Source organism: Bos indicus x Bos taurus, chromosome 3 (genome assembly GCF_003369695.1).
Source record: "Bos indicus x Bos taurus breed Angus x Brahman F1 hybrid chromosome 3, Bos_hybrid_MaternalHap_v2.0, whole genome shotgun sequence".
NCBI lineage: Eukaryota > Metazoa > Chordata > Mammalia > Artiodactyla > Bovidae > Bos > Bos indicus x Bos taurus.
The window spans coordinates 50,279,516-50,567,873 of record NC_040078.1 but is presented as its reverse complement, the minus strand read 5'-3'; the positions used below and the strand labels follow the sequence as shown (position 1 = coordinate 50,567,873).

At 37.0% G+C, this 288,358-nt stretch overlaps 3 protein-coding genes and 1 pseudogene across 12 annotated transcripts; 3 read left to right on the top strand and 1 right to left on the bottom strand.

Annotated features, from left to right (window-relative positions):
- Positions 1 to 5,948: 5,948 nt before the first annotated feature.
- MTF2 (metal response element binding transcription factor 2) lies at positions 5,949 to 78,568 on the top strand. 3 transcript variants are annotated; one of them, XM_027536484.1, is made up of 16 exons: positions 5,949 to 6,219; positions 52,053 to 52,069; positions 52,150 to 52,251; positions 52,371 to 52,452; positions 56,253 to 56,348; positions 56,585 to 56,685; positions 57,074 to 57,222; positions 59,594 to 59,689; positions 60,634 to 60,702; positions 61,503 to 61,626; positions 68,554 to 68,621; positions 70,100 to 70,270; positions 74,292 to 74,397; positions 74,517 to 74,569; positions 74,684 to 74,788; positions 76,162 to 78,568. In XM_027536484.1, the coding sequence occupies exons 5-16, from the start codon at positions 56,273 to 56,275 to the stop codon at positions 76,517 to 76,519; spliced, it is 1,476 nt and encodes a 491-aa protein (XP_027392285.1). In that variant the 5' UTR covers positions 5,949 to 6,219; positions 52,053 to 52,069; positions 52,150 to 52,251; positions 52,371 to 52,452; positions 56,253 to 56,272; the 3' UTR covers positions 76,520 to 78,568. The 3 variants fall into 3 exon arrangements, with proteins under 3 accessions (XP_027392285.1, XP_027392283.1, XP_027392286.1); XM_027536482.1 differs by having other exon boundaries at positions 52,053 to 52,251; XM_027536485.1 differs by lacking the exons at positions 5,949 to 6,219; positions 52,053 to 52,069; positions 52,150 to 52,251 and having other exon boundaries at positions 52,376 to 52,456.
- Positions 78,569 to 97,995: 19,427 nt separating this feature from the next.
- Positions 97,996 to 118,265, bottom strand: TMED5 (transmembrane p24 trafficking protein 5). 2 transcript variants are annotated; one of them, XM_027536487.1, is made up of 5 exons: positions 117,796 to 118,265; positions 109,417 to 109,514; positions 103,157 to 103,351; positions 101,184 to 101,233; positions 100,746 to 100,807 (listed from the first exon to the last, which is right to left on the bottom strand). In XM_027536487.1, the coding sequence occupies exons 1-5, from the start codon at positions 117,973 to 117,975 to the stop codon at positions 100,746 to 100,748; spliced, it is 585 nt and encodes a 194-aa protein (XP_027392288.1). In that variant the 5' UTR covers positions 117,976 to 118,265. The 2 variants fall into 2 exon arrangements, with proteins under 2 accessions (XP_027392287.1, XP_027392288.1); XM_027536486.1 differs by lacking the exon at positions 101,184 to 101,233 and having other exon boundaries at positions 97,996 to 100,807; positions 103,168 to 103,351.
- Positions 118,266 to 118,408: 143 nt separating this feature from the next.
- Positions 118,409 to 287,860, top strand: CCDC18 (coiled-coil domain containing 18). Of its 7 annotated transcripts, none has more exons than XM_027536477.1 (29): positions 118,409 to 118,570; positions 120,757 to 120,892; positions 121,399 to 121,573; positions 130,528 to 130,689; positions 134,682 to 134,788; positions 136,673 to 136,801; positions 149,983 to 150,079; positions 151,568 to 151,689; positions 153,126 to 153,417; positions 156,458 to 156,582; positions 160,291 to 160,448; positions 170,833 to 171,053; positions 172,150 to 172,260; positions 175,717 to 175,848; positions 179,592 to 179,726; positions 179,897 to 179,974; positions 182,890 to 183,006; positions 190,320 to 190,487; positions 192,662 to 192,804; positions 195,548 to 195,711; positions 195,927 to 196,140; positions 199,836 to 199,935; positions 203,410 to 203,526; positions 204,206 to 204,349; positions 206,194 to 206,397; positions 208,143 to 208,280; positions 214,971 to 215,171; positions 225,555 to 226,022; positions 287,302 to 287,860. In XM_027536477.1, exons 2-29 carry the CDS (start codon positions 120,759 to 120,761, stop codon positions 287,374 to 287,376), a joined length of 4,431 nt encoding a protein of 1,476 aa, XP_027392278.1. In that variant the 5' UTR covers positions 118,409 to 118,570; positions 120,757 to 120,758; the 3' UTR covers positions 287,377 to 287,860. The 7 variants fall into 7 exon arrangements, with proteins under 7 accessions (XP_027392278.1, XP_027392276.1, XP_027392277.1 ...); XM_027536475.1 differs by having other exon boundaries at positions 118,409 to 118,599; XM_027536476.1 differs by having other exon boundaries at positions 118,409 to 118,644.
- Positions 248,265 to 249,172, top strand: LOC113889606 (annotated as a pseudogene).
- Positions 287,861 to 288,358: the final 498 nt, after the last annotated feature.

The following is a 288,358-nucleotide window of genomic DNA, read 5'->3' as shown; positions in this document are numbered from 1 at the left end:
ACCTTAGTTCCCCTAGGAATCCAGTCCATGCCCGCAGCAACAGAAGTGTGGAGTCTGAACCACTGGTCTATCTGTGGTTCCCTTATGACTCTGAATTGAGTGATTTGTTTTGACTGCACACACAGTTTTCACTTACCTTAAATTTTGATTGCCAGGACAGCACAAGTATCACTTTAAAGAAGCACAATAAATTCTTCTGGGATTAGGGTAGGGGAATGAGTGAGTGAAGGTTGGTCAGTTGTGTTCGACTCTTTGTGACCCTATGGACTATACAGTACATGGAATCCTCTAGGCCAGAATACTGGAGTGGGTAGCCTTTCTCTTCTCCAGGGGATCTTCCCAACCCAGGGATGGAACCAAGGTCTCCCGCATTGCAGGTGGATTCTTTACCAGTTGAGCCACAAAGAAAGCCCAAGAATACTGGAGTGGGTAGCCTATCCCTTCTCCAGTGGATTGTCCCAACCCAGGAATCCAACCGGGGTCTCCTGTATTGCAGGTGGATTCTTTACCAATTGAGCTATAAGGGTAGGGGAAAGGTAATTTGAAAAGCTTGAGGAAGGTGCATGTGCTGCTGGTGAGGGAAAAATATTTAAAGGATCCACACCCATTTTCACAAAGCATGTAATAAAGGGTGAATTTTGAAATGGTAGGCAATAAACTGATAAGGGGCACACTATATTTTAAGATGTATTATATGAAGGATCTAAATTTTCTATATATACTGTTACAACAGATAAATGAGTTTAAAAGTAATGTTTATATTATATTCATCATCGTTTAAGTGTTAGTTGCTCAGTCGTATCTGACTCTTTGTGATCCCATGGACTATAGCCCATCAGGCTCCTCCTTGGAGTGAGTTGCCATGTTTAAGCTTTGGATAAGAAGGAAGGGAATTTTAACACATCTTTTTTTATATGATTATTATGAAAACATTCTTTTTTTATGTATTCAGTATATATAAAGACTTCTTATAACTTAATAAAAGAAGACTAATAGTACAGTTTCAGATCCATTTTGCTTTTCAGATCAGTGAAAGCAAACTCTATAAAGGTACGTTTCTTTGTCTTCTCTGGTTATTTGCATTTCTATCTCTGCACAATGAACAATGCAAAAGGTCTTCTAGCTTTTCCCCACAAAGAGTAATAGCTAATAATTGACAGCTCTTAAGTTTATACATTCCTTGTGATTTTTCAATTATAAATTTTTACAAAATTTGAGAATTACCTCATATTTTAATTTTTGCATTTTTCATTTTTGGCTTTGAATACAGTAGAGAGCTAAATGCTATTATTGAGTTGTGTTACATATTAAGATATCTGGACTGTTTCAGTCAGAGTAAACTAAAATATTCTGGGTGGCAAACAATTCCAAATTACAGTGGCTTAATATAACAATAGTTTATATCTCTAAATATCTACGTGCAAAAAGATGAATACAGGCCTATATCTCACAGTGTACACAAAAATTAACTCAGATGGGTCACAGATTTAAACATAAGAACTAAACCTATACAATTTTCAGAAGAAAACATAATAGAAGATCTTTGTGATCTTGGGTCAGGCAAAGAGTTCTTATAAATAACATCAAAAGCATACGGCATGGAATATTACTCATCCATAAAAAGGAATGCATTTGAGTCAGTTTTAATGAGGTGAACGAATCCAGAGCCTATTATACAGAGTGAAGTAAGTCAGAAAGGGAAAGATAAATATCATATACTATGCATATATATGGAATCCAGAAAGATGGTACTAATGAAATTTTCTTCAGGGCAACAATAGAGACACAAACACATAAAACGGACTTATGGACATGGAGGCGGGAAGGAAGAAGTAGAGGTGAGATGTATGGAGAGAATAACATGGAAACTTATATTACCCTATGTAAAACAGATAGCCAATGGGAATTTGCTGTATGATTCAGAGAATTCAAACAGAGGCTCTGTAACAACCTAGATGGGTGGGATGGAGAGGAAGATGGGAGGGAGGTTCAAGATGGGGGGGGCATATTTATACCTATGGCTGATTTATGTTGATGTTTGGCAGAAACCAACAAAATTCTGTAAAGCAATTATCCTTCAACTGAAGAAATAAATAAAAATTTTAAAGAAAGCATATGGCACCGAAAAAAGGTACACTGGACTTCATCAAAATTAAGAAACTTTAGTGTTTCAAAAGATACCACTAAGAAAATGAAAAGACAAACCATAGACTGGGAAAAAATTTGCTAATCATGTATCTGATAAAGGATTTGTATTCAGGATACATAGAGACTTTTTATAACTTGAAAAAAGACAAACAATACAGTTAAAAAGTGGGTAAAGGATTTGAATACATGCTTCACCAAAAAAGATGTAAGAAGGGCTAATAAGCACATGAAAAGATGCTCAACATCATTAGCCATTAGGGAAAATCAGATTGAAATCATGAGAAACTACTTCATTCCCACTGGAAGAGTAAAATAAAAAAGATAAACAATAACAAATACTGGTGAGGATGTGAAGAAATCAGAACCCTTCCACATACTTCTCCTGCTCACATTTTGGAAAACAGTTTGGCAGCATCTTAAAAGGTTTAATATAAACTGACTATACAATGCAGCAATTCCACTTGTAGGAATCTATCAAAGAAAAACAAAAACAAGTATCTACACAAGAGTTGTACACAAATATTCATAGCAGATTATTCATAGTAGCCACAAACTGGTGAATGGATAACAAAATAGAATACATTGATACAGTGGAGTACTATTCAACAATAGAAAGGAAAGAACTAGGGACGCATGGTACAATGTGAATGAACCTCAAAAACATTGTGCTGAGTGAAAGAGGTCAGACCAAAAGACTACACATTGTATGAGTCCATTCATATGAAATGGCCAGAAAAGGCAAATCTACAGCAACAGATAACAGATTGCCTGGGGTTAGGAGTCGGAGAAGGCAATGGCACCCCACTCCAGTACTCTTGCTTGGAAAATCCCATGGATGGAGGAGCCTGGTGGGCTGCAGTCCATGGGGTCGCTAAGAGTCGGACACGACTGGGCGACTTCACTTTCACTTTTCACTTTTATGCATTGGAGAAGGAAATGCCAACCCACTCCAGTGTTCTTGCCTGGAGAATCCCAGGGGTGGCAGACCCTGGTGGGCTGCCGTCTCTGGGGTTGCACAGAGTCGGACACGACTCAAGTGACTTAGCAGCAGCAGCAGTAGCAGCAGGAGTTGGAACAAGGATCGATTATAAATGTGCATAATGACTTTTTTTAAGGTGGTGAAAATCTTCTAAAACTGGATTGTGGTGATGGTTGCACAATGTTAGTCTCTGCTGTTTTCATTTAGGGACCCAAAATGAAAGATATTCCATCATAACACATGCTTCCAGGATCAACACAGCAAGCAGAAGAGGGGCTGTGCAATTGCCTCTTAAAGATTTTCCTAGAAACTGATTGATTTTCTCTTCCATTTTATTGGCAAAAATGAGTTACACAGCCATACCTAACTCTAGGTGCAATAAAATGCAATTTTACTGTGTGTGTGGAAGAAAGGAGAACCAGAATTTTTGTGAGCAACCCGTATGACCATCAGAGAAATACATAACAATAAAGAGTACAGTTTACTTGGATTGGAGTTGTGTTTTGCTTTGTACATCTGAGAGGTTCCACATTTGTTTCTTCAAAATCACTGCAGATGGTGACTGCAGCCATGAAATTAAAAGACGCTTACTCCTTGGAAGGAAAGTTATGACCAACCTAGATAGCATATTCAAAAGCAGAGACATTACTTTGCCAACAAAGGTCCATCTGATCAAGGCTATGGTTTTTCCAGTGGTCATGTATGGATGTGAGAGTTGGACTGTGAAGAAGGCTGAGCACCGAAGAATTGATGCTTTTGAACTGTGGTGTTAAGAGAAGACTCTTGAGAGTCCCTTGGACTGCAAGGAGATCCAACCAGTCCATTCTGAAGGAGATCAGCCCTGGGATTTCTTTGGAAGGAATGATGCTGAAGCTGAAACTCCAGTAGTTTGGCCACCTCATGCGAAGAGTTGACTCATTGGAAAAGACTCTGATGCTGGGAGGGATTGGGGGCAGGAGGAGAAGGGGACGACAGAGGATGAGATGGCTGGATGGCATTACTGACTAGATGGACTTGAGTCTGGGTGAACTCCCGGAGTCGGTGATGGACAGGGAGGCCTGGCGTGCTGCGTGCGATTCATGAGGTCGCAAAGAGTCGGACCAGAGAAGGCAATGGCACCCCACTCCAGTACTCTTGCCTGGAAAATCCATGGACGGAGGAGCCTGGTAGGCTGCAGTCCATGGGGTCGCTAGGAGTCAGACACGACTGAGCAAGTTCACTTTCACTTTTCACTTTAATGCATTGGAGAAGGAAATGGCAACCCACTCCAGTGTTCTTGCCTGGAGAATCTCAGGGACCGGGGGAGCCTGGTGGGCTGCCGTCGATGGGGTCGCACAGAGTCGGACACGATTGAAGCGACTAAGCAGCAGCAAAGAGTCGGACGCGACTGAGCGGCTGAACTAAGGTTCTAATCCATGGCACATTGCTTACTTAGCAGTAATTTCTGAGACCACAGTTACAGAAATTCTTTGCATTTTACTGTGCCTCCCTCACTGCCCTCGATTCCCTGAGCACCTGGCTTCCTAAAATGAAATGATTGCACTTCTGTACTCATATGTTTACATAGGGAAAAAGTAAACTTTTTTTTCCCCCAAAGACAGGCATCATTGACTTCTCTAATGTATAAAAGATCAGAACACTTTTGTGTGGCTAAAGAAGCTAAAAGTTAGACCAGTAAGTGGAAATTACAGGAAGGCAGATTGTACATTTATAAAAGGTCGGACTTTCTAATTAATAGCGTTTGTGAAATCGGCAAGACTGCCTCCAAGGTACCGAACCACTAAAGATGTTGAAGCTGAGGCTTGATGACCACTTGAGAGAATTGTTGAGGGGAATTTAGACCAAATGTTCTCTAAAACTGATGTTCTGTGATTAGGTTTAGCTGCACAGCAAGTATACCTTTTTAAAAATAAGTTAAACTCTATTCAACCAAAAGTGTGAAGGGGATTGAAGACAAATTTATGAGAAAATAGGTTATTATAAAAGTGAAACTTGAAAGGTAGCAGATTGAGGCTGTCTTCTTAGACGGGAAAACATAGTACTAATTATACCTGTGAAGTAATGAGACAAAAATTAAAAATTATTTTTAGAGTATTTTGACAGGTATAAACAAAGGTACCATATGTGGCTATTAAGAGGAGTTGGGTTTTATCTAAGTAGAAGTCACAGAGACAAGCATTCACTCTCTGTCACTTAGGCCATCTGCAGCAGAATATTCGTAGGTTAAGGGTCTGCTCTAGTACAAAAAAGTTTTATATTCCCAAAATAAACCACTTAGGACGAAATTATTCTCAGATTTCATCACAATTAGTAAGGATCTGCAAAGCAGATAAGCACAGAAATCTTTCATCGTCAGGGAAAAAAGTGAGAAAATCTCCTGATAGGAAGGAATTTGGAGCTGGACAATAATCGCCGAACAAAATGTGATTCTGACGTCCCGGGCCTCTTCCCCGCTGAATGAAATTCGAACAGGCCTCAGGATGAAGGTAAGAGATTTTCTCCATAGAAAGAAAATTGGCAGGGCAAGACGTAAGGGTTACCTTCCCATTTGTCAGGAAAAGAACATGCAACAGGAAAGTTAAACACAAGCCTTCCTCTGTAACAGAAACAGCCGCAGGACAGCGGATAGACCAGAGAACACGATTCACTATTGTGTTAGCGCCGGCGGCGGAAGGACTTAGTCCACCACAAAGTCAAAGAGTCCTTCTTTGTTCAGCTCTAGCCGCGGACGCAGAGCGCGGTGTTCTTCCGCGCTAGCTCCGCAGTCCCCGCCCCCTCGCGGCTCTGGAGAGCTGCCATTCGGCACCGGAGGCGCTCCGCTTTCCCAGAATGCACCGGCAGTCCGCGGGAAACCAAAATGGCGAAGGGTTGTAGCGAAGTGGGCTGTGTTTGAGGCCGGTGTAAGAACGCTCACTCTACCCCTCCCCAACCCTCGTCCCCACGACCTCGGTTTGTGCGTGTGTCTGTGCGGGGTGCCCGGTGGGGCGGGTGCCTAGTAAGTGCTCGGACTCGCAAGGGAAGCGCCCACGGGGTCGTGATTGGTTGTTTTTTCCTGTATGAAGCGGTTGGCACCACTGAAGTGACCGAATGAGGTGAGAGACCTTGGCCTGGGAACCAGGCTCTTCCGGAGGAGGTGGAGGGGGTGGGGAGAAGGAAGAAAGGAAGCAAAAGGGAAAGATGGAGGCTCAAGGTGGGGGTGGGGGCTCCAGTATGTGTATGGGGGTGCCTTGAAAAGAATGGATGGAAAGGAGTAGTCAGTTGGGTACTGCAGAAAATAGGGACTAAAGGAGCGAGCAGGGCATTGGGGGATGTCGGTTGCAGGAACAAGATGAAACGTTGAGACGGGGAAGCTGTGTTTGGAGGGGCAGGAAGGAACCTGGGGGCGGGAGACGGTTGGAGGGGCAGGATGAACCTGGTGATGAGGGGGTGGGGAACCGAGGGGAGGAGCCGTTAGGAAATGGGGACTGAGGGAGATGTGGGGACCTGAGTGAAGGGGTTGTCTGGGACCTTAGAGGGCGCAAAGGGAAGTAGCCGCTTGAAACGGGAGGGTGGTGAAATTGCATGGAATTGGAGTATGGGGATAGGGTAGAAGGGCAGGATGTGTGAGGTCAAGGGGAACACTAAGTAGAGCCTGAGAGCAAACCCTGCAAACTTAAAGGGAAGAAGTGGAAGGAAAAGTGTGAGATGGGCGAGAGGTACCTTATATTCGGAGCCCACCAAAAATCTGAGGCAATTCTTCTGTTTAATTAAGTCTAACTGTTAATGCCTGCTCGGATGTAGATTTGTATTATTGTATTCACTTTACAACTGAGGTAATTACGGCTTAAGAGATTTTAACTAATTTGCCAAGATTTCTTAACATGTTTTAGTAGTGCCAGAACTCTTAACTGTGTGTTTTACAATCTGGCGTCCTTGGTTGTTAGAAATTTTCTTGGGAAGCAACTAGAGGGAACAGATGAGATGGATTTATCGGGGTGATTTGACGAACTGTAAGGGTTCGAGAACAATGGGAAAAGGGGTATGAAATGCTATTCTATTCTTTAAAACATTTAACTTTGGTTGAAGATAGAGTCCATTTACTAATTCAAATATATAAACCTAGGTAGGCCTGTGTATAATGTAGGAAAGCACCATGTGAGGTCAGTATAGAACTAGAAGTATGTATATAGGGCTGATTTGACTCCAGATGCTCCGGTAGTAGTAACTTTCTCCTTCGGATTGATTCCAGGTGACCCTTCTGTACACCCTGGCTGTAGGTTGGTTTCAGTTTCATGTTTTCATTCTCGAGAATTTCTTTGGCAGTGGATTGCAAAGACAGTGCATTTAAAAGTATTTAGTGTGGATAAAATACAGTGTGCGTCAATTAATGAGTGACCTTTTCGGACGTTTGAAATGCTTTAAATGGAACTGATTTGACTAAGCTTTAAGTGCCCAGTAGTTTTAGCAAGGAAAGAGCTGATTTTAAATTTCTGTTATATTCTTGGGGCTTCCCTGGGAGCTCAGCTGGTAAAGAATCCGCCTGCAATGCGGGAGCCCCAGGTTCGATCCCTTGATATTTGGAATGTTGTTCACCCTCCAAGCAAACGTTTGAAGTGATAACTTGGGATGGGAATATGAGGTGAAGCTTTTTGTTTCTGTTTTTTTAGGTTTCCAAATATAAAAATCTATTTGAATTCACATTTTAAATTTGTTCACCTCCATTTTTTTTTAAGTGCTAAAAATATTTTAAAATATTTGAATTAAGAGTGCACCTGTTTCCTGATACTGCACATTCATGTCAGAGGGCATTAACGAAATCTATACCTACCGGGAAGAAGCGCACTCACAGTTTTAGAAGTAGAAGTATAGAAATCATCTGGCTAAACATTATATCTAGGCAAAACAATGTATTTAATTATGCTTTTAATTATGCCTGTTACCTCAGAACTCAATTAGGAAATTAATTTTATTCTGTGTATTTTGCTATGGGTCATAAACTCTTTGATGTCATGGATTATAAATAGACCTTTTCATTACATCTTTGACTGAAAGGATACTTTGCTTTATATTTCAGCATAATCTTTACATCTGACTTTAGGAAACTGGCAGTATAGTGAAATCTAGTTTAACAGATGGGGAAATTTGCCTCTGAGCATTTGCCAAGGCCAACATCTGTAGCTTAGTCGTTCTGAAAGTAAAATTTAACTCTAGCTTTAGTCAGTCTAAACTTCCATGAATGATATTTCTTTGTTGATATATTATGCTTTGTTTTCCCTGTTCTTCAAGATTTGTTTCTTGTAGCAAAATACAGTATATGTGTGTGTGTGTTAAGTTGTTTCAGTCCTGTCCTAATCTTTGCAACCATATGGACTGGAGCCTGCCAGGCTCCTCTGTCCATGGGATTCTCCAGGCAAGAGTACTGGAGTGAATTGCCACGTTCTTCCTGACCCAGGAATCTGACCCAGGGATCTAACCCCCGTGTTTTACATCTTCTGCATTGGCAGGCGGGTTCTTTACCACTAGTGCCACCTGGGAAGCCCAAAATACAGTATAACAACCCTGAATTGGACTATGATGGTTTCTCTGTGGATGTTTTTTAATGTGTTCGAGTAGTGTTCTCCAATGGAACTTTCTGCAGTGATGGCAGCTGTCTATATCTGCTGTACCCAGTATGGTAGCCATAGGCCCATGTGGTGTTAAACACTAGAAATGTAACTAGTGAGGCTGATAATTGAATTTATAATTTAATATACTTCATTTAAACTAAAATTAAAATGGCCATATGTGACTGCTGTATGGGACAGCACAGTATTGCATCCATTTATTAGGAATTGTCAAACCCATTAACCATGGAAACCACACGAACCCGAGGGTAAGGAACTATCTTTGAACTGAAGGGATTCACATTCTCTTTGTACCTTTTTAAGGTGAAGTAATCTTCATTTTTGCACACACCATGTCTTCTGTCATGTATCTGTTTTCACATAACATTGCAAAAGAATAATGAAGGTAGCAATGTCTCTTGTTTTTTTTTAAGATACAAGATTCTTTTTCTTTCGTCAAAAACAACAGAAATGGATTTTAAGAAAATTAGTTTACTTTGCTATTTAAAATAATTTGTTATTTTTACACATAAAATTTCAACACATACAAAATGAACAGAAAGAAGTATAAAGAGCTTTTTGATGGAAAATTTATACATATTGAAATGCAGATATTAACTCTACACTTTAATAGCTTGAGATATTATGCATGTTTTATATTTATATATACATATACTTGGAAGCTTCCCCGGTGGGGTAGCGGTAGAGAACCCGCTTACTCATGTAGGAGACATAAGAGACATGGGTTCATCCCTGGGTTGGGAAGATTACCTGGAGGAGGGCACGGCAACAAGAATCCATGGGATTCTGCCTGGAGAATCCCATGGACAGAGAGACCTGCCGGGCTACAGTCTATAGAGTTGCAAAGAATCTGATATGACTGAAGCGTCTTAGCGGGCAGGCACACAGTCATAAGGGAGAGGCAGCATTTTGGGCTTCTCTGGTGGCTCGGTGGTAAAAAGTCCACCTGCAGTGCAGGAACCTCAGGAGATGCAGGTTCGATACTTGGGTTGGAAAGATCCCCTGGAGGAAGAAAAGGCAACCCACTTCAGTATTCTTGCCTGGGAAATCCCATGGACAGAGGAGCTTGGGGGGGACTACGTCCATGGGGTTGCAAAGAGTTGGACACGACTGAAGTGACTTAGCATGCATACATACATAATTCACATGTATGTACCCTTTTAATTTACAATTCAGTGATTTTTAGTATATTCAGAGTTGTGCAGCCATCATCATTATCTAATTTCAGAACATTTTCTTTACCCCAAAACGAAAGTCTGTATTCATTAGTCAGATCAGATCAGATCAGTCGCTCAGTCGTGTCCAACTCTTTGCGACCCCATGAATCACAGCACGCCAGGCCTCCCTGTCCATCACCAACTCCCGGAGTTCACTCAGACTCACGTCCATCGAGTCAGTAATGTCATACAGCCGTCTCATCCTCTGTCGTCCCCTTCTCCTCCTGCCCCCAATCCCTCCCAGCATCAGAGTCTTTTCCAGTGAGTCAACTCTTCACATGAGGTGGCCAAAGTACTGGAGTTTCAGCTTTAGCATCATTCCTTCCAAAGAAATCCCAGGGCTGATCTCCTTCAGAATGGACTGGTTGGATCTCCTTGCAGTCCAAGGGACTCTCAAGAGTCTTCTCTTAACACCACAGTTCAAAAGCATCAATTCTTCGGTGCTCAGCCTTCTTCACAGTCCAACTCTCACATCCATACATGACCACAGGAAAAACCATAGCCTTGACTAGACGAACCTTTGTTGGCAAAGTAATGTCTCTGCTTTTGAATATGCTATCTAGGTTGGTCATAACTTTCCTTCCAAGGAGTAAGCGTCTTTTAATTTCATGGCTGCACTCTTTATTCTTCCCTACCCCTACCCTGGACAACCACTAATCTACTTTCTATGTTTGTATTTTGCCTATCTTGAATATTTCATACGAGTGGAATCATACATTTTTGAGGCCTTTTGTGTTTGGCTACTTTAACCTGTTGTAATGTTTTCAAGGTACATCCATGTTGTAGCACTTGTAGTAAGTACTTCCTTTTTATGGTTAAAATATATTTCATTGTATGGACATACTACAGTTTGTTTATTCATTCATCAGTTCATTGACGTTTTATCTCCACTTTTTGGCTATTAATGAATAATGCTACTGTACACATACATATGCAGGGTTTGTATGGACATGTACTGCCATTTCTTTTAGTTACATAGCTATGAGTGGAATTACTGGGTCAGATGATACCTCTGTATTTAAAGTTTTGAGGAGCTGCCAAACCATTTTCCAAAGGCCCTGGACCCTTTTATAGCCTCACCAGCAACTACAGGGGTTCCATTTTCTCCATATTCTTGCTTATGCTGCTGCTAAGTCGCTTCAGTCTTGTCTGACTCTGTGCGACCCCCATAGATGGCAGCCACCAGGCTCCCCCGTGCCTGGGATTCTCCAGGCAAGAACACTGGAGCGGGTTGCCATTTCCTTCTTCAGTGCATGAAAGTGAAAAGTGAAAGTGAAGTCGCTCAGTCGTGTCCGACTCTTAGCGACCCCATGGACTGCAGCCTTCCAGGCTCCTGCGTCCACGGGATTTTCCAGGCAAGAGTACTGGAGTGGGTTGCCATTGCCTTCTCCAAATCCTTGCTTATACTTGTCTTTTTGATTATAACCATCCTACTGGATGTGCAGTGGTATCTCATTGTGGTTTTGATTTGCATTACCCTGATGGCTAATGCTGTTACATGTTTTAAACCCTGTGGTTATTTGGGTTGTGGTATGTCTTGTTTGAATAACTGCCTATTCAGGTCCTTTGCCTCTTTAAAAAAATTGGATTCTCTTTTTAGTGAGAGTTGTAAGCATTTTTGTGTATTTTGAATCCAAGTCCCTTATCAAATGTATGATGTACAGTTATCACCTGTGGGTTGTCTTTTCACTTAATGATGTCCATTGAAACACAGAAGTTTTCAATTTTGAAGATGTTTGATTTATCCCCTTTTTCTTTTTTGCTTGTGGTTTTTTTTGTTATTACTATCATTTTTCAGCTGTGCCGAGTCTTCATTGTTGCTGAGGCTTTTCTCTAGATAGGTGTATCAGTTTCTCATTGCGGTGGCCTCTCTTGTGGAGCATAGGCTCTAGGGTGCCTGGGCTTCAGTAGTTGCAGCATGTGGGCTAGGTTTGTAAGGTACTTGGCCTCTGGAGTGCTGGCTCAGTAGCTGTGGAGCTTGGGCTTAGTTGCTCCGCAGCATGTGGAATCTTCCGGGATGGGGGATCGAACGCATGCCTCCTGCATTGTATTCTTGACCACTGAGCTATCAGGGAAATCCCTTGCTTGTGCGTTTGATGTCATACCTAAGAAACCATTCCCTAATTCCAGTACAGTTTTGACAAATGGATATAATTATATATATTCTATCATGGTATCATAGAATATTTTTTTCTTCCTAGGAAGCTCACATGTAGCTTTTCTCAGGCTCCTCCGTCTCCCTAATTACAATTCACTTTAATTTATATAATTCACCTAATATAAATACTGGAATCTTGGCAGTATGCATATCTGTTAAAATTTTTGTTTCATAAAATTGTAACTGCAGTCTTAGCTTGAAAAATTCTATTCTACAAGGGATATTATAGTAGTGGCTTAAGAATCTTAACATTATGTGGTGACAGTCCTAACCAACACTTTAAGGGTGTAACATAAAGGTTTTTTTAATGGCTTGTGAAGTCAGTTCTGTTACTTTGAATGGATAAAACTGAGTAGGGACTTAATGAGTTGTTGTTCAGTCACTCAGTCTTTGTGGCCCTGTGAACTCTAGCATGTTTACTTCCAAATGTTCCCTAAGATGAGGATACAAAAATTAGGGGAACAAGGTAATGTGAGGGATTCTTGTGATGATGGAAATATTAGTATCTTGACTGTATTGATGTTAATATTTTTGCTTGTGATATTATTATGCAGTTTTCAAAGATGCTACCATTGGATAAGAGTTACACAGAATCTATTATTTCTTACAGCTGCTTATAAAATACAATTATCTCAAACTAAAATGTTTGATTAAAAAATAAAAATTAGGGGGACAAAAATGGACCAAAGCAGGCATAGCAAGACGAGGGCAAATTTGGTTTGGTTTCAGTTGGTCAGGTTCTAAAAATAGTCAACTTTTGTTTTTCTCTACTCTTACTAATGAAGTTTATATTGCAGATAAAGCTCCCACAATTTTTTTAGGTTGTAGTGGGGGGTTGAAGTGGAAAGACACAGTTATCTACTGGAAAGTACTGAATGTTCACTCAGAAGATTTGGGTTTTTGTTTAATCTACTAACTCTGCAGCAGTTTTAGTTTCTTTACTTACGAAACAGGGATGTTACCCACATATGTTATTCACAGGATTGCTGGGAGGGTCAAGAAGGAAAATAAAGGAGAAAGCGCTTTAAAAACTCTAGGTCCAATGTAATTGTTTAGTATTATTTTCCAAAATCTTTTTCCTGAAGAGTTGTATAGAACAAGAGAAGTACCTATGATGAAACCTATACATTAAAAACACCCTCTGCAACTTCCCTCTCCAGATGACGAGTATGTCAAATAATGAATAATTTATTTTTCCCTATTCATAAGTATGACTTCAAACATGTTAGCTAAATTGCCATGTATCCTGTTGAGTATACTATTTTTAGAAGTGTTACTGAACTGCATGTTGAATTTTTAAAAACCATATTAAAATTTGAAAAATACCAGCTCTTGGTATTTTGGGTTGACCAGTGCTGCTAACTCACCTTAGATAAGCACCCATAGAACTGAAAAACCAAACCAAAACAAAGACCAGTTTCCTAGAACTCACACCCTAGAGATTCTGATTTGAGAAATTTGGTGCAAGCTTTTGTATATTTTTGTGTTTAAAAATTCTTCCCAGTTGATTTTGTTTTGCAGCCAGGGTTAAGAAGTACTGAATTTTGTTCTGGGATCAAGTTTAGGAACTTAGCAGTTCTTACTAAAACATTACTAAGAGCTTACAAAAGGAAGACTAATAATAGACATGTTTTTCATACTTGAAAATTATTTTAGTACTGTTTCCATCATACTCATTTAAAATACTTTAAATAAGAGGTTAATAAAGTAGTTAATGGAACTTTGTAGACTGGGGACTTTGCGAACTGTTAAAGGTTTTGTAAAATTGAATTTGCTGCTGCTGAGCTGCTGCTGAGTCACTTCAGTCATGTCCGACTCTGTGTGACCCCATAGACGGCAGCCCACCAGGCTCCCCCGTCCCTGGGATTCTCCAGGCAAGAACACTGGAGCGGGTTGCCATTTCCTTCTCCAATGCATGGAAGTGAAAAGTGAAAGTGAAGTCGTTCAGTCATGTCCGACCCTCAGCGACCCCACGGACTGCAGCCTTCCAGGTTCCTCCATCCATGGGATTTTCCAGGCAAGAGTACTGGAGTGGGCTGCCATTGCATTTAGGAGCTATGAATTAGAGAATTCTCTTTTCAGGGAAACATTTAAACAGAGGCTAGATCATCGACTTATTTAGGGATATTATAAGGAGTGTTTTTTTTTTTTTTGTCTTTCATTAGCTAGGAAGTTCTTAATTAAGGTTCTAGATTATAATGAAAACAGTGGGCACTGGCTTTCCTTTAGGTTGATGGGAATTGTCAAGGGGAATTGAATTATTCCCCAAATCAAGTTTTTCCTGAGTGTCCTCTTTTATGTTTTTTCTAGGTCTCACAGTATTTTCCACTTCATGTCTAAATCTGTCTCTTAGATTTTTCTTTTTCAAAAACAGGCTTCAGAATATAATCTTTTTCCTTTTTTTTTATTTCAAGAGTTTTTGCTATTCATTTAGAGAGGAACAAACAAAAGTGGTCATTTGCAAAGATTAAAAATTTAGAATATTCTTGTAGTATTCACTGGTGCAGTGATTCTCAAATTTTTTGGTCTCAGGAACCCTTTACAATACCCCCCCCCTTTAAAAAATATTTGTTTGTTTTTGGCAGCATGGGATCTAAGTTGAGGCATGGCTCAGGGGCTCTCTAGTTGCAGTGCGTGGGCTTAGTTGCCCTCAGTCATGTGGAATCCTAGCTCCCCAACCGGGGATGGAACCCGAGTTCCTGCATTGGAAGGTGGATTCTTGACCACGGAACCACCAGGGAAATGTCCCTGTTTTACACTCTTAATTATTGAGAATCACAAAAAATTTTTCAAGAGTCATCTCTTAATATTTACTGATTATAAATTAAAACTAAGAAAATTAAAAAATGAGGATACTTATGTATATACCCCATTAATCTTAAGAGTGAAATCATCACATAGCATTTGGCCTCTGGAAAATTCCACCCTACAGTTGTGAGAGAATGAATGAAAAAGGCAGATATGTCTTAATATTTAGAAACTAGCTATGACTTTGTAGACCTTGTAGATCCCTAGGGACCATACCTTGAGACTTTCTGCTCCAGTCTCCTGTTTCTTTAGGGAGTTAGGGTGGTTTTATGCATTGCATGGTGATTAACATTCCTAACCACCTCTCCTTAGGCAGATTTTTGTCAATTCCTGGAAAAAACTTGAGGCTCTCAAACATGACCTCCTTCAACTTCTGCCTTTCATATCTACCAGCTTAACTGTAGGTGTACCCACCCTCACATCAGAAGAAATGTATCTTTTTTGATTCAAGGCTATTCTTTCCCTTAAAGATTCAATTTCTCTGACTTGTGTTTTCAGTTATCTTCTAGTATCTTCCTTTCATATTAGAAAAATGGTCAAGACTCTTCATACTTAAATACAGAAAAAGGCATTCAGCTTAACCTTGTATCCTCATGCAGATGTTTGTAGGCTTCTCTTTTCTATGTAGTCAAGCTCTTTGAAAACATAGTTTCAACTTCAGCTCTCATTTAGTTTTATTATTAGATATTTTATATATATATATCCTTGTAGAAAATTTAAATATGAAAAAACTTTAAAAATTAATCTGTCACCCTGACAGCTACCAAAAATGCTTTTTTAAGTCTCATTGCCTTATTTCTAAGTTTATTTTTCATTTATGCTAAACACTTTAAAATTTCCTTTAGTTGGGTAATGCATGTAGTTGACTAAAAGTTTCAGAGTACAGAAACAGAAGGATTTAAAATCAAAAGCTACAGTCTTCAGGCCTTCTGAGTCCTGTTTTGTGAGGGAATTGCTTTCTTTTTAAGTGTTACATTTCTTTGTTCTGCTCATTATTTCCATAATGCTAAATGATACTTTTTATACTATTTGATTTATTCACTTTAGACATTTTGCTGGATAAAGACATTCCTGTTGCGGTAAAGATTCAGTTCACTTAGGCCCTACATCTCTTTTCTCCTTTCCAGTTTTGGGTTTTCTGTTGGTTAGTTCTTTAAACTTAAACCTTCTTTCATATTCTGTCAGCTTTAGACTTTATTCCTCTACTGTAAGGCAAGTTAAAAAGTCCCTTCCTTTGCTTTGATTTCTCTTCCTCCTTCCACTGCTTAATTTTTATCTTTACATTCCTTTTCAGTCTTAATTTTTTTTTTCCTTTTTGTAATCCAGACTGGTTGCTCTCTAGATTTTTTTCATGGCTGCCATTATGGGAATTCTCTATGTTGCTCTCTTGGGTTGGGTGTTGTATTTCTTGCATCCCATGATTTTTCTTTCTTGGAGGATATTTCCTCACTTTACTAGAGCCAAATCCTCAAATCTTGGTTTAAGATCTTAACATTTATTTTATATACCTTCAGTTTTTCAAATTTAGTTTGGTTGATTGGGATTCTAGTTTGAACATTATTTTTCTGCACAATTTTGAGGCAATCCATTGTCTTAGAGAATCTAGTGTTTCTCTTAAGTCTAATTCTGATTCTCATTCTTTTGTAAGTAACTTGATTTTTCTCTTCGGAAGTTTATTGAGTCTCCTGTTTTCATTGTTATGCAGTTTCATGTGAATTTAGGGTTTTTGAAAATCAGTACCTTGAAGTCTTATCATTTTGAAGATTTCTGTCGTCTTTCCACCTTGGGAAATTTCCTTTTGGTTCAATTCAGTCTCAGTCGTGTTCGACTCTTTGCGACCCCATGGACTGCAGCGTGCCAGGCCTTCCTGTCCCTCACCAACTCCCGGAGTTTACCCAAACTCGTGTCCATTGAGTCGGTGATGCGATCCATCCTCTGTCATCCCCTTCTCCTGCCTTCAATCTTTCCCAGCATCAGGGTCTTTTCAGATTTCCTTTTATTATTATTTAAAAAATAATCCCTCACATCTGTTAGATTGACTGTTACCAAAAAGTTGAATAACAAGTATTGGTGAGGGTGTAGAGAAAGGGAATCCTTGTGCACTGTTGGTGGGAATGTAAATTGGTGAAGCCACTACGAAAAACAGTATGAAAGTTCCTCAAAAAATTAAAAACAGAACTACCATATGATCTAGCAATCCCATTTCTGGGTATTTATTTCAAGAAAATGGGAGCAGGAACTCGAAATGGTACACAGTTGACCTAAAAGGACACAGGTTTGAAGTGTGTGGATTCCACCTAATGTGGATTTTTTTCAATAAATAAGAGTACCTGTATTTTCACTTCATAGATCTTTAAATTAACTAAGCGTTGGGGGAAAGTTTGTTTGATTAGAGATCACAAAATGTGGAACCAAATGAACTAGAATTTGATTATAATTCTATCCAAGACTATTTCAGCTTATTGACTTTGAGTTATCAGTTCCTTTGTTTTTGAGTCAGAAATAGGAGCACTCAGCTTTTTGACTGTGCATTGGTGTGGGGGTTGATTGGTGGCTCTAACCTCCAGCTTGTTCAGGGGTCAACTGTATATACTTCCTATGTTCATTGCAGCATTGTGTTTATAATAGCAAAGACTTGGAAACAACCTGAGTGCCTATCAATGGATGAATGGATAAAGAAAATGAGGTAGGGTTTTGTAGGTGTGTGTATAATGAAATATTCAGCCATTAAAAAGAATGAGATCTTGCAATTTGTGGCAACATAATGTTTGGATCTTGAGGGCATTATGCTTAGTGAAATGAGTCAGAGAAAGATATTGTATGATCTAAAACAACAATAGCAATCAAAAAACCTAAGCTCATAGATACAGAGAACAGATTGGTGATTGCCAGAGTTGTGGGCTATGGGTGTGGGTTGGACAAAATGGGTGAAGGAGGTCAAAAGGTACAAACTTCCAGTTTGTAAATAAAATAACAAAATTATATCCCCAAAATAAGGTTTGGGGATATAATGTACAGCATGCTGCTGCTGCTGCTAAGTCGCTTCAGTCTTGTCTGACTCTGTGCAACCCCCATAGATGGCAGCCACCAGGCTCCCCCGTGCCTGGGATTCTCCAGGCAAGAACACTGGATCGGGTTGCCATTGCCTTCTTCAGTGCATGAAAGTGAAAAGTGAAAGTGAAGTCGCTCAGTCGTGTCCGACTCTTAGCGACCCCATAGACTTCAGCCTACCAGGCTCCTCCGTCCATGGGATTTTCCAGGCAACAGTACTGGAGTGGGGTGCCATTGCCTTCTCCAATGTACAGCATAGTGACCTATAATTAATATGCTGTATTGCATATTTGAAAGTTGCTAAGAGAGTAGAACTTAAAAGTTCTCATACAAGAAAAAAGATTGTGACTGATGTTAACTAGATTATTGCTAACTGATGTTAAACTAAACTTTTATTGTCATTTCAAAATATATACAAATATCAAATCATATTGTATACCTGAAACTAGTATAGCATATGTCAGTTGTATCTCAATGAAAGAAATGTTAACTAACAAAAATAAATTAAGTGCTGTGGAAATGTATTTCTAGATAGGAAAAGGTGTTTCAAACTACTGTTAAATGTCTTTTTTTAAAGGCTTATTACAGAGCAGTATATAGAGGAGACCTGATTTTTGGGGTGGAGGGCTATGTAATTCTTAAAATTTATTGACTTTAATTGGAGGATAATTACTTTATAATATTGTGATGGTTTTTGCTCTACATCGACATGAAAGTAGAACATATTTTTAGAGATGATAATATATATCCACACGGGTCAAAAAAATTTTTTTTTGTCCTGTGCTATCTCTTGGTTGATGGCCTCTTTTCTTTTATATTGTCCATTTTCTTGATGATTTACTCTGTTCCCCACCCTCACTCCCCAATATTCCGGGATATTGACTTATTTTTCCTGTTCAATTAAACTTTTTCTTAAATCTTATTTTTAATTTCTAGGGGCTTGTTTGTGGATTCTGATTGTTCCTTTTTTACATCGTCATGTTTTCAGTTTTTGGATGCAACATATTTTTTATTTTTTTCTATGTGTATTTTTAGACTCTATTTATTTGCTAGCTAGCTGCACTGAGTCTTAGTTGCCACACATGGAATCTTTGATCTTTGTTGCAGCTTGTGGGATCTTTAGTTGTGGCATGCAAACACTTAGTTGTGGCTAGTTTCCTGACCAGGAATCAGTCCGGGGTCCCCTGCATCAGAAGTGCAGAGTCTTAGGTAGTGGACCACCAGGGAAGTCCCTGGACATTGTCCCCCCCCCCACCCCACTTTTTGGCAATTACGAATAATGCTACTATAAACATACATATGCAGGGTTTGTATGGACACGTGCTTCGATTTCTCTTTTAGGTATGTAGCTATGAGTGGAATTATTGGGTCAGATGATACCTCTGTTTAAAGTTTTGAGGAACTGCCAAACCATTTTCCAAAGGCCCTGCACCTTTATAGCCTCAGCAGCAACAATGAGGGTTCAGTTTCTCCACATCCTTGCTTGTACTTGTCTGTCTTCTTGACTATAACCATCCTTGTGGGGAACTTACCTGTTGGTCCGGTGGTTAAGAATCCTCCCTCCATTGCAGGGGACATGGGTTCAATCCTTGGTCTAGGAATTAAGATCCCACATGCTGTGGAGCAACTAAAGCTGCACACCACAACTATAGTCCCCATGTGCTGTAAATACTGAGCCTGTGCTCTGCAACTGGCCAGTCCCATGCACTGCAACAAGAGAAGCCTGAGCACCACGACTAGAGAGCCCAAGTGCTGCAGCTGCTGAGCCTGCGAGCTCTAGAGCCCTTGCTCAGCAGCTAGAGAAAGTGTGCGTGCTGCAACAGACCCAGCACAGCCAAAAAATACAAAAAACCAAACCATGCTAGTGGATGTGCAGTGGTATCTCTTTGTGGTTTTGATTTGCATTACCCTGATGGTTGATGTTGTTGAGCATGTTTTAAACCTTATAGTTATTGGCCTGTTGTATACCTTCTTTGAAGAACTGTCTATTTAGGGCCTTTGCCTATTTGAAAAATTGGATTCTTTCTTTTTTTTTTTCCACTGAGAGTTGCAAACATTCTTTGTGCATTTGGGGTACAAGTCCCCTATCAAATGTATGATGGGTAATTATTTTCTTCTGTGGGTTGTCTTTTCACTTGATGGTGTCCTTTGAAGCACAAAAGTTTTTGATTTTTGATGAAGTTTAATTTATCCCTTTTTCCTTTTTCACTTGTGCTTTTGATGTTATCTGAGAAACTTCTAACACAGAGTCACAAAAGATTTACATTCTTTTTTTCTAAGAATAGTTTTAGGTCTTATATTTGATCTGTGATCCATTTTGTGTCAATTTTTGTGTACCGTGTGAAGTAAGTATCCAGCTTTATTCTTTTTTTTTTTTTTTTTAATTTTATTATTTGTCAGCTCTGCTGGGTCTTTGTAGCTGTGTGGGCTTTTCTTTAGTTGTGGGAAGCAGAGGCTATCTACTTGCCATCCACAGGCTTCTTATCGCAGTGGCTTCTCTTGCTGCTGAGCTTAGGCTCTAGGGATTTGGGCTTCAGTAGTTATGGTGCACAAGCTCAATAGTTGTGGTGCACGGGCTTAGTTGCTCCGTGGCATATGGGATCTTCCTGAATCAGGGATCAAACTCCTGTTCCCCCCATTGGCAGACGTTTCTTTGTCACTGAGCCACAAGGGAAGCCCCGGCTTTATTCTTTTTACATTTACCTATTCCCTAGAACCGTTTGTTAAAAAAAATTCTTCTTTCTCCATGAAATTGTTTTGGCAGTCTTTTCAAAGATCAATTGATCATAAATGTAATAGTTTGTTTCTGGATGCTTAATTTCATCCCACTCATTTACTTTTGTGTGCTTATGCCTGTATCATAATGTCTTCATTACCATTGTTTTTAAGTTCTGAAATTGGGAAGTACTCACGGTAGTTTTGTCATTCTTTTTCAAGGTTATTTGGGTATTCTTTGTTCCTCGCTTCATGTGAATTTTAGGATCTGTCAGTTTCTGCAAAAAAAAAGGCAGCTGGGATATTCATTAGGTACTGCTTCAGATCAGTTTGGGAAATATTGCCATCTTAACAGTGTTAACATCTGTGAACTTAAATGAGTTGACTTTCCATTCATGTAGGTCTTATTTAATTCCTGTCTCTGTTGTTGTGTAGTTGCCATTGTACAAGCTTTCCACTTTTTGGTTAGATTTATTCCATAAATATTTTGTCCTTTATGGTGCTATTGCAAATTAAATTTTTTCTTAATTTCATTTTCTGATTGTTCATTGCTAGTTTATAGAAACAGTTGATTTTTGTATGTTAATCTTGTATTCTGCAACCTTGCTGAACTGATTTATTAGTTTTAGTAGTTTGTGTATGTGTATATGTGTGTGTATTCTGAATCACTACTTGAGTTTTATAGCATACTTTTCTCTCATAGAATCAGTTTTGGTGACATCATGAATATTGATGACATTATTTCTTAGAGCTAATCTATGAAATAATTAAAATAATTATATAAAGGTTATACACACACACACACACACACCCCTGAATGGCCTAGTGGTTTCCCTACTTTTTTCAGTTTAAGTCTGAATTTGGCAATAAGTGGTTCATGATCTGAGCCACAGTCAGCTCCCGGTCTTGTTTTTGCTGACTGTATAGAGCTTTTCCCATCTTTGGCTGCAAAGAAAATAATCAGTCTGATTTTGGCATTGACCATCTGGTGATGTCCGTGTGTAGAGTCATCGCACGTGTTCTTGGAAGAAGGTATTTGTTATGACCAGTGCGTTCTTTTGGCAAAACTCTGTTAGCCTTTGCCCTTCTTCATTTTGTACTCGAAAGCCAGGCTTGCCTGTTACTCTAGGTATCTCTTGACTTCTGCCTTTTGCATTCCAATCCCCTCTGATGAAAAGGACATCTGTTTTTGGTGTTAGTTCTAGAAGGTCTTGTAGGTCTTAATAGAACCATTCTACTTCAGCTTCTTTGGCATTTGTGGTTGGGCATAGACTTGGATTACTGTGATATTGACTGGTTTGCCTTGGAAACAAACAGAGATCATTCTGTCATTTTTGAATTTGCACCCAAGTACTGCATTTAGGACTCTTCTGTTGACTGTGAGGGCTACTTTGTTTCTTCTAAGGGATTCTTGCTGACAGTAGTAGATATAATGGTCATTGGAATTAAATTCGCCCATTCTAGTCCATTTTAGTTCACTGATTCCAAAACATTGATGTTCAGTTTTGCCATCTCCTGTTTGACCACTCCCAATTCCCGTTTGACCTAACATTCTAGGTTCCTATACAATATTGTTCTTTACAGCTTTGGACTTTACTTCCATCACCGGTCACATCCACAGCTGGGTGTTATTTTTGCTTTGGCTCCATCTCGTCATTCTTTCTGGAGTTATTTCTCCACTCTTCTTCAGTAGCATATTGGGCACCTCCCGACCTGGGGAGTTCATCTTTCAGTGTCGTATCTTTTTGCCTTTTCGTACTGTTCATGGGGTTCTCAAGGCAAGAATACTGAAGTGGTTTGCTATTCTCTTCTCCAGTGGACCACATTTTGTCAGAACTCCCCTCCATGACCTGAAAGTTCTAGGATCCACAACAGATTTCCCAACCTGGGGATCTGGCAAAGGGACTGAAAATCCCCAGGGAATTTGCCTTTGAAGTTATTAATAGACATCAAAAAAAAGAATTTTCAGCTTTTTGAGGAGTGTCTGGCACAAATACCACTTTACTATTGCTAGGTGAGGTTTTTTTTTCTTTTTTAGAATTATAGTTTTATACTAGTAAGATGTTTTAAACATATAGAAACAAAATAAACCAATTTTCAACAAGAGAGATGATAATTTCCTTCTCACAGTTTAAGGTTTCCTTACGGATACTTGAACCTCTCTACTGACAGTCTAAGGACTTTTCTATAGCAGTTCATGAATTCTATTAGAAGAATGGTTTATGCAGCTCTGGTTAAGTGTACTTATCTATTACTAAAAATGTATTTATACTGAATTTCAGAGCATTCTCATGTAGTTTTGGGTTCTAATGACATTACCTTTTTTTTCCCTGTTTTTTTAAATTTGTGAATTTCTTTTATTGAAGTGTAGTTGATTTACAGTGTTGTATTTGTTTCAAGTGTACAGCAAAGTGATTGTTACATATTTTTTTTGCAGATTCTTTTGCCTTGTAGTTACTATAAAATATTGAGTATAGTTCCCTGTGCTGTACAGTAGGTCCTTGCTGGTTATCTGTTTTTATACATAGTGTGTTTATGTTAGTTCCAAACTCCTCTAATTTCTCCCTCTCCCCTCTTTTCCCCCTTGATAACCCACAAGTTTGTTTTCTTGTTCATTTTTATTTTTCAAGATTACACGTAAAGCGATATCTAATATTTGTTTTTCTCTATCTGGCTTACTTCACTTAGCAGGATAATCTCTTGGTCCATCCATATTGCTGCAGATGGCATTGTTTCTTTTTTTATGGCTGAGTTATTTTGCATTTTGGGCTCCTCAGGTGGCTCAGTGGTAAAGAATCTGCCTGTCAGTGCGGGAAACGGGGTTCAATCCCCAGGTCAAGAGAAGGAAATGGAAACCCACTCCAGTATGCTTCCCTGGGAAATCCCATGGACAGAGGACCTGGCATGCTATTCAGTCCTTGGTTTCACAAAAGAGTTGGACACGCCTTAGCAGTTAAACAACATTAGCGTTGTCAGTTTTGTTGTTTTAAATCTGTGGTTACCTGCTATCTACTGAATGCAGTATAGCTAATTATTGCATGTAAGATAACTGTTCATCTCATAACTAATATATCATCAGGGATATGCAAACTGATATTACTAGCTAAATAATAAAATGTCACTGTGGAGACATTCTGTTTTCTATTTGCACAGTTTAGATGACTGGATATTATGATGAAAAGGCACCAACTATCCTTTTAAAAAATCCAATATAGTCTTGAAATGTTATACTGTCTCCAGTTTGGTATTTCTTTGCCATTCAAAAAACACTTATGTTATATTTAAGTGTCATTTACAAATTTTAAAAAGGTAGTGATCTTTTATTAATAGTTGATAAAAATCTTTTTGTGATCACAAAATATTATACTTGTTGCAAAAGCCTGAACATATGAAAGTGTTCTATAGAACTGATATTTTTTTCCTAAATATGAAGGTTTTAAAGTATAATTTCACGAAGAGAGCCAAAGCCACACTCAACTGAATTGTAAACACCTCTGTCATTGCCTGACCTGTTAGGTGGCTAAGCTATTTTTAATTCTAGAGGATATAGGCTGAAACTGAGATTGGGGTGGAGAATTGCCTTTCTGCTTTTGGTTTCAGTCTTCAAGTGAGGTGAAATTAAGGCAATTTAAAAGTTTTTGGCTTTTTCTATAGTAAAATATGTGCATTCATAGGATAGTGATATTTGCTTGATAGGTGAATTTTTTTTTTTTACTTATATATGTGTATTGGTGAATATAAGCTTTGATTAATTTTTTAGGAGATTATTATTAAGTACCTGTTGTTTTCTGCCAGACACTATGTGAAGTTTTAGAGAACAATATATTTCCTTTCACTTGTAATTTGAAATGCAAATTCCATTTGTTAGAAGTTAGGTGATACATTCCTAGAAAATTCTTTGATTATGTTTTTAATATATGTTTTACACAGAAGATTTAGACTTAATCATCAGTTTATGAAAGAGTAGGTTTGTTAGACTATTAATATTTATGGTTAGTAAGTAACCTAGTTTCAACAATCTCTTCATTCTTTAACCAGTAACTTGTATTAATGGTTAGGTTTGCCCATCCCAAAACATCTTTTGATCTCTGAGGAGCTTAGAAAGTGTAAGCTAAACTCAGCCTGTTTGTCTTTACTTTTAAGCCCCATGTAGTCTGGCATTGGCACCCCACTCAATACTCTTGCCTGGAAAATCCCAAGGACGGAGGAGCCTGGTAGGCTGCAGTCCATGGGGTTGCTAAGAGTTGGGCACGACTGAGCGACTTCACTTTGACTTTTCACTTTCATGCATTGGAGAAGGAAATGGCAACCCACTCCAGTGTTCTTGCCTGGAGAATCCCAGGGATGGGGGAGCCTAGTGGGCTGCCGTCTATGGGGTCACACAGAGTCCGACATGACTAAAGTGACTTAGCAGCAGTAGCAGCAGTCTGGCATTTAATTAAGCCCAGTGATCATAGGTGACTTTGGAATGGTTAACTTCAATAAACAGTTTTTATTGCTTATTTTCCCTAACCTACTTTATTAGGTACATCTGATACGTTACTATCTCCTTTTTCTCAGTTGTCTTTTTTTTTTTAATGCTATTTCTCTCTCTGGGTTATCTTTCCATTTCTGTGGTGACTCTTTTCCTTAGAGGATTGTTTTGATCATCTTTTAAAAGAGTTTTCATGAGATTCCCAGATTTGACTTCATAAACTTTTCGCTTTTCTTAGTAGGCTGGAGGTAGGTGCTGACATAAGGTTGTCAGCTTTTTATTTTGGAAAGTAAAAATGTTTAAAAAAACTGCCACTTATCACCATTATTTTGTAAAAGAAGATATATTTCAGCTCCAAGAACGTGAAAAGGATATGCCCTCAAAATACAGAATGGTCTATAAGGTGATTAACTTAAAGCTCAGTATAATTTTAACTTGATTAAAGCTCAGTATATCCTTGCTTTTCTTACTTTGTTATATATAGATTGACCCTGGTCTGTGGACTTAATTACATTTGATAACTGCTGACTTAAAACAGTAAGATTTTTGAGCTGAAATCAAGGGGAAGGGAGTGTGGGTAGTTCTGTGAAAAAACTGTGAAGTGTATCTTAACATATGAAGGGCTTCAGAATAAACCTTCATGAAAAAGCCCCCTACTTTTACTTCATATGACTTTTCATATAGCGGCTCTTAATGTTCTGTAGAACTGTTATTCCAGAACTGTTACTTCCTTTGGGAAACACTGCTGTGGATGTTGATGTTACCAAGAGTATTTCTTAACTTTAATAATTTTCTAATATTCATAAAATATTACTTGCTGAGAGTATAAAACATCAAATAGTTGTAAAATTAAAAAATTTTTAACGAAAATACGCAGTTTGTCTGTTCCCACTACCCTTCTTAGAGGCAACTGTTTTTAACTTTTAGCTATTTCTTCTTTTTATTCTTTTCCCTAAAGGTATAGTTTCAACAGGAGAACAAAAATAAAGTCACAGAGCAAACCGGACAGACAGGGTGAGGTAGGTTTTTAATGTGGATTAGATGGCAGGTTCCTTGCTCTCATCAGGGCACAGGTGTTACAGGTCTCCATTTTTGATGGAAGGTTTGAAACAGGATAGACAAATGGTCACATCTGCCTTTGCACAGACAAGTTTAGGAAAACTAGTAAGAGCAGCTAGTTTTAAAGTTTAATAATTATCTGCCAAGGTGGAAGTGTCTAGTTTAACTCAAATTCTTTTCGCACTATATAGTAGACTTTTCGGCAATGTGGGCTTTCCAGGTGATGCTGGTAGTAAAGAACCTGTCTGCCAGTGCAGGAGACATGGTTTCATCCCTGGGTAGCAAAGATCCCCTGGAATAGGAAATGGCAGGCTGCCCCAGGAGCGACTGAGCACAAACACATCTGCAGTAAAGAGATACGTTTTTAAATTTTCATCCTAAATTTAACAATCAACCTCCATGCATTCAAAACTGATAAACAGAGTTTTTTGATGTGAGAATTGTTCAGAAGCGTCATTATCTGAACCTCTCGATGTATTTTCTCCAGATGGCTTGAATCTAATCATGTTTTGTCAATTATTTTTATTGCAACCTGTGTTTTGGTGACTCGATGCCCAACTAGCTTCACCACCAAGAAATTGCCCTTGCCTAGGGTCCGCTGATGTTGTAGAAACCCACCTGGAAGGGCTTCTGCTGGCCTTGGCCCCAAGCCCGTGGGGTCTGTGCCTCACCTCCATTACGGCTCTGGGCCATACTAACGGTGGTGGCTGGGATACCTCTCGCCCCATGACCCGCCTCTGCTGCCCGCATGCTGCTTGTTAGCTCTCCTGTTTCTTCTTTATATTGCTAAAGAAAACATATCATCAGTTTGAAGTATTTTCTTCCTGTGATGTTAAATGAGAAATTTTCCTCATTTAGTCTCTTCCAACATTCTTTCAATATGGTTATACAAAAAATTTCAAACTCCATTTTCCTTTGTAGGATTTTATAAAAATAGTTTACATATGACCCACATAGAGTATGATGTTGGAAAGTAATCATGAGGCTTCAGTCAGTTAATACATGCATAGATCTTAGAACAATGTCAGAAATTTGTTAGATATTTTTAGCTTTTATCTCTAGAATTCTTTTCTTATACAACTGTATTTCAAAGTTGTCTCACTAAAAATTAAAATTTGCTTAGTTTTCTTTGAACATTGAAATATTCACTCATCTTTCCACAGTTTGTAAAAGGTCTTGGAGTATACTTTTTGACATCTGTTTTATAACTTAATCAGTCAGTTTATTTTTCTTGAAATACTCTTCTGGAGCTCTTCTGGAGTTCTTCTCTAATCTGTACTCGTAGCTCTCTAAAAGATGTCTTGGGGCTTGCCTGCACCATCATTCCTTTGCCTGTCTGATGTGTTGACTCCCTTGTCTCCTAGGTCTGCCTTTTATTTGGTTTACTCCCACTCTTTGGGATCTTCTGTAAGGGTCAGAGAAAGTGTGTTTGGAGATAAGTCTTTACAGATTTCATAGGCCTGAAAATACTCTTGCACTACCTTCATTCTTTTTTTGGTTGAAGACAAGAGGCAACCAGGGATTCAGCCCACAGGCCCTGCAGTGGAAGGGCAGAGTCCTAATCACTACACCACCAGGGAAGTCTGACCTTCACTCTTGATCCATAATTTGGCTCGTTATAAAGTTGATTTTCACCCTATTTATTTTTCACTTAGAATTTTAAATGAGTACTTTCACTGTCTTTTAGTGTTTCATGTTGCTCTAATGATACCCAGGTGGCTCAGTGGTTAAGAATCCAACTGCCAGTGATAGTTTTATTTTTTGTTTTTTTTTAAGAAACCTACATTCTGTTTTCCATAGTAGTAGTTATCAATTTACATTCCCACCAGTAGTGCAAAAGGGTTCCCTTTTCTCCATACCCTCTCCAGCATTTATTGTTCGTAGAGTTTTTGATGATGGCCATTCTGACAAGTGTGAGGTAATGTCTCATTGTAGTTTTTATTTGCATTTCTGTAATAATGATTGATGTTGAGTATCTTCTCACATGTTTGTTGGTAATCTGTATGTCATCTTTGGAAGAACGTTAGGTCTTTCACCTGTTTTTTGCGTGTATTGTTTGTTTTTTGATACTGAGCCTGCTTGAGCTGCTTGTGTATTTTGAAAATTGACCCTTTATTAGTTGCTTCATTTGCATGTATATTCTCCCATTCTGAGTGTTGTCTTTTCATCTTATTTATGATTTCCTTTGCTGTGTAAAAGCTTTTAAGTTTAATTAGGTCCCATTTGTTTATTTTTGTTTTATTTTCATTACTCTGAGAAGTGGGTCAAAGAGGTTAGCGTTTGTCAGATGCTTTTTCTGCATCTGTTGAAGTGATCATGTGGTTTTTATTCTTCATTTTGTTAATGTTGTATATCAGATTGACTGACTTATGAATGTTACACCATCCTTGCATCTCTGGATGATCCCACTTGATTATGGTGTGTGATTTTTTAATATTTTGTTGAATTCAGTTTGCTACTATTTTGTTGAGTATTTTTTGCATCTGTGTTTATCAGGGATATTGATTTGTGGTTTTCTTTTCTTGTGAATCTTTGGTTTTGGTTTCAGGCTAATGCTGGTTTCATAAAATGAATTTGGAATTGTTCTCTTGCCTTCTGTTTTTTTGAAGGAGTTGGAGATGGATTGGTATTAATTCTTCATCGAATGTTCTGTAGAATTTAGCAATGAAGCCATTTGATTCTGGATTTTTGTTTGTTAGGAGTTTGTTTAAAAATTAATGGTTCCATCTCCTTACTTCAGTCTGTTCAGATTTTCTCTTTCTTCATCATTCATTCTTGGGAGGTTGTATGTTTCTAGGAATTTATTTGTTTTCTTCTGTGTTGTCCTTGTTGGTGTATAATTGTTCATTGTAGTCTCATGATTCTTTGTGTTTCTGTTTTATCAGTTGTTAACATCTCCACTTTCATTTCTGATCTTATTGATTTCTCTTTTTCTTGGTAACTAGCTAAAGATTTGTCTATTTTGTTTATCTTTTCAAAGAACCATGTCTTAGGTTTCATAGACCATATCTATTGTCTTTTAGTCTCTATTTTATTTATTTCTGCTCTGATGTTTGTTATTTCCTTCTTTCCGCTAACTCTGGCCCTTGTTCTTCTTTTTCTGGTTCCTTGGGGTGTAAAGTTAGGTTGTTTACTATAGATTTTTCTTGTTTCCTGACATAGAGCTGTATTACTATGGAATTCCTTCTTAGAATTGCTTTTGCTCCATCCTGTATGTTTTGGTATGTTCTTTTTCCATCTTTGTCTTAAGATATTTTTTAATATCTCTTTTGATTTTTCTTTGAATTGTTGGTTGTTCAGTAGTATGTTGTTTAATTACGTATTTGTGAATTTTTCAGTTTTTTTCCTTAGAATCTGTTTCTATTTTCATACCATTGTAGTGGGGAAAGACTGTAATAAAAGACACAGAAGGGCATTACATAATGGTAAAGGGGTCAATACAACAAGAGGATTTAATATTTGTAAATACTTATGCACCCAAATAGGATCACTTAAATGTTTAAAAAATACTAACAGACCCAAAGGGAGAAATACACAGCAGTACAATAATAATAGGGGACTTTAATACTCCCTTTTTATCAGTGGGTAGATCATGCTACAGAACCTCAAAAAGGAAACATTGACCTTAAATGATCCAAGTGGATTTTCACAGATATATACAGAACATTCCATTCAAAAGGAACAGAATTATACTTTCTTCTGTTCCATCATGTGTTTCATGTGTACATGGAATATTCTCCAAGATACATTATATGTTAGGCTACAAAATAAGTCTTAACGTTTTTCTTTTCTATTATAGATATTTTAAAAAATGACTTATCTAAGTACTGCATTAGCCAAATCTGAAAAGTTTTAATATATGATATTTTTATAATTGTTCAACTCAAAATACTTGATGATTTCCATTATGGTTGCTTCTTTGGCCCGTGGGTTATTTTAGAAGTATATGACTAAGTTTTTAAAATTTTAATTTACATTCTTACTGCCTTTTAGTTTTATACCATTGCAGTCAGAGAACATAAGCCATATGATTTTTATGGCTTGACATTTGTTGAGGCTTGTTTTATGTCTTAGTATGTGGTCAGTGTTTATAAATATTTTGTCTAATAGACAGCTGTTCTTTGATGAAACAGATAGTTTAACATTGCTGCTGTTTTCCTCCTAATTTCCCTTGCTTCCCTCGTATTATCCTCCCATTCTCTCAAGTTGAAAACCTGGGAATTATTCTGAATTTCTTGTTTGCTTTTAATACCACATGGAGTTAATTCTTGATATCTGTCCAGTATACTTTTAAAATTATTTAATATCATTACTAAAATAAAAACCTTGGAAAGCCTAAAGTATATAAACTAAGTTACTCAAAGCCCTGCTATACATGACTCTAATTCATGTTGTTATTTTCTTGTTCATAGATTATTGTGGATTTATTACAGTTCCCATCTTTTCTCTCCTTTGATAGCATATATTTATTTGTATGTTTATTCATTCAGCCAGTATTGAGAACCTATTTTGTGCTAGATACCGGGTATATGTAGGCTTCCCAAGTGGCTCAGTGGTAAAGAATCCACCTACCAATACAGGAGACATAGGTTCAATTCCTGCATCAGGAAGATTCCCTGGAGAAGGAAATGGCAACCCATTCCAGTATTCTTGCCTGAAAAATCCCATTGACAGAGGAGCCTGGCAGGTTACTGTCCATGGGGTTGCAAAGAGTCCAACATGACTGAGCACACACACATGGCTTATATGTATTTTTCATTTGGCCAATGTTATTTTTTGCGACTTTTTCTCTGAAGTTTTGTACCTAAAAAAGTGTGTATTGTTGTGGAACTTTATGCCTTTGCATATGTTCTCTAGGCTTACAAAGCCCTTTCTAAAGTTCATCTGGGAAACTACTGCTCATGTTTCAGGTTAATTAGCTGAGTGTTGATGAAGTCTTGACTGACCTTGTCTTGCTCCTTGATAGATTAGAAATTCTTTTTGAGTGTGTTCATTATAGGAAATGTTTTTTCATGCCCTTTTGTTTCCCCATTTAGTCTGTGGTTCCTTGGTATTATGTTATATATTTGTTTCTCTTACCACCTAGCATAGTACCTGGGATGTAGCAGATATTTAACAGGTAGAATCATCATATTTGCCTTAACTTCCATTTGGCCTCTTCTTCATAATGGTTTGGGGAATGGTTTGTTGCTTAAATTGTCTGGTTAATTAAAAAGTATATTTGTTCTGAGATACCAGTTTTCAGCTATTAATAGCTTAAGAGACAAAAGTGTATGAGTTAGTTGTTTATAGTAAAGGTGTATTTTGGGACTACACTGGCATTCAAATGGTTAAGACTCTATGCTTCCAATGTAGGAAGTGCAGGTTTGATCCTTGGTCGGGGAACTAAGATCTCATATGCCGTGCAGTGTGCCTCCTCCCCACTAAAGAAAGCCATATACATATTTAATATGTAAAATATGTATTATTTTATACATAATCCACTGTGAATGGGAATTAGGATTCCAAGTTGCCTAGTCTATAATTTGTCATTTAACTTATTTGCAGTGTTCCTAATACTTACTATCCACTGTAATGGTTTCAAAATTTAAACCTGTGCTCTAATTGAGTGTGTTTCTTCTCAGCATTACCCAGCTGTAGGACTGAGGTATCTGCTGATTCTGAGCCTCTAGTAGTAACCCTGACCAGGTGTCCCAGCAAAGGGAGGGTTGAGAGGATACCATCTACAGTTATTAGAAGTAAGAGGTTCGTATCTTAAACAGGTGGACACTGCCCCCCCCACCCACACCCAGTTGTCTGGCTCTTCAGGTAAATAATGTGGAGAGGGGTTCTGAAGAAAGACCTTCATTCATACTTTGGCTTTTCAACCTAAGTTTTGCCTTCCCAGCTAATAACTCTTTAAGTTCTGTATCAGAAGGAAAAATTCACATGCAAATTCTTATAACCTCAGTCTTAAATATCAGTGAACAAGGAAAAGTTCACTGAAAGCCTGTTGCATGAAAGGAGAGCCGAAGATAAACAGAAGAAATGACTCCTGAATAAGTAGATAATAGAAAGGGTTTACTGAGAAGTGAGCAAGTATGATGAAAAGAAGAGCCTCCATCTAGACACATCCTTATGAATTTTGAAGACATCAATGATAAAGGAAGATCCTAAAAACTTCCTGAGGGGAAAAAAGCACTAGCCTACCAGGGAGGAAAAACCAGAGTGGCATCACTCTGATTTTCATTGTCAGTGCTGAGTGCTGAATGTAGTTTAGGAGTTCTATCAGACTTCTGAGAGAATTATTTTCAACATAAAATTCTGTATCTAGGACTGAATAGTTTTAGATATACAAAGATTCAGAAAATGTACATGCACACATCCTTTTATTGCAAGCCACTGGTTCAACAAAAGAATATGTGATCCAGAAAATAGTGATAAGGGAAACTTCAAAGATGATGGGGCCTAGAAGATTATTAATGCAGATTGGTTCAGGAATGAGGAGAATTCTAGTAGTAAGAGGTGGTATGTGCTCCAGTGGGAGGTCGCACACTCAATTAGAGCACAGGTTTAAATTTTTTCTTCCCTGCTTTCTTTGCTGTCAAATGATACTTCACAGGTTGAAGGTTAGTGGCAGGGGTACTTGAGACATGGTTGTAATGAATTTGTCTTGGCTTATTGGGTTTATTACAGAAGAGTAGGGAAACCTTAAGCAGCACGGTAGAGGGACAGAAGTTCCTACTAGGGAGGTGAGTCTTTTGTTTGGCTCTTAGACTGTTTTTAATTAAATTAACAGTTCCTGCTGATAATTAATTGATTACTGTGTTTTTACTGCATTCTGAGCACTGTGCTGTGTACCTGGGAAGTAATAGTAAACAAAACTGGGACAGTCTTTTGCCCTCTCAGAGAAGGGTTGAGAAGTAAAGGCAAATTAAGTGCTCTCCTGTGCAAATGGAGCACAGTGTGGAAAGTACAGTGATTGGAGAGCTATATATAGTATACTAAGAAAGGATGTAACCTGAACCTCTTCCAACAACACAAGAGAAGAATCTACATGTGGACATCACCAGATGGTCAACACTGAAATGAGATTGATTATATTCTTTGCAGCCAAAGATGGAGAATCTCTATACAGTCAGCACAAACAAGACCGGGAGCTGACTGTGGCTCAGATCATGAGCTCCTTATGCCAAATTCAGACTTAAATTGAAGAAAGTAGGGAAAACCACTAGACCATTCAGGTATGACCTAAATCAAATCCCTTATGCTTATACAGTGGAAGTGTGACCTAAATCAAATCCCTTATGCTTATACAGTGGAAGTATGACCTAAATCAAATCCCTTATGCTTATACAGTGGAAGTGAGAAATAGATTTAAGGGACCAGATCTGATAGATAGAGTGCCTGATGAACTATGGACAGAGGTTCATGACATTGTACAGGAGACAGGGATCAAGACCATCCCCATGGAAAAGAAATGCGAAAAAGCAAAATGGCTGTCTGGGGAGGCCTTACAAATAGCTGTGAAAAGAAGAGAAGCGAAAAGCAAAGGAGAAAAGGAAAGATATAAACATCTGAATGCAGAGTTCCAAAGAATAGCAAGGAGAGATAAAAAAGCCTTCCTCAGCGATCAGTGCAAAGAAATAGAGGAAAACAACAGACTGGGAAAGACTAGAGATCTCTTCAAGAAAATTAGAGATACCAAGGGAACATTTCCTGCAAAGATGGGCTCGATAAAGGACAGAAATGGTATGGACCTAACAGAAGCAAAAGATATTAAGAAGAGGTAGCAAGAATACACAGAAGAACTGTACAAAAAAGATCTTCATGACCAAGATAATCATGATGCTATGATCACTCACCTAGAGCCAGACATCCTGGAATGTGAAGTCAAGTGGGCTTTAGAAAGCGTCACTATGAACAAAGCTGGTGGAGGTGATGGAATTCCAGTTGAGCTCTTTCAAATCTTGAAAGATGATGCTGTGAAAGTGCTGCACTCAATATGCCAGCAAATTTGGAAAACTCAGCAGTGGCCACAGGACTGGAAAAGGTCAGTTTTCGTTCCAGTCCCAAAGAAAGGCAGTGCCAAAGAATGCTCAAACTACTGCATCCAGGCTTCAGCAATACATGAACCATGAACTTCCAGATGTTCAAGCTGGTTTTAGAAAAGGCAGAGGCACCAGAGATCAAATTGCCAACATCCGCTGGATCATCGAAAAAGCAAGAGAGTTCCAGAAAAACATCTATTTCTGCTTTATTGACTATGCCAAAGCCTTTGACTATGTGGATCTCAATAAACTGGAAAATTCTGAAAGAGATGGGAATACCAGACCACCTGACCTGCCTCTTGAGAAACCTGTATGCAGGTCAGGAAGCAACAGTTAGAACTGGACATGGAACAACAGACTGGTTCCAAATAGGAAAAGGAGTACGTCAAGGCTGTATATTGTCACCCTGCTTATTTAACTTATATGCAGAGAACATCATGAGAAACGCTGGGCTGGAAGAAGCACAAGCTGGAATCAAGATTGCCGGGAGAAATATCAATAACCTCAGATATGCAGGTGACACCACCCTTATGGCAGAAAGTGAAGAGGAACTCAAAAGCCTCTTGATGACAGTGAAAGAGGAGAGTGAAAAAGTTGGCTTAAAGCCCAACATTCAGAAAATGAAGATCATGGCATCTGGTTCCATCCCTTCATGGGAAATAGATGGGGAAACAGTGGAAACAGTGCCAGACTTTAATTTTTTGGGGCTCCAAAATCACTGCAGATGGTCATTGCAGACATGAAATTAAAAGACGCTTACTCCTTGGAAGAAAAGTTATGACCAACCTAGATAGCATATTCAAAAGCAGAGACATTACTTTGCCAACAAAGGTCTGTCTAGTCAAAGCTATGGTTATTCCAGTGGTCATGTATGGATGTGAGAGTTGGACTGTGAAGAAAGCTGAGCACAGAAGAATTGATGCCTTTGAACTGTGGTGTTGGAGAAGACTCTTGAGAGTCCCTTGGACTGCAAGGAGATCCAACTAGTCCATTCTAAAGGAGATCAGCCCTGGGATTTCTCTGGAAGGAATGATGCTAAAGCTGAAACTCCAGTACTTTGGCCACCTCATGTGAAGAGTTGACTCATTGGAAAAGACTCTGATGCTGGGAGGGATTGGGCGCAGGAGGAAGAGGGGACGACAGGATGAGATGGCTGGATGGCATCACAGATTCGATGAACGTGAGTTTGAGTGACCTCCGGGAGTTGGTGATGGACAGGGAGGCCAGGTGTGCTGCGATTCATGGGGTTGCAAAGAGTCGGACACAACTGAGTGACTGAACTGAACTGAACTGAACCTGAACTTGGTGGCTGGGCTTGAATCAGCACTAAGAACTTAAGTTTTCATTCCAATCCCAAGGAAGGGCAATGCCAAAGAATGTTCAGACTGCTGCACAATTGGACTCATCTCACATGCTAGCCAAGTAGTGCTGAAAATTCTTCAAGCCAGTCTTCAACAGTCCATGAACCGTGAACTTCCAGATGTCAAGCTGGATTTAGAAAAGGCAGAGGAACCAGAGATCAAGTTGATGACATCTGTTTGATCATAGAAAAATAAGGAGAATTCCAGAAAAACATCTGCTTTATTATTGATTACGTCAAAGCCTTTGACTGTGTAGATCACAACAAACTGTGGAAAATTCTTCAAGAGATCGGAATACCAGACCTGCTTCCTGAGAAATCTGTATGCAGGTCAGGAAGCAACAGTTAGAACTGGACATGGAACAACAGACTGGTTCCAAATTGCAAAAGGAGTACATCAAGGCTGTGTACTGTCACCTTGCTTATTTAACTTATATGCAGAGTACATCATGTGAAATGCCTGGCTGGATGAAGCACAAGCTGAAATCAAGATTGCTGGGAGAAACATCAATAACTTCAGATAGGCAGATGAGACCACCCTTATGGCAGAAAGTGAAGAGGAACTGATGAGCCTCTTGATGAAAATGAAAGAGAAGAGTGAAAAAACTGGCTTAAATCTCAACATTGAAAAAAACTAAGATCATGGCATCTGGTCCCATCACTTCATGGCACATAGATGGGGAAACAATGGAAACAGTGACCGACTTTCTTTTCTTGGGCTGGAACATCACTGCAGATGGTGACTGTAGCCATGAAATTAAAAGACGCTTGGTCCTTGAAAGAAATGGTATGACCAACCTAGACAGCATATTAAAAAGCAGAGACATTACTTTGCCAGCAAAGGTCTGTTTAGTCAAAGCTATGGTTTTTCCAGTAGTCATGTATGGATGTGAGAGTTGGACTATAAAGAAAGCTGAGTGCTGAAGAATTGATGCTTCTGAGCTGTGGTGTTGGAGAAGACTCTTGAGAGTCCCTTGGACTGCAAGGAGATCCAACCAGTCCATCCTAAAGGAAATCAGTCCTGAATATTCATTGGAAGGACTGATGCTGAAGCTGAAACTCCAAAATTTTGGCTACTTGATGTGAAGAACTGACTCATTTGAAAAACCTTAATGCTGGGAAAGATTGAAGGCAGGAGGAGAAGGAGACCACAGAGGATGAGATGCTTGAATGGCATCACCGACTGAATGGGCATGAGTTTAAGTAAGATCTGGTAGTTGCTGATGGACAGGGAAGCCTGGCATGCTGCAGTCCATGGGGTTGCAGAGTCAGACATGACTGAGTGATTGAACTGAACTGAAGAATTAAGAAGGAAGGTCTCTTTGAGTCTTTCGTACCAAGATCTTGAGCTTCAAAGATAGGAACCTTGACTGTCTTGTTCACCAGGCCTAGAATAGGTACTTATTCAATATTTATTGAAGGAAAAATAATTAACCTGAAAAGACATTGAGTTTCTAATATTTCTTCTACCATTTTTGAGAAATTATACTGTCAAGTGCATAACTCATGTATTTTGTTTTTTTTTAACTTCATTTTGTTATGGAGCATAGTTGATTGAGGGTTTCCCTAGTGGCTCAGACAGTTAAGAATCTGCCTGTAATGCGGGAGACCTAGGTTGGTTAATAATGTGTTAATTTCATGTGTACAGCAAAGTGATTCAGTTATATATATACAATAATTTTTCTTTCTTTCTTTCTTTTTATTTGGACAGCGCTGTGCATCATGTGGGATACTAGTTCCTTGACAAGGGCTTGAACTGTGCCCTCTGCTCTAGGAGTGTCTTAACCACTGGTCTCCCAGGGAAATCCCTCATGTATTTTAATATTAGCCTTGTAGTAGTCCTCAGAGATTATATCAGATGTGAAATACACTGTCTGCGATGTCGCAAGTAATATTCAGATAATTTCCTAGTTAGCTGGGGGGATAAATTGGGAAATGGGTTGGAGGGGGGCGGAGAAGACACACTATTTGAATTATGCATCTAGTTCTCAAGTTCTTGAGTCAAGGGTCTTATTATTGTATGAGTAGTAGTAAACCAAGAACAAAGGAGTGGGTAGAATCCTTGGCCTCCACTTGATTTCTTTTTTTTCCTGCTTGATTTCAAGGAAGAAACTTTTTGTCAAGGCAGTTTCTTTCAAGATGGATATTAATAGTAGTGATGAAATGCTTCTCTAATAATAGTAACATTACAGGTACAGATATAGATACAGTCTTTATGTATGCATTGTCAAATAGTAAAATGTGTGTTCGTGCTCAGTCATGTCTGACTTTTTTGACACTGTGGAATGAGCCCAGTGGGATCCTCTGTCCATAGAATTTTCCATGCAAGAGTACTGGAGCAGATTGCCATTTCCTACTCCAGGGGATCTTCCTGACCCAGGGATTGAACCCATGTCTTTTGCATGTCTTGCCTTGGCAGGTGGATTCTTTACCACTGCGCCAAAAGCAAATAGTAAATAGTGATAGTCATAATGAATATTTTTGAGATATGATTTGAGTCCTGCTACTCAGTTACCTATAATGTATGTCACCAGAATACAATGTCATCCCAAGTCTATGGCCAGTATATGTCTAGTTTCCCCAATCCTCAGTCAAATCCCTGCTCTCATTTACCAATTGTCTTAACATACTCACTTGAATATAATTAATATGTTATTAAATATATTCTTATGTATGTATGTGTTCTTATGTATGGTGTTACATGTGCATTTTTAAGTTTGTATAAATGATAATTGTGCTATAAATTTTGTTCTGTTTTCATCTGTGCTTTGGCAGAATCTTTCCATGTTTTTGAATCTATGCTTCACTTCCAAGATCAAAACAGTATTCTACGTTTTCTAATTAGATTTCATGTTTTGTATTTTACCTTTTATGTCTGTGCTCCATCTGGAGTTCACCTTTTTGTGTATTGTGAACTAGGGATACAACTTTTTTTCCTTTTAAGTGAGCCAGTTTCTGTAACACATGTTTAATGAATAATATATCCTGTCTGTATGGATTTGTAGTATCATTTTTATCATTAACAGTTTCCTGTAAATAGATCTGTTTTGGAAATACCTGTTCTGTTGCATTGCTGTTATAGATTCTTACCAGTACAGAACAGTTTTCTCTGGAATATGTCACAGTGTCTGGTAGGACAAGTCTTCCCCTCTTTGTTCTTCCTGTTGAAGGTTGATCTAGCAATTCTATTGGTTTTTCCATTAATTTTCTGAAGTATTTTACCTTTAAAAATCCTGCTGGGATTTTAACTGGAATTGCATTGAACTTAATATGCTAAAGATTAGCTGCCTAATATTGTGAAGTTTAGCCTGCATCAACTCCATTTGGGAGAAGCTGTATTCTCTACACCTTTAACATCCTGTAAAAAGGAAGGTATGGACTGAACGTTTAATGAGTGTTGAGCATTCATTACCCAGGAGCAAAGGTAGGGACTACAGAGCTTAAAGAAAGGGTAGATGGACCAGCCTCTTCTATTTGTTTTGGTTTTCTGTGTAAATTTAACTTAAATATGAGAGGCAGCCTAGCATTGATGCAAGATGAGCGATACAGCTTTGTAGTTATTGACCAGGGTCAACTGAGCATCCAGAAGTAATACTTCCTGATCAAAAAGTATTTATCAAGGCACTTTTACATGATATGAACTTGGGAAAATATTTCCAACTGTATAATAGCAAAGTATTTGAAATGTATAAGGTGCTCTTGAAAATCATTATGGGAGGGATTAACATTTCAGCTTTAAAAACAGGCTGAGAACATCAGCTGGAGTTTCAAGAAACACAAATTGTTAACAAATTTATGGGGGGAAAAAAAAGCTTCTCAGTAGTAGAAATGTAAATAGAAACTTACGCTTGTATGTGTGTGTGTGTTGTCAAATAGCAAAAGGATGATACTCCTTTTTGGAGAAGGTGTGGGCCATCAAGTAACTTCTCTGATCTGGTCAGAGTGTTGATTGGTACCATTTTGGAGATTCATTTGACAAAATAAGTATTACATTAAAATATATACATAATGCGGTTTTGGGCAAAATGGGGTGTTTAAATGAAACACCCATCACAAGATGATAATTGAAACTGGATGGTGAATATCTGATGGTTCATTGTGCTTGTTTTGTTTATTGTTGTTCAAAGAGTTATGTCCAACTCTTTGTGACTCCATGACTGCAGCATGCCAGGCTCCCCTTTCCTCCATTATCTCCCGGAGTTTGCTCAAATTCATGTCCATTGAGCCAATATTATTATCTAACCATCTCAACATCTGTTACCCCCTTCTCTTTTCTAATGAGTTGGCTCTTTGCTTAGGGGCCAAAGTATTGGAGCTTCAGCATCAGTCCTTCCAGTGAATATTCAGGGTTGATATTCTTTAGGATTGACTGGTTTGCTCTTCTTGCAGTCCAAGGGACTCTCCAGGAGTCTTTTCCAGCACCACAGTTCAAAAGCATCAATTCTTTGGCACTCAGCCTTCTTTATGGTCCAACTCTTATATCCGTACATGACTACTGGAAAAGCCATAGCTTTGACTAGATGGACCTTTGTCAGCAAAATGATGTCTCTGCTTTTTAATGTGCTTTCTAGGTTTGTTATAGCTTTCCTTCCAAGGAGCAAGCGTCATTTGATTTCATGGCTACAGTCATCGTCCGCAATGATTTTGGAGCCCAAGATAATAGAATCTGCCACTGTTTCACTTTTTCTGTTTCTGTTTGCCATGAAGTGATGGGACTGGATGCCATGATCTTAGTTTTTAGAATGTTGTATTTCAAGCCAGCTTTTTCAGTCTCCTCTTTCACCCTCATCAAGAGGTTCTTTAGTCTCTCTTCACTTTATGCCATTAGAGTGGTATCATCTGCATATCTGAGGTTGTTATTTCTCCTGGCAGTCTTTTTTCCAGCTTGTAATTCATCCAGCCTGGCATTTTGTATGAGGTACACTGCATATAAGCTAAATAAGCAGAGTGACAAAATAGAGCCTTGTTGTACTCCTTCCCCAATTTTGAACCAGTCTGTTGTTCCATGTGCTTTTTTTATTTTTATTTATTTATTTTTAATGGAAGGATTATTGCTTTATAGAATTTTGTTGTTTTCTGTCAAACCTCAACATGAAACAGCCATAGGTATACGTATATCCCCACTCTTTTGGACCTCCCTCCCCATCCCATCCTTCTAGGTTGATACAGAGCACCTGTTTGAGTTTCTTGAGTCATACAGCAAATTCCCATTGGCTATCTATTTTACATATGGTAATGTAAGTTTCCATGTTACTCTTTCCATACATCTCACCCTCTTGTCCCCTCTCCACGTGTCCATCAGTCTGTTCTCTATGTCTGTTTCTCCATTGCTGCCCTGTAAATAAATTCCTCAGTACCATTTTTCTAGATTCTGTATACATGCGTTAGAATATGATATTTATCTTTCTCTTTCTGACTCACTTCACTCTGTATAATAGATTCTAGGTTCATCCACCTCATTAGAACTGACTCAAAAGTGTTCCTTTTTATGGCTGAGTAATATTCCATTGTGTATATGTACCACAACTTCTTCCATTCATCTGTCGATGGACATCTAGGTTGCTTCCATGTTCTAGCTATTGTAAATAGTGCTGCAGTGAACAATGGGATACATGTGTCTTTTTCAATTTTGGTTTCCTCAGGGTATATGCCTAGGAGTGGGATTGCTGGGTCATATGGTAGTTTTATTCCTAGTTTTTTAAGGACTCTCCATACCATCTTCCATAATGGCTGTATCAGTTTGTATTCCCCCCAGCCGTGCAAGAGCGTTCCCTTTTCTCCACACCCTCTCCAGCATTTATTGTTTGTAGACTTTTGATGATGGCCATTCTGACCTATGTGAGGTGATATCTCATTGTGGTTTTGATTTGCATTTCCCTAATAATGAGTGATGTTGAGCATCTTTCATGTGTTTGTTAGCTATCTGTATTTCTTCTTTGGTGAAATGTCTGTTTAGGTCTTTTTCCCACTTTTTGATTGGGTTATTTGTTTTTCTGTTATTGAGTTGTATGAGCTGCTTGTATATTTTGGAAATTAAACCTTTGTAAGTTGTTTCATTTGCTATTATTTTCTCCCATTATGAAGGTTGTCTTTTCAGCTTGCTTATAGTTTTCTTTGCTATGCAAAAGCTTTTTAAGTTTAATCAGGTCCCACTTGTTTACTTTTGTTTTTATTTCCATTACTCTAGGATGTAGGTCATAGAGATCTTGCTTTGATTTATGTCACCCAGTGTTCTGCCTATGTTTTCCTCTAAGAGTTTTATAGTTTCTGGTCTTACCTAGTAGGTCTTTAATCCATTTTGAGTTTATCTTTGTGTATGGTGTTAAGAAGTGTTCTAATTTCATTCTTTTACATGTAGCTGTCCAGTTTTCCCAGCACCATTCATTGAGAGGCTGTCTTTGCCCCATTGTATATTCTTACCTCCTTTGTCAAAAATAAGACACCTGTAGGTGTATGGGTTTATTTCTGGGCTTTCTATCTTGTTTCATTGGTCTATGTTTCTGTTTTTGTGTCAGTACCATACTGTCTTGATGACTGTAGCTTTGTAATATAACCTGAAGTCAGGAAGCTTGATTCCTCCAGTTCCATTCTTCTTTCTCAAGACTGCTTTGGCTATTCGGGGTCTTTTGTGTTTCCATATGAATTGTGAAATTTTTTGTTCTAGTTCTGTGAAAAATGCCATTGGTAATTTGATAGGGATCACATTGAATCTGTAGATTGCATTTGGTAGTATAGTCATTTTCATAATATCGATTCTTCCTACCCAGGAACATGGAATATCTGTCCATCTGTTCATGTCATTCTTTGATTTCTTTCATCAGTCTTATAATTTTCTATGTACAGTTCTTTTGTCTCCTTAGGTAAGTTTATTCCTAAATATTTTATTCTTTCTGTTGCAATGGTGAATGGGATTGATTCCTTAATTTCTTCTTCTGATTTTTCATTGGTAGTATATAGAAATGCAAATGATTTCTGTGTATTGATTTTGTATCCGGCTACTTTGCTAAATTCACTGATTAGCCCTAGTAATTTTCTGATACTATGTTTAGGGTTTTCTATGTACAGTATCATGTCATCTGCAAACAGTGAGAGCTTTACTTCTTTTCTGATCTGGATTCCTTTTATTTCTTTTTCCTCTCTGATTGCTGTAGCTAGGACTTTCCAGAACTATGCTGAATAATACTGGTGAAAGTGGACACCCTTGTCTTGTTCCTGATCTTAGGGGGAATGCTTTCAGTTTTTCATCATTGAGAATAATGTTTGCTGTAGGCTCATCATATACGGCCTTTACTATGTTGAGGTTGGTTACTTCTGTGCCCATTTTTTTGAAGAGTTTTAATCATAAATGGGTGCTGGATTTTGTCAGAGGCTTTTTCTGCATCTGTTGAGATGATCATTTTTATCTTTCAGTTTGTTAATATGGTTTATCACATTGATTGATTTGTGTGTATTGAAGAATCCTTGCATTCCTACAATAAACTCAACAGTCATGGTGTATGAGCTTTCTGATGTGTTGCTGAATTCTGTTTGCTAAAATTTTGTTGAGGATTTTTGCATCTATGTTCATCAGTGATATTGGCCTGTAATTTTCTTTTTTTTTGCATTGTCTTGGTATCAGGGTGATGGTGGCCTTGTAGAATGAGTTTGGAAGTGTTCTTCCTCTGCAATATTTTGAAAGAGTTTTAGAAGGATAGGCATTAGCTCTTTTCTAACCGTCTGATAGAATTCTCCTGTGAAGCCATCTGGTCCTGGGCTTTTGTTTTTGGGGAGATTTTTGATCACAGCTTCAATATCAGTGCTTGTAATTGGGTTGTTCATAATTTCTGTTTCTTCCTGGTTCAGTCTTGGAAGATTGAACTTTTCTAAGAATCTGTCCATTTCTTCCAAGTTATCCATTTTATTGCCATATAGTTGTTCATAATAGTCTCTTATAATCCTTTGTATTTCTGCATTGTCTGTTGTAACCTCTCCTTTTTCATTTCTAGTTTTGTTGGTTTGATTCTTCTCTTTTTTTTTTCCTAGATGAGTCTTGCTAAGGGTTTGTCAATTTTGTTTATCTTTTCAAAGTACCAGTTTTTAGTTTTATTAATCTTTACTAGTGTTTCTTTCATTTCTTTTTCATTTATTTCTGCTTGGATCTTTATGATTCTTTCCTTCTGTTAATTTTGGTTTGGTGTTTTTTTGTTGTTGTTCTTCTTTTCCCAGTTTTAGGTGTAAAGTTATTCGATTGTCTCTGCGATGTTTTTCTTGTTTCTCGAGGTAGGATTGAATTGCTATAAACTTCCCTCTTAGGACTGCTTTTGCTGCATCCCATAGGTTTTGAATTGTCCTGTTTTCATTGTCATTTGTTTCTAGAAATTTTTTTATTTCTTCAGTAATCTGTTGGTTATTTAGAAACATGTTGTTTAATCTCCATGAGTTTGTGTTTCTTAGTTTTCTTCTTGTAACTGATATATAGTCTCATACCTTTGTGGTCAGAGAAGATGCTTCATGCGATTTCAGTTTTCTTAAATTTACTGAGATTTGAGTTGTGACCCAAGATGTAGTGTATCCTGGAGAATGTTCCATGTGCACTTGAGAAGAAGGTGTATTCTTCTGCATTTGGATGGAATGTCCTGAAGATAATGAGATCCATGTCATCTAATGTATCATTTAAGACTTGTGTTTCCTTACTAATTTTCTGTTTTGATGATCTGTCCATTGGTGTGAATGGGGTGTTAAAGTCTCCTACTATTATTGTATTACTGTCAGTTTCTCCTTTTATGTCTGTTAGTGTTTGTCTTATGTATTGAGGTGCTCCTATGTTGGGTGCATAGATATTTACAATTGTTCTGTCTTCCTCTTGGATTGATCCTTTGATCATTATGTAGTGTCCTTTCTTATCTCTTGTAATATTCTTTATTTTAAGGTCTGTTTTGGCTGATATGAGGATTGCTACTCCAGCGTTCTTTTGCTTCTCATTTGCATGGAATATATTTTTCCATCCTCTCACTTTCAGTCTATATGTGTCTTTAGGTCTGAAGTGGGTTTCTTGTAGACAGTGTATATATATGGGTCTTGTTTTTGTATCCATTCAGCCCATCTGTATCTTTTGGTTGGAGCATTTTATCCATTTACATTTAAACTAATTATTGATATATATGTTCCTGTTGCCCCATGTCCATTTGTTAACTGTTGCCTCTTGACTTGCATACAGGTTTCTCAGGAGACAGGTAAGGTGGTCTGATACTCCTGTCTCTTAAGAATTTTCCACAGTTATGATCCACATAGTCAAAGGCTTTAGCATAGTCAATGGAACAGAAGTAGATGTTTTTCTGGAACTCCCTTGCTTTTTCATGATCCAGCGGATGTTGGCAATTTGATCTCTGGCTCCTCTGCAGCTTTGAAACACAGCTTTTACATCTGGAAGTTCTCAGTTTCACATACTGCTGAAGCCTATCTTGAAGGATTTTCGAGCATTAACTTTGTAGAATGTGATATGAGCACAATTGTATAGTAGTTTGAAAACTCTTTGGCATTGCCCTTTTTTGGGATTGGAATGAAAACTGACCTTCTCCAGCCCTGTGGCCACTGCTATTTTGCATATTTGCTGACATAGTGAGTACAACACTTTAACAGCATTGTCTTTAGGATTTTAAATAGCTCAGCTGGAATTTTATCACCTCCTCTAGCTTTGTTCTAGTGATGCTTCCTAAGGCCCACTTGACTTCACACTTCAGGATGTCTGGTTGTATGTGAGTGATCACACACACAGATCATGGTTATCTGGGTCGTTGAGACTTTTTTTGTATAGTTCTTCTTTTTTTTATTTTTTTATTTTTTTTTATCTTAATCATGTTTATTCTTCCTTTTTTTTAAATTTTATTTTATTTTTAAACTTTACATAATTGTATTAGTTTTGCCAAATATCAAAATGAATCCATCACAGGTATACATGTGCTCCCCATCCTGAACCCTCCTCCCTCCTCCCTCCCCATACCATCCCTCTGGGTCGTCCCAGTGCACTAGCCCCATGCATCCAGTATCGTGTATCAAACCTGGACTGGCATCTCGTTCCATACATGATATTTTACATGTTTCAATGCCATTCTCCCAAATCTTCCCACCCTCTCCCTCTCCCACAGAGTCCATAAGACTGTTCCATACATCAGTGTCTCTTTTGCTGTCTCGTACACAGGGTTATTGTTATCATCTTTCTAAATTCCATATATATGCGTTAGTATACTGTATTGGTGTTTTTCCTTCTGGCTTACTTCACTCTGTATAATAGGCTCCAGTTTCATCCACCTCATTAGAACTGATTCAAATGAATTCTTTTTATGGCTGAGTAATACTGAGTAATACTGAGTAATACTCCATTGTGTATATGTGTATTCTTGCCACTTCTTAATCTCTTCTTTTTGCATGTATTTATAATGTTCTACAATAAAAGGGGGAAAATGCATATTTTTGATACAGCAGTTCTTTTTGAATTTATGCTATGTAGTATTTGGAATGCTTTAAAATTAAAGTGTAAAGGGATGAACTTTGTATTATTGCCTGTAATAGTAATACAAAACATTGGAAAATCCTCAATGTTCCTCAGTTGTGTGGTAGTTGGAAAGGAGCTTAGCAGCTGTTGGAAAGATTATCTTACATGCTTTTATATTTATACAGATGGACATTACATTCATTTAAGATACATTGTTATGTGAGAAAAATTATAGAGCAGTGTATGTAGTATTCTAATTTTTGTTATATGTATGTAAATTATATCTACATGTAGATTCTATACATAAGAAAAATGAGATGAATAGTTTTCTTTTGTGGGAGGAAGTAGGATGGGAAGTTTTTATTTTTATTTTTTTGATTTTATATTTATTTTTTAAAGAAAAAGCATTTTGTATTGGGGTATAGCCAGTTAGCAGTGTTGCAATAGTTTCAGGTGATCAGTGAAGGGAATTTTATTTTTGAGTGTATATTTTTATATTATTTACTTAATCAGCTCTGTGTTTACCTTTGTAATCAGAAAGGAAGTAATACATTCTAAAATTAGAAAAATGTTTAACTTCTAATAATGGATACATTCTGGACAGGAGGGAAGTAATCAGTGACAGTAACAGGGGGAAAGGGAAGATGTACATTGTTTATCCTAGTTATGTTTGAGTTGTGTTCAGTGTTATGGGTCATTTACCCTTTCTTTCTTTGTTTTCTCTAAAAGTTCTTTGGGAAGAAGAATTTTAAGGTAGGATAATACTTTTACAAAATATCTTTATTAAAGTAGTTTCAGATAATACATGATTTATGTTCTATGTGTTTGTATTGATAAAATATTGATGTGCATTTTCCTTAGAATGTAAATTAGAGTCTATTCTTATTCTTAGAGCAAAACTGAGATTATTTTGGCATAGATATATTTTTAGAAAAAATGTTACTTTATATAGCTTTTTTTTTTTTTTAATTGAATTTGAACTTTATAAAGTCCATATAACCTTTCTGAGCTTTATGTACCATACTCTATAATAGAGCAATGAGGCTACAGCTGTCAGAAGAGTAACACACATTCCCTGGTTTTGGTAGAATGTTTGGGTGGGAGAGTGGTGGTGTGTGTTGCAGTTAATTTCAGACTAAATGGGGAGATGACTGTAAGAGCAGAGACAGTTAAATGTGTATAACTTTCTCCCAAAAGTTTGGCTGTGAATGGGAGGAAAGAAATAAGAGAAAGTGGTGGGAGGGGAAGGAAGGAATCAAGGGAATTTTAGTTTTTCTGTTTTCCCACCACTATCCTTACAAGTTATTAAGAGTAGTTGAATGCTACTGGGAAAGTGCCAGTAGAAAGATTGATTGAATGCTGACTCTGGTCTATAATTCTGTAACTTTGGTCAAGTTATTTAATCTGTCTTCTTAGAGTTACAGATTTTTCATAGGTAAAAAGGGATCTGTAAAATCATTATCTGTAAAAATGTCTCCATAATATTGTTCTGAGTATTATCACTCTTCCCCTGGCACAGTAAATGGCTCATGATATGGGCTTAAAGAGTGATCTCTGAATAAATGTGCAGGTTGATGTATGGTTGAGCACACAGTAGTCACTCAAGTCACTTTTCCCCAGGAGTTTGGCTGTGAATGGAAGGGAAAAAGGTTATAGTGGAAGTGAGACATAAGGAATCAAGGGCAACTGTTACTGGATTAAGGATTGTTAATATACGATGTGCTAGAAATATTAGTAGAATTGAGGTGGAAACACTAGGAGTGGAAAAAAAATTTTAATGATTTATTTCTTATGATCTAAGGGCTTATTTTGTAGTAGGAGTAATATAGTGGAGAGTAAGATGGGGACAGACCTTGCCATCAAAGGTTAAAAAGGGAGAGAATTTGTTGAAGCAGTGGCAGAGGATATGAAACTATCTGGGAATGTTTGCAGTTGCGATTTTGTACATATTCCACTCTAGAGTTGGAAAATTCTAGGTCCTTGTAGTCACTCTGGTATTCTGATGAGGTTATTTCTCACACATAATTAATTATGTTGATCAGGCTCTAGTTTCTTTAAGGGAAGCAAAGTCTGTCTGTGACCATTGAGTTTATAGCTTTCTAGAAAGTTGCTTGCTAATAGAGTCATTTTCATACTGTGATTTGAAGATTTTGTTTCACTGTCTGGAGAGAGAAAATGCTCAGCCTGACATGGAGCTTTCCTGCTGATAAAATTTGTTATAGTGACTCATTTTCCATTTTTACTTGTATCACTCATCTTGTCAGGTTTTTAAGTCTTGTAAATCATCTAATTATAGTATTGAAGAGCTTTTTCTTCAGCTTATGCTGACCTGGCAACAGTATATGGTGATATGTATTTTTAGATCATGATTCTTAAAATGTGATCCATGGGTCTTTTCAGGTGGTCTGCAAAGTCTTAACTGTTTTCGTGATAATACTAATATGTTACTTGCTTTTCCCACTGTATTGACGTTTGTATGATAGTGTGAAACTAGTATTTGGTCAGGCTAGTGTATGCCTTAGCATGAAACAAGGCACCAGTGTATGCTAGTATTACTTACTTTTGAGCACTTACAGTTAAACAAAAACACTACACACGCACAGAAAACCCTACTGCACTTAAGAACATTCTTTTTTAAATTTTTTACTTATTTTTGAGTGTGCTAGGTCTTCGTGGCTGTATGTGGGCTTTCTTGAGTTGCTGTGAGTGGGGGCTACTATGGTTGTCATGTACAAGCTTCTCATTGTGGTGGCTTCTCTTGTTGTGAAGCATGTACTCTAGGGCTTATGGGTTCAGTAGTTGTGGCAAATGGGATTAGTTGCCCCAAGGCACGTGGAATCTTCCCGGACCAGGGATCGAACCTCTGTCCCCTGCTTTGGTGGGCCGATTCTTAACCACTGTACTACCAGGGAACATTCTTGATGAAACATTATTTTCATTTAATCTTAATCTTGAGTTTAGGTTTTTAATATTATGCGTGACAGAATAGGAAATCCATGTAAGATATTTATGCCATTGTTTGAGTTGCTGGTTGAACTAGTAGCTTTTTCATGAAACATCAGTTTTTACTTGAAACAGTGACTTGCTTGGGTTATATGGTAGATACTTTCTTGACATTCTTTTCATTTATATTTACTTACCATTTTTTGTTTTCTTGCTTTGTCCTTTTGGATTGGAGCTACTATATGGTGTCATTACTTAAATACAGTTTTGTTCCCACCATCTTTTGTGCAGTTATTGTCAAATATATTACATTCTTGTATGTCATGGCCTTAAAAATACAATTATGTACGTATTGTTCCATATGTTTGCTTTAGAATTCATATGCATTTACACTGCCTTTTATGATTACTTAATTACCTTTCTTAGTGTTCTTTGTTTTTTATTTTGTGTGTGTGTACACATATGTGCATGTTTGAATTTCTACCTTGGTTTACTTATGAACTTTTTTTATTGTAACTCTGCTAGCAACAAATTCTCTTAGTTTTTGTTTATCTAGAAGTATCTTTTTCACCTTCATTTTTGAAAGCACAGTTTTACTGTATATAAAATTCTTAATTGACAGTTTTTTCCCTCCCTTTCAGTTCTTTGAATATGCTATTTCACTGCCTTCTGGCCTTCATTGTTTCTGAAGAGAAGTTGGCTTTACTGGGGTTTCTTTGTATGTGAAGAATTATTTTTCTTCCTGCTTTCAAGATTTTCTTTGGGTTTCAACATTTTTACTGTGTTTTGTCTAGATGTAGATCTCTTTGAATTTATATTGCTTGGAGTTTGTTTAGCTTCTTGGTTATATAGATGAATGTTTTTTTAGCAAATGTGGAATATCAGTCACTATTCCTTTGGATATATTTAGAATGTAGTGTATCTTTGAAACTCTATGCCCTTTATTTAGTTTTTAAAATTTTTATTGGAGGATAATTGTTTTACAATATTGTGTTGGTTTCCGCCATACATCAACATGAATCAGCCACTGGTATACAAACACTAACTTCTCACACCTCCCTCCTCCACACCCCTGGAACTTAACCATTCTAGTCTCTGTTTCTATCAGTTTGACTCCTCTAATTACCTCATGTGAGTGTAAATATACATTATTTGTCTTTTTTATCTGCCTGATTTTACTTCATCGTAATGTTTTCAGGGTTTATTCATGTTGTGGTTTGTGACAGAATTTTCCAGAATTTGTGTATCCTTAGGTATTGAAAATAGGTATTCCCAATTGGAAACTTTTTTTTCTTCCCTACTTACTTCATTTTTACCTAACTTTTATACTGCTTTAGAATGATCACCTACCTAGTTTTACATATTATTGTACATTTAATTAGTTAAAAGTCTAAATTGGGAGGATGAAACCAAACAAATATTGCTTGGTTATCTTTATGAAGGCTGATGGTGGTGTGCTGTGCTGTTTATGCAGTAATTGATATATGTCACAATGTAATTTTGGAGTATATAATTTTGGGGTCTTATGCTTAAAAAATGTAAGTGATCTTACAATTGGCTTCTCAGTTGAATATGATTTTTAAAAATTGGTGGCTCTCAGTATTTTTTTAAACTTCTAGAAGTCAGTATACTTGAGGGACTGTGATGCATTCCCATCAGTGAACAAGGCTTCATTCAGTAGTGATACCCTGTAGGGAGGTCATGACTACCCTTCCAATGAGTTAAATATACCCAACTACCCAGAATCACTGGTTAGTGTATTTTAACTACATGCGGCATAATCTTTTTTTCAGTTGAAGTATAGTTGATTTACAGTGTTTCAGGTGTACAGCAACGTGATTCAGTTATACATGCTGCTGCTACTAAGTTGCATCAGCCATGTCCAACTCTGTGCAACCCCATAGACAGCAACCCACCAGATTTCTCTGTCCCTGGGATTCTCCAGGCAAGAATAGTGGAGTAGGTTGCCACTTCCTTCTCCAGTGCATGAAGGTGAAAAGTGAAAGTGAAGTCGCTCAGTTGTGTCCGACTCTTGGCGACCCCATGGACTGTAGCCTACCAGGCTCCTCCGTCCATGGGATTTCCCAGGCAAGAGTACTGGAGTGGGGTGCCATTGCCTTCTCCATCAGTTATACATACATATGTGTTATATATATGACATGTGTGTATATATATGTATTCTGTGTTTTTTTTTCTTTCTTTTGGCTGGGTGGCATGTGGGATCTTAGTTCCCTGACTGGGGATCAAACCTGTGCCTCCTGAATTGGGAGTGCTGAGTCTTAACCCCTGGACAGCCAGGGCAGTCCCTATATATGTATTCTTTTAAAAATTCTTGCCCATTATTGGTTCTTTCAGGATATTAAATATCATTCCCTGTGCTACATAGTGGGTCCTTGTTGTTTATCATATATGTAGTAGTGGACATAATCATTCTTATTCTTTTATTTAGTGCTTATGAAATTATGTCATGCAACTTCTTTTATTTTATCTAAAGAGAGATGAGGGACTTCCCTGGTGGTCCAGTGGCTAAGACTCTGCACTCCCAATACAGGGAACTGGGTTCCCTTCCTGTTCAAGGAGCTAGATCACATGCCTCAACTAGGAGTTTGCATTCTGCAACTACAGATCCCAGATCCTGTGTGCTGCAACTAAGACCTGGCGCAGCCAAATAAATAAATACATACGTACTTAAACCTAAATAGAGATTCAGGGCATCCTTTGCTCATAACCATGGCCTACCCACTTCAACTTATAGCTGTCATTTTGATTATAGCTTTCCTGAATGTGTTACCTTGGAGTGGTTGCTGAATCCTGGCCTCCCTTGGGTTGACACGGAATGAATATTGACAACTGCTATAATTTTGTTTTAAGCTTCTTTGTTTCTGGAGAGTTTTTATGATTTGAGGTACTTGTTAGTATTTTCCCTAATTATAAGGTTTTTAATGGATAAAACATTTTGATAAATACATGATTGGTATAAAATATAAGCTTTATAAGTAAATCAGTCTTATATGTGATTATTTATTTCCTAAACAGAGACTCTACAGGGGCAGGTAATTCACTGGTCCACAAGCGGTCTCCTTTACGTCGAAACCAAAAGACCCCAACATCCTTGACCAAGCTGTCTTTACAGGATGGACATAAAGTCAAAAAGCCAGCATGTAAATTTGAAGAGGGTCAGGATGTCCTAGCTAGATGGTCAGATGGCTTGTTTTATCTTGGAACTATCAAAAAGGCAAGTTACCTTAATACATCTTTTGCTGTTTTTGCAGTAAACTTTTAATAATCTTGGATTTAAATTTAAGATTGTTTTTGATTTTAAAAGAAATCACTGTAAGTTTTCCTCTTTTCCAGATAAACATATTGAAACAGAGCTGCTTCATCATATTTGAAGACAGTTCTAAATCCTGGGTTCTCTGGAAGGACATTCAAACAGGCAGGTGCTACTATTTCCCCTGGACATGATTTACACTAAAATTTTATTTTCTTCAGCTTGTCATTTTCTAGTGTTAGTCTCTTTAGTACAGTGTATTAAGATAACTTAAAAAAAAAAATCAGGGCGGTATTCAGTCTTCAAGGAGTTATCTGTGTTATAGATGATAAGAAGATCAAGAATTGCTCTGTTGATAAGAGTAGATTAGAGGACGGATGCACATGTATAAATTACTGGTAGGGCCCTTCTAAGAACTTTGACGAAAAATTTTAGCCATTAATATGAGTAATACTTTGGGCTTCACCTTAACTGTTACTTGCCTGTATTAGTAAGAAGTTATATAGAGAGGTAGTATTTATTGAGAGCATACTATTTGCCAGATGTTTTGGGGGATTAGGATATATTAAATAGCTTTAGAATACTAGAAATACTTATCCTTAAGAATAGTTTAAAATTACTGCTTAGCTATGAGTTTTTATATTTAGATAACAAAACTAGGTTATATTTGGATACAAGTAGAAATGAATACAGGTATGCTTTGGTTTGGTTATAAGTATGTTTCTTGTAATGCTTTTTATTGCAAACTATAATTGTTGTATGCCCTTTAAATCTGTTCAATAAAGGCATTTTCCCAGGTATCTGTTTCATGAAAGTGCTATATTTATGAAAAATTATGAATATTAAAAGTGCAAGTACTTTGCAAACTAAAGCCCCAGTTTGGGTATCCTTGTAATTTGTTAATGGGTCTGCACTTAAGATATTTTTATATCTCCTTATTAGAAAGGAGACAAATTCTTTCAAGTATTTATCAACTGGGTTTTTAATTTGAATCTGAGGTGCGACTTTATGGTAGGTTACTGCTGTGTTCATATTCTTGATTTCACTCTTAATTTTTTTTAGAGAATAAAAAGTTTTGATAATGGAATTGGAATGTTCTAGTTGCCATTTTTATACATGGTACTTAGGAATTAGATGGAGAGTTCAATAGCTGTTAACTTTAGTAAAATGTTTTTCTAGAGAAATTTTTTTCCAGTTTTAGGACTGATCAATTTAAAGGACTAAATGATGTTTTGAATCTCAACTTGAGGAGTCAGTGAGAAAAGGAATAGGAGGAGCACAGAATGTCTCCAATAGTAGTGATACTGAATACCTCTTATTAGCCTGCATACAGAATTATCCCCCTTTTCTTAGTTTGTAAATATGGATCCTTCTGGTGGAACTGAAACATGTAATACTGATTCTGTTCCCCTTCTATTAGTATGTGTCCCTTTCAACTTTTCCACCTTTTTGACGTTCCTGTGAGTTAAATATAAAGGTCTTTCTCTTTTTTCCTTCTCTCTCATCCTTCCTTCCATAAAGGAAGAAGAAAACCAGCTGTACATAGAGGTAGAAAGATGTCGTGAAAGTGAGGGGGTTGTGTTCTGCATGTGGCATACTCAGTATGTCAGTTCAGTGGCCTGTGATTGTTTTTTCCTTGCTGGCTCCTTTTACTATTCTTAGATAGCTCTTGGGCCATTTAATTCTTTCTGACACCTAGAAAGTTGCACACATATAACTTGGAATTGCTATAGAATGAGTAAGTGAACCTGGAAATTGCATTATGGCAGATGTCAGTGTGGAGTGTAGCTTTAATAGTTTTCTTCCTGTAAGAATCCTGTATATAGTAGTTATACATCAAAATGACTTAATAAATTATAGTAGTTTAACTCATCTAATAAGATTCTTTTAGAAAGTTTACATAAATAAAAGCAATGTATGGTCATATTAGTAATCAAAGAATTGTGCATTGCAACAGATACCATGTTAAAACCATTAAATAATTTTTAAAGGATTTTGATCTTAATAACTGTTATGGTTTCTGTGAATGGTACACTGCTGGTAGCAATATTACATTTCTCTCTTGGATATTTGCAATAAATGCATAAAAATGCATTAAATGCATAAAAATGTTTTCCATGCTTTCATCTATACAATAGATTCATTTGTAGCAGTTTACTCAAAAGAAATAATTCAGAAGTAAAAAATCCAGATGAAAAATGTTTCCTGTAGCTTTAACAACAACAAAAAATTGGGCACATCTAAGATGAAATGGCTTTATAGTCATTTGGGCTTAGAGTAAGGGAGACTAAGAAGGCTAATAAGCTATGCAGAAAGTTTTTGTAAACCTGATGGTAAAAGAGACATACTGGATATCACAACTAAAGGCAGTTCTCTGCTTCCTCAAGATAGTTTTCTTGAGGTGAACACGTAGGTCTTTTGGATCAGCACCCTCTTTTCTGAGGAACTGCCTTCCCCCACACCAGTCTACATGGTTATAATGAGAGAACAGGCACCTACTGCAATCTGGGCCTATTGCTCCTTTTCCAGGAAGTTGCAGATTTGGACTGAGAGGTTCTAGGTGCAGTCTGGTTGCTCTCCTGACTGGAGCTATAAACTGAGAAACTGTGGGAAGCCACATCCAGCTATGTGAACAGAGCCTGAGAGGAGAGGAGAGAGGACAAGAGCCAAAACAAAAATGGAAAAATGGAAAAAACAAGCAAAAAATTTGGTAACCTGCATATCTAAGAATAGTCATAAAAAAGTAAATTTGGTTATTTCTACTGGAAAGAATAGCGTACAACTATTAGAAGTTAGACTTTCGAGAGTCTTCCCTGGTGGTCCAATGGTTAAAAGTCCATACTTGCAACACAAGGATCCTGGGTTCAATCCACTAGAACCCACAACTAAGATCCCGTAGCCAAATTAAAACAAAAAAGTTACACTCTTTGAAACCTACAGTGTGAAAAATTCTTTTGATGGAAGAAACATTATATATAGTATTAATGAAAAGAAACAGCTCACAGTGGAGAAAATATGGTGTATCTGGGTTTAAATTCTACCCTTGATACGTGATTAAGGGTCCTTGAACTATAGTTCCTTTATCTTTCTGAGTCTTAGTTCTTCTCTATAAATAGGATATTTATCTAATAAATTGTAGAATTAAATAATATTGTCAAGAGCCTAATACAGTGCTGGCTCATAGCACAAAATTATACATTTTTATTATTGCTGGTATGTGAATAAAGTATATGTGTATTAGTATTTTATGTATATTTAAATTGAGATTATTATAATTGTGTTAAAAGTGATGAAATTCTAAATTTTGTGGAATAAAATTGTTTTCAGAATATAAATGTTTAAGGAAGAAATAACTTATTCAGGTTAAAAATTAATGGTGGAACCCCTCATTTTTGTTGCAGTGTGGTATTGTTTAGGGTACACTGACACCATGTTTCCATATTTCAGAGCTGTAGATCTGATAGTGTTCAGCCTTTCCTTTTTGTAAATTAGTGAATAAAAATAAATGTTCTGAAACTTGAGAGTAACGAGTCATTGATGGATCTTCCTTGCCCCTTTTCTTTAGTCTCATGATGTTAGGCAGTGTAGGGTGAGTGAGTACATGTACATGGGTAGGTGTGTGTTCTGGAGAGTTGTTCTAGTGTTCAAAAACATTGGCTTTTCCCGCCTCCCAGGATGGTGGAAACACTGGAAGTGAATGGTAAGGGATCCTGCCTGAAAGCATTTTAAATTATGCCCTTTGCCAAAAGGCAGATTAAATTGTGAAGGCAGACAGTAAGGTGTCTTCAGTTAAAGGTGAGAACAGAGGTAGGGATCAGAGAGAGAGTGTTTTGTGTATAGTACTTTGCCTTGAGAAAATGCCATTATGATCTAGGAAACATGTTGCCAGCATGGGCTGCTCTCTCAGTCAAAAAAGTAGTTTTGTTGTATGGTACAATTCTTTATGTATATTTTAAATATTTCAGGAGCCACTGGAAGTGGGGAAATGGTCTGTACAATATGTCAAGAAGAGTATTCAGAAGCTCCCAATGAAATGGTTATATGTGATAAGTGTGGCCAAGGTAAGCATTGATTTGTTTTAATCTTGTGGAAATGTTTGTTATATACTTAATGCCCCTGTTGATGATTAATGATTAAAAATTCTTTACATTGGTAATTTGAAGCTCTTACCATAAGTTTAGTCATCAGTTATAAATATATTAATGTAGGAAAGAGAATACTAAAATGCCTTCTTTAAATTGTGTTGCAGTATTTATTAATAAAATAGAATTTGCTTTATGCTTTTTTTGATATTAAGGGTATCATCAGTTGTGTCACACACCTCATATTGATTCCAGTGTGATTGATTCAGATGAAAAATGGCTCTGTCGACAGTGTGTTTTTGCAACAACAACAAAGGTATCTTTTAAGTGTTTTGGGCTAATGCCCTAAATGGAAATTTGTAAGGCACTATCAACGTAATGATTGTGTACGTTGAAAGTTTATCTGAATGAAATGAGCAGTCAGTGCTGGGTAGAAAGAGGTACTGCTTATTGTTTGACTAATGATGCTTAAGTGACTTGCAACTATTCTTGCACTTTATTCTGATAGTGGTCTTGGAATTGGGGCAATAATTTGAAAGAAAAGACAATAAAATAAAGATTATTATTGGTCAAACAGTTTGTGATATGGTAAGAAATTGAGAATGAAAATTTCTTTGGAAGTTTCAGAAGCATTTTAAAATTAGAGAATTATATTTAAAATTTTATCCTTCACTCTTTTAAATAACTTTTTCCCTCTAATATAGAGGGGTGGTGCGCTTAAGAAAGGACCAAATGCCAAAGCATTGCAAGTCATGAAGCAGACATTACCCTATAGTGTGGCAGACCTTGAATGGGATGCAGGTCATAAAACCAATGTCCAGCAATGTTACTGCTATTGTGGAGGCCCTGGAGAGTAAGTAAATACAGATATTTAATGCCCTTAATTTTTAATTGCTTATATTGTCTACTTTATTTTTGTTACTGATTATGGTATTGGAGTGATAGTGAATTGTAAATGCATGAAAGTATCAGTAAAGAAAATTGGGGAGGATTAGAGACCATAGTTTTATTTATCTACCATTAAATGTTTGCTGAATAAGCGAGCCAGCAAACAGTTCTAAGAATGCTTAGAAATTTACCTTTAATTTCTGATCACTAGTTCTAGTTCTGCTCTTTGAAACTAAACCCATGCCTCTTACTTTTTGTAGAGGTAGCTCTTAAAATAGTTAAGTCCAGTAATCATATTTCCCACTCTCTCAGTGACATACCAGGTGTTCTCTCATCTAGGCTAAAATCTCCATTCACATCAAACATTCTTTATGAACTCTGTTTTTGTTGCTCTTCAGTTTTTGAAAGTTTACTCTTGAAATATGGTGCCATGATTTCACAATGCAGTGTTTCCAGGAATAGTCTGACAATATAATGAAGCTGTTAAAAGTTCTAAGTATTATGCTTCTGTTATTGCAAGGAAAGATTGTGTTACCTCTCTTTGGTTGAATATGTCCCATCATATTCTTTTGGCTTATTCTGGGTTTGTTGGTGGTTGACTAAAACTTATAGTTCTTTTTTTCATATAAACTGATATTAAACCAAATTGTGTACCATGTATTTGTGCTACACATAAACAAATGTTAGTGAATAACTTTACATTTAACTCTATTTAAATTATAATTATTGGTTTTTTAAATCTTATTGGACTCCATGTTTCTTAAGACAGAGGTGCTCTCTAGAGGATGCAGGGACATATAAGTTGTTCAGTGCTGAAAACATGAATAAGTGAACATATAAATTATTTTTATTTCTTCATTCTACCTTGTCTCTGATCTTATGGAATTTTTATTTGTGGTTTAACATTTTTATAATATTTTTCAGTTTTTGGTCTTTTGCAGATTTGAAAAACATTATGTCTGGTTTCTTTAAATCATTTATAAAAGAGATACAGTGAAAAGAGATGGATCTTTTTCCTTTAATCATTTATACCTAGTGTTTTGAAAGTGAAAGTGAAGCCTCTCAGTCATGTCTGACTCTTTGCGACCCCATGAACTGTAGCCTACCAGGCTTCTCCATCCATGGGATTTTCCAGGCAAGAGTACCCGAGTGGGTTGCCATTTCCTTCTCCAGGGGATCTTCCCGACCCAGGGATCAAACCCAGATCTCCCACATTTCAGGCAGACGCTTTACCCTCTGAGCCATCAGGGAAGTTTATAGACATTATTTTATGGAGCAGATTATTCATTGTTCTTTAATCCCTTGACTACATGAACTATGTTTGATATTGCTAACACTTTAACACCTAACAGAGTACTTGGAAAATAGTATTCATTAGTTTTTTGCCTTACTAGTAGTTGTCTTGCCTTTGCATGTAAATGGCTTAAGATTAATGGTGGGGCTCACTTAGTGAGCAAAAGAATTTGAAGAAAAGGTATTAATTTGGTGGCAAATAAGGATATTTATATATTAAAACCATGTACTAACTAAAAAGAGACTTACCTTCAGCTGAAGATTCAGTTATAGTATGTTCAGCTATCTGAAAGAGGACAAAATCTGTCACAGAGCCTTTATACCGGTGGAATCTTAGATTAGGTTTGTTAATTATGTTAATCAAATTTATTAAATTGCTATACTCCTTTGCGTTATAATGAACAAGAATAATGGAAACACAGTGAGGAATAAAGTTGCCTATGGTCATTTGGTATATAGGACAAAATAGCTCTACATATTGGTGACCTCTGAGACTGTTGATGTGAAAAAAAAAAAATCACAGACTTGTCAAAGATCCTTTACTAATTTAGGACCCATGTTTCCCAACTGGTCCAGTGGCAAAGAATCCACCTGCGAATGCAGGAGACGCAGAGACATGGGTTTCATCCTGGGATTGGGAAGATCACCTGGAGTAGGAAATAGTAACCCACTCCAGTATTCTTGCCTGGAAAATTTCCATGGACAGAGGAACCTCTCAGGCTACAGTTCATGGGGTCGCAGAGATTCAGACACTACTGAGTAACTAGTTGTGTGCATGCGTGTGTGCACACACACACTCTTGTTAACCAGAAACAGTAGACATAGCTTTCAAAAGCTTATAAATTCTCAAGAATAAAAAGAGAAGGGATGATGTAGTCAATATTAATAAACTTTTTGGGAAGGAAAAAATTTAACACAATATCAGAACTATGATGCTATAATCACAACTATATTCTGCACGTCACTTTTGTCGTAGTTTTTTTTTAACCTTTACCTCATGAAAGGTAGTAATTTTAATTTTAATCTTAAATTTTTTTGTATAGCTGGTATTTAAAGATGCTACAGTGCTGCAAATGTAAACAGTGGTTTCATGAAGCTTGTGTGCAATGCCTTCAAAAGCCAATGCTATTTGGAGACAGGTGAGAGAAGGGCATTTGAGCATTACTGACTCATTTATTGTTTGTTTGTTTGTTTTTTTTTTAGCTTTTAGAAGTTGTGTGTCTGTTTGCCTTTTCACATTTCTAAAGGTTTTTTATTTTTTTTTTCAAGTTTGATTTGCAAAAGGTTCAGCTTAGAGGGAACATATTGTTTAATATACTTAAATTATACATAATTTTAAAAAATGTAATTTTTGTGCTTTTGGATATTATTACAGAAAGCTTTTAAAGTATTTGACCAGTGATTATATTGGTACCTATTGCCCCACAATACTCTGTATTATTCTCATTGATACCTTTTTAAAAGAAGATCAAATAGGTCTCATGACAAGCAATTGGAAAAGGCCACAGAACCTTGATGCACAGTTTATATCTTAGATCTAAAGAATGTCAGATCTAAAGAATGTCAAAAAATGTCCTTTTTGATTAAGAGAATGTGAAATAGGGCTCTAGGAAGAAAAGTTATATGTAATATCAAAAACCCTAGGTTTAAATCCTAGTTTATGCAGTTTATTGTTTTTCTGACCTTAGCAAAGTCAGCTTGTCTTCTGGGCTTATTTTACCAGATTGTTTTGGACACGTAAAAGTAACAGTGACTATAACATAAGAGAGCAGCCATCACAATTCTCAGTACAAACAAGTCATTAGTAAGCTATACTTATATGAATCTGTATGTGAATTCTGAAGGTCTCTAATGGTTAAAAAAAAACTGATCCTGCCCCCCCCCCCCCCATATACAAACTGTTTCATTACTTGTCATTACTAGAGAAGAAATTCTTTACAGTGTCATGATTCAGATTATATTTTGCTTTGTGTATCAGTCCTTATGTCAATTGTAGGATATGTACTTGCTGAATATTAATTTTAATTGGTAAATAATTTGTATGTACTCTTGCTTGCTCACTTACAACTTTCTTTTTCTTTAGATTTTATACATTTATTTGCTCTGTCTGCAGTTCTGGACCAGAATACCTCAAACGTCTACCATTACAATGGTAAGTATGGACCTTTCTATTAAGGAGCAAAAGAAGAATTGTGTTTTAAATCTACAGGATGAAACTTTTCTATATACATTTACTTAGCTTAAAGAAAAATTTGTTCTTTATGCCTAGTTTTCTTTCTTTTCCTTTATTTATCCTCAAGCCTGATGTTATCTTTCCCAAAGGTTATCTAGTTTTATTGCTAACATAATAAGGCCATTCAGTTTCTAATGGCATAAAAAGTAACTTTGAAATATCTTTTAGATCTTCAAAATTCTTATTCATGTTTCTAGTTCTTTTGGGCCTTCAGAATACGGTAGAAGAGAGAAAGGTCTTATAATATGCCAGTTTCTGCTTCAGTTAAGTAATCCTTGGGCATGGGAAGTATGATGAATTTTGGAGATTTACTGAAAATGCTTATAGTAAGTACTTAGATGTTTTTGTTAAATGTTTTACATATTTTAGGAAAAGATAGGATTTCATTAATGAATCAGATAAAATCTGTTAAAGTGTGATCCATTTTATAGCTTATGTAGTAGTGAAAACATGAAATTTTAGATCATAAATTACTTTTAAACATCAGATTCTCTTTTAAGAAATCAAATATCTTAAATTTTAGTTATTACTCAGGATAAATTAATGTTTTTCATTTATTTTCATATAATGATTTGTTGTGAATATGACATGATATTAACCATCTGTTCATCTAAAAACTTTGGATTTTTTTAATAGCTGGTTTTATAATAATAATGTGTGATTTAAAAATAATAACCAAAACATTATTTTCATATTATTTGATTATTTTTGGATTCCAGGGTAGATATAGCACACCTATGCCTTTACAACCTAAGTGTTATTCACAAGAAGAAATACTTTGATTCTGAACTTGAGCTTATGACATACATTAATGAAAACTGGGATAGATTGCACCCTGGAGAGGTAGGTGGTCTCAGAGCTAATATCATTAGCTACTTAATGTCTTTTTTACTTTGTTTTTGTTGAAAGCAGCTAAGGCACATGTGCAAGCCATACATCTAAAGTAGCGTTGTATTTTTAGATAGGGAGAAATAACTTTGGTGAGGCTATCAGGATCAGCCCTCATTCTCCTGTTTGTTGCCTGTTAACATGAGAAAAAATATAGGAGGAAATAAATTACTTAATTCTTCCGTTTTCTGAAGTGAGAATTGCTGTAGCTGAAGATAGAAGGGAGGGAGAAATCCTTATTACTGGGTATCCTATGGTTCCTCCTTCTTTTCTTCTAAGTTTACTATAAACTTAGAGAGGTAATCAACATTCTTCTTTTCTCTCTTTTTGGTACTGCCTTTTTTATCTTTGACTTTCAGGAATAGTGGGACCTGGTAGTAATGTTAGAAAAATAAGAGAATGAAGTTACCTGAATTGAGGATTATCCCTCTCATTCTCACATCTCATTTTTCTTTTCATTTGCAAAGTGTAACCACTCATGCTGTTTGTGAAGAGTTTTGTTTCTTTTTATAAAAAGCAATATAAAAGTTAATGCATGTTCATTGAAGATTAAGAAGAAAGTAGAGTAACTTTAATATTTACCTTTTTAAAGATTTATTTAGAATTATTAAAATATAGATATTAAATGTTAAAATACAGATAATAAATTTTTTGTTCTATAATATGTGGAATAGATGTGTGAATTTTAGTCATGTGTTACTTTTTGAGGCAAAAACTAAACTGATATGAAATTTAGGAAGAATTTCTACATCTGTAGCTTTTAGACAGGCAGTTTATAAGGTTCACATCAAATAAAGTATCAAGTTTCTGTTGTTGTTCTGGGGGTTTTATGAGGCATCAGGGAGTGCACAGTATACATTAATTAAAAGTAGTAGGTCAGTTGTATAAAATAAACACCTGTGAAATACTTAGATTTTAAAATCAATGATACTAAAATCAATTGAGCAAAGATTTTTGAGTGTTAGAAATTAGATTATAATATTCTCATTAAGTTTTCTGTTAAAAGCTTCTTTTGGATGACTGGAGAAAAAGTGAGTGAGTTGTAAATATGATAAATTTTAATAAACTGATTAGTAATGGGAGAAGAAAATATAAGGCACTGTTATGTATATTGTTCTTTATAGTCATCTGAATATTTAATGTCCTTATACATTAATTTGAAATACTTTTCTTCCTAGCAGTGATTCTTTTAGCACTTGATATGCAGATATATCTATATTTCTGTTAATACACTTATGTTTTACGTGATTAAAGTCTGCATTGCTTACTTCATGTAGATAGTGGGCATGCATATAAAAACTCAAGTTGTTTATTTCAAATGCTGTCATTTTTTATTATAATAAAAATATAACAAATTTATTGAAGAAGCTGAAAATAGAAAATAATAAAAACTACAGGCTGTTTTTAAAGAAATGAGTTCAATTTATGAATTCTAGCTGTCTCAGTTTCAGCTGAACTTCTGCTGTATATCAGAAAACATTTATTTCAGCAATAGGTACATGTTTTATTTTCTGAACCCTATGAGATAATGTCTTACATGTAAGAAATTTCAATTTCTTATTCTTTGCCCCAAATGGGAAAATATATCTTTATTTAAAAATTAAGAAAAACATGATTACAATCAAATATAACTTCATAACAAATGTTTTACTTTTCTAAGGAGTGTTCCCATTTTGAGGAGCCATCAGATTTATTATTAAAGAAGTGACTAGTCATTTCTCATTGCTCTTTTTCCACATTAAAAAAAAAGAAAACATTCAGATTTAATAGGTTAGTCATCCCATTCTGTAGTTATTTATAGGTGGAAGTTCAGCTTTTAATTTTCTGTATTAATACTTTATATCTTAATATTGTAATTAGTTTTTAGAGTGAAGTTTTAATGATAAAGAGACCATAAAATTTGTAAGTAGTATTTGTTCATTGATATTCATTTAGTTTACTTTTAAATGTTTGTGATAATAGAAGCAAAGATAATATAGACAATGTATTATTCCTAATTATTAAAGTAGTAAATCTTTGGCTAACTGAAATTGAATTGCAAATTGAGTTTTGTTACTAAAAATTAGATTAATAAAATTTTGTTTATATTTGTATTAAAAATCTTTTTATAAAGTAACATTAATTATAGTTATCTGAAATGATGTAATAGACTTGGCCCTTCGTATCTGGTTGATTCTCCATGGTTGGAACCGAGGGATACTGAGGGCAAACTGTACTTTCAAAACATGTGAATTACTGCATCTAAGTATATTACAGATACACCTCAGAGATACTGTGGTTTCAATTTCAGGCCACTGCAACAAAACCAATACGCTATAAAGCAAATCACAGATTTTTGGTTTCCTAGTGCATATAAAAGTCATGCTTGTATCACACTGTAGTCTTTGTGTGCAATAGCATTATGTCTAAGAAAAGCAGTGTACATACCTTAATTTAAAAACTGGGACTTCCCTGGTGGTCCAGTGGTTAAGACTTCACCCTCTAATACAGGGTTGTGGATTTGATCCCTGGCTGGGGAGCTGAGATCCCATATGCCTCCTGGCCAAAAACCCAAAATATAAAGCAGGAGCAGTATTGTAACAAATTCAGTAAAGATATAAAGACTTTAAAAATGTCCACATCAGAAACATTTTTTAAAAGTAATGCTGTTGCAGGATGGTGCTGACAGTCTTGCATGAGGCAGTGTTACTACAAACCTTCATTTTGTAAAAATCGTAGGATCTGTGATGTAAAGTGAGATACAATGAAAGGAGGTATGCTTATATTGGTTATTTAAGTACCTTAGAATACTGAAGTCATTTTGAACATCAGTTCTTATTATATATGCTGTAGACTATATGAAAAGATGTTTACGCTAGAATTTTAGAGAGTCCATTTTAGAGAATACAGTTGATTGTGGAAGTACACGGAGTTGGGGTACTGACCCTCTCTGCCATCAAAAATCACATACACCTTAGAGTTGGCCTGCCCTGTCTGCAGTTCTGCACCTGTAGATTCAACTGTCTGCAGTGTAGTATTGTAGTATGTATTAAGTTGGGGGAAAAATCCATACATAAGTTGACCCATGCAGTTCAAACCCAGTTGTTCAGAGGTCAACTGTATATCCTTTCATACTGAAAGGTAAGGTTTAACATATATTATATATTTTCTTTTTTCTTGATTATTTTCAGGATTGCTATGTCAAGAGAAGCTGAAACTTTTAAAACATGTTAGAATACAGTGATAATTTCCTTATGTGATCTTGGTAAACATCTTTGAGAGTTGGTACCTTCGTAATTATCATATAGACTAAATCTAGTATTTGAGATCGAAACTACTGTGTTTTGATTTTTTTTTTTTTTTGAGATAGTAAAAATATTTAGTATAATTTGACACCCCAAATAAAAGTTGCTTAAAATTTTTACATAGAATGAAGTGTTTAGAATGAGGTTATATCAGATTGCTTTTGGAAGTTATAATGATATTAATACTTTTTGAAATCTGCCTATTATCATTTGTCTTTACTTCCTAATATGATTTGAAATTTCAGTTTCATAAGGACAGCCCACTTTTCTGTTATCTGTGGTCTTAAGTTTTAAATACTTAAAAGGTTGATAGAGCAGTGGGTTGAGTGCTACTTGATAGAGGGAGAAAAGCATAGATAAAATGAAATACTATGGCAGAAACAATGTTTTGGCTAGAGAAAAATATAGTAGAGGTGGTATAATACTTTTAAGGGAAAATTATAAGAAGTCTGGTTAAAAGCAGTACTTGGGGTCTTGAGTTGTATATTAGCGTACAGAGTATATGTTGGTAAACAAATTACTTAAGCTGTTTGGCATACTGAAGCCTAGGTGGTGTGGAATTCACTGAGGTGTGTTTTATTGAAGGGAAGAGTTTTAACTATACGTAATAGCATGTATTGCTGTACAGAAATACATAACCCTGAAAGTGAAATCACAGTGTGAGATTAGTGTCAGTACAGGGAGGAACAAAAATGTTTCTTCTATTGAAGATCTATATTATAAACCTCATGGTCAGATGGAAGAACAGAATATGATGCTCTTCTAATACAGATTATTTGATTACCAGTGTAATATTTGCACACTCTGTTTTCAAAATACAGTGAGGGAACCTTTGAGTGCATTATGCAAGTTGAAATAAACAGTCCTATGCAAAATAATCCTGGAGTACTGAAAGAACTTACAGGTAAAATTTGAATTCTCTAGGCAAGAATATTGGAGTGGGTAGCCATTCCCTTTTCCAGGGGATCTTCCTGACCCACGGATTGAACCTGTGTCTCCTGCATTGCAGGTAGATTCTGACCCACCAGGGAGGCCCAGGAAATCATAGAGAACGGGTACCAAAAGAAAAAAAGACAGTTTGTTGTGATTTTCAAAAAGTTAAAAGGAGTAGACTTGAGAAATTCTAAACTTTTGTTGTTGAATGTCAGCAAAATTGTAGAGCAGATTTTTCTTGTGAAGAATTAAAAAGCAATCAGAAAAAATACCACTAGTTTAATAGAGTAAATTATGTTAAATTTACTGAACTGTAAATTTAAATTAAATTTAAATTTATGTTAAATTTAAATGAACTGAACTGAACTGAATGTGAAATAATCAAGTGATGGTGCTGCTAAAAACCTTAACATAATCTTAATACTTAGCCCTCTTCAGTTCAGTCATTCAGTCGTGTCCGACTCTTTGCGACCCCATGAATCGAAGCACGCCAGTCCTCCCTGTCCATCACCACCTCCCGGAGTTCATTCAGACTTATGTCCATCGAGTCAGTGATGCCATCCAGCCATCTCATCCTCTGTCATCCCCTTCTCCTCCTGCCCCCAATCTCTCCCAGCATCAGAGTCTTTTCCAATGAGTTAACTCTTCGCATGAAGTGGCCAAAGTACTGGACTTCCAGCTTTAGCATCATTCCTTCCAAAGAAATCCCAGGGCTGATCTTCAGAATGGACTGGTTGGATCTCCTTGCAGTCCAAGGGACTCTCAGGACTCTTCTCCAACACCACAGTTCAAATGCATCAATTCTTCTTCGCTCAGCCTTCTTCACAAGTCCAACTCTCACATCCATACGTGACCCCTGGAAAAACCATAGCCTTGACTAGACGGACCTTTGTTGGCAAAGTAATGTCTCTGCTTTTGAATATGCTATCTAGGTTGGTCATAACTTTCCTTCCAAGGAGTAAGCGTCTTTTAATTTCATGGCTGCAGTCACCATCTGCAGTGATTTTGGAGCCCAAAAAAATAAAGTCTGACACTGTTTCCCCATCTGTTTCCCATGAAGTGATGGGACCAGATGCCATGATCTTTGTTTTCTGAATGTTGAGCTTTAAGCCAGCTTTTTCACTCTCCACTTTTACTTTCATCAAGAGGCTTTTGAGTTCCTTTTCACTTTCTGCCTTAAGGGTGGTGTCATCTGCATATCTGAGGTTATTGATATTTCTTCTGGCAGTCTTGATTCCAGCTTGTGCTTCTTCCAGCCCTGTCAAATACTTGAAGAACTGCCTTGTATAAAAGAGAATCCAGGAAGGAATATTTTGTTCACCCATGGAATGGGCTCCTTCATTAGGTTTCATTTGTGGTACTAGTTAAACCAGGGTTGCATTACTCTTGAGTACTATTAAAGGGATTACAGTATTAATGAAAACTTGAATTAGGTGGATATCTCAGGTCTCTTTTGGATTATAAAGTCCGAGTCCATTATTTCTCCTTTAATAGAAAATTTCTGTCATTGGACACTTTAGAAATTACAATAGGAAGATGTGGTATGGTTAAGGAGAATGAGCACCAAACTTTGCTTTTCCTCTTAAAGTACCCAATATAGGCTCACAATGGGCTCTCAGTGAATGTTGAAGGAATATACTTAATTGTCACTTGGGTTCAAATTCTACCTCTCTAGCTAACCAGCAGTGTGAATTTGGGCAATTTAGGTTTATAGCTGTTGACTAATTGCTAAAATAAAAGTAGAAGACTGTGAAAGTCTCTTCAACCTACTGTGTTCTATTTGACAGATTTTTTTTTACTTGAAGGTCTGAACTTTGGGAGTTTCAGCTGCTAAATAAAATTACTGGCAGTCATTTTGAAAGTCAATGGTGATATTTTGGAAAATTTTTTGTTGTTCATTTGTTTGAATTTTTATAGCTTTAATTGGAGATGGTCTTTTATAATTTAATTTTTTTTCTGTTGGGCCCTAGTCTTTAAACTTTGAAGAAAAGGCATAAATAACTCTGAAAGAAACTTTTTTGAAAGAAAATAGAATATTTTTCAGAATTGAATGTTTATATTTTAAAATGGTGTAAGATGATAAAAACGTACTGAGTCACTTTGGATTTTAGGCTTAACCAAAGTCTGTAATTGGTATGAAAATAAAATCCCCAAATTTGTTATTTTTTCAAAGTTATAGAGGTTGTTGGTTTGTGTTAGAAGTATTGGGAAATAAAATGACATGTTTATCATTACTTTTTATATTCTTTCCTGTTTATATCTATTAGAAGCTTTATAGTTGATATTAAAGTAATTCTAATGTATTATTATTTTCCCAGGTTATAGAATCAAAGTAAATTCAATGATAAATAATAAAATCCCATTTTTATTGTATTTTACAGTTTATGGTTCTTTCAAGCATACCATTTTATCTATACAAGTATTGATAGTAGTAAAGAAACTAGTAAAAGATTTATACTCTCTTTTTTATATGTGAGAAAACAAGATTTGAGAGGCTAAATGGCCTTAAGTCACAAAGCTGGTCAGTGAGCACCTGAAATAAGAAGTTTGATCTTCTGACAACTAGTCAGTCAACTTTTCTTTTGTATCACATTGCCTCTCTCACCTGTATATTACTAATCAATGAAATTACAGTGCACTAAATTGTTTTTTTGATACTTCACAGCTGGCAGACACACCAAAATCTGAAAGATATGAGCATGTTCTGGAGGCATTAAATGATTACAAGACCATGTAAGTTATTTCATGTATCCCTATGAGGGAGATATTTGGTAAATATAAGGAATAATAGCATTAAGAATTGTGGGATTGATGTAGAGTTAATACATACCATTTTAATGTCCTCTCTCAGAGTAAACCAGTGATTCTCAAAGGTTGAAGAGGGGAGGAGCAGTTCCCTGGAAATGGTGGATGGAAGGCATATCAATATTTCAGGGGAATTTGGTCAGTTTAGTTGAAAAAGCATAATCAGTAATGACTTGTTCTTATAATTTAATCTGCTGAAAGTAAAACAGAATCATATTAGCTGGTAGGAATATGCAGAAGATAGGGGGATATATTAAAGAGAAGATAGGTTTTTAAATGATTGAGGTCTTCTATGATTTTAAGTTTAGTTAGTGCCGTCTTTAGGAATAGTAGTAGTATTAGTGATCTAAGTTTTTGATAATTAAGTGACATTGATATATTCTTATATAAATCTTTCCCTTTTTTTTTTTAAAGGAGCATTTCTACATCTCTTAAAAATATTTTAAAAAGGCAATAGAAATAAAATGTATATGCTGGTTTCAACCAGCTATTGAATTATAACATTATTGTTTGTAACATGTTGCTTTTTTTGAACTTAGCAACATTTCCTCATTAAAAAATGTTATAAGTGGTTAGATCTTTAGGACAACTTAAAAAAGCCATAAAGTTACCTGAGCAGTTACTGTGCTGGTAAAAATACTTTATAGGACAATGAATTCTGTAATCCCAATTTAGTGTGCTAGAAATACCTTTGTTCCTGCTATGGTAGAAATGGGAGCTCTGGTTTCTCACACTTACATAAAAGTTGAATGGCAATCCAAGCACTTGGTAGTGGTTCTTAGGCCAGGCATCCTCTAGTAGAACTAAGAGGGTATTTTAGAGTAAGGACTCTAAGGACTTTGGGAAAGGATTAGAGAACATATATTTCAGAAACCCAAGCCCACAAGAAATGTCACCTCTGCTCCAGGTTATTTCCAATTCCAGATCTGACATGCTAGACACTCCTTTTATTTACTGGGCCTCTAGGATTGATGTACTTTTTCCAAATGCTCTTACCTATTTCTGGCCAGGGTTTCTCTCCTCACCGATTCACTCTGAAATAGAATTCTTTTTTCCCTAAACCTTTTTTGAGGTGTTTGTAACAGATAAGACTAAAAATGTGGAAAAGCACATTGAGACTAAAAAAGACACCACTCTGTACTCTTCTTTCTTTAAAAAGTTAGATGCTACATTTTAAAAAGAAAAGCAGACATGTGTTCTCCCTTCTAATACTATTCCTCTCTCCTACTCCCCTGTCATATCCTACTGTGGACTGGCTCTGGGGCAGATAAGAATCCAAGAAAGCAAAGGGAAAAAACAAAAGCAAGGGGTGGTATTGGATATACTTTCATGTGTTTTACGACTGAGGGTCTTCCATGTATATGTGTTCAGTTTTAAATTTTTAGTTAATTTTTTTTAAACTTTAGGTTTATGTCTGGGAAAGAAATAAAGAAGAAGAAGCATTTGTTTGGGTTGCGAATTCGTGTTCCTCCTGTGCCACCAAATGTGGCTTTCAAAGCAGAGAAAGAACCTGAAGGAACCTCTCATGAATTTAAAATTAAAGGCAGAAAGGCATCCAAACCTATATCTGAATCAAGGTAAAAGTTGATCTGTGGGTTAGTTTTTCTCTTTAGCTCATTTGTAACTAAAAAAATTTTTTTGTGTTACTTAGCCTCATTAGTATATTTGAAAGTACAAGTGGCAGTGACCCTGATTTGTTATCCTATTTAAAATTTCTTGCTTGAACAAGGTATAAAGAGTTAATGCTAGATATTTATTTATTTACTATAGATCTAAGGCTTTCCAGGAATAGGCCCTATTGATTTTGTTCACAAACAGCATAAGTATCTATTTGTTTGTTCATTTCTCATTCGTTTGTTCATTCATTCTATTTATCAAGCACCTTACTAAGTGCTGGAGATATAATAAGTAAGACCTTCTTTCTGCCCTGGTGGGGTTTACATTATAATGGGGAAGAAAGGTGGTAAACAAAATAATTATAGATCATGTTAATACTGTTTAGGAAATAGCAAACAGATTTAGACTGTACTGGGATGGGTAGAGATATAGGGGTCTTCTTTAAGAAGGCGACTTAAGAAAGCCTGTTTATAATAATATTGAAGCTGAAACTTTAAAGAATGAGAATGACCTAACAATGTGAAGAATAAAGGGAAGAATACTTCAGGTAGCAGAAATAACAAGTGTGAAGCTATGAGGCATGTTCTAGGAACTTACAGAAGGCTACTGAGGTGTGAACAAGGGCTGGAGAGAGTAGTATTGGGTACTGGAAAGGTTGGGTGGGGCTTGGTCATGTGTTTTGTAGACCTCATAAAGAGTTGCGGTTGTTTTCTCAGAATAATGGGAAGCTATATAAAGATGTATGCACACTGAATTATCTTTTAAAATACTTCTTTGGATCTGTTTGGAAAACAAATTCTATAGAAGGAAGAGTAGAAACAAGAAAAAATGAAGACTTTGAGTTTTCTAGGTGACAGATAATGGTGGCTTGTGCAGTTGTAGGTGATAGCAGTCAAGTAGAGAGGAAATAGATTCAAGATCTCCACTGGAGGAATAATTTGTTGGCTTTGCTAATGAATTAAATTTTTAAAGGAAGGGTGAGATAAAGTTATACAATGCCCAGATATCTGGTTTGAGCAACTAGTGATTGGTCGTGTCTGTTACCAAGAACTGGAAGAATAGATTTTGATGACGTGAAGAAAGCATTCTTCTGTTTCAGACTTACTGAGTTCAAGATTCTTATGAGGAATATCTAAGTGGTAATGATGTTAGATACAGGCAATTGGGTGTGTTCAGTCAGGAGCTCAGGACCCATGGTAATAAATTTTGAAGTTGATTTATAAAACCATGAGAATGGATGATATTACCTAGAGAGAGAAAAGAAGAGAATGTGGCCCAGAATAATGTCCTGGTATTATTTAGAGATTTGGAAGAAGTGAAATAAATGAAGGAGATGACTAGAAAACAATCATTGAAATAGGAGGAAACTAGGAAAGTTTGATGTCATGAAAACCAAGTGAAGGAGAGTGTTTGAGAAAGATATGGGTCTATTAAACAGTACTGAATGTTGCTGAGAGGCAGGTTAAGATGAGAGAAAAATGTTTATTGGATTAGATAACATTTTGTTATTAGTGATTTTGACAAAAACAATTTTTCTTAAGTGTTAAAGGTAAAAGTCAGGTGGAAGTGGGACAGTATGATCGAGTCTCGCACTGCTCAACTTACTGTCAAAACTGGTCTTTTTCTACAATTAGGGACATGGGAAGATTCAAAATAATGATGATGACAATAATACAGGAAAAGGGAAAAAAAGGAAATACTTTTTAAGAATTTTGAAAGAATGAAGAAAGTGGGAAGGGTATGTGTGGTCAACTCTCAGAAGTAGTTTCAGTGTATTGTTAAGGGAGGGAAGTAGACAAATGGAATGGAAGCTGAATCAAGTGATGGTTTTTAAAAAATAGATGTAAGACAATTGTAACCTGTTTCTGTATGTCAGTGGAGGAGAATGGTACAGAAGAAAGAGGTAACTGAAGATATTATAAAGTCTTTGAGGAGACATAAGGGACAGGATGTGGGAATCTAAATGTGGGATTGGCCTTCTAAAGCAGGACTTAACATCCTTCTGTTGAAGTGGAGAGAAAAAGAATATGAGTACAAATGCTAATTCTGTGATGACTGAAGTTACTGCCTAGTAGCTTCTGTTTTCTCAATGAAATGATGAGGCAAAGATAGCTGAGAGAGAAATTTAAGGAGCCAATACATAAGGTATAAGTTAATCATGTTGGAGAATAAGAAAAAATAATTACAGAGAGTTGTCAGTGTAATAAAGTAGATAGTACTTTTTTTTTTTAATGAAGGAAAAGAATACTATTCCTATAACTTTCAGATTTTTATTATTAATCTTTTTCTAGCTTTGCTTATATTATAAATTAGAAAAAAGATTTCCACAATCTCTCTTGTCCCTATTTTGATTTCAATAGGACATTCTGTCTGTGGTAGTTATCAGATTCTCATTTGATGTGACCAGATAATGGTCCAACTTTCTCTAAAGGCATTCTCAGTTCATTCTGGGCCCTTTGTATGAATTGGACTAAAGGGTACTTGTTTTAGTCCAGGGGTCCTTTGTAAATGTTATGTTGATCATCCTGCCAAAAAAATAAATGTACACCCCACCCCATCTTACTCTTGGATAAGATTTTGGATTATAGTTCTAGTTACACTTTCTTCCTCTGCTTCTCTACTTTCTCTTTCCTCGTACTTCCACCTTTATTTCCCCAGCCAGTTTGGTGTGGAGGAATAGCCATTTCTTGTTTTCTCCATTCACCTCTTTCTAGCTTATTATATAAATCTGTTCCTTTACCTTGTTTTTTAATTCAGTTTTTCCTGGATAATGTTATTGTAGCACTTAATCCATTTTATTATTCTGCTTGTATATATGTTTATTGTCTTCTGTCTATACTGTGAACCCCTTAGTGTGTGTGAAAGTCACTTAGTCATGTCTGACTCTTTGTGACCCCGTGGACTGTAGCCCCCGTCAGGCTCCTCTGTCCATCAAATTCTCCGGGCCAGAATACTGGAGTGGTTAGCTGCTGCCTTCTGCAGGGGATCTTTCCAACTTAGGGATCAAACCCAGGTCTCCCACATTGCAGGCACATTCTTTACTATCTGAGCCACCAAGGAAGCCCAAGGATACTGGAGTGGGTAGCCTATCCCTTCTCCACAGGATCTTTCTGACCCAGGAACAGGGGTCTCCTGCATTGCAGGTGGAGTCTTTACCAGCTAACAGGGAAGATCTCAAACTCCTTAGTACAGGGAACATTTTTGTATTTGTATTGTTAGTATTCCCTTTATATGGAGATGTTTATTGATTAAATGAAATAGATGTTCTGTGTATTGGTATTTGTCATTCTTCCCTTCTGTTAATTAGATATGTTCTTGACCTATTTCTTTTTTTCCCTCCTTATGCTTGATTTTTTCCTTTATGTCTCCAAAATGGTTTTCTAAAACTTTCTAATTTTGTCCTTTGAATGATTCCCCTACATAATATGAAGGATTCCTTCTTTACATTCTCCAACCTCTTTCTGATTAGCATCATTCAGGAATCCACAGGATATTTCTATCTAGAGCTACTGTATAGGGACTGAACAGTTTTAACATAAATACTTCCTGACTCCATGAGGTTAACTACTGAATTCATACTACTGAATTTAGTACTAAATTCTTGGAACATCCTCCAAGTACCTACATAGTAACAACCTAAATGACATAATTGAACTTAAAGGAGTTTTGAAATCTTCCATCCAATACAGTAGTACTTTTTTTGTTTGTTTTGTAAAAAATTTTTAGGTGATATGTATTTTTAAAAATTGTTATTAGAGAACATTTTTCCTTTAAACCTTTCATATGTAAATATCTGTTTAAGAAATATTTATTCAAATTAGAATATATTATCTCTGAACTTGACTAAACTTGTAGATTCAGCTTAACTTTGTTTTTATAATCTAATTACTACATAAGTAGAGGTTATGACAGTTTATATTGTCCATTGTCTTTTTGTTTTCTTTCTGCAGAGATTAAATACATAATGGTTTTATGTTTCAGGGAAGTAAGCAATGGCATAGAAAAAAAAGGAAAGAAAAAATCTGTAGGTCGTCCACCTGGCCCGTATACAAGAAAAATGATTCAGAAAACTGCTGAGCCACCTTTGGTAAGAGGATATATTGGTATATGTTCTCAGAGAAGAAGTCTGCTTGAAATTACTGAGAAACTAATTTCTTTTCATTACTTGTAGAAACTATTCTTTAAATTTTTGTTTTTCTTTTCCAGGATAAGGAGTCAATTTCAGAGAATCCTAGTTTGGATTTACCTTGTTCTATAGGGTAAATAGAAAGTTACTTTTGCCTATCTTAGGAATTTTCTTCTTGGGGGGGGGAGTTAGTATTTCTATTGTTGTGTAATATAGTTGTTATACCATTTAAATTCTTTTGTCTCAGGAGAACTGAGGGAACTGCACATTCATCCAATACCTCAGATGTGGATTTCACGGGTGCTTCCAGTGCAAAAGAAACTACCTCGTCTAGTATTTCCAGGCATTATGGGTAGATATTTTATGTTCTTATTCTTAACTAATTTTCCTCTAGAGTTTTTTTCTTTGTAAAATGATGATTAAATACATTTTAAAAAATTGAAAGTGATACCAGTTTGTCTTGCAGCTTTTGAGATGTAGTCTATATCTTAGGTTGTTAATATTCATCTGAATATTTTTACTTTTCAGAGCACAGATGTTAAAATTTTCAGATTTGTCAGGAATTTTGCTATGTACACAAAGAAGAGGTATCCTGGTGTTTATAGATGTGCTCTTTTCTGTGAGACCTTTTTATACTTTTAATATACAAGTGTGAATTTTTTTTTTAATAAGTTAGAATCAAGCACACAAACCTTTTTATTAGAAAAAGGATTTTAAATTCAGGATTTTTTTTTTTATCAATAACAGACTTTCCCTCTAGTATTTTTTTTTAACCTAACTCTTTAGAAAGGCAACTTTTTCCTGAAGTCTGATGTATCAGGTAAGAAAAATTTAGTTTATTTGGGGCCAGGGCCATGAGCTTGCAGATTTTATTCTTCCCTTTGTTTAATTTTTGTTTTCACAACCAGGGATTCTGTTAAGCTTATGCACATTATCTTTTTTTTGTACATTGTCTTATTTAGTTTTTAAAACAGTCTTTTGAGTTGTTTCCATTTTATAGATAAGAAAACTGAGACTTAGAGGGTTTTTGTAACAAGCCCAAGATGGCATGTTTATTAGCAAATATACAAAACTGGGGTTTTAACTTGGGCAGTATGATTTAGACTTCTCTGGCTATGTTATATTTTGACCTTGTTTTATAATACCATAAAATCTTTGAATCTCTGAACTCAAAGCTTGTCTTGTTTAGTCCCTTCACTTAATCTCTTAAGAGAACACAGAAGATAAGAGATTTAAATTTGACCAATATCATTTGAGCTATACCAAGGGTATAGTTTAGGCTTATTTCAATTTATTATATTACTTAACAATAGGCCTACAATTGATAACCAAGAGAACCTTTATACTGGTTCTTCCATCAGTTAAAGCATATGTAAAGGTGTCTTTTATGTAATAGGTACTTATTAAATATTTCTTGCACTGAGTGAATGAATGAATGAACTTTCTTCTTTTTAATGATAAAAATGTTGACAAGATCTGACTTAAAAATCCTCTTGGTAAGTAAGAATTTGCCTTGTTGGCTTCATAAATCAAAATTTCCTCTGATTCTTTTAAGCTTAATAGTACATAGTTAAGGAAGAAAAGCTCTTCAAATGTCAGCCCCAAGAAGGTGATTGAATTTAATGAAGGCGAGTGATAATCCATTTCATATAGCATTTGTTGTTTTGATTTGGCTGATTTTTGTGTCAGCAAGGGTAGACAATTGTGGCCTTTTTTGTTCTGTAGATTATCTGACTCCAGAAAAAGAACTCGTACAGGAAGATCTTGGCCTGCTGCAATACCACATTTACGGAGGAGAAGGGGTCGTCTTCCAAGAAGAGCACTCCAGACTCAGAACTCAGAAATTGTAAAAGATGATGAAGGCAAAGAAGATTACCAATTTGATGAACTCAACACAGAGATTTTGAATAACTTAGCAGATCAGGAGTTACAACTCAATCATCTAAAAAACTCCATTACCAGTTATTTTGGTGCTGCAGGTAGAATAGCATGTGGTGAAAAATACCGAGTATTGGCTCGTCGGGTGACACTTGATGGAAAGGTGCAGTATCTTGTGGAATGGGAAGGAGCAACTGCGTCCTGACTGTAGGACTGAACATTATGTTCACTGCACTCTCATTTTCTGTAGGTACAATTCAAAACCCTAAAGGAGTCTGGCTTTTACTATCTTTAAAAAAAAAGGTTAAAAAAATCACATAAGATGATACTAGCCTTAACATGTACTTGTCAATGTTATGGATATTGTCATAAAAAGATATCTTTTAAAAATCAGAGACTTAATTTTTTAAATCTTAAGATTTGTAGAATGTTTCTAGGATAGGATATTAAAAATGATTCAAACCCATGCATGGTGTTAGATAATTTTTCTAATTATTCCATTGAGTCAGTTTTTGTGGTTAGTGGTTCTCAGAGCAAACTGATCATGTAGATAGATAGCACAAGTATTTGGAGAAACATTGTCTGTTTTGTTACCAAAATGTTGGAAAAAATTTATTTCAATACCTTTTAGAAGTGCAGTGTATATAATGCCTACTAAAAGACTGTAAAATACTGAAATTTTCTTTCAAACAAAGTGTAAAAAATATATTGAGCCTGTAAATTGCTCTGTGACTAGACTTCATTGTCGTCTTAATATATTCTTTGCATGTGCATATATATACACACATGTGTATATATATGTGTGTGATTGATTATGTGACCTATGCAATACAAATTATGGGAATGGGCAGCTTTGGAGTATATATCCCATAATTCTTTTTTCAGGAATAGTTGCAGTATTTACACAGCAGCATTTCTTCTCAGGCTTTTATTGGGTGCTGTTGCTTGCTATGTATGAAGAGAAATGTGTCAAACAAGTTTAGTGTGTTCTGAAGAAGGGTGTGAACAACAGTGTTCATGGGCTTTTTCGAATGCTTTTCATTATCAGTCCTTGTAACTCAGCTGTTCAGTACCTAAAACAAATTCAAATAGTATGAACATTATCTCCTACTAGAAGTAACGTTTTCAAATTTTCATGGCACATTATGATTGTAAATGTCTCTCAGTTTTAACAGTAAGTCTATAGGAATCCCGTGAAGATTCCTGAAATGTCTGTAGTAACTGTTAGTCATGTTGAATAAGTGTAGTATGAACAAAGTATTTTATTGCACAGGGTTAACAAACAGTGTTGCCTGCGAGGCAGCTGCTGTTTTATTACAACATTACCTCTTGTTTTTATGAAATGTACCAAGATTTAAATTGATAACTTTATTTTACATGTGTTTAAAAAAAAAAAACAAAAACAGTTTCTTTTATCACCAGTGTTAGAGTTGTCTTCTGTTTCTTTTTGTTTTGTTTATTTGTTTTCTTTTTTAGCCAAAGAGTAAACAGAAGAATATTCTTATTTTGGTGGCTATTCATTTTACTCTTAAAAGTGATTGATGGATTTTAGCCTAAAAATTGGAGAGTTTGCCACCAAAATGAAAAATATGTAAAGTGTAGTGATTACAGAGCGGTTAAAAATGTGGGTTAGTGCTTATTTATTCCATTGATTGATTATTTGACTGTTTATAAGAAAGTTGCTTTATTTCTTTAAACATCTTCAAAAGATGACCTTTTCTTGTCACATTATAGCCAAAAGAAGCAGAGAACTTCGTAGTCCTGCATTTGGTTCCTGGTTGGCCAGGTATAAATGAGCTTTACAAAAGTGCAAATTAAGAACTGTCACTTCTGTTTACCTCCACCAAAACTTGATTTTCCCCTAGCTATTAATTTAAAGTTGCCTTTCCTGCAGCTGCAATATTTTGAATACACACAAGAGTTTGTGTTGATTTTGAATGTTTGTTTATATCTAGGGGTAATGGAAAATGTAAATCCGGTGTAACCTTATTCACTCCACCTGTATCATATTATTTCATTTTCCCCAAAGTCCTTTAATTCTAACTGAACACCAGCAGTATTTTTAGTAATTCTTTCTTTAGCATACTTGGAAGATGATTTATTAAGCTGAACTGTCTTTAGACGTAATTATTGTGAATGTCTGTTTTATTTTATCATGGTGGTTCACATGGCTCTGATGTTCAGTTTGTATTTTTGGAATTGCTTTACTTAGAATTAAAACAGACGAACATTAAATGTGTGTATTTTTTAAAGAGCTAATGAGTTTTGCTTCTGTATTTTGCTGAAAATACACACTAGTGCAGTAGATGGCTGCTTTCATCTAGCCAGGGAGCTAAAGAGTTTCTAGTTCTGTTGTAAATACGTTCACTTGAGTTAATCTTTATAAAACTTTACTTTCATTTTCCTCTTGTCCTCCCAATAAATACTAATAATTATTACATGCTCATATGATCCTCTGAAGAAATAAATTATGTTTAGCCAGCTTGTACACTTTATACTTGAAAGACAAGGTATCTATCTCCCTGTCCCCAAACTTCAAAAAAATTCAGCCTTTCAGCTGTTTTCTTCTTACCTATATAGAAGGTGTTAGGGTTTACATAAAAGGATTTCTTTTTTTCTTTTTCCTGAAAAGCTTTGCCCCAGGCTACAGAAAGAAAAGATGTATAAATAGTATACCTTATTCATTTTTACTCAAATATATTTTATAAATACCCTAATAGTCATGGATAAATATGCATTCTAAGGCCTTTAGGTGATCAAACAGAATAAAAGCTATCAGAGTTATTCTGTCAGTTCTAATGTAGGAGTGATGAAGTCAGATCTTATCTTGTTGGATTTATTTTGTTACTGAATGTTTAATAGAAGTGAATGTTCACTGATATGTGAGTTTGAGGGTATTTCTTCTTGTTTTATTTGCTATTGTGTTTTTTTTAGTTTCTATTGTGTATATATTAAGATTTCTGTTAGTGTTAGGGTAGAAATAATTTTTGGGCTATTTGATTGGAAGTTTTTATTAGGTACTATTAAGTTTTGGTTGGAACCTGATCTTATTTGTATAGTTATAGCAAACTTGTACTCTGGTTCTAGGGTTGTTTGAATGAGAATATAATGGCAAAGGAAGATGTCTGTGTTACGTTGGACTACCTCTATGAATATACTTCCAGAAGTCTCTTTCAGTTTCTTCTTTGGCAGTTGACTAGTCATGTTCTTTCCTCAGGGAAATAAAAACTTGATAGTTAAATGTAAAGTGAGAATTTTATCATGGAATTTGTTTATAATTAGTAGCAGTTAAGAAACTTGATACCTGTCTGATATAGATTTGGAGATGAAAGAAACTGTGAAAGAAACTGATTGGCGCTCTAAATAACAAATAGATGGGAGCAAGTAACTTTTAAGTCATAATATCAAAATATCTTGGAGCAGTAAATAGATCAAAATGTAATACTGTATTTATATTTAAAGTTAGAAGAAGGTGGCAAATTAAGCAGTTCATTCTTTTTTTCTCCCCTTGCCTCACTTTTACTCAATAAAATCTCTTTCTGCCTTTTTTCCTTCTTTTGTCCTGTGGCATGTTGGATCTTAGTTCCGTGATTAGTGATCAAATGGGTACCCCCTACATTGGGAGAGCAGAGTATTAACCATTGGGCCACAAGCAATGTCCCACTCTGCTTTTTACCTATGTAGTTTCTCTTTGTTGGAGATGATGCTTGGATGCTTAGTAATAACTCCTCACTTTTGCAGTATCTTCAGGGAATGTGATTTCTCGTTCAAGAAAATTTTCCACTAGATTTAAGCAAGCCAACAAATGAATAAAACCTTCATAGATGATAAAATGTACTTATTGCATAAAGCAAAACTATGTCCTGTTTAAAATCATTAATTTCTATTCCTTATATTTAATGAAAGGTATTCAGTCCTTTTTTCCCTTCTACCTTACGACCTGCTTTCCCAGTTAGGGGGGAATATTTGTGCCCTAAATGGGCACAACTTGGTTTAGGGGTAGGGTTGGAGGAGCCAAAAAAATCTTAATGATTTTTAGCCCTCCAGAACTCAACTCTATCTGACAGAAATCTTTATTCCTTATTGTTTACTTTTGTTGAGTTTTCTTGAATATTACAAGAGCAGCACTGACATCGAAGTCATGGAACATATACAAGATAATTTTAAGGTCAATGCTGGCAAATGTATAGCTATATTCCAGAGAACTTTGTTTAGTCTTGAACTCACTTAGTGAGAGGTGGGTCTGCATATGCCTGTTGGCTTCCACTGACTCCCTTGTGAGTTTTATTTATGTTTGATCCTAAGTACTTGTGTGTGACTTGGGCTTGGAGAACCAAATAAAAGTAAAGCTCAAGTTTATTTAACCCATCATTAACTATGTTAGGTGCAGAAAAGAAAAAATATTGAATGTTGAATGAATGTCAAATGAATGAATGGAATATCTAGCAGCTAGTTCAAAGTAATTTGTTCATATTAAGCAAAAATTCAAAATAAGCTCACCAAAAACAGGTTTTTTTAAGAAATTAAGTTTTTCTAATGTTTTACTTTTTCTGAGAAATACCACCTTTGAATAATTTTAAAATATTTAACTATATTGCTATTGTTATGTGTTTATAAAAATGGCACATGTAAATTTAGAATCAATTTTTAGAAGTAAGTAACATTGAAAGTTACTCATAATGAAACTATAATAGGAGCATCCAGTATTAATAGTATTATTGTACATACTTGGTGAGGGGATTAGAATTTTCTATACAGAACTACTGGAATGTAAGGAAAATTTTCCTGTACAGAATTTGAGACAAAAAAGATTTTGTGAGAATTTGGACCCCCTTTGAAAACATGTGAAGCTTGCTTAGATATATCTGAAGTTAAACTTCCTTGAAGAGACCAATGAAAGTTTAAGCAGATGAAGCTTTTCAGAGAGAGTTTTGACAGGGAACGGCTATTGATTCATGAAAGATTGAGGCACACTTTTGGTTCTAGCTGTGTTTCCCTATATTGCCAAATCTCTTCTAGAACCCAAAAGCATATCTGTAAGTTCCATTGATATTTTTTTCCCCTGCCTTTGGTATTATAATTTTGTGTAACCACATACAGACTTTCTGTGTTTTTCTTACCTCTAGATATAAGTTATCCAATGAAGAATTATGTCATAATTGATACCTCTTTATAAACCATAGTTACTATTAAAGACCATAAATGTTTAAAAATGCCACTTCATTGAAGATTTTTCTAGTTATTAAGTGCTTCATGTTTCTAACAACACCATTCTTAGCATGCTAACTTTTTCCTAATTACTGAGAAATTGTGAACATTCATTTATTTTATGTTGCTGTAATATGGTGATACTTTCAGAGATCTGGATGTGGGTAGGGGACTCTAGTCCTTAATCACTTAGGCTGTGTGATGCTCTTACATTTGTCTACTTTTCACATATCTTTTGTGTTAGTCCCAAGTTAATAATACATATTTATTCACAGTGTATTGAACAGCTTTCTCCCTATTTGTTCTCTCTAGCTTCTAAACGTTACTAATTTACAGTAGACTGGGAAGAACTTTAGTGAGGTTTTCCGGAACAAATAGATAACCACTTCAGTAAAAATTTAAACCTTTTTCTACCCACAGTTCTGATTTGTTTTTAGAGATTTTTTTTGATGTAGACCATTTTTTAAAATGTCTATTCAATTTGTTACAACTGCTTCTGTTTTATGTTTTGTTTTTTGGCAGCCTGGGATCTTAGATCCCCAACCAGGGATTGAATCCACACTCTGCATTGGAAGGCAAAGCCTTAACCACTGGACCACCCAGGAGTCTCTAGATTCCTGAGTAATGAATCAAGACTGATTTCCTTTGAGAAAGAGTAAATGCTTTTTTATACTGTTCATTACTCAAAAAAGACTTTTTTTGTTTTGTTTTTTCCTATTTGACATTTTATTGATCTAAATGTTTATGATCATAAATTACATTAGATTTTCTGTTATCAAACACATAAGATAGGTTTTCAACTGTCATTGAATAATTGAATGTAGAAAATAAATATCTTTCATTTGCAGGTACTTAAGAGTTGGAAAAATTCTTCAACATTCTATATTCCATCTTGTATTATAGAAGGCTTTGTCTCTTCATCTAGGAATTTAAAGCCTTGATTGAGAAAACTAATTGGTTGGCAAAATAGTTTTACAATAAAAGCCATAGAATCCTATGTAGCTGAGGCAGTGCCAGCAATTACCATAAAGACTGAATTTCAAATTCTCTACTATTTTCTAGCTTTTCACTGCAGAAAATGCGTTTTTTGGAAGAAATTTAGACATTGGTTATACAGATTGGATCCATTTCTCTGATGCAAAAATGTAATTGCTTACTTATACATTACAGTCTTGCATTTTGCATGTGTCTCTTGAAGGTGCAAAGCAGTTTCAGAATAAAGAGGAAATGCCAAAGAAATGATGAAAATAACTTTGATCTATGATGAGAAGAGAGACATTTTATTATGTCTTTTTCTGTTTAAGATTAAGGAAGTATCATTGTTCTTGACATGAAGTCTTCCCCTGTCACCTTAGTCCTATTCCATTTCCTTGTTTTTGTTATCTGACTTCACAGCAGTCCCTTGATTTGAGAGGCTGTATCTCTTAAGTCCTCAGTAAGTCCGTCGAATAAAACAATTCTCAGCCTTTAGGTTGTGCACTCTTTTTCAGTCAGCATCCTTGAGTAATAAACAAGTTTTGTTTTTTTAATTTTTTATGCTTCCGATTTTATACATGAGTGGTTGATATTTTTTGAAATCTTGACTTCTGGATAAGTGAGATAAGACTATAATATAAGCCAAAATAGGTGATTCTTCTGTGGCTCTCTAATCAATCCTAAGATAGTAAAAACTGCATAGCAAAAAAAAAAAAAGTCAGTGGGCTTGTTAGAGATACAGTCTTGGATTCTGGAAGAGATTTGGTGATAAAGGGTGGCAGGATTCAAAACTTTTCCTCCATAAAACTAGATGAAGTCAATAGACTTTGCCTTTCCAAAAAGATGTTAAGAGTTGGCTAATGCTGTCTGTGCATTATGAAAAAGTGAAAGTGTTAGTTACTCAGTCATATCTGACTATGACTCTGCCCCATGTACTGTATGTAGCCTGCCAGCCTCCTCTGTCCCTGGAATTCTCCAGGCAAGAATACTGGAGTGAGTTGCCATTCCCTTTTCCAGGAGATCCTCCTGACCCAGGGATTGAGTCCCTGGTCTCCCATATTGCAGGCAGATTCTTTACCATATGAGTCACCAGGGAAGCCCAGTGCATTATGGGAAAGAGAAGTAAGGTTTTGTCCAGTTTGCACTTGTCATATAATAACAAAGTTATTTTAGAGAATAGCAAATTGACATGGTGTTCATGCATATATTCAATAATCATAAAAGTAGTCTAAAGGCATAGATAGGAGGTAGTATTTCAGTCAGAGCAATAATTCCATATTCTCTTGAGTTTACAGGTTATTAAATGAATATAAGAATTGAATAGTACTTTTTAGTACTTTAAGTGCTAAAATTATGTGATTGCAATTGAACTTTAAAATGCCAAGCTTCAGAAGATCATAATTTCTAATGAAATAGTTTTACCAAATTCATGTAATTGTATATCAGTTAAATTTGGTTTATTATATTGGCTAAATAAGTCAGGAAAATGTGTAAAATAAATTACCTATGCTCTTTATTGTCTTTATGTGGAAGGTATAATTTAATATGTCTTAGTAGGGTTAAACTCTTGAGTTTTTGAAAAATTTTTAAATAAGTTTTTAAAACTTGAAAATATTTTAAAAATAGGTTTTTACTTAAAAAGTAGTACTTAAAGACTGATGTATTAAAATGTAATATGCATTTATTTGGGGCTCCTTTCTAGAGAGACTATGTCTGTTGTTAAGCTTTGCTATAATAAAATTTTATCTAATTGAAAATGCCACTGCCATAGGGAAGTCAGGAGATATCTGGAGTAACAGGCAGGTTTGGCCTTGGAGTACAGAATGCATCAGGGCAGAGGCTTAACAGAGTTTTGCCAAGAGAATGTGCTGGTCATAGCAAACATCCTCTTGCAACAACACAAGAGGTGACTCTACACATTGACATCACCAGATGGTCAGTACCAAAGTCAGATTGATTATCTTCTTTGCAGCCAAAGATGGAGAAGCTCTCTACAGTCAGCAGAAACAAGACTGGGAGCTGACTGTGGCTCAGGACATGAACTCCTTATTGCAAAATTTAGACTTAAATTGAAGAACATAGGGAAAACCACTAGGCCATTCAGGTATGACCTAAATCAGATTGCTTATGATTTTACAGTGGAAGTGACAGAGAGATTCAGGGGAAATTAGATCTGATTGAGTGAAGAACTATGGAACAGAGGTTTGTAACACTGTATAGGAAGCAGTGATCAAAACCATGCCCAAGAAGAAATGCAAAAAGGCAAAATGGTTGTCGGAGGAAGCCCTACAAATAGCTGAGAGAAGAGAAGCAAAATGCAAAGGAGAAAAGGAAAGATAAACCCATCTGAATGCAGAATTCCAAAGTATAGCAAGGAGAGTTAAGAAAGCCTTCTTAAATGAACACTGCAAAGAAATAGAGGAAGACAATAGAATGGGAAAGACTAGAGAGATTTCTTTAAGAAAATTAGAGACACCAAGGGAACATTTAATGGAAAGATGAGCGCAATGAAGGACAGAAGCAGTATCGACCTAACAGAAGCAGAAGATATTAAGAGGCGGCAAGAATACCCAGAACTGTACAAAAAAGGTCTTAATGACCTGGATAACCACAATGGTGTGATCACTTACCTAGAACCAGATATCCTGGAGTGTGAAGTCAAGTGAGCTTTAGGAAGCATTACTATGAACAAAGCTAGTGGATGTGGTGGAATTCCTCCTGAGCCATTTCAAATCCTAAAAGATGATGCTGTGAAAGTGCTGCACTCAGTATGCCAGCAAATTCTGAAACTCAGCAGTGGCCACAGGACTAGAAAAGGTCAGTTTTCATTCCAGTCCCAAAGAAAGGGAATGCCAAAGAATGTTCAGACTACTGCACAATTGCACTTTTACATGCCAGCAAGGGAATGCTCGAAATCCTTCAAGCTAGGCTTCAACAGTACATGAACTGAGAACTTGCCAGATGTACAAGCTGGATTTAGAAAAGGCAGAGGAAACCGAGATAAAATTGCCAACATCAGTTGGATTATAGAAAAAGCAAGGGAATTCCTGAAAAACATCTACTTCTGTTTCATTGACTACGCTAAAGCCTTTGTGTGAATCATAACAAACTGTGGAAAATTCTTAAAGAGATGGGAGTACCAGACCACCTTACCTGTCTCCTGAGAAACCTGTATGCATGTCTAATAAGCAACAGTTAGAACAGGACATGGAACAACAGACTGGTTCACAATTGGGAAAGGAGTATGTCAAGGCTGTATGTTGTCACCCTGCTTATTTAACTTATAATGCAGAATGCCAGATTGGATGAAGTACAAGCTGGAATCAAGATTGCCAGGAGAAATACCAATAAGCTCAGATATGCAGATCACACCACCCTTACGGCCGAAAGAAAAGGAACTAAAGAGCCTCTTGATGAAAGTGAAAGAGGAGAGTGGAAAAGCTGGCTTAAAACCCAACATTCCAAAAACTAAGGTCATAGCATCCAGTCCAATCACTTCATGCCAGATAGACGGAGGAAAAATGGAAACAGTGACTGACTGTATTTTCTTGGTCTCCAAAGTCACTGTGGACAGCGATGAAATTAAGACCCTTGCTCCCGGGATGAAAAGCTATGACAGACCTAAATAGAATATTAAAAAGCAGAGACACTCAGTTTGCCTACAAAGTCCGTATAGTCAAAGCCATGGTTTTCCCAGGAGTCATGTATGTTTGTACGAGTAGGACCATGAAGAAGGCTGAGTGCCAAAGAATTGATGCTTTGGAACTGTGGTGTAGGAGAAGACTCTTGAGAGTCCTTTGGACTGCAAAGGTTGCAAATTAGTCAATAATAAAGGAAGTCAACCCTGAAATTTCATTGGGAGGACTGATGCTGAAGCTGAAAATACTTTGGCCATCTGATTCAAAGAGCTTACTCACTGGAAAAGACACTGATGCTGGAAAGGATTGAGGGCAGGAGGAGAAGTGGGTGACAGAAGATGAAATGGTTGGATGGTATCACTGACTCAATGGACATGAGTTTGAGCAAACTCCAGGAGATAGTGAAGGACAGGAAAGCCTGACATGTTGCAGACCATGGGGTCGCAAAGAGTTGGACACGACTGAGCAACTGACAACAACAACAGTAGGTAAACAGATTAACAGATTATGCAATTATTTATATTTTTAATTTGAGGAATTTGGTGATGTTTTAGGATCATTGAACTTATTTTAGTGTTACTTTAAGCACAGTGAGAAAAGCAAAAGTTGGATAACTTGAAGCATGATACAAGGGTTAAAGGGTACCGCTGGGTTAAATTTTCTAAATAGTAAACAAAATATTGACCTATTCCTAATATTAAGTTACATAGAAAATTTGCACCTTCACCATTCAGAAGATAAAGATTTATATTGTAGTGAAAATAACTTCATGAAACAAAACTTATATCAAGATCCTTAATTACATCTGCAAAGCCATGTTTCCAAATAAGTTCACATTCACTTCACACAGGTACTTGAAATTAGGACTTCTGTCTTCTGGCGGGACTCAATTCAAAGGTTTATTATAGGATTTTTATAGTATTATTACAGGATGTGTTTTGTACTCCCAGTTCTTGAAAATGGTTTTTCAAGCCATTGTATATTATTGTTTATTTAAATGCAGGAATTAGGTTTTTAAGAGAAAAATGAAATATTAGGAGTCCTGCTCTGAATTCTTAAATTATGGAGGGCACAGACATAAATAAAACTAAACTTGAGTTCAAATATGATAGGTAATATGGAATATTGGTACAGAGTTCGTAAGAACTTAGAACAAATCAAAGAAGCATTTAGGAAGGACTTACTGAATGGACTTCCATTTGATTTTGGCTTTAAGGATGATAGGACTTTTTAAAAATTTGTTTAAGTATATTTACAGTGTGTTAATTTCTTCTGTATTGTAAAGTGATTAAGTTATACATATTCTTTTTCATATTCTTCTCCATTATTGTTCATTACAGGATATAAAATATAGTATATAGTAGAATGTTATTTATCCATTATATAAATAAGATAGTTTGTATCTGCTAATTCCAGACTCCCAATCTATCCCATGGATGATAGGATTTTGATTGGCCAAAATATAGTAGGATAAGAAACAGCATAAATAAATTCAAGGAGATTTTTGGTAGGGGGTGTGGGAGTTCAGTGGGCATACTTTAGAGAATGGTACAGTATTGGACCAGGGTTCATGTCCCTGTTTGGGCGCAGCTTTGTTTGGGCTTCCCTGGTGGCTTAGAGGGTAAAGCCTCTGCCTGCAGTGTGGAAGTCCTGGGTTCAGTCCCTGGCTTGGGAATATCCCATGGCAAAAGAAATCGCAAGCCACTCAGTACTCTTGCCTAGAAAATTCCATGGATGGAGGAGCCTGATAAGATACAGTCCATGAGATTGCAAAGAGTTGTACACAATTGAGCAACTTCACAGTATTGGAGAGTTCAGGGTATAAAATGTGAGAATTAAGCAACATACGGAAACAACATATGACTACAGGTATCCGAATATGTGCTATATGGCTGGAGAAATGAGGTTAGTTTGGATGTAGTATTTGTTAGGTTGTACTTTAAAGGATGAATTAAATAGAGGCTTCAGGAGAGAAAAGCTAAGTTCAAAATGAGGGAGCAGGGTCAGAATAGGCCTGGAGTTGAGAATGAACATATCAATATTTGAGTGCCTAATATTTTCCAAGATACTTATTGTTGTTGAGTTGCCCAGTCGTGTCTGCCTCTTTGCAGCCCCATGGACTGCAGCATGCCAGGCCTCTCTGTCCTTCACCATCTTCTGAAGTTTGCCCAAGTTCATGTCCATTGCATTGGTGATGCTATCCAGCCATCTCATCCTCTGACGCCCCCTTCTCCTGCCCTCAATCTTTCCCAGCATCAGGAACTTTTCTGAATCAGCTGTTCTCATCATATGGCCAAAATACTGGAGTTTCAGCTTCAGCATCAGTCCTTCCAACAAGTATTCAGGGTTGATTTCTCTTAAGATTGACTGGTTTGATCTCCTTGCTGTTTAAAGGACTCAGGAGTCTTATGCAGCACCACAGTTCGAAAGCATCAATTCTTCGATGCTCTGCCTACTTTATGATCTGGCTCATAATCATTCTTGACCATTGTGAAGACCATAGACTTGACTATACAGACCTTGTTGGCAGAGTAATGTCTCTGCTTTTCAACACACTGTCTAGGTTTGTCATCGCTTTCCTGCCAAAAAGCAAAACGTCTTCTGGTTTCATAGCTACAGTCACCATCCTCAGTGATTTTAGAGCCCAAGAAGAGGAAATTTGTTCCAACACACTACCAGGAGAAAAATGTGAAGTAGGTACAGTTAACTCCTCCTCTTACTGGGAAGCTTAGAATGTGTATGTTCACAAGTGTCAGGAATGGCAAGAGCATTTAAGGAGAGAGAGAAAGAGTGATTACTGTTCCGGCGGCGTGGGGCGCCTGGCTTGCCTCATCCTCCCCGCGCCCCCGGCACCCTCGCGCGAGGAGGCGGCCGGGGCCCTCCCGCCGCCGCCATTCCCGTCCCGGGGCCGCGCTCAGCGCCGCCAAAAAAAAAAAAAAAAAAGAGTGATTACTTTTGCCTGGGGCTTGGCTGAGGAGTACATTTGGGAAAAGAGATTATTAGGAAAGACTTCGTAAAGGAAATTTAAACTGGAGCATGAATAATCGGGATCTGTAGAGAAGAACACACTAAGGCATTCTGCAGTGCAGGCAGAATAAGCAAAAGCTTTAAACGTACATAGAAGAGGATAGTGGAGTTTGGTCAGTGTGTGGCATAGTTTAGGCTGGAAATTATCTGGATTCTGATGGGAGTGTGGTTCTAAAGTATATTTTACAATTAATTTGGGATGTAGGATGAATTAGAGGGAATTGATAAGAGGTGCAAAGCCAGGTAGGGCTAGGTAAATCTGAGGTAGGAGCAGCAGTGGGGGTTGTTAGAGAAGTTGGATTAGCTGACAGTACTTGACTTGAGCAGATCTTGGGTCTTTAAGATTTGAGAACCTGGGAGGCTAGTGATGTCATTAAATAGGAGCAGGTGTATTTGGGGAGCAGTGGAGCAGTAAGGAAGACAGGCTTGATTTAAAGAAAAGGTTGCTACTTGGAAGTAGTAGGAGAAGTGGGATAGGATGAGGTTATGGAACAAAGCTAGTTTTTGATAGCTGCTGCTTGCACCAGGCATTGACTAGAAGCTTCTGCTCTTTATTGTTAAGCATTTACTCTTCATTCTTTGAGCAATGACCTAATGTATTTGCTTCATAGGACATTCAGATTTCTTCATAGTGGTACTGTTGGCAGGTATGTACAAAATTTTCAATAAAAATGTAAGTCTTACATGTTATCACAGAATAAAAATAATAATTAGAGCAGATTTTAGGTATTGAACAAAAGAAAGCAAGTAATACATAGTGGGAAACCATTGTGTTGTTTTCTTTAAAATCTTATTCTAAAGCAAAAGCGCTTAGAAGTATTTTCAAGAGAAGACTTTCTGGGGCTTTCCAGGTGGATACTATCTATACTGGAGATTGAAAAGTCCATGCTTTTAAATAGTGTTACACAAAAAAACAGGTGGTAATAAAATCAAACCTGAAAATATTTTTTAAAAAGAATTATTAAAAAACGGGCTTCCCTGGTGGCTCAGACGGTAATGTGAAAATGTTGATAGTTTGAGTTTTAACAAGAATGAGGTAAAGACTCTTCAGGGAAGAAACTGTCAAAAATACCTTGACTATTAATAAGTTATTCAGAGTGATGAATAAAAATGTCAGATGGTTTTGTTGGCTAACTCTGAAAAGCAGCCTTAAAATATTTCAGGTAGTTACTGAAGGCGACCTCTTTAAAGAATTGAACTTGTGTTTTGGTATTGAGAAATACAAACTTAAGTTTAAAAAATGACAAGCATTTGCTATATAGTCTAGTAGTAGTAATAATTGGAAACTAGTTAAATAGTACATTCAGCAGGCAATTCATTCCCTTCATAAGGAATCTGCAATATTCTGCAGTTACGGATTTTCTTAAGGGCTTTCCTGGTAGCTCAGATGGTAAAGAATCTGCTTGCAATTTAGGAGACCAGGGGATCGATCCCTGGGTCGGTAAGATCCCCTGCAGAAGGGAATGGCAACCCACTCCGGTATTCTTGTCTGGAGAATTCCATGGACAGAGTCTATGGGGTTGCAAAGAGTTGGACATGACTGAGTGACTGCCACACACACAACATGGATTTTATTGTAATAGAAATTGTATCTGGGGTTAAAAATGTTCCTTCATCCAAATCTGACTTGGAGGAAATAATGCTAATTTGTTTCTCATGTATTACTTTTCTCCTTACCTTCTTGTTGTTGTGTATTAGCTGGCAACAAAAGGGAGAATTAGTGAAGTGGTCTCAAGAAATTGAAGATGTGGTTTAGATGAAAGGGGCAATAACTGGGAAGAATGGTGGTAGTAGATGAGAAAAACAGAGGAGAAAATCCTTGTTATTTTTTTTCCCTAAGTGAAAACGCTTTACAGTTTTCTAGCTATGATATAAAAACACTTGAGTGAACAATTAAGGTAACATAAAACTTAACATAGTTCTGAAACTCCTCCAGGTTCTATAATCCAGAGCTAATGGTGTATAAGCCTTATCCTTCAAGACTTTGTATCCGTTTCTGTTTTTACTGAAAGAGGATTGTGTTTTACACTTAACAAACTTTTTACTTAATCATAGTGTGCCTTATCTTTCCACTAGCAAATACTGGTTCTAGATATTGTGCTGGGTGCAGTAGATAGAAGAGATGTTCTCTGCCTTTAGAGATTATAGTCTTGTAGAGGGTTCTTATAATTCTGATACGGTATGAAGAGTGATTTGAAGGGGAAGTGTAGAGGGTTATACCATAGAGGGATACCCAATAAAGGTTACACACATAAGAGGGATACACCATGAGTTTAAGGAATTTGGCAAAACTTCTTGGAGCAATGAATGACAAAGCTGACTTGGAAAAATTAGTAGCTGATATTTCCTGAATACTAACTACTCTTCCCTCCAGGTGAACCATCAGCTCTTTAAAGGTAGATTCTTTTTTGTTGTTGTTAATTATTTTTATTTTTGGTTGCACTGGGTCTTTGGTGCTATGCATGGGCTTTCTGTAGTTGCGCTGAGTGGGGGCTATTCTTCGTTGTGGTGCTCAGGCTTATCATTGCAAAGCCTTCTGTTATTGCAGAGCACGGGCTCTAAGCCTGTGGGCTTCAGTAGTTGCCATGTACAGCTTCAGGGCTTGAGGGCTCCAGTAGTTTTGGCATGTGGGCTTAGTTGCTGCGGGGCATGTGGAGTCTTCCTGGATCAAGGATCAAACCCATGTCCCCTACATCGACAGGTGGATTCTTATCCACTGCACCACCAAGGAAGTCCTAAAGACAGATTCTTTACTTTTCTATTCTCCAAAGTTCTAGTTATAGTAATGCTCAAATTTTTCTTATTCTAAGATACTAAACTGTCTTGGGTATACTGTGATGAGTGTAACTTGTATTAGAGGCTACGGGGCTACAAAAGTATTGTATTCTGTCTTCCCTTGGGTGTCTGAAAGGAAATATATTATCACAGGAGAGTATGGGCCATCTCCATAATGTTTTCTAGCCTTTACTGGTTCCTCATTCTAAACAAAGTGACCTTTTTCATTCTTTGCTCCTTTGCTGTTTGTCCAAGGGATAATGAAGGAGTAATTGCCAGCATTTTTATTTTTAAATTTATGTCCTTTTGGGATTTAAGAGTTTACAGTGGTTTGTGTTATAATTAATAAGTTGCTTCCTAGTTGCATATCCTGTATATGCCTTAATTCTAAGATCCTTTATAGCAAAAAAGGAGTTGTTACCTTTATAGAGGAAGGGATCAGTTATCCACTGTGTAATGCCATGATTGTCCACTGAAAAGTTAGCATTTGAAAAAGTCAAGGATAGCTTCTCTGTTGAAATGCACAGAATGATGGTTTTATAACATTGGGGAATTAGGTGTAATCTTTCCATGGCAGTATTCTAATAACCACTTCATCATGGTATAACTTCTGTTGGATGCACAAGCTGGAATTGAGATTGCTGGGAGAAAGATCAATAACCTCAGATACGCAGATGACACTACCCTTATGGCAGAAAGCGAAGAGGAACTAAAGAGCCTCTTGATGAACGTGAAAGAGGTGAGTGAAAAAGCTGGCTTAAAACTTAATGTTCAAAAAATGGAGAACATGGCATCCGGTCTCATCACTTTATGGCAGATAGATGGGGAAACAATGAAAATAGTGACAGACTTTATTTTCTTGGGCTCCAAAATCACTGCAGATGGTGACTGCAAGCCATGAAATTAAAAGACACTTAACTTCTTGGAAGAAAAGGTATGACCAATCTAGACAGCGTTTTAAAAAGCAGCAAATACTGCTTTACTTTGGCAACAAAGGTCCGTCTAGTCAAAGCTATGTTTTTTCAGCAGTCACGACTGAGCAACTTCACTTTCACTTTTCACTTTCATGCATGGGAGAAGGAAATGCCAACCCACTCCAGTATTCTTGCCTGGAGAATCCCAGGGATGGCAGAACCTGGTGGGCTGCCATCTGTGGGGTTGTACATACAGAGTTGGACACGACTGATGCGACTTAGCAGCAGCAGCAGCATGTCTTGATGTGAGAGTTGAACCATAAAAGAAGGCTAAGTGCTGAAGAATTGATGCTTTTGAACTGTGGTGTTGGAGAAGACTCTTGAGTCCCTTGGACAAGATCAAAACAGTCAATCCTAAAAGAAATCAGTCCTGAATATTCATTGGAAGGACTGATGCTAAAGCTGAAGCTACAGTACTTTGGCCACCTGATGTGATAGAACTGACTCCTTAGAAAAGACCCTGATGCTGGGAAAGACTGAAGGCAGGAGGAGAAGGGGATGACAGGATGAGATGGTTGGATAGCATCACCGACTTGATGGACATAAGTTTGAGCAAGCTTCGACAGTTGGTGATGAATAGGGAAGCCTGGCGTGCTGCAGTTCATGGGGTCTCAGGGAGTAGGACACAACTGAGCAAAAGATCTGAATTGAACTGAACATACTGGACAGAATTTTAGAAAATGGAATTGCTCTAAAAAGGAAAAAGGTTGACTTGACTCTTCTTTCGTATTTCATGTCAAAATGATCAGGCTCAATTCCTTAAGAGCCTTGAAGAATATAGTATTTCACCTGCTGATAACTAAATTCTTTAAGAACTGCTCAGTTCAGTCGCTCAGTTGTGTCTGACTCTTTGCGACCCCATGAATCACAGCACGCCAGGCCTCCCTGTCCATCACCAATTCCCAGAGTTCACTCAAACTCATGTCCATCGAGTCGGTGATGCCATCCAGCCATCTCATCCTCCTGTCGTCCCCTTCTCCTCCTGCCCTCAATCCCTCCCAGCATCAGAACCTTTTCCAATGAGTCAACTTTTCGCATGAGGTGGCCAAAGTATTGGAGTTTCAGCTTTAGCATCAGTCCTTCCAATGAACACCCAGGACTGATCTCCTTTAGGATGGACTGGTTGGATCTCCTTGCAGTCCAAGGGACTCTCAAGAGTCTTCTCCAACACCACAGTTCAGAAGCATCAGTTCTTCAGCACTCAGCTTTCTTCACAGTCCAACTCTCACATCCATACATGACCACTGGAAAAACCATAGCCTTAACTAGACGGACCTTTGTTGGCAAAGTAATGTCTCTGCTTTTTAATATGCTGTCTAGGTTGGTCATAACTTTGCTTCCAAGTAGTAAGTGTCTTTTAATTTCCTGGCTGCAATCACCATCTGTAGTGATTTTGGAGCCCAAAAAAATAGTCTGACAGTTTCCACTGTTTCCCCATCTATTTGCCATGAAGTGATGGGACCAGATGCCACGATCTTCGTTTTCTGAATGTTGAGCTTTAAGCCAACTTTTCCCCTCTCCTCTTTCACTTTCTGCTATAAGGGTGGTATCATCTGCATATCTGAGGTTATTGATATTTCTCCCGGCAATCTTGATTCCAGCTTGTGCTTCTTCCAGCCCAGCGTTTTCTCATGATGTACTCTGCATAGAAGTTAAATAAGCAGGGTGACAATATACAGCCTTGACGTACTCCTTTTCCTATTTGGAACCAGTCTGTTGTTTCATTCCAGTTCTAACTGTTGCTTCTTGACCGATAACTAAAATGACACTCGTGTTTTCTTTTTTATAAAATATACATATTTATTTGTCTGTGCCAGGTCTTAGTTACAGCTTGCAAACTCTTAGTTGTGTCATGTGGGATCTAGTTCCTTGACCAGGGATTGAACCTGGGCCCCCTCATTGGGAGTGTTGAAGCACTAGCTACTGGACCAGCAGGAGAGTCCTGACAATTTGATTTTTTCAGTGAGAATATTTTGGTTTTATTTAGCGTGAAGTTAAATTATTTTATTTATTCCTGGGCTCATTCAGAAATATGTATATATAGAACACAGTAATGTCTCTTGCAGTATAAAATTCACCTGCCTCATTTTTAAGTTTTTATTTTTTAATAATTATAGATTTACAAGAAATTGCAAAAAGAAAAAAAAAGGGAGTTCCTGTATACTTTTCATATATTCCAGTGGTGATATTAGCATAATAGTAGAATATTTAGTACAGAAAATTGACATTGGTACAATCCAGAGTTTATTCAGATTTCACCAGTTTTACAAACACTCATTTGTATGTGTGTATATAGCTCTGTGAATTTTATATTGTGTTAGATTTGTGTTAACTGTCACTATCAAGACTGAATTGTTTCACCACAAACCTGCCAGTTTTAACTATCTCTTTCCTCCATACCGTGTGTGACCCTTTATGATTTTTCCCCCCAACCATAATTCCTTTTAAGTCTACCCAAATTATTGCATGTATCAATAGTTTATTCTGTTTACTGCTGCTCAGTATTCCATAGTATGGATGTACCAACGTTAACTGTTCACTCTTTAAAAGAAAATTTGGGTTATTTCCAGTTTGGAACTATTACAAATGAAGTTGCTGTGTCTGTGTATACAGGTTTTTATTTGAGCATATGGTTTCATGTATCGGGGTGTGTCCAGGAGTATAAATGCTGGGTTGCATGGTAAGTGCATGTGTAGTTTTAAAAGAAATGGCCCAAATATTTTTGGAGTGACTCTACCATTTTATATCCCACTTAGCAGTTTAAGAGTGTGAGTTAATGTGTTTTGCATCCTTGCCCAGTATTTGGTGTTGTAACTATTTTTAAAATTTTAGCCTTTCTGGTATGGTGATACCTCATTATGTTTTTAACTGGAATTATCCTAATGGCTATTGATTTTAAAATTATTTTCATGTGCTTATTTGCCATCCATATATTTTCACTGAAATGTCCATTCATGTCATTTGCCCATTTTCTAATTGAACTGTTTTATTTTTTTAACTGTTGGACTTTGAGAATTCTTTAATATTCTAGTCTTTTGGATATGTGATTTGCTCATATTTTTCCCCTTAAGTAGCTTATTTTTTCATCCCCTTAGTAGGTCATGGAGCAAAAGTTTTACTTTTGATGAGGTCCAATTTTTCCTTTTACGGGTCATATATTAGGTGTCAGGTATGGAACCTCTTTGTCTAGCCCTAAGTCTTAAAGATTTTTCTCATATTTTTTTCCAAAAAAGCTTTCTAGTTTTAACATTTAAGTTCATGTTTTCACCTATGTTTGACCCAGTTGCTCCAGCACCTTTTGTTTAAAAGGCCGTCTTTCCCCTATTGAATTACTTTTGTACCTTCGTTAAAAATCAGTTTGACTTGTTTTGGTGTATTCTAGAATGTCTGTTCTGTTGATCCACGTGCCTATCCCTCCACCAGTACCACACTGTGTTGATTTAAGTATCAAAATAGGTAGACTTAATTCTTTTTCAGAACTGTCCTTTTCTTTTGCCTTTCCGTTCCGTATAAATTTAGAATATGCTTGTCCTTGTCTACAAAAAAACCTTGCTAGATTTTTATGAGAATTGTGTTAAATTTATAGATCAGTTTTGTAAGAATTGACTTTTTTATGTTGAGCCTTCTCACCTTTGAATATGGTTATGTTTCTCCATTTATTTAGGTCTTTCTTTTACCAGGCATTTGGTAACTTTTATCATACTGATCCTGTACATGTTTTGTTTCTTTAGAGTAATGATTATAAATGGTATTGTGTTTTCAATTTCTCTTCTGCTTTTTAATACCAAGCAAGAATTCAGCAAAATAGAACTCTACAATGTGTCTTTTGAAGCTCTGGCCCTTTCAGCTTTCTCCTACCACTAATATTACTTAGTGCTTTAAAAAATTGAAATAAAAACAGAATAGTTTTATTAGTCCATCTTTCCATTTTATCCCAATGTAGAAATAATCCCTTTTATGTCTAATCATTATTACCACTTGGAAACTAAGATTGGGGAGTTGTTGCTTGCTTTATTTATAAGGGAATTCATTTCACTGTTGGATAAAAGATTCTCACTGTTCACTTTGCTGTTGATTCATGGACATTGAAGACCTCTAACTTTTTCCCCTGCCCTGCATTTTCTCACCTTTTCTTCTCAATGCAGGGATCTAGCATCCATAATATAGGCTCATTCTTGGATGCCATCATCTTAGGTCTGGATTCTTTATTCTGTCATTCTCCCAGATACACATTAAGTGTATGTATACCCCGTGTCCAATGACACAAACCCAGACACCTGAAAGTGATGGTAGTGCGGAACCAGAAAGGTGCCTAAGGAATTCTACTAGTCTCCGGGGGAAAAGTGGCTTGTCTAAATGGTATGAAGGAAATCACCAATAATATATCAACCTTCACTAAGCACTAGATTCTTTTATTTGCTCTTTTAACTGAGTTTTAAGATTTAACTTAAAATACTTCTGCAAAGGAGGAAACTGGAGTTGTTTTCTTTTTTAAATATTTATTTGACTATGTTGGGTCTTAGTTGCAGCATATGAGATCTTTGATCTTGGTTATGGCATGCAAATGCTTAGTTACAGCATGTGGGATCTCAGTTCCCTGACCAAGTATTGAACCCTGGCCCCTGCACTTGGAGCAGAGTCTTAACCACTGAAGTCCTGAAACTGGAGTTTTGATTTCCCAAGTTCACCCAGTTAGCAAGTGATCCAAGGATAATATAGACACCAGAATCCCAAATTGTGTTAATTAAGATTCTGGAACTAAATTCTAATCCTAAACAATCAATTTTTGTAATAGGGTAGAAGAGTGGAACAAGCTCCCTGAGTACTTATTTAGTATTCCAGACTCTCAGAACTGAATCTTTGCCTGTTTTGAGTACCTTTGAGTACCTCTTAGTTACATGTTTGGGCAGCAGCAGAACAAGTACATATACAAACAGAACTCTACTAAAGGGTAGAATGATTCACAATAAAAAGTGCAGAGAAGTATAGGTTTTCAAATGGAAGAGAGCACACTTTTAAGATGAAATCAATGAAGGCTTTAAAGATTAGACAGTATTTATAATGACTGGTAGATAAATAAGACATTCTTTGATTGTAATTTTTATTATATATACTCAGCACAGTATTCAGTGCTCATATAATATGGCTGTGTCTGTTCATAAGTATAAAGCATTTGAGCAACACTAATTGTGCATTATTAAATTTCAACTGAAAAACCATTACATGCTGAATCAATATCTTTGAAAATTTCAGATAAAAGAATTTTCTTTGGGGAAGCATACAATTATAGGTATTCAATTTTTGTCAATTTTAGGACATAATACTTGAGAAGGATAAACATACATAAAATAAAATGACATTTCAGTTTATACTTTATTTCAATACTATTTCGACCACTTATCTTGACATTTACAGAAAACCAATCATTAAGGATCCAAATGCAAATCATAGTGAAACTCTAGGCCTTAGTTAAATATTTTAGTATTTTAGAAGTTTATATGAGTAAAAAGTAAAGATAAAATAAGCTGTCAAGTGACAGTTTACTCACTTTTAGCATAGTTTTAATGTCAAAATACTACACTAAAACCATATGATGCAGATAAACAATAAGCTTTTAGAAATATTAAAGAATTTAGTTCTTTGCATACAAATTTTACTCTATGGTTAATACAGGTAACATGCTTCTTAAATAATCTGTTTTCACTTTGTCTATAAAAATAAAATTGTCCTCAATATCCCTAAATTTTTTGTTTTCTAAATAAGGCCATTATTATATAATAGGAAGTTACTGAATCAAAGGTTTAAAAAAATCAGTGGCACAAATCAAATGTAAATGATGTAACAAATCCATTGTTAGGTAAAGAATCAGAGTACAGTAAGTACAGTGACCAGCCACACATAAGAGGTAGAGTTCTTAATCACAGTTTTATAGAAAAGATGCAGTAGTTTATATCTGTACTGTTTTATTAGCTATAGTACTTTACATTCGGTTCTCATTATTAGTTTATCAGAAGAGGAAAAAGCTCTTTATAACCAAAAATCTTACTGGCCCTTGTTTTGCATGTGTTACAGGGGCTACTCCTGTACACTTAAAAGCATTTTCTTAGCCAATTAAGGTAATCACCTAAACATGACGTTTATCTCACTTTAAAAAAGCCTCAAAGTTGGGAAATCTAAGTTTCTATTCTTCTCCTAAGAAGAATAGAGGGAAATATATATAAGATGGAGGGAAATATCTCTCATTTTGTACCACTTGATTATAAATTATAGATGAAACCATCATTGTCTCTGGATATTATTATTGCTTATTAAGAATTCAGCAGTACTAACCAACTATACTCAGGTTTATCAGTTCATTGTTTTTAACTCTTACATGACATAAACAATATTACAAGTTGGTATAACCTAAAAATTCTGTTTAATTCATTAAGTTAGTAGTACTTAAGACATGATGGTAAAGACTAGAGTTGTTCATATATTGAGTGTTGAAACTTCTGTAGGTTTTTGATTCTTATTTGAATGCCAATAAAGTGATCAGAAAGGTCATTTTATGAAAATTACAATAAAAACTAATAAATATTTATACTAGTAGGGCTTAACTGGAAATTAATCTCATGGTTTATATTAGGATTGAGTGATTATGATAAGCCAGTCAGATTCCAGATACTTATAGTTTAAGTAAATTTTATTTTGATAAGATATTCTCGTTTCCCTAAATTCTTTTATATTGACTTTATTTTTTTTTTAATGATTTTTGAGAACTCAAGATATTTACTTAACATTAGGTCCAAACTCTTTTAGCAATATTTCCATCACACTGATGGTATTAATGTATCATCCAAGTCAGTAAATACATTAAAACTAATGTAACACTATTGATAATATAAAAATAAAGTGATTTCCCCTCATTTAATTTAGAAATCCTATATCTTAGTTAACTATTAGAGAGAATGTATCCTTACAGAAATTGGGAACGATCTTTATTCACTTCAAAGAGAAAATCTGTCCTATTTTTGATAAGTATGCTTTTAGTATTTTTAAGAATTATTCAAAAAGTCAGCTTTTAGGAATGTAGGCTAGGTATATAAAACTAATACTTTTTGTTAATATTTTAATATATTTGGTTATGAAAAAATCCCACATACCTTTTTTTCACAGCTGTGTTTCTATATACATTTAGAAGATACATACGTAAAAAGAGAAAAGTTGAGTTTTTTCTAAAGATATCCATGATTAGATAATTCTCATGATTTATAACTTGATACACTGAAAAACTTCTACAATTAATTTGTAATTGCCACATTTACAAAGAAACTTCTGGGTAACAGTCTTCTAAAAACATTGTTCAGTGTTACATTTAGGCCTAAAGTTCATTTATTTAAATCACCTAATGACATTTGCAAAACTTTTGCAAACATAGGAAACTACTGTTATTAACATGGCTTCATTCATTTATACCTGCACAATATTTGCAATACACTTAAGTACAATCGGAACAATAAGATTACTTGCACAGATGAAAGTTAAGCCTTTCCTTTCATATTAAAATTATACTTATTTCACACTTAATGGTAATGCCTAAAAATGTTTTGGAAAAGACTGTTGTTAATGGTCTTGACTGTAACAGTTTATTGCATTTTTCTGCCCCTTTTTGTGAATGTTAAGTACTCTGGAATTTTAAGTTCTACTTTTCCTCTTATCTTCAAATAGACTCTTCAGCATATACACTTGAATGGCTGACACTACAACCATTACTACTAAATTAACCATAGACCAGAAATTGACTCTATCAAAGTTGCTTTCTTGTATGTTTCGGTCACGTGCTTCAAATGCTCTAAGCAGAGTTTGGATGTGACCACTTTTGCTTAGTCTGGACTTGATGCTGTTGATAGACTCCTGGAGATAAATAAAATAATTTTATTGTAAAAGAATGCTCAGTAATTTTAAGTTAATTTAAAACTGTGCTTCACTGTACTCTTACTAGTTTAATATCCAAAAACAATTTTAATTAAGGGGTAGGTACTACTTAAGATTTACCTAAAGATCTTTACTACATAAAGTTTATGTAATAGTTCTCATGATATGTTTAAGTTATTGTTTATAATTATTCTAAAAGAGAACAAAGCTACTGGGAATTGAAAATAATATGAAAATATATTTGAGTGCTACAGTGCCAGTAATTTTACATACATTATCTTGTTAGCCCTAACAACCATAAGAAATGTTTTTATTACAGAAATGTTCCAAGAGTACATTCATCAAACAAGCTTACCAAGATGCAGTCTGAGTTGCACATCTGAAAAAAATTTTTTTAGTAGGGTCCTGGTGAGAAGTGATTTAAAAACTATAAAAGGTTTACATGAATATACGGTAAAACTGAGATTAGAAATTATGTTAAAGTATTGATGGCATAAGTAAGAAAATAACAGAAACAGATTTTCCTGTATAGTCACCTTAAAATCCTCATTTAAAAGCAAAAAATATACACAAAATTTCAGAGTGCTCTGCTAAGCCTACAAAACTACAAAGTATAATATTTGTCATATATGTCTATTTGTAATGCAATGGTAATCTAGTAATGCAAATATTTTCCAGAAAAATATGAGATTGAGATCCCCAAATGAAAAGACCATGCATAGTTCTTTTCAGTATCAGATGATGACAGTCAAGTATAAAATTGTTTATTCAAGTTTGCTGCTGCCATAAAAAATTTTGATGGGGGAGTATAAGTGGAAAAACTCCTGAAAGACACTTTGTTTTTCTTTAACAAAGACTAAGTATTTTAAGCCATATTTAAATCTGAACTTTCTGTTCATTTTGTTTAATTGTGAATGAAGTCAATTTCCTGAGAATTCAGTGAAGTATTAATACTAATAAAATTTACAACTACTTGTATTTTGTACTTGTTGGCAATATAAATTTAAAATGGAAGAATATATTAATATGATTGAAATTTTAAAAATGAGTGGGAAAAAGAGACTATTTGTATCCATAGTAGTGAGACTATGGATGCATCATTTTCATTTTAAGCCAGTTCCTTATCTACAAAATGGAATAAAAGGGGAAAGGGAGTTTGGAGCTGGACTAATGATAACTAAGTCTTCTTCTGAATCTCAAGTTCAACTAAATTTAGTACACATATGAGATGATGAGATCAAAATTGTCATGGTAAATATTCATGGTAATCAAGCTTAATCATTTCAGTTTGTAGTCACAGTTAACAACAATGTTAAAGGTAAGAAAACTAACACTTACTGTTTGCTAGATGCTGTTTTAAGCATTTATAGATATGCCATATCACCTTTCATCTTCACAACTCTAGAGGTGGTATCCCCAAGGGTGATAGGACACCAAGGCTTAGAAGGCTCAGAAGGAATTACACATATGATATGATCATTTAATTTTCCGACTTAGCTAACTGATCTTACAATATGTCTCTTCTTTTATAATTTGATAGTTTTCTTAAGAAACCTCAACATGATCAAAATATCACACTATTAAAAAAAACAGTTCAGGTTATGAGTATTAGAGTTATACATTACGGTTTCAAATTTGGAATAATCACATTATTTCTCCTACAGAAAGTTCTGTAACAGGTATATATGCTGTTTATAAATATCGCTGAATAAATTCTATCATTTGATTACCTCTAGTTGTGGCTGAAGGGTAATGACCTTTCTCCCCAACACTTGCAATACAATCATTAGTAAACAGGTTCATATACATGCACATTTCTTTATGCAGGTTTATGATAAATAAAGCATAAAGCAACTCAAGCAAAGAAGCTTTTACTCCTGAGGGTAGTGGTAGTTTCTGATAACTACTAGGTTTGGCTGAGTTATGTTAACAGCATTCCCCAAATTAATCAAGTGATACCAAATTTCACGTTATAAAATCTGTGTTATGGGGGAAAATTCCTGTATATTTTAAGTATTTAAAAATTACTCAATTTTGTGTGCAAGCATTCTGCAGATCATTACAATCCTCTGTTTGAACATACTAAGTTCTGTATTTAAGAGCATGTGTTCAAATTGGAGTTTCCCTCTCTGGTTCTGTGACAGAGACAATTACCAAATATCCCTAATCCTTAATTTTCCTTATTGGAAAATGGAGTGGATAATCCTCATAGAATTAAGTAAGGACTAAGTAAGAGAATGTAAATAATACCTAACTCAGTGCCTATCACATGGTAAAGTCTCTAGATGTTAGTAACTTTTTATTATTTTATTCTAAAAAAAAAAAAACACTATACTGACCAGAATGTCCTCCAGTTTCATATCCAACATATCTGTGCCAGTAATGTATTTCTTCCAGTCCTCTTGTTCTTGCTCCTGTTCTCCCATATTATCCAGGATTAATTCAAAGAAAATCACCTTCTCAGAAATGGTGCTGAATGTATTGTCAAAGCAGAACATGTAATCACCAACTTCAGTCTCTATCCTGTATTAAAAAAAGAAACTGTCCTCAGTTATCTGTACTTCCATCTGGGATCAAAGAAAAAACTACTGTAAAAGAAATAACATGATTTATAATTAGCTTACTGACAGACCTCCATAGTACTGAAAGATAACTTATAATTTCTTTAAAGCAGTAACCTAAAAATAGATATTCAAGTACTTGCAATTTAAATGTGCTTGACACTGGAGCAGGATTAAAAACCTAGATAGGATACCTCAGAGTGAACCTTAATATTTATGTATTTAAAGTAATTTATAATGAGTTCAACTCATATGGAAACATCACTACAGACCTCCACTTTTGAGATTAATTTGTAAAGTGAGATTTTTTTTTAAATTTTCAAAACCAATGGATTTTCCTAAATGCTTCATTCTAGGCCCCTTTGGATTAAGTACATAAATTATAATACAGTTTACAAAGATTAGGAATGAGTTCAGTGGTGAAGAACAAGAGCATTACTCATAGTGGCATTACCTTTACTGAATAAATGCCACTCGTAACTTAAACGATCTTGATCTTCACATTAAAGATAATTGGCCTAGGCAGAGTTAATTTAGCAAAATAGTTTTCTAATAACTTTTTGTGGAGAGAAGTTTTAACAAACTATTTACACAGGCTAATGACATTTACTACTGCTGGCCACAAAAACAACAAAGTTCAACAAATGTTTTGTTGTGACTGTTCATGAAGGTTGGTCTAAATTCGAAGTTTCCTTATCCAATATGCTGGATCACTTAAATTTGGGGGCAGATTACATCATTTTCTATAGCCTTCTGAGCAACATGTGATTCTCATCTTTTAAGCCATCTCCATCTCTCCCCCCCACCCCTTATTTCTGACCTAGGGTTTGTTTAGGCATAACATGTAAGTCCTCAGCAATGTGATTTGATTTTAACATATATCACTATTAATAAAAATAGCCAGTTCTTATATACCTCTTCATAATTTACATACTGCTTTCACACATCGTTTTTAATCTTTATCATCCTATTTGAAAGTAAGCATAATTGACCTTTTCAAGGCAAGTAAAGTAAGGTTCACATAGATACAAGTTTCTTGCCCACGATCACATAGCCTATTCTAAGCATAGATGAAGCTTGAACTTTTGACCTTCGGTTAATTGATCTTTCTACAATACTGCTAGAAGCCTTCTGTATTCTTTGCAGTGTCCTTAATTATGACATACCTTTGTCTTTGGAGATACATTTAACCTTTGAAGGAGTCTAAAGCAAACACTGGTATGGATATAGGGGAACAATATTAAAAGGAACAAAACAAAAACATTGTGATTATTATGTAATATGACGTAGATTTGGGGCATTTTCTGAGGTAAAATTTCCACTATATTCTGATTAATGGTATCACTGATAGCATATAACCACCATATGTATTCTGAAGGGCAGCATTCTTAGTCTACATATTCTCAATGAGGAGATACTGCCCCCTAGGGGTGAAAACTCATTCAAGATGGGCCAAAAAACAAAAATTAGCTATAACAGTATTGTTTCAAAGCTCAATCCTACTGACAAAATCTTATCCCATAGTATCAGTATTTTAATTTTCTCTCATTGGGTTTTCTTGGGCATATCACAAGAAGGATGAGCTCTTGGAAGGTACACATACACAAAACGTGGAACAGTGGTACAAAATGCTAGTAAATACTTGTGATCGGAGGACTTCTGAATGATTGATTACTCGATCTAGAAGTCATTTGGCAAGAGGAGGCCTACACAGGCCAAACGATGCCATTGGCTCTTTTGTGGATGTTATACGTTTGATCTTCAATTTCTGAGGTGTCTTGCTTTATTTTCTATAGCCTTCTGTGATCTTCATCTTTTAAGCCAGTCTTGTTTCTCTTCCCCCTATTTGTGATTTACTGTGTTTAAGAATAAGAGATGACTACTCAGCAGTGTGACTGGATTTTAGTATATATACTATAAATAAAAATAGCCACTACTTGTAGACATGCGTGCTCAGTTGCTTCAGTTGTGTCCAACTCTGCGATCCCATGGACTGTAGCCCACCAGGCTCCTCTGTCCATGGGACTGTCCAGGCAAGAATACTGGAGTGGGTTGCCATTCCCTTCTCTAGTCAAAACTTGTATGTGCTCAATCAGTTGTGTCCAACTCTTTTGTGACCCCATGGACTGCAGCCCACCAGGCTCTGTCCATGGGATTTCCCAAGCAAGAATACTAGAGTGGGCTGCCATTTCCTTCTCCAATACTTATATATCCCCCTTTATAATTTACACACTTTTATACACTTTATCTCTGTTAATCTTTGAATTTTGGGGGGAGACTTAAGTTCTGGTATGAGTTAGGGTAATAACTAATTTAGCAGTCTAGAAAAATGGTACATATGACAATGCTGGACAAACAGGTATTACTTAAGCTGTTTAAGGCTCTGTCTGGAGACATTTTTTTTTTTTTTTTTACTAACCTTGACTTCTGGAAGGACAGTATTTGTTTAAAAGGTTTGATTTAAGAAAAAACTTTAAGCGGCATAACAGATTTTAATTGCCTTTAAAAAGTTAAGGGACTTCTCTGGTAGTCCAGTGGTTTAGAATCCACCTACTAATGTAGGGCACCTGGGCTCAACCCCTGGTCTGGGCAGATTTCACATGCCACGTAGCACCTAAGCTTGTGCATCCCAACTACTGAGCTTGCACGCTCTAGAGCCTGTGCTTTGCAACAAGAGAAGCTATTGCAATGAGAAAGAAGCCCGAGCACAGCAATGAAGAGTAGCCCACAATTAGCAAAAGCCGGTGCATAGCAATGATGACCCAGCACAGCCAAAAATTAAGTAATTTTTTGAAAAAATATAGCTAAAGATGAAATTTTCATTTTAGTTTTTAGATTTGTAAATTTGGTATAGTGATTAAGAGTGAGTTGCTGACTGGTTTTAAATCCTGGCTTTGCTGTTCATTAGCTGTGTAACCTGCAGTAATTTACTTAACTGCTCTATGCCTCAATTCCTTCATTGGTAAGATGATAGTAAGGACTATAGGGAAGAATAAAAAAAAATTAATACATAAAGTACTTAGAACAGTGACCTGACATATCAAAAGAACTCTTATAAACTCATTCTTTTTTCCCAATGGTTTAATAAGAGATAATTCTATGTGGTCACTCACCTACAGCCAGACATGCTGCAGTGTGAAGTCAAGTGGGCCCTAGGAATCATTATTACAAAGCTAGTGGAGGTGATGAAATTTCACCTGAGCTGTTTAAAATTCTAAATGATGCTGCTGTTAAAGTGCTGCACTCAATATGTCAGCAAATTTGGAAAACTCAGCAGGGGCCACATGACTGAAAAAGGTCAGTTTTTCATTCCAATTTAAAGGGCAATGCCAAACTACCATACAGTTGCACTCATTTTACATGCTAGTAAGTTTATGCTCAAAATCTTTAAGCTAGGTTTCAGCAGTATGTGAACAGAGAAATTGTAGATGTACAATCTGGGTTTCAAAGAGGCAGAGGAACCAGAGATCAAATTGCTAATATTGTTGGATCATAGAGATACCAAGAGAATTACAGAAGAACATCTGCTTCTGCTTCATTGACTACGCTAAAGCCTTTGACTGTGTGGATCACAACAAACTGGAAATTTCTTAAAGAGCTAGGAGTATCAGACCACCTTACCAGTCTCCTGAGAAACCTGTATGTGAGTCAAGAAACAATAGTTAGAACCGGACATGGAACAAGTGATGGGTTCAATATTGGGAAAGGAGTATGACAAGACTATATATTGTCACCCTGCTTATTTAACTTTTAAGCAGAGTACATCATGTGAAATGCCAGGCTGGGTGAATCACAAAGCTGGAATCAAGACTGCCAAGAGAAATATAAACCTCAGATATGCAGATGGTACCACTCTTCAGATGACAGAAAGTGAAGAGGAACTAAAGAGTCTCTTTATGAAGGTGAAAGAGGAGAGTGAAAAAGCTGGCTTAAAACTCTATATTCATAAAACTAAGATCATGGCATCCAGGCCACTACTTCATGGCAAAGAGATGGGGGAAAAGTTGGAAAGAAACAGTGATAGATTTTCACTACTTTGGCTCCAAAAGCACTGTGAATGGTGACTGCAGCCATGAAATTAAAAGATACTTGCTTCTTGGAAGGAAAGCTATGACAAACCTAGACAGCATATTAAAAAGCAGAGACATCACTTTGCTAACAAACTTTGTATAGTCAAAGCTATGGTTTTTCCAGTAGTCATGTACAGATGTGACAGTTGGACCATAATGAAGGCTGAGTGCCGAAGAATTGATGCTTTCAAATTGTGGTGCCGGAGAAGACTCCTGAGAGTCCCCTGGATTGCAAGGAGCTCAAACCAGTCAATCCTAAAGGAAATCAACCCTGAAAATTCATTGGAAGGACTGATGCTGAAGCTCCAATACCTTGGCCACCTGATGCGAAGAGCTGACTCACTGGAAAAGACCCTGATGCTGGGAAAGATTGAAGGCAAAAGAAGGGAGTGGCAGAGGATGAGACGGTTAGATGGCATCATTGACTCAATGGCCATGAGTCTGAGCAAACTCTGGGAGGTAGTAGAGGACAGAGGAGCCTGGCCACAAAGAGTTGGACACAACTTAGGGACTGAACAACAATTCTTTCTAAGAAAGTAGTAACATACCTTTTCCCCCCTAATCTCTAAATGAAAGCAGAAAATGGGAGAGTAATTAAAATTGACAGAAATTCTATACATTTTCTATATTCTGAAATTTAAAGATGAACTTCATTTTTGGCTCTTGTTCATATACCTATCAAAGAGAAAGCATAGTTAATTCTGGTATAGCCACCTTAACTGACTTAAAATTACCACTTCTGATTTTATTTATCAGTAGTTTATGCAGTTTTTTTTTTAGAACTCTACATAGGTAAAATGGCATTTTTGAAAGCACATTAAAATGAGTATCTTAGAAAACGATGGTTGAGACATTTTCCCACCTCGTTCACTCATACATGTATTCATATTTACTGAGTAACAGTTATATGCCAGGTACTTTGGTTAACAAAGACTATGTGCTAGAAATGTTCTAAGCACTGTATAGTAGAAGCAAGAATTTTGGTTCATTCTCCTTCCTCCTAATAAATGTATATGCCTGCAGTCTTATTTAACTTCTCTAAGCCTCCTTGTCTGTAAAATGGGAATTGGAGAATCAAAGAATATCTCTCACAGGGGGTTGGAATGATTAATTTGCTGCTGCTAAGTCGCTTCAGTCGTGTCCAACTCTGTGCGACCCCACAAACGGCAGCCCACCAGGCTCCCCGTCCCTGGGATTCTCCAGGCAAGAACACTGGAGTGGGTTGCCATTTCCTTCTCCAAAAGCATATAAAATGAAAAGTCTAGTTTATGGCAAATATTGGACACTCCGTATTTGATTTTCTTATTCCTATATACTCACAGTTTAAACTCAGTAACAATACTGAGTAAACAAAAGTGCTACAGTAAAATAATACAATGAAACAGAAACACTGGTGAGATGAAAAAAAGAGAAATGAGGTACAATATATGGCCTTTTATCAAATTTTAAACTTGGAATTATAAAAAGCATTTTCTATAGGGTTTCCTGTGGTCAGATCTTTTACTTTCAGGTCTTCTAATTATCTAAAAAGAGTGACATTTGAAGAAAATAAAAATTTACACACACACACATAAAGATGTATCACTGTACTGTTGTTTTAAGAAAACTACTGGCAAAAATGATACGGCCACCAGTTCAAGTTATATACCTGGAATAGTAACTTATAACAGAAAAAGCCTGTGGTGGCCAGAAAGGCAGGTTTTAAAATGCCTCAGAAGATTGAAAGCAGTACCTGTGGTATACTCATCTCATTAACCAAAGCAAAGCAAAAACTCAGTCAAGATCAAAAGAAAATGCCTAAACAAGATGACACTTTAGTTTAAGATAGATCACTGAAAAGAACTGTTTAAAATGTTCATATGGAATCATTTCATGCTAATATTTAGTATCAAATGTGCTAAATTTCCCTGTTCCCACTGGTATTCAGTTCATGGAACCCAACTAAGAGATAACTTACGTGTGAACTCCATCTGATTTTCTTTGTTCAAAAACTAAGGTTTTTCCTTCTGGAGAAGCAAGATGGAAATCAATATCTAATCCTGCTCCATCTAAAACCTGCAGAAAGGCAAAGAAGAGAAGAGTACATTTTACAAATGCTGAAAATAAAAAGTAGATTATATGATGAAAAGATTTCATTTCTAAACCTTAACAAGGGTAAGAAGGTCAACACACTCATGTTAGAGCTAGAAAGGAAATACCATTTTTTTCCATTCCATTCATTTTTGGAACTTGTCCCTTTCTTGCCATTTCCTGCTGCCATCACTTAAATTTAGGTCTTAGGAGTATTACTGAAATAATCTCCCTAGAACAGTACCTTCATCGAGAAGCCCTATGGATTAGAAAGAAACACAGAAAGGAGTTAAATTTGTAGACCCTTTTCCTTCAGCAATTTAGGGTTTGCTATGTAATTTTTCTGAGTTTGTTTCCTCCTCAGTATTAGCTACTTCTCAGCCTGGAACTCAAGACGTTTATAATCTGATTCCAACTGACTTTTTCAACACATCACCTATTATTTCCCAGTATGAATTGTGTATTCCAAGTAGGCTATTTACTTACTGGCCAAATAATTCAGCTTGTTCCTTTACAATTTCAAAATGTCCTGATGATGATGATGGCAGCTAACAATTATGGTTTATGCCACACATTGTTTTAAGTGCTTTATGTGGATTAATTTATTTCTCACAACAACTCTAAAACGTAGGTTCTATTATTGTTTTCATTTTAGCGAAAACAACCAAAACAAACACCCCTTTCCTCAAGAAAATTTTAAAAACCCTCAAAAAACAGGCACAGAGAAGGTTGTCTAAGGTGAGATAGTAAATAAGTGGTATGGTCACAATGTGAATTTAGCAATCTAACTTCAAAGGCTACTGTTTTTCTTAACTCCATTTTCTTTTTCTTCATGGCTTTAATGGAATAATAGATTACCTATTCTTGTGCTCTACTTACTGACCAACAGAACTGGTTTTGAGTGGCTAGCTAAATATACACAATTCTTTTTCCTCTTTAAATTTCAGTGAAATGAACAAAAGGTATCAATATAATCCATAACAATACTAGAAACCTAGGAAATCTTAAAAGAGTTTAAGAGTAAGAACTTTCTAGAGATACTCCACTGAACAATGAATACATCTAGCTACCAATATCTATTAATCTCAAAATTCTAAAAACAGAAACACCAAATATTTGCTGAAACCAATGTCTGCTTTTTCATGTTACTTGGCACCCCACTCCAGTACTCTTGCCTGGAAAATCCCATGGACGGAGGAGCCTGGTAGGCTGCAGTCCATGGGGTTGCTGGGAGTCGGACAGGACTGAGCGACTTCACTTTCACTTTTCACTTTCATGCATTGGAGAAGGAAATGGCAACCCACTCCAGTGTTCTTGCCTGGAGAATCCCAGGGACAGGGGAGCCTGGTGGGCTGCCATCTATGGGGTCGCACAGAGTCAGACACGACTGAGGTGACTTAGCAGCAGCAGCAGCAGCTTTTCTCACGGAGAAGGCGATGGCACCCCACTCCAGTACTCTTGCCTGGAAAATCCCATGGACGGAGGAGCCTGGAAGGCTGCAGTCCATGGGGTCGTGAAGAGTCGGACACGACTGAGCAACTTCACTTTCACTTTTCACTTTCATGCACTGGAGAAGGAAATGGCAACCCACTCCAGTGTTCTTGCCTGGAGAATCCCAGGGACGGGGGAGCCTGGTGGGCTGCCGTCTATGGGGTCACACAGAGTCGGACACGACTGAAGTGATTTAGCAGCAGCAGCAGCAGCTTTTCTCAGAGGATCAAATTTTGGAAAATAATGTAGACAGATTTAAAAATATGTTTCATCAGATAAATGTAATATATATCCTCAGAGAAATTTAAGAACATAAAAATCGATAAAAGATGAAGATGCTGATATGAAAAATTCTTAGAAAAACCCAAAATGTGATTGCCCAAATAAAGCCCTAATGAATAAAGCCTTAACAACAACAGAATAGACATGGATAGAGTCTAAAAATTAGAGAAAAGGAGCCAAAGAATTCTCAGAACAAAGCAAAAAAGTATAGATAAGAACAATGCAGGAAATGGTAAGACTTTATGAAGGACAGAGCTAAAGATTTCAAATAACCACCTAATAAGCCTCCTACTGACTTTTCCAAAGGATTTGAAAAGAACCACCTAGAAACTGAAGTAGTAGTAGAGAACTATAAAATAACAAGAACAGGGATGGCACCAGCATTCTTGCACATACACTAGATGTAAAAATCACAAGGGATTTTAAAACATCACATGTAGTCAATGTTCCCAAATATTATTGAAGAGAAAGCAAAAGATAAAACCATTTTCTGATATCTAAGGACTCAAAACATTCTAAAATTACTAAAGTTTCCCCTCCAAAATCCCAAAGTCATATCCATTAAATCAAAAAATAAGTGATATCACAAAATTAAGCATAGACTTCAGTAAAGCAAAAGATATTATTGGTAATGACTAGCAGGCTTAAATGTCATTTAAAAATATAGAAGCTAATTTTAAAATACACAAAATACCTATTTAAAATAAACAATACCATAAATCTAAATTAAACTTCCTAATGATTTCAATGGATCAGGATGAATGAGTCCCACTTTCCCCTGTCTGTCATAGTCTTTCAGTCCCTCAAAGGTATTCTTCAGTGTTCTGCCTCAAAGCCTTGGATTGCCACATGCTGTTCTTTTTACCTATCACCTTGTTCCACCCCCTTATCCCTAGTAAGCCTGATTCTTCACAGATCTGAACTCTACTTCTAGGATGTCTTCTTTCAATTCCCAGATAAAATCAAGTCCTTCTATTAAACATTCTTAGGCTTATGCAGTTAGCTTCATAGCAACAGAAATCAGATTCATTATATTCTTTGCAGCCAAAGATGGAGAAGCTCTAAACAGTCAGCAAAAACAAGACTGGGAGCTGACTGTGGCTCAGACTTAAATTGAAGAAAGTGGGGAAAACCACTAGACCATTCAGGTATGACCTAAATCAAATCCCTTATGATTATACAGTGGAAGTAAGACATAGATTTAAGGGAGTAGATCTGATAGACAAAGTGCCTGATGAACTATGGACAGAGGTTCCTGACATTGTACAGGAGACAGGGATCAAGACTATCCCCAAGAAAAAGAAATGCAAAAAAGCAAAATGGCTGTCTGAGGAGGCCTTACAAATAGCTGTGAAAAGACGAGAAGCGAAAAGCAAAGGAGAAAAGGAAAGATACACCTGTTTGAATGCAGAGTTCCAAAGAATAGCAAGGAGAGATAAGAAAGCCTTACTCAGCGATCAGTACAAAGAAATAGAGGAAAACAATAGAATGGGGAAGACTAGAGATCTCTTCAAGAAAATTAAGAGATACCAAGGGAACACTTCATGCAAAGATGGGCTCAATAAAGGACAGAAATGGTATGGACCTAACAGAAGCAGAAGACATTAAGAAGAGGTGGCAAGAATACACAGAAGAACTATACAAAAAAGATCTTCACAACCCAGATAATCACAATGATGTGATCGCTCACCTAGAGCCAGACATCCTGGAATGTGAAGTCAAGTGGGCCTTAGAAAACATGACTATGAACAAAGCTAGTGGAGGTGATGGAATTCCAGTTGAGCTCTTTCAAATCCTAAAAGATGATGCTGTGAAAGTGCTGCACTCAATATGTCATCAAATTTGGAAAACTCAGCAGTGGCCACAGGATCGGAAAAGGTCAGTTTTCATTCCAATCCCAAAGAAAGGCAATGCCAAAGAATGCTCAAACTACCGCACAACTGCACTCATCTCACACGCTAGTAAAGTAATGCTCAAAAGTCTCCAAGCCACACTTCAGCAATACGTGAACTGTGAACTTCCAGATGTTCAAGCTGGTTTTAGAAAAGGCAGAGGAACCAGAGATCAAATTGCCAACATTTGCTGGATCATGGAAAAAGCAAGAGAGTTCCAGAAAAACATCTATTTCTGCTTTATAGACTATGCCAAAGCCTTTGACTCTGTGGATCACAATAAACTGTGGAAAATTCTGAAGGAGATGGGAATACCAGACCACCTGACCTGCCTATTGAGAAACCTGTATGCAGGTCAGGAAGCAACAGAACTAGACATGGAACAACAAACTGGTTCCAAATAGGAAAAGGAGTACGTCAAAGCTGGATATTGTCACCCTGCTTATTTAACTTACATGCAGAGTACATCATGAGAAATGCTGGGCTGGAAGAAGCACAAGCTGGAATCAAGATTGCCAGGAGAAATATCAATAACCTCAGATATGCAGATAACACCACCCTTATGGCAGAAAGTGAAGAAGAACTAAAGAGCCTCTTGATGAAAATGAAAGAGGAGAATGAAAAAGTTGGCTTAAAGCTCAACATTCAGAAAACTAAGATCATGGCATCTGGTCCCAACTCTTCATGGCAAATAGATGGGGAAACAGTGGCTGATTTTATTTTTTTGGGCTCCAAAATCACTGCAGATTGTGATTGCAGCCATGAAATTAAAAGACACTTATTCCTTGGAAGGAAAGTTATGACCAACCTAGACAGCATATTAAAAAGCAGAGACATTACTTTGTCAATAAAGGTCCATCTAGTCAAGGCTATGGTTTTCCAGTAGTCATGTATGGATGTGAGAGTTTGACTATAAAGAAAGCTGAGTGCCGAAGAATTGATGCTTTTGAACTGTGGTGTTGGAGAAGACTCTTGAGAGTCCCTTGGACTGCAAGGAGATCCAACCAGTCCATCCTAAAGGAGATCAGTCCTGGGTGTTCACTGGAAGGACTGATGTTGAAGCTGAAACTCCAATATTTTGGCCACCTGATGGGAAGAGCCGACTCATTTGAACAGACCCTGATGTTGGGAAAGATTGAAGACAGGAGGAAAAGGGGACGACAGAGGATGAGATGGTTGGATGGCATCACCAACTCAATGGACATGAGTTTGGGTAAACCCTGGGAGTTTGTGATGGTCAGGGAAGCCTGGTGTGCTGCGGTTCATGGGGTCGCAAAGAGTTGGACACGACTGAGCAACTGAACTGAACTGAACTGAACTTGTATTAATTTGATTAACGTCTATCCCCTTACTAGACTGCAAGAATCTAGTATTACTGTACACAGAGTATAGTATTACTCACCATTGTTTCTGCAGTACTTAACATAAAGCTTACAGAAACTAAGCACTCAATAATAAAAAATTTAAATGAATTATCTATTTTACTCATAAGATATATATGTATTGACATTTAAAAATTCCAAGAACTTAATATATAATGGGACTGGTCAGTTACCCTAAAAGTGTCCTCTTACACCTGAAAAGTGTGAAATGGTTAAAATTTTTAATATGTCACAGTAAACCAAGGGCAATGTCTAGAAAAGTTTGTTACCTGACATTTTAAAAATGAAGACAAAACCCAGTAGCTTGTAGTTATTGGAAAATTAATGACAGAGTTGGAAAATGCAAGGGGTTGAAGATTTCTACCCTACGAACCTTTGCAACATTGTCTAGGACCACAAACACCAAATGATTTTAATTCTTTCCTTAATCAAAACAGTTTAGACAGAATGCTTTAAGGGAACAGTCTTTTTGAGTGATTAAAGATGCCAAGTGCTGATATAAAGCTAACCCACTATATATAAAACTCGAAAAATGTAAACATAAAAAAGCTAACATATACTGAACTTTTACTATCTGTTTGGGGTGGTACATAAACACTTATTAACTGTTTCAAATCAACTCTTACTATTATTGTCAATATTTTACAAGTGTGGGGTTAAGTAACTTGCTCAAGGTCACAGAGGTTGTAAGTGCCAGATTCAAGATTTCGACCTAGGTATTTTTTTTGTCTACAGTTGGAGCTGTTAATCCTAAGAGGTCAGTAGTTTACCTTTATTTATCTATTTTTTTAGGCCATGCTGGCATCTTAGTTCCATGACCAGGGATTGAACACAAGTCCACTGCAGTGGAAGCATGAAGTCATATCCACTGGACTGCCACAGAAGTCCCAATTTCTTTCCTAATACCTGGGTAAAGACTGATGAACAATAAAACTTGTTTCCTTATCTAGACTTTTTCTAACCCTGTAGTTGGTTTCTTTACCTCTAATTTTGCCCTCCTTAAATCCATATTCCACACTGTAAAACATTTTTGACTGTTACCACATTGCTTAACTTCAGTAGCCCTTATACAGACAAAGGTCAAAGCTACTCAGCATAGCACACAAGCTAAGATTCATGATCCAGCCTCCTGACCTCTCCAATCTCTTTTCTTCTATTCTCACCCTAGACTTTATAGTCTTAAGAGTTCCACCCCTTAAGATCAGCAGTTGTAGTGTCCAGTATATACTGCCCACTGCTAGAACAGTAACACTGCATTTTCAGAAATGCGTACTCATTTTGTTCCTTTTCCTAGAATGCCCCTCTTCCCTGCATTCCTGTTTCACCTAAGCATGTTTCTAGGTTCCTATTTATTTTCTCCAAGAATTATTTTCTGAAAACCCAGAGAAGTCCTTCTCCAACAGCATATAACCATACTTTATTTTCCAGGCAAGAACACTGGAGTGGGTTGCCATGTCCTGCTCCAGGGGATCTTCCCCACTCAGGGATCCAACTTGCTTCTTCTGAGTCTCCTGCATTGGCAGGCAGATTCTTTACCACTCTTCTACCTGCGAAGCCCCTGTTTATAAGCCAGTAACCTTTAAATATTAAGATCCCTGAAAAGGGCTCTTTCTTTTGTTTGTTCCCTCCTCTGTGTCCTCACCGCCAGGCATTACTGGCACGTGGTAAATCTTCAGTAAATTAACTTTTGAACTGAACTGGAAATCAGGAAATGCTGAGTTCCTGCCTCAGCTTGGCTCACTAACTGTAATTTTAGATACTTTATGCTTAACCTTATGCATCTATGCTGCTGCTGCTTAGTTGCTCAGTAGTGTCTGACTCTTGGCGACCCCATGGACTGCAGCCTGCCAGGCTCCTCTGTCCAAGGGGATTCTCCAGGCAAGAATACTAGCATGAGTTGTCATGCCTTCTTCCAGGGAATCTTCCCAACCGAGGGACGGAACCCAGGTCTCTCGCATTGCCCGCAGATTCTTTGTCATCTGAGCCACCAGGGAAGCCATATTCATCTATAAATAATCTAATCTCAAAGTTTCTGCAGATGAAGATTCTAAATAACTTTATTTTGCTCTAAATATGACAGTACCTGTTATTGAAAAAGATTCTCTACATCAACTATAAAAAATTAACATCTGATTAAAAATTAGGTAACATGAAAAAAGTTGAAAGATGAACCACATGAAGGCATTTCTCTTTTTTTGCAGTGCTACCTAGAAAAATCGAAATTTGCCATACTGGAGCTAACGATTTCTTCTAAGAAATTACCCTTTACCAGAGTGACTACATAAATTAAGGCAATTCCCTATAACATCATGCTGTTATTAAAAATAAAATAGTGATATGGGAGAAATGCTTAGAATGCTGAAGAAAAGATTACAGAGCTTTAATATACAATTAGATCTTATTTGGTTTTTAAATAATGGGTATATATATAACTCAGAGGGCTTCCCTGTTGGCTCAGTGGTAAAGAATTCGCCTGCCAAGGCAGGAGATGCCAGTTCGACCCCTGGGTCGGGAAGATCCCCTGGAGAAGGAAATGGCAACCGACTCCAGTACTCTTGCCTGGGAAATCTCACGGACAGAGAAGCCTGGCGGGCTACAGTCCATGGGGTCGCAGAGTCGGAGACAACTTAACGACTGAGCACACGCACACGCACAAACACAGACACACACATACAACTGGGAAGGAAATTCACCATTAAACACACCAATAGCCCCTTTCAAAATATTCCAAAATAGGATTTAGTGATCATCGCATGGTCACAATTCAAAAATCCTTAACTGAAGAAGTAACAGTATAGATTTATAATACCGAAATTGAGGGCTGGGGGCGGTGATTAAAGCAACTGTCATTTTGTCCAGTGATTAAACAGAATGTGTATTAGGCCTGAATTGTGAAATTTCCGGTACTGGCGCGCGTAGTGGCTAAAGACATGGACGAATCATTAAACAAAGAAAAAACCCACCGACATCACTAGAGCTGGCCTCTTTCCCACCGGAGAAAAGGGGAGAGGGCGGGTAGTCAATTCCAGATCCCGCCTAACTTCTAGTCCCCAGCCCCTGGACAACAGCGCCTCGCGAGCCGGCGCGCAGCTGCCCGGCTTCCGGGCGGCCCTCGCCTCTTTAGCAGCCGGGCGGTCCCCAAAAACTTTCTCAGCGGGTGAGAGGCGACGACGTGCAGTTAGGCTAAAGGAAGGAGGCTGGCTCAACATCTACACTTACTTGGTACTCGATCTCCAGCGAGGCTTTCAGGGGCATGGGCTGGTAGAAACACTCCTTCTGGCCCGCCGGAAGTGTGAACGTGAAGTCGCTGTCTAAGGAGGGAGTGAAGCCGGCCGCCCTAGGCAGCAGCAGAGCGGCCAAGAGGACCACGGGGAAGGGTAGCCAGGTCTTATCGCCCATCCCTGCCTGGGCGATCTCGGGCTGGGAAAGGCGTTGAGAGGCGTGGGTTATCGGCACTTATGCTCCGCTTTTCCTTCCAGGACTCCTCGTGGTTGGCAGGCAAACCTGGAGCCTGAAAAAGCTCCAGGTGAAGGCCTAGGCGGAGGGGTGTTTCTCCGAGAGGGAAACGCCTGTCTACAAAGCGTAGGGACTGAAGGCGGAGCCAGCAGTCCTTTTCCACACCCTCCTAGGCCTTGGTTCCCTCAGGCACCGGGCCAGCACGGACCGCCTGACACCCAGACCTCCGCAGCTTCCCATGGCGGGCGTCACACCAATGGGCGTCTTGGTGGTAATTGTGGGAAATGTAGTTCTGGGTAGGCAGGCTCGGACGCGCTCCCAGACCACAATCCCCGACAAGCCCCGCGCGTCCGGCGTAGATTCACGCTAAGGCTGCGCGGGGGGCGGGGCTGCGGTTGGGGAGGTGCTTTCCCAACGGTTCCCGCGGCGGTTCGAACTCGGCGCAACCGGGGTTCCCGTAGTGTGTTCGGCGCTTGGGGCCGGGGAGAGGGTCGGAGGTTTCCGAACGGAGAGGAGAGCTCGGCGTGCGCCGTCGTTGGTGGGTCTCTCTCACAGCTACGACTTGTGGTGAGCGACTGCCCCTGGAGGGTGGAAACTGGCCTATCTGAGGAGGTACAGGTGTTTCCCTCTCGGTTCCCTCGGACGCGTTTAATCTAGTCATCACCCTCGCTGCTCACACTGCTCTTCAGGGTCGTATTTTAGTAGAAGAAAAATCTGGAAGGAAGTTGTTCATGTTTTCTTCCACTGCTTCCAGATGAACGAAGGACCAGTTCTATCAAATTGAGCATTCTTGAAACAGAACAGTACGATATAAAGCCTTGAATGGCCTTCCAAAATGCGGAATCCTTTTCAACTACAGCCCATCTTTTTTACATACAACGAGTATAAAGTTGTTCTTTGGTGTGATGTGTGTACCTGTGTATACCTGCAAACGCATTGTAATTAAGGCCCGAAGATGTCAGGGCCTGTAAGAAGCATGACGTGCTTTTTCACGTATGTACAGGCGATGAAGCTGGACTTTTATAACTAAGTTGAAGGGAGGAGAAATACTTATTTGAGGGTATTAAATGGCCCATTAGGAAAATGAAAATATATTTGCATATCAAACGTTTTCATTGATCCTTTAGAAGGGTGATAGAATTCTTGGGTTAAAATTTACATAAACCTGATTCAGTTGAAACAAAATGGCATGTTAGAATTTGCCCAAATTTTCTTTACCCTTCTTCCTTCACCATCCTGTAGGTAACTAGAGTTGTTGGAAAAACACAGAGTGGGGACCTGAACCTTTGACTTTTGTTTGGGAGAGTCTTCTCATTTAAGCAGAAGCAAGTTTTTGGAAACAAAAGAGGAAAGAAATGTTTTCTTTACTAAGATTCCATAGTATATAATTTCGTGCCACAGTTTATTCCAGTAAGATGAAAGTTTTCTTTTTAATCTTCCTCTCTACATCTGAGAAATTTTGAGTGTGGAGTAAATTTGTTATTTTAGCTAGGTGAGGGGAAAGAAGGACAGTTTTGTAATCATCGTTTAGTCACTGAAAATATTGGGTTTCTGGAAGTGCCTTAGAGTCCTGACTATAATACACAGGACTCCTAACCTTTTGGAGCTTGAGATGTCGTCAGAATTCTAGAAGGGTGATCAAAAAGAAGCTTCAATGACAAAGGTAAATGAGATCTGAGAGAGAAATGTAATTTAAAGATTATGCAGGAAGATGGAGTAGTAGAGACTGTAAAGCTTTCATTTAAGTTGTATTATTAATATGTTTTAGTACACAATAATTATGAATATTAATTATTAGTAATAAAATGTATTTATCATGATTTTTTAATGTGCAAAGCTACTTAGTAGAGAATTTCACAACCCTTGAGATACCCATCAGTTGAAGAAACAACTTTTCTTATTTATTTTTGTGAGTTAACCTGCTAAATGTCATTTTGATTTCTGTGGTTGTTACGTGAATGTGAGTTTATGGTTTTAAATTTTATAGCCATGGTGAATAGGAGAAGGGGATAACCTTTATCTGTTAATAAATTACCTTTAGGAAAATATGAATGTTATGATACCAGTTTTGTCAGATGTTCAGAGCTTGTAACATGATCAAGTTCAAACACTTCATACTGAAATTAATTTATAATAAATAAGAAAACTACAGTGTGACATAATTAAAAGATCTTTGCGTCATGATGGCCTAGGTTCAAATCTTGGTTCCACCATTTACAGTTTGTGTGACCTTGAGTAAGTTATTTGGAGAAGGAAATGGCAGCCCACTCCAGTATTTCTTGTTTGGAAAATTACATAAACAGAGGAACCTGGCGGCCTACAGTCCATGGGGTTGGAAAGAGTCAGACGTGATTGAGCACGCGCACACACTCAAGCAAGTTATTTGGCTCATTCTTAGTTTCTTCATCTTTAACATCAAATAAAAACAGTTTACACACTTGTTAGAAAGATTGAAGATGGCTAGGAAAGGTGAATTGTAGTCCCTGGCTTAAATGAAAAATTGATTCATTGAAATTTTGTTGAACTTTCCATTTTGGGTTTACCCTGCAGAGAAATTGATTATTGCTGGCTGTTTTGCTTTGTTTAAAATTACCATGAAAGATTTCACAACATTTGAAATAGAAAAATAATAACTCGAGTTAAGTTTTATTAGTGTGAGATAATTTTGACTGACATCACAGATTATTTCAGGCAAGGTACAAGAAATTCATTTCTTTTTTTAAGAAATGGAATCTAGTTCATCAGACTTCTATAATAAAGATAATGAAGAAGAAAGTTTGCTGGCAAATGTTGCTTCCTTAAGACATGAACTGAAGATAACAGAATGGAGTTTGCAGAGTTTAGGAGAAGAGTTATCTAGGTGAGTGAGTAAACTTATGTATAGAACTCTAACTTAGGACTTTAACTGATGAATGTAAAATTTTTGAATATCATTATTGTTTGTTGTGTTTCTCGTGTGTCCAGAATTGGGAATAATGCTCCATAATTTAAAAAATAATAATTTTGAATATAGCTTTCCGTTTAGGAAGAAGAACAGAACTATTATAGAAGTATTTACAAATTAAGACCTTTAATATATTAGGACTCAGTATAAAATATATGTGTAGTCTTAACTAATCTTTTATTATCATGACTGTTTTTTGAATCTTAAGTAACTCTAGCATAGAGGCTCCAGAAACATAGATTGCTAGTTTTAAAACTAATTATGGTTTATTGAAAATTTAATTGAAATGCCTCAAGTTCTTTTCTGGAATCTGATTTTCAGCAATATTTCAGGTGCTTTTCTATTTTCTTAATATGTAGAAATTTAGAGTAAATACTTAAAAATATCTAAGAACTAAAATGTATTTTTTCTTTTTTTTCTAGTGTTAGTCCAAGTGAAAATTCTGATTATGCTCCTAATCTCTCAAGATCTGAAAGACTCATTTTGGAAAATCTTTCTCACCCTAGCCATCTTGGACTTTTGAATTACTCACCTCATAACAGAGTTTGTAAAATGCCCAATAGTGGTACTGATTTTCAAAAAAAGCCAAGAGATAAGGTTATCATTTTTAGACCTGCCTACCTAAAAGTAGTTTTAGACCTGTCTATTTAAAATACTTTTTCTCTGAGTTTTTTTTTTTTTCAAATGCCTAATTTATGTTTTCCATAGTCTTTTACTATAGTGCTCAAGACTCTTTGAATTTAAGTGGTATATAAGAGAGTAGCTATTTTGATGTATTACTCTATTTTAAAACTTCTATATTTATTACCTTTTTGCAATTAAATGTCTTGTTTTCTCTGTAACCCCCTTGATTTTAGTACCATACCATGTACGTAATAGGTAATCATGGCTTATTAAGTGATTGAAGTATATTGCTGTTTAGCCTGGGTCAGGTGCTCCATTCATTATATCTAAATTTTGTGGATGATGTTAGACATCTGTCCTGTTCTGAAACTCACTTTCTTCCTCTTTTTTATTCACTTGTATTCTCTATCTTCCTATGTGTATTCCTCTGTCTTACTCAACCCTTTATCTCTTCTTCCTCTATCTTCCTCCCATTTTTTATTACCCCACTGCCAGCATGCGTATATGTTGTAGCCATGCGTTCCGGGAAACAAACTCACTCAGAAGGACAATGCAGATAGTGGAGTGCAGTTTATTACACCTGTGGGTCCAAGGCAGAGTCTCCTCTTAGCCAAGGACCCTGACCAGCATTTGTGAAAATCTTTTATAACCCCATGTGTATGTGTCTGAACCCACCACTCCAAATTCCTTGAGACTTACATAAACCAAGGAAAATACAATCCTAATAACCCCATCATTCACGTGCTGTGTGCTCAAACAGTCAAGCAATTAGCCAATAATCAATAAACCTGAGGTTACACTCCAATAGATACAGAAAATTTTATGGCTTGTCTGGAGGAAGGGGTGATTAATGTATGTTTCTCTGAGGCGATGAGAACCTAGATATGATCTTCAAGGTTCCCTTGTCTGGAGGGGGTCTTATCCTTCTGTTGTTGTTTTCATAGGCACTAAACACAGAGTTCAGAGTCCATTGGAAAAGTGGCTGAGCATAATCAGCATGAACAGGCCTAAGATGGAGTCCAGGCCCTATGAATTCCTTCTTCATTCCCCCCTCTTGATGCTTTTAACTCATATTATGAGCATCATTCATAGGGATATATTGCACCGTGGCTCTCCGACCGCCAATTTGGGAGAATGACATCAACCTTCAGGTTACAAAGTTCATAATACATTGTAAAATTCAGGGTCCACAAAGCAGAACTATCAAGGCAACTATAACAGTGGTAAATTTAGTTTTCCACCAATCTCCCTTCACCCAAGATAGGACCAAAGTCCAGAAAGGAATGTTTTCATTTGACATTGCTTTTACCTGGTTTTTCATGTCATCTAAAGCAGTCGATACATTGCCAGATAAGTCAGGAATGTATACACAACATTCAACCTTAATTATAGCACAGGTCCCTCCTTGAACAGCTGTGTGTCCAAAGCCATTCTATTATGAATTACCGCTTTTCTCATTTGGATTTGCTCTTCATTTAAGGCTTGGATGGCTTTTGTTCTATCTAGGAGGGCCTGTTATGTGAAATTAGTCAAGGCCTCTAATCATGATATCTGTTGTCCCTATAGAGGATACGAATAAGGCAGCAATGTACTCATATCATTGAACCACGGATCTTGTCCACCTAGCATGTAAATAAGATAGATTTAACAGGGCTAGGGATAGATTTACAACAAGTAGGTTAGGCTTTTGTTACACTGGCATTTATATCAAATGTAACCCCATGACCCAAGTCTATTGACTGTAGGTCTTACAGCAAGAGAGCAAGGAGAGGTTATGATTGACAAGAGAGAGGAAAGTCTCTTTTTGTCATCCCAGAAAAGAGGAGAGTGGCTTAAAATCTCCTTGGCAGAGCAGTGACACCCACCAAGGAAGTCCATCCATCACTGACAGAGGCATAGCCCTACACACCCAGCAGTTGGAAGTTTTGTGGAAGTCTGCGTAGAAATGTGCCCATGAGATGAAAACATTGTCCTGAGTTGAAATGGAAGTTAAATTCAAAATCACATTGATGAGGCCAAGCAGCAGGAGTTGATTGTGCGGCTTCATCCTGAACGAGCTTGTCCAGGATCTTCTTTTCCTTCTTCTTAAGGATGGTCTTAGTCTCTCGAGGGTCAGTGGGGTCCCTCTGTGCAGTCCACTGTGTTTTTTGGGACTGCATGGTATGTTCTCTTCACCCTCATATGATGGATCCAAGGGACAATACCTGCAACTTTAACTGCAGTAGGGGTAGTTCGGAGAAGGCAATGGCACCCCACTCTAGTACTCTTGCCTGGAAAATCCCATGGGCGGAGGAGCCTGATAGGCTGCAGTCCATGGGGTCACACAGAGTCGGACACGACTGAGCGACTTCACTTTCACTTTTCACTTTCATGCATTGGAGAAGGAAATGGCAACCCACTCCAGTGTTCTTGCCTGGAGAATCCCAGGGACGGGGGAGCCTGGTGGGCTGCCATCTATGGGGTCACACAGAGTTGGACATGACTGAAGCGACTTAGCAGCAGCAGCAGCAGGGGTAGTTGGAATAACATAAGGGCCCTTTCACCAAGGGGCTAGCAAATCATGTTTCCAATCTTTGACCCATACTTGGTCACCAAGCGTAAACTCATGAATCTGTTCCCCAAGGGGGAACGGTACCCTTTCCTGTACAAACTTAGTTACCCGATTTATTACCTTACCCAGTTCCATCTGCTGTGAAATCCTGTTCCCCCTTACCTGAGGCAAATTTGTTGACACCTGTTTTATTATGGGGGTGGGGGGGCCTCCCATTCACAATTTCATATGGAGAATAGCCTTGGGACTGTGGGGTCATCCTGAGTCTGAGCAGAGCCGTCGGAAGCAAGTCTACCAGGAGCAGTCAGTCTCTATGATCCACTTGGAGAGTCTCTTTAATGTCCAGTTGGTTCATTCCACCATCTCAGGAACTCCAGGCCTATATGCAGTGTGCAGTTTCCATTTGATATTTAAAGTTTTGCTTACTTGTTGTACTAAATCAGCTACAAAAGCCGTGTCATTGTCTGAACCAATGCTGGTAGAAAGTCCAAGTCTGGGAACTATTTCCCTAAGCAGGCACCAGGCTACTTCTGATGCTCTTTCAGTCCAGGTAGGAAAAGCTTCTACCCATCCCGAGAACGTACATACCATGACCAGCAGGTAACGGTAGTGTTGGTGAGTTTTCATTTCAGTGAAGTCCACTCCCAGGTGTTCAAAGGGTAGCGTGCCTTTCAGCCGAATACCCGGAGGTTTTTGTCTGAATACCCAAGAGGCAGCATTAACCTGTGAGGAGGCAGCATGGCCTAGGTGGGTCGCTTGTTGTGTTTGGCTTACCAGATTGTGTGCCAGCTCCTCCGGTGACAATAATTTGCCACTTGGCAGTTCCTACCATCCCTTTTCAGTCTTGATGGCCCCTTCCGCTTTGGCTAACCTGACAGCCATTGTCCTTGTTTTATCAGGCTAGTGCTATCAGTATATAGGACCCAACTAGGGTCTGGAACCTTGTATCCTCCTTTAAAACAAACCCCAGGTACCTTATCTCCTCCTTGCAGATCTGTGCCGCCTTCTTTGACACCCGGTAACCTGCTTCCATCAGCAGCTGGAGTAGTGCTTTTGTCCCTTTCCAGCATTTTTCCCTGGTTTTGGCAGCCAGCAGCAGGTCTTCCCCATATTATAGGAGCCAACATCCATACTCTTCCGGATGGAATGAGTTCAGGTCAGAAGCCAAGGCTTCCCCAAAGATGGCTGGGGAGTTCTTAAACCCTTGTGGGGGAGTCCAGATGAGCTGTTGTTTGGTGCCCCCGACTGGATCTTCCCATTCAAAGGCAAAGATGGGCTGTGACGCTGGGGTGAGGCGTACGCAGAAGAAGGCATCCTTGAGATCTAGGCGAGTATAAACTTTAGTCCTCAGTGGGAGGAGGGCTAAGTAAGGTATAGAGGTTTGGAACAGCGGGGTGTAAAGTCACAGTAGCCTGGGTGACTAGCCTGAGATCCCGTACAGGCCTATAGTCCTGCCCTCCTTCCTTTTTAACTGACAAGATGGGTGTATTCCAAGCCGACTGGCACTCTACTAGAATAACCGCTTGTTTCAATCTATTGATGTGGGGCAGTATGCCGGCCCAGGCCTCTATCAGTAGCGGGTAGTGGAGCTTTCTAACCGGGATGGTACCTGGTTTGAGTTCTTTTATCACTGGGGCTTATGTTTAGCCAGCTGGGGCGGGGGTGGGGTGGGGGGGGTGTCTTCCGCCCAGACCTCAGGGAATAATTGAGTTAGCTCACTCTCATGCTCTCCCGGCCCACCCGGGTCTTCCTTCAAAGGCTCATGCAACCTCCAGTCATCTTGAGGTGGTATTGAGAGAGAGAGCAAATAAGTTATAGTGTCCATCCAGGAGGGGGGGCCTCTCCTCAGGGGAGAAAGTCACTTGTGCTCCTAGTTTGGAGAGCAAGTCTCTTCCGAACAGGGGTACTGGGCACTCAGGAATGTAGAGGAATTCATGAATCACTTGGTGCCCACCCCCCATCTGACATTTTCTGGGCTGGCAAAACGATTTAATCATCTCTTCTCCTGATACCCCAGTTACAGCGGTAGTCTTTTTGGACAGTGGTGCCACAGGTTTTACTACCGACAGTTCTGTTCCTGTATCCACCGTGAAGTCAATGTTTTGGTCCCCCATTTTTAAGGTTACCATGGGCTCTTGGGGACCTGATATCTCTGAGCCCTGGCAGCCTTATTTAAATTTCAAGTCAGCAAGCCCCACAACTGCAGGAGCTTCCTCTTCCTTCCTTGCCTTAGGGCATTCATTCTTCCAGTGGCCAAAATCTCGGCACTCGGTACACTGGTTTGGCTGTAACGGGGCCCAGGGCCTCCACTGGGACCGGTTGAAGGACTGTCCTGTCCCTGGGGCAGAGGAGGTTTTTCAGGAGGGCCCGAGATGAACTTTCCCAGAGCAGCAGCTAGCATTGCAAATCTCTTGTCTGTTCTCTTTCGTTCCCTCCGGTTCTCTGGCACAGTGCAGTTTCTGCTTAATTCCAATCTTGTCACTACTCACTGGGAGAGGCGGGTATAGCTTGGGCGGTTTGGCTGGAGCCTGATCCTGGATGTGTTGGCCAGAGGCTTCTGTCATCGGGATCGGAGCCTGCCAAGGTGGCGGCTCTATGACCTTGGGGAGAGCTGGCAGAGGAGCAGCAACTGCTGCAGGACTTCACCTGGCCCTGGATTGGGCATTAAGGCGGCCTCCGGTCCTGGTGGAGCACTGGGAGGCAGGCGCGTCGTTATCCGGTATGGGGGAGGGGTCAGGTCATCCCCGTCCAAATCCTATGGAATTTACTTTTTTATCATCAGTCATTTTTTTGTGCCATTAATGTTTTTCCCTTTCCCTTCTGGATACAGAACCTTGTCCAAGTAGGAGGGTCTTGAGCTAACCCTAGCCATGAGTCAATATGTGGATATTGATCCAGGTGTCCTGGCTCTCCTGTGACTACTGTATAGACTGCTTCCACTATTATTAAGTTCATGGTGTCCTCTGGTGGCCATCCTACTCCCATAGGGGTCATTTGACCTCACAGAGTATGTGGAGGCGGTTAGGCTTCATCTTCACCCCATAGTCTCCTCCTAATCCCTTCTTAGAATTTTTAATCATGCACTCCAATACAGTTGCCTTAGATTCACTTCCTCCCATCTTGCTTACCTTCTCGGACCTTCTTCTACTTTTCCTTTTCGTTCTGTCTACGAAGTTCTCAGTACTGTATGTACTTCTGATATTTCCACTCAATGACACTTAAATTGCCATTCTGCCTCCTTCCTAATTGGGGTGAGAAGAGCCTTACCTGCCAGATGCCAGAGGGAGAAGGGGGATCAGCATGCCTTCACCTGCTGGTCAGCACAACCGAACCAGAACACCACGTGGTCCAAGACTGTTTCTCCCTTAAAGTCTCTTCTGCCTTGGTGGGCTTGATCAGGTGCGGATGAAAACACAGATGGGTTAAACATCCCACGTCCCAGGCCATCTCTGGGAAGGCCAATTCATACTCACTTATGTATCCCCTTCCTTCTAGCCTAACAATTCTGAGGGGGTCAAGAATTTCACAGCAGATGGGACACCTCCTAGGGGAGCATACAAGGACCAGTTTTCTATCCTAAAAATCCCCTGGCGATCGCTGGTAAATAATTTTCCCTGAGACGGCGTGGACACACCTCCTAAATGACCTTTACAAATTTCCTTCCTAAACCGTAGCACACTTGTCGACCTGAGTACTGAGCAATTGCTGCTGCCTGCCTATTCCAGGCCCCTGTAGGTCCGTGCCCCTTCTAGTCCCTCCCAGGGGGGTGATCAGGCCCCCTCTTCCACCCTGCTGAGTGGGTTCCTCCTCATCTGAGCGCTCAGTTCCCTTGCTGCCGTTCACTACCTGCCAAAGTGAAGAAACGGGGCGTTGAAAGGCTGAATTCTTCCAGAGGGGCGAGGCGACTTCCCCCCTCTAGGAGATTCAAGCCACAAAGCCTCGGGGTGGCCTCAAATGAGACCTGTCTCCTCAAAGTGAGGAGGTTCCCGGCCCAAGCACCAAATGTTGCAGCCACGCGTTCCGGGAAACAAACTCACTCAGAAGGACAATGCAGATAGTGGAGTGCAGTTTATTACACCTGCGGGCCCAAGGCAGAGTCTCCTCTTAGCCAAGGACCCTGACCAGCATCTGAAAATCTTTTATACCCCGTGTGTATTATGTGTCTGAACCCACCACTCCAAATTCCTTGAGACTTACATAAACCAAGGAAAATACAATCCCAATAACCCCATCATTTCACATGCTATGTGCTCATGTGCTCAGGATGTGCTCAGTCAAGCAATTAGCCAGTAATCAATAAACCCGAGGTTACACTCCAATAGATACAGAAAATTTTATGGCCTGTCTGGAGGAAGGGGTGATTAGTGTATGTTTCTCTGAGGCGATGAGTAACCTAGATACGATCTTCAAGGTTCCCCTGTCTGGAGTGGGTCTTATCCTTCTGTTGTTGTTTTCATAGGTCCATTGGAAAGGTGGCTGAGCATGATCAGCATGAACAGGCCTAAGATGGAGTCCAGGCCCTTTGAATTCCTTCTTCATATATACATATGGTTACATATGTACATCATAAACTTTTTTGATAGAAATTTGCTCTTCCCACTTAAGAAAGCTAGCAATTGAGAGATTTTCTTTTAGTAAGGAAGCTGCTTGATGAAGCCATCTGAGCCTGCATTTTAGAAAATGAATTCAAATTCCTTGTCTACAAAAAGTATGTAATTTTGAGAAATTTGATGTGTATCCTAATTCAAATTGCTGACTTTTTATTGTATATATGCCTTCATTGACATCATTGTGTTTTACCCTAAGCAAAATCAAATGTTACATGACAAATTAAAAGGGGAAAACTATTGATAATGCCTAATAAAGACAAATGAAAGCTCTTTAATATATAAAGAACTAGAAATAAGGAAAAATCATCAAACCAGTGGAAATATATGCAAAAGGCATGAATGGGAAAGGAAATTAAAACAAATAAAAAGAGTTCAATCTCAGTCATAAAAAGAGAAATTCACTACCAGATTATTAAACATCCTGAGTTTGGCACTGTATTTTTGTGGGTGATATTAGGGGGAAATAGGCATTCTCATACATTGCTGGTAGAAATGCAAAGTGATATAATCTCAGTGGAGAGACATTTGGTAATATTTACTAAAACCACAAATTTGTTTAACTTGGAAATCCTATTTCTGGAAAGCTACCTGCATAAGTATAAAATGAGGCCTTGTTTGTCATAACAAAAGACTAATAATAGCTCAGTTGTCCAGTAATAGGATATTGGTTGAATAAATATGCAATGAATACTGCAGCTAAGCGGGTAAAAAGAAAAAAGGAGTTTCTCACTGAATTGATTGTGGAGAGATTGCCAGGATGTATTGTTGAAGTGAAAAACCATATTTACTATTCTGGTTTTGCATAAGAGCTGTTGTCGGGGGTGGGTAATTTGTATTGTTTGTGTATGTATATGGAAGCACTAGAAGACTAGATTTAAGATCCTAACTTAATTAATGACTCTCCTATAGAAGGAGTTTCCTGTTTTTCTGCTGTCTAATTTGTGTTATACAAAAATTTATAAGTAAGAAACTTGTAAAAATGGTTACCTATTTACTAAACATGGGAATGATACTTCTGTATGTACTCTTTTATATATAGTTCTGACTTTTGAATTATATAAATACATTACTTATTCAAAAAATAAAATTAAGTCATGTTTTGGAAACCTCAATGAATGAAAATTAAAATACTTTATTATAAAATATATATTCAAAAAAGTATAATAGAAATATATGTACAGTTAACAGTGGCTCAGTAGTAAAGAATCCACCTGTAATGCAGAAGCCGCAGGAGACATGAGTTCCATCCCTGGGTTGGGAGGATCCCTTGGAGCAGGGCATTGCAACCCACTCCAGTATTGTTGCCTGGAGAATCCCATGTACAGAAGAGCGTGGTGGGTTACAGTTCATAGGGTCGCAAAGAGTAGGACACAACTGAAGCAACTGAACACGCAAAGAATAATTTATCCATTTTATTGTTTGTGGGCATTTCAGTTCTTCCCATTCTTATATAATCTTCAGGTACAAAAGTTTCTATCAGATTTATACCCAGGAGTAATACTGTTGAGTCTTAACATGTTCAACTTTACTGGATAATACCAAGAACTTTTCCAAAGTGTACCACTGTTTTACAAGCCAAATGTATTTACTTACTTGTTCACCATCTGCTGAGGAGAGCACTGATTGTCTCACATATCTTCCCCAACACTAAGTACCTTAACCTATTTTTCTGAGCTACTTAGTCATTTTATTGATAATTGTTCATTGTATTATATATAATACTTAGTGAAGTAATTCAAAATAGGTTGTTCTTTTTCATTTTTCAGATGTCTTTTTCATCATCTACCCCTGTGGATCAGGAAATCAAAAGTCTTCGAGAGAAACTTAATAAACTTAGGCAACAGAATGCTTGTTTAGTTTCACAGAATCATTCTTTAATGACTAAAATAGAATCTGTCCACTTTGAATTGACACAGTCAAGAGCAAAAGTATGTTTCTTGAAATGGTGACTATGCCAACAGAAAAGAATCTCTTGAGATTTGTAATTGGAAAAATATTCCTTGTATTACCTTAATGTGTTATATATGATTTTTATTTTGATAATATATCAACCTATTAAAGAATCAATTTTATATGAATTTAATACTTGAAAATTATTTAGAGGAACTTGTATAATATATGCATTTAGATAAGTCAGAACTTCTTAAAATTCTTAAGATCACCAATTTGTGTGGTTTTGCTTCTTGTACAAAGAAAATATATAGCTTACTTATCTTCTTTACAATAATACACCCTCATTGTTGAAAACTTCAAAAATAGAAAAAAGGGAGAAAGATAACCCAGTTTCCGTGATCTAGAAACTACTTTATTGGTTTATCATATAATTGAATATTACACATTTGAATAGTTTTGTTTTTTCCTGTGTTTTATACTTCTTATATAGTCTAAGCATTTTTTGGTGCATTTACCTCGCTCTTCCAACAACCATTTTTTATGGTAGCATTAATGTTTTCTTATGTGAGTATACCATAACTTAATAACTCCCCTGTTTAAGTGGTTTCCTTTATTTTTCTATATGATTGATATTATGCAAAAAAATTAGAAGAAATGAAAGAGTCCAGTAATAGGGACATGGTAAATATATATATATATATATATATATGCATACATATAATTAATTGCTACCAAGCTTACTTTTGTTACTTAAGTGAAAGCATATATCAATGTATCAGTACTACAATATATTAATATATCAGAACTAAAACATATATCAATATATGAGTACTAAAATGCAAAGTTATTTGACTTTCATGGGACTTTGTAAAGTTTAGATGATATTTGTAGAGGCACTTAGAGTGGTATCTGTACAGTCAGCACTCAGAAACTTACCTGAAATATTTAGTGGCAGAAACAAACACACAGTAACTAATCTGTTTTTTTTTTTTTTTTATAAAATGAGCATATTTGTCTAAATGTTTGTGTTTTAGTACATGTATATATATACATATGATGTATATAAGGAAAGAAAGGCTATGCTATAACTCTGGTAACTATTAGAGAGTCATAGTGAGACTTTGTTTTTTAGACATAATTGTTTTAAGTAGTACAGTTATGGGAGGTATTTTATTTTTCTTTTGTTCTTTTCAAACAAAATAAAGTACACTGTTGTGCTTAAGGAGAAAAATGCTGCAGTGAACATAAAACTTTTTTGGTGTTTGGGATTTATTTCTGGGGTAGATTTCCAGAATGGTCAAATCACACAGAAAGTGTTTTTTCAGGCATTTACTGCACTCTGTCTACATTCAATGGTCTACTGATTAAACAAAACAAAACAAAACTATACTTTTAAATTTCTTTGAGGCAAAAATATCTTGTTTTTCTTGATTTCTCATGAGATTTACCTTCTCAGTGCATTTGCCATTTCTTTTGATATGTCTGTTTATTATATTTTAACTTTTTAGTCCCCTATAGATTCTTTTTAAAGTCATAGAGGCTTAATTATTTGAAGTCTTAGAGATATTAAGAGTTTTACTATTAACTACTGAACTATTAACATTTTAAGTGTTCCTTTCTTTGAGCATATAAATACACCAATGGTTATTCTAGGCAGTAAGATATTTGTATTTTATATACTTCTCTGTTTTTCTTTTTTTTAAGAACTGGGGTATTTTGGCTTATTGAGTTTTATTTTATTTCATTTTGGCTATGCTGGATCTTCACTGGGGTGTCCTTCTCTTGTTGAAGAGCATGGGCTCAGTAGTTCTGGTGCTTGGGCTCTCCAGGTGTGGCATGTGGGCTTAGTTGCCTCACAGCATGTGGAATCTTAGTTCCCCGATCAGAATTCGAACCTGTGTATCCTGCATTGGAAGGTAGATTCGTAACTACTGGACCACCAGGCAAGTCCCCTATCTTAGCATTTTCTAAATTGTTTAATAAAATATTTTTTAGGGAGGTTGCCTTTTCCAGGGCAGGTCTCAGCTTTGATGTTGTGTATGTGCCGCTTTTGGAAATCTTTTGCTCCCCTTTGTACTGGACAACATATTCATAATTGACATTTTAGCAAAGTCTGTGTAGTAGTTAACAGTTCTGGATCTTAATGTCTTGTCCTTTCTGGGCTTATTACCCTTCAGGCCTGCTGCCCAGCTGTCTTCCTGGGACTTCTCTTTGATGTTCTTCCAGGTTGTGTCTACGGTTTCCTGGGATCTCATGTTGACTTTCTTGGTTTACTCTTTCTTTAGTTGAAGCATATTTTCCAGTAGCTTCCTTGCCTGTTTGAAATGTCTTAATTTCTCCCCAACACTTGATTGAATTCTAGAATGAAAATTATTTTCCCCCAGAGTTTTTAGGACACTGCTTTTTTGTCTCATATCCTCTAGTGTGTGTCTGGAATGTTTAATTCCATTGTGAATTACATTTCCTAGCGTGTAAGATATCTTTCATTTGTTTTTCCATTTATGATAGCTTTTAGTATTTTCCTTCTTTCTATGGTGTTTTAAAATTTCATAGTGATTTATCTTTGAGTAGACCTTTGTTATTTATTGTACTGGTTACATAAAGATCTTCTGGTTGAAATCTTGGGTCCTTTGGTCCCTGAAAATTTTCTTATGTAATCTTGATTATTTTTTTCCCTTTGTTTTCTTTCTTCTGTCTTTTTTAACCTGATTGGTCCTTTAAATCTTTCAAGTTTTTGCCTGGTATTTTCTGTCTCTTTGTCTTCTTGTGATACTTTTTCAGAGATTTCCTCAACGTTGTCATCCTATTGAATCTTTTATTTTGGCTGTCATAATTTTTCATTTTCTAGAACTTTTCATGTTCTCTAATTGTTTTGTATTTGCAATATCCTCTCATTGCTCTCTCAATGATTTGTGTGTGTGTGTATGTATGTATGTATTTGCCTTGCTTCTGCCAGTTGCTTTTAACTTTTGTTTTGACCTCTCAGATGTTGGTGTTCTGGCTATTTGTATTTAAGAGAAGGCACTTAAATGCTGTTTGGAAACTCTCTGCAAAGGTGAGATTTGTTGTCCACTGAGCTTCATTTGTTGGTAATGGTTGAGGAGGTGGCTCTTTTGTAGGGAGCAATCTCCCTTCTCCCATTCAGTATCCATATGTGAGGTCTTTTACTTTGAAGTTCTTGAATTTCTGCAGCAAAGAATCCTTTGATTTCTTACCTGTGAGATAGCCCCACATGAGGTGGGATAGGAGGCTAGAAGCTGACTGTTCTGTATTAATCTCTTTGTTTTTTAACTCTACCTCATCTCTGCTCATCATTCCACAAAATGTTTCAAGAGTCCCAAATGTTTCCTGTTCAGTTTCTCCAGATTAGTAAACTGTCTCTCTCTCTTCTTAAGTGGAAGGCTGTTGGTGACTCTTGACTCCTGGTGTTCTGAGCATAGGAAAAGGAGGGACTTATCAAAGAGATCTTGAACTATGTTCCAAGTTTTCTCTTCTAGACCTCATCACTGTCCTGCACTATATACCTCATGCTTCCTTTTTCTGGGAATATTTAGTGTTCTTTTCCAGACACCATTTAGGTTGTTGATTTCCATCATCTTACACTCTTCATAGTCCAAGTTGTATTTTCTAGGTTTTCTCTAGTAATCATGTTTTCTAAATTTAGGCTTTAAAAAGAGTCAGTAGTATTTTTATGTAATTTTAAATGATTTGATCTTTGAAATTTAAATTTCTGATTTATGTGAAATTAATCTTTTTAGTTAGTATCAGTAGAGATTCTCTTTTATTTTCCCTAAATAGTTAACCAGTTATCTTGTGATACTAAGTTGAGGATAATGGGAGGAGCTTACATGAGACTGGCTTGTGATGATGACATGCCCATGTAAGTTGATAGACAAGATGAGCTTCATAATTGAAGAATGATTGGGGAGTTCTATTGAATTTCCATCAGATGGTAAGAGAAACTAAGGAGCAAATAGATGAATTTATTTTGTAAAGAAAGTACTCTGAAAGTTGTTTTTTGTTTTAGGTTTCTATGCTTGAATCTGCTCAAAAACAGGCAGCCAATGTACCAATCTTAGAAGAACAGATTATAAATTTGGAAGCAGAAGTTTCAGCCCAAGATAAAGTTTTGAGGTAAGATTTACAGCTTTTTTTTTTTTTTTAACACATTTCATTGATTAGAATGTAACATCAGGTGAGTGTGTGAATCTCATCCATATTTTCACCTGGGAAATTGCTAACAATGTCTGTTTTTATCATATGAAATCTCATGTTGTTTAGTCGCTAAGTCCTGTCTGACTATTCGTGACGCCATAAACTATAACCCACCAGGCTCCTCTGTCCATGGGATTTTCCAGGCAAGGGTGCTGGTGTGTGCTGCCATTTCCCAGGCAAGGGTACTGGAGTGTGTTGCCATTTCCTTCCCCAAGGGATCTTCCCACACAGGGATCAAACCTGTGTCACTTGCATTGTGGGTGGATTCTTGACCACTGAGCCACCTGAGAAGCCCATTTACGGCTTTAAAATACTTATTTTTGATATATCTTGTTAAATTTTGACCCCCACCCAGGCTTCCCTGGTGGCTTAGATGGTAAAGAGTCTGCCAGCAATGCAGGAGACCCAGGTTCAATCCCTGGATTGGGAAGATCCCTGGAGAAGGAAATGGCAACCCACTTCAGTATTCATGCCTGGAAAATCCCATGGACGGAGGGGCCTGGCAGGCTACACCCCATGGGTTTGCAAAGAGTCAGACATGAGTGAAGTGACTTAGCATGCACACACAGATAGACTGTCTCAGAACTTGATGAATCTGTTTTCAGTTTATCATAATTCTTGGCTGCAGGATACATGCAGTTGTATGACAGCTAAAAAAGACTAAATCTAAGCTATTTATTTATATGTTTTCATTAATATGAACTAGTTTACTTATTGTCCTACGTAGTTATGCTCGCTACTTTGATGGGAATTCAAAGAAATACAAGGAATCAGGCACTTTGTAATTTGTCTTCCTTTTCTGTTTTGAATACATGAGAAATACATGCATATTAAATAGCATATTGTTCCATTTTAGTGATTCTCAAAGATTAATTCTGGGACCAGCAGTATGAGCATCATCTAGAAACATGTAAGAAATGCAAATCTCAGTTCTGGTCTCAGACTTTCTGAATCACAGACTCTGGGAGTTGGGACCCAGCAGTCTATGTTTTAACAAGTCCTACAGATGATTCTGATTTACACTAAAATCATCTCTCATGACCATCAGAATTTTGTAATTTTTTTAGTAATACATATATTATGTTTATTCCTAGGTATTTTACATTTTTGTTTGTTGTGAATTTGTTCTTGTTCTTTTTTTTTTTTTTTTAGCCATGTGGCCTGTGAGATCTTAGTTCCCTGACCTGGAATTGAACTCAGGCCCTTGGGAATGAGAGTGCAGAGTCCTAACCACTGAACTGCCTGGCAATTCCCAATTTGTTCTTATCCTGTTCATTGATAGAATATAGGAAGGCTGCTGCTTTTTGTATAATATAATTATTTTCTAATTGGACTATTTCTCATACCTTTAATAAATTCTGATTTTTATTTTGATTCTCCAGGGATTTTCCAGGTAGCTAATGATATTATCAGCAAAAAAAGAATTTTGTCCTTCTTTTCTGAAATTTATACTTGTTACTTTTTCATTTTTGCTTTTTGCAACTGTCAGAAAAATCATTGGATATGGTGGTGATAATAGTCATCCTTATCTAGTTTCTGAAATATACCTAATGCTTCTAGGTATCATTAAATAGGGTATCAGCTTTTGTTTCAGACACATTTATCATTTGATGGCAGCATCCTTTTATTCCTTGTTAAAACTCATAGTATACCAGTGATGTATAAGCCTTTTCTCTGCCTCATGTAAAATATTTTTTTCTCTTAACTCAGTGATTTAAAATAATAGAATCCCAGACGTTGAACTGTTCTTGCATACCTGAAATAATCTCTTCAACAGCCTTTAAAAGTATCTTTATTTTATAGAGAGGCAGAAGATAAATTAGAGCAGAGTCAGAAAATGGTAATTGAAAAAGAACAGAGTTTGCAGAAGTCCCAAGAGGAATGTATAAGGCTGAAGGTGGACTTACTTGAACAAAGTAAACAAGGAAAGAGGTATGTGTTTTTAAAGGAAATAATTGTATTTCTAGGGGAAAAACAAAGAATATATAGTACCTATTTAAAATTCTGCATAGTTTTTGAAGTAGAAAAAATTTCAGAAATTTGTCAGTGAAAAATTTAATGTTTTTCATCCTTTAATTTTTAAAAATTTTTGATTAAAATTTTCACGAGTAGACTTTATATGTTATTGGCATTTTGAATTGGGATTAATTCCTTAAAGCCTGATAATGATTATCGATGAAATGACATTTACATATTTCTTAAATAAAATATATAAGATAATGTGGTTTGGTCTTCCTTTAGGAATAGATAAGTAATGCGAAAATATCTATTTTGTATAAGCCATGTCTTTTCTTTAAAGCCATATCTTAAGATAAAGTTTTCTAGATAACTGACCACGTAATTATTAACTTTGAATGTTCATTAACTTTTAAACTAATAAAGATAAAAGCTTTTTAGTTTAATGAGATTTTACCATATAATAATGTCATTGTAACAGTTTTTATACAGGGTAAAATCATAATCTGCATTTTTATCATCTTTGGCAACAAAAATATGTTTTAAAACTTCATCCTATGATATAAGTAATGTTATGAAGAAAGTGTTTTTGAAAAGTTGTCATAAATAGATAAATATTTGTTTGCATGTGCATTTAAACTTCTAAAACCTGCTCAAATCCTGTCTATGTCATTTTTTCATTAAAATGAGTTTGGAAGAATATTTTATCAGCAGTGTTTGGTTAGTATGGTTCAAGTTACAGTATATATTTGGTAAGCATTATTACTTAGTGGAAATGTTTAGTTTTGGACTCAAACCAGCTAGGTTTTAAAGTCTCAGTGAGTTTGTTACCTTGAAGAAACTATTTAACCTTCTTGAACCTCATTTTGTTCATATTAAGTCAAGATGATATTGTCTTGATGTGAGGGATAAATGAAAAAAGAAATGTAAGGTGCTTCATAAATAATAAACACTAACCATTGTAGCTGTTGTAAATATAAACTTTGTGGTCGAATAGTCTGAAAATCAGACTTTACTTACTCAGATGAACAGACGAGATACAAAAGAACATCTTTTCTTCATGTATTATCTTGTTATTTAAAATAACAAGATAATACATGAAGTTGGAGAAGGCAATGGCACCCCACTCCAGTGCTCTTGCCTGGAAAATCCCATGGATGGAGGAGCCTGGAAGGCTGCAGTCCATGGGGTCACACAGAGTCGGACACGACTGAAGCAACTTAGCAGCAGCAGCAGCCTTATAGCTAAGAAAAAGTACAGAAAGAATAACTAGTTCTCTGCAGAACTTAGAGATGATTTTTTATGGAAGGGGATTTTTTTTTTTGTTTTTGATTGTACTGGTTCTTCGTTGCTCACATGGGCTTTCTCCTTTTGGAGAGAGAGGGGCTGGCTACTCTCTAGTTGTGATGCATAAGCTTCTCATTGCGGTGCCTTCTCTTATTGTGGAGAACAGGCTCTGTGTGCATGGGCTTCAGTAATTGTGGCTCACAGGCCCAGGTACTCCCCAGCACATGAAATCTTCCCGGACCAGGGATCAATCATACCTGTGTCCCCCATTGGTCTACCAGGGAAGTCCAGGGGTAGGGTATTGACTTTGCTGTCATAAGGTGGATAAGCAGGGGTGCATGTGTTCTGGACAACATGTGCAAAGGCAGAGAAATACAAAAGAACATCTTTTCTGAAGAACGCTAGGAATTTTGTGTACTTATAAATGGACAGATATAGTACAACTTAAGGAAAAAGACAGGCTTGGTCCAGACTGTAAATGGCTTTTTGTTTTATGCCAAAGGATTTGTATTTTAACCCAGGAAGCATAAAACATCAATTCATATTTTTAGGTAGAGATGTGATATGAAGACTCTTGGAACTTTTTAAAGAACTAGAATGAATATTAATATTCTAAAATTGAAATATCAAAATCTTTACAAAGACTTTTTTGAGGGTAGAGATTAATCATAATGGATTAAAAAGCCAGTGTAAGTCAGAGATTGTTTAGCTTTATACAGTTTATAAGAGATATACTTAAAACATAAAGACACAGAATAAATAACAAGGTCCTGCTGTACAGGACAGGAAACTATATTGAATATCCTGTGATTAAACCATAATGGAAAAGAATATGAAAAAGAATATATATATATAACTGAGTCACTTTGCCATATAGCAGAAATTAAATGCAACATTTTATATTTTTTAAAAAAAACACATAAGGACACAGAAAAGATGAATGCAAAGGGATGAAAATTAATATTTTAGGCAGAAAACAAAATAGGTATAGTTATATTAGTATCACAGAGTAGATTTAAGTGCAAAAAGTATTACTAGAGTTAAAAAGAACTCTTGTATTTATATATATGTATATATCGGAGAAGGCACTGGCAACTCACTCCAGTAGTCTTGCCTGGAAAATCCCATGGACGGAGGAGCCTGGTAGGCTGCAGCCCATGGGGTCACAAAGAGTCGGACACGACTGAGCGACTTCACTTCACTCACTTCACACTTTATCACTGGAGAAGGAAATGGCAACCCACTCCAGTATTCTTGCCTGGAGAGTCCCGTGAACAGAGGAGCCTGGCTGGCCGTGGTCCATGGGGTCATAGAGAGTTGGACACAACTGAAGTGACTAAGCACGCACGCACATGTGTATATATGTATATATGTAATGTTTAGGTAACACTTCAGCAGGAAGCTATAAAGATTCTAAACTTATATCTAATAATCTAGTCCCAAAGTACATAAATAAAATAACAAAATTTCAGGTAGAAATGAACAAATCTGTAATCATACAGGGAATACTTTTACTGATTTACTAGAATTGTTAGATTAAGCAACAAAAAAGTAAGAAGCTGAAGAGTTGAGTGACTATTAATCTAATGGATGTATATATGGAATCCTGTAGCCAACCATTTGAGAATGCACATTCTTTTAGACACTCCTAGAATATTTATACTTTGTTACCTTATTCTTCCAGAAAACATGAATTTTAACAAAAATAAAAATATTTATGTCATACATAATCATCCTCTCAGACCATAGTGTAATTAAATTACATATGACAGCCCTACACCCCGCCATGGTCCTCCCTCCCTGAAAACCATGTAGTTTGAAAATGTAAAATCAGCCTTCTCGCTACTCGTGGATGATTGAAGAAATTATGATGAAAATTGGAAGACTTAGAACTGATACAAAAAATGTTTCATATTGCAGCTTGTGGGCTGTAGCCAAAGATATTCTTAGAAGAAAATTTTTAGTCTGTTCATGTATTAAAATTAGTATATGAATGAACTAAAACATTAAATTTATATAGTCAGGAAAAGGACATAAAAGAAAGAGCATCAAAAGAAAAATAGAAGTATTTAAATAATAAAGGGTGAAACGGATATATAGAAAACAATGAAACAATAGAGAATCCCCAAAACCCAGATCTGTTTTTTTTTCCCCCACAGTGGCCAAGATAATGGGCATTACATAAGATGAATCCAGGAGAAAATTAATCCACAAAAACCAATATTGGAATTGAAAAGGGTCCCCTAAATTACAGATTTAGCTATGATTTAAGAAATAAGACCAAGTACTGTGAACCATTTTACAATAATACATTTGAAAACTTAAACTAAATAAATGATTTTCCAACAAAATAAAGTTTAACAAAACTAACTTAAGAATAAATTGAAAACCCTAGTTTTTTAACCATTAAAGATATTGAATCAATTGTTAGAAATTTCCCCACAAGAAATAAAATGATCAAGATGATGATGATTCCATATATATGTGTTAGAATATGGTATTTATTTTTCCCTTCCTGACTCACTTCACTCTGTATAATAGGTTCTAGGTTCATCCACCTCATTAGAACTGACTCAAATGCATTCCTTTTTATGGCTGAGTAATATTCCATTATGCATATGTACCACAACTTCTTTATCCATTCATCTGTCAATGGACATCTAGGTTGCTTACATGTTCTAGCTATTGTAAATCGTGCTGCAATGAACAATGGGATACATGTGTCTCTTTCAATTTTGGTTTCCTCAGGGTATATGCCTAGGAGTGGAATTGCTGGGTTATATGGTAGTTTTATTCCTAGTTTTTTAAGGACTCTCCATACTGTATTCCATAGCGACTGTATCAATTTACAATCCTACCAACAGTGTAAGACCATTCCCTTTTCTCCACACCCTCTCCAGCATTTATTGTTTGTAGACTTTTTGTTGAGGGCCATTCTGACCGGTATAAGGTGACACCTCATTGTAGTTTTGATTTGCATTTCTCTAATAATGAGCATTGTTGAGCATCTTTTCATGTGTTTGTTAGCCATCTGTATGTCTTCTTTGAAGAAATGTTTGTTTAGGTCTTTTTCCCACTTTTTGATTGGGTTGTTTGTTTTTCTGGTATTGAGCTGTATGAGCTGCTTGTATATTTTGGAAATTAATCCTTTGTCAGCTGTTTCATTTGCTATTATTTTCTCCCATTCTGAGGGTTTTCTTTTCACCTTGCTTATAGTTTCCTTTGCTGTGCAGAAGCTTTTTTAAGTTTAATCAGGTCCCACTTGTTTACTTTTGTTTTTCTTTCCATTACTCTAGGAGGTGGGTCATAGAGGATCTTGCTTTGATTTATGTCATCGAGTGTTCTGCTTATGTTTTCCTCTAAGAGTTTTATAGTTTCTGGTCTTACATGTAGGTCTTTAACCCACTTTGAGTTTATCTTTGTGTGTGGTGTTAGGAAGTGTTTTAATTTCATTCTTTTACATGTAGCTGTCCAGTTTACCCAGCACCATTTGTTGAAGAGGCTGTCTTTGCCCCATTGTATATTCTTGCCTCCTTTGTCAAAAATAAGGTACCCATAGGTGCATGGGTTTATTTCTGGGCTTTCTATCTTGTTCCATTGCTCTATATTTCTGTTTTTGTGCCAGTACCATACTGTCTTGATGACTGTAGCTCTGTAGTATAACCTGAAGTCAGGAAGCTTGATTCCTCCAGCTCCATTCTTCTTTCTCAAGACTGCTTTTGCTGTTCAGGGTCTTCTGTGTTTCCATATAACTTGTGAAATTTTTTGTTCTAGTTCTGTGAAAAATGCCATTGGTATTTTGATAGGGATTGCATTGAATCTGTAGATTGTGTTTGGTAGTATAGTCATTTTCACAATATTGGTTCTTCCTACCAAGGAACATGGAATATCCCTCCATCTGCTTATGTCATCTTTGATTTCTTTCATTAGTGTCTTATAGTTTTCTGTGTACAATTCTTTCATCTAGAAAAATGGTACTGAAGAATTTATTTACAGGACAACAGTGGAAAAGCAGACAGAGAACAGACTTACTGACATGGGGAGAGGGGAGGAGAGGGTGAGATAAATGGAAAGAGTAACATGGAAACTTATATTACCATATGTAAAATAGATAGTCAATGGGAATTTGCTGTATGGCTCAGGAAACTCAAACATGACTTTGTATCAACCTAGAGGGGTGGGGTGGGAAGGGAGACAGGAGGGAGTTTCAAAAGGGAGGGGATATATGTATACCTATATCATATAGGCTGATTCATGTTGAGGTTTGACAGAAAACAGCAAAATTCTGTAAAGCAATTATCCTTCAATAAAAAATTAATTTAAAAAATGATGATGATTAGAAGAAACATTTCCATTATGGCTCACAGTAGCTAAAATGAAAAAGACTCACAGTATCAAGTTTTTAATGTTGTAGAGCAACTGAATTTTAATATATTTCTAGCAGGAGTATAAATTCATAGACCAGTTTGGAAAACTGTTTACCAATGTCTACTAAATTTAAATGTAAGTCACCCTATGATCCAGAATCCATTCTAACAGAAGTGAAGGCCTATATCTATCAAAAATATGTGCAAGGGTGCTCAAAGTAGCTGTATTCATAATTACTAAGTGTTCATTAATAGTAGAATCAATAAATATATTCACATTATGAAATATATGCATTAGTGAAAAATATCAACTATAGCTGTTTAACAACAGAGATAACACAGATATAATGTTAAGCAAAGGAAGCCAGATGCAAAAGAATACTGTGTATTTACTTAAGAAATCAAAAATGGGCAAAATGAATGTGATGTTAAAAGTCCAAATAGTGCTTACCATTTTGAATAAAAAGTATTGACTGAGAGGGTGCATATGGAAGCTTTTTGGGTGCTAGAAATGTTCTGTATTTGATCTGGATAGTAGTTATGTGGGTACATAGGTAAGAATTGATGCTTTTGAATTGTGAATCAATCCTAAAGAAAATCAACCTGAATATTCACTGAAAGGACTGTAGCTGAAGCTGCAGTACTTTGGCCACCTAATCCGAAGAGCCAACTCATTGGAGAAGATCCTGATGCTGGGAAAGATTGAAGGCAAAAGAAGAGGGTGGCAGAAGATGAGAGGGTTAGATAGCATCAGTGACTCATTGGACATGAATTTGAGCAAACTCTGGGAGATAGTGGAAGACAGAGGAGCCTGACATGCTATAGTCCATGGGTCCCAAAGAGTTGGAGATGATTTAATACTGAAAAAACAACATTTATATACAAATTCATTCACTTAAGATGAGCACTTTTATTTTAATGAAAAATTAAAATAGAAACTATATGTTAAATGTAAAAAAATCTACAGAAGAATAGGTACAGTCTTAATGGAAGTTTAAAAATGTGCTCAATATTTGTTTTAATCAGGTATGGCAAGATACACAGACATGGAAATGGCTATCCTGAAGGAAGTTTTTATACTCAAATTACTAGAAATAGGAGACATGACATGTCATGTAGAGGGGATCATACAGGGAAGTTTAAGTATGAAGGTGTTTAGAAGACAGAGGGAGTAGGGAGAAAAACATGAACAAGAGATTTTACTGTGATTTCTGTGGGAAGAAATGGTTGAGGTTGAGTATTCAACCTTCAGATTGGCTAGTATGAATAATCTCGGTAGGCTGGCATGTAAGGCTGTCTTGAGTTGTCTGATACCTGGTCCTGGGGTGATTAGGACAGGAGACTATTGGCCTGGAGCGTGACAGCCAGATAGAGGAATGGAGAGTAGGCTCTGGGTTGCTTAGTTTGTATATGAAAGGTGCACCCCCATGTGCATAGTCTACTAACCACTGAGAATTGGCTAGTGCTGGGAGGGCCAGTGTTCATAGGGTCAGTAAGACAACAGATGTCAAAACATCAGACTAAAATGATAATACAATGGAGAAAATAATAAAACTTCTTTGAAAGTCTTAAGAGAAGATCTAACTAATGAGGTATATACCATTTTTCTGTAAGGGAACCCAACATAAAGGTATCAGTTTTCTCCCAATAATTTATATGTTCAATACAATACCAACCAGTATCCTAACAAGTTTTGATAAAAGTTAATGAACCGACCCTAAAAATTGTGTGGAAGAACCAAAGTTCAAGGACAAATAAGGCACTTTCGAAGCTGTAGGCCAAGGCAGAGAACATGTCTATAGATAAGCAAGACTTCTAAAGTTATACTAATTAAGTCAATATGATATTTGTATATGTGTGCTTGCTAAGACACTTCAGTTGTGTCCGACTCTTTGTGAACCTATGGACTATAGCCCCCCAGGCTCCATGGCTACTGTCCATGGGATTCTCCAGGCAAGAATACTAGAATGGGTTGCCATACCCTCCTCCAGGGGATCTTCCCAATCCAGGAATTGAATCCCTATCTCATTATGTTTCCTGCATTGGCAGTCAAGTTCTTTACCACTAGTGCCACCTGGGAAACTCGATATTGGTATAGGTATAAACAGAAGGTTAGTCGTACAGGACAAAGACCCTTAAGCAAAAACACATATGGTGAAATCTTGTTATGTAATAAGTGGCATTACAAATCAGGACAAAGGATGGATGAATCAATAATTTAGGTACTGGACAAACTGACATCAAGTGTTTCATTTGTGATATAGTGAGAAGGGTATAGCACCAGTTATGTGGTGTGCCTCTCAAGAATGAATAGCCTGAAACTAGTTATGAGGAAACATCAGACAAGCTCAGCTTAGTCTTCTGTAAAACAACTGTTTATTCTTGAAAAATGTCAGAGTCATGAAGGACTAAGAAAAACTGAGAAGATGTTCCAGATTAAGACTAAAGAGACATGATAACTTAAAGCAATAAGTGATCCTGGATCAGAAAAAAGAAAATTCCATAAAGAAATGATTGGAATAATTAATAACATTTATATATAGTTGGACCATAAAGAAGGCTGAGCACCGAAGAATTGATACTTTCAAATTGTGGTGCTGGAGAAGACTCTTGAGAGTCTCTTGGACAGTAAGGAGATCAAATCAATCAGTTCTAAAGGAAATCAACCCTGAATATTCATTGGAAGGACTGTTGCTTAAGCTCCAATACTCTGGCTATATGATGTGAAGAGATAACTCTTTAGAAAAGACCCTGATTCTGGGAAAGCAGGAGGAGAAGTGGGCAACAGAATATGAGATGATTGGATGGCATCACTGACTCATTGCACATAAGTTTGAGCAAACTCCAGGAGATAGGGAGATAGGGAAAGATAGGGAAGCTAGGCATGCTTCATTTCCTGGGGTCGCAAAGAGTGGAACAGACTTAGTGACTGAGTAACAACATAGTATCAATTTTAGATTTCTTAAATTTGATAGTTACTTATGGTTATATGAAACAATCTTCATGTTCTTAGAAGACATGTGCTGAAGTATTTAGGACTGAAGTTTATTAATTACTCCAGAATATATAGTTCAGTGCAAAAATATCTCTCAAATGAGAGACATAAAGCAGTGGTAGCAGATTGACAAAAATCCACATTAAGGGGTTACTGATTTAAAATTTTAAAAACAAAAACTTCAGAAAATGATGCTGGATGAATTGATTATTGATTAAAAAATTAAAATAGATTGCTCATACAATACCTGCATTAAAAAAAAATTCCAGATGTATTAAAGGCCCAATTGTGAAAAGGAGAACTATTAGAAAAAATATAAGGGAATCTTTTCTATGTTGTATCACGGTAGGGAAGGATGTTTTAAAATGAAAGCCAGAAAACATAAACATTACAGGAAGAGATTGCTGTTGTTCCGACACTAAGTCATGTCTTAGTGCAGCATGCCAGGCCTCCCTCACTATCTACTGGCGTTTGCCCAAGTTCACTTTCTTTGAATCAGTGATTCTATCCAACCGTCTCATCCTCTGCCACCCTCTTCTTCTTTTGCCTTCTATCTTTCCCAGCATCAGGGTCTTTTCCAGTGAGTCGGCTCTTCGCATCAGGTGGCCAAAGTATTGGAGCTTCAGCTTCAGTCTTTCCAATGAATGTTCAGGGTTGATTTTCTTTAGGACTGACTGGTTTGATCTCCTTGCAGTCCAAGGGATTCTTCAGAGTCTTCTCCAGCACCACAGTTCAAAAGCATAAATTCTTCAGCGCTCAGCCTATTTTATTGTCCAACTGTCACATCCCTGCATGACTGTCGGAAAGATCACAGCTTTGACTATACGGACCGTTGTCGGCAAAATGATGTCTTTGCTTTTTAAATATGGTGCCTAGGTTTGTCATAGTTTTCCTTTTAAGAAGCAAGCAGCTTCTAATTTCATGGCTGCAGTCACCATCTGCAGTGATTTTGGAGCCCGAGAAGAGGAAATCTGCCACTGCTTCTACTATTTCCCCTTCTATTTTCCATGAAGTGATTGAGCCAGGTGCCATGATCTTAGTTTTTTTTAAATGTTGAGTCTTAAGCCAGCTTTTTCACTCTTCTCTTTCACCCTCATCAAGAAGCTCTTTAGTTCCTCTTTGCTTTCTGCATAAGGGTGGTGTCATCTGCATATCTAAGGTTATTGATAGTCTCAGCAGTCTTGACTCCAGCTTGTAACTCATCTAGCCCAGCATTTCGCATGATATATTCTGCATATGTTTAATAAGCAGGATGACAATATACAGCCTTTTAATACTCCTTTCCCAATTTTAAACTGGTCAATTGTTCCATGTAAGGTTCTAACTGTTGCTTCTTGACTCGCATACAGGTTTCTCAGGAGGCAAGAGGGATGGCATGGGGTAAGGGATATACAGTAATAAAAGACAAAGATTCTGAAGAGATAAAGGATAGGAAGTTCAAATGGCTAATGAAACATGAAATTTGCTTAACCTTACTGTCATCAAAAATGTTAATTAAAATTATAGTAAGTTTATAAAGCTACAGTCATTTCACACTGTTATTTAATTGATTGGCAAAAGTTTTAAATTTGATAGTAACTACAGTAACTTACTGAACATTTATTGTGTATAAATGCTTCTAAGTGCTTCTGGTGTGTAACTTACTTATTTCTCATACTGTCATATGAGATTGATAATACTCTGCATAAATAGATGAGGAAACTGAATTAGAAGTTAAAGTCACCCCATTAGAAAGTGGTAGAGGGAGAATTTGAACCCAAGTAACTGACTCTAGGCCCCAGGGAATTGAATACCATGCCAGATATAGTAGTGTAAAGTGGTTATTTAGAAAGATTATGGAAACAAGTTACGTTTCAAGTAATCTGTGAGATCTTGGGCAAGTTACTTAACCTCTCATTTTCTGATTTTGGGCACCTACTTTTTTTTCTTTTAATACTAAGAAGGTTTAAAAAATTATTTATATTTTTGGTTGTGCTGGATCTTCATTGCTGCAAGGCAACTGTCTCTAGTTTGCGGAGAACAGGGTGGGGGCTATTCTAGTCGCAGTGTGTAGGCTTCTCATTGTGGTGCCTTCTCTTGTTTCTACACACAGGCTCTAGGTGCACAGTCTGTAGGTGCACAGGCTGAGTAATTGCAGACAGAGGAGCCTGACAGGCTACAGTCCATAGGGTGCAAAGAATCGGACACAACTGAACTGACTTATCACACACGTGGGCCTCCAGTGTGCTTAGGTTTCAACAAACTCTCATACCTATTGCCAAGGAGCTACGCACCACAGATGTTCATTGCAATACTGTATTAACTGGAAACAACCTTAGTGCCTAGCAACTAAAAAAATGGATGAACAAATTATACTATTTTTATACCACACAATAGTATATAGTAGATTTATTTAAAAATGAACTATAGTCACAGGGGTGAACATACACAGATCTTAATGATAATTAATAAAAGTAGTCTATAGAAGGACGTATATATACATTGTGGTACCATTCATATGAAATATTAAAAACATGGAAAAAAGCCTAGAAGGGATGGGGTGGCAGGTGGGAGGGAGATTCTGGAGGGAAGGGACATATGTATACCTATGGCTGATTCAGGTTGGCGTATGGCAGAAACCAACACAATATTATAAAACAATTATCCTCCAGATAAAAATAAATTTAAAAGAAACATGGAAAAGAAAGTACAGTCCTTCATTGAATGTAAGATTACACAGATTTTAAGGTGTACCGTTATTTTCAGTTCAGTTCAGTCGCTCAGTTGCGTCCGACTCTTTGCGACCCCATGAATTGCAGCACGCCAGGCCTCCCTGTCCATCTCCAACTCCCGGAGTTCACCCAAACTCATGTCCATTGAGTCAGTTATTTTAGTAATCATTAAAAATAGCACCATGAAACTATGGTATGCCATCAGAATTAAAATAACCTACCAGTTTAAGAGGTGTTAAAAATGTGAAAACAGTGTGCCTCTTCAAATAGATAAGCTGTGATGTATTGTTTGTGGTTTTTTTGGTTAACCTATGAATATACAAAATGTATAATAATAAAAAGTTAGACTAGTGTTACCTCTGTGGTAGAAGTCAGGGTAATGGGATTTGGAGGGGAATACACAGGATTGTCAACTCTAATGTCTGTGATATTTTCTTTGCTTAAGATAAAGGCTACATTAAATACAGTGAAGAGTTTAAGATTCATAAAAGTTGGGTTGAGAATACATGGGTTTATTTATCCATTCTTTTCTGTGTGGCTGAAAATGTTAAACCCTTTTTAAAGAAATTGCTGGTAAGGAAGAGTAGTTAAGTATAAAGTGGATAAGTTTGGCTTGAAAGATGACAGAGGAAAGCACATATCTGTGAAGGTTTTTGTTTGAGAAATGCTGCAGGTATCCTTTGCTCTCTGAATTCTAGCTATATCAATGAAGGAATAGAATATATTCTCTTAGATTTTCAAATAAATGCCCCCTTTTTTTTAAATCTGAAACTTTGATCTAAGTAGATAGCTCAGATAATCTGCAGTTGCTCTCCAAATTTAAGAACCTCTTATATTCAGGAAGTAAGAGATACTTTATTTTTTCTATCTCTTTTAGAAAACACATTTTATCTTTTAAAATATTTTTTTGGCCATGCCATGTGGCATGTGGGATCTTAGTTCCTCCAACAAGAGATCAAACTCGTGCCCTCTGGCATTGGAAACACAGAATCTTAACCATTGGGCTATCGGGAAAGTCCTGTGAGATACTTTAACTCGAATTTGTAAGCCCATAGAGAAGACTCTGAAAATATAAAAATAAAAGTTCCTGAAAGGGAGGAACTAAGATCTAGAGTATAGACAAAGGAATTCACTTTGGATAAGAGAAGAGTTGCTAACTTTAAAATAATGGGATTAAAAATAGGTTTGAATATAGAAAAAATTTTAGATATGGGTGTGAAATTGACCAAATGCCAGCCCAGTAGTCTCAGTTCAGTGTGAGAGATATGAGGAAAGGTCAGAATCAACTGAGAGGTGAGACAACGTGGTTGTCGGTGGTTGGATTTTGTTGTTAAGATTTTGTATCTTATATCAGTAGAAGTTACTGTCATTTGAAATACATTTTTAAAAATTACTTGGCCTTTGCAAAGATTACAAGATTTACTGAGTATTTTTAATATACTAGACCATGGACTGTTTCTGTAATACCTGAATTTTGAGATCTATCATACAGCCTCAGGCTACTTCCTAATCTCTCTTTTCCAGATAGGAAAAAAAATTGCCAACACATAAAAATGTTTCAAAGTTTATAAGTATTTTATGTTCTGTTTTGTTTTTCATGTAGATATCTTATATTGATGAAATTATTGTAGTCTAATCTTCATTTTTCATTTTAAGTCTTATACTCATTTTTTTTAACAGAGAAATCTGCTTCTCTCTAATTATTCCTTATAATTAAATACAGGTTACTTTGGAACTTAAGTACACAAGTACAGAGCATTCTTTACTTTTATTAATTATCCGTTTTTTTAATTTTAGAGCTGAACGACAAAGGAATGAAGCACTATATAATGCTGAAGAGCTAAGTAAAGCTTTCCAACATTATAAAGAAAAAGTGGCTGAAAAACTGGAAAAGGTAAGAGGCAATTGTGCAAATTCAGTGTTTTGTATTGTCCGTATTCTGAAAATAAAGATAGACATAGAATATCTTTATTTATAGTTAAAGCAAGGAGTAATTTTTATGATCTCACTCATAATAATTGAAATAAAGAATGTATAATGATTAGTTAATATAATATTTACAGTCTTATAATGAGCATTAACTTTCTTATCCAAAGAAGGAAAAGAATGGAGATAAGAGAACAAACAAAATATAGAGAAAGATGAGTGAATAGTTTGGAGCTATAGAAGTAAAAGCAGGAAATTTGTTCCCATTACCTCAGTGAAAATGAAGGCAGAGTAGATTATGTAGCCTTTAATTGGTCTCTCTAGGTATAACACCCTGAGAGGGGCTCCACTTCTGTCTCAGAGGAAGGTTCCTTGAACAGGTTCTACATAGTAATATAGGGTTTAATTATGTTCATTGAATATATTCAAGTAATACCACATGACAATAAACCTGTTTGGAGGGAGCCCATGTTGGACATTCAGAAAAATTCTTTATATCCTTAACTAATATTTATAAATTCTGTTCAAAGAAAGGTAGAAAGGGAAGAAATATTAACAATTAAAAGAATTAAGATTCCATTAGATTCTGAAGTTTTAAGTGTGAATTAATAAGATCACTGTTTTGAAAGCCTTGGAAAAGGTCCCTTTGGGAAAGAAATACCGTAGAAAGGATTTTTTTTTTTTGGCCACACCACATGGCTTGTGGGATCTCAGTTCCCCGACCAGGGGTTGAACCCAGGCCTCTTGGCAGAGATATCATGGACTCCTAACCACAGAACTGCCAGGGAATTTTTAATAAGGTAATCTGGAAGGGGAGGTAGAATCCTTAGTATGAAGAATATCCTCCTCGAGAGGGAGGACCAAAGAGAGGAAAATGGAAGAGATGAGTTTTTTCACATGTCTCCTCAGGATGGTTGATTTCACAACTGCTCAGCATAGCCCTAGAATCTAACAAAGGAATTGGGGCTAATCTGTCCAGTCCTCTACTCTCACTCCTCAAATCTGGCTGCTTGACTTTTTATATCTTTTAAGTTTGGGGCTGTGATTCCATTGGGAGTATTCTGTGGCTAAAATTTCAAAAATTGCTTCTCTGGAACATTTGCCTTTTGTAACTTAATGTTACTAAAGTTAGTAACATTAGCTTTTAGTAACAATGTAGCTTGCCTTGTCAAGTTGCTTTCCTTGTCCAGGTAAGACCAGAACAATTCTGCTTATAGGTAATAGTGCTATTGTCCCTCTCTTGAAGTTGTTAACTATTTATGGATAGGTGTTAATATTCCCCCTCTCTGTTCTTTATTGCTAGAAGTTCACTTTCTTCCTTTCACTACAAGGCTGGGGACTTAAACTTGTGGAGTACTTACTCCATTCTCCTGTTTTTTTCTGAAATCACGCATTTGAAATGGCTAAAACTTATGACCACATTAGTATGTTGACTTAAAACAGATTATTGTTTTAGGTTCAAGCTGAAGAAGAAATATTAGAGAAAAATCTAATTAATTGTGAAAAAGAAAATAAAAGGCTACAGGAAAAGTGTGGTCTGTATAAAAATGAACTTGAAATTCTAAAAGAGAAATTAAGGTACAGTATCCTATTATAGAAAAAAGATTTTTTTGTGTGGAAGTAGAAGTAGCAGCAGAGTAAAACCTGAAACATTTGAAAATAGAATATTTTGTATTCTGTAATTATGGCTTTAAATTATCTAGAAAGATAGGCATTCATAACTAAGATTGTTTTCTACTTATAAGGTTCAGGTTATCAATGAATAAAACGTGTGTTGATGTTAACATACTTAAATAGAGTAGTATGATCAACATTTTGTCTTGCATACATATAGAAAAAATTAACAGAGACCTAATGTCTTTGGAAGGAAAGTTATGACCAACCTAGATAGCATATTAGAAAGCAGAGACATTACTTTGCCAACAAAGGTCTGTCTAGTCAAGGTTATGGTTTTTCCAGTGGTCATGTATGGATGTGAGAGTTGGACTGTGAAGAAAGCTGAGTGCTAAAGAATTGATACTTTTGAACTGTGGTGTTGGAGAAGACTCTTGAGAGTCCCATTGACTGCAAGGAGATCCAACCAGTCCATCCTAAAGGAGACCAGTCCTGGGTATTCATTGGAAGGACTGATGCTAAAGCTGAAACTCCAATACTTTGGCGACCTCATGCGAAGAGTTGACTCATTGGAAAAGACTCTGATGCTGGGAGGGATTGGGGGCAGGAGGAGAAGGGGACGACAGAGGATGAGATGGCTGGATGGCATCACCAACCCTATGGAGATAAGTTTGAGTGAACTCCGGGAGTTGGTGGTGGACAGGGAGGCTTGGCGTGCTGATTCATGGGGTCACAAAGAGTTGGACACAACTGAGCGACTGAACTGAACTGAATGTCCTTGTAATGTGGCCACATCAGCTAGTTAGTAGAATATATATTCTTCAGATTAGGAGAAATCACCTAGTTTAACATTGTAATTTCAAGATGTAAAAAATGTGAAAAAGGGAACTGATGAAATTCAGTTACAGTTCTAAAATTAGGTTGTTCTAATGTTTGACGTGTTTATATATATTAAAAAATAATGCTGATAATAATCTTATTAATAGTTAATTAGATTTTACCTTTTAGAGTTGTGGCTAATAGTTCATGATTTTTCCTTATACTTTCTAAAACTTGATGCTGCAAAATATCGTGTTAGGACTTAAGAGTTACTCTCCTGTCGTACACTTTTTAAAAGGGAGCTGAAATGCCTCCAAAATAGTGGAGTTATTCTGTCCAATTACTGTGAAACACTGGGCAAGTTTCATTTTTCTTTGCCTCATTTTCCTTATCTTTAATCAGGGAGTAACAATAGTACCAGCCACATAAAGTTGTGAGTGCCTAACATGCAGAAGATAGGCACTCAGTAAATGTGAGTAGGTTTCAGGATTAAGCTTTAAAATATCATAAAAGTGAGATTGATTAACATGATTATTGAAAGTGAATGTTTAATTTTCATTTTTATGCTTTTTTCTTCATAGGCAGTTAAAAGAAGAAAATAATAATGGGAAAGAAAAATTAAGGATCATGGCAGTGAAAAATTCAGAAGTCATGGCACAACTAACTGAATCTAGACAAAGTATTCTGAAGCTAGAGAGTGACTTAGAGGACAAAGATGAAATACTTAGAGAAAAATTTTCTCTAATGAATGAAAACCGAGAATTAAAAGTTCGTATTGCAACACAGAATGAGAGACTGGATTTGTGTCAGCAGGAAATAGAAAGTTCGAGGGTAGAACTGAGAAGTTTGGAAAAAATTATGTCCCAGTTGCCTGTAAGTATGTGACAAGGAAAATTTTACCTAAGTGCTTTATAAGAGATCATGATTTTGTTGTTGCTTTATTACCTTCCATTGTTTTCCTTATATACCTGCTTTCAGTCATCAGTTCTTTCTATCTCATCCTTTTTTCTTTTCTGAACTTACCTTTCTACTGTTCTACCCTGTCTCAATCTCTCTTATGCCATGTATAAGAATGCCATCAAATTTTTAAAAACAGTTTTATTAAAGGAACTTTTATATACCACAATATTCACCTATTTTAAGTATACTATTCAATGATTTTAGGTAAATCTATAAGTATGGAAATAATCATCACAATCCCGTTTTCATATATTTCTATCCCCCAAAGGCCCCTTGTGCCCATTTATAATTAGTCTCAGTACTGTGATGCTGTGAAAGATTGAAGGCAGGAGGAGAAAGGGGACACAGAGGATGAGATGATTGGATGGCATCATTGACTCAATGGACAAAAGTTTGAGCAAACTCCAGGAGGTCATACCCTGGAGAAGGAAATAGCAACCCACTCCAGTATTCTTGCCTGAAAAATCCCATGGACAGAGGAGCCTGATGGACACAGTCCATGGGGTTGCACAGACATGGGGTCGGGTACAGCTTAGCATCTGAACAACAACCCATCCCCACTCCGAGGGGATCCATTCTTCTGCCTCTAGAGATTTGTCTTTTCTGGACATTTCATATAACTGAATTATACAGTATGTGGTCTTTTGCATTCTTAATGTTTTTGAGGATCTTTCATTGTGATATGTATCAGTATTTCATTTCTTTCTGTTGTTTAATACTATTCCTTTGTATGGATCTGCCACATTTATTCATTCACCAATAGGAGGACGTTTGGGTTTTTTCCACTTTTGGACTGTTATAAATGATGCTGTTTTGAGCATTTGCTTACAAGTCTCCATCCACAGATTTCTCTTGAGTAGATACCTAGAAGTAGATTTGCTGAGTCATGTGGTAAATTTATGCCAAATTGTTTTCCAAAGTGGCTGCACCACTTTAATTCTCACCAGCAATATATGAGGATTTCTGTTTTTCTGCATCTTCAGTTCAGTTCAGTTCAGTCGCTCAGTCCTGTCCGACTCTTTGTGACCCCATGAATCTCAGCACACCAGGCCTCCCTGTCCATCACCAACTCCCGGAGTTCACCCAAAATCGTGCATCGAGTGGGTGATGCCATCCAGCCATCTCATCCTCTGTCGTCCCCTTCTCCTCCTGCCCCCAATCCCTCCCAGCATCAGGGTCTTTTCCAATGAGTCAACTCTTCGCATGAGGTCGCCAAAGTACTGGAGTTTCAGCTTTAGCATCAGTCCTTCCAGTGAATACCCAGGACTGATCTCCTTTAGGATGGACTGGTTGGATCTCCTTGCAGTCAATGGGACTCTCAAGAGTCTTCTCCAACACCACAGTTCAAAAGCATCAATTCTTCGGTGCTCAGCTTTCTTCATAGTCCAACTCTCACATCCATACATGACCACTGGAAAAACCATAGCCTTGACTAGACAGACCTTTGTTGGCAAAGTAATATCTCTGCTTTTGAATGTGCTATCTAGGTTGGTCATAACTTTCCTTCCAAGCAGTAAGCGTCTTTTAATTTCATGGCTGCAGTCACCATCTGCAGTGACTTTGGAGCCCCCAAAAATAAAGACTGACACTGTTTCCACTCTTTCCCCATCTATTTCCCGTGAAGTGATAGCCAACATTTATTCTTGTCTGTCTTTGATTACAGCCATATTAATGAGTATTAATTGATATCACATTGTGGTTTTAATTTTCATTTCCGTGTTGACTGTTGAACAGCTTTTCATATACCTTTTAGAATTGTTTTTATGGTAGCATGTGGCCACCTTTTCTCTGAGTTATAGATATGACCATATTTATAAATGAGGTTAGGAAGAAAAGTATACTTGTATCAGAAATTTGTTATTGATAGGTGTAAAATAAAGGTGAGATCAGAAGAAAAGGTATAGATAAATGTGTCATGGTTGGTTTTACATATGAATGGATGGTACATTTTTATCAGTTTTAAACTGTCATGGATTTAGGATGCTGAAAGATGCCTTAGTAATCATTCAATTCAATACCATCATTTTATTGGTAAAGAAATGTACCCAAGGAAATAAATAATTTATCCTGTTAGTGAGTGGCAGAATTAAAACCAGAACATAGAATTCTTGGTTTCCATCCCCCTGAAATATCTACTTTCCTAGGATGCTGATTATTTGCTTAAATTTTTAATTGTACTGATTACTTGTAAAATTTGGTAATAATAAAATACAGTAGCATTCATTTTAAATTGATGCTTTCATTTGACTTAATATGAAGAATTACCTGATATGTGGTTCTGAGAGTCAAGTGGTAATACATGCTTGATATACTATATAACATGGTTTGGAAATGTGAATTTAGAAAAATTTTTCTATTCCTAAAAAGTGTGATTTGGTTATAGTTTGAAGGTAGTAGTCATTAAGTGCTTACCTTGCCCTTTTAATAATTAATTTTCAAAATTCTCTATTCAGAACATACAGCATACATACAGAGATCAATATAGTACATTTGCTAAATCTGGGAAATGTTTTGATATCTACTGCAGAATAAAATCTTTTAGGGAGATAAAACCTCATTATATATTTTGTTAATCCCGATTCACTTCTCTCCCCAGAGGTAGCCACTGTTCTGAAATTCATATGTATTCTTCTTGTCCATATTTTAAATATTGCCCCATATAGATATATCCAGGAAAAAAAATAGAGTTTAGTGCATTTTTGAAAATTCTATATATGCCTCTCTTGCTTTTCATTCCATGTTATGAAATATCTCCATAATGATTTATATAATGGAGATTTAACTATTATAGTTTTCCCATTAATATTTTATAATGTGTAATAAATTTATATATTCTATTGATGACTGTTAGATTACTTCTGTGCATGAAATTTTTCAGACTTGAAGTTCTGCATAAAAAATGATTATGTCATAGGTATTATAAGTTTATATATCTTTGTTTTTAAACTTGCAGTTAAAAAGAGAAATATTTGGTTTTAAATCACCTCTTTCTAAGCACCAGATGAGCAGTTTGTCAAATAAGCAAGACAGTTACATTGGCTGCTGTGAGACAAATAAAATGGTGATTTCGGAATTGAGGTATGGTTTTCAGATCCTGAAGTTGTAGCAAATACAATGTTTTTAAAAAATTGGAATTAAGATCTTTGATTAAATTGAAAAATATGCAGAGAAAGCTAGAGAATGTTTTAACAAATATCTATATTTCCACATGAGTTTGAGCAAGCCTGGGAATTGGTGGTAGACAGGGAAGCCTGACATGCTGTAGTCCATGGGGTCGCAAAGAGTCGGACAGGACTGTTAGACTGAACTGAACTGAACTGAACTGGTATTTCCACGATGAAGGTTGATTCTTCTTAACATTTTTTGATACTTTTTTTCAAATCTGTTTCTTTAAATGAAAAGTAAAACATTACAGGATGGATAATTCCCTTAATCCTTAACACTAGACCCATTCTCCTCCTAATTATCTGCTATCATGAGTTGGGTATCTACTCTTCAGTTCATTTGTGCATGTTTACACTCATATGCATAAATATGCTGTTTTTATATTGTTTGTAATTTTGCTTTTTCACTTAGCATCATTTTAAAATTCTTCCATGTTGAGGTAGGTAGGTGGAATGATTGTTCAATGGATGGATTAGTATTGTTAGTCTAGTTTTAATAGAAGTGTAAGAGTCTATCTTATAACTTCATCACAATTTATCTGTTCCTTTATTTATATAGTTACCTTACAGTAAGTCTCCTACATACAGTCAAGTTCCATTCCAAGAGTGTGTTCTTAAGTCCAACAAAGTTAACCTAGGTACCCAACTAATACAATCTGTTATATAATATATATATTTTATATATATATAAACTATAATAGGTTTATAATACTTTTCACACAAATAATACATAAAAAAACAAACACAAAAAAGAAAAAAATTTAATCTTACAGTACAGTAACTTGAAAAGTACAGTAGCACAGTACAATAGTTGGCATACAGAGGTCGGTATCAAGTGAACAGGCAAGATGAGTCACTAACTGAAGGAGGGAGAGGTGGGAGATGGTAGAGTTGAAAGATCATCAGCAATAGAAGATGGAAGGCAAGCTGCAATTTCACTCACGTCTGACATTGATGGCACAGGTTCTTGTTCCTTGCTGGATTCAGTTCTACCTCTTGAAAAAAATGTTTCAGTGATATCTGGGTAGTAACTCTTTTTTTCTCATCATAAATGACACAGTAGCACTGGATTGCATTCTGAACAGCTGCTGCCATCTTCATGTACTGTTTTACATTTGGGTCCTGTGCCTTAAAAACTAACAGTGCCTCCCCAAATAAAATTCCCTTGCCATTTCCTGCATCGTGAATCTCTTTAGTTCTTCAGTTACTTCTTCTTCCCCTTGTATCTCGTTGTACTTTCTCTGAGCCTCCAATTCCATCAGGTCTTCAGTGAAGTTGTCCTCTTGTAGATATAGCTGTAGGTTCTTGCTGAGGTCATTAAGTTGCTGAAGACCTCTTTGGACTCCTCATCCACCTTCTCAAATCCACAAAAATTGTGAACAAACTGTGGGCAAAGGTTCTTCCAACCCCCATTCATAATAACAGCCATTAAGTCACACCAAGCAAAGTCATTGCTTTTTATGGCCTATCCAATGACTCCCAGTGTTAGTCACTCAATCGTGTTCAATTCTTTGCAGCCCCATGAACTATAGCCCGCCAGGCTCCTCTGTCCATGGAATTCTCCAAACAAGAATACTGAAGTGGGTACCCATTCCCTTCTCCAGGGGATCGTCCCAACCCAGGGATCAAACCCAGGTCTCCCATAGTGCAGGCAGATTCTCTACTATCTGAGCCTTCAGGGAAACCCTTATGACCTATAGTCACTGTTTTTTATGTTACAGTCCTTCCAAAATTGGAGCAAGGTTGTTCCTGATTTGTCATTCACCTTTACTGTTTGATGAAAAAAGTCTGACATAAATAATATTTCTTGAAAGTCTCTATAACTCCCTGGTCCTTAGGTTGGATGAGCAATGTAGTGTTTGTTGGCAGATGCACTACTTTGATGTTAGGATGATAGCTGCCCATGAATGGGGAATGGCCTGGAGCATTGTTAAGCAGCAAAAGAATATTGAATGGACATCCTTCTCCAAGCAAAACCATCCTGGAAAACAGTGTGTATAACCCAGGCTTTAGGGTTAGTCTTCCACAGAACAGGAAGAGAACCCTTGGCTATGTTTTTAAGGGCTCTTGAGTTCTATGAATAATGAACTGAGAGACTTCAGCTTCATATCGCTAAAAGTGTTACCCCTAAATAGTAGTTATCCTATCCTTTGCTGCTTTTATAGTTTGCCATCAACATTTCCTCCTCACTGACGTAACTTCGGTTTGGCATTCTCTTCCAGTACAGTCTTGTCTCATCCACATTAAAAACCATCTTGGGTAAATACATGCCTTCATCAATAATTTCTCAGAAGCATTTCAGGAAATTCCTGGGTAGCTACCATATCTGCATTCACTGCCTCACCACTTACTTTTACCTTGTGAAAATTGGCTCTAGCCTTGAATTGGTGAAGCCAGCCATGACTGGCTTTTAAAGATGTGCCCAATAGTGGCTCAGATGGTAAAGCGTCTGCCTACAATGTGGGAAACCTGGGTTTGAAACCTGGGTCAGAAAGATCCTCTGGAGAAGGAAATGGCAACCCACTCCAGTACTCTTGCCTGGAAAATCTCATGGATGGAGGAGCCTGGTAGGCTACAGCCCATGGGGTAGCAAGAGTCAGACACAACTTAGTGACTTCACTTTCACTTTTTTTGCTGTGTTAAAGTCTTTATAAAGGCTTTTAGCTTTTTCTTGAATCAGCATTAAACTGAGCAGGCCTTGACACTGATGCTTATCTTGGCCTCCACACACCAAGAAGTCTTTCTATCTCTTCCATCACTTTTCCATGCTTCTTTCATATTATTGTCGACATCATCAGCACAGTGGACTTCCATTCCATAACTGTCCATTTTCTTTGGAATTGTGCCAGTGGTTGAGCGATTCATGTTACAAGAACTAGCGATGTCTCCCATCTTTTTGACTCCACTTTAAATTATTTTCACTTTTGTTTCCAACATCATCACTTGGAGCTTCTTAACACCGATATCACCACTGCTTTTACACTTGTTTCTGGACATCCTGAGCTTGAAATAAAGATAATGTACTACCATACTCTATTCAGTACTATACAGTAAAGGATACAAAAGCACAACCCCTTGTAAGAGGATGCACACACACGACAGTGCACTAGACATGTCAACTAACTTGTGATTGGACATGAGAATGCACATTCGCATCTTTGTAAGTTGGCAACTTGAGGGAGACTTACTGTATGTATAGTTTTCGTCTGTTAAAAATAATGCTGTGAGGTATATATACATGTTTCCTGTATAATATGTGAGAGTTTCCCTAGCAGATGTTTCTAAAAGTAGAATTGCTGGGTTGTAGGGTGGGTACTTGCCGGGAGAATCCCAGGGATGGCGGAGCCTGGTGGGCTGCTGTCTATGGGGTTGCACAGAGTCGGACACAACTGAAGCGACTTAGCAGCAGCAGCAGCAGCAGGGTGGGTACTATCCAGTTTCTGAAGTAACTGAACCTGTTTACAATGTATTCAGTGGTTTGTAAGATTTTCTGTATCCTGGCCAATAGTTGACTAATATCAGAGTTTTAATTAAAATTTTTTTAATTTGAAAGGGAAAAATGGGATGTGATATTTTTACAGAATCTTTCTAATGCTTTTTGGTTCATTTTCTTTTGTGCCAGGATTAAACTTGCAATAAAAGAGGCAGAAATTCAGAAGCTTCAGGCAAACCTGACTGCAAATCAGTTATCTCACAATCTTACTGCTTGTAATGACTACCAAGAAGGTCGCAAATTAAACAGTTTAGAAATAGAACCTGTAAAACTAGGTAATCAAGTAGGTATGTTCAATTCTTTTAATAAATTGTAATTAGAGTTCTTTATGATGGTTTTTTTTTAATGGCTGGATCACAGTGTCATGTGTACTTTTTGTTGTTTTTGCATGTGGGGTCTGTTGGTTTCTATTATCAAACATACCTGATAATCTGTTAGTACTACTTAGTGTTGATAAGACAGTAAAAAATTGTTTCAAAATTATTAAATGTTGCATCATTCTTTAAAAATACACTTTTTTAAAGTAAGATTTCCTTACATTTTATGATGCATCCATCTAAAATATGAAATTCAGTACATTTTGTCAAAGGTTTGTTTTTTATATGTATATACCCTTGTTACCATCACACAGTTAAGACATACAGTAGTCCCTGCCTATCCTTCCAGGATATGTTCTAAGACCTCCAGTGAATGCCTGAAACTACAGATGGTACTGACCCCTATATACTACGAAGTTTTTTCCTGTACATACAAATGATAAAGTTTAGTTTGTCAATTAGGTACAGTAAGAGGTTAACAACAATAACTAACAATAAAATAGAATAATTATAACAGTGTACTATAATAAAAGTTATAGGAATGTGGTCTCTCTGTCTTTCCCTCTATTGTACACTTTTTTTTTCTTTTTTTCTTTTTTATTTTATTTTTAAACTTTACAATATTGTATTAGTTTTGCCAAATATCGAAATGAATCCACCACAGGTATACCTGTGTTCCCCATCCTGAACCCTCCTCCCTCCTATTATACACTTTTAAATGGCTTTTTCATCTTCACACGTTGTGGCTGTAACTTTTGCAGTTTGACCTATGATAGCAAAATTAGCACAAATTTCTTTTTCACAATTTCGTGGACAGAAGATTCTTACTATAGATCTTAGCACCCTCAGCATATAACTTTCTTCTTTCCTTATTAAATCTAGAACTTTCACCTTTTCACTGAAGCATATTACAGCTTCTTTTTGGAATATTTGGATTTCTAGCATTACTACTCTTGCACTTCAGGACCATTATTAAGTAAAATAAGTATTACTTGAACATATGCGCCATGATACTGCAACAGTTGATTTGATAACCTAGTTGACCACTAAGTGTCTAAAAGGCACAATACCAGGATAAAGGGATTATTATATACGTCTTTGGCAATTTGGAGCTGGGTGACAAGGGACAGTGTAAGACGTTATCACACCTCTCAGAATACCACACAGTTTAAAACTTAGGAATTGTTTATTTCTGGAGTTTTCCATGTATTATAGCCAAGCCTTACTTAACAGCAGGTAACTGAAACCTCAGAATGTGAAACTGAGGATAAAAGAGGACTGCTGTATAATATTTCCTTCAGGTTCCATATATTCCTTCCCAGTTACTTTGGGCTTAATGTTCTCTTCTTTTCAAAATTTTCTTAAAGTGAAAGCTTAGATTATTGAATTAAAATTTTCCTTTTCAAAAGTATTTAAGGGTATAATCTTACTTTTAGGCACTACTTCAGCTGTATCTTCAGCTAATTAAAATTAGCTATATAACTTACTTTTAGGTAATGTTTACATTTTATTCAGTTTACATTTTATTCATGTCTTATAATATCTTACATTTTATTATGTCTTATAATATCTTCTATGTGTGTTTATTTCCAAATATTTAGTCATTTTCCAGATATCTCTGTTATTAGTGGTGGACATTAGGTTGTTTTCATTAAACAAATGAATTCATGAAAGAACCTGATTTAAATTTTTTAAATGTTTTTTGAAGCTCAGTTTATTGGCCAGCGTATGATCTCTCTTGATGAATATTCCTGATTCACTTGAAAAAATTCTGTATTCTGTAATTATTGGGTGAAATTTTTTTTGCAGTTCTTTTGAGATATAGTTGACATATAGCACTGTGTATAGCTGCTGCTGCTACTGCTGCTAAGTCACTTCAGTCATGTCCGACTATGTGCGACCCCATAGATGGAAGCCCACCAGGCTCCCCCGTCCCTGGGATTCTCCAGGCAAGAACGCTGGAGTAGGTTGGCATTTCCTTCTCCAATGCATGAAAGTGAAAAGTGAAAGTGAAGTCGTTCAGTCGTGTCCAACTCTTAGCGACCCCATGGACTGCAGCCTACCAGGCTCCTCCATCCATGGGATTTTTTTTCCAGGCAAGACTACCGGAATGGGGTGCCATTGCCTTCTCCTACTGTGTATAGCATAATGACTTAATTTACATATATTATGAAATGATCACAGTAAATTGGTTAACATACATCATCTTGTAAATATACCAAAAAATAAAAAGGAGAATGTCTTAAGATCTACTCTGTTAACAACTTTCTAATATACAACAGTATAACCTATTGTCATTGTATTGTACATTAGGACCAGCTTTTATTTTTAACATACTTGGTTCTTAACCAGTAATTAACATGAAGAAACCACTGTATAGAAGAAAACTTGAAGTATTTGTAATACCATTAAGTATCCTATATACAAACCTCCAAGCTGCAAACTTTGAAAGATGCGAGCATGCATTCACATGTCCAACCACATAAATTAGTTCACATGTCTGGCATACATTGTCACATGTGTGCATCCTCTACAAGTGGCTGTGCTTTTGTGTCCTTTACATTGTAGAGTACAGTATCTTTCTTTCAAGCCCAAGATGTCCAGTTCAGTACATTTCAGTTCAGTCGCTCAGTCATGTCCGACTCTTTGCTACCCCATGAATTGCAGCACGCCAGGGCTCCCTGTCCATCACCAACTCCCGGAGTTCACTCAGACTCATGTCCATTGAGTCAGTGATGCCATCCAACCATCTCAAACTCTGTCGTCCCCTTCTCCTCCTGCCCCCAATCCCTCCCAGCATCAGTCTTTTCCAATGAGCCAACTCTTCACATGAGGTGGCCAAAGTACTGGAGTTTCAGCTTCAGCATCATTCCTTCCAAAGAACACCCAGACTGATCTTTAGAATGGATTGGTTGGATCTCCTTGCAGTCCAAGGGACTCTCAAGAGTCTTCTCCAACACCACAGTTCAAAAGCATCAATTCTTCGGTGCTCAGCTTTCTTCACAGTCCAACTCTCACATCCATACATGACCACTGGAAAAATCATAGCCTTGACTAGACGGACCTTTGTTGGCAAAGTAATGTCTCTGCTTTCTAATATGCTATCTAGGTTGGTCATAACTTTCCTTCCAAGCAGTAAGCATCTTTTAATTTCATGGCTGTGATCACCATCTGCAGTGATTTTGGAGCCCCAAAAAATAAAGTCTGACACTGTTTCCCCATCTATTTTCCATGAAATGATGGGACCAGATGCCATGATCTTAGTTTTCTGAGTGTCCAGAAGCAAGCATAAAAGCAGTGGTGATGTAGCTGGTACTGCTAACAGGTACCAGCTGTTATACTGTACCACTGTACTTTACAAAGTACTGTACTGTGTTTTAAAATGTTTATTTACTTTTTTTTTTTTTAAGTATTTGTGTGAAAAATAGCTGATCACAGCTGCCTTTGTTGGACTTATGGATGTGCTCTCAGAATGGAACTCATTTATATATAGGGGACTTACTGTAATAGCAGATCAGTTGAATTCCTTATATGTGAATATATAGATTATTAAGTAGTCTTTTTAAGACTCTCTTCATTTTATTTATTTGTTGCTTTTAAAAATTTGAACATTGGCCCTTTCTTCTTTCTTCCTTCCTTTTTTTTTTTCTGTCTTTATTGTAAATACAGTAAATGTAATTGACCTACAACATTATGTTAGTTCAAGCTGTAAAACATAATGATTGGACATTACAAAATCACCATGGTAAGTCTAGTTACCATTTGATGCCATACAATGTTACTAGGATATTATTGACTGTATTGTCCATACTGTACCTTTTATCTCCATGATTCATTTGTTTTGTAACCGAGTTTGTGCCTCTTAGTCTCTCTTACCTATTTCACTTATCTTCTTCCCCTTCCCCCTTCCCAACTGCAACCACCAGGTGGTTCTCTGTATGTATGAGTCTGTTTCTGTTTTGTTATGTTTGTTCATTTGTTTTGTTTTTTAGATTCCATATGTAAATTTTATATGAATGAAATAATACAATATTTGTTTTTCCTCTGTCTAGCTTATTTTACTTATCATAATACCCTCTATATCAATCCATGCTGTTGCAAATAATCAGGATTTCACTCTGTTTTATGACTAATATTCTATTTTATAAATACATTCTGTATATACACCTTCTTGATCCATTTACCAATTGATGGACACTTAGGTTGCTACTATATCTGGGCTGTTGTAAAATAGGCTGCAATGAATATAGGAGTACAGATATATTTTCTAACTAGTATTTTATTTTCTTCAGAAGCATACCCAAAAGTGTAATTACTGGGTTGTATGGTGGTTTTAAAGATTAAAAAAGGTACCCCCATACTGTTTTCAACAGTGTCTGCCAATTTATACTCTCTCTAGTAGTGCACTAAAAGTGCATTTCTCTCCACATTCTTGTTGTTCCACATTCAGTTGTTATTTGTTGTGTTTTTGATAATACCCATTCTGATAGGTTTGAGGTAGTTCATTGTGGTTTTGATTGTGTTTCCCTGATGATAAGTATTGTTGAGCATCTTTTCATGTACCTGTTGGCATCTGTATGTGTTCTTTGGAAAAATGTCTATTCATGTCCTCTGCCTGTATTTAAAATCAGGTTGTTTTAGTGATACTGAGCTGTGTGAGTTCTTTGTATATTTTGGATTATTAACCCCTTATCAAATTATATCATTTGCAAATATCTCCTCCTATTCAGTAGGATGTCTCATTTTGTTGATAATTTCATTCATTGTGCAAAAGCATTTTAGTTTGATGTAGTCCTACTTGTTTATTATTGCTCTTGTTTTCCTTGCCTGAGGAGACTAGACCCCAAAAATATTGCTAAGACTAATGTCAGAAAGCTTACTGCCTGTGTTTTCTTGTAGAAATACTATGATTTCAGATCTTATCTTTGTCTTTACTCCATTGTGAGTTTATTGTTGTATGTGGTTTAAGAAAGTAGCCCATTTAGATTCTTTTGCATATCTCTGTCCATTTATTAGAGGGGCTGTCTTTTTCCCATTGTATATTCTCTCTTCTTTGCCATAGATTAATTGAACATAAAGTGTGAATTTATTTCTGGGCTGTCTACTTTGTTCCATTGAACTGTGTGTCTAGTTTTGTGCCAGTGCCATACCATTTTGATTACTATAGATCTGTAGAATAGTTTAAAATCATAGAGCATGATACTCTGAGCTTTGTTCTTCTTTCTTTAGACTGTTTTGGCTGTTTGGGATTTTTTGTGTTTCCATACAGATTTTCTTTCAGATAATATCCAGAAGTGGAATTGCTAGATCTTATGGTAGTTCTGTTTTTAATTTTTTGAGGAACTGCCATACTGTTCTTCATAGTTACTGTGCCAATTTACATTCCCACCAGCAGTATACAGGGTTCATTTTTCTCAACATCCTCACCAATAGTTGTTATATCTCATCTTTTTTATACAGCCTTTCTAACAGCTGTCAAGTGATAGCTCACTGTGAGTTTTTTTTGTAATTTTTTAATTTAATTTAATCTTTTTCCCATTCTTATTCAAATTATCTTTCTATTTAGGATATTACAGAATATTGAGTAGAATTCCTTGTGCTATATAGTAGGTCCTTGTTGGCTATCTTTTTTTTTTTTAATTGAAACATAATAGTTAATTTACAATGTATCAATCTCTGCTGTAGGCAAAGTGACTCAGTTATACACAAATATACATTCTTTTTTATATTCTTTTTCATTATGGTTTATCACAAGATAAACTATACTGAATATAGTTTCCTGTACTATTCAAATTAGAATCTTTTTGTTATGTTATTGTAGTTTTGATTTAGATTTTCATGATGCTTAGTGTTGTTTGTACCTATTGGCCATTGGTGTCTTCTCTGGAAAAATGTCTGTTCAGATTCTCTGCCTTTATTTTTGGTGTTGAGTTGTGATTTTTTAAATATGTTCAGACTATTAACCTCTTATCAGATAAATGATTTTAAAATATTTTCTCCCATTCCATAAGTTGACTTTTCATTTTGTTGATGATTTCCTTTGCTATATAGGAACTTTTTAGTTTGATATAGTCCTGCTTATTTGGTTTTGCTTTTGATGTAAAATGCAAAAAAAAAGAAAAATCACCAAAAGACAGTCACTGCTGAGACTGATGTCTAATAGCTGACAGTCTATGTTGTTGTTTTTTTTCTAGGAATTTTATACTTCATGTCTTATGTTCACGGTTCATGTCTTTAATCCATTTTTAGGTTAATTTTTGTGTATGGTGTAAGATAGTTGTCGAGTTTCATTCTTGTTGCTGTCCAGTTTTCCTGACACTGTTTATTGAAGAGACTATCCTTTCCCTGTGAAGTATTCTTCACTCCTTTGTTGTAAATGAATTGACCATTATTTATGATCTTTCTGTTTTTGTCCCATTGATCTATGTGTCTGTTTTTATGCCAGTGTTATACTTTTTTGATTCCTATAGCTTTGTCACATAGTTTGAAACCAGCTAGTATAATGCCTTCAGTTTTGTTCTTTCTCTTTTGTAGTTCCATATAAATTTTAGGCTTGTTTATTCAATTTCTGTGAAAAATACCTTTGGAATTTTTATAGGGGTTGAATTGAATCAGTAGATCACTTCTGGTAATATAAATATTTTCACAATGTTAATTCTTCTAATCCATGAGGATGAAATGTCTTCATTTATTTGTCTTCAGTTTCTTTCATCAGTGTCTTATAGTTTTCAGTATACAGATCTTTTACCTATTTGGTTATATTTATTCCTAACTATTTAATTCTTTTTGACTCAATTGTAAATGGGATTATTCTCTAATTTCTCTTTCTGGTTGTTGTTCACTTGCTCAGTCATGTCCAACTCTGTGACCCAGTGGACTGCAGCACACCAGACTGTCCTTCGCTATCTCCTGGGGTTTACTGAAATTCGTGTCATATTGAGTCAATGATGCCATCCAATCATCTTATCCTCCATCTTCCCCTTCTCCTCCTGCCCTCAGTTTTTCCCAGCATCAGAGTCTTTTCCAATAAGTCAGCTCTTCACATCAGGTGGCCAAAGTATTGAAGCTTGAGCATCAGTCCTTCCAGTTAATATTCAGGGTTGATTTTCTCCAGGATTGACTGGTTTGATCTCCTTGCAGTCCAAGAGACTCTCAAGAGTCTTCTCCAGCACCGCAAAGCATCAATTCTGTGGTGCTCAGCCTTCAAATAGAAGGGGAAAAGGTGGAAGTAGTGACAGATTTCCTCTTTTTGGGCTCCAAAATCACTGTGGGTGGTGACTGCAGCCGTGAAATCAGAAGAGGATTGCCTCTTTGCTGGAAAGCAATGACAAACCTAGACAGAGCAGAGACTTTACTCTGCTGACAAAGGTCTGTGTAGTCAAGGCTATGGTCTTCCCAGTGGTCACATATGGTCATGAGAGCTGGACCATAAAGAAGGTAGAACGCCAAAGAATTGATGCCTTTGAACTGTGCTGGAGAAGACTCCTGATGAAAGTCCCTTGGACAGCAAGAGATCAAACCAGTCAATTTTAAGGGAAATCAACCCTGAATATTCACTGGAAGGACTGATGCTGAAGCTGAAACTCCAATACTTTGGCCACCTGATGTGAAGAACCAACTGATTGGAAAAGACCCTGATGCTGGGAAAGATTGAAGGCAGCAGGAGGAAAGGGCGTCAGAGGATGAGATGGCTGGAAGGCATCACTGATGCAATGAACATGAACTTGGGCAAACTCTGGGAGATGATGAGGGATAGGGAGGCCTGGCGTATTGCAGTCCATGGGGTTGGGAAGAGTCGGTCACGACTGGGTGACTGAACAATAACAACAACAGCCTTTATGGTCCATCTCACATCTGTACATGACTACTGTGAAAACCATAGCTTTGACTATATGGACCTTTGTTGGCAAAGTGATGTCTCTGCCTTTTAATACGCTGTCTAGGTTTGCCATAGCTTTTCTTCCAAGGAGCAAGCGTCTTTTGATTTCATGTCTGCAGTCACTATCTGCAGTGATTTTGGAGACCAAGAAAATAAAGTCTATCACTGTTTCCATTGTTTCCCCATCTATTTGCCATGAAGTGATGGGACTGGTTGAAGTAGTTCGAGTGTGTTGAAGAGAAGAGAAATTACTTTGCCAACAAAGGTTCGTCTAGTCAAAGCTATGGTTTTTCCAGTAGTCATGTTTGGATGTGAGAGTTGGACTATAATGAAAGCTGAGCATTGAAGAATTGATGCTTTTGAACTGTGGTGTTGGAGAAGACTCTTGAGAGTCCCTTGGACTTCAAGATCAAACCAGTCAATTCTAAAGGAAATCATTCCTGAATATTCATTGGAAAGACTGATGCTGAAGCTGAAACTCCAATACTTTGGCCACCTGATGTGAAGAACTGACTCATTAGAAAAGACCCTGATGCTGGGAAAGATTGAAGGCAGGAGGAGAAGGGGATAACAGAGGATGAGATGGTTGGATGGCATCACCGACTTGATGGATGTGAGTTTGAGCAAGCTTCAGGAGTTGGTGATGGACAGGGAAGCCTGGCTTGCTGCAGTCCATGGGGTTGCAAAGAGTCGGACATGACTGAGTGAACTGAATGGACCGGATGCCATGATCTTCATTTTTTGAATGTTGAGTTTTAAGCCAGCTTTTTCACTCTCCTTTATCACCTTCAATAGGCTCCTTAGTTCCTCTTCACTTTCTGCCATTAGAGAGTGGTATCATCGCATATCTGAGGTTATTGATATTTCTCCTGGCAACCTTGATTCCAGCCTGAGCTTCATCCAGCCCGGCTTTTGCATCATGTACTCTGCATATAAGTTAAATAAGCAGAGTGACAACATAGAGCCTTGATGTATAGTTTGTTATAGTTCATAGTTTATTCAGAATTAAGATTTTTCCGCTTGAAGTAAAATATAGAAACTTTGTAAGACTATAGGTCTCTTTACCATTCCTATTTTATGTTGTAATTATCCAATGTATTATAGCAACATATGTTGAAAACCTCACTAGGCAATACTATTTTTTCTTTCCTCTGTTCATAATTCGATAGTTATCACTCTGGCTTTTTGTTGATTAGTGTTTGCCTGGGAAGACTTCTTCCATCCTTAAAAGGATGTATCTTTGTATATGAGTGTGTTTCTGATAGAATACATATGATTGATTCTTACTTTTGTAACTAGTCATTCTTTCACCCTTTTTGGAATGTGTTGGTTACTTATATTTGATGTTATCATTGATCTTTTTGGGTTTAAATCTACCATCTTGTTATTTGTTTGCTTTTTATTCTGTTGGGTTTTGTTCATTTTTCTTGCCTTCTTTTGAATGAATTTTAGTACTTCATTTTTTTAATGCATTCTATTAAGTAATTAATTATACCTCTTTTTTTTTTTTAGTGGTTGCCCTAGGGGTTAACATATGTATCTTTAACCTGTCATATGCCACCTTCAAATACAATGGACTGCTAGCAGAAATGATGGTAGAGAAGATTAGATATCTTAAGTGATTAGAAGGAATATAGTCGAGAATGATGGAATCAGCAGAGGGAATTCTAATTAGAGGTTGTGATAATATATGTTATATATTCTCTAATATCAAAGAACAGAGTCAATAATAGATTGTTTAGAAAGTGAATTATTAGGGATATGGAGAATTGATGGGAAATGGTATTTACGCAACCCTTGAAGGCATAGTTTCTCTACTTGTTTACACATCTGTGTATTCTCATGCAGTCATCTACATTGTGCATCTACTTTAAAGCACCCCTGAAAGCTTGTTTACCTTTCAGTCGGCAATAGTGTATACCTTTATAATGGAGAAAAGGTGTATGCCAACAACTACCTCTGATAACCCTCAGTAGTTTTAAAGAGCATTACTGAATTCTTATCATTTGGCTAGGGAATATGAAGACTTCAGTGTTGGGGTTTTCAGTTTGCATCTGTATACAGTATATCAAAATGATCAAGTTAGCCAAATAAATTTATGATAAATTTTGGTTTAAGGAGATAAGACAATGTTTTTATGTTTTGTTTTGTTTTCAAATAATGATTTATATTCAAACAGTGGGGTTTTTAAAGATGGAGAAGGGCTCTTTGTGGTACAAAAAGATAGTCCTTATGTTATGAAGTGATAATCTAGAAAAGTAAATTGAGTCAGAACTTATTCCTACTTTATATATTTAATAATAGAAAGTACCTTGCTTACCATGTTTCTTAATTATATTTTCTTTAATTTATGTTTCATCCACTTTAGTATTCTTTAGATCAGAAAGTAAATATGATTAAATCTTTCAACACTGAAATGAGATTTTATTCTTTAAGTTTTACAGAGAACAGTTTTCCTTTTATGTTTATTAACAGAAAGTTTAAAAGATCAAAATCAGCATACTATGAACAAGCAATATGAAAGAGAAAGGCAAAGACTTGCTTCTGGAATAGAAGAATTACGTGATAAGTTGATGCAAATAGAAGCTGAGAATTCTGATCTGAAGGTTAACATGGCTCACAGAACTAGTCAGTTTCAACTCATTCAAGAGGAGCTGCTAGAGAAAGCTTCAAACTCTAGCAAACTTGAAAGTGAAGTAAGCTTAAATTAGCTATATGTACTAAATTTTGAGAGAAGAAAAAAATGTTGTATGGTTTTGTAAAAATTGTTTGTTAAAGATGAGATTTATACACTTAAAAAAATGGTATCCTATAAGTTATAACTTCTTTTTAAATTATATTTGGAAACTTTTGGGTTTTAATATATGTTAAAAGTAGGAAAACAGTGGCTAAATTTGGTGAGGCTTAAACTGTACTCCTTTCTATTATTTCTTTCAAGTATAAGTTAATATGGCTAATACATATTTACAAGTAAAAAATTTGGATTATGTAATTGGAAAAAAACAGGTAGTAATAGAGGATTTCGTATTTGAGCAAATAGTAGAACCACCTGGAAAGCTTGTTAAACATGCAGGTTTTGGGTCCTATTCCAGTGATTCTGATTCAGTAGGTATGGAGTAATGCTAAGGAATCTGCATTTTTAAACAGCTGCATGTAAATTTGATGCAGCTATCTTTGGATTATATCCTGAAAAGGGGATACTGTATGTTTTATGAATATCTGATCTTCATTTCCACTGAGGACAGAACAAGAATGCCTTAATAGGTAATTGTGTACTAGGACCACACGTGTATATGCTATAGTCACCCTTCAAATCACAGGTTGCCGGTCTTTGAGGGCACTTTTTAAATGTCTGATTTCCCTTCTTAAAGTCTATAGCCAAGACTAGGGATAAGACCTGTGGGATAGGAACTTATGTTAATTACAGAAAAGAGAGTCAGTTGATAATTACAGCCATCATCTTACTTGGAAAAGTGTCAGGTACTAAGCTTAATAACTTTTTAAATTAAAATATTAGCACAGTCTTGTTTAAAATACAGAAAGGGACAAAAAAGAAAATAAAACATTGGTAATTCTACCAGTAGAAATACTGCTGTTAACATTTTATTGTACTAATTTCAGTCTTTAACAGCTACTTTTACAAAATGGGTTGGGTGTGGTCCTGTTTGAACATAGGCATCTGAATTAATGGAATAGGATGTGTCATATTCTGCTCTTCCCCTCACTGTTTTTCTTCTGAATTGTCATTCATATTTTTAAAATAATTTTAAATTTATTTCAATGTGTTTTCAGATGACAAAGAAATGTTCTCAACTTTTAACTTTAGAGAAACAGCTAGAAGAAAAAATAGTTGCTTATTCCTCCATTGCTGCAAAAAATGCAGAACTGGAACAGGAACTTATGGTACAAATTACCTTTTTTTGCTACAAATTTACTGTGTCTTTAAGGAACTTAATTTGTAACAACATGTTTGTTTTAGTATAATTATTCTAAAATATACCATGTAGGAAAGTATAAATTTTATCAGATTCTTTCAGTTTTTAGTTCTGTATTTTTAAGTTAATATGGAAAGTTCTTATCTAAAGTTGCTTTTTTTTTTTTTTTCAGTAGCAACATTTTTATTGAAGTACAGTTGATTTACAATGCTGTGTTTGTTTCAGGTGTACAGCAAAGTGATTCAGCTTTATATATATATATAGTTATATAGTTATATATAGTTATATATATATAGTTATACATACATATTATTTTTCAGATTATTTTCCATTATAGATTATTACAAGGCTTTGAATATAATTGCTTGTGCTATACAGTAAGCCCTTGCTGTTAATTTATTTTATATAGAGTGGTATGTCTCTTAATTTTTTTATTTTTTATTTTATTATTATTTTTTTTTAATTTTATTTTATTTATTTATTTTTTTTATAATTAATTTTATTTTATTTTTAAACTTTACATAATTGTATTAGTTTTGCCAAATATCAAAATGAGTCCATCACGGGTATACATGTGCTCCCCATCCTGAACCCTCCTCCCTCCTCCCTCCCCATACCATCCCTCTGGGTCATCCCAGTGCACTAGCCCCAAGCATCCAGTATCGTGCATTGAACCTGGACTGGCATCTCATTTCATACATGATATTTTACATGTTTCAATGCCATTCTCCCAAATCTTCCCACCCTCTCCCTCTCCCACAGAGTCCATAAGACTGTTCCATACATCAGCGTCTCTTTTGCTGTCTCGTACACAGGGTTATTGTTATCATCTGTCTAAATTCCATATATATGCGTTAGTATACTGTATTGGTGTTTTTCTTTCTGGCTTACTTCACTCTGTATAATAGGCTCCAGTTTCATCCACCTCATTAGAACTGATTCAAATGAATTCTTTTTAATGGCTGAGTAATACTCCGTTGTGTATATGTACCACAGCTTTCTTATCCATTCATCTGCTGATGGACATCTAGGTTGCTTCCATGTCCTGGCTGTTATAAACAGTGCTGCGATGAACATTGGGGTACACGTGTCTCTTTCCCTTCTGGTTTCCTCAGTGTGTATGCCCAGCAGTGGGATTGCTGGATCATAAGGCAGTTCTATTTCCAGTTTTTTAAGGAATCTCCACACTGTTCTCCATAGTGGCTGTACTAGTTTGCATTCCCACCAACAGTGTAAGAGGGTTCCCTTTTCTCCACACCCTCTCCAACATTTATTATTTGTAGACTTTTGGATCGCAGCCATTCTGACTGGTGTGAAATGGTACCTCATAGTGGTCTTGATTTGCATTTCTCTGATAAGGAGTGATGTTGAGCATCTTTTCATGTGTTTGTTAGCCATCTGTATGTCTTCTTTGGAGAAATGTCTATTTAGTTCTTTGGCCAAAATTCTAGCAATCAGAATCCAACAACACATTAAAAAGATCATACACCATGACCAAGTGGGCTTTATCCCAGGGATGCAAGGATTCTTCAATATCCGCAAATCAATCAATGTAATACACCACATTAACAAATTGAAAAATAAAAACCATATGATTATCTCAATAGATGCAGAGAAAGCCTTTGACAAAATTCAACACCCATTTATGATAAAAACTCTCCAGAAAGCAGGAATAGAAGGAACATACCTCAACACAATAAAAGCTATGTATGACAAACCCACAGCAAACATTATCCTCAATGGTGAAAAATTGAAAGCATTTCCTCTAAAGTCAGGAACAAGACAAGGGTGCCCACTTTCACCATTACTATTCAACATAGTTTTGGAAGTTTTGGCCACAGCAATCAGAGCAGAAAAAGAAATAAAAGGAATCCAAATTGGAAAAGAAGAAGTAAAACTCTCACTGTTTGCAGATGACATGATCCTCTACATAGAAAACCCTAAAGACTCCACCAGAAAATTACTAGAACTAATCAATGACTATAGTAAAGTTGCAAGATATAAAATCAACACACAGAAATCCCTTGCATTCCTATACACTAATAATGAGAAAACAGAAAGAGAAATTAAGGAAACAATTCCATTCACCGTTGTGACGAAAAGAATAAAATACTTAGCAATATATCTGCCTAAAGAAAACTAAAGACCTATATATAGAAAACTATAAAACACTGGTGAAAGAAATCAAAGAGGACACTAATAGATGGAGAAATATACCATGTTCATGGATTGGAAGAATCAATATAGTGAAAATGAGTATACTACCCAAAGCAATTTATAGATTCAATGCAATCCCTATCAAGCTACCAACATTATTCTTCACAGAGCTAGAACAAATAATTTCACAATTTGTATGGAAATACAAAAAACCTCGAATAGCCAAAGCAATCTTGAGAAAGAAGAATGGAACTGGAGGAATCAACCTACCTGACTTCAGGCTCTACTACAAAGCCACAGTTATCAAGACAGTATGGTACTGGCACAAAGACAGAAATATAGATCAATGGAACAACATAGAAAGCCCAGAGATAAATCCACGCACATATGGACACCTTATCTTTGACAAAGGAGGCAAGTATACACAATGGATTAAAGACAATCTCTTTAACAAGTGGTGCTGGGAAATCTGGTCAACCACTTGTAAAAGAATGAAACTAGACCACTTTCTAACACCATACACAAAAATAAACTCAAAATGGATTAAAGATCTAAACATAAGACCAGAAACTATAAAACTTCTAGAGGAGAACATAGGCAAAACACTCTCTGACATACATCACAGCAGGATCCTCTATGACTCACCTCCCAGAATATCGGAAATAAAAGCAAAAATAAACAAATGGGACCTAATTAACCTTAAAAGCTTCTGCACATCAAAGGAAACTATCAGCAAGGTGAAAAGACAGTCTTCAGAATGGGAGAAAATAATAGCAAATGAAGCAACTGACAAACAACTAATCTCAAAAATATACAAGCAACTCCTCCAGCTCAACTCCAGAAAAATAAATGACCCAATCAAAAAATGGGCCAAAGAACTAAATAGACATTTCTCCAAAGAAGACATACAGATGGCTAACAAACACATGAAAAGATGCTCAACATCACTCACTATTTTTAATTTAGTAGAATTGAAGGAACTGGTAATAGTTCTTTGATGTTTCACAAATTTTTAAATAGTTTGATCTTATCATTTTGATACAGTTTTTAAAATAACCACTTTGTCTTTTTTTATAACTATTGAAATATTCTTTTTTTTATTGTTTTTTTATTGAAATATTCTTAAAGCTTGACATTGACTATTGTGATTCTTTAAAGAATAGAGTATAATAAATTTTATGCTTTACTAATATACTTTTTTTCTAATGTACTTTTATGAAAAACTAGTTCTTAATTATGTTCTTTTAAAGTGTTTTTGTATTTCTAGGAAAAGAATGAAAAGATTAGGAGCCTGGAAACCAATATAAATACAGAGCATGAGAAAATTTGTTTAGCTTTTGAAAAGGCAAAGAAAATTCATCTTGACCAGCATAAAGAGATGGAAAAGCAGATTGAAAGAGTAAGATATTAATTATGTTTTTCTAAGTAAATGTAATGTATATTTAGAATATGAAATCTGAAAATCTTAAACATTACTAACTTAGCTTTTTTTATTTAAATATATTAGGAAACAAGACAGAAAAGTTAGTAGTAAGTACTATAATTAGAATCCATTACTTCTATATCATTTTACAGTGCTTTCTCCTTTGGTACTCCTGCCATTTGTTTCAGTCATTATTTTTTGACATTATCTAATTAGAGTGATTCTGTAGCTCTTTTTCCACTAGACATATCATTTGCCTGAAGATTGGTTGAGTAGAAGCTCTCTTGATCTTAGGTTAAAAGTGAAGAGCAAAAGCAAAAGTAAAGGAGCAAGTGTGAGACCAGAAGCACAAGACTAAATAAAAGAGAGTTTGGATGGGTTTAATAGCAGAATGTATTAATACTTAACACACACAAATATAAGCTTATAATATAGAGCAATAGAAATTAGTCTGAGCAACAGAGAGAAAGAAAATTTTGGAAAAAAACGAACACAGCCTTAGAGACCTGTTGAATAATATCAGAAGGTCTAACATTTATGCCACCAGAGTACCAAAGAGGAGAAGAATGAGACTGGTACAAAAAATATTTGAAAGAATAATGATTAAAATTTTGCCAACTTGTGAAGGAAATAAATTTATAAATTCAGTAAGCTTAAAGAGGATTTTTGTTGTTGTTCAGTCACTCAGTCGTATCCAAATCTTTATGACCCCATGGATTGCAGCACACCAGGATTCCCTGTCCTTCGCTAGCTCCTGGTGTTCTTTAGAGAAATGTGTATTCAGTTCCTATGCCCATTTTTTAAATTGGGTTGTTTTTATACTGTTATTGAGTTTTAGGACTTCTCTATATATTCTTGATATTGATCCCTTATCAGGTATATGATTTGCAAATAGTCTTCCATTCTGTCGGTTTCCTTTTTACTCTATTGAGTCTTTGGATACACAGAATATTAGAATTTTCATGAATTCTAATTTGTCTATTTTTTCTTTTGTTGCCTGCATCTTTGGTGTCATATTTAAGAAATTTTTACTAAATCCAGTGTCATGAAACTTTTGTTACAAGATTTCTTCCAAGACTTGTTGTTTTTAATGTCTGACATTTATGTCTTTTGTCCATTTTGAGTTAATTCTTATGTATGGTGTTAGGTAAGGGTCTAACTTCATTCTTTTGCATGTGGATGTCCAGTTTTATCTGCACCATTTGTTGGAAGAACTGTCCTTTTCCCCCACTGAATGATCTTGGCTCCCTTGTCAAAATCATTTGACCATATGTGTGAGAATTTATTTCTGGGCTCTTGATTCTATTCCATTGGTGTATATATTTGTCTTATGCCAATTCACACTGGTTTTGTTACTGTAGCTTTGTAATATTGATAGGTTTGAAGTCAGGAAGTGAGGATACTCCAGTTTTGTTCATTTTCAAGTTTGTTTTAGCTGTTCACGGTCCCTTGAGATTTCATAAGAATTTTAAGATGGGTTTTTCTGTTTCAGCAAGAAAGGTCTTTGGGGATTTTAAAAGAGATTATATTGTATTGAGTCATACTGACATTTTAACAGTATTAAATCTTCTAATCTGTGAACATGGAATATGTTTCTATTTATGTTTTCTTTGGGGCTTCCCTGGTGGCTCAAGTGGTTAAGAATCTGCCTGTAATGTGGGAGACTCAGGTTCCATCCCTGGGGTGGGAAGATCCCATGAAGAAGGGAATAGCAACCCACTCCAATATTCTTGCCTGGGAAATTCCATGGACAGAGGATCCTGGCAGGCTACAGTCCATGGAGTCACAAAGAGTCAGACACGACTGAGCAACTAACACTTTGACTTATGTTTTCTTTAATTCCTTTCATCAGTGTTTTGTGATTTTCATTGTATAACTCTTTTACCTCCTTGGTTAATTCCTAAGTATTTTTTTCTTTTTGATACTACTATAACAGAAATCGTTTTTGTAATTTTCTTTTCAGATTGTTCATTGTTCATGTATAGACATGCCCCTGATTTCTCCGTGTTACATTATATCCTCTGCTTTTCTGATTTCATTTATCAATTCTAGTAGATTTATTGTGTGAAATCTTTAAGTTTTTTTTTTTACAGTATATATAAGATTATATCATCTGCCAACAGATAGTTTTACTTCTTCCTTTCCAATTTGTATGCCTTTTTTTTTTCTTGCTTAATTCCTATGGCTGGAACTTCCAGGACTGTTAAATAGAAGTGGTGAGAGGGGCGTGCCTTTCTTGTTCCTGAGCATAGAAGAAAAGCTTTCAGTCTTTCGTCATTGACTGTGTTAGCTGTAGGTTTTTCATCTAAGGGTTTTATTTTGTGAAGGTAGTTTCCTTCTGTTCCTAATTTGTTGTGTTTTTATCATGAGAGGTTATTGAATTTTGCCCTTCCTTCTGGGACTTCTGTGATGTGCACCTTGGTCTGCTTGACAGTGTCCAACAGGTCCCTTATGTTCTGTTCACTTCAGTCTTTTTTCTTTCTGTTCCTCTAATTTATGATGTGTTATTTATTTTCATTTGAGTGTTTCCATTTCACAGTTCTTTGGTTTTAATAATTTTTAGCTAACTTGTTGCTGCTCTGTTTTTATAGTGTATATGTATGCATGTGATATATATCACATATGAATGATTTTTATACATTTTATATAATATACACAAATATTCATATAAACATATCAGTTTATTCATATTTTGTCTTCACAAAACTTTTGGATGTTTGATAACAGTCTGTTAGTGGTGAAGTTGTAAAGACAAACATTTCTAATGAAAGTATTAATTTTGATACCCTTTGTAAAGAAATACCTAATGAAGTTAGAAATGTGCATATCCTACAACCAGGAAGTCCACTTCTAGGTGGAATGTTCTAAAGAAACTCTAATACATGTACATAAAGAGATACATACAAAGATTGTTACTGTAACATTATCATTGTATTGAAAAAGAATACCAACTATTCCCAAGCAGAAGAGTGAACAAGCTGTAGTTTGTTGTTATAATGGAATATTATGTTATTTGAACTAGGTCCGTATATGGATACACAGATAAATATTTAAAACAATATTATGCCTCCTGCATTGACAGGTGGATTCTTTACCACTGAGCCACCAGGGAAGCCCTAAAAGAATATTAAGTGAAAGAAACTAGTTGCTGAAATAGTGTTGATATTGTCTATGTGAATTTTCAAAACAGAAAATTACATTACATTCATTGGTCTACATATGTAGTTAAAAGCATGGAAAACATGCATGAAGCTGAAACACACTAGAGAATGATACAAAACAATTTCAGTATAGTATTGGTGAGGGAGGAAAAGAATAAGACCTGGATTTGTGATTTTATTTCTTCTCTAAAAGGAGGGAAACTAAAGGAAATTTGGCAAAATGCAATCATCTGTGTAATTTCAATAGTAATGTAACGTGAGTATTTTGTGTGTACATTTGACTTTTGAACAATGTGAAAGTTTAGGGGTGCCAATTCTTGCACAGTTGAAAATCCACATATAACTTTATAGTCAGCCCTCTTATCCATGGTTCCTATCTGTGGATTCAAACAACCTCTGGTGGTATAGTACTGTAGTACACATTTATTGAAAAGAATCCATGTATAAGTGGACTCAGGCAGTTTAAATCTGCATTGTTCAAGAACGGACTGTATTTAAAATGTTTTAGATTTTTAAAAAGTTAACATGAAAATTAATAAACCCTGTTTCTGTTTTTAGCTTGAATCTCAACTAGACAAAAAAGAACAACAATTTAAAGAACAAGAAAAGACTATGTCTATGTTGCAGCAAGATATAATATGTAAACAACATCATCTTGAATCACTAGACAGACTCTTGACAGAAAGCAAAGGGGTAAAATCATCTTTATAAAAGTGCTCTTTAAAAGTTGATTAATATTTTAAGTTTATGTATTTTTAACATTCCTTTAATTCTAATCAAATCAATTTTTTAACAACTTGTTACTAATGCTAAAATATATATACACTCAACTTATTTTTTGCTACCAATCTGTATGTTTTTAGGAGATGGAAAAGGAAAATATGAAGAAAGATGAAGCTTTGAAAGCATTACAGAACCAAGTATCTGAAGAAACGATCAAGGCTAGTATGCTAATACTTAAAAAAATTTTTTTTCCTTTAATTTTTTTTATTAATAGAAACATTCCTGTGGCTTTTTAGTTTACTCTATAAATTGTAAAAATCTTTTACATAAAAATGAATAAAGTAGTAAAAATTTTACCTAAATCAATGAACTTAGTTTCTTTAAGTAGTATATTTTTTCAGTGAGAATTTTGATCTTAATTATTTGATAGTTTATAGTTTATCTATAATATTATCTGTAAGATTATCACAACCTAGTTTATAGATTATCTGAACTCCTTTCTTTTTGCCTTAAGACTTGTTTGTTTTTTTTACCAAAAGCTGTTTGTTTTTTTTTAACTGTAGGTATTTACTAACATTGCTAGTAAAAATATTAACGAAGGAAGTGAAGAGAGATGAAATTACAAACAGTAGAGTTTTGCTTCTTTTTACTAGTTCTGCTATATGATTAAATAGGGGATAAATCCAGAATTTCTGAGTAAAATACAGTTTTGTTGCTATTAATAGTGTTTATGTCCTTATGGTTAAAGACATGGGCTTTAGGGCTAAACTAACTTGGGTTTCATTTCTGGCTTCAGTGTGCTTACTAACTGACTGTAACCTTGGCTTGGTTATTTAAACTCTCTGAACTTCAACTTCTTCATCTTTAAAATAGGAATAACAATGCACTAGAAGAGGGTGGATTTGAGGATTAATTAAAATGAGGATATAAAATGCTTAGCACACATTAAGTTACTCAGAGTTTGCTAAGTAATTACTATATATCCAATGTTTTCTCCTCATTATTATTATTTCTTTTTGACTGTGCTGCTGCTGCTGCTAAGTCGCTTCAGTCATGTCCAACTCTGTGCGACCCCATAGACGGCAGCCCATCAGGCTGCCCCGTCTCTGGGATTCTCCAGGCAAGAACACTGGAGTGGGTTGCCATTTCCTTCTCCAATGCATGAAAGTGAAAAGTGAAAGTGAAGTCGCTCAGTCGTGTCCGACTCTTAGCGACCCCATGGACTGCTGCCCACCAGGCTCCTCCGTCCATGGGATCTTCCAGGCAAGAGTACTGGAGTGGGGTGCCATTACTGTGCAGCTAATGGGATCTTAGTTCCCCCAGCAGAGATCAAACCCTGGCTCTTGGCAATGAAAGCACAGAGTCCCACCCACTGGACTTCCAGGGAATTCCCCCTTATTTAAAGTTTACTGCCAGATCTCACCATGTTCAGGGCACAATTTTTCCTTTATAATTAATAAGCAGTATGTGGGATGATTCTTGGAGGCCATGTTGAAAGCTCTGTTCCTCAACAAGCTTATAGTCAATAGTTTTTAAAATCCAGTGATGAATCTTGCCCGAATGAGTTTTTGCATTGCTAATTTTTATCAGGTGTGATATTCTGACAGATTTCTTTTTCCTGTGTGTAGAATTTGATACAAGTACCAATGCTCATACTCATGCTTAAGAAAGAAAACTTGTAACTAGTTATACCTTCATAAAACAATTTAAAAATTATTTTTAGGGCAGCAGTTTATTAATAAAGATAATTATTCAAAATTACAAACTTTTAAGCTGTTGTTATATTCACAAGCTATAGGGACAGGCTTTGGCAACTGTGTGTCTTTCAAGATCCTCCTTTTAGAAATAAGAGTTGTAAGGATAATTTCATGATGTAGAATATTATCTGCAAGAGGGAGCAGTTTTCTATTTTTTCTTATTTTGCTGAAATTTCTTTCACACTTTCATGACTACTTACTAAAAGGCTATTAGCATTGAGGAGAAAAAAATCGCTCCTGAGAAACTCAGAATTACAATAATGAAAAGAAAGAATCAAGAGAAGAATGAATCTCATTAACAGATGGGGGACATGGAGTATATAGGCAAATTCTTAAAGAAATTTACTGAATTTGAGTTGCTCTTTGCTCATTTGCTGTTTAAGGTTACGGTAGCATGAAGCATTTGCAGCTTTATGAACACTTGAACCAAGTTACATGGCTGCCTTTCTAAAAATGTTTTAACTAATTGAAAGGAAAAACAGCCCTCTCCTTTATTATTTTTTTTTCCTAGCTGACAAAAACACTTCATTTTCTTAGTGACTTCAGAATATTCACACCATAGTATTTTTAGTACAATACACCAGTTTGTACTCACTTTATTATTTTTCTTGATCAAGAGAATTTAAGGAATAGGTTTAAATACTGCTTACCTTTTTAGAAAATGTTTTAGGGTGTCTGGCCTACAGGTCCTTGACAGTTGGCCCCAGTCTGTTTTGCCAGTCTCATCTCTCCAATACCGATCTCTTACAAATTCATGCTTTTGGTACCCTACTGCTGCTGCTGCTGCTACAGCTAAGTCGCTTCAGTCGTGTCCGACTCTGTGTGACCCCATAGACGGTAGCCCACCAGGCTCTGCCATCCCTGGGATTCTCCAGGAAAGAACACTGGAGTGTGTTGTCATTTCCTTCTCCAATGCATGAAAGTGAAAAGTCAAAGTGAAGTCGCTCAGTCGTGTCCGACTCTTAGCAACCCCATGGACTGCAGCCCATCAGGCCCTCTGTCCATGGGATTCTCCAGGCAAGAGTACTGGAGTGGGTGCCAGTGCCTTCTCCATTGATACCCTAAGCTCATGCCAACTTCTTACTACTCATTTTCACAGTGCCTTGTCTCTGAATGTACTTCGCTCTTCCTAAATGCCCTTCCTCACTTGTTGATGGCTGTTTATTCTTTAGGACTCCAGTCTCTGGCTTCCTGGTTTGCAGTAATAATTAGTTTTCTAAATCTCTTCTTTAATAGTGCTTTATATCTTAAGTTGGACTATATGTTCATTGGTTGAAGTAGTGAGGTAACATTAGGAGATAACTGTAAAATATTGAGCATATCATAAGCATTCATTAGTATTAGTTGATTTTTCTTTTTTCCTTTTTGCTGTTTAGGTCAGACAACTAGATTCAGCATTGGAAATTTGTAAGGAAGAACTTGCCTTGCATTTGAACCAATTGGAAGGAAATAAAGAAAAGTTTGAAAAACAGCTAAAGAAGAAATCTGAGGAGGTAAGTAAATTAACATTTCATCACGTGTAGCTTCCCAGCTGGCAGTGGTAAAGAATCCGCCAGTACAGGAGACAAAGGAGACCTGGGTTCAGTCCCTGGGTCGGGAAGATTCCCTGGAGCAGGAAATGCCAATCCACTCCAGCATTCTTGCATGGAAAATTCCATGGACAGAGTAACCTGGTGGGCTACAGTCATTGGGGTCGCAAAGAGAAGAGTCAGACAGTACTGAGTGACTGAACATATACACATACAGCTAGGTTTTAGAAAATATTGTTTGATTCATAGTCCATCCATTCTGTTAGTAACAGGTGATGTTATAAAGATATTTTACCAAATCACTGGATATTCCCCAATCCATGCTAGCTGAATAAATAAATGGCCCCAGAGCATATTGATAGAAAGCCAGCTGAAAAAAGTACATTTTGATTATCTAAAACACAAAGCTAGTAAATACACCTCTGAGTTTTTGCCTCAGGCAAATATTCTTTTACAGGTTTTGAAATAAATACATTTATGATTAAAATAGTAGTGACTTTGGGGTCCCAAATTATTTTGAAAATATTTTAATTTTGTATTAGCTTGCTTTAAAAGGTGATAAAGTATGTGTTCATAGGGAATTATATTGTCAACATGATAGTAGAAAATAAACACAAAATAGATGAGAATAAGCCTAAACTATTTCTTCATAAAGCATTTATTCAGTAAAATAAATCCTTTTATTAATAAATACCTTTATTGAAGATGAACTTAAGTTTTGTGAAGTTGACATTGTGTCAGTAACTTTCCTAGCTTTTATTTTTTAGTAATAATTTGCTTTTAAAGTAAAGTGGAAGTTAAAGGGTGGTAGAGTGATATGCCAATATAAATTTGATAGATATAGGTTCATTTTTGTGAATTAATATTTGGGTTTCAACTAAATATTTTCGGTACTTCAGTTCAGTTCAGTTGCTCAGTCATGTCCGACTCTTTGTGACCCCATGAACTGCAGCATGCCAGGCCTCCAAGTCCATCACCAACCCCCGGAGTTCACCCAAACCCATGTTCATCAAGTCGGTGAGGCCATCCAACCATCTCATTCTCTGTCGTCCCTTTCTCCTCCTGCCCTCAATCTTTCCCAGCATCAGGGTCTTTCCAAATGAGTCAGCTCTTCGCATCAGGTGGCCAAAGTATTGGAGTTTCAGCTTTAGCATCAGTCCTTCCAAAGAAATCCCAGGGCTGATCTCTTTCAGAATGGACTGGTTGGATCTCCTTGCAGTCCGAGGGACACTCAAGAGTCTTCTCCAATACCACAGTTCAAAAGCATCAATTCTTCGGCGCTCAGCTTTCTTTATAGTCCAACTCTCACATCCGTACATGACCACTGGAAAAACCATAGCCTCGACTAGATGGACCATTGTTGTCAAAGTGATGTCTCTGCTTTTTAATATGCTGTCTAGATTGGTCATAACTTTCCTTCCAAGGAGTAAGCGTCTTTTAATTTCATGGCTGCAGTCACCATCTGCAGTGATTTTGGAGCCCAGAAAAATAAAGTCAGCTACTGTTTCCACTGTTTCCCCATCTACTTTCCATGAAGTGATGGGACCGGATGCCATGATCTTCGTTTTCTGAATGTTGAGCTTTAAGCCAACTTTTCCACTCTTCTCTTTCACTTTCATCAAGAGGCTCTTTAGTTCTTCTTCACTTTCTGCCATCAGGGTGGTGTCATCTGCATATCTGACGTTATTGATATTTCTCCCAGCAATCGAGATTCCAGCTTGTGCTTCCTCCAGCTCAGCGTTTCTCATGATGTACTCTGCATAGAAGTTAAATAAGCAGGGTGACAATATACAGCCTTGACATACTCCTTTCCCGACTGGGAACCAGTCTGTTGTTGCATGTCTAGTTCTAACTGTTGCTTCCTGACCTACATATAGGTTTCTCAAGAGGCAGGTCAGGTGGTCTGATATTCCGATCTCCTTCAGAATTTTCCACAGTTTATTGTGATCCACACAGTCAGAGGCTTTGGCATAGTCAATAAAGCAGAAATAGATGTTTTTCTGGAACTCTCTTGCTTTTTCCATGATCCAGTGGATGTTGGAAATTTGATCTCTGGTTCCTCTGCCTTTTCTAAAACCAGCTTGAACATCTGGAAGTTCTTGGTTCACGTATTGCTGAAGTCTGGCTTGGAGAATTTTGAGCATTACATTACTAGCATGTGAGATGAGTGCAATTGTGCGGTAGTTTGAGCATTCTTTGGCATTGCCTTTCTTTGGGATTGGAATGAAAACTGACCTTTTCCAGTCCTGTGGCCACTGCTGAGTTTTCCAAATTTGCCGGCATATTGAGTGCAGCACTTTCACAGTGTCATCTTTCAGGATTTGAAATAGCTCCACTGAAATTCCATTACCTCCACTAGCTTTGTTCATAGTGCTAAGGCCCACTTGACTTCACATTCCAGGATGTCTGGCTCTAGGTGAGTGATCATACCATCGTGATTATCTGGGTCGTGAAGATATTTTTGTATAGTTCTTCTGTGTATTCTTGCCACCTCTTCTTAATATCTTCTGCTTCTGTCAGGTCCCTACCATTTCTGTCCTTTATTGTGCCCATCTTTGCATGAAATGTCCCCTTGGTATCTCTAATTTTCTTAAAGAGATCTCTAGTCTTTCCCATTCTGTTGTTTTCCTCTATTTCTTTGCATTGATCACTGAGGAAGGCTTTCTTATCTCTCCTTACTATTCTTTGGAACTCTGCATTCAAATAGATATATTTTTCCTTTTCTCCTTTGCTTTTTGCTTCTCTTCTTTTCACAGCTCTTTGTAAGGCCTCCTCAGACAGCCATTTTGCTTTTTTGCATTTCTTTTTCTTGGGGATGGTCTTGATTCCTGTCTCCTGTACAGTGTCACGAGCCTCCATCCATAGTTCATCAGGCACTCTATCTATCAGATCTAGTCCCTTAAATCTATTTCTCACTTCCACTGTATAGTCATAAGGGATTTGATTTAGGTCATACCTGAATGGTCTAGTGGTTTTCTCCACTTTCTTCAATTTCAGTCTGAATTTGGCAATAAGGAGTTCGTGATCTGAGCCATAGTCAGCTCCTGGTCTTGTTTTTGCTGACTGTATAGAGCTTCTCCATCTTTGGCTGCAAAGAATATAATCAGTCTGATTTCAGTGTCAGCCATCTGGTGATATCCATGTGTAGAGTCTTCTCCTGTGTTGTTGGAAGAGGGTGTTTGCTATGACCAGTGCGTTCTCTTGGCAGAACTCTATTAGCTTTTGCCCTGCTTCATTCTGTAGTCCAAGGCCAAATTTGCCTGTTACTCCAGGTATTTCTTAACTTCCTACTTTTACATTCCAGTCCCCTATAATGAAAAGGACATCTTTTTTGGGTGTTAGTTCTAGAAAGTATTGTAGGTCTTCATAGAACTGTTCAGCTTCTTCAGTCCCGTTACTGGTCGGGGAATAGACTTGGATTACTGTGATATTGAATGGTTTGCCTTGGAAATGAACAGAGATCATTCTGTCATTTTTGAGATTGCATCCAAGTACTGCATTTTGGACTCTTTTGTTGACTATGATGGCTACTCCATTTCTTCTAAGGGATTCCTGCCCACAGTAGTAGATATAATGGTCATCTGAGTTAAATTCACCCATTCAAGTCCGTCTTCGTTCACTGATTCCTAGAATGTTGATGTTCACTCTTGCCATCTCTTGTTTGAACACTTCCAATTTGCCTTGATTCATGGACCTAACATTCCAGGTTCCTATGCAATATTGGTCTTTACAGCATCAAACCCTGCTTCAATCACCAGTCCCTTTCACAACTGGGTGTTGTTTTTGCCTTGGCTCCATCCCTTCATTCTTTCTGGAGTTATTTCTCCACTGATCTCCAGTAGCATATTGGGCAACTACCGACCTGGGGAGTTCCTCTTTCAGTATCCTATCATTTTGCCTTTTCATACTGTTCATGGGGTTCTCAAGGCAAGAATACTGAAGTGGTTTGCCATTCCCTTCTCCAGTGGACCACATTCTGTCAGACCTTTCCACCATGACCCGGCTGTCTTGGGTGGCCCAACATGGCATGGCTTAGTTTCATTGAGTTAGACAAGGCTGTGATCTGTATGATCAGATAGACTAGTTGTCTGTGATTATAGTTTCAGTGTGTCTGCCCTCTGATCCCCTCTCTCAGTGCCTACTGTCTTACTTGGGTTTCTCTTACCTTGGACGTGGGGTTTCTCTTCATGGCTGCTCCAGTACTTTGGTACTTCAGTATTTTTAATTGAAATTATTTTGCTAGTGGCTATGTTACTGAAATAAAATTTTTATTTGTCCTTATGTGGTATTAGTTTCTTAGTGTTTTGGTTAGGCCTTATCTTTTTTCTAATATTTTGTCTTCCTTTATTAACTGGTCCGTTTTTTTCTTTGCATAAGAAAGTAAGTATAACAGGATGTTACAGTAAAGCAAAGAATAGTGTTTAAACTTATCTTGCAGGCAAGTCAGTTCTATATAAAATAAACTACAGCAGAGGTGTGATCTGTAGTTTTGTCAGGAGCTAACAGGAAAATCAAAACAGATGTTAATGATACATATTTACACTAATTAGTTTTTTTCATACAGACAAAATTAAGATAGTTTAGCATTAAAAAGAATTATCATAATAATATTAGAAATTACATAGTTGCCTGTTAGATCTAAAGTTCTCTAATTGTAGTAAAGAGTCATCATATAATGAAGTAGTTTGAAATTTAAGAGCTTCTTGTTATAAACAAAGAATATTTGACTCAAGCTTTTAATGCTGCTGTTGAATGTTTGACTGCCAGATAATTAGAAAAAAGAACCAAATCAGAATTCTTCTCCACTATTTCTTAGGAGTTTAAACTGCTTTCTTCTGGATTAGTATTTATTAGAAAGATTGTTTGCCTCAAAGGAAAGGGTTTATTTTCTTTCATTTAAAAAGTTATTACCTAGGCAACAATAAGAAATCTGTTAAAGAAGATTTACCTACAGTTCACTCTAATACTAATACTTTTCACTTTTCTATTTGCCTGAGTGTTTTTTATGTTAATGAAATGAGGTTCTTTTTTTTCCCACCTTATTTTGTAAAATTTTATATTTGGTATTGTCCTTTAAATTAGGATTTTAAATGGTTTCATCTTTCAAAATTTGATTTATATATCATTTATTTAAACTTTCCCCTTACTTTAGGGAACAGGTGACAAATATTATAAAATACATATTAAGTTATGCTGTATTATTTATACAATTTTAAAATGGTTTCTTTTGGCACTTTGTAGGATTTAGATTATTGGACAACGGGCCTTTTTTTTCCCCCTTCTTAATAGATTCTTCCAGATAACTCTAAAGGTATCAGATGTTAATGATACTTTTGCTTTAAAGCAATTTTGGGTACCAGCATATTAAAGTCCTAAATATTTGGAATGAATGAGTTTAGTTTCTTAGATGGTTATTCCTTTATGTGTTTTTTGGAGCAAGAATATTCACGAGTGCTTTGCTGGAGTATTATTTTACAAACAGTGGCAATGATAGCAACAATAATACACTAAATATCACCTATCATTTATGCAGTGTTTTTATGGCTATGGCTTATTATCAGTTGGGATAAAAGATAACATCAGATGCAGTGTGAAGGCATCTATGGCTTCCTATGTTCTCGTCCTCGTTCTGAGAGAAGTCACATAGAATATGCTTCTTTCTATAGAAGTGAAATGCAGTAACATGTATGCAGTATGTCTGCCCAAGGAAGCCTGCTTATGACTCTTTTTACTGGGGAGCTGGTCACATAAGAACAGCCATAGGTATGAAATCCCAAGTTCCCAGAAGGAAAGCATGATTTGGTGTCCTAGCCAGGGAAAAGAATCTTATCACTTAGGGAGTGTTTCAAAAGCCACATTCTCAGACATCAGCCAAGAATCGACCCTATTAATAGGTTGATGAAGGAGCAATTGCAATTTCAGACTGTGAATTTTAAATCATTATAACTAGGCTCAAACACATCTTTAATAATCAAAATAGAAACCATTACAATCAACACATTTTTGCCAACAAGAAATAAGTTTGTTTATTCCTATAGCATAAAAATCTGCTTCAGGATTCTGAAAACTCTAAGAAAGCATTTCCTGCCTCTTGCTGGTTATGGAAGTATTTCCCCTGCAAGAATTTGTTGAGATGCTTGAAGTGGTAGTCGGTTGATGAGAGGTTAGGTGAATATGGCAGCTGAGGCAAAAGTTCATATCCCAATTCATTGGGTGTTGTCTTGCAAAAGAATTGGGTTTATTCTGTTGACCAGTGCCTGGTGCAGCTGTTGCAGTTTTTGGTGCATCTCATCGATTTGCTGAGCATACTTCTCAGATGTAACAGTTTTGCCACGATTCATAAAGCTGTATTGAATCAAAGGGCAGCAGACCACCAAACAGTGATCATGACTTTTTCTGATGCATGTTTGGCTTTGGGATATGTTTTGTCTTTTTCTTGGTCCAGTCACTGAACTGGCCGTTGCCAGTTGTGGTATAAAGTCCACTTTTGGTCACATGTCACAATTCATTTGAGAAATGGTTCATTGTTGTTGTGCAGAATAAAAGAAGATGACACTGCAAAAAGCCAATGTGTTTAAATTTTTGGTCAGCTCATGAGGCACCAATTATAGAGATTTTTCAACTTTGCAGTTTGCTTCAAATGCCAAATGACTGTAGAATGGTCAATGAATTCTTGGGCAGCTTCACGTATAGTTGTAGGAGGTTTAGCTTCAGTGATCCTCTCAATTGGTCTTTGTCAACTTCTGATGGCCAGCCACTGCATTCCTCACCTTCAAAGCTCTCGTCTCCTTTGCAAAACTTCTTCAAACATCACTGCGCTGTATGTTCATTAGCAAAATGAATTTTGATGTTGTGAGTTGTCTCTGCTGCTTTACGACCCATTTTGAACTCAAATAAGAAAATTGCTCAAATTGCTTTTTTGTCTAACATCATTTCTAGTCTAAAATAAATATAAAATACATGGCAACTAATAAGTCATTAGCAAAAATCATAAACCAAGAAATGTACATTAAAATGGTGTATAACATAACCGCATTTACTTAAGAATGTATTCCAATATCAAACAGCAAATTTCAACAATGCAAAATTGTGATTACTTTTGCACCAACCCAATAACATATCTTCATCAGAAACATGAGCCCTGCCCTTCCACATAATAAATTATAGCAATGATTGCAATTATCCCATATGACAAATGAGGATAATTATCTAATGAGGTAATTGACATTTTATTGCTTTTATTTGAAATTATAATGAGAAATTTATATATTTGTTAGGTATATTGTTTACAGAAAGAGCTGAAGATTAAAAATCACAGTCTTCAAGAAACTGCTGAGCAAAATGTTATTCTGCAGCATACTCTTCAACAACAACAGCAGATGTTACAACAAGAGACAATTAGAAATGAAGAGCTAGAAGACATTCAAACTAAACTTGAAAAACAGGTATATTTTATTGGTCAAAATGGAGTTGTGTTATAGAAAGTTTTTAAATTGATAATAGATTTATTTTGCTAGTTATATAAATTGCTGTTTAAACTTCACAGATACCATATTGAGTTATTAGTCCAAAGAAAGAGTCCTGGGACATTTTATAGTAGAATCTTCTTTCATTCATTCCCAAGTTCATCTGAATTATTCTGACAGATATTTTACATTTTTTGATTTGTTTTTCTCTTATCAAACTTAACAGAAGAGTATAAATTAAAAAAGGAAAAAAAAATAAAAAATAAAAATAAAAAAGGATAGTTCTCTGTAATCTCACTACACCTCACCTTTTTGTCCTTTGTATGACTTTTTAATCTATATATTCTAAACTTAGCCTCTCCAGTAGCACTAAGGAATTTCCTCTCTGTATATTCAAAGAGATCAGGCAGGTATTCTATATTTTCTTCTTTAGAGACATCTGTCCTGTGGCTCTCCATCCTTTTTGCTCAAGTCTAGACCTACTGTTTGCTGTGCCTGATGCACAGCTTCATCCTGAAGCATTTCTTCATCTCATCGATGTTTGATTTCTACTTTATAAATTCCTTGTTGTTGACTCTAGTATTTATAAGATTGATTTGTAATTCTTGTTCTTTCTGAAATTGATTTTATTTCTGTAATTGTCTTATGGTTGTCTTCTGTTTTTGTTTTTTTTTTTTTTCCCTTAAGTGTATCAGTACATTTGTATTTTTGGTTTGATGATTTTATTTCTTCATCCTATTTAAGATATTTTTTTGTCATTTGGGATTTCTTTGAGGGTCTAAAGAAGTTTATGTCTAAAAATTCCTTCAGAACTTGGGATAAATTTTCTCGTATATATTTTTCTACTTTTTGTTCATGTTCCACTATGTACAGGTTTTGTGTTGGATGTATTCAGATTTTTACTTATCTTTAGATTTTTTCTGCAAATCAGTGTGCCATTTAATCAAGGACAGAGTGGGTAGAATTTTCCATGGTTCCCTTACCTTTTTACCTGGTTACTATTTTAATTTTATACTTGAAACTTGTGTTGGGAGGTGTGGTTATTAATGACTTATAGTCTGTACTGAGTTCTTCAGTGAGAGGTTTTTAAAGAGCAGGGAGGATATTAAAGTCGTTAGCAAGATACTAATTTTTGAGATCACAATCATGTAAATATTCATTGAAAACAAAGTGGCTGAGGTTAACTAGGCAGAGAATATAGAATGAGGGGTGAGATGATTGACTTCAACAGAGCTCTGAAGGATGCAGTCATGGAAGCCAAAGTATTTCATGAAATGAGAGATAATTGGTGTCATGGGCTATTGCAATCAGTGTCAAATAGTGTCAAGTAAATTGAAGGTTGAGTAATGTCCATTGGAATTAGCTGCATGGAAACCTTTGACATAGTGTAGTTTCTGTAGAGTGGCCAGATTTCTATGGGTTGAGGAATGAATGAGAAGAAAGAAAAATACTACAAAAAGCATAGAAAAAAATCTGAGAAGTTGAGCTACGGAGAGAAGAAAAGAAGTGGTAGTTGGAGGTGGTATGGAGGAAAGGTTTTTATGATGGGAAGGTCTTAGACATGTGTAAATGCTAATATAAAGAAACCAGAAGAAAGATATTGAAGATACAGCAGAGAGTAGACATGGTCAATAGTTTGAAGTTCCTGAGAAAGTGGACAGGAATTGAATCCAGAACACCTGTGAAGTAGTTTGACTTATATAGGGGGAAGAATACTTCCTTCAGTGTAGTAACAGAAGGAAGAATGAATAGGAGCAAATGCAAGTGGCAGTGTTTGAGGGCAGATGGGAATCTAGGAATCCTTCACTGTATGAGCCAATTCGTGAAGGAGAGGAACATAGTTTGACAAGAGAATAAAGAACATTTCACATGAGAATAATGAAAAGAGGAACATTTATCATTATTTTGTCCAATTATTTTAAGTCCTATTTTAGTGTTATGATGTGGTCACATCTATAAAATATGCATAATATATCAATGAAATATCTTATTAAAAATTAAGTTTTGCTCTCATATTTCCAAAACACAATTTTTTGGTCTTTACTTTGAAATTGAATGATAAGCTAGGATACAAATTTATATAAATATTTTTCTTCTGAGGAATATTGGGCTGTGTTTGAATTTAAAATATTTACTAAAAATTGCTTTCCAAGATATCAAAACTGGAACAAGAGCTTCAGAAACAAAGGGAAAGTTCAGCTGAAAAGTTGAGGAAAATGGAGGAGAAATGTGAAGCAGCTACATATGAAGCAGATTTGAAAAGACAAAAAATTATTGAGCTTACTGGTACTACCAGGTAAAATGAACATGTTAGTTTTTGTCTTCCTTTTTTACCATCAGTCATATTTGAGTTTCAAAATAAGATAATGTTGAGTGAAGCATTTGCTTGAGAAATTAATTTCTCTATGATCTGTATTCCTATAGCATTCCTATACCTCCCTTTTATCCTTCATTATGCCTTTTTTTATTATAGTTTAATATCCTTTACCCTCCTACTATATTGTAAGTTCCTTAAGGCCAAGATAATACGTGGTTTATTTTAAGGGTCCTCCCACAACAATTAGCATGGTTCCTTATACTTCATATCCTAATCCTAATGGGGATGCTAGAGAAAAACCTGAAGGTTAAAACAGAACCACAGGGCTTTATCTGAAGCCTTTGAGGTGAAATGCATCTGAGTTCAGTTTTTCAGATTTCAGAGGGAAAGTGAGGTATCAATATACATATTATGTGCGCTAAGTCACTTCAGTGTGTCCGACTATGACCCCATGGACTGTAGGCCATCAGGCTCCTCTGTCCATGTGATTCTCCAGGCAAGAAGCCTGGATTGGGTTGCCATTTCCTTCTGCAGGGGATTTTCCTGATCAGAGATTGAACCTACGTCTCTTATGTCTCCTGCATTGGCAGACAGGTTCTTTACCACTAATTCAGCAACTGTTGTATTAAATCAAATTGTGAATAATGTTAAAAGTGGCAGGGAAAGATGATAGAAAATTTTCATGGATTCTAATTGTTTATAGATTCTAATTGTTTATAGGGAGGAAATAACTTAATAAAAGAAAGTTGACTTCTATTGATTGAACATTAAAATCACCTGAGGAGCTTTAAAAAGTACTGATGCTTAGGTCCCACCTCTAAAGATCCTGATTTATTATGGCTGCACTGGGCTAAGACATCAAAAAAAAAAAAAAAAAAAGAAGGGAATTAAGAGCTGAAAGCTATACCTAGCTTCCCCAGATTGCTTCTGTTTTGTTGACAAGAGTTGACGTAGTATTTTACTCTTAATTAGCCCACCATTCTACCAACAGGAGTAAGAGTTAACTTATACATTTGAACCACAACATCCTCAGACTCCCTCTCCCCCTCTGACAAAAATAAAGATAAGACCTTTATGCTTTGAGTAGCAACTCGCTTCCCCAGATATCCTCAACTCTATCAAGGGGTCAAGAAGCTATCCTGAGTTTAAGACCACAGTTCTTCAAACTTTTCTTCCATCAATAGTTATCTATCCACTAATGCAGCCTTACCACCATTGTGTACCTTAATTCCACAAAGAGTATTCAGCCTTATAACTTTACTTTTGCTTGTTTCAGACACCACAAGAAGCAACAGATTGGCATTAGAATTACCCTCATCTCTCATACTAAGTCCCCAAAACCTCATGTGTTTTCTTTCCTTTTCTCACCCTATCTGAACTTCTGATAGATTTTCACTTCATCCTCTGGAATTCACAGTCCATCCTGAGATACATCCCTTATATTCTCTATCTCTTCTTTTCTCTTGCTATAACAGAAGTGTGACTCTCCATTAAGGGCATTGCTTCTTCCCCTGCAGCCCTCTAAAGTAAAAACTTTCCCCCATAGTTCTTGTACCAAAGAATTGAGATGTGGAATAGTATAACATAACCATGAACCTCATGTTATCAGATCATATTCTTCACTGTTGCTGACACCAGCAGACCACCTGACTTACTAAAGCTGAATCCAACACTAGTTCTGTCTTTATTCTTGGGGATTTCAATATGCATCTATCTAGCTGATCCTCATCCACTCACTCACATGATTTACAGCAGATTTTATCATTTCTGATACCTCCATTATTTCAACATAATCTGAATACTGTTCATCTACATGTATGTTATTACCTCATTCCTTTTAATACCCCAAATTCAACAATTCTTTGATGTAACTAGGACCTCTGAGCCTTCAAATCTACCACTTTCTCATTCTCTAGTTCCCTTTCTCCTCTCTTTACCTAGCTTAAATTCTGCTCATTAAAATCACTGATTGGCATATGGCTGTTTCCTTACCTTTGTCTTACTTTGTGGTACTCAGAACTAAAAATCCAACTCAGAATAATTCATGCTTGCATCTTTACAGAGGCTGAAGAAAAATATAACTACAGTGACCAGTCTTACTTTAAATTCATAATTTCAAAACCGTAAGCATTTTCTTAATGCTGTCTGACAGTCACAATATTACTCATTCTTGTAAGGGGGACTCTCTTACACCTTTGTGTTTTCTTTCATAACTCCAACAACCTTTCCCCAATCCTTGCTCTCACTTATGATCTTGCTTTTGTTCTTACACCCATCCTTTGATTTCTAGACAAAAACTTTTCATAATTATAGCTGAAAGGCTCATTCAATTCCTATAAGTTCTAATTACTAATAGGAAACTTATGAACTAAATGAATAAATTTCACAAGGAAGATATATTCTAGTTCCAAGACCTCTTCAGGAAGCAGGATTTTTCTCTATTCCAACTATTGGCTTCTTTCATTTCTGAAACTATAATTTATAAAACTGTTTTTCTCTCCTCAGAGCTATTAGTGTTAAAATACATCTGTTATACAGCTCCTTGGATCTGTTTTAAAATTAAAATATCTCTAGATAGAAAACTAATTCATTGAGTACCTTCTGTGTGCCAGGCAATATACTAAGTAAACACATCATTTAGTTGTGTTTAGTGGTGTGTAATTGGTGCAGAATTACAGTCTATTAATTATTTGTTTTATTATTTTTGTTTGTTTCTAATTAGGCAAGTAAAACTCGAGATGGATCAATACAAAGAAGAGCTATCTAAAATGGAAAAAGAAATAATGCACCTAAAACGAGATGGAGAAAATAAAGCAATGCATCTCTCTCAGTTAGACATGATTTTAGAACAGACAAAGACAGAACTAGATAAGAAAACAAATGCTGGTAAGCAACAGGGTAGCTCAGCTTAGCTGCCTACAATTATATATTTAAGGAAATGGAATAAACAGAATCTGAGATGAGGGAAAAGGATAATCATTAGTATCCTGTCTCTTACTCTGATAGATGAATAAAATTGGGTATTCTTAGTTATTATTTACAAAGTTCTGAGTAACAAGTAACTTATATGTAATTCTAAAATTATTCTCTGCTTTTAACAGTGAAGGATTTAGAAAAGTTACAGCACCACACTGAAACTGAGCTAACAGAAGCCTTGCAGAAACGGGAAGCACTAGAGACTGAACTGCAAAATGCTCATGGAGAATTAAAAAGTACTCTAAGACAACTCCAGGAATTGAGAGATGTTCTGCAGAAGGCTCAATTATCATTAGAGGAAAAATATACTACAATAAAGGATCTCACAGCTGAACTTAGGTGAGTTAAATTCTAAGAGAGGATATCACAATAACAGGTATTTCTCTTTATTACCTTTAGTCCTTGGGTCATATTATAGACTTTGCTGTTGAATTCTGGATGTCCAAACTTCTCAGCTGCCTTTAGCTCACTGTCGTTCATTCTAGACATTACGTCCAATGCTCCATCTCACCATACTCCATCTCACTAATTCAGCTATTGCTGTTGACTAATACTTGCATCCCTGGTCTTTGGACCATTTTACTTTGGCCCTCTTCTATATCCCATGGTGGTAAAAAATGATTGGGCCAGCATACAGCAGTGGTTAATAGCAAAGTAATATTAACATGTGCCATGGCTATGCCAAGTACTTCATATATGATCTCATTTCTTTACAACAAGCAAATATAAGTTCCACATTATCACCTTTTTACATGTGGGAAAACTGAGAAAATTAAGTAAAATGCCAAAAGTCAGATAGTGAAACACAAGTCTAAGTCTAATATAATGGTTCTTAGATTAGCAGCAATAGCATAAAGTACTGTTCCAGTACACATCTATGGTGAGTATAGGTGGAGAGCCAGACTAGTGCCCAATTGTGGGAAATAAATTCCGAAAAGGAAAACAGATCAGGGTGTAAAATGTGTAATGAACAGGATAGAGAGTAGCAAGGTGATCCACAAACTTAGATGTTGTATCCTTTGATTCAGTGCAGCACCCCTTCCCTTTTCTACTCACAAACTCATTCTTAGTAAGTTTCATGTAGCTTTAAATATCAGTACAATGTACCAGAGACTTCTAAACACGTATTATCTCTAGTAATGACCTCATCTCCAAACTCCAGACTCCTATCTAATGACTTACTTGCTATCTCCACTTAAGTATTTTAAAGAGGCATTTTAAACTTGACTAAAACAATTCATTTTTAAAATTCATAACCCTGTACTTCCTCCAACTCATTATTATGCATTGGCTTAAATCAGAAATCTATATATATAAGATTACTTTTATCTCTTTCCCTCCCCTTTTTCATCCAGTCTATTAGCAACTTGCCTGTAAAGTCGCTTCAGTTATGTCTGACTCTTTGCAACCCCATGAACTATATAGCCCACCAGGCTTCTCTATCCATGGAATTTCCCATCAAGACTACTGGAGTGAGTTGCCAGACCCTTCTCCCAGGAATCTTCCCTACCCAGGGATCAAACCCATGTTTCTTATGTCTCCTGCATTGGCAATCAAGTTCTTTACCACTAATGCCACCTAGGAAGCCCAATTAGCAAGTTATGTCAACTTTATTTCCAAAACATATTCTGAAATCTGTTGATTTCTTGGCCTTTTTTCTGCTACTTAGCCCAGGCCATCATCATCTCCCACCTGTTCTGTTGCTGAGGCTTCCTAACTGGTCTGCCAGCTTAAATTCTTGACCTTCCTCACAATTCATTCACCACAGAATGGATTTAAGTTTATGATTTAAAACATAAGTCAGATCATATTGCTTTCCTACTTGAACTTTCTCATGACTTCCCAAAAGATTCAGAGTAATACCCAAGCTCCTTCAGAAATATAAATCAAAACCATGATGAGATACCACTTCAGAACACCCACTAAGGTGGCTGTAATAAAAACAAAACACCCAAATAGAAAATAACAGATGAGAAATTTTAAAAGTTCCAGCCTCTGTGGAAAAACAGTTTGGCAGTTCATCAGTGAGTTTAAACATAGTATTAACCTTGTAACTCAGTAATTCCACTGTTAGGTTTAAGTACCCAAAAGAATTGAAAAGAGATATTCAAACAAAAATTGTGCTCAAATGTTTGTAGCACCTCTATTCCCAATAGCCACCAAGTGGAAACGACCCAGATGGATACTGATAGCTGTGAATGGATAAACCAGTGTGGTATATCCATACAAATCAGCCATGAAAAGGAATAGAGTACTGACACGTGCTGCAATACGGATAAACCTTACAAATATGCTAAATGAAAGAAACCACATACATGTTGCATAATTCCATTTATATGAAATATCCAGAATTGGCAAATCCACAGAGATAGAAAGCAGATTAATTGTTGTCTGGGACTGGGGGAAGGGAGAATGGAAGAAAACTGCCAATGGGTATGGGGTTTCTACTCAGAGTAATGAAAAAGTACTGGAAATAGTGATGATGGTTACATAACATTGTGAATGTATTCAGTGTAACTGCACTATATGCTTTAAAGTAGTTAAAATGGTAAATCTTATGTGTATTTTACCACAGTTGAAAAAAAAATTCCAAGCTCCTTTTCCTAGAATACAAAGTCCTGCATAACAAAGTTTCTGCCTATTTCTCTGGCCTCATTCTATATTGTTCTCCTTGCTGCTGACCTTTTTATTCTACTTAAAGCTTACAAAGTTTTTTCCCACCTTAGGACTTTTGCCATAGCTGTTTCTTTGGCCTGAAATAGCCTGAAATAATTGTTGGCCAGTTTCTTCATACCCTTCACATTACCTCAGAGGGCCCTCCTTCCCTGACCACCTATTCTGAAATAGTCTCCCAGTCACTGTCTCATCATTGTGTTTAATGCTCTGACATAGCATTTTATATTTTTCTTGTGGAATTATTATTTATAGTCCATCTCTTCTGGAGCTAGTAGAATGTAAACTCCATGTGATGAAGGACAAATATCCTGTTGACTATTAAATCCATAGTCATAGAACCTTGACATTTAGGAAACATCCAGTAAATATTTACTAAATAAATAAGGGAATGGATGGATGAGAGAAGTAAAAACAAAATCTTAAAATTCTAGCTAGTAGCTGAATTTTAGAAGCACAGCTGTTCTTATAGACAGCAATTAGAGTTATCTTTAGAATTCATTTTATATTACTTTTAGAATATTAGTCTTGTATTAACTCTTCAGGCTTTTAGGGGAACAGTAAACAGCTCATTAAAGAAGTTCAGAACCTGCTTTTTAAATTCAGTATCTTTATTATATTGTTTCATATTTAAGACTAGAAAATCATTTGATGATTCAAGATCAACAACATTTTAATCCTTTGTCATATCAGAACTTAGAGTTCAGAATTAAAATTCTCTGATCACAAGCTTCAAAGTGATATAAATCTTGAAGTTATGTCATTTTAAGTTTCTTTATAATATAAAATAATTCTTAAATTAGTGTTTTAGAAGGGCTAGAATTTTTTTAAAAACATTTAAAATATTTCTGTAGTAGATTTCACTACTTCACTAAATATAAGGTGTCATTTTGAGTAAAATTCCTGTAAGAAATACAATGGTCATTTACTAAACTGTGGATATCAAGGACATCAGCCATGAGACAAATGCCTCGTTCAATTATAGTGAACTCATAGCTGTTACATATAAAAGACTTTCAAATACTCCTTTGATCTATAGATTAAAATATAGATATATTTTAAAAATTCTTATACTGATTCAATCCTATTTCTTGGGAGTGCTTTTAGCATTTAGCTTACATTGTCTGCAGAAGTAGAATTTAAGTTAACTTGTGCCTTTTTAGAACATGATATTAAAGTAATTGTATTGATATCAATTGTTTTCTTTATGCATTATTCCTTTAATTTGAAGTCTCTCAATCTGAAATAATTGAATGTATCCTGTCCCTTAACTTACAGGAAGAGTAAGTTTGATTTGATTTTTTAAAACTATAATATTCCTACTTACCTGCTTAGGTCTTTTTCACTTTGATAAATTTCAGGGAATGCAAGATGGAGATTGAAGACAAAAAGCAAGAACTTCTTGAAATGGATCAGGCACTTAAGGAGAGAAATTGGGAGCTAAAGCAAAGAGCAGCTCAAGTTGGTTTTCTTAACTATATTTTAATGAAATTTTCTGTTAAAATACAATCACTTGAGGTTTCAGAGGTCCCCTCATTTTGGTAAAATAGTAGTTTTTATAGCTATTTGTTTTTTCTGTGCACATAGTATTTTTTAAATTAGAAATATGTCATCTCTCTCTCTTTTTTTTTTTTGCTATTTTTACAGCAGGTGGATTTTCAGGAGTGAAGGTTAGCTTAGTGTCTGAACCTTTTGATCTCTTATACTACTGTATATCAGAAGAAAATGTGATTAAAGGAGTTACTTGCTCAACTAGTATTTATTGAAGGAATGGAAATATCCAGAAGGCATTTTTAGCAGCATCTTTTTAAATATAATTTTATTTATTTATTTTTGGCTGCACTGGTTCTTCGTTGCTTTGCGTGGGTTTTCTCTAGTTGTGGTGAACGGGGGCTACTCTCTAGTTGTGGTACACAGGTTTTCTCATTGCAGCGGTTTCTCTTGTTGCGGAGCACAGGCTCTAAGGCATGTGGGCTTGAGTAGTTGTGGCTCATGGGCTTAGTTGTCCCGCGGCATGTGGAATTGGATTGAACCCATGTCGCCTGCACTGGTAGACTGATTCTTAACCACTGGACTACCAGGGAAGCTCTGCAGCATCTTTTTTAAAAGACTTATTTTTTAGAGCAGATTGAAGTTCACAGCAAAATTGAACAATAGGTACAGAGATTTCCCACATACCCACCCTGCCCCATAGAAGGTGCAACCTTCCCCCATTATCAACATTTCCTTCCAGAAAGGTATATTTGTTAAAGCTGATGAACCTACATTGACATTTCATAATCACCCAAAATCCATAGTTTATATTATCATTCACTCTTGTGTTATTCATTCTATGAGGTTGGACAGGAATCCATCATTATGGTATCATTCAGAATATCTTCAGTGCCTTAAAAATCCTCTGTACCCCACTTACTCATCCCTCTCTCTCTTCCCCCAACCATGGTAACCAGTGATCTTTTTTCTGTCTCTAGTTTTGCCTTTTCCAGAATATTATACAGTTGTTGTTGATTGTGTTCAGTCATTAAGTAGTGTCCAGCTCCTTGTGACTCAATGTACTACAGCATGCCAGGCTTCCTTGTCCTTCACTATCTCCCAGAGGTTTTTCAAACTCATGTCCATTGAGTCATTGATGCCATCCAGCCATCTTATCCTCTGTCACTCGCTTCTTCTCCTGCCCCCCATCTTTCCCAGCATCAGGGTCTTTTCCAATGAGTGGACTCTTCTCATCAGGTGGCCAAAGTATTGGAGCTTCAGCATCAGTCCTTCCAATAAATATTCAGGGTTGATTGCCTTTAGGATTGACTGATTTGATCTCCTTGCTGTCCAAGGGACTCTCAAGAGTCTTCTCCAGCACCACAATTTGAAAGCATCAGTTCTTCAGCACTCAGCCTTCTTTATTGTCCAACACCCTCCATACATGACTACTGGAAATATAACAACTTTGACTATACACACCTTTGTCAGCAAAGTGATGTCTCTCCTTTTTAACATGCTGTCTAGGTTTGTCATAGCTTTTCCTCTAAGGAACAAATGTCTTTTAATTTTGTGGCTGCAGTCACCGTCCACAGTGATTTTGGAGCCCCCCAAAATAAAATCTTTCACCGTTTCCACTTTTTCCCCATCTTTTTGCCCTGAAGTGATATGACCAGATACCATGATCTTAGTTTTTTGATTGTTGGGTTTTAAGCCAGCTTTTTCACTCTCTTCTTTCACTTTCATCAAGAGGCTATTTAGTTGCTCTTGGCTTTTCTGCCATAAGCATGCTCTTATCTGCATATCTGAGGTTATTGATATTTCTCCCAGCAATCTTTGATTCCAGCTTGTGCTTCATCCAGCCTGGCATTTCTTATGATGTACTATGCATATAAGTTAAATAAACAGGGTGACAATATACACCTTGATGTACTCCTTTGCCAGTTTGGAACCAATCCATTGTTCCATGTCCAGTTCTAACTATTGCTTCTTGACCTGCATACAGGTTTCTCAGAAAATAGGTAAAGTGGTCTGGTATTCCCATCTCTTGAAGAATTTTCCACAGTTTGTGGTGATCCACACAGTCAAAGGCTTTAGTGTAGTCACTGAAGCAGAAGTAGCTTTTTTTGGAATTCCCTTGCTTTCTCTATGATCCAGTGGATGTTGGGAATTTGATCTCTGGTTCCTCTGTGATTTTTTTTTCTTAATGTGGTTAGTTATATTAATTAACTTTCAAATGTGGAGTATAGTTTTTTTTATGCATTCTTGAGTATGATTCACTAATATTTTGTTGAGAATTTTTACATCTATGTTCATGAAAGATACTGGTCTATAGTTTTCTTTCTTTATAATGTCTCTGGTGTTGGTATTAGGGTTATGCTAGCCTTAGAGAATGAGTTAGTACTTCCTCTGTTTCTATCTTCTAAGCGAGAGTGTAAAGAATTGGCATAATTTCTTCTTTAAATGTTCAGTAGAATTTACCAATGAACCCATCTGAACCTGGGGCTTTCTGTTTTGGAAAGTTATTAATCATTGATTCAGTTTCTTTAGTGGATATAGGCTTATCCAGATTATCCATTTCTTCTTGTATGAGTTTTGGCAGATTGTGCCTTTTGAGTAACTGGCCAATTACATCTAATTTTATTTAAATTCATGGACTAAGAGCTGTTTATAATATATCTGTATTATCCTATTAATGTCCTTGATATTTGTAGTAAAATCTCCTTTTTCATTTCTCATATTAGCAGTTTATATCTTCTCTCTCTTTTTTTGTTAGTCTGGCTAGAGGCTTATTGCTGCTATTAATCTTCATGAAGAGCCAGTTTTTGGCTTTGTTGATTTTCTCTATTGATTCCCTAATTTTAATTGCTACTCTGGTTTTTAGCATTTTTTTTTTCTTCTGCTTAGTTTGGATTTGATTTGCTCTTGCTTTTCTAGTTTGTAAGATGGAAGCTCAAGTGATTAATTTTAGATCTTTCTTCTTTTCTCATATATGCATTCAGTGCATAGATGTTCCTAAGCAGTGCTTTTGCTGCATCCCATGGTTTTCATGTTGCATTGTAGTATTTAGCATAAAATGAAGTTTGTCACTTATGTGATCATAAGTGACAAAATTTTGTCACTTATGTGAATATATGATTATATATTGGGCTCAAGATCCAGTATTATTAAGCAATGATTATTTTTCTCATTCTTTTTAATAATTGATTTGAGGTGCATTTATTCTTCAGTTATACCCACTGTGAGAGTGAAGTGAAGTCGCTCAGTCGTTTCCGACTCTTAGTGACCCCATGGACTGCAGCCCACCAGGGTCCTCCGTCCATGGGATTTTCCAGGCAAGAGTACTGGAGTGGGGTGCCATTGCCTTCTCCACTGTAAACAATTCTAAATAACATTCCAGGCATACAGTTTTTCACATTAGAATAAGATTGAACAATAGCTTAATGTTGCTTTTGTGTTTAGGTTACACATTTGGATATGACTATTCGTGGGCACAGGGGAGAAATGGAACAGAAAATAATTAAACTAGAGGGTACTGTGGAGAAATCAGAATTGGAACTTAAAGAAAGCAGCAGACAGGTAAATTATTAAAAATTATGTCTTAAATTATTTTAAAAATGACTCCTTAACTATAAACATATACTATTCACATAAAATGGCTTTTGACTAGAATACATACAGTAAAAATACTGCATTTGAACTGTGCCACACAACTTGTGGGATTTTAGGTTCCCAGTTAGGGATTGAATCTGATCCCTTAGCAATGAGAGTGTGGAGTCCTAACCAGTGGACTGCCAGGGAATTCTCAATGATGCATAATTTTAATTATCTTGTACTTGCTACGTTATATTCATTTTCTTCTCTTAAATTTTCCCCCAGCTTTATTGAGGTATAATTGAGAATAAAAAGTGCCATGTATTTTAGGTGTACAATGTCATGTTTTAATGGACATACACATTTTGAAATAATTATCAGAATTAAACTAATTAGCATATCTACCACCTCATATAGTTACTTTTTTTTTTTAATGAAAACACCAAGTGTGCAACATAGTATATTTTAGTTATACATATAAGCATCTTATTAGGCACAAAATTCTGATACTTATGTCAAAGTTATGTTTGTCTCAAGAAAAACACATTTTAAAATTTTGCCATTTTAGATATACAAGTTTAAAGCTTGACTTACATGGATTACAGTTATGATGGAAGAATTATTTTTCTTTATTTACATTAACATTGCTCTGTTTAAAATTCAGATAGAAAGTTTGAATGAAAAATTGCAAAATTCCAAAGAACAACTTCGAGAAAAAGAGTTTATAACACTACAAAATGAACAAGAGATAAGTCAACTGAAAAAAGAAACTGAACGGACACAACAAAAGATGAAAGAAATGGAGAGTGTAAGCAAATTATTTTCCTCCTAAGGAACAAGGTTGATACAGATCTTTGTTTTAAACTGATTGGTTTTATATGTGATTGGTATTTAATATGCACAGAAACTGGCTAATTATTTGTGCCAGATATCTATTAATTTCCTTATCTTCTTAATTACTTTATGATTGGTGAGTTACCATGTTATTTGTCTTTACATTCCCTATAGGCATTGGCATGATATCTCTTACATAGTAAATCCATGATATATGCTCACTTGGTCGATAAATAAATATTTTAATTGAGAACCTACTATGTGATAGAACTGAAGATCAGATATTACTAGGATGCACTACTTTGTCCTTGAAGAACTCTGTTCAGAGAATGAATTAACAGATAACAGTGTATTATTGATGTCAAGTACTTCGAGTTGCCAGATGAATTTTGATAACTTCTTATTATCAGTTTGCACATGTGTTGACTTCTGAACCCATTCTACCCACTTGTCTTTTTAAAAAGTGAATTTGCTTCTAAGAGCTCTTGTAGATGTAACTTTTTCTTGTTTTTAAATACTATGCTCAGTTTTAAAACTTACTGTGTAGCTCCTTCTGGTGTTTGATTAACTGATTTTCTGTCTCTTCCAGTCATAAACTCTACAAGGGTAACTACTTTATTTCCTGTTTTCTCCTTTATCCTCAATACCTATAATAGTACATAACACATAGTAAGCATGAATAAATATTAGTTGAATTATATATATATATATATATATATATATATATATATATATAAATTAAGCAGGGTCTCTGAGAGCAAGTTTGGGTTCTAGTGAGAAAAAGAAAAAGATTGTTGACTCAGTTGTTTCATGTTCTCAAACAAGGGCTGGCTAAAAGTATTTACATGAGGTTTATACTGATACACAATGGGACCTGGGGCCCCCATTCTAGACATCAGGTTCCTTGTGCTTTGTACTGGTTTCTTTCTTTCTTATCAGTCCTAAAGTTAAGTGTCATTACCTACCATCTTATCTATGTCATCAAGCTGATTTAGAACTAATTGACTTTTTACTGAATTTTTTTTCTTCTGGAAATAGAACTTTACTAGGGATTTAACTTGAAGAAGGCAATGGCATCCCACTCCAGTATTCTTGCCTGGAAAATCCCATGGATGGAGGAGCCTGGTAGGCTGCAGTCCATGGGGTCGCTAAGAGTCGGACAAGACTGAGAGACTTCACTTTCAGGAAGCATTGTAAAAGGAAATGGCAACCCACTCCAGTGTTCTTGCCTGGAAAATCCCAGGGATGGGGGAGCTTGGTGGGCTGCCATCTATGGGGTCGCACAGAGTCGGACATAACTGAAGTGACTTAGCAGCAGCAGCAGCAGCAGGAATTTAACTGAGGAATGTAAAATATTTCAGAGAGAATAGCAGCAGTCCCAGTAACAAATTTCACTTTTGCAGAGAATAAGGTCGTTCTTAACCTAGCTTTGTGGATTAATGGTGGGCTTTATTTATACTAGTATTTTCTCCATCTTTGACATGGATAATCAAATATTAACTTCTTCTCTTTATATTATTATGTATTCTGTCATGTTACTTCATACTGTTAAAGGATTATGCAGCTTGCATGTTGAAGGCGTGCAAAATATACCAGTGAGTCCTAGATTTATTACAGTACTTTTGTCATTTTCTTACTATTAAAAAAGTTTTCTTTTCTGAATATCAGTTTCACAGTGGTTTATATTCATTGTATATTAAACTATATAGACATTTAGTTGGGAGGGAGTATGTCACTTATTAAAAGAGAAATCAGAGTAAGAAATAGGTTATCTGGGTCATTTTATTTTGAAACCTACAAATGTCTTGTGTACTTCAGGTTATGAAAGAGCAGGAACAGTACATTGCAACTCAGTACAAGGAGGCCATAGATTTGGAGCAAGAATTGAGACTAACTCGGGAGCAGATGCAGAACTCTCATAAAGAATTGGTGGAGGCTCGTCATCAACAAGTCCAAGCACAGAGAGAAATAGAAAGGCTCTCAAGTGAACTTGAGGAAATAAAGCAACTCTCTAAAGAGAAAGTAATTCCTATTCTAATTTTATCTTATTGAAAATCTTAGTTTTTAACATTTGCTTGTTTTGACAGTAGAATATTGTTCTTATAAAAGTTGTTCCACAGCAGTATAAATGTACTTAAAAATAGTTAAGGTGATAAATTTTGTTTTATGTATATTACTCAAAAAAAAAAAAAAAAAAAAACCTGTGTTATATTTAGCCTAGCATTGTAGTGTAATCAGGAAGTCTCTCAGAACTGAATTTTAGTCAAACTGGTTAGTTTTCAATAATATAAGTTACAAAGCACTTTCAGACTTTGAACTGAATTTGAGCTACCCCTGGGACAGAAAAAGAAATCTAATGCATATTTTTTAAGTAAAAAGTTTTGCATTTGTAGCCATTTATAGATGAAAACTATCTAGATTTATAACTATTAGAAACCTGCAGTCTAGAACCTTGGGGAGGAAAAGTGCTTTTAAATAGCAAGACTACTAATGTAAACTGTATTTCTCTAGTATTACATAGAAAATTAACAACTTGCCTTAAAAATATTTAGATTAATATGCTTGGCTTAATTACTTAGACTTCAAGAAAAATTATTTATTGATATTCTACAAAAGTTCTTGTGATTTTTCTGCTTTCTACTATGGTTCTATGGTTCTAATTAAGTATGGATTTTGAATAAAAGTGTTTTTACATTTAGTTTTGGTTAACCTGATGACATTTTTATTTACATTTCTGGATGGTTAGACTAATAAAAAATATATAGGGGATTTTTATTAGACTATGTCAGGTACTTGGGAGTCTACTAGGAGAAGGGAAGCTATCTACTTTTATCTCATTTCTGTCCTTATCAGTGATATCTAAATGTAATATAATTGATTTTATCTGATAAACCAAGCTCAATTAATCAAATAACTAAATGAAAGTGGAGAATTATTAAGAATGATTGTTTAAATATTATATTTTAACCCCAAACTCTAAATTTACAGTCATTTGTTAACCTTTTAATGTGGGACCAAATCTTGGCTTTTTGTATATGGGTAGGGTCACTTGATTACATTCCACCTAGTTTTTCTTGCATAAACCACACTGATATGCCATCATCTATAGCTTCCAATTTGGTTTTTTAAGAGTTAAGAGACATTCATAAATCAGTCAGAGGACAACATCTCTTATATTTTGTATGAGATTTCCCACAATATTTTACAACTAATTAGGTAGCAAACATTTGTGACTCGTTGAATTGTCTCAAAGCATATAACTTATTTTTCATATAAAAACATTCCTTTTGCATGTGCATTTCATCTGTATTCATAATGTATAATAAAATTACATAATTGTAGTCGCAAACACAGCTGTCATAGATATGTTTGATAAATGCACAACTGTAGATAAGCAAACAGCACATATGGTGAGCAAAAATACTTAGGCATGTCTAAAGAGGAGACTACTGTCTGCTAAAGCTCAGTGTTCCATGGTTATTAGTTTATTTTACAAAAAGCATTGATTAGTGAACTTATATTAATAAACAATATATAAACAATAAACAATAAACAATGATACTTTCCCATTAGTACTCTCTTAAATATCTAGATTAAATTCTAGATTGTTACACTTTATAAAGTATACATTTAATAAGGTAACTGTGTATGAGTGTTCATACAGTATTACAAAAGATTGAAGTACTTCCATAAGTGTGCTGAATTGTTTAGCTACAATAACCAAATAAACAAGTAGTGTAACCTTTACTTAATATGTCATTTTCAAGGAAGCTCATGGAAAATATTTAGCTGAAGAACTGGGGGCTTCTCAAGTACGTGAAACTCAGTTAGAAGCAAGAATGCAAGCAGAAATCAAGAAATTGTCAACAGAAGTAGAATCTCTCAAAGAAGCATATCATCTAGAGGTAAAGAAAAATTTAATTTGTTCCATTACTCCCTGCTAAAGTGTGTTGATCTATCTGAACAAAGTATAAATCTAGCTTTTAACTGTTTATTATAGAGAAATACATTTGGTCTTTTCATTTCTGGTAGGCTGAACATATTATTTTCGCTTCATATTCCAGTGTACTAATACTCTATGGGTTAAGAGCTTGAATTCTTTAGACAGGCATACTGGTTCTAAATCTCAGTTCATTACCTGGTACTTATGTAACCTTAGGCAACTAACTTAACATCTCTGACTAAAATGGATATAATAATGCTATCTATTTCATAGAACTGTGTGGAGGATTAAGTGAATTAATGTAGTTAATGTTCTTACACCAGAGCCTGGCACATTATTATCATTGTCATAACTTTTTATAAAGTAACACTTGTCAAAACTACCTGGAGGTATTTAATAACCAATGTAAACAGTTTCATGTGATGTCAATCTATTAATGTGTGGTAATTTTCAAGGTTTGCTCTGATCATAAGTTAGAGCAGCAATACAATAATTTGCTCTTCATCAGTATGTCCTGAGCCTTTACAGAGATGGACAGTGTTATCAATTAGAATAGCATTTCTTGTCTTTTTTAAAACTGTATTTGAAGATATTCAAATTTAAGTTTCCTTGTAAAGTGTTCTAATAAAGCATTTTTGTGGATGGTGCTTGTTGCAAATGTTGTTTAGTCACTAAGACGTCCGACGCTTTGTGACCCCATGGATTGCCTCACACCAGGCTCCTCTGTCCTCCACTGTCTCCTGGAATTTGCTCAGATTTATGTCCATTGAGTCAGTGATGCTATCTAACCATCTCAAAGACATTTATGTTAAACTCGTTTTGAGGAAGTTTGGTTAACATCTTTTTGAGGAATAAATTGCGTTTTTGGTTAACATGTCTTGCTTAAATGCATTTAGAGTCAAATTTCTTTGAAAACGTTGTGTCTGCCAAACAAAACACGTTTGCATGCTCAATCCAGTCCTAAGGTCAAGAGATTACAACCTTTAGTCTTTGGAGATAAAAGTGAATGCTGATGAGTTCAGCATAATTATTTGATGTTAACTGGTCAACTTGGTGACCTTCAGTAATAATTGGTCCATCTCAAGTATTTGCCAGCAGCAACTCAATAAGCTTTTTTTACATGGTCTATATTTCTACTTTTATTTTAATTATCCAATTTTTTAGTTTTAGTTTTATAAGCCTCTTGAAATTATTTATAAGCAGATAGTACAAAAAATGAATTGTAAAAATTGGTTCTAGTATTGCTGTTTAATATCTGGTATTAATATTTTATATGCAGCATATGAAAATACCTAATATGGACACTTTCACAGGGGCTGCCACTGGTGGCTTTGAGGCTGTTAGGGATGAAGGCACCCAGCACAAAGCTTTTCTGGTTAGATCCCAGACATATAGGTCCAATTAACTCTCGTGGTGGTATAGAAGGTTGAAAGCTCTACATAGGAACATGATGTGAATGGAAGAGACCTGTCATTATGCAAACAGTATGGCACTCATAAGCAGACAGTAAAAACACTCATCTCAAAGAGACCAGCACTTGTGTCACAGTGTAAGTTAGATGCTTGTGGAACAGCTTTTGATAAATGAGATCTTCCAGCCAGACAGTGATTCCCTTGGACCCATTACCTTATATTCATGATCAGATTGGATCACCTCCCATCCTGAGGCTCCCCAAGACTTTTGAATAGTTTTTCAATGATCCTTACAGAAAGACACCCTCCCAGAGAAATGCAGTATTTATATACAGTGCATTGGATCTCTGCTGCTGTTGCTGCTAAGTCGCTTCAGTTGTGTCTGACTCTGTGTGACCCCATAGATGGCAGCCCACCAGGCTCCCCCGTCCCTGGGATTCTCCAGGCAAGAACACTGGAGTGGGTTGCCATTTCCTTCTCCAGTGCATAAAAGTGAAAAGTGAAAGTGAAGTCGTTCAGTCATGTCCAACTCTTTGTGACCCCATGGACTGCAGCCTACCAGGCTGTCCATCCATGGGATTTTCCAGGCAAGAGCATTGGAGTGGGGTGCCATTGCCTTCTCCGATTGGATCTCTAGGAAACACCAAAGTTATCAGTGAAGAATATGGCAAATGACTTAAAGGCTACTGTGAAGTAATTTTGTATGGCTTGATAGTAAAGCTCCTAGAACCAGTTTCTGTCTCTGCAAGGTTCCAAACATTTGGAAGAAGCTGACCAGTGCCCCGAAACCCTTTCCCTATCCATTTACACAAGTTACAGCATGCTATTGGTTGCAACATTATTGAGGGTTACAGAGCTCTTGTGAAGTAAATTGAAAATGAATCTGCTAACATACCTAGAGTCCCTCAAAAACATAGTCATGAGGATAATATGAATTTGCCCAAACCAGTGGGAACCTTTAAGGAATGCAAAGAGTGGATAATAAAATTTTCCAAAAAAGAACCTTCAAATAGGAGTAATTAAAATAAATACTTGCAGGTTAAAAATATATATATAGGTTTGTTGTGGTTGTTCTTAAGAAAGATGTTTTTAAGAAACACAAGCTGGAATCAAGATTGCCAGAAGAAATCAATAACCTCAGATATGCAGATGACACCACCCTGATGGCAGAAAGTGAAGAGGAACTAAAGAGCCTCTTGATGAAAGTGAAAGTGGAGAGTGAAAAAGTTGGCTTAAAGCTCAACATTCAGAAAACGAAGATCATGGCATCCAGTCCCATCACTTCATGGGAAATAGATGGGGAAACAGTGGAAACAGTGGCTGACTTTATTTTTCTGGGCTCGAAAATCACTGCAGATGGTGACTGCAGCCATGAAATTAAAAGACGCTTACTCCTTGGAAGGAAAGTTATGACCAACCTAGATAGCATATTCAAAAGCAGAGACATTACTTTGCCAACAAAGGTTCGTCTAGTCAAGGCTATGGTTTTTCCTGTGGTCACGTATGGATGTGAGAGTTGGACTGTGAAGATGGCTGAGCGCCGAAGAATTGATGCTTTTGAACTGTGGTGTTGGAGAAGACTCTTGAGAGTCCCTTGGACTGCAAGGAGATCCAACCAGTCCATTCTGAAAGAGATCAGCCCTGGGATTTCTTGGAAGGAATGATGCTAAAGCTGAAACTCCAGTACTTTGGCTACCTCATGCGAAGAGTTGACTCATTGGAAAAGACTGATGCTGGGAGGGATTGGGGGCAAAAGGAGAAGGGGACGACAGAGGATGAGATGGCTGGATGGCATCACTGACTCAATGGACGTGAGTCTCAGTGAACTCCGGGAGTTGGTGATGGACAGGGAGGCCTGGCGTGCTGCGATTCATGGGGTCACAAAGAGTCAGACACGACTGAGTGACTGATCTGATCTGATCTGATGTTGTTTGAATATAAAATGAAAGTATGTTATTAAATAGGAAAAGGGATTGATAATTGTTAACTAATTTTTAAAATACAGGTTTTAGAATTGTCAGGAAACTCAATTGCAAAGCTGATTTTCTCAATAAAATGAGATTTTTAAAAACTTTATTATGGAAAATTTTTAACATAATCAGAAGTAGAATGGTATAAATTTTCCTATATATTGTTATTGTTGTTCAGTTGCTCAGTCATGTCCTACTCTGCTACTCCATGGACTGTAGCACACCACGCTTCCCTGTCCTTCACCATCTCCCAGCGTTTGCTCAAACCCATGTCCGTTGAGTTGGTGATGCCATCCAACCATCTCATCCTCTGTCGTCCCCTTCTCCTCCTCTGTCATCCCCTTCTCCTCCTGCCTTCAATCTTTCCCAGCATCAGGGTCATTTCCAGTGAGTGGGCTCTTTGCATCAGGTGGCCAAAGTATTGGAGTTTCTGTTTCAACATCAGTCCTTCCAATGTATATACAGGGTTGATTTCCTCCAGGATTGACTGGTTTGATCTCCTTGTTGTCCAAGGGACTCTCGAGAGTTTTCTCCAGCATCACAGTTCAAGGATATCAAATCTTTGCTGCTCAAGCCTTTTTTATTGTCCAGCTCTCACATCCATACATGACTACTGGAAAAACCAAGCTCTGACTATGCAGACCTTTGTAGGCAACAAAATGTCTCTGCTTTTTAATACTATATCTAGATTTGTCATAGCTTTTCTTCCAAAGAGCAAGTGTCTTTTAATTTAATGGCTGCAGTCACCATCAACAGTGATTTTTGAGCCCAAGAAAATAAAGTTTTTCACTCTTTCCATTGTTTCCCCATCTACTATCCATGAAGTGATGCAACCAGATGCCATGATTTTCATTTTTTGAATGTTGAGTTTTAAGCTAGCTTTCATCAAGAGGCTCTTCAATTCCTCTTTGCTTTCTGCCATAAGGGTGGTATCATCTGCATATCTAAGGTTATTGATATTTCTCCTAGCATTCTTGATTCCAACTTGTGATTCATCCAGCCCGGCATTTTGCATGATGTATTCTGCATATAAGTTAAATAAGCAGGGTGACAGTATACAGCCTTGACGTACTCTTTTCCTGATTTGGAACCAGTCCATTGTTCCATGTCTGGTTCTAACAGTTGCTTCTTGACCTGCATACAGGTTTCATAGGAGGCAGGTAAGGTGGTCTGATATTCCCATCTCTTTAAGAATTTTCCAGTTTGTTGTGATCTACATAGTCAAAGGCTTTTTCATAGTCAATGAAGCAGAAGGAAATGTTTTTCTGGAATTCCCTTGCTTTTTCTGTGATCCAATGGATGTTGGCAATTTGATCTCTGATTGCCTTTTCTAAATCCAGCTTGTACATCTGGAAGTTCTTGGTGCATGTACTGTTGAAACCTAGCTTGAAGGATTTTTAGCATTACCTTGCTCTCATGTGAAATGAGCATAATTGTACAGTAGTTTGAACATTCTCTGACATTGCCTTTCTTTTGGATTGGAATGGAAACTGACCTTATTCAATATTATGGCCACTGCTGAGTTTTCCAAATTTGCTGGCATATTGAGTTCAGCACTTTCACAGCATCTCTTTTAGGTTTTGAAATAGTTTAGTGGAATTTCATCACCTCCACTAGCTTTGTTTGTCTTGATGCTTCCTGCTGCTGCTGCTGCTGCTGCTGCTGCCAAGTCACTTCAGTCGTGTCCGACTCTGTGCGACCCCATAGATGGCCTCCTACCAGGCTCCTCTGTTCCTGGGATTCTCCAGGCAAGAACACTGGAGTGGGTTGCCATTTCCTTCTCCAATGCATGAAAGTGAAAAGTGAAAGTGAAGTCGCTCAGTTGTGTCCGACTCTTAGCGACCTCATGAAAGCCCACTTAACTTCACTCTCCAGGATGTCTGGCTGTAGGTGAGTGATCACACTGTCGTGGTTATCTGGATCATTAAGTTCTTTTTTGTATTTGTTGTTGTTCAGTCTCTCAGTCGTGTCTGACTCTGCATCCTCATGGACTGCAGCATGCCAGACTTCTGTGTCTTCACCGTCTCCCAGAGCTTGCTCAAACTCATGTCCATTGAGTCAGTGATGCCATCCAACCATCGCGTTGTCTTATCATCTTTTTTGTATAGTTCTTCTGTATTCTTGAGTCTCTTAATATCTTCTGCTTCTGTTTAGTCCATACTGTTTCTGTCCTTTATTGTGCCTGTCTTTACATGAAAAAGGTTACCTTGGTATCTCAGATTTTCTTGAAGAGATCTCTAGTCTTTCCCATTCTGTTGTTTTCCCTTATTTCTTTCCTATATATTGCTCAGCTTCAATAATTTTCAACTCATGGCTGAGTCTTGCAACCCCATGGACTGTATGTAGCATGCCAGGCTCCTCTGTCCATGGGATTCTCCAGGCAAAAACACTGGAGTGGGTTGCCATTTCCTCCTCCAGGGGATCTTCCTGACCTAGGAGTTGAACCAGGGTGTCCTGCATTGCAGGCAGATTCTTTACCAAGAAGCCTGCTCATGGCCAATTTTACTTAATTTGTAAGAATGTTGACTATTTATTTTATATAAAAGGAAATTTGAGAATGAAGAAGAGTGCTGTTATTAATTACACCAGAATACCAGGCATAAAACCTAGACGATTGTAGGTAAACTGGGAAGTATGATCACCATATCTTTAACCTCTCTCATTTCTCTTTTTTCCCTCTCTCACATATCCTGTAATTTTGAGGGATGGAAATCCAAAACATGATTGTTTCATCAATAAGCATTTCAATAAATATATCTGAAAGATAAGAACTATTTAAAAAATATAACCACAATGCCATTTTCATACTTATAATTTGATTATAATTCCTTGATATCATCAAACATGTAGTCATTGTTCAGATTTCCTTCTCCAGTGCATGAAAGTGAAAAGTGAAAGTGAAGTCGCTCAGTCGTGTCCGACTCTTAGCGACCTCATGAAAGCCCACTTAACTTCACTCTCCAGGATGTCTGGCTCTAGGTGAGTGATCACACTGTCGTGGTTATCTGGATTATGTCTTCCTCATAAAGGTCTTTATAGCTGATTTCTTCAAATCAGTATCCAAAAGTAGTCCATTGTACTTAGTTAACTGTTCTTAAGTAAATTTAAGACTATTTTCCCTCTAATATGTTGTTTGTTGAGAAATCATATTTGTAACTATAAACAATTTGCTTTTATTTCAAGGGGAAATGGAAAGTATTAGAATGTTATTGAAACCAACTTCATCCTATTTTCTTTCTTCCATTCCTTTTCAATTTGGGGGCTGTGTAGATGATTTCACATCAGGAAAACCATGCAAAGTGGAAGATTTCTGTTGATTCTCAAAAGACTTCTGTTCAGCAACTAAATGAACAATTAGAGAAAGCAAAACTAGAATTAGAAGAAGCTCAGGACACTGTAAGCAGTTTGCATCAGCAAGTCCAAGATAGGAATGAAGTAATTGAAGCTACAAATGAAGCATTACTTATTAAGGTAAGTGAACATATAAAATACATAAAGCAGAACTATAATGAAGTAAATTTATGACTGATTTCCCCATAATCAGAATTCCTGGAGTTTGTAGAACACTTAATAACCAAAAATTGACCTTTGAATAAAAGGCCCTTTATTTAGAAGATACTGAATTTGGAGATTATTAATAAGGAATGTATCATATTGCCTTAAGAGAAATAATTATGATCAAACATGAACTTTAAAAACTTTTTTTTGGTGAGAACATTTAAGTTCTACTTTTTCAGCAAGTTTCATTTATACACTGGTTTTATCAACTATAGTCATCATATTATACATTAAACCCTCAGTCATCTTATATCTGAAAAGCTGTACCCTTTGAGCAACCTATTTTGCTCACCTCCCAATCTCCTAGTCTCTGGCAACCACTCTCCTGCTATTTCTATGAGTTTGGATTTTTTTTTTTTTTGAGATTCCACATTCAAGTAATATCATGCAGTATTTGTCTTTCTCTGTTTTATTTCACTTAGTGTAATGCCCTAAAGGTCCATTGATGTTGTTCCAAAGGGCATATTGTACATTCCATTATATATATGTATTTACCACATCTTCTTTATCCATTCATCAATGGGTACTTTTTTCCTTATCTGAGCTAATTGTGAATAATGTTGCAATGAACACAGGAGTGCATTTAATAACCTGTTTTCATTCCCTTTGAATATATACCCAGAAGTGGTGTTGCTGGGTCATATGAGACTCCTATTTTTCATTTTTGGAAGAATCTCCACGCTGTTTCCCTTAGTGCTTGTACTAGGTAGCTTGCCTACCAACAGTAAACATGGTCTCCCTTTTCTACATACCCTTGCCAACACTCATTTCTTGTCTTTCTATTGATAGCCATTCTGGTGGGTGTAAGGTGATATCCCATTTGATGTTGATATGCATTTCCCAGAAGATTAGTGATATTGAGTACCTTTTCATGTACTTATTGGCCCTTTGTATATCTTCTTTGAAAAAATGTATATTCAATTCCTCTACCTTTTTAAAAACTGAATGGTTTGTTTCTTTGCTATTAAATTATATGAGTTCTTTATGTAGTTTAGATATTAACTGCTTATCAGATAAATGATTGGCAAACATTTTCTCCCATTTTGTATGTTGCCTTTTTACTGGTTTCCATTGCTGTGCAAGAACTTTTTAGTTTGTATAGTCCCTCTTTTTTATTTTTGCTTTTGTTGCCTTTACTTTTGTTATCAAATCCAAAAAATCATTGCTATGCCCAATATCAAGATGCTTACTCTCTAATTTTTCTTCACTCTCAGTTTCAGTTGATTTTTGTGTATGGTGTAGGACTGGGGTCCAGTTTCATTCTTTTGCATCTGGCTGTCTGGTTTTCCCAGCATGATTCATTGAAGATAATTATTCTTTCCTGATTGTATGTTCTTAGTTCCTTTGTCATAAATTAACTGGCTATACATGCATAGGTTTATTTCTGGGCTATCTATTTTGTTCCATTTATCTGTGTGTCCATTTCTATACTACTGTGTACCATAGTGTTTTTATTATTGTTACTATAGCTTTGTAATATGGTTTGAAATCAGGAAATATGATGTTTCCAACTTTGTTATTTCTTAGAATTGCTTTAACTATTTAGGGTCTTTTGTGGTTCCATTCAAATTTTATGATAGCTTGTTCTATATCTGTGAAAAATACTGTTGAAATTTTGATAGAGCCTCCTTGTCTTGTTCCTGATGTTAAAGGAAATGCTTTCAGTTTTTCACTGTTTAGGGTTATGTTAACTGTGGACTTGTTATATATAACCTTTATTATCTTGGTGTACATTCCCCCTGTACCCACTTGTTGCATTGTGCATTTTCATCATAAATGAATATTGAATTTTGTCAAATGCTTTTCTCCATCTATTGAGACGATCATATAATTTTTATCTTCTTTTTATTAATGTGGTATCACATTAATTTGCAGATGATGAACCATTCTTACGTCCCTGGAACTAATCTCTCACGTGATCATGGTATATGATTCTTTTAATGCATTGTTGAATTCAGTTTGCTGTTACTTCTTTTAAATATTTATTTATTTTAAAATACTTTTTATTGATACTGGAATATATTGTTTTACAGTGTTTTAGTTTCTGATGTACAGCAAAGTGAATCAGTTTTGGGAGGTTTTTTAAAATTATTATTACTGATTCAGTCTCCTTACTGGTAATTGGTCTATTGAGATCTCACTTTATATTTCTTCATTATTTGGTCTTGGTGGGTTGTAAGACTTATCTGTTTTTTTCTTGGCTGACCAATTTATTAGTGTGTAATTGTTCATAGTAGTCCCTTATGATCCCTTATCTCTTTGGTATCAAGTTGTAACATCTCTTTCATTTCTGATTTTATTTAAGTTCTCTCTCTTTTTCTCTTATTAAGCCTTGCTAATGGTTTGTTTATTGTGTTTATCTTTTTTAAGAACTCAGGTATTAGTTTCATTAATCTTTTATATTGTCTTTTTAGTCTATCTTTAATTTATTTCCACTCTGATCTTTATTTCATTCATTCACCTAACTTTGGGCTTAGTTTGTTCTTCCTTTTCTATTTCTTTAAGGTAGAAATTTAGGTTGTTTTATTGATGTCTTTCTTGTTTCTTACTATATAAATACAGTGTTTATCACTATAAATTTCCCACTTGCATCTGCTTTTGCTATGTCCCATAAGTTTTGGTTTACTATATTTCTATTTTAATTTGTCTGAAAATAATTTTTTATTTTTCTCTTGATTTATTCTTTGACACATTGGTAGTTACATCACATGTTGTTTAATCTCCACGTAATTGTGGGTTTTCCAGTTTTATTCTTGTAGTCGATTTCTGGTTTTCTACCATTGTGGTTGGAAGATGCTTTATAGGATTTTAATCTTCCTAAATTTGTTTTTGTTTTGTTAATCTTCCTAAATTTATTAAGACTTGTTTTATGACTTAACAGATGATCCATCCTGGAGAATGTTCCATATTAACTTGAGAAGAATATGTACACTCCTGCCCTGTATTGGATGAAATATTCTGTAACTGTTAAGTCCATTTGGTCTAACTTACAGTTCAAGTCCAATGTTTTCATAATGATTTTTTGTATGGATGATCTATCTATTGATGAAACTAGGGTATTGAAGTCCCCTATATGCTTATCTCTTTCTCCCTCTGGTCTGTCAATACTTACTTTATATATTTGGGTGTTCCTGTGTTTTTTAGGTGCAAAATATATACAAATGTTATTCTTTTCTTAGATTGATTCCTTTAGCATTATATAGTGACCTTCTTTGTCCCTTGTTACACTTCTGGCATAAAGTCCAGGGAGACACTTGTAATTTGGAACAGGCTTGAGGGAGAAGGTAGAGAAAGTGTCTTCTGGCTTCCCTGGTCTTTCAGGTGCCCCTTGTTGTTTGTTGTTCAGTAACCAAGTCGGGTCTGTTTGTGACCCCATGGAGTGCAGCATACCTGGCTTCCCTGTCCCCCATCATCTCCCAGAGTTTGCCCAAGTTCATGTCCATTGAATCAGTGATGCTATCCAACTATCTCATCTTGTGTCACCCTCTTCTCCTGCCTTCACTCTTTCCCAGCATCAGGGTCTTTTTCAGTGAGTCAGCTGTTCACATCAGGTGACCAAGGTATTGGAGCTTCAGCATCAGTCCTTCCAAAGAGTATTCAAGGTTGATTTCCTTTAATATTGACTGACTTGATCTCCTTGCTTTCCAAGGAACTCTCAAGAGTCTTCTCCAGCACCACAGGTACCCCAGATGCATGCTAAAATAGAAGCCTGACCTTTGCACAGAAACTTTTAAAGTATGAAAATAGACCTATTTTGGAGAAAGTCTGGGAGATGGACATTTTCTTGCTTGCTTCTTCTGTACTGAATTCTATGATGTTAACCATGGTACATCCTTGCAAGCCTGTTAAGAACTGCTTCTTTGTTTGCTATAATCTTGTGGGTCTCGGACGCAGGCCCCATTGGCTTTCACAGCTAAATGTTTTGAAAACCCATTGCTTACATGGAAGTCTTAAAAGTTGGAACACTACATGTGGGATCCAAGCCCTTTACTCTTAAGGAAGAAACTGAAAGCCAGATGTTCCTTCCCATTGTATAGCCGGTTCTTGGCATGGCCTTTATGGCAAAAGTGAAGTTCAGCTTTCCTGTTAGTTTTGATGTGGACTTTCTCATTCACCCAGTGTGTAGATGTTTCTCAGCTAGTTTTTTCAAAGGGAATTGTTCCTTGTACAGTTGTAGATTTCATCATTTGTACATGGAAGGAGATATGAAAGGAGCCTATATTGCCATCTTGACCTGGCCAGTTGAATCATGATGTTTACTTTAGAGGGTTTTAAAATTTTTTTTTTAGTTATAAAAGTATGATAACTCATTTACAGGAGACTTGGAAAATACAGAACAAGATTACATATAGTTACACTATATATTACAATTTTTTAAGTAGATAAATTAAGATTTTTAGTTGGAGTTTCAATATCAAACTCTCAAAAATTAATAGAATGAGTATACAGAGAAGAAGGATATAGTAGACCTGAAAAGCTCTGTGTACCAATTCAACATAATTAAGATTTATACATTTTCACACATGAGTAGGATACAAGTTATATTCAAGTTCCCATAGATTGTAAACTAGGAGACACTAAAACATATCCAAAGACATAAAACAAGGTTCAAAAATTTCATGGTCTAAAGGTATTGAAATCATAGAGTCAGTTCTGTTATCACTGTGATATTATGTTAGAAATCAATATCAAGAGATATTTGAAAATAACCCATATCTTTTCAAGTGCAATGTGACATTTGCCAAGAGAGAGCTTCAACTTAGCCATCAAAAGCCTCAATTGAAAAAAAAAAAGCCTCAATAAAGTTAGACTGAAAAAAAACAGAGGGTAATTGCAGAGGAGAAAGCATTTAATGAGAAATTAATATAAAAATGAGAAATTAATGTTAAAGGTACCATAAAAAAAAAATCCCATGTATTTGGAAGTTTAATGTCAACTTTTAAATGATGGATGTATCTAAGAAGCCATAACAAGGAAAATTAGAAAATATTTGTAATTGAATGAAAATGAAAAGAGAATTTACCAGCATTTATTGCATGCAGCTGAAGCGCCTCGATGCAATTAAATACAATGTGGAGTCTTTAATGAGGTATGAAAACAAATAATGGGCAGCATAAAATTCTGTGAGATTTGAACATCATCTGTACTTTAGTTAATAATACTGTATCACTTGTTAATTTCCTGTGTTTTTTAAATAACATAGTATTTCTTTATATTCTCAGAATTGGATTAGAAGTTTCAAGCCTCATTCAAATTTTCTTTTTAAATCACTAAGATAATACATTTTCTGGACTTTTACCAGTAATACTAGATGCCAAAATACATGACACTATATCAAAATTTGAGTGAATATAAATTAGAACTCTAGCATTCTGTTCATACTAAGCCAAACAAGTAGAATCAAAGTGTCATAAATTTAGCTAGGCAAAAATTCACAATTTTTATAAAATACATATATTATACATACTATATATATATGTTACAAAAGCCTTTCTACTACACTTGAAATGTCTTGAGAAACAACAACAAAAAAGAGAGAAATTGGAAAACATAAGCTAAATGAAATGGGAGCATTGACTATGAAATAGAAAACATGAATCAAACTAGATAAAAGTAAAAGATCATCATATAGTTCAGTTGTTTTTAAACATGGCTGTTCACTAGAAATACATTTGGCACTTTGGAGAAGAGTAGCAATACCTGGGCATTTTTATTTTTCAAAAAATTCCAAGATAATTTTGTTGTGCATCTGGATTTTAAAAAGTGAATACAGGTTTTTCTGTTAAATGGTAATTTTAGTGATATAGAATTCTGCTCTTTTCTGTTGACCAATCATGATACAATGATATTAAGAAAATAGTAATTATATAATCATAATACTGAAAGATGTTTGTCAGTTTTCATAGTCAATAGCCAGACAAAAAATAAAAAATAATCACAGTTGCAAACCATAATGGAAACATAATGAACCTCACAATATGAAATAATTACATACAGTTTTGGGCATAGAGTAATACGGTAAGTGGCAGTGTATATGTGCACGTGCTCTCATCTGCCCATCCAGTCTATGTCTTTTGATTGGTGCATTTAATCCATTTATAGTTAAGGTAATTATCACTATGTATGATCCTATGATCCTGTTGGGCTTCCCTGGTGGCTCAGATAAAGGATCCACCTGTAATGTAGGTGACCCAGGTTCAATCCCTGGATTGGGAAGATCCCCTGGAGGAGAGCATGGCAACCCATTCCAGTATTCTTGTCTGGAGAATCCCCATGGACAAAGGAGCCTGGCGGGCTACAGTCCATGGGGTCACAAAGAATCTGAACAACTAAGCACAGCACACCACATGATCCTATTACCATTTTCTTTTTTTCAATTAATTTTTTTATTGAAGGATAGTTGCTTTAAAGAATTTTGTTTTCTGTCAAACCTCAACATGAATCTGCCATAGGTATAAATATGTCCCGTCCCTTTGAACCTCCTTCTTGTCTCCCTCCCCATCCCACCTCTCTAGGTTGATACAGAGTCCCTGTTTGAGTTTCCTGAGCCATACAACAAATTCCTGTTGGCTACCTATTTTACATATGGCCTATTACCATTTTCTTAATTGTTTGGGGTTTATTTTTTGTAGATCTTTTCTTTTGTGTTTCCTGCCTAGAGAAGTTCCTTTAGTATTTGTTGTAAAGTTGTTTTGGTGATGCTGAATTCTTTTAATTTTGCTTGTCTGGAAAATTTTGGATTTCTCCATCAAATCTGAATGAGAGTCTTGCTGGATAGATTATTCTCAGTTGTAGGTTCTTCCCTTTCATCGCTTTTAATGTATCATGCCATTCCCTTCTGGCTCGGAGAGTTTCTGTTGAGAAATCAGCTGATAACCTGATGGGAGTTCTCTTGAGTATTATTTGTCATTTTTCCCTTATTGCTTTTAATATTTTATCTTTGTCTTTAATTTTATCAATTATTGTGTGTCTCGGTGTGTTTCTTCTTGAGTTTATTTTGCCTGGGACTCTGCATTTCCTGAACTTGGTTGATGATTTCTTTTCCCATATTGAGGAAGTTTTCAGCTGTTATCTCCAGATATTTTCTTGGGTCCCTTCTCTGTCTTTTTCTGGGACCGCTATAATGCAAATGTTGGTGCATTAACTTAGACTGTCTACATTTTTTTTCTTTTTTTTTTTTCATTCTTTTTTTTATATTCTGTTTTGTGGCAATCACCATTCTGTCTTCCAGGTCACTTACCTGTTCCTCTGTCTCTTGTTGTTTCCTTCTAGTGCATTTTTCATCTCTGCTTGTTTGTCCTTAGTTCTTCTAGACCTTTGGTAAACATTTCTTACATCTTCTTCATTGTTTACCTGAGATCCTGGATCATCATCACTATCATTAGAAAATGCAAGATTATATTAAAAAAATATTTTTACTGGTTTTGAGTACATATGTGATTTTTCAGATAGACTCTTGGTAGTTATTCACCCTTATTGATCATGGCAGTTTATTATTGAATTTGGAATTAATATCAGTATTGATGCATAGGAATAATTTAATATTAGTTCAAATTGCCGATATGTATGATTAACATTGTCAGCGAAGACCTTAAAAAAGACCAACCCCACTGATAGTTGTGAAGCAATAAATGATTTTATAGTAAAATGGAAGTTATTGAAAAGCAAAGAAACTCAATTATTACTATGGAAATACTTGTATTATTATGCTAAGCACTTAAATTCCTTTTATAAAATGCTTGATATTGACTTACCTGGTGGTCCAGTTGCTAAGACTCTGCACTCCCAGCGCTTAGGGCCTTGGTTCTGTCTCTGGTCAGGAAACTAGATCCCACATACCACAACTGAGTTCTCATGCTGCAACTAAAGATCCGATGTGTGGCAACTAAGACCCAGTGCAGCCAAATACATGATTTTTTGTTTTTAATGCTTGATATTCATAGTACTATAGGAAAGTTGAATAAACAGAATCCAGAATTATGTTTCAGGTGAACCCTCTATACTTTTATTGAAATAGTAATATACTTAGTGTTCTGGGGATTTATAACATTTATACAAAATTATAAAACGTCATTGCAAAAAATTCAATCTACAAATTTTAAAGATTCTGCATAGTATATCTCTGTCACTTATTAGTAGTAATCTCTGCTCACTTGTTAGATATTACCAATGAGATAAATACAGTGGATTGCACTTATCAATTATTCAGCAGTGTGTAAATTCAGCTACTTAGAAAGTTGTCAAAATATTCTCAGAATAGCAGCAATTCTTAAATGAACTATAGATACATAGATCTTAGAACATGTACCATGATTAGCCAGGATAGCAGGCAAAAAGTAGAGTTTCTTTGTTTTCTTCTTTTTTTTTTTTCTTTGTTTTCTGACAATAGCTCTCGAAGTCAATTTTAGCTGGCTCTAAGGTCTAGTTTGGAGAGAGAAAGAAGAAAAACTAAGAAAAGAGCAGAAGCTGGCATAAATGTAACAATTAGAAGTAACTATAAATAGTGGAAAGCTATTCACTGAAAGCAGCAGTAAATGACAGAGAACAGGAACAGAAGTGAGGGAGAAGAGAAGAAAGAACACTGAGGCAACTGATCTTTTCAGTTTAATAGCCTAAAAAGTACCCTAGTATTTGAGTGTGTCTTCTGAAGGCCATAAAACATCAGTGTATTATGGCCTACTACAGTAAGGATCACAACAATGAGCTGCTTTGAGTCTTAAGAAAAAGGTGAATTATGTTTAATATATTTGGTTTACTACATTTCTTCATAAAAGTTAGGTGTTGAACTCTAAGTTAAATGGAATCCTACTTATCTGAGATACCACATTTCTTAGTGTGACTGAATAACACACAGAAGTTTAAAAGAAACTTAAACTGCACATGACCTTATATATGTGAACTTTATAGTTATTTCATTAAATAATTGTGGTTATAACAATGTGAATACAAAATTTGCTTGAAAAAATTGGCACTTATGCCACTTATAAATCAAGTTTGCCTAGAATAAAGAGGTATAAAGACAGCAGAAGTGAAATATGAATTTTGCAATGCACACTGTGGTTATGACAGTTTTAGCTATAAGCATAGTATTTTTAGAAAGAATGGAAACTATCAGTTTAAAAGTGACTGGTTTAGAAATATGCATCTTATGGATACCTGTAAGAAAAGGAGAATGTATTTGAATAGGGGACTATTATACATATTATATAACTTTTGAAATTAAAATGTCCTCCCTTTATTTTTTTGACTTGATTGCTTTTCAGTATATACAGTCTCAATTCTTGGGATCCCAGAGTTAGGTCACAGGACACAAATGACGGACATGGAAAAACAGAAATGAAAAGTTTATTTAATAAGGATTGATTTATTAAACATTATTAATTATTTAAAGGTTTTAAAAATTTACTAGTAAAGATTTCTTGTGATGATGACATATACAGCAAAGTAGCTAATATGCATTTATTTCCTATTACAAATTCTGAAGGACGTTATTTTTTGTGTGTATATATGTTAGATTGACAAATGATTGTGTACCTTTTTATACTTTTGCAAAAAAAATTTATATGTAAGTTTTCAGTCTTTAATAGAAATTTATATTGTCATCAATACTAAGAAAAATTCTATAAGGAACATACAGTTTTCATGGAGTTCCTTATATAGTTTAAACATAATGCTAATGACTAGATCAGATCAGATCAGTCGCTCAGTCATGTCCGACTCTTTGCGACCCCATGAATCGCAGCACGCCAGGCCTCCCTGTCCATCACCAACTCCCGGAGTTCAATTGTCCCAAAATGAAGGGTTTTAACATAGTTTTAACTATGTAGTTTTAACATAGTTAACAACCCACATGCTATGCTATGCTATGCTATGCTATGCTATGCTAAGTCGCTTCAGTCGTGTCCGACTCTGTGCGACCCCATAGAGGGCAGCCCACCAGGCTCCGTTGTCCCTGGGATTCTCCGGGCGAGAATACTGGAGTGGGTTGCCATTTCCTTCTCCAGTGCGTGAAAAGAGAAAAGTGAAAGTGAAGTCACTCAGTCGTGTCCGACTCTCAGCAACCCCATGGACTGCAGCATTCCAGGCTCCTCTGTCCATGGGATTTTCCAGGCAAGAGTACTGGAGAGGGGTGCCATTGCCTTCTCCAACAACCCACATGAGTTGTTATAAAAAGAATTCTGTACTGTACTAGAGCCAAGTTTAACTTAGATGCCTTCTAAGTCTATGATTTTCTAAGTAATTCATTTATTTAACAGATATGTAATCAGCACCTACTATGTACCAATTTTTCTATAGGAATCAGAATTAACCAGATTACAAGCCAAAATTTCTGGACATGAAAGGGCAGAAGACATCAAATTTCTACCAGCCCCATTTACATCTCCAGTAGAAATCACGCCTGATATTCAAGATTCAAAATTAGCTAAGCATTCTCACACAGCTTTTTTCAAGTGTAGGAAACTACGTCGCTCTATTAGCGCCAGTGATCTTAGTTTCAGAACTCATAGTGATGAAGATCTTTCTGAAGAATTACTACAGGACTTAAAAAAAATGCAATTGGAACAACCTTCAACATTAGAAGAAAACCAGAGAGATCTACCTTATACCCAGTCAGACTCATTTAAACCTCTCACATATGACCTCAATGATGATAATTCTGAGAATAATGACTTCAGTACTCTGAGTGGAATGCTAAGATACATAAACAAAGAAGTGCGACTATTAAAAAAATCTTCTATGCAAACAGGTGCTGGTTCAACTCAGGTATGTATTTCATACGTTAGAAGTTACAATAATTTGTCTCCAATGAGGATCATTTTCTTTTTTTAAGGAAAAAATGTATACATTTAAATAAAATACTCATGTCATTAGGTGATGTGCACAATTATTGAAAGTATGAAAAAACTCCTTGTAAGTTCAGAATGCTTTTACCTAGACAAGTAGAGTTGAAAATTTAGCTTTGAAAATTAATTTTTGTTAAAATAGGTTAATATTTGATTAAGTAGAATCTCCGAATACTTGATTCGGAGAAGGCAATGGCACCCCACTCCAGTACTCTTGCCTGGAAAATCCCATGGACGGAGGAGCCTGGAAGGCTGCAGTCCATGGGGTCGCTGAGGGTCAGACACGACTGAGCGACTTGACTTTCACTTTTCACTTTCATGCATTGGAGAAGGAAATGGCAACCCACTCCAGTGTTCTTGCCTGGAGAATCCCAGGGATGGGGGAGCCTGGTGGGCTGCCGTCTATGGGGTCACACAGAGTCGGACATGACTAAAGTGACTTAGCAGCAGCAGCAGCCATACTTGATTAAAGACCAACTCTACCTCATATTAGGAAAGTATTTTGAACTCCAGAGTACTGGAGAATGTTTTTTGGAGTGCTAAAATTGTTGTGTTCCTAGACTTCCTGGAAACCATTCTAGTAAAGATTATTCAGGTAGCCTTTTGTTTTGGTCATAGGCTTCCATAGTGACTCAGAATATCGCATTCACATGATTTTTCTACTTGCATTATTTCTTGAACATACCATACTGAAGAGGCAACTTTATCGCTGCTACACATACATTACAGACTACTTGACATTGTTTATAAGCAGTTAATCTATAGTTTGCACACAGAAATAAAGATTTCTTTCAGGTAATTTTACGTTTTTTGAAATGTCCGTTTTCCTCATTTCAAACATATCAAAGTAGGTTTGGTGGCCTAAAATGTTTAAAAAGTGTTTTTTGAATGGATCCAAGACAGACTCATTTCGGTTCAGTTCAGTTGCTCAGTCGTGTCCGACTCTTTGCAACCCCATGGACCGCAGCATGCCAGGCCTCCCTGTCGATCACCTACTCCTGGAGTCCACCCAAACCCATGTCCATCGAGTCGGTGATGCCATCGAACCATCTCATCCTCTGTCGTGCCATTCTCCTCCTGCCCCCAATCTTTCCCAGCATCAGGGTCTTTTCAAATGAGTCAGTTCTTCACATCAGGTGGCCAGAGTATTGGAGTTTCAGCTTCAGCATCAGTCCTTCCAGTGAATATTCAGGACTGATTTCCTTTAGGATGGACTGGTTGGATCTCCTTGCAGTCCAAGGGACTCTCAAGAGTCTTCTCCAACACCACAGTTCAAAAGCATCAATTCTTCGGCACTCAGCTTTCTTCACAGTCCAACTCTCACATCCATACATGACCACTGGAAAAACCATGGCCTTGACTAGATGGCCATTTGTTGGCAAAGTAATGTCTCTGCTTTCTATGCTTTCTGCTTTCTTTTTATATGCTGTTTCTGCTTTCTTTTTATATGCTGTCTAGGTTGGTCATAACTTTCCTTCCAAGGAGTAAGAGTCTTTTAATTTCATGGCTACAATCACCATCTGCAGTGATTCTGGAGCCCAGAAAAATAAAGTCAGCCACTGTTTTCACTGTTTCCCCCTATTTGCCATGAAGTGATGAGACCGGATGCCATGATCTTAGTTTTCTGAATGTTGAGCTTTAAGCCAACTTTTCCACTCTCTTCTTTCACTTTCATCAAGAGGCTCTTTAGTTGTTCTTTACTTTCTGCCATAAAGGTGGTGTCATCTGCATATCTGAGGTTATTGATATTTCTCTTTGCAATCTTAATTCCAGCTTGTGCTTCTTCCAGCCCAGCGTTTCTCATGATGTACTCTACATATAAGTTAAATAAGCAGGGTGACAATATACAGCCTGGATGTCCTCCTTTTCCTATTTGGGAACTAGTTTGTTTTTCCATGTCCAGTTCTAACTGTTGCTTCCTGACCTGCATACAGGTTTCTCAAGAGGCAGGTCAGGTGGTCTGGTATTCCTATCTCTTTCAGAATTTTTCACAGTTTATTGTGATCCACACAGTCAAAGGCTTTGGCATAGTCCATAAAGCAGAAATAGACGTTTTTCTGGAACTCTCTTGCTTTTTCTATGATCCAGCGGATGTTGGCAATTTGATCTCTGGTTCCTCTGCCTTTTCTAAAGCCAGCTTGGAACATCTGGAAATTCACTGTTCACGTATAGCTGAATCCTGGCTTGGAGAATTTTAAGCATTATTTTACTGGCGTGTGAGATGAGTGCAATTGTGCGGTAGTTTGAGCATTCTTTGGCATTGCCTTTCTTTGGGATTGGAATGAAAACTGACCTTTTCCAGTCGTGTGGCCACTGCTGAGTTTTCCAGATTTGCTGGCATATTGAGTGTAGCACTTTCACAGCGTCATCTTTCAGGATTTGAAATAGCTCAACTGGAATGCCATCACCTCTGCTAGCTTTGTCGCAGTGTTGGAGCTTTTATTCATTTCTCCACATCCTTCCTTACATGATTAAAAAGAGCTTAATTTGGAACTCCCTGTTGGCCTATAGGGCTTCCCTGCTGGCTCAGATGGTAAAGAATTTGCCTGCGATGGGGAGACGTGGCTTCAATCCCTGGGTTGGGAAGATCCCCTAGAGGAGGAAATGGCAATCCCACTCCAGTATTCTTGCCTGGAGAATCCCCATGGGCAGAGGAGCCTGGCAGGTTACAGTCCATGGGGTCTCAAAGAGTCAGACATGACTGAGCGACTAAGCACAGCGGCTAGCCTAGTGGTTAGGATTCCAGGCTTTTACTGGATTCATCCCCTGGTCAAGGAACTGAGATCCCACATTGTTAGTTTCCTTTCTTGGATTTTCTTAATGGTTAATTATTTTGTCAGTTCCATTCACAATAAAGCCTCTAGCAGAGTAGTATTTTGCTTTCAGGTTTTGACAAAAGCTTCAAAAACTCACAAAAAGTTACACACACACACAATTTTGAACACAATTTCAAGAGTTCACACAAATGTCAAGTTAAAAACTCCTGCTTTAAAGCAGTGGAAGTGTTGTGAGTTAATTAGCTGATTGATAGTTTATTAGGAATTTGAAAGAAGTATTGTTTATCCATTTTGTTTTCAAAAAAAAAAAGCAGTTTTCAAAATATGGTCTGTATACCATGCAGTAAGATAAAAAATAAGAATGAGAAAATCAGTGATTAGGTAACAATTAAAAGTGTAAGGAAAAAAAGGATGAAGTGGGAGTACAAATAAATACTTAGAGACATGGTAACATTTTCAAATTCCTAGCCCAGGTAAAGATCAAGATATGACAAGAATATTTGACCTGTAGTTTTAGAATCTCCTGAGACATTTCCCTCTATTTTTCTACTTTTCTATACTGTGCTACTTCTTTGTACAAGCATTTCTGTCCTTTTTTTTTCCTGCTCTGTTTTTCTCTCTTCTCTCTTTTTTCTCTCTTCTGTTTTTCATTGACTTTATCAATTTAATTTAATCTTTCACTCCCTCCTGACCCCACCTGCAACCAGAATTATTTGCTTTTTCCATCCATGCAATCCATTACTGACTTTCTGATTCTTGTTTTTCAATTGACTAAATATTCTCCACTCTTGTTTTAAATTATGCCCCTGATTATTAAAGTGGATTTTTAATGTTAAATCATGATTTCAAATAATAATCTATTACTTTGCATTATTCCAGGGAGAAAATTTATAGTTAAAAGAAGACGCTGATGTGATGAAAAGTGGAATTTTTGGTACTGTGTAGTGTTTACTTATTATATGTAGTTCCTACTTCATATAAACTGCTATTTTATTGCTTTTAAATAAATTTTATATTTTAAGATTTTTAAAGAAAGTTCTTTCTTTTAAAGCTTACTTATACTTTTTGTGTAAATTAATTCAATTTATTCATTATTCTGGTTTGAACTTGCTATGTTCCTTTTATCTTTTACTTAGAAATCATTATTAAAATGCATAAGTACATTGAATAACTTATATTTTCAATCAGACTCCCATATTATTTGCTTATTTTTCTAGTGATACTTTATTTTTAAAAGAAGTAATATGAATTCAGAGCTCATTCTGCCACAGGTTCATAATTGTACTAATAATGGCTAACTTTTGTTAAATGTTTACCACTTATCAGGCACTATTTTAAGCTCTTCATATTTGTTGACTCATTTAATCCACATAACAATTTTGTAAAGTAGATATTACAGGCATACCTCAGAGATATTGCAGCTTCAGTTCCAGACCATTGCAATAAAGCAGTAAAGAAATTAAATCACAGTAAAGAAACATAATTTGTTATGTTTACATAACTATGTATGTTAGTCTGTATAGCATTATGTCTAAAAAAATCAATGTACATGCCTTAATTTTAAAATGCTTTTATTACTAAAAAATGCTAACTATTACCTGCGCCTTCAGCAAGTCATAATCTTTTTTCTGCTGAAGGATCTTGCCTCTCCCTTGGTGGTTGCTGAATGTTGGGGGTGGCTGTGGCAATTTCTTGAAATAAGACAACAATGAAGATTGTCACATTGATTGATTTGCTCTTTAACAAACAATTCTCTGTAACATACAGTGCTGTTTGATAACATTACCAACAGTAGGACTTCTTTCAGAACTGGACTCAATTCTCTCAAATCCCGCTTTATCAGCTAAGTTTATGTAATATTCTAAGTCCTTTGTTGTCATTTCAACAAGCTTTACAGCATCTTCACCAGGAGTAGGTTCTATTCCAAGAAATTACTCTCTTTGCTCATCCATAAGAAGTAACCATTCTTTCATCTTGAGATTGTGGCAGTTCCGTCAAAACTTCAGTTCGGTTAGGTTGCTCAATCGTGTCCAACTCTTTGCCACCCCATGGACTATAGCACGTCAGGCTTCTGTGTCCATCACCAGCTCCTGGAGCTTGCTCAAACTCACGTCCATAGAGTCAGTGATACCATCCAACCATCTCATCTTCTGTCGTCCCCTTCTCCCACCTTCAATCTTTCTCAGCATCAGGGTCATTTCCAAGGAGTCAGTTCTTCACATCAGGTGGCCAAAGTATTGGAGCTTCAGCTTCAGCATTAGTCCTTTCAATAAATATTCAAGACTGATTTCCTTCAGGATTGACGGGTTGGATCTCCTTGTAGTCCAAGAGACTCTCAAGAGTCTTCTCCAATACCACAGTTCAAAAGCATCAATTCTTCAGCACTCAGCATTCTTTATAGTCCAACTCTCACATCCATACATGGAGAAGGCAATGGCACCCCACTCAAATACTCTTGCCTGGAGAATCCCAGGGACGGAGGAGCCTGGTGGGCTGCTGTCTATGGTGTGGCACAGAGTCGGACACGACTGAAGTGACTTAGCAGCAACAGCAGCACATCCATACATGACTACTGGAAAAACCATAGCTTTGACTAGCAGACCTTTGATGGCAAAGTAATGTCTCTGCTTTTTAATATGCTTTCTAGGTTGGTCATAGCTTTTCTTCCAAGGAACAAACTTCTTTTAATTTCATGGCTTCAGTCACCATCTGCAGTGATTTTGGAGCCCAAGAAAATAAAGTCTGTCATTGTTTCCATTGTTTCCCCATCTATTTGCCATGAAATGATGGGACTGGATGCCATGATCTTCATTTTTTGAATGTTGAGTTTTAAGCCAGCTTTTTCACTCTCCTCTCACTTTCATCAAGAGGCTCTTAAGTTCTTTGCTTTCTGCCATAAGGATGGTGTCGTTTGCGTATCTGAGGTTATTGATATTTCTCCCAGCAATCTTAATTCCAACTTGTGCTTTATCCAGCCTGGCATTTCATATGATGTACTCTGCATAAGTTAAATAAGCGAGGTGACAATATACAGCCTTGACATACTTCAGGCTCCACTTCTAATTCTAGTTCTCCTGCTGCTTCCCCCACTAAAGTCTTAAACACTTCCAAGTCATCCAAGAGGGTTGGGATCAACTTCTTCCAAATTCCTGTGAATGTTGATATTTTGACTCAGTAATGATATTTTGAATCAGTAATGTTCTTAATGTCATTTAGCATAGTGAATCCTTTCTGGAAGATTTTCAGTTTTCTTTGCTTAGATTCATCAGAGGAATCACTCAGCTATAGCCTTAGAAAAATTTATTTCTCAAGTAATAACTCTTTGAAAGTAGAAATTGCTCCTTGATCTGTGGGCTACAGAATGGATGTTGTGTTAAACAGCCATAAAGACAACATTAATCTGGTTATACATCTCCATCCAAGCTCTTAGTGGCCAAGTCCTTTGTAAATGAGCAGTAGTAAAGATTTTTGAAAGAAATCTTTTTTCTGAGCAGTAGGTCACAACGGTTGGATTCAGATATTCAGTAAACTGTGTTGTAGACAGATGTATTGCCATCCAGGATTTATTGTTGCATTTACAGAGCACAGGCAGAGTAAATTTAGCATAATTTTTAAGGGCTATGGGATTTTCAGAATGGAAAATGAGCATTGGCTTCAAGTCACCATCTGCTTTAGCCCCCCCCTGACAGAAGGTGAACCAGTCTTTGCCGCTTTGAAGCCAGGTATTGACTTCTCCTATCTACCTATGAAATATATATGCAGATACCTGCATGGTATCTTCTTTCAATCGAAGGCTATTTGGTCTATGTTGAAAGTCTGTTGTTTAGTGTAGCCACTTTCATTAATTATCTTAACTAGATCTTCTTAACAATGTAGGGAACTGCTACTTTTATTCTGATTGACAATGCATTTGAAAAATGATGAAAGAATTGGGCATATCAGCTTGGAGTTAGTAAAATCTAGGCCTGCTAGGCATGGTCAGAAATGTACCCTCAGGGAATTCCCTGGTGGTCCAGTGGTTAGGATGCAGGCTTTTCACTGCCATGGGCCAGGGTTTGATTCCTGATCAAGGAACTAAGATCCCACAAACCATGTGTCATGGCCTCAAAAAAAATTTTTTTTTAAATGCACCTTCAAATTTATGAAAAAAATTTCAAAAATTAGGAGAGAAATATGGCATCATCTTATGAATCCACAAAATGGTATAACCCAAGAGACATGGAAAGCTCTAAAAATTATGAGGATATAATAACAGTATTGTGAGACTGACTGCCAACATTTTAAAATACTTTTATTTGTCTGGAGTCAGACCTTTATAGAGTTGTTAGATACAGGATATGAACTAACATTATTACTAGAGACCCCAAATGCCTAGCTCCTCAGTTGAAGTAGAGGCTCATGAAAGCCAGGTGATAAATGGAGCCCTGACCCAAGCATACTCAGTGGGTCCAGGGATCTACAAATCCACCTTTTGATTATTTCTCTGTCCCCTGTATACACAATTGGGATGCATATACTTAGCAGTTGACCAAAAACCACCAAGGTATGAAAGTTCAGTTAGAAACCTTTGTACCTCTTTTCCAGCCAACAGAAAATCAGAAGTGACACTGCAACCTAGGTGGAATTGCTGAGATTAGTGCCAACATGAACAATTTAAAGGATGCATTATATTTTTATTAACTTCACTTGAGTGTTCCCAGGTGAGGTGTAGAAGATAGTTTTTAACTAAAGTTAAACAAATGGCGGCTATGCTAGATGTGGTATCTTTATTTAGAGATCAACATAGCCTGGCACTTCATATTCAGCTATTGATCTTCAAAACCATTCTATCAGTTCTCATAAGTAAAAGATCAAAAGCAAGTTGCTTTTATTTATTTATTTTTTGCAATTTGCTTTTAAATAGGGTCATCAATAAATTGTACCAATGTTTTCTAGGTCAGTCTCCCAAGGCAATAGAAGTAAAAGCAAATATAAATGGGACCTAATCAACTTATATGCTTTTGCACAGCAAAGGGAACCATAAACAAAATGAAAAGATAAACTACAGACTGGGAGAAAATATTTGCAAATGAAGCAGCTGACAAGGGCTTAATTTCTAAAATGTACATATGGCTCATATAACCTAATAGCAAAAAAACAAACAACCCAATCAAAAAACTGAAGACCTAAATAGACATTACTCCAAAGAAGACATACAGATGCCCAAGAGATACATGAAAAGATGCTCAACATTGCTAATTAGAGAAATTCAAATCAAAATTACAATGAGTTACCATCCCACACCAGTCAGAATGGCTATTACTAAAAAGTCTACAAATAACAAATGCTGGAGAGGATGTGGAGAACTGTTGGTGGGAACGTACACTGTTGGTGGGAACGTAAATTGGTGCAGCTACTATGTTCAAGGGAGAATAGTGTGGAAGTTCCTTAAAAAACTAAAAATAGAGTTGCCATATAATCCAGCAATCCCACTCCTTGGATTTCCTGATAAAACTCTAATTTGAAAAGATATATGCACCCCAATGTTCATAGCAGTACTATTTACAATAACTGAGAAAAAAATGGAAGCAACCTAAATGTCCATCAACAGATGAATGGATAAAGAAGATGTGGTATATATACATGATGAACTACTACTGGGTCATAAAAAAACGTGAAATAATGCCATTGGCAGTATCATGGATGGACCTAGACATTATCATACTAAGTGAAGTAAGTCATAAAAAGACAAATACCTTATGATATCACTTATATATGTAATCTAAAATATGACACAAATGAATTTATTTATGAAACAGACTCACAGACTTAGAAAACAAACTTACGGTTACCAAGGGTGTAGGGTAGGATAAATTAGGAGTTTTGGATTAGCAGATATAAAATACTTTATGTAACATAGATAAACAATAAGGTCCCACTGTATAGCAGAAGGAAATATACTCAATATCCTGTAATAAACCATAATGGAAAGCAATATGGAAAAGAATATATATATTTATGTATAACTGAATCACTTTTCTGTACAGCAGAAACTAATACACCATTGTAAATCAGCTGTACTTCAGTTAAAAAAAATAATCATGTCAGCAGTACATACAAGCTGTCTTGAGTCTATATTAATGCTCCTGAAATTTGTCAAAGTAATCTGCAGGGACCTCAATTGTCTTGATAGTCCATAAAACCATTTCGCTGGTGCATGATTCTGTATATTTAGTATATAATGACATACTAGTCAGACTTGGCAAGCAGGAAATGACAAAAACTCTTGAAACTCTAGTGAGATACATACTTGCTAGAGAGTGAAAGATAAGTCTGTAAAGATTCAGACACCTGCCACATCATTGACATCTTTGAGATTCTGGTTGTCCAGGAATTGATGAAACAACCCTTCTAAGTAAAGAGCAAGTTATTACACCAGGTACTCCATACTAGGGGACACAACACTTGATGGATCCATTTGAATTTTGGAAACAGTATATACTGCTCCAAACCATTTATTTTGAAATTTAGAAGGCTGTCAGATTTGAGTGAGGAAGATTCTACGGTAGGTCCAGGCTGCAATGCAAGTTGCTGTGCTCCTCAGATCATATAATTTGGCAGATCCCTTGGTAGTAGAGGATCCATGGTAGATAAAAACATTAAGAGGAATCTCTCACAAGCTTTAATGAGAGAGCTATAGCACAAATCCCTAGGGTTCTGGAGCAAGGTCATAATTTTTGCAGCAGAGAATTATATGCTTTTTGAAAAGCATCTCCTGACATGCTATTGAGCACATGTGCATGAGACATCAAGCAACTTTTACAAGAGCTTCCATTATGAGCTAATTTAGTAGCAGTCTATTAAACAATGAAAATGATAGTTCAGAGACCAAACTTGGGGAGTTTGGAAGGTACAAATAGAGTACATGAAAAAGGGAGCTAGACCCGCATATCACTATCTCTATTACAGTAAGATGTCTCCTTTAGCTCACACCTACATGGCTTTATTGGGGGGATGGTCTATAAGATGGCTGATGGAGGAAGGAAAAGCTTAGACTTGGATTAAAGGGGAATTGACTCCATATGTTGCATGAAACAAAATATGGAATGTTGCTAAACTATAGCAGTGTTTAGGGGAAGTCTTCTAAGTGGACAGAACTATGAGATTGACCATAACATTTTAAAGTTAGAAATAAATAATAAGAAGATACATAGAAAAATCCCTGTATGTTTGAAAGTAAGAAACACATTTCTGATTAACTCATTAGTCAAAAAAGGAGTAATGGAAAAATAATAAATGTTTTGAAATGAAGTATAGCACAGTACTGAAGTATAGCAAGAAATGCAGTACTTGGATGCAATCTCAAAAACAACAGAATGATCTCTGTTCGTTTCCAAGGCAAACCATTCAATATCACAGTAATCCAAGCCTATGCCCCAACCAGTAACGCTGAAGAAGCTGAAGTTGAATGGTTCTGTGAAGACCTACAAGACCTTTTAGAACTAACACCCAAAAAAGATGTCCTTTTCATTATAGGGGACTGGAATGCAAAAGTAGGAAGTCAAGACACACATGGAGTAACAGGCAAATTTGGCCTTGGAATATGGAATGAAGCAGGGCAAAGACTAATAGAGTTTTGCCAAGAAAATGCACTGATCATAGCAAACTCCTTTTTCCAACAACACAAGAGAAGACTCTACACATGGACATCACCAGATGGTCAACACTGAAATCAGATTGATTATATTCTTTGCCGCCAAAGATGGAGAAGCTCTATACAGTCAGCAAAAACAAGACCGGGAGCTGACTGTGGCTCAGATCATGAACTCCTTATTACCAAATTCAGACTTAAATTAAAGAAAGTAGGGAAAACCACTAGACCATTCAGGTATGACCTGAATCAAATCCCTTATGATTATACAGTGGAAGTGAGAAATAGATTTAAGTGCCTAGATCTGATAGATAGTGCCTGATGAACTATGGACAGAGGTTCGTGACATTGTACAGGAGACAGGGATCAAGACCATCCCCATGGAAAAGAAATGCAAAAAAAGCAAAATGGCTGTCTGAGGAGGCCTTACAAATAGCTGTGAAGAGAAGAGAAGCAAAGAGCAAAGGAGAAAAGGAAAGATATAAGCATCTGAATGCAGAGTTCCAAAGAATGGCAAGAAGAGATAAGAAAACCTTCTTCAGCAATCAATGCAAAGAAATAGAGGAAAACAACAGAATGGGAAAGACTAGAGATCTCTTCAAGAAAATTAGATACAAGGGGACATTTCATGCAAAGATGGGCTCGATTAAGGATAGAAATGGTATGGATCTTACAGAAGCAGAAGATATTAAGAAGAGGTGGCAAGAATACATAGAAACACTGTACAAAAAAGATCTTCACGACCCAGATAATCACGATGGTGTGATCACTCACCTAGAGCCAGACATCCTGGAATGTGAAGTCAAGTGGGCCTTAGAAAGCATCACTACGAACAAAGCTAGTGGAGGTGATGGAATTCCAGTGGAGCTATTTCAAATCCTGAAAGATGATGCTGTGAAAGTGCTGCACTCAATATGCCAGCAAATTTGGAAAACTCAGCAGTGGCCACAGGACTGGAAAAGGTCAGTTTTCATTCCAATCCCAAAGAAAGGCAATGCCAAAGAATGCTCAAACTACCGCACAATTGCACTCATCTCACACACTAGTAAAGTAATGCTCAAAATTCTCCAAGCCAGGCTTCAGCAATAGGTGAACTATGAACTTCCAGATGTTCAAGCTGGTTTTAGAAAAGGCAGAGGAACCAGAGATCAAATTGGCAACATCCGCTGGATCATGGAAAAAGCAAGAGAGTTCCAGAAAAACATCTATTTCTGCTTTATTGACTATGCCAAAGCCTTTGACTGTGTGGATCACAATCAACTGTGGAAAATTCTGAAAGAGATGGGAATACCAGACCACCTGACCTGCCTCTTAAGAAACCTGTATGCAGGTCAGGAAGCAACAGTTAGAACTGGACATGGAACAACAGACTGGTTCCAAATAGGAAAAGCAGTACGTCAAGGCTGTATATTGTCACTGTGCTTATTTAACTTATATGCAGAGTACATCATGAGAAATGCAGGGCTGGAGGAAGCACAAGCTGGAATCAAGATTGCCGAGAGAAATATCAGTAACCTCAGATATGCAGATCAGATCAGATCAGTCACTCAGTCGTGTCCGACTCTTTGCAACCCCATGAATCACAGCATGCCAGGCCTCCCTGTCCATCACCAGCTCTCGGAGTTCACTGAGACTCACGTCCATCGAGTCAGTGATGCTATCCAGCCATCTCATCCTCTGTCGTGCCCTTCTCCTGCCCCCAATCCCTCCCAGCATCAGTCTTTTCCAATGAGTCAGCTCTTCACGTGAGTTGGCCAAAGTACTGGAGTTTCAGCTTTAGCATCATTCCTTCCAAAGAAATGCCAGGGTTGATCTCCTTCAGAATGGACTGGTTGGATCTCCTTGCAGTCCAAGGGACTCTCAAGAGTCTTCTCCAACACCACAGTTCAAAAGCATCAATTCTTTGGTGCTCAGCCTTCTTCCCAGTCCAGCTCTCACATCCATACATGACCACAAGAAAAACCATAACCTTGACTAGATGGACCTTTGTTGGCAAAGTAATGTCTCTGCTTTTGAATATGCTATCTAGGTTGGTCATAACTTTCCTTCCAAGGAGTAAGCGTCTTTTAATTTCATGGCTGCAGTCACCATCTGCAGTGATTTTAGAGCCAAGAAAAATAAAGTCTGACACTGTTTCCACTGTTTCCCCATCTATTTCCCATGAAGTGATGGGATCGGATGCCATGATCTTCGTTTTCTGAATCTTGAGCTTTAAGCCAACTTTTTCACTCTCCTCTTTCACTTTCATCAAGAGGCTTTTTAGTTCCTCTTCACTTTCTGCCATCAGGGTGGTGTCATCTGCATATCTGAGGTTATTGATATTTCTCCTGGCAATCTTAATTCAGCTTGTGTTTCTTCCAGTCCAGCGTTTCTCATGATGTACTCTGCATATAAGTTAAATAAGCAGGGTGACAATATACAGCTTTGACGTACTCCTTTTCCTATTTGGAACCAGTCTGTTGTTCCATGTCCAGTTCTAATTGTTGCTTCCTGACCTGCATACAGGTTTCTCAAGAGGTAGATCAGGTGGTCTGGTATTCCCATCTCTTTCAGAATTTTCCACAGTTGATTGTGATCCACACAGTCAAAGGCTTTGGCATAGTCAATAAAGCAGAAATAGATGTTTTTCTGGAACTCTCTTGCTTTTTCCATGATCCACTGGATGTTGCCAATTTGATCTCTGGTTCCTCTTCCTTCTCTAAAACCAGCTTGAACATCAGGGAGTTCACAGTTCACATATTGCTGAAGCCTGGCTTGGAGAATTTTGAGCATTACTTTACTAGTGTGTGAGATGAGTGCAATTGTGCGGTAGTTTGAGCATTCTTTGGCATTGCCTTTCTTTGGGATTGGAATGAAAACTGACCTTTTCCAGTCCTGTGGCCACTGCTGAGTTTTCCAAATTTGCTGGCATACTGAGTGCAGCACTTTCATAGCATCATCTTTCAGGATTTGGAATAGCTCAACTGGAATTCTGTCACCTCCACTAGCTTTGTTCGTAGTGATGCTTTCTAAGGCCCACTTGACTTCACATTCCAGGATGTCTGGCTCTAGGTGAGTGATCACACCATCGTGATTATCTGGGTCGTGAAGATCTTTTTTGTACAGTTCTGTGTATTCTTGCCATCTCGTCTTAATATCTTCTGCTTCTGTTAGGTCCATACCATTTCTGTCCTTTATCGAGCCCGTCTTTGCATGAAATGTTCCTTTGGTATCTCTAATTTTCTTGAAGAGATCTCTAGTCTTTCCCAGTCTGTTGTTTTCCTCTATTTCTTTGCATTGATCGCTGAAGAAGGTTTTCTTATCTCTTCTTGCTATTCTTTGGAACTCTGAATTCAGATGTTTATATCTTTCCTTTTCTCCTTTGCTTTTCGCTTCTCTTCTTTTCACAGGTATTTGTAAGGCCTCCCCAGATAGCCATTTTGCTTTTTTGCATTTCTTTTCCATGGGGATGGTCTTGATCCCTGTCTCCTGTACAATGTCACGAACCTCATTCCATAGTTCATCAGGCACTCTGTCTATCAGATCTAGGCCCTTAAATCTGTTTCTCACTTTCACTGAACTGATAGCATAGTACTGTGTTTCAAAGCTTGTGTGAGTACGGCTAAAACAGTAGAGAAGTCTATTATAGCCAGCAATAGATAACATTTCTTTAAAAAGACAGACTAAAAGTGAATTAGTTAAACGTCTATCTAGAAGTTTTAAAATGAGCAAAATTAGTATAAAAAAGATGATAATGGTATGAAAACTGAATTAAATAAAAAGCAAGTATAAAATAGAATATAAAAAGCCAAAAGTTGTTTTTTCAAAAGACTAGTATAATTGAGAAATATCTGGTGAGCTGATTAAGTGAAAAAGAAGCCAGTAATTAGCAATAATTGTAATGAAAGTGGGTATGTACCTACATGCTTCAGACATTAAAAAATTAATAGAATATTAAATCTTTGAAGAATAATTTTTAATTTGCTTTAAGCATAATCTAAAAGTAGAGATTCTTAGAAAAATAACATAAATTTATCAAAACTTCCATAAGATACCAACACTTCACAAAGAAAATACAAGGGATATTAGAAACTAGCCTTATTCATAAACATAGATGCTTAATCCTAAAAACTAAGCAAACTGCATTTCTGCCTTGGGTCAAAATGCAATTACAAGGACTAGATGTATCCTCCTACCTGAAATAATCAAAAGACTATGAAAATACATGAAACAACAGTTTTGGGGTTTTATTTCTTTTTACTTTTATTTGCTCTTATTTTATGCTGAATGTATTTCTAGTTCATTAACTTTTGTCTCTTCGATTTATCTGGGATATATTTTTCTTCTATGCAGCCTCCTCTTCTGGTTTAGGAGCAATTTATTTTTCCACAAGAACAAATTGTGGAAAATTTGTGGCAGAGATGCTCATGCATGGGTTAATCCAATGCTAGCATTGCAGTGCGTCCTGGGGGATGTTTTTCACCTGGATGTATTCAATGACCAGAAAACCTACATCTAAACCTGTAAGTTAAACATTTCTCTTTGCATTTTTAAGCATTTGTAGCACTCTTTTTGGGCCACTGACTCTGTGTCTAGCTCTATCCACTTATTTGGCCAACTGGCTTTTTCAGTAGTCATGTATGGATGTAAGAGTTGAACCATAAAGAAGGCTGAGCACAGAAGAACTGATGCTTTTGAACTGTGGTGCTAGAGAAGACTCTTGAGAGTCCCTTGGACAGCAAGGAGATCAAGCCAGTCAATCCTAAAGGACATCAACCAAGAATATTCACTGAAAGGACTAATGCCAAAGTTGAACCTGCAATACTTTGGCCACCTGATGTGAAAAGCCAACTCATTGGAAAAGCCCCTAATGCTGGGAAAGATTGAAGGCGGGAAGAGAAAGGGATGACAGAGGATGAGATGATTGGATGGCATCACCAACTCAATAGACATGAGTTTAAGCAAATTCCAGGAGATGAAGGACAGAAAATCCCGTTCTGCTGCAATCCATGGGATCACAAAGAGTCGGACTTGACTTAGCGACTGAACTGAACTGAACCATTGTAACAGAATGGCATACCTTGCTTCTGTAGTGTGGCATCTTTCAGATACTTGGTGGCTTTTTGGACATGCAGACTATTGATGACCTGAGTAATTTTGTCAGTGTTCTTAAAGTTTGGACACAAAGACTCAAGCCTCTTTATTTGCATGATTTTGTGGAGTTTTTTGGCTCCAGTAAATAGTGAACCATTTTCAGAAATCACCTTCAACTGATTAAAGGAAGAACATGAAATGACACTTTTCAAGACACTGGATTTCAGGCAACAATGAACAATGATTCCTTATAGGGGAAAAGGACCCAGCAAACCCTCCATTTCCACCAGCTTATTACCTGGAGAGAGTTTCTAGGCAGTGCACAAGGAGCCCTGGGGAAATCAAAGCAGAAGTTATCGGTTATCCTGAACTGAAGGGACAGGATAGGAATCAGGAGAGTCTTCGAAGCTAGAGTTAATAGGGCAGAGTACTAGAGAGGAGGGAGCTGCACAGAGACAACTCTTGAAATCTACAAACAATTCCCATCAAGTTTACTAGTAAGTAATGATCAGTGAATATATATGAGAAAACTACACAAATCCAAGGAAAGAACCACCTGAACTAATTGGAGAGAGATCAGACAATTGCCTGGAAAATCCCATGGATGGAGGAGCCTGGTAGGCTGCAGTCCATGGGGTCACTTAGAGTTGAACACGACTGAGTGACTTCACTTTCACTTTTTACTTTTATGAATTGGAGAAGGAAATGGCAATCCACTCCAGTGTTCTTTCCTGGAGAATCCCAGGGACGGGGGATCCTGGTCGGCTGCCGTGTATGGGGTTGCACAGAGTCGGACACGACTGAAGCGACTTAGCAGCTGCAGTAGCAGCAGACAAATCTAAGAATAATTTCTCTTCCCACCAGTGAGGGTGGAAAAATCTCATCATTTTCAGGGCATCAGGTGGAATTGTCAAAAGTTTTGCCTCAGGAGTGGAGAAGTAAATCCTAAACTAAATGCTACCCTGGTACCACACAGATACTAAAATTGAGACCTGAAAGAATAAAAATTGTTTCTGAATAGCTTAATCATGTTAAAAAACAAATATCAAGAATAAAGAGTATTTATAGGAATAAACAATAATCATCATTCAATAAGGTTTACTTGAATTTGACTTGTCATCTTGGACCCAATTGATTTTAATTGGTTTACATTATACCCTGGTGGCTCAGATGATAAAAGTGTCTGTCTGCAATGCAGGAGACCTGGGTTCGATCCCTGGGTTGGGAAGATCACCTGGAGAAGGAAATGGCAGCCCACTCCAGTATTCTTGCCTGAAAAATCCCATGGACGGCGGAGCCTGGTGGGCTACTGTCCATGGGGTCGCAAAGAGTCGGACACGACTGGACGACTTCACTTCATTTCATCATTCAATAAAGTAAAAAAGAAGTAAACAGAACTGGACCTGAAAAATACAATGTTAGAACTGAAAATTTTAATAGCTTCAAAAACATCAGCAAACTCCTTTGAAATTAGCTAGTTACAAGAAGAAAGTAAAGGTTGCTCAGTCATGTCTGATTCTTTGCAACCCCATGGACTGTACAGTTCATGGAATTCTCTAGGCTGGAATACTGGAGTAGCCTTTCCCTTCTCCCAGGGGTCTTCCCAACCCAGGGAACAAGAAGAAAGAGTGAGGTAAAAAAGAGTGAAGAAAGCCTGCGTGAATTATGTGATAATCTCAAGCAAATGAAAATAAACATCATTGAATTTCAGAAGGAGAAGAGAGCCAGAAAGAGGCATAAAGTTTATTCAAAATCTAGTGGCTGAAAACTTCCCGAATTTTGAGAAAGATCTAGACAGCCAGGTACATGAAGCTTGAAGGACCAAAAGCAAGATCAACTCAAAGAAGATTACCCTGAAACACATTATAATAAAGTTGTTAAAATTCAAAGACAAGAGAATTTTGAAAGCAGTATGAGAAAACCAACTCCTTATATTCTAGGGAACTTCCATAAGGATATCAGCAGATGTCTCCACAGAAACCTAGCAGACCAGAAGGGAAAAGGATGATATATTCAGAGTACTGAAAGAAAAAAAAAAAAGCCAACTAACACTATACTCGGCAAAACTGTCCTTCAGAAGACATATAGATGGCCAATAGACACATGAAAAAAAAATGTTCAGCATTGCTTATTATTAGAAAAATGGAAATCAAAACTACAATGAGGTATTACCTCACACCAGTCAGAATAGCCATCATAATAAAATTTACAAACAATAAATGCTGGAGAGGATGTGGAGAAAAGGGAACACTCTTGCACAACAATACAACTTCAAAGTTGGTAGGAATGTAAATTGATACATCTACTTTGGAGAACAGTATGGAGACTTCTTTAAAAACTGGGAATAAAACCACCATGTGCACCAGCCCCAAGCATCCAGCATCGTGCATTGAACCTGGACTGGCATCTCGTTTCATACATGACATTTCACATGTTTCAATGCCATTCTCCCAAATTGCACTGGGACGACCCAGGGGGATGGTATGGGGAGGGAGGAGGGAGGAGGGTTCAGGATGGGGAACACATGAGAAAGATTAAAAATTCAAAAAAAAAAAAAAACCACCATGTGACCCAGCTATTTCACTACTGGGCATCTACCCTGAGAAAGCCCTAATTCAAAGTGACACATGCACCCAAATATTCATGGCAGCACTATTTACAATAATTAGGACATGGAAGCAATGTAGATGTCCATCAACAGATGAATGGATAAAGAAGTTGTGGTATAGATGTACAATGGAATATTACTCAGCCATAAAAGGAACAGATTTGAGTCAGTTCTAGTGAGATGGATGAACCTAGAGCCTGTTACAGGGAGTGAAGTAAGTCAGAAAGAGAAAAACAAATGTCATATATTAATGCAGATATATAGAATCTAGAAAAATGGTACTAATGAACCTGTTTGCAGGGTAGCAATAGAGACACAGACATTGAGAACAGAATTGTGAAAACAGTGGGAAAGGAGAAGGTGGGACGAATTGACAGTAGCATTGAAATATATACATTACCATATGTAAAATAGATAGTGGGGATTTGCTATATGATGCAGGGAGTTCAACCCGGTGCTCTCTGACAACCTAGACGGGTGGGATGGGTTGGGGAATGGGAAAGGAGTATAAGAGGGAGGGGACATATGTATAGCCATGGCTGATTCATGTTGATGTGTATAGCAGGGACCAATACAACATTGTAAAGCAATTATCCTCCAATTAAAAAACAAAAACAAAAAACTGTTCTTCAGAAAAGGAGACAAAGATTTTCCCAGACAAAATCTGAGTTCTTCACCACTGCCTTATGAGAAATGTTGAAGGAAGTTCTTCAAGTTGAAACAAAAGACTACTAATTAGTAACGTGAAAACTTACTAAAAGGAAAAGTAAATAGTCAAATTCAGAATAATACTGTAGTGATGGTGCTTTTAACTTTAGGTATAAAAGTTAAAAGACAATAGTATTAAAAAGAACTATAGCTGCAATAACTTGTTAATGGATTACTATATAAACTAAAGTGTGGCATCAATGGCATAAAATATGAGAGGAGAAGTAAAAGTGTAGAGTTTTTGTATATGACTAAGTTGTTATTGCCTCACAATAGACTGTTCTAACTATAAGATGTTTTATGTAACCCTTGTGGTAACCACAAAGAAAAATCTCTAGTAGGCTCACAAAAGATAAAGAGAAAAAACTTAAAGTATACCACTATTTTTTTTGCCATTTAAAAAAAAATAGCAAAGGAAGACCAGAGGGCAACAAAGGAAGCAATTAACAAAAGGGTAATATTTCTTGCCTTTGCTTTTGTTGTCAAATCCAAATAATCATTGCCAAGACCAGTATCAAGAAGCATTTCTCTATGTTGTCTTCCAGGAATTTTATGATTTCAAGACTTTTAAATCTTTTATCCATTATGAGTTAATATTTGTGTATGGTGTAAGATGGGGGTCCAGTTTAATTCTTTTTCATGTGAATATCTGGATTTCCCAAAACTATTTTTTGAGGATAACTATCTTTTCCTCATTGTGTATTCTTAGTGCCTTTGTTGAAAACTAATTGACCATATATGAATGAGTTTCTATCTGGGCTCATTATTCTGTTCCAGAATTATGTGTCTATTTTTAGGCCAGTCCTGTACTGTTTTGATTTCTATAGCTTTATAATGTAGTTTGAAATCAGGCGAGATGCTTTCAGCTTTGTTCTCCCTGCTTAAGATTACTTTGGCTCTTTGGAATCTTTTGTGGGTCCATTTAAATTTGGGGGTTGTTTTTTATATTTCTGCAAAGGTGCAATTGGAATTTTAATAGGGATTGCATTGAATCTGTAGATCACTTTGGTCAGTAAGGACATTTTCACAGTACTAATTTTTCCAATCACAAGCTAGAATATCTTTCCTTTTATTTGTGCCTTTTTCAATTGCTTTCATCAGTGTTTTGCAGTTTTCAGTGTATAGATCTTTCACTTTCCTGGTTAAATTTATCCTTAAGCATTTTATTCTTTTTGATGCTATTATAAATAAGTTCCCTTAATTTCTTTTTCAGAGAGTTTCTCGTATTACCTGCCTCTTCAGCTTCTCAGGTTAGGCTAATTAGAAGCCTGATCTTCAGGCTGCAGCTGGGAAAGTCAGGATTTTAGATATGCAGTTTAGGTTCTTTCAGGGCAAAATCAGGAGCTGGTTGTTTTTGCCTAACCAATCTGTGATGAGCCAGAGGGAATATCCCCTAGAAGTTCTTGTGAACCCATATAGAACTACCTCTTTGTTCTCTGTGATCCTAGAGAACTTGTGAATGCTAAACACCATCATGTCCCACAGGCAGGTGATTTAGGAGCCATTTCCTCAGCTGGCAGACATGGAAGGTAGACTGCTAGGTATTTTTCCAGATTCTGTTAAAGAGAAGCTACAGACTTGGTTTCATTGCTGGGCTTAATGGATTTGGGGTGGGGAGGTGCCTGAAGTTCCCACACACCCTTTCAGTCTCGCACATGACTCCTAAGTGCAAGCCCCATTAGCTCCCAGGTGCAAGCTTATCCGAAGCCTAACCCTCAACCCTTGGAAAGCAATTGGGAAAGTATGCAGTCAAAGCTCTTCCAGGGAGAAATTATTTTTGCCTGTTTCCTCTGTGCTGAGCCTAGGGGTAATAACTATGAGAAATGCTTGCATTTCTGTATAAAACTGCCTATTAGTTTAATGTAGTCCCATGATACTTGTGAATGCTGAGCCCTTTTGGCTCTCAGAGCTAACTGATTTGGGAGCCAGTTCTTCAGGTGGCAACTATAAATGTTGGGATGTTAGATATGTGGACAAGCTCCTTCCAGGGAATAGCTGGGGACTTGGTTTTGCTCTTGGAGTAAGCTAGGGGCAGAAGGAAGGAGATGTTCCCTAAAGGTCTTTCAGGCTCCTGAGAATTTCCCACCCAGATGCAGTCTGATTAAAAGTGAGACCATTGGACAGCAGCTGGGAAAGATGAAATTTAACCCTTCTAGAGAAATACTAGGTGCTGGGTGTTTTGCCTGCTCCCTCTGAACTGAGCCCAGGGGGACAGTTGTGGCAATGAGGATTATTCTTGAGTCCTAAGGTCTAAATGAATTTGTCTTCATAGATTTAAGACTTTCTTGGGACCTGTGACATTTTTCTTTTTTCCAGTTTCTCCTTTTTGGAATGGGAACGTTTATCCTATGCCTGTCCCACTATTGTATTTTAGAACCACCTAACTTGTCTGGTGTCATAAGTGCTGCTAGATGGGAATTATGCTTTAGGATGTATCATAGCTTAAGATTCCTATTTATCTGATTTAGATGTTAGTTAGATGAGACTTTGATGATGGAGTTGGTAATGGAATGGGTTGAGGCTTTTGAGGCTGTTGATATGGGGTGAATGTATTTTGATTTCAAGAAGGAAATTAATTTTGGGGGGCAATGGCAGAGAGCAGAATATTATGCACTGAATTGTATTCTCCCAAAATTCATAGGTTAATGCTCTAACTCCAATATAACTGTATTTGGAGATAGGGCCTTTAAGGAGCCTAAGACGCTCATCCAGTAGGACTAGTGTGTCCTTGCAAGAAGATGAAGAGATACCAGGAGTGCACACAGATAGAAAAAAGGCCATCTGAGGATACCACACAATGATGGCCATCTGGATTTCCAGCCTCCAGAATTGTGAGAAAATAAATTTCTGTTGTTTAAGCCACCAACTCTGTGGTTTTTTGTTATGACAGTTAATTAATATGGTAGCTGATTAATACAGATGGAAATGGGAGTGACTACTATTAGATACAGGGTTTCTTTTTGGAAAAATGAAATGTTCTAAAAGTGATTGTGATAATGGTTCTATTATATACACTCTTAAAAACAGGTGATATGAATTATGTCTCAACAAAGCATTTTTAAAAGTAAAATTCATCATATTAACAAAGTAAAAAATTTAAAAATATCATCAACAGACACAAAAAGCTTTTGACAAAATCTAACCTCCATTTCTAACTAGAAAAAAGTTAGGAAAAAGTCTAGGAGAAAGTATTTTCAAATCATATATTTAACAAGAGATTAATGTGCAGCATATAGGAAGAACTTTAAAAATTCACAGCAACAACAACTATGATAATCATGAAATTTAAAAATGGGCAAAGGGGAGTTGGTAGCAGCAGCCGGGGCAGCGAGGAGGTTCCTGAAGCTCTAGGATTCTCGTGGCTGAGTTAGGGATTTAACTGCCACCATGTTAAGCAAAAGAGCAAAGACCAAGACCACCAAGAAGCTCCCCCAGTGCTCGACCTCCAACGTGTTTGCTGTGTTTGACCAGTCCCAGATTCAGGAGTTCAAGGAGGCATTCAACATGATTGACCAGAATAGGATGGGTTCATCGACAAGGAAGACTTACATGACATGCTTGCTTCCCTGGGAAAAAATCCGACTGAAGAATATCTGGTTGCCATGATGAATGAGGCTCCAGGTCCCATAAATTTTACCATGTTTCTCACAATGTTTGGTGAAAAGTTAAATGGCACAGATCCAGAAGATGTCATCAGAAATGCTTTTGCTTGCTTTGATGAAGAAGCAACTGGCACCATTCAGGAGGATTACCTGAGAGAACTGCTGACCACAATAGGAGACCAGTTTACAGATGAGAAAGTGGACGAGCTGTAAAGAGAAGCACCTATTGACAAAAAGGGGAATTTCAATTACATCAAGTTCATGTATTTTTATTTTTTATTTTATTTTTACAATTACATACGCATCCTTAAGCATAGAGCAAAAGACAAAGACAACTAAAAAGAACTTCAAACTCCAGCCAAACGTTCCTTGTTGCCACTCTGGGTATTTCTGAGACTTTCTCTTAGAGCCTGTTGCATGTCCTTAGCTTTACAGCTTCTGCCTTTCTTGTTGTATTTATTCTCAGCCACTTGGGGCACATGCATCTCTATAATCAGACTGGATGTGGGACTTTTTGTCATTTTAAGAATAGAAAATAGGGTAATTTAACTTACCAGCTGCCATCTACCCTCCCCGCCCCTAGTAACTGCAGTCTACAGAGTCAATATATTTTTTCAGAGAAGGTTATTCACTCAATTTTTTCTGAACCATAATTAAACTTTATGATAAAAATAAAATAAAAATAAATAAAAATGAGCAAAGGACTTGTGAGTAGATATTTCTCCAGAAAAGATATAAAAATGGTGAACAAGCACATGAAAAGATGCTAACTAATCATTAGAATAATGCAGATCAAAACCCCAGAGATACCGATTCACATCCATTAGGATGGCTATTATTTAAACAATAGAAAATAACAAGTGTTAGTGAAGATGTAAAGAAGTTAGAAACCTTGTGTGTGAATGAAGTGAATGTAAAATGGAATGGAAAATAGTATGGCAGTTCCTCAGAAAATTAAAGCTAGAGTTACTCTGTTATCCTGGAGAAGGCAATGGCACCCCACTCCAGTACTCTTGCCTGGAATATCCCATGGATGGAGGAGCCTGGTGGGCTGCAGTCCATGGGGTCGCTATGAGTCAGACACGACTGAGCAACTTCACTTTCATTTTTCACTTTCATGCATTGGAGAAGGATATGGCAACCCACTCCAGTGTTCTTGCCTGGAGAATCCCAGGGATGGGAGAGCCTGGTGGGCTGCCATCTATGGGGTCACACAGAGTGGGACACGACTGAAGTGACTTAGCAGCAGCAGCACTCTCTTATCCAGCAATTCCACTTCTGAGTATATATCAAAAAGAATTGAAAGTAGAGATTTGAAGAGTTATTTGTACACCAGTGTTCCTAACAGCATTATTCATAATAGCCAAAAGATGGAAACAGCCCAAGTGTCCATTGATGGATAAATGGATAAAGAAAATGTAATATATGCATACAAAAATGGAATAATATTGAGTCTTAATAAGGGAGGAAATTCTGATTTATGCTACAGTTGAATGAACCTAGAAATCTTTATGCTAAGTGAAATAAGCCAGATACAAAAGGAAAATATTGTATGGTTTCATTTATATGTGTTACTTAGAATAGGCAAATTCATGGAAATGATGATTCTTGTGACCTGGAAGAAGGGAATGGAGATTTATTGTTTAATAGCCACAGGGTTTTAGTTTAGGATGATGAAAAATTCTGGAGATGGATAGTGGCCGTGGTTGCACAACAATGTGAATATACCTAATGCCACTAAACTATATACTTCAAATGGTGAACTGTATACTTCAAAATGGCTAAAATGGGGAAAATTTTTTGTTATGTATATCTTACTACAATAAAAAAGAAACTTTCAGCAGTCTAAGAAGATTAACTTAATCTGACAAAGCACATCTATGAGAAACCTATAACTGAAACCAAACTTAATGGCAGAAGACTGAATGATATCCTCCTAAGATTGTAAATAAGGTAAAGATCTCCACTCTCACCATTTCTTTTCCACTGTCTTTGTTTGTTTTTGTATTTATTTATTTACTTGGCTGCATCGGGTCTTAGTTGCAGCACATGGGATCTTTGTTGCATCGTGTTTTGTTGTGGCGCTCATGCTTCATGGTTGCAGTGCATGGACTTCAGAGTGCATGGGGTAAAGTACTTGCAACATGCAGGCCTCGTCACAGCATGTGGGATCCTAGTTCCCCAGTCGGGGATCTAATCCACCGGACCACCAAGGAAGTCCCTCTTTTCAACTTTTAATGGGGGTTTCAGTTGGTGCAATATGGAGCAGAAATAAAGGCTTCCAGAGTTGAAGGGATGACAATCCCAATCAAAATCACAGCAGGAGTTTTTTTTTTTTTTTTTTTAGAAATTAACAAACTTTATGTTCGAAACAAGGGAAGCTAAAAATGTGTTGTTTAGGTAAGCATCAGTTCAGTTCAGTTCAGTCGCTCAGTCGTGTCCGACTCTTTGCGACCCCATGAATCACAGCATGCCAGGCCTCCTTGTCCATCACCAACCCCCGGAGTTCACTCAGGCTCACGTCCATCGAGTCAGTGATGCCATCCAGCCATCTCATCCTCTGTCGTCCCCTTCTCCTCCTGCCCCCAATCCCTCCCAGCCTCAGAGTCTTTTCCAATGAGTCAACTCTTTGCATGAGGTGGCCAAAGTACTGGAGTTTCAGCTTTAGCATCATTCCTTCCAAAGAAATCCCAGGGTTGATCTCCTTCAGAATAGACTGGTTGGATCTCCTTGCAGTCCAAGGGACTCTCAAGAGTCTTCTCCAATACCACAGTTCAAAAGCATCAATTCTTTGGTGCTCAGCTTTGTTCACAGTCCAACTCTCACATTCATACATGACCACTGGAAAAACCATAGCCTTAACTAGACAGACCTTTGTTGGCAAAGTAATGTCTCTGCTTTTGAATATGCTCTCTAGGTTGGTCATAACTTTCCTTCCAAGGAGTAAGCGTCTTTTAATTTCATGGCTGCAGTCACCATCTGCAGTGATTTGGGAGCTCCAAAACTGAAGTGTGACACTGTTTCCACTGTTTCCCCATCTATTTCCCGTGAAGTGATGGGACCAGATGCCATGATCTTCGTTTTCTGAATGTTGAGCTTTAAACCAACTTTTTCACTCTCCTCTTTCACTTTCATCAAGAGGCTTTTTAGTTCCTCTTCACTTTCTTCCATAAGAGTGGTGTCATCTGCATATCTGTGGTTATTGATATTTCTTCGCCAATAGCTATAAAGAAAAGCAAGAGAATGTTTAACACAAAAATGAGGATAGTGGTTATCTTTGGAAGTAGTGAGGGAATTTAACTAGGGAGGAGCATGCAGAGAATTTGGGGGATATAGGATGACCTCGGAGAAGGCAATGGCACCCCACTCCAGTACTCTTCCCTGGAAAATCCCATGGATGGAGGAGCCTGGTAGGCTGCAGTCCATGGGGTCATGAAGAGTTGGACACGACTGAGCGACTTCACTTTCACTTTTCACTTGCACGCACTGGAGAAGGAAATGGCAACCCACTCCAGTGATCTTGCCTGGAGAATCCTAGGGATGGGGGAGCCTGATGGGCTGCCATCTATGGGGTCGCACAGAGTCGGACACGACTGAAGTGACTCAGCATAGCATAGGATGACCTGAATAGTGGGTAGATACATTAGTCACTTTATTATTATTTAAACTACACATGAAAATTTCCATATAATTTTACATTACACTGTGTATCCTAGCCTATTTTTAAAAAGTCACATTCCTCAAAAGTCTTCAAATTAAAGGAATATAAGTCGGACACGACTGAAGCGACTTAGCAGCAGCAGCAAACAGGATTTAAAGAGGCTTCAGATAGGGCTTCCCAGTGGCTCAGATGGTAAAGAATTTGCCTGCAACATGGGAAACCCAGGTTTGGTCCCTGGGTTGGAAAGTTCTCCTGGAGAAGGGAATGGCAACCCACTCCAGTATTCTTGCCTGGAGAATCCCTTTGACAGATGAGCTTGGTGAGCTGTAGTCCATACATACATGTAGTTGTGTACATAGAGTTGTACACATCTGAGTGACTCACACACACACACACACACACACACACACACACATAAGATAGGGACTCATTAACATACAACTAGGGAATTCAGAGGAAAAGGAAGAGAGATCAAGGATCTCTTGGAGAAAACAGAAATGAGAAATTCAAATTGAAATGAGAAATTCCAAAATCAAATCCTCTGTCCAAATAATATGGCATCTGATTTGAAAAGACAGTGAAAAGGAAGACTTCTAGGTAGCATTGCACAACTGAGTGAATTGGAACAATGCTCAGGTCTGCACCAGGCTTGTAGATTTAAATTCTAGCTTCTTTCCCCAAAGAGAAATGTTTGTGAAATAAGGGGCACCATTGTGAATTTGATTGTATATAGGACCCAATGTTAAGATCCTACATAGCAAATGGACTTGAGTTTGAGCAAACTCCGGAGATAGTGAAGGACAGGGAAGCCTGGTGTGCTGCGCTTCATGGTGTTGCAAAGAGTTGGACACAACTTAGCGACCAAACAACAGCAACGTAGTAAAAAAATCATGTTTATTTGATTTTTGCATTACTTTCCTATTGCCCCAGATTTAGAGGCTTAAAACAATGTCCATTTATCATCTCATATTTCTGCAGATAAGGTTCTCTGCTCAGAACCTGATGGTCAAAATTCAAGTGTTGATAGGACTTGTGACCCTTTGTGGAGGCTTTGGGGAGGAATTTACTTCCCAGGCTTCTTCAGGTTGTCAGAATTTAGTTCCTTGTGGGTCTAGGACTAAATCTGTTTTCTTGATCTGTGTCTCTCTTTATCTCCAAGCCAGCAACTGGGAGTCAAATCCTCCTGATGCTTCAAAGTGACATCCTCTTCTACCTTTTTTCCCTGCAGCATCTGGAGAATATTTTTGCCTTTAATAGTTTGTGTGATTAGGTTAGATCTGCCTAGGTAATTGTGGATACTTTTTGTAAGGTCACCCTTTTGTAAGGTCAACTAATAACCTTAATTGCATCTGCAAAGTCCCTTCTCTGCAGTACTTAGAGTAGTGTTTGATTGAATAACCAGGGGCAGGAATCTTACAGTAAGGGGGACATCTTTAGAATCCTGCCTATCACAGTTATCATCTATGGCAAGAAACATTTCAGTAATTGAGCATTACTATTCTTATGGCACTGTGCTGGGACATGAAGATTTTAAATGTACAGTCAACTTACTTCAAGGTATATATAATCTAGTTGTGTGGCCATTAATATAAAGGAAATGTTTGTATGGAATGTGGTTTTGTGGAGAATTTGTCTTAAAATACTTTTTCAATTGTATCATCTTGAGTTCAGCCAATTCTTCAAAATTATTCCATTCACTTTCATTTTTAAAAATAAACCCAGTACACTGACTGGGTTTATTCACTTGTCCATATTAACAGTTAAATCATAATTTAACAGTTAAAAAAGAACTTTTTAGTAAGTCAAATTATACTTCTCTTGTTTTATGGTGTCAATAATTTGGGAGGAAGGGGATGAAAACCTAAAAAACAAAACTTACCTGAGATCTAAAACCTGAACCAAATCTTAGATGCCAAGTATTATTGCAATGGAAGCATTTCAGTAGCTTCCTGTACAACATGCTAGTTCTCTTCTTTAAACGGACTAAATAGAAGTGGTACAGCAGTAGGATCATTTTAACTGAATAACCAAATCAGGGAAATGTTCAGTGCTTTAAATATATTTCTCAATAATAATTTTGTAGTCTAGTCATATTTACCTCATTAAATTTGGATATCCTCATGTATTATGATTCATTTGAGAAGTTAATAGCGTGAGCATTTTACAACAGACACTGTCTAAAGTAGTTAGGAGAAGACAGAAAGCTTTTAGTTCATTTCCCCTTGACTAGAGAGCTTAATAAGCCATTTCCTCATGTTGAAATAAAAGCTGTTTAATGAGAATCCAGATCAAATTCTTTTACCGGAAAAGTGTGTGTATGTGTGTGTGTGTGTGTGTGTGTGTGTGTGTGTGTGTGTGTGTGTAATGAGGGCATGCAAAGAGTATTTGATATATCTAAATTCTAGTAAGATAAACGAAAGATTGACACACTTTAAAGTTTCATTTTAGCTATATTGTATTACCCTGATCAGTATTGCTTACCTATTTTGAATGGTACTTATTTTAACCTTTGAGTTCACTGCACAATGGCTGTTCATTTTTCTGTCACCCAAAGATCACATTTAGTGTGTTGTTTTATATCCTTCTAGCCTTCTTTTCTGAGCATAGACATTTTAAATAATTATTAATGAAATATAGTTGATGTACAATATCATGTTATTTTCAGGTGTCAAATCACTATGACACTTGCGTACATTATGGAATGATCACCACAGTAAATCTAGTAACCATCTGTCCCCATACAAAGTTATTGCAATATTATGACCATATTCCGTATGCTGCATATTACATCCCTGTGGCTTATTTACTTTATACCTGGAGGTTTATAACTCACCAGTATTCTCCCACATACCCGCCTTTGCCCTACCACCCATTATGTTCTGTATCTATGAGTCTGTTTTCACTTTGTTTGTTTGCTTTGTTTTTTTATATTCTCACATACTTATGAGAATGTAAGGTATTTGTCTTTCTCTGACTTATTTCACTTAGCATAGTACTCTCTAGATCCATCATGTTGTCAAAAATGGCAAGATTTCATTCTTTTTTTGGTTTGGCTGAGTAATATTTCATTGTACATAAGAGATACATATATATGTAATATTATATATACAGCATATTCTTATGCATTCATCTATCGGTGGACATTTATGTTGTTTAAATATGTTGGCTATTGTAAAAACTGTTGCAATGAATATTGGGGTACATGTGTCTTTTCTAATTAGTGTTTTCTATTTCTTTTGATAAAAATACAGATGTGAAATTCCTGGGTCATATGGAAATTCTGTTTTTATATTTTTAAGAAACTTCTATACTGTTTTCCATATCAGTTGCACTAATTTACAATCTCACTAACAGTACACAGGTTCTCTTTTCCCACATCATCACTCAGTTCAGTCAGTTCAGTCGCTCAGTTGTGTCTGACTCTTTGTGACCCCTTGGACTGCAGCACACCAGGCTTCCCTGTCTGTCACCAACTCCCGGAGCCTACTCAAACTCATCGTGTCCATTGTGTCGGTGATACCATACAACCATCTCATCGTTTGTCATCTCCTTCTCCTCCCACCTTCAGTCTTTCCCAGCATCAGGGTCTTTTCCAATGAGTCTGTTCTTTGCATCAGGTGGCCAAACATCATCCCTAACACTTGTTATTTGTTGTCTTTTTGATGATAGCTATTCTGACCGGTATGAGGTGATATCTCACTGTTTTGATTTGCATTTCTCTGACGATTAGTGATGTTGGCATCTTTTTATGTTGGCCACCTTCTTTGGAAAAATGTCTATTCAGGTCCTCTGCCTATTTTTAAATCAGGTTATTTGTTTTTTCTTTGATGTTGAGTTGTATGAGTTCTTTGTATGCTTTCAATATTAACCCCTATCAGATAGTGTTTGCAAATATCCTTTTGCTTTGTTCATAGTTTCTTTTGCTATGCAAAAGATTTTTAGTTTTATTTAGTTCCATTTGCTTATTTTTGCTCATTTCTCTTTCCTGGTTTTCAAAGCCAGACATTCTGAGGCCTTATCTTCTCAGTACTTGACCTCCATGATAGGGATCCTGAAGTGGGGCTTAGACTTATTTCTCCTTGGGGAGGACCTCTATGATTGTGAAATTCCTTCCAGTTGGGGTGTTGTTGACTTGGAGGTGTGGTCCTGAATATACTACATCTCTACCTCTCCTACCCATCTCATTGTAGTTCCTTCTTAATATCTTTAGTTGTACTCATCTTTTCTGGCAGTCTTCATGTTGTTCTCATAGATAGTTGCTCTGTAAGTAGTTGTGATTTTGGTTTGCCCCGGGGAGGAGGTGATTTCAGGGTCTTTCTACTCTGCTATTTTGCCCACAGTCCCCACAATAGCTAGTTTTTAATCACAGTCTGCTTTTTTTTTTTCTTTCCATTTAACACTGTCCACTACCATGGCTTGATGGTCTCTTGTCTCTGATCTTTTCCAATACCATTGTCTAAGGACGTCCTGTTTCTTTGATAATTAATCTTGGGCTCCCTCACGGCTTAGATGTTGTGATTTCCTTGGCCCTATTCTTTATGATATGCTTATCTGAATGCCTCATCCATTCTCATGACTTCATTTATAGATGTGTAGAAACCCTCCCTGGAAATGACTAATTGCTATTGTTTTGTTCACTGCTATTTTATTTTTGTCAAAGCCTTAGACTATTTTAAATAATTTAATTGTTTTACAGAAAAATATTGTATCTTCCTCAATTTTAGTTTTGCTGTCAGAGCACCTTCAAAAAATTCTATGTCAAGACATTAAAACAAAGTGTTTTTGTTTTTTTCCTAAAATTTTTAGTTGTTTTCCTTTAGTCTTTTCCTGATAAGTGCTTTTTAGGATCCACATACAGGGAATCTCAGCAGCCACTAGAGGGAGCCAGCCACTTACACAATGACTGAGAAATGGGTCTTCATTCCCTGTTCTAATCAATTTCTAAGTCAGAAAAGTCAAGTCTTCTTGGTAAAGGTCTTAGTTAATGTGTTTATATTATCTGTCCTTTGTGATTTGTGCTGATGTATAAACATGACGGCAGAGACGGTTATGGCACACTTATATTTCTCCCCATTTCTCTATGTCCCTCACTACTGGGCAAAATGACCAGTTCAGAGTTGGATTTCTTTCTCAACTTTTCTTTTTCTCCCCCTCTGCCATGATTTTCCCCCTCAGCTGTAAAGTTTATCGTATTATTGTGTTGCTCAACTGAATGGCTGTAATTATAATAACTGACTTTAAAGTGGTCCGGTTTCTTTCCCCCCTTTCTGTATCTACCTTTCCTCTCCTTCCCTCATATATGCCCAGTTCTATTTTCCTGTTTATGTTTAATTTTTTGAATACCTTACCCCTGAAAGCAATGTTACAAGAAATGGGGAAGTTGTGCTGTGCAACACTCCAGGAGTAAGAACAGTCTAACACGGGGGTGAAGTGGAGCCACATTCTGCCTGATTGGCGGAACTGCCTCTGGGCCTGGTCTTCCATAGCAGGTGTGGGTGACTGTGGTACTCCATCATCCAGACAGAAAAGAAATCTCTCCAGGTCTTTCTAGAGAGGAAGAGTAAGCAAGATGGGTGGCTCTGAAGCATCTGGGAATATGGTTCACAACAGTGCACAATGTTAGCTAAATAAGACAATATCCATTCCCATTACAGAGAAAAGATCAAAGAGCCTATAAACTCAAGCAAATATAAGAGTTACCACACTGATGAGACCAAAAATCCATTTAGATCAGTTTTTATTTTTGAAATAATGTCACAAAGAAAGTTTTGTGGGAAAGTATATTGCATATTGAGGCTCTCTCAAAATATCCCTGAAACATCCATTTGTTTTTATAATCCACTACGACTTTTCATCCCTAAAGTATTTAAATTCTTTTGGGTAGTCTTCCATTTCAGATTACAAATCCTCTTGGAATTAGAAGCTCCTGTGTTAGTAGTCATTTATTTATTTTTTAAAAACATTATTGTGTACTTCACGCCAGGCACTGTTTTATATATGTCCTGAGAATACAAAGATGAAAAGACAGAATCCCTTCACCCTTGAAAAGATTAGCATAGTGAGAAAGATTTCTAATGAATAAAGTGTAAAGTAGTAATCTTATCCTAAATCACTTTTTAAAATGATGCTTTCTTCTTCTAATTTATAGATTTATAGAATACACTCAAGCAGACTATACCATTTGTAAGTGAAAGTACTCTACAAAAACATCACTTTTATTATTGAGATGTAGGTTTTTAATGCATATAATAGTTCTTCCTTTCTTTTCTGATTCTGACTTCAGTTACTTTTCAATATGCCTACAGTGTCCCAGGCACTATGCTAGGAATCAAATATGAATATGACATTGCCTCCAACTCTCCAAGTTGTTTATTTTACATCTCCTCTCTCCTTAAACCTCCTACACTTCATCTTCCCCCTCAGCTGGTGATTTCATTTTACACTTCACTGAAGGAACAGAAGTTATCAGGCAATAATTAACTTCATCTTCTCACCACCAGACACTTGCACTCCCTCCTTTCACAATGAAGAAGCATACCCTGCCGTCTCTAGGGTGCTGGATTGCATGCTTGCCTAGTTGAAGATTAACTCCTGCCATGGTCTGTTTTACTTCATGCCTTAGTAATCTCAAGTAAACTCTCCCTAGAACCATATCCTCACCAACTTATGCCCTTTTTTTCACAGTGAGACTTATGAAAAGTTGCTTATACTTGCCGTCTTCACTTCTTCAATTCTCTTTCTCTGTTCAACCCATTCCAATCAAATGCTCGTTGCATTTTTGGAAATGACCATTGCCAAATCTGTCACCAGTGACTTTACCTTGCCAATTTCAGTGTTAGTCCTCAGTCCTCTCTAATTTGACCTCTCTGCTGGATTTGGCAGATACAACCATTTCCTCCTATTTGACACAGAGTTTACTGTTAGCTTCAACCACATGCTCTCAGTTTTCTTTCTATATCACTGGAGTTGTTTCTGGGTCACCTTTTCCTTTACTAACCTCCAAAATTAAAGTGCCCTGGGTCTCTATTCTAGGGCCTCTTTTCTTCTGGACTTAAACTCACTCCATAAGTATATATATATAGTCTCATTGCTTTAAATACAGTCTTTATGCTGATGAATTAGAATTACATGTCTGACTCTGTTCTCTCCTTAGATCTCCATACCTGAATATCTAGCTGCCTTCTCACATCTCCACTTGTGTCTCTTAGCACATCTGAACTATAAGAAGACCAAAACAGAATTGTTAATCTCCCTCTAGAGTTTTGTTCTATCACAATCTTCTCCATCTTGGATAAAACATCCCCAGTCACCCAGTGCTTCTTCTTACCACCCCATCCAATCCATCAGCAATTCTTTTTAGTCTTATCTGCAAAGTGGAACCTGACTCAAAATTCTCACCACCATGACTGCTTCCACCTTGATCCAAGCCACCCTCATCTCTTGCCTAGATGATTGCAATGGCCATCTATTCTTCCTCCGAGTTTACCTTATTGCCCACCACTAGAGAAGCCAGAGAGGCTTTAAAAGTTAATCACATCCCTGGCCTTCTCACCACCAAACACTTGTACCTCCTCCCTACATTTCACTGTGGAAAAAAAAGGGCATAAGCTGGTGAAGATGTGGGTTCTAGGGAGAGTTTACTTGAGGATAATACTAAGGCATGGAGTAGAACAGACCGTGGCAGGAGTTAATCTTCAACTAGACAGGCATGCAATCCAGAGCCCTAGAGGTGGCAGGGTATGCTTCTTCGTTGTGAAAGGAGGGAGTACAAGTGTCTGGTGGTGAGAAGATGAAGTGAGAGAAAACCCTCTGATAACTTCCCATTACCATTAGAATAAACTGAAGTTCTTTCCAAGGTCTCTGAGACCTGCAAAAACTTCTGGACTCCTCTGCTCCCACTCTTACCTTGTTCATGCACTCTGACCACATGGGCCTGCTTTATAGCCCTTGTTTAATGCTAAATGTATTTCTGTCTCAAGCTTTAGCTCTTGCTGTTCCCTATGCCTGGAACACTCTCCCACAGCTCTCTTACCGTGACTGACTCGCTTTCATTAGTCACTTCCTAGAGTTGTCAGTGCAGATGTTGTCTCCTCATATCTTTTCACTACTCTATCCAAAGTATTCTGCCTACCGACTGCCTATCCCCAAAGTAATTCTATACCTATCACCATTTTATTTTTTCACAAGACTTACCATAACCTGAAAGTATTTATTTGTCCACATTGTTTTGGTTTCTCTTCTCACCAGAATGTAAGACAGAATGTAAGGACTCTCAAGTGTTTTACTCACCCTACATCCCCAGTGTCTGGCATATAGAGATGCTTAATAAACAATTACTAAATGAATCAATAAATGAATGGGAAGACACGCAAGCCAGCATATGATAACCTTCAGTGATATGAACTGTGACAGAGATGATGAACCAAGGAAATGATCCATGAAGATAAGTAGCTACCTAAGTGCTGGATACTTTCTGTATACCTTGAAAATGTTAGATTGCATTTTTATTATTCAGATCTTTTTTTAAGCTCCTTTTTATTGAAGGAAAGATTCTTTTAAGTTCTATAGTGCTTTACAATTTTCAAAGGTTTCACAAACATGATTTCATGTAATCCCATAGTAACTCTCTTTTTAAGTCCCCTGCCCCTATACTGTCTCTCCCCCTACCCCCTCCCCACTGGTAAACATCTAATTTGTTCTCTGTATCTGCTAATCTGCTTCTTTTTTGTTTTATTCACTGGTTTGTTATATTTTTAGATTCCACATATAAGTGATATATGGTATTTGTCTTTCTCTGTCTGACTTATTTCACTTAGTATAATGCCCTCCAAGTTCATTCATGTTGTTGCAAGTGAAAAAACTTCATTCTTCTTTATGGCTGGGTAATATTCCATTGTGTGTGTGTATGTGTGCATAAATATAATGGGACAGTCTCAGCTCAGCTCAGCTCAGCTCATGAGCACTTCCTACAAGCATGGCATTGGGATGTATCAATGGTGCGTGTGTGTGCTCAGTCACACAGTCCTGTTCAACTCCTTGCAACCCCATGGACTATAGCCCAACAGGCTCTTCTGTCCATGGAATTTTCCAGGCAAGACTACTGGAGTGGGTTGCCATTTCCTATTCCAGAGGATCTTCCCAACTAAGGGATCAAGCACTGAGCCACCTGGGAAGCATTATTCCATCATAAAAATGAAATAATGCCATTTGCCGCAACATGGATGGGCCTAGAGATTATCATGCTAAGTGAAGTAAGCCAGACAGAGGGAAACAAATATTGTATGATATCACTTATATATGGAATCTTAAAAAAATGATATAAATGGACAAGAAAATAAACTTCTGGTTACCAAGGAGGAAAGAAAGAAGATCATTTTTTCATTCTTCCTTCTGTGGCTCAACTAAACCGCAATTAATGGTATTTACTGTATTTCACAGTTGAACTAATCTAAAGAATTGATGAATAACCTAAAAGTATCCTAGATCTATGCCAATTTATGATATTTCATCTCAGATGGAAAATTATTGACAGTTTCTGTAAAGTGCTTAAAACATTTCTTATTAATAGAATCACAGATGTAGAAAACAACTTATGGTTACCAAGGAGAATGGGGGAGCAGATAAATTGAGACATACACACACTGCTATATATAAAATAGATAACTGATAAGGATCTACTGTATAGCACAGGGAACTTTACTCAACATTCTTTAGTGACCTATATGGGAAAAGAATCTAAAAAATGTGGATTTATGTATATGTGTAACTGATTCACTTTTCTATATAGCAGAAACAAACACAAGACATAAATCAACCATACTCCAATAAAATTTCTTTTTTAAATAGCATTTCTTATCCCCAAAAGGTAATGCACTCAATTTGTGCCCTATCCTCAGAGATTTCCCCACCACCAATTCCATATTCCAGGGAGAGGGAATCTGCTGGGCCCAGTTTAGGGCAGGACCAGTCAGTAACAGCAGAGGTGAGGTGATAGTTAAGGGCTGGCACAATCTAGTGACAATAATCAGGAGCTCTGGATAGAGTGGCCATTTAAAGCTATGTGAAGAAACACAACTATGTGAAGTTGTGGTGAGAAGGAAGCCCTTGTACACTGTCAGTAGGAATGTACATTGGTGCAGCCACTGTGGAAAACAGTATGGAGGTTTCTCAGAAAACTAAAATTAGAACTACTGTGAAAGTGAAAGTTGCACAGTCGTGTCCGACTCTTTGTGACCCCATGGACTATACAGTCCTTTGAATTCTCCAGGCCAGAATACTGGAGTGGGTAGCCTTTCCCTTCTCCAGGGGGTCTTCCCAACCCAGGAATCAAACCCAGGTCTCCTGCATTGCAGGCGGATTCTTTACCAGCTGAACCACCAAGGAAGCCCTACTATATGACCCAGTAATTCCAGTCCTGGAGATACATATAATATATATATATATAAAACCCCAGAACATAATTTGAAAAGATATATGCACACCAAGATTCATTTTTGTTGTTGTTCAGTTGCAACCCTATGGACTGCAGCACTCCAGGCTTCCCTGTCCTTCACTATCTCCCCGAGTTTGCTCAAACTCATGTCCATTGATTTGGTGATGCCATCCAACCATCTCATCCTCTGTTGCCCCCTTCTTCTGCCTTCAATCTTTCCCAACATCAAGGTCTTTTCCTATGAGTCGGCCAAGGTTCATAGCAGCATTATTTACAATTGCCAAGATATGGAAGTAGCCTAAATGTCCATCAACAGATAAATGGATGAAGATAATGTTATATATACATACAATGGAATACTACTTGGCTACAAAAAAAGAATGAAAATTTGCCATTTCCAGGAACATGAGTGGACTTGGAGGGTATTATGCTTGGTGTAGTAAGTCAGACAAAGAAAGACAGATACTGTAGGTTATCACCAATACGTGGAATATAAAAATTATAACAAACTAGTGAATATAACCAGAGAAGGCAATGGCACCCCACTTCCATACTCTTGCCTGGAAAATCCCATGGACAGGGGAGCCTGGTAGGCTGCAGTCCATGGGGTCGCAGGGAGTCGGACACGACTAAGCGACTTCACTTTCACTTTTCACTTTTATGCATTGGAGAAGGAAATGGCAACCCACTCCAGTATTCTTGCCTGGAGAATCCCAGGGACGGGGAAGCCTGGTGGGCTGCCGTCTATGGGGTCGCACAGAGTCAGGCACGACTGAAGCGACTTAGCAGCAGCAGCAGCAGTGAATATAACAAAAAAGAAGCAGACTTCCAGATATAGAGGATAAACCAGTGGTTACCAGTGGGCAGAGGGAAGCAGGGAGGGACAAGATAAAGGTATGGGTGAAAGTGTTAGTCACTCAGTCACGTCTGACTCTTCTGCGATCCCATGGACTAAAGCCGGCCAGGTTCCTCTGTCAATGGAATTCTCCAGGCAAGAATATTGGAGTGGGTAGCCATTCCCTTCTCCAGGGGATGTTCCTGACCCATGTATCGAACCCAAGTCTTCTCCACTGCAGGCAGATTCTTTACCATCTGAGCCATTGGGCAACCCCCTAAAGGTAAGAGATTAAGAGTTAAAAAACTATTATGTATAAAATAGGGGCTTCCCTGGTAGCTCACTGTAAAGAATCCACCTGCAATTCAGGAGCCACAGGAGATACAGGTTTGATCACTGGGTTGGGAAGATCCCCTGGAGAGGGAAATGGCAACCCACTCCAGTAATTTTCCTCCTGGAGAATCCCATGGACAGAGGAGCCTGGCAGGCTACAGTCCATAGGGTTGCAGAGTTGGACATGACTGAAGCGACTTTGCATGCACATATGCATGTATCAAATAAGCTTCAAGGATATATTGTACAACATGGGGCATATAGCCAATGTTGATTAATAACTATAGATGGAGCATAACCTTTAAAAAATGTGACTCACTATATTGTATACCTATGACTTAATATTGTGCATTGACTATACTTTGATTTTTTTAAATGGAAAAAGGCTCCAAAACTATGTCTCCTAAATTTAGCAACTGAGTAACTTTCTTCTCAATATTCTTTGAGGATACCATGATGATGTGTCAAAATTTGGTCATTGGTCCAGTTGTTAGTATCATCCCAATATAGAAACTTGTGAGGCTAAAAGCAGAGAAGGCAATGGCACCCCACTCCAGTACTCTTCCCTGGAAAATCCCATGGACGGAGGAGCCTGGTAGGCTGCAGTCCATGGGGTCGTGAAGAGTTGGACACGACTGAGCAACTTCACTTTCACTTTTCACTTTCATGCATTGGAGAAGGAAATGGCAACCCACTCCAGTATTCTTGCCTGGAGAATCCCAGGGACCGGGGAGCCAGGTGGGCTGCCATCTATGGGGTGACACAGAGTCAGACACGACTGAAGAGACTTAGCAGCAGCAGCAGCAGAGGTTAAAAGAGATTATCCTGCACTTGATTTAACCCTCTATCAAGAGCAGGAGTGATTGGGACTTGTACAGATTCTCTGGTCCCACCTAGTTCTACAGGGGCAGGTCTGAGCATCTCTAAATAAAAGGCCTGGAGTCTGAGCAGCAAGACCCACTGGGAGCTAACTCTGGAGCTCTGAGGCCCAAATGTAGACCTCACCTGGACTATAACCTCTGCCCATAAATTTCGCCAACTAAGGCTTACCCCAACTTTCCATTGATTAGGTCTTAAATTCTTCTGAAAAGATGTTTCAGCATTACCATTCCCATCTGACCAAGCTCTTGGCCGTTTTGCCTCATCTGTGTCTTTCAAATGACCAGGCATTGAGCAGGTTACAGACGATATGTTGGGAGGATGAAATAGACATAGCCTCTCTTCTGATAGGGCTCTCAGTCTTTATTTTTGACCAAGACTGTCATAAGCACTACTGGTTTTGTTCTCTACCTCAATCCTCACTCATGGGAACTTGTTTCTTGTTGAAGTGCTTGCTGAATTAGTCCTCAACCACTCGGTGAAGACTGGGTCAAGGGGGAAAGGAAGAATTACTCTGTGTGTCTTCTGTATAAAGAGATATTTTTCCTGCTTATCAAAGATACAACAAATAAACAAACATACGTTGGATCAGCTGAAACACATATCAAGCTTTTTTCATTTTATTTTTCCTGTAGGAGGGCACTAGATTGTCTTATATACAGAATTCTCTTCTTTAACCTACTAATTATCTCCCTCAATTCTTAATCTTTTTAGCCAGGGTCTAATAAGACTGAAACACTATAGGAATTCGGGCTTCAGTAGTTGTGGTTCAGTTCAGTTCAGTCACTCAGTCATGTCTGACTCTGCGACCCCATGGACTGTAGCACACAAGGCTTCCCTGTCCATCACCAACTCCCAGAGCTTGCTCAAACTCATGTCCATTGAGTCATGAGACAGTCATCCTCTGTCATCCCCTTGTCCTCCTGCCTTCAATCTTTTGCAACATGAGGCTTTTTTCCAGTGAGTCAGTTCTTTGCACCAGGTGGCTAAAGTATTGGAGCAAACTCAAAAGCTTCAGCATCAGTCCTTCCAATGAATATTCAGGACTGATTTCCTTTAGGATTGATTGGTTTGATCTCCTTGCAGTGGTTGTGGTACACGGGCCTAGTTGCCCTGTGACATACAGAATCTTCCCGGACCAGAGATTGAACCAGCGTTCCCAATATTGGCAGGTGGAGTCTTAACCACTGGGCCAGGAAGTCTACTCACATGGTTTTTAGACCCATCCATGTTGTTGCATGTATAAGTAGTTTGTTCTTTTTTATTGCCAAGTATTTCACTGTGTGAAAATACTGCAGTTGTTTCCTCACTGTGTTGATGGAGTAGGTTATTTTGGGCTACTATAAATAAATCTACTGTTAACATTTGCCTTTTTGATAACATTCTTTTCCTTGGGGTGTCTGGAAAGGGAATTACTGGGTCATAAGGTAGATGTATGTTTAACTTTATAAAAAAAAAACCTGCCAAACAGTTTTCCAAAGCAGTTGAATCACTGCACACTCCCAGCAGAATGGTACTCTAGTTCCAGCTATTCCACATTCTCGCCACAACATATTAATGGAGCAGGCTGGGCCTCCCTCCTGCTCCACCAGCTTGTCTCCTCAGACTCCCTGTGAGCTACTGTGCTGAAAGGTTGGACAACTTTCAGAGACAGTGGTGGAGCCAGTCTTTTATGTATTAGTCATTCTGGTGGGTGTATAGTGGTATCTCATTGTGGTTTTAACTTTAATTTTTCTGATGACAAATGATATTGAGCAAGCACATTTTCAGAGTATATAGCCATTTGAATATCTTCTTTATGAAATAATGGTTTAAAACTTTGCCTATATTTATAGTTTTGTTTAATTTATTATTGTTGAATTGTAGAATTCTGAATATGACTCCTTTGTAAGATTTATGTGAAAGTGAAAGTTTTAGCTGCTCTGTCCTGTCTGACTCTTTGTGACCCCATGAACTGTTGCTGTCCAGGCTCCTCTGTCCATGGGATTCTCCAGGCAAGAATACTGGAGTGGGTTGCCATTCTCTTCTCCAGGGGATCTTCCCAACCCAGGGATTGAACCCAGGTCTGTTGTGTTGCAAGCGGATTCTTTACCGCCTGAGCCACTAGGGAGGCCCAAGATATATGTACTATGAATATTTTCTCCTGGTTTATAGCTTCCTTTTTTACTTTCCTCATGACATATTTTAATGAACTAAAATCTTAAATTTTGATAAAGTAATACATCAGATTTCTCATTTAGGATTAGTTGCTTACGTGTCCTGCCTAAGAAAGCTTTAACTATGCCAAGGCACTTAATTTTTCCCATTTTCTCTGAGGACATCTACAGTTTTCGTATTTAGTCTCGTATTTAGTTTCACAATGCTGACTCAGAAGACCTTGGATTTCCACAGCTGCCGCTGAACTTGTGTCCTTAATTCCATCCTCACTCTCCCTACTGTCCCTTCTCACAGTAGTTACAGTGACCTTTAAAAACACAATTCAGCTCAGTCATTTCTCTGATTGAGAACTCTGGCAACTCTCTGTTTCATTCACAATAAAAGCTAAATTCTTCTCACTGGTCCACTTCCCTGATTTTCTCCCCTGCTCCCTTGCTGGCTTACTCTGCTTCAGTCTCACTGGGCTTCTTGCTGTTCATAGATAGTGAACATGCCAGGTACAATTGCACGTGTTTTCTTGGCCTCAAATGCTGTTTTCAGATATACATAGAACAACTCCCTCCCATCCCTCAAGTCTTTTTTTCAGTTGTCTCCTTTTCCATAATGCTGACCTTGGCCGCCATGTTTCAAACTGTACTTGCTCCCCATCTTCCTAAGCCTGTTCTTCCTTTCCATGGTACTTTGCACCTCTTATTTATTTTGTTTAGTATTTCTTTTCTGTCTCCTTCTGCTACAGTGTAAGCTCCTTAAGGGCAGTGATTTTGGTCTGTTCTATTTGCTGATGTTCACAAGCCCATAAGACAGAGCCTAGAATATAGAAGACAATTAATACATTTGATGTTTATTTGTTTTACTTTTTACTAGCAAGCCTTTCAAACATTAGAAAAGCAGAGAAGACAATTTAATAAACCAACACATCAGTTATTTGTATTTAACCATTATTAATATTTTTCCATATTTGTTCTATATTTTTTGCTAAAACATTTTAAGTAAATTATAGATATCATGACAGTAAACCCTTAATATTTCAGTATATATCTGTAAAAAAAAAGATAGCCTTCTACATAATTCTAGTGCCATTATATACCTAATAAAATTGATAATTCTCTCTCTCTCTCTTCACATCTGATTAGATCCCAAATCTGTCTCAATTTTTTAAGCCTCTTATTCCCATGTGTATTATTTCTGTCTCCATTATCACTTAGACTACTGCAATAATAACTATTATTTTGATTTATTATATTAATAGTAACACAGTATCATTCTTTATATTAACTCATTTAATCATAACTGGTCTTGGCTGCTGGGAAACTCACAGCCCAACTTGTAGTTCACCTATAAAAAGTGAACATGGTTTGTGGTGTGCATATTTTTTCCTAACTTTACACATTCCTGCTCCCAACATCCCTAACTTTGTCTTGTTTTTTCCTTCCTTTATTTTCCCTGTAATCTGTTATATTACAGCTTGTTAGTGAATGGCATCTTTCACTGTTCACACACCTGTATAGTCCCTATCCCTTAGATCTGAACTAAGCCTGTGACTTGCTTCAACCAACAGCGTGTAGCAAAAGTGATACCGTGTTAGGCAGCCCCAGGCCTTAACTTTGAGGAGGTTGAGGGCCTTTCATTTTGTGCTATTGGGAATCTTGAATCACCCTGTTAAGAAGTCTGGCTATTCTGCTGTAGAGACTACATGGAAAGAAGCCATGTAAAGAGGCCATATAGCCATATTTAAGATAGACAACCAAAAAAGACCTACTATATAGCACAGGGAACTTGGCTCAATATTAGGTAATAACCTAAATGGGAAAAGAATTTTCAAAAGAGCATATACTTGTACAGGTATAACCGAATCACTTTACTGTACACATAAAACTAACACATAATTGTTAATCAACTATACTCCACTATAAAATTAAAAAAAATAATAAAGAATCCATGTAGAGAGAAAGAGGCCCTGAAACTACATGGATAGAGAGAGAAACTCCACTCAAGTGTCCCAGTGGCCCAGCTGAACCAAGCATTGATTATGCAATTATGAGAAATTAATGAGTTAACTATGTAAAGAATAACCAAATGGCTTCATCCTGGAACACCCAAGCTAAGACATTCCTCTCCACCTGTATCAGAATGGCACTGGATGCTTATTTGAAATGTAAAATTTGGGTCTAAAACCAGAGTCTCTTGGGCAAGGAAGGGGAATCTGCCTCTTAAATGAGACTTCCCTAGTTGATTGATAAGCACTTTAAAGTTTAAGAATCTGCTTAAGGACTTTTTATTGCTTATTCTCCACCCTCCTTTTTAACGATCTACTGCTCTTCTCTGAGGAGTTTGATCCTGCTCATTGTCCAGAATGCTGAACCAAAGTTCTAAATCAAATAATTTCTCATTATTGGTATTTTCCTTTCACTTACCCAACTCTGTTCTACCTGGTTCATTCTTTCTGGATCCATTTTGTCTCCAGGAGCTCTCCTGGTTTTGAGGTGCCTCTCATATTTCAGCAGAAGAAACTCATGCCTTTAATATCCTGAGGTTGTTGGCTGTACAGACTAGTTCTGATTCTCACCTTATTTCAGCTCAGCCACATCCACTATCCTCATCCTTAAAAAATCATAATGAGAGACTGAAAACTAGATATAGTAGTTCAATTTGAGGTAAGAAAAATATATTCATACAATGGCTTTGTCAATTAGGAGTTGATTTTGTTGAATTCAATGAGATCAGTTTCATTGATCTTATTCAGGGGTATGCTGAACACAAAAGCCAGGTTTTGCAGTATGTTGATGAATGGGAGCTGAAAGTTAGAGATTTTTACCACAATGGGAAACACTGAGCATACTTACAGGTGGAAGAAAAAAATCAGTAAGGAAGGGAAAGTTTTAACAAAATAATGTGTGCGAGAGAAAGTCAGTTCAGTTCAGTTCAGTTGCTCAGTCGTGTCCGATTCTTTGTGACCCTATGGACTGTAGCACGCCAGGCTTCCCTGTCCATCACCAACTCCCAGAGCTTGCTCAAACTCATGTCCATTGCGTTGATGATGCCATCCAACCATCTCATCCTCTGTCATCTCCTTCTCCTCCCTCCTTCAATCTTTTACAGCATCAGGGTCTTTTCTAGTGAATCAGTTCTTTGCATCAGGTGGACAAAGTATTGGAGCTTCAGCTTTAGCATCAGTCCTTTCAATGAATATTCAGGACTGATTTCCTTTAGGATTGACTGGTTTGATCTCCTTGCAGTCCAAGGGACTCTCAAGCGACTTCTCCAACATCACAGTTGGAAAGCATAAATTCTTTAGCGATCAGCTTTCTCTGTGGTCCAACTCTCACATCCATACATGAGTAATGGAAAAACCATAGCTCTGACTATATGGACCTTTGTTGGCAAAGTAATGTCTCTGCTTTTTAATATGCTGTCTAGGTTGGTAATAACTTTTCTTCCAAGGAGCAAGCGTCTTTTAATTTCATGGCTGCAGTCACCATCTACAGTGATTTGGGAGCCCCCCCAAAATAAATTCTGTCACTGTTTCCATTGTTTCCCCATCTATTTCCCATGAAGTGATGGGACCAGATGCCATGATTTAGTTTTCTGAATGTTGAGTTTTAAGCCAACTTTTTCACTCTCCTCTTTCACTTTCATCAAGTAGCTCTTTAGTTCTTTGCTTTCTGCCATAAGGGTGGTGTCATCTGCATATCTGAGGTTATTGATATTTCTCCCAGCAATCTTGACTCCAACTTGTGCTTCATCCAGTCCAGCGTTTCTCATGATGTACTCTGCATATAAGTTAAAAAAGCCGTCACAGTAAATTCTGTCACTGTTTCCATTGTTTCCCCATCTATTTGCTATGAAGTGATGGGACTGGATGCCATGATCTTTTTTTGAATGTTGAGTTTTAAGCCAGCTTTTTCACTCACTTTCATCAAGAGGCTCTTCAGTCCCTCTTTGCTTTCTGCCATACAGTTGGTGTCATCTGCATATGTGAGGTTATTGATATTTCTCCCGGCAATCTTGATTCCACCTTATGCTTCATCCAGCCCTGAGAGAAGATAGGATGATCTGAAAGTGATGAGAATTGATTACAAAAAAGGACACAGAGGAAGAAAGAAGGTGTTACAGTTTTCTACTGCTGCATAACAAATTATCCCAAACTTAGCAACTCTTTTTATTGTAGCTCATGATTTTAGCATCAGCAATTTGGGCAGAGTTAAGCTGGGCGATTCTTCTGCCCCATGTGATATCATATGAAGTCACTTGCCAAATCAATCAGTGAATGGATGGGTTAATCTGGAAAGTACGAGATTGCTTCATCCATACTTCTGATGCCTTGGAAGTGTGACTAGAAGGTTGGGCTGAGGTGAAAATGCAACCAGAGGTTCTACAGGTAGCCTTTCCCAGGCCAGTCTCAGGATGACAGTCCTTCTTACATCATGGCTCAGTCTTCCAAAGAGAATATCCCAAATATCCTGGAAAGAAGTTGCAAGACCTAGTCTTAGGTCCCAGAATGTCTCTTCTGATGACTTCTGTTGGTCAAATAAGTCACTGACTTTAGTGACAGCCCAGATTCAAGGGGAAGGTACTTAGACTCCACCTCCTAGTGAGAGGAACGTCAGAGAATTTACAGTCACTTTAAATCTGCTGGTGCAGAAGGGATAGGTTGGGTCAAATCAGAGAACATATAAAAAAATTGCCTTGGATGTGAAGGGAGACCACCTGTCCTGAACTTCTAAATGTCGGAGTATCCAGAGTTCTGTTCTTAGATCTCTATGTACTATCTCCTTAGGGGATCCCATCAAGTCCTGTTGCTTCAAAGACCTTCATATGCTGATGACTTTCAAGTTCATATATCTAACCTCCAAATTCTCACCTGACTTCCAGACTTATATATCCAACCCACTACTGAACATATCCACTAAGATGTCTAATAAGCATCTCAAATGTAACATGGCCAAAACAAAGTCTTTGATTTCCAGCCTCCCCATCCTAGTAAGTAATAAACATATACACTAAATTGCCCAAGACACATGCCTAGGAGCCCTATTGGCTCTTTTCTTTTCCTCACATAGCACTTTCAGCTCATCAATAAATTTGTACTTCACATTCATCGATATTGGCTCCAACTTCCAAATATCCTGAACCCAACCACTTCTCTCCTTCTCTACACTTCTTATCTATGTCAATGCCATCGTCACCTTCCATTGGTCTTCTTGTTGCTCTCCTGGCCCCTTATTGCTCTTCTTCTATTCATATAACAGCCAGAGTAATCTCTGCAAAGTACAAATCAAAGAATATAATTTTCTAAAGACTATTGCAATGAGAACAACCTACAAACTTCTCACCAGGGTCTATGAGGCCCTCCAAATCTTGCTCCATCTGCCTTTTGTTCTCATCTCCCTCCACTCTTCCCCTTGTTCATTGAGTTCTAACCACTGTGATTTTTCTGTCCCATGAATACTGGAAGCTTGTTCCTGCCTCAAGCCATCCCACCTATCACTTATTCTGCTTGGAGAGCTCCTCTAGATCTTCATGTGCTTTTTTTTAATCATTTCAGTTCAGTCACTCAGTCGTGTCCAACTCTTCGCAACCCCATGAATTGCAGCACGCCAGGCCTCCCTGTCCATCACCAACTCCTGGAGTTCACTCAAACTCACGTCCATCGAGTTGGTGATGCCATCCAGCTGTCTCATCCTCTGTCGTCCCCTTCTCCTCCTGCCCCCAATCCCTCCCAGCATCAGAGTCTTTTCCAATGAGTCAACTCTTCGCATGAGGTGGCCAAAGTACTGGAGTTTCAGCTTTAGCATCATTCCTTCCAAAGAGCACCCAGGACTGATCTCCTTTAGAATGGACTGGTTGGATCTCCTTGCAGTCATTTAGATGGTTAAAAAAAAAAGACTCAAATGTCACTTTCTCAGAGAGGCCATCCTTGACCACTGTAGCTAAAGTAGTACTACATCTCCTTAGCCACCTTCATCCGTATCCTATTATAGCTCCTTCATAATATGTATCAGTACCTGAAGTTCTTATTCATTTATTTTTTTAATATGTTTATTGCTTGCCCTCCTTCACTAGAACATAAACTTCTTGGGGGCATTATTACTGTCTGTCTTATTTATGGCTGTTTTCTAGTACTTAGAACAATCAGTTCAGTTCAGTTCAGTTGCTCAGTCGTGTCCGACTCTTTGCGACCCCATGAATCACAGCACGCCAGTGTCCATCACCAACTCCCGGAGTTCACTCAGACTCACGTCCATTGAGTCAGTGATGCCATCCAGCCATCTCATCCTCTGTCGTCCCCTTCTCCTCCTGCCCCCAAGCCCTCCCAGCATCAGAGTCTTTTCCAATGAGTCAACTCTCTGCATGAGGTGGCCAAAGTACTGGAGTTTCAGCCTCAGCATCATTCCTTCCAAAGAAATCCCAGGGCTGATCTCCTTCAGAATGGACTGGTTGGATCTCCTTGCAGTCAAGGGACTCTCAAGAGTCTTCTCCAACACCACAGTTCAAAAGCATCAGTTCTTCAGTGTTCAGCCTTCTTCACAGTCCAACTCTCACATCCATACATGACCACAGGAAAAACCATAGCCTTGACTAGACGGACCTTTGTTGGCAAAGTAATGTCTCTGCTTTTGAATATGCTATCTAGGTTGGTCATAACTTTCCTTCCAAACAGTAAACGTCTTTTAATTTCATGACTGCAATCACCATCTGCGGTGATTTTGGAGCCCCCCAAAATAAAGTCTGACACTGTTTCCACTGTTTCCCCTTCTATTTCCCATGAAGTGATGGGACCGGATGCCATGATCTTCGTTTTCTGAATGTTGAGCTTTAAGCCAACTTTTTCAGTCTCCACTTTCACTTTCATCAAGAGGCTTTTTAGTTCCTCTTCACTTTCTTCCATAAGAGTGGTGTCATCTGCATATCTGAGGTTATTGAGATTTCTCCTGGCAACCTTGATTCTAGCTTGTGCTTCTTCCAGTCCAGCATTTCTCATGATGTACTCTGCATATAAGTTAAATAAGCAGGGTGACAATATACAGCCTTGATGTACTCCTTTTCCTATTTGGAACAAGTCTGTTGTTCCATGTCCAGTTCTAACTGTTGCTTCCTGACCTGCATACAAATTTCTCAAGAGGCAGGTCAGGTGGTCTGGTATTCCCATCTCTTTCAGAATTTTCCACAGTTGATTGTGATCCACACAGTCAAAGGCTTTGGCATAGTCAATAAAGCAGAAATAGATGTTTCTGGAACTCTCTTGCTTTTTCCATGATCCAGCAGATGTTGGCAATTTGGTCTCTGGTTCCTCTGCCTTTTCTAAATCCAGCTTCAACATCAGGAAGTTCACGGTTCACGTATTGCTGAAGCCTGGCTTGGAGAATTTTGAGCATTACTTTACTAGCGTGTGAGATGAGTGCAATTGTGCGGTAGTTTGAGCATTCTTTGGCATTGCCTTTCTTTGGGATTGGAATGAAAACTGACCTTTTCCAGTCGTGTGGCCACTGCTGAGTTTTCCAAATTTGCTGGCATATTGAGTGCAGCACTTTCACAGCATCATCTTTCAGGATTTGAAATAGCTCCACTGGAATTCCATCACCTCCACTAGCTTTGTTCGTAGTGATGCTTTCTAAGGCCCACTTGACTTCACATTCCAGGATGTCTGGCTCTAGGTGAGTGATCACACCATCGTGATTATCTGGGTCATGAAGATCTTTTTTGTACAGTTCTATGTATTCTTGCCACCTCTCTTAATATCTTCTGCTTCTGTTAGGTCCATACCATTTCTGTCCTTAATCAAGCCCATCTTTGCATGAAATGTCCCCTTGGTATCTCTGATTTTCTTGAAGAGATCTCTAGTCTTTCCCATTCTGTTGTTTTCCTCTATTTCTTTGCATTGATCGCTGAAGAAGGCTTTCTTATCTCTTCTTGCTATTCTTAGAACAATATAGGCTACTAAATAGGTACACGATAAATATTCATTTAAAATGACTATTTCTTTATTCTGCAAGTAGGTTGAGAGAAGATGGGAGAAGGGAAATCCTCTTTTCTATGTAATATGGGACATAAAGTGTTTGGCTTATAGAAATGGGTTGGGCAGGAATTTCAGAAAGGTAATGAACCATTCTAGATTAGATTCTTCTCTCATTGTTCAAATTGTGTGTTTTTTCTGAAGAAAAAAATCAATAGCTGAGTTATTGTTTTGACCTCTGATTGTTTCCTGAAAAGAAATTTGATTTTTTTATCCTTTTAGATACCATGGGCTTTCAAAAACACTAATCTCACATCATTTAAAATTCTGGCCTAGAATTAATTTCCTTTGATTTATTTGTTGTGTTCTGTTTTTGTTTCCCTCCCTCTCTTTAAAGATCTGCTGTATCTAGCCCTGACAGCACAGGACCAAACTAAGTGAAGTATGAACACCAATGCTTTCTTTCCCTATGGCCTTTCATTATAACCTTAGGTGAATCCTTGCATGTGCCCACATCCACACAACTATCTCTGCTTCCCATCACTAGAGTCTCAGTGTTTCACAAGAATTAAATTCGTACCTTAGTATCCATGCTTCTTTCTCTCTTTCCCATCAACGATCTATATCTTTTGTAAGAATTATATAGGCATTTTTTTCTTATATGTGTTTGTCATTTTTTACATTTGAACAAAAAGTTCTATTCAAGGTATGTCTGGGCTGCAAAATTTATTTTCTTAATCAACTTTTTTGGTCTATATTTTCTTAAAATGACTCATAATATTTTTTTCATTACTTCATTTTTATTGGCTCACATATACCACTCCTCCAGGATGTTGCTGTGAACTGAATGTGAATTTATGAAGGTGATAAAAGAGTAATTAAACAAAGAACATTTCTGACAGATGAAAGCATTGTTAATTATTTTTCCTTAGAGAAATGCCCTTATGTACACAGGTTTTGAAAGCTAGATCAATGGGCTGGACATGCTCAACCAGTTCTAATCTATTCTGAAAGCAAAAAGCAACATTTGCAATTCATTTCTGAGACATTTCAGAAAGTCAAATATGTTTCTGTGTGATATCACACATTAAGAGCTTCATGCAAGCTTTTAACTTGCCTTTTTGCAAAAACCTATATGCTGTTTAGGCTTCCCTGGTGGCTCAGTGATAAAGAATCTACCTACTAATGCAGGAGATGTGGGTTTGATCCCTGGGTAAGGAAGATCCCCTGGAGAAGGAAATGGAAACCCCCTCCAGTATTCTTGCTTGGGAAATCCCATGGACAGAGAAGCTTGGCAGGCTACAATCCATGGGGTCGCAAAGAGTCAGACTCTTAGCAACTAAACAACAACATATGCTGTTTACAAGTGTGACTAAAGAACCAGATTGGACATGAACACACAACCATAACTGATCAGCAGTCAGATACACTTCTATAGGGCCATCATACCTGGCTCGAACAAGGGCTTTTAAGATTAAGCCTCTACTATATATATGTCTATGGAGCAAAGGGTTCTAAGTTAGACATTGCTCAATCTCTTTTAGCCTGTGCCTGATATGGAATCTTGATTAGGGAGCCTACTTTTTGAGTAGTGCACACTGGGTCAACCACATGTGTAGGAGTAAAGAACACATCACTCTGAATGTGTCTGTGATTGTTCTCTTTTTTTCTGAACACCTGTTAGGGTGCTAGGCATTTCCCTGATCTATTTTCTCACCTCCAAGCAGATGTGGATATAAACTATTCCTAGACTATGTATTAGTTTAATTTATTCTTGTGAATTTCCAAAGATTCCACAGCTTACTTTAGGATTCAGCAGTACTTATTCCAACCCACCAACTGTAATCTTCATTTTCCCACGAGGACAAAATTAGAGGTATTTGGCTCTAAGTTCCCACTCTGGCTTCCTTATAAGGACATTCAACTTCCTAACTTGTTCTCATTTTCATTGGCCCTGCGTGGTCTCTCAAGTTTTAGGAACTTTCTTTCTTCCTGCTCAAAATCAGCCTTCTGTCAGAACTCCAGCCAGGACTCTGCAGCAGTCTTTCCCTACTCCTGCTGGGGCTCTGCTCAAAATTGATGGAGGAGCAGGTAGGGATTCCCAAGCCCTCCATTCTGGTGAACAATACAGATCTCTGTTGTAAACCAGCCCTTGGGCTAATGGGCTAACATAGTTTAAGCCTCCAAGTGTCAGTTGTTGTTGGTTTTTTGTTTTTTTTTTTTTTTTCATTTTCACTGTTCTTTGTTAAGAATTTAAAACAATTTCTTCAATGACTGGGACAGACAAGCATTAATCTATGTCATAATAAACAATTCCTCACAGACAGAAGGTTGCCTTTCTTGATTTTCTGCCACCTTAAAATGAGTCTCCTCCCTTCCCAGGCAGCCACATCCTTCCCGCCACCACCCCCCCCCCCCCCCCCCCGCCCCTGCCCACCACCAGAATTGTTAGAAAAAGTCTCCTGTTGGGTTTAGGAAATATAATCATTGTATTCTAGGGGACTAACCATCAAATTCTTATGTTGTTTTCTCCAGGAGGTTTTGAGGCTTTGAGACCGTCATGTAAATAATATCCTCTTACTCTGATATCTTAGACTTTTCCAAGTGAATTTGATGATTATACATCTTTTCCTCCTGTATTTGACCAAGGTGCGCCTTGTATATACAGCATCTTTAACACTTCCTGAGCTTGATGGAATTCCCAGGGAGCTATAGTACGTGCATCTGCCTTATTCTGCATGCACCTTGGCATCCATGTCTGCTTTCCAGTAGTCTCAACTTCTGTCCTTCCACCCTCCAACCAACTCCTACACAGCCATGGTTACAAAGCAGCTCTGGGATATTAAAAACAGCCACCACTGCCAGACCCCACCCCATCCCACCCCACCCTTGAGCATGCATGTGTGAGTGCATGCTCACACACATACAGATATACACAGAAGTTTAGAGCCTTTGGATTTAAGCTCTTAAGCAAAGATGGAGAAATATTTGCTTTGCAGGCAAAATAAGCAACACTTTCAAATAAGCAGAACTAGTGTCATATTGTCTATTAACTGCAAGCAAAACAGGACTTTAGAGTTCACCACCACCATAATCAAGCCCTGTCATCTCTTGCCTGGACTCCTAAAACAATTTCCCTACTTCGAACACATTCTCCACACCATATCCAGTGTTCTTTTAAAATCATATCATGTCCCTTCTTTGCTGAAGTCCTTTTGATGGCTGCCCATTAACACAGAATAGAATCTGAACTCCATACGCTTCCCTTCAAGGCCCTTATCTTCTCACTTATCCAAACTCATTTCATGCACTCTCTGCCTGCTCACTTGGCTCAGTAATGTCAGCCCTATGTCAGTTGCTAGGACCTAACAAGCTCTTTCCAGAATTAGGGCCTTTGTACTTGCTATTCCACTGCCTAGAAAGGCTGTTCTTCTGGGCCCGTCCACAGCTGGCTCCTCCTCATTCTTCAGGTTTCAGATTAAATGTCACCTTCCCAGATGGGCCTTCCCTGACCATGATAAAGGTAATTATCAGATTGCTGTTACTTCTGCAGTAATGGTACTTGTGTGTTGCTTCAGTCATGTCTGACTCTTTGCAACCCTATGGACTATAGCCTGCCAAGCTCCTCTGTTCATGGGATTCTCCAGGCAAGAATACTGGCGTGGGTAGCCATGCCCTCCTCCAGGGGATCTTCCCGACCCAGGGATCAAATCCAAGTCTCCTGCAGCTCCTGCGTTGCAGGCAAATTCTTGACTGCTGAGCCCCCAGGGAAGAAGTAGTATAATTAATAATAATAGGGAAGAATAGTTGTTGTTTAATCACTCAGTCATGTCCGACTCTTTGCAAGCCCATGGACTGTAGCCTGCCAGACTCCTCTGTCCATGGGATTTCCCAGACAAGAATACTGGAGCAGGTTGCCATTTCCTCCTTCAAAGGATCTTCCCAACCCAGGTATCAAACCTGTATCAATCTTCTGCATTGGCAGGCAGATTCTTTACCACTGAGCCACCTGGGAAGCCCCAGATAAGAATAGTAGGTCATTTCTATTATTCGCTATCATTTATCTTTCTTATTTTCTTTGGAACTTAGCTGTATCCTCTCTATTTATTTATTTATTCTCTGTCTCTTTAGCTTGAGTGTTAGTTTCTCCACAGTATCAGCATTGTGTGTCTTGTTCACTGCTGGGCCCTTGTCTCCTGGTATAGTGCCTGGCATCCATACCATGCAATTAGTAAATACTTGTTGAAGGAATAAAATTTTAGGATTAGAAAGTAATTTAGAAGTCACCTAATCTGTCTAGTCCCGTACCCCAATCCAGGGCTTTATTTTCAGTAATATAGAGCCTACTTGAATAGTGGTGTTTATGCTAATGGGGAACAAAAAAGAACAATAAGAAGGAGCTGATTCCCTTTCTTGAATTGATTTTACCTTATTTGTTCTGAAATCAGCTTTGCTTTTTACAACATAGACACAAGTAAAATGAGCCATTTATTCTTAGCAAACCAGCTAATTACGTGGCCATTCCATTGAAGGTGGTGATAGCTGAGTGAGTTCTAAATTAATGTTCATGTATTTGTTCACTAAATCTTAAAGATTTTGTCTATTAACCCAAGTATCCCTTATTGAATTATTTTCCAAACCATGGGCTTCGACTCAGTGAGTAATGAATCTATCTATTATATTACAATGAGCATTTAAAAAATAGATTAGAAAATATGAGTGCATTGCATTGAAAAGATTAGTTAAGATTATTGAAAAGATAAGTGCTATCTGGTGAAAGTTTGGTCTCAGTCATATATGTGACTGTGCTTATGTGTGGGTACTATGGCCCTGTAAAATATATTTCTTATTGTAGGATGTAAACAACAACAAAAAGTCTGAAAGCAACTGTCTAAATGAAAAAATTCAGTGTTTTACAATAGAAAAGAGGCTCTCTGGTAGTCCTAGGATGAATTTGAGTTTACTTTCTGAGGCTGTCTGGATTGAGGAGGATGAGGGTGGTAATTCTACCATATTTCAGATGAAAGCACTATCTGCCTTGTGGCCTGAAAACACTATTAGAAAAATCTCCTAGAAGCATGAGAATTACATCACTATTTGAATATTAAAAGTAAACTACAAAAACATCATATAGATAATGATTTTCATTATTCTTCATTACCTTTCTTCTCTATTTCTACATTAGAATAACATTATAGCCCAACAGATTAGGGCCAAAATGATCAGGAGTATGGTAAGAGTCTAGGTGGAGGGGAAATGAGTGAAGTGCCTCAACAGAACATTGCGAGTTCTCCTTTTTGTGTCAGTTTCTTCTGTACAAGGCTTTTCCTTTTACAGTGAAACAGGAAGCAAGATCACCTACTGAGAAGGAGGATGGGGAGATGTTGGAGTTTTGAGGAGAGGAGAAGCAGTTATAGGAGACTGAATGGATTAAGGGAATGACGTGTCACTGTGGGCAGCACTAAGAGATGTTTATTAAAGTGGGACCAGTTGGCGTGCTGTGTATTCAGCTGGGGATGCAAGCATGCAGTAGTCAGAGAGTTGAATTTAACCACAGTTGAAAGGAAAGTTCTATTGAGGGAGAGTGAACAGTATAAACAAAGTTCGAGTGCTTGGAATTACATGATGTGTAACAAGAAGAATGTTCAAACTACTGCACAGTGGCACTCATTTCACACACTAGCAAAGTAATGCTCAAAATTCTCCAAGCCAGGTTTCAACAGTACATGACTGTGAAATTCCAGATGTTCAAGCTGGATTTAGAAAAGGCAGAGGAACCAGAGATCAAGTTGCCAGCATTGTTGGATCATTGAAAAAGCAAGAGAGTTCCAGAAAAACATCTATTTCTGCTTCATTGACCACGCCAAAGCCTTTGACTGTGTGGATCACAACAAACTGTGGAAAATTCTGAAAGAGATGGGAATACCAGACCACCTGACTTGCCTCTTGAGAAATCTGTATGCAGGTCAAGAAGCAACAGTTAGAACCAGCCAAGGAACAACGGACTGGTTCCAAATCAGGAAAGGAGTATGTCAAGGCTGTATATTGTCACCCTGCTTATTTAACTTATATGCAGAGTGCATCATGAGAAACACTGGGCTGGATGAAGCACAAGCTGGAATCAAGATTTCCAGGAAAAATATCAATAACCTCAGATAAGCAGGTGACACCACCATTATGGCAGAAAGTGAGGAACTAAAGAACCTCTTAATGAAAGTGAAAGAGGAGAGTGAAAAAGTTTGCTTAAAATTCAACATTCAGAAAACTAAGATCATGGCATCTGGTCCTATCACTTCATGGCAAATAGATGTGGAAACAGTGAGAGACTTTATTTTTGGGGGCTCCAAAATCACTGCAGACGATGAATACAGCCATGAAATTAAATGACACTTGCTCCTTGGAAGAAAAGTTATGACCCACCTAGTTCAGTTCGGTTCAGTCACTCAGTCGTGTCTGACTCTTCGCGACCCCATGAATCGCAGCACGCCAGGCCTCCCTGTCCATCACCAACTCCCAGAGTTCACTCAGCCTCACGTCCATTGAGTCACTGATGCTATCCAGCCATCTCATCCTCTGTCGTCCCCTTCTCCTCCTGCCCCTAATCCCTCCCAGCATCAGAGTCTTTTCCAATGAGTCAACTCTTCGCATGAGGTGGCCAAAGTACTGGAGTTTCAGCCTCAGCATCATTCCCTCCAAAGAAATCCCAGGGCTGATCTCCTTCAGAATGGACTGGTTGGATCTCCTTGCAGTCCAAGGGACTCTCAAGAGTCTTCTCCAACACCACAGTTCAAAAGCATCAATTCTTCGGCGCTCAGCCTTCTTCACAGTCCAACTCTCACATCCATACATGACCACAGGAAAAACCATAGCCTTGACTAGATGGACCTTTGTCAGCAAAGTAATATCTCTGCTTTTGAATATGCTATCTAGGTTGGTCATAACTTTCCTTCCAAGGAGCAAGCATCTTTTAATTTCATGGCTGCAGTCACCATCTGCAGTGATTTTGGAGCCCCCCAAAATAAAGTCTGACACTGTTTCCACTGTTTCCCCTTCTATTTCCCATGAAGTGATGGGACCGGATGCCATGATCTTTGTTTTCTGAATGTTGAGCTTTAAGCCTTCTTTTTCACTCTCCACTTTCACTTTCATCAAGAGGCTTTTTAGTTCCTCTTCACTTTCTTCCATAAGAGTGGTGTCATCTGCATATCTGAGGTTATTGAGATTTCTCCCGGCAACCTTGATTCCAGTTTGTGTTTCTTCCAGTCCAGCATTTCTCATGATGTACTCTGCATATAAGTTAAATAAACAGGGTGACAATATACAGCCTTGACGTACTCCTTTTCCTATTTGGAACAAGTCTGTTGTTCCATGTCCAGTTCTAACTGTTGCTTCCTGACCTGCATACAAATTTCTCAAGAGGCAGGTCAGGTGGTCTGGTATTCCCATCTCTTTCAGAATCTTCCACAGTTGATTGTGATCCACACAGTCAAAGGCTTTGGCATAGTCAATAAAGCAGAGATAGATGTTTTTCTGGAACTCTCTTGCTTTTTCCATGACCCAGAGGATGTTGGCAATTTGATCTCTGGTTCTTCTGCCTCTTCTAAAACCAGCTTGAACATCTGGAAGTTCACAGTTCATGTATTGCTGAAGCCTGGCTTGGAGAATTTTGAGCATTACTTTACTAGCATGTGAGATGAGTGCAATTGTGTGGTAGTTTGAGCATTCTTTGGCATTGCCTTTCTTTGGGATTGGAATGAAAAATGACCTTTTCCAGTCATGTGGCTACTGCTGAGTTTTCCAAATTTGCTGGCATATTGAGTGCAGCACTTTCACAGCATCATCTTTCAGGATTTGAAATAGCTCCACTGGAATTCCATCACCTCCACTAGCTTTGTTCGTAGTGATGCTTTCTAAGGCCCACTTGACTTCACATTCCAGGATGTCTGGCTCTAGGTGAGTGATCACACCATCGTGATTATCTGGGTCATGAAGATTTTTTTTGTACAGTTCTTCTGTGTATTCTTGCCACCTCTTCTTAATATCTTCTGCTTCTGTTAGGTCCATACAATTTCTGTCCTTTATCGAGCCCATCTTTGCATGAAATGTCCCCTTGGTATCTCTAATTTTCTTGAAGAGATCTCTAGTCTTTCCCATTCTGTTGTTTTCCTCTATTTCTTTGCATTGATCCCTGAGGAAGGCTTTTTTATCTCTTCTTGCCATTCTTTGGAACTCTGCATTCAGATGCTTATATCTTTCCTTTTCTCCTTTACTACAGCATATTAAAAAGCAGAGACATTACTTTGCCAACAAATGTCCATCCAGTTAAAGCTATGGTTTTTTCAGTAGTCATGTATGGATATCAGAATTGGACTGTAAAGAAAGTGGAGTGCTGAAGAATTGATGCTTTTGAAGTGTGGTATTGGAGAAGACTCTTGAGAGTCCCTTGGACTGCAAGGGGATCCAACCAGTCAATCCTAAAGGAAATCAGTCCTGAATATTCATTGGGAGGACTAATGCCGAAGCTGAAACTCTAATTCTTTGGCCACCTGAAGCGAAGAACTGATTCATTTGAAAAGATCCTGATGCTGGGAAAGATTGAAGGTGGGAGGATAAGGGGATGACAGGATGAGATGGTTGGATGGCATCACTGACTCAATGGACATTAGTTTGAGTAAACTCCAGGAGTTGGTGATGGACAGGGAGGCCTAGCGTGCTGCAGTCCATTGTGTCCCAAAGAGTTGGACGTGACTGAGCAACTGAACTGAAATCCATTAAGTTGACCCTTGAGTTCATCCACTTACATGGGAATTTTTTCAATAAATATTTTGGAACATTTTTTGGAGATTTTTGACAACTTGAAAAACTCACAGATGAACTGTGTATAAAGGTCTGTTTAGTCAAAGCTATGGTTTTTCCAGTAGTCATGTATGGATGTGGAATTTGGACCATAAAGAAGGCTGAGTGCCAAAGAATTGATGCTTGTGAATTGTGGTGCTGGAGAATACTCTTGAGAATCCCTCAGACAGCAAGAAGATCAAACCCGTCAATCCTAAAGGAAATCAGTCCTGAATATTCACTGGAAGAACTGATGCTGAAGCTGAAGCTCCAATACTTTGACCACCTGAATCAAAGAGCCTACTCATTGGAAAAGCCCCTGATGCTGGGCAAGATTGAAGGCAGGAGGAGAAAGGGACGACACAGATTGAGATGGTTGGATGCATCACCGACTCAATGGACATGAGTTTGAGTAAGCTCTGGGAGATGGTGAAGGACAGAGAAGCCTGGTTTGCTGCAGTCCACGAGGTTGCAAAGGGTCAGACCCAACTGACGGACTGAACAACAATAAAATATATGCAGACACTAGTCTATCCTTACATAAGCATAAGATGAGTGATATTTATTATAAAATTAATAATATGTTAGTTTTCTTGCTGCTTTATAATTTTGCTTTTAAAGAATGCATTGCCATAGTGTATGCTTCTCTCTCTCATAATTGGAGAAAGTACATATCAGCCTATCATCACAGGTAAGTGTTTTCTGTTTTAAAATGTACCAATGTTTCCAATACTGTATTATGAAAATGATTGTAATACTGTATACCAAAAGATTTTATAAAGATCCCTTCATTGGTGCATCAGCTAGGCCACAGTGAAGCAGTCGCACCGATTACACTGAGAGTCTCTTGGACTGCAAGGAGATCCAACCAGTCCATCCTAAAGGAAATCAGTCCTGAATATTCACTGGAAGGACTGATGCTGAAGGTGAAACTCTAATACTTTGGCCAGCTGATGGGAAGAACTGACTCATTTGAAAAGACCCTGATGCTGGGAAAGATTGAAGGCGGAAAGAGAAGGGGACGACAGAGGATGAGATGGTTGGATGGCATCCCTGACTCAGTGGACATAAGTTTGTGTAAACTCTGGGAGTTTGTGATGGACAGGGAGGCCTGGTGTTCTGCAGTCCATGGGGTCGCAGAGTTGGACATGACTGGACAATTGAACTGAACTGAACCAGAAAGCTATATTGCTGTTTCTTCATTATCAATGCATGTATTATTACATCTGTAAATAAATGTGAATTTCTTTTCACATTATCTTTTCATTTTTTATATCTAGTGTTAGGAATACATTTAACATTTACAGTGTTTTGTACCATATAAGACAATATTGAGGTAGGTACTGGCAGACAGTTCATTTTGTAGACACAGAACATAATTTTACTGTATTGATAAATACAGTATAATACTGTAAATGTGTTTTCTCTTCCTTATGAATTTCTTAATACATTTTCTTTTATCTAACTTACTTCATTTTAAGAATACAGTATATGGTACATATAACATACAAAATATATGTTAATTGATGGGGTTATTGGTAAGACTTTAGGTCTGCAGTAAACTATTAGATTCTCTAAGAATCTTTTCAGGATCACTTTCAGTTTCTACTCACTCACTAACTAGCTGTCTGTATCTGTTATTGGAACTGTTAAAGAGACCATCTGACTGCTACCCTGTCCCTCTCTCTCTGGCTGAAACTTTTTGAACCAAAGCTTTTTTCTTTGTCATGGTAGGAAAAGCACGTGAAAAGGGTACATGGGTCGGTCCCTTGATGCAGAATATAGCCACCCAGGACTTCTCATTCACCAGTGGCCATGGTCAGAGTTCTGCTAGAAGGAACAATGGGTATGCCAGTCACTAAGACTGACATCTATCTCTCCTTCTAAATGTGAGCTTTTGAGGGTAGACGTATGTTTTAGGTATTTTTTAATGCTTAAAGCCCTGAATTATTGGCACATAGTAGGTTCTCAATATATTTTATTGAACAAATGAATGAATTGATGGATGGCTATCTGGACTCCTCAAGTAGATTGTTAGCTCCCTTAACTGGCCCCCAAATTTGACTGGCCCCAAAGTTTAACACAAATCCTTAAAATTAACAAATTACAGGACTATCTTGGAGGTTATTTTAGGAAATGCTGTTTTTAAAGAAACAATTGAAGTATTACTAGAAGTGTTTTGTAATTTTGCTTTAATGATTTTTGTTAGTATCCATATCAATTTTTAGTCTGTTACATAATAGTCCTGGAATGACCTGAGTTAAGAATTTGTCCTCTCATGCATCTTAAACACTCACCAATTAGAAAAATTTTAAATAGTAATTTAGATTGGTTTTCCTTATTTGTTTAAATAGTATCTTACAGCACTTCTCTGGGTAATGAAAATCACTTTTTACAGGTAGTAGGTATGTACTTCAGTATTTGTTGACTCCCCTGTGAGCTAGTGAGTCATTGACCAAGAAGCTGGAGTGGGGTGGGATATACCTTGGAGAACGTAATCATCCCCATGGTAACCCAGAGCCTTCTTGCCTACTACCCCTTCCCACATCTTTGTTATATTCAAAGGAGGAAGTTATTATTTACTTTAGATTTTATATTTCAATAAGTTTTTCAGGGCACAAATTCCTAACTTCTGCCATTCTTGTGTATAAAACATTGCCATAGGAACAATAAAAACTAGTGATTATGATACTTTATGAAATGAAAAATAATCTACCAATTCTATAACATTTTAAGATTCAAAAATGTTTTTCCTTCAATTTTGCGTTATGATTATTGAGCTGTTGAAATGAAAACATTCTGAACCAAATGGTTAACTGATGATTTTTACCTATTTTGAAAAGGCAACCACTAAGTAACATTACATATTTCATTTTAAAATGTTTTCATTTATCAAAAAAAAAAAATAATAACTCCTGTTCATTGTAGCTAACTTTAAAAATAATGAGGCAACAGAAGAATATTTAACAATCCGGTAATCCTTCTTCCCCACAGTTTATATTTTTCCAGTACCTTTCCAGTAATTGTATTATATGTTGGTGTTGTGTTGGTGGTGAGGGAGAGACCGAGAGAGAGACAGACAGAGAGAGGAAGAGAGGAGACGCTTTCCCAATATATTTTGTTCTATATCCCATTTTTGTAAAAACTTGTTATATTGTGAACATTTTCCAAATATTTTACTATGGTGTTATTTTTACTGGTAATAATGTAGATGTTTTATTAAATAAATTTACCATATTTTATTTAACCAGCTCCCTTTTTGTTGGACATTTTAATTTTTTCAAACTTTCACCAATACCAAGCATAAAACAAAAAAGAAAAAGGGGATAGAAAGAGAGAGAGGAGGGAGTAGGGTAGAAGGAAGGAGCAAGGAAGGAAACTGCAAAAATATTTTGTGACACACATACATTTCCTTAGGATACATTTTCTTATCATTACACCAGTGTTGAATTTCTAGTTAAAAGGTATGTGCTTTTCAGACATTTTGTCAAAAAGCAGTTGAGAACTGCTCTAGAACCCTCTCTAACACTGATGTTGTCTTTTAAAATAATCCTTATCAATTCAACAGGCAAAAAAGACACTTTAATATTGTTTTAATTTGCATTTTATTACAGATGAATACAATTCATCTTTATTGGACCCCCCTCTCTTTTTTTTTTAATTTACTTATTCATTTGGCAGTTCTGGGTCTTAGTTGTGACATGTGACCTCTTAGTTGCAGGATGTGAGATCTCGTTCCCTCACCAGAGGAGGAACCCCAGTTCTCTGCGTTGGGAAAGAGGAGTCTTAGCCACTGGACTAGCAGGTGAGTCCCCTGTTGACCCTATCTATTTCTTCTTTTCTGACTTACTTGCCCATTTTTCTATTTGGCTATTTATCCTTTTCTTACTGATTTGTAAGACTTCTTAACCTTCATCCATTTTTCTCCCTTCTAGTTTGGCATCAGCCCTTTAATTTTTTGTTGATTTTTTTTCTTTCCAGTTCGGTATGTGCCCTTTAATTTTTTGGTGATCTCTGGAACACTTTCCACTTTTTTATGTGTTTTAAAAATAAGTCTTTGCTTTATATTTCATGTGCTATAAATTCCATTTCCAAGATTATTCATAAGTATTTTTTATATTTTAGTAATTTAATGATTTCACTTTTATATTAAAATCTTTAATCCACCAAGAATTTAATTTAGCCCATGTCATATACATATGGACATCAGCAGATGGTCAATACCGAAATCAGATTGATTATATTATTTACAGTCAAAGATGGAGAAGCTCTATACAGTCAGCAAAAACAAGACCAGGAGCTGACTATGGCACAGATCATGAACTCCTTATTGCCAAATTCAGACCTAAATTGAAGAAAGTAGGGAAAACCAACAGACCATCCAGGTATGACCCAAATCAAATCTCTTATGATTATACAGTGGAAGTGACAAATAGATTCAAGGGATGAGATCTGATAGACAGAGTGCCTGAAGAACTATGGTTGGAGGTTCGTGACATTGTAAAGGAGGCAGTGATCAAGACCATCTGCAAGAAAAAGAAATGAAAAAAGGCAAAATGGTTGTCTGGGGAGGCCTTACAAATAGCTGAGAAAAGAAGAGAAGCTAAAGGCAAAAGAGAAAAGGAAAGATATACCCATTTGAATGCACAGTTCCAAAGAATAGAAAGGAGAGATAAGAAAGCCTTCCTCAGTGATCAGTGCAAACAAATAGAGGAAAACAACAGAATGGGAAAGACTAGAGATCTCTTCAAGAAAATTAGAGATACCAAGGG

Excerpts from the sequence above, each read along its gene's own strand:
- MTF2 (XM_027536482.1), top strand. Across the intron at positions 52,252-52,370 it reads ATCTTGGAACTATCAAAAAG|ATAAACATATTGAAACAGAG; the intron begins GCAAGTTACCTT and ends CCTCTTTTCCAG. Across the intron at positions 57,223-59,593 it reads TATTGTGGAGGCCCTGGAGA|CTGGTATTTAAAGATGCTAC; the intron begins GTAAGTAAATAC and ends TTTTTTGTATAG.
- TMED5 (XM_027536486.1), bottom strand. The coding sequence starts at position 117,975 with ATGGGCGATAAGACCTGGCTACCCTTCCCCGTGGTCCTCTTGGCCGCT. Across the intron at positions 103,352-109,416 it reads AAATCAGATGGAGTTCACAC|GATAGAGACTGAAGTTGGTG; the intron begins GTAAGTTATCTC and ends TTTTTAATACAG. Across the intron at positions 100,808-103,167 it reads TGAAACTGGAGGACATTCTG|GAGTCTATCAACAGCATCAA; the intron begins GTCAGTATAGTG and ends ATTTATCTCCAG.
- CCDC18 (XM_027536477.1), top strand. The coding sequence starts at position 120,759 with ATGGAATCTAGTTCATCAGACTTCTATAATAAAGATAATGAAGAAGAA. Across the intron at positions 121,574-130,527 it reads AAAAAAAGCCAAGAGATAAG|ATGTCTTTTTCATCATCTAC; the intron begins GTTATCATTTTT and ends TTCATTTTTCAG. Across the intron at positions 153,418-156,457 it reads AAATTATGTCCCAGTTGCCT|TTAAAAAGAGAAATATTTGG; the intron begins GTAAGTATGTGA and ends TTAAACTTGCAG.